General features: G+C 39.3%; 3 protein-coding genes across 7 annotated transcripts; 1 reads left to right on the forward strand and 2 right to left on the reverse strand.

Annotated features, from left to right (window-relative positions):
* The first annotated feature begins 124,060 nt into the window (after positions 1–124,060).
* On the forward strand, positions 124,061–204,367 carry EFR3A (EFR3 homolog A). 5 transcript variants are annotated; one of them, XM_066336208.1, is made up of 25 exons: positions 124,061–124,098; positions 128,527–128,579; positions 134,172–134,252; positions 147,359–147,435; positions 149,230–149,357; positions 150,716–150,866; positions 159,423–159,544; positions 161,957–162,106; positions 166,518–166,655; positions 171,520–171,598; positions 172,603–172,738; positions 173,946–174,110; positions 176,310–176,424; positions 178,273–178,324; positions 181,546–181,718; positions 182,169–182,244; positions 184,881–185,042; positions 186,736–186,867; positions 187,312–187,379; positions 188,577–188,704; positions 194,995–195,083; positions 198,227–198,275; positions 199,354–199,457; positions 200,053–200,102; positions 201,306–201,552. In XM_066336208.1, exons 3-25 carry the CDS (start codon positions 134,240–134,242, stop codon positions 201,409–201,411), a joined length of 2,463 nt encoding a protein of 820 aa, XP_066192305.1. In that variant the 5' UTR covers positions 124,061–124,098; positions 128,527–128,579; positions 134,172–134,239; the 3' UTR covers positions 201,412–201,552. The 5 variants fall into 5 exon arrangements, with proteins under 5 accessions (XP_066192305.1, XP_066192314.1, XP_066192324.1 ...); XM_066336217.1 differs by lacking the exon at positions 134,172–134,252; XM_066336227.1 differs by lacking the exons at positions 124,061–124,098; positions 128,527–128,579; positions 134,172–134,252; positions 201,306–201,552 and adding exons at positions 143,586–143,721; positions 203,187–204,367.
* Positions 204,368–207,521: 3,154 nt separating this feature from the next.
* Positions 207,522–229,369, reverse strand: OC90 (otoconin 90). Its single transcript, XM_066341062.1, is given in 17 exon segments — positions 207,522–208,033; positions 208,512–208,618; positions 209,599–209,773; positions 211,312–211,401; positions 211,786–211,935; positions 213,812–213,868; positions 214,169–214,222; positions 217,221–217,277; positions 218,572–218,700; positions 220,101–220,213; positions 222,852–223,026; positions 223,291–223,350; positions 223,539–223,604; positions 227,278–227,341; positions 227,343–227,374; positions 228,481–228,509; positions 229,092–229,369. Coding segments are annotated over 17 exon segments (1,947 nt in total). The 3' UTR covers positions 207,522–207,722.
* Positions 229,370–231,123: 1,754 nt separating this feature from the next.
* HHLA1 (HHLA1 neighbor of OC90) lies at positions 231,124–243,378 on the reverse strand. The gene is made up of 15 exons (XM_066337981.1): positions 243,303–243,378; positions 242,357–242,416; positions 241,174–241,254; positions 240,626–240,709; positions 240,447–240,530; positions 239,033–239,116; positions 238,411–238,467; positions 238,216–238,302; positions 237,350–237,436; positions 236,083–236,280; positions 235,490–235,561; positions 235,179–235,253; positions 232,150–232,306; positions 231,430–231,512; positions 231,124–231,220 (listed from the first exon to the last, which is right to left on the reverse strand). Exons 1-15 carry the CDS (start codon positions 243,376–243,378, stop codon positions 231,177–231,179), a joined length of 1,329 nt encoding a protein of 442 aa, XP_066194078.1. The 3' UTR covers positions 231,124–231,176.
* Positions 243,379–243,793: the final 415 nt, after the last annotated feature.

A 243,793-nucleotide genomic window follows, 5' to 3' on the forward strand; every position in this document is an offset into this window, starting at 1 on the left:
AAAAGCAGGAGGAGAAATGCAGGTATTCCTTTCCAGGTGCCTGGGCTCCTCAGCTGGGATTGTGCCCTGAGTTTGATGGTGATCACGTTTACAGCAGAGCCACTCTGATCTGAGCCTGCTGCAAGCTGCTGGTGGGAGTCCTAGCTCAGAGAACCAGCAGAGTCATAGCAATAAGGGAATAAAGAGAAGATTGTGAGTATTTAAAACCTCACAGAATTAATTGATTTGCTGCTGCTCACCTGAAAATTTTGGGCCGAGTTAGAGAGGATCCAGAACTGCTCCATCCCACTCCAGTGTCTCCCAGTGTAGGTGTTCTTTGCTCTGCTGAACCCAGTGAGGCAGAATAATGTTTTTCTGATTTCTGGGGCCGTCAGTGCTGGATGCTAACAGTAATAGCAATAGTCAAAATGTCATCATTTGAGAGATCTATTTTATTTTTCCATGCAAAAGTTGATCTATAAACTGGGGATATAAAATTCTAAGCCTGCTAATTGCAGAGTCATTGTTCTATGCTGGAGATGTCTATTCATCATATTACTGCTAAGCATAGATAAGAGAGAAATAGTGGATCTAAGTCCTAATGATGGAGTCACCCTGGACCTCAAACTCATAAGCCCATATTTTATCTTCAGTTTAAATAAATATTATTAATATTTTTGCATCTCAGTAGTGCCCAGAATTGACCAGGTACCCTCATGGGTCCTAGGGAATAGCCCTGTTTCGTGCTGTTGGCAGACTTTTACAGACAGGAAGATGCTTTTGAATGCACTGGTGATTAAGCCCTTGAGAAAGAGGTTCAAGAGTCCTGGATGGGAACTGCCAGTTCTTCTACTGCTATTTAGGACAGTTAGATGCCTGAGCTCAGTCGTGTAACCTGAGATAAAACAAACACATGGAAATGTCAAAACAGAGATGTGAATGGAGGAAGATGGTATTTGTTACAATTCTTTTTATTACTAGGTGTCTTTTTGGCCCTGTATTTAGTATTTGATAGGGAGACATTCCTGCTCCCATAAATGAAATTATGGCAGTGCTGTTAAAACAATTTTTTTCCTTCTTGCAACTGTTGTGTTTGTCATAAATATTCTTCCTCCTTAAGGATGACAATTAAGTGTTTTGATATCCATATCCTGGTGTTTTCTCAATGAGACAAACTTTCTGTGGAACACTTCACAAAGTTTTATTTTCTGTTGTCTTTTCTGTGAAGCGAAATATTCCTGCAAAACCAAATTGTTGCTTGACCATAAAATTCCAGCATCTCTCTAATGCCTTTCAGACTTTTGAGAGACCAATTCTCTGATGATTTCTCTGTAGCAGACCTGCTTTCAGCTCCTGCTTGGTGTTGATACCATTGTAGTGTAAGCTGAGCAATGACTGTAATCAAAACTTCAGTGTTTTCCCAAGAACACAGCAGGTTGCTATGTGGGTGGCAGCAGGGCAAAGAGAGTCTGCAGGAATGGTTTTTTGGGGGACTTATTGTTGTCAGAAAAGATTTAGCCTGGAGGCTGTATTGACAGAAAAAGAAGCTGAACACAATAAATTGAAGAATGAACTGTATTTTCACAAGCTGCTCTCTGTTGGTCACAGAGAATTTCATGCTAAAATTCTGCTGTTATCAGATCACTGAGCTCAACAGCTCCTTTCTGCAGAAGGTCTTCTTTCAATTACAAATATGTTTCCCCTTACAGTAGTAAAGTTGAATTCAATGTCTTTACTGCTTTTGGTGTCATTTTAACTCCCCCAGACCTGGATTAATGTACTATTTTTATAACTCAGAATTGAGCCACTTATGATTCACAAGTCACAGAAGTAACAATATTTTGAACAGACTAAGATTCGCTGACAAAATACCTAGATACTTCATTTACTTAAAGGCATGTGCAATTCTGCTAGGTTGTTTCTTTACCATTAGTCTGATATAGTTCTCCCTGCTAGTTTGAACCTGAGGGTTTTTTTTAAATATATGCAGTACTTTTTGACAGCCTGTTACCTTTTAAGTGTTCCATGACACTGAAAGAAATCTCCTAATCCCTACATAATGCTGAGAATGTGTCCCAGATTTATGACTAATGACTGAGTGTTTACTTTGCTCAGTACTGAGGATAAAGTTTTCACTCCCTGATTCCAGTCAGTGAGAGCAATGCCTACATTGCCTGTCAAGCATGAAATCCAAGGGAGTTCTGTGGCCAGGTTGCACCTCTTAAGCTCTGGTTTTGATCCATTGTATCCATTTCCAATGGATCCATTTCCAACCATGCCTTGGCACAGGCATATAAATGCACTCAGAATGCTTTGTGCTGTAGGAGGATGACTTTGCTGCACAGGCTGCATAGGCACCCTGATTACAGCAGTAAGTTAGATGGAGCTAGGGAAGGTTCTTGGTCATGGAAATGTGACAGATTGTACTGTGAGACTGTTTGAACAGTCCCTGGTGCAATTTCAGCCTGTTATTAATGGTCTCCCAAAAGCTCCAGAGCACTGCCTGCACATTAATGTAGTCTGGGGGCCATTCCCAGGACATGATGTGTATAGAGTCACTCTGCTTTGGAGGCTGAGAGTGTTTATTAAAACCATGCCAGTTGGTTTCAGTGCCTAGGAATATTCCTAGGCACATTCATGTCTAAGTGCAAACATTGCCATAGGGTCTCCTCAGCACTCACAGATTAGCTACAAAGGACATGACTACAGCTCTGGACTTTCTGTGCTTTGTTCAAATTGGCCACCTCACCCACGGCTCAGAAGAACCAGGCTTTCTGTCTTCAATGTCTCTTTTGGGGGCTGTCCCTGCCCAACACCAAGATCCCTATCAGTCTTTGCAAAGCCTCCTTACAGTTGTGAAAATCCTCCCAAAAGGATTAGTACAGACAGCAATGCAAAAGGACCAGTAAGTGTCCTGAACTATTGATATTCAACAGTAGTCAACGTGTCACATATAAATGAGGTGGGCTGGATTTAAAACTTCCTCTGCCAGCACCTGAGCATCAAGGTGGGTGAAGTCTCAGTGCCAGCAAACCAAACTGAAGCCAAAGCCAGGAACCTCATTGATGGTCAGTTATCTCAGTGTGAGTTGGCCACAGTAAGGCAAATATCTGATGACAGAACTGGAAAAGAAAATATCTGTGCTGTCACAGGGCCTGAAAGTTCTACAGATTTCAGTGCATCATACAAGAGAAACAACTTTAAGGAAACCAGAAGCAGAAACATCTGATTCATACTGTCAATTAAATTTAATTTGTGAATCTGTGCTATTATCAATTACTTTTATAGCATCATTTCTCTCTACGTATTTTCTCCCTAATTATATCTGAAGAAAGAAACTGCAACACCTATAAAAATTAAGGTAAAGCAGGCATGCTGATAGCCAGACTTGGCCTGAGGTTAATCCTGCAAGGTAAAAGTGTGAGCAATTGTTCATCACTGAAAGCAATGGAAGAAAAAAACAGGTGGCCTAAGCTAAAATAGAGTTAGGCCAATAATACAGTACTAGAGAACCTAGGAAGTAAAAGGTATTAAATGAGTATTAGGAACTTTAGTGAGTGAAAAATACCAAAAGTAATTAAAATTAGTGTACTGGGTTATCAGCAGTGACTCGTAAAGGCCAAGATTGTCACAGGAGTGTTAAATCAAGAAAGCCAGGCCCCAAAGGAAAGAGGAACACAGCAGTGAGCTGTTCACCTGGGAGAGGAAAAGGTGGGAAATGTGAAGTATATGGTGGAGAAAGTGATGAGGTCATGGTTGCTTGAGAAGTCTCTGTTGAGCATTGTGGCATCTGATCCCTGCACTGGGGGAAGGGAAATAGAGCTCTGAACTGCCCAAATCATGTGTCTGCCTTGTCTCCTCAGCCAGGGGCATGTGGGTTACCTTCCTTAGCACAGACTGAGGGACACCATGGAGAAAATGGAATTGGGACCAAATATCCCAACATTCAATCTCTGGACAATGTGCTAAGTACAAGGACTGCCACAACGTTACTCAGAAATTCTGGTCAGAACTCAATGCAATAGGCCAAAATAAACTGTGGTGCCATTTAATTAACATTTCTGGGGACAAAATTGGCCTGGTTTAGCAGACTGGATCTTTTAAAACAGTTTTGATTTCCAGTGGGAACAAAAAAGGTAGGAAAAGAAAAGTAAATTGTCTACCTAGGCAAAAAAAAAAAAAAAAAAAAAAAAAAAAAGGCATGGGAAAAATCTAAATTATACATTTTCCCTTCTGTTAAATAAGATTGTAGTTTCAGAGTACACACACAGTCCTTGATGCATCAAGAGCTATTCAAGAATAGAAAGTACAAAGTGCACTGAAGTGAAATCTCCAATTTGAGTTGTTTTTCTGCTGCAGGCAATGAGATTTGGAGCTGTGCCATATAATTCAGTGCACAAATACTAAACCTGAGGTATTAACTCATATAAACAGAGGATGGAAAAGACTCAGGCTCTGTAGATCTGCCTCAGAACAAGGCATTACCCATGTTATCAACAAGCCCACACCTCAAACCAAACAGAGCACCATGGAGTACTCTCATCCAGGACTCAAAGATATGCTGAGGAAATCTCCTATAGCCTCACTACTGGACCTGCCACCTCCCTGGGGATGTGCCTGGCACCCTCAGGAGTTCCAGCTGCCAGCTGACACTTGCCACTCTGCACCAAAATCTACCTGAAGGTGACCTCAACAGATTCCTGGACTCCACCAGCTTTAGGGTCTCGATCTCCTTGGGAGCCTGAACTCTAGATCACAGACAGGCACAGACTGCTCTTTTTTTTTTTTTTTTTTTTTTTTATTATTATTATTTTTCTTTTCTTCTTTTTTTTTTTTTTCTCCCATTCAAGCAATAAACATTGAGTGACATCAGAACTATTTCCAGGTATCCAAGACATCCACCTGGGAGTTAGATCCTCCCTAAGACCTATTGGTGACTCATGCTTTCTTGGGGCTGGGACAGCCCACAGAATCCCAAAGGACACAAGAAGTTCTTGTTTAGGCAACTCAGTTTAATGTCCTTATGATCACCTACAATGAGATGTTTCTGTTGGAACAAGAGAAGACCAATGTGTTCCCAGCTGCATTACAGGTCTGCAAGACTTCAGCTAAGCAGTTTTTGTTTCTCATTTTTCATTTTGCAGTTTATAGGGAGCACAAAGACCTTCTCAAATTTAGCTGAAGAAGATGAAACAGGAGTTAAATCATTAATGTCAGTGAAATGAAAGTTTTATGACATTTCTGTATATTACATCAACAAGGAATGTAATGGTTAGTCTTGAAGCCTTAAACATATTGAGTTTTTTATGTCCTGTTTGGAGACCAGTAATAATTCTCAAAACTTCCCTCCATTATTTTCCTGACTTGTAGCAATGAAATGTTCTAGATCTACTCTGGAAAAAAGAAATTTAAAGTAAAAATAAATAAATAAATGGTGACAATCTCTCATTTATCTTCTGGACAAGTTTGGCTTGGTTTTTTTTTTGTCTTTTATTTGCTGTGTTACTTACACAGTTTTCCATTACTGATCCATATTGACCCATTCTGTTAAGTGATTTAGCGTTGTATAAATGCTTCCAAAAAACTCCATGTTTTTGTTACTGCATCTGTGCTTTAGAGGTCAAAACAGAGAGAAAGGCAGTTGTAAAAGGCACTTTTACTAACTTTCAAAATGGCTGATTTTTTGATTTTGGACGGGCTACGAGCATTAGAGATGTAATATTGATATTTTTTAGAAAATGTGCATTATATATGCCTGACCCAGTGACTCAGGCAAAAAAATATCACCAAGAAGTTCATCTTGTTCTCTGTGGGTTAGGTACTGTTAATATTTAAAAAGCAAAGTGTGTGCAAGGGTCAGATCATATATTCACAGGATCATTATAAGAAAAAAATTCTTTATTGTGGGAGTGGTGAGGCACTGGCACAGGCTGCCCAGAGGAGCTGTGGATGCCTCACCCCTGGCAGTGTTCAAGGTCAGGTTGGATGGGGCTTTAAGGACCCTGGTCTCATGGAAGGTACCCCTCCACTTCCCAGGGCAGGGGAGTTGGAGTATGATGATTCTTCAGTTCCCTTCCATGCCAAACCTTTCTATATTCTTATGATTATGAAGTTTTGTGTCTATTTCTATGGTACCCAGCACAAGAAAAATCTACAGTCTTGACATTGGCAACATCAATCTATCTCACTGAAATACTTAATCTGTATGATAAAGACTAGAAATTCAGTTTCAAGGCCAGACTGGCTCTGATTTCAATGATCATTTATTATTTAGCAGCAATCTACCTTGTGTAACAATACAAATTCTTTTAGACACATCAGCTGGCAAAAATTCTACCCTCAAAACACCATCCCCAGAATACAAGTTGGCATTAGAGATCAGGCATTTTCTCCTATCATCTTCATGATCGTGTGTAGAAACAACAAAGTAAATATGAAGAGGGATATTTTAAACTATCATCGCCACAACAAAGGAAAGATATACCTTGGATCTGCCAATATTAATAAAATGGAAGTCAAACACTGAGATGTGATCATAAATAGCGATGATGTAGCAGACTAAAGCAGATTAAAAAATTATATTTATAAATGCTAAGAAGCTTGAGATTACCTGTTAAGCATTAATATATGGCTAAGACACATGGAATTTGTTACCAAGCTAAGTGGAATGATTTCTAGGAAGTCTGAATGAATAGTTGAAAAATGCTGTCCAATTAAGGGGTCCTGACCTTTCTGCAAGAAGAGTGTTTAGAGAGGAGAGTGAAAAGTGCAATGGATGTGACATCCAAAACAAAATGAGAAAAATATAATGGCATCCTAATAAAAAACATACTGTAAATTTGATCGGGACTAATTCATGCAGAATTTTAATAGGAATTTCAGAATGTAACAGCAGAGGAGTGCAGCCATTCTGTCAGAAAGGAGTGTCCTCTGTGTTCACATGAGCATGGCACAGTTTGTGTGTGTGTGTTGTGTGTGAGCACACACACCTCTCACTAAGGCTGTGCCTGATGAAATGTCAAATCCTCTGCCCTCTCACCCAAGGGTGCCTAAAGCCAGTGCCCCTCAGGACCCAGTGCAATGTGAATCCTTGCTCTGAATCACTGCAGCTGCAGAGATGCAGATGCAGTTGGAAAGAAATTTTTTACAGCTCAAGACAAAAAGCAGGTATTGGGATTGTAATTAAGGTGGTTGCTAATAAAAGATATTATCCCAGAAGACTAAGGCAAATAAAAGCAGTGCAGAAAACACTGGCTCAGGTCTAAGAGCAAATCAGGGCAGTGTGGTGGTACAGACAAATCAGCCGGTCTTGTCCTTCAGCAGAACAAATTACTTCAGATACAGAGACAAGCTGCTTAGTTTCTACAGCTTCCTGGCCTATGGGTGTTGCTGGCATCTCCACATCATTTTCCTCTGCACAAAGACGTTGCCTCTAATGACTCCACTTAAGGATAAACAAGCTCAACCAAGGCTTTTCTCATTAAGCTGCAACAGGAACTCTCATTAAAATTTACAGCCAGTGCAATGAATGGATCAAACCAGCATCTGTCTGTATTTGTGGTGCTGCTCCAGCAGGTCAGCCAGGATGGCTTGAGCTCCATTTCCCCAGCAGCAGCTCGGGGAGTCAGGCAGCAGCACCCCAGAACATCCATGCTGTGCCAGATGTGACTATGGCACAACAACAACAGCTTCATGAGCTAACCTCAGGCTTAAGAACAGACAGCAGAGGACTTGAGGCTCTGCGGAGGCCCAGGCAGTGAGGGGTTACAGCACTTACCCATCTTGTTTGGTATATTTTCAGTTCATAAGGAAATCCAAGCTACTGTACTCTTCCACTAGAACCTGATGTAACTGGACAAGGACTTTTGTCTATACATGCTCCCAGGAGTCACGACTTGCAGGACTTGGATCAAACCTGGAATATACTCCAAGCTAAAACTACTACAAAACAAATTCCCATCTAGGAAATAGAATCTTTCAAAAGAGATCTGAAACAAGTTGCTAATTCTCCTGGACATTAATAAACTATTCTCTTCTCCTCTACCAAGGCAGACTTGGTTTCCTGAAGAAAGTCATCCCCAATCTGTCTCTGACTATTAGCTCATATAATAGATCTGACAGCAGATGGAATTTGTGCCTGAAGAAATGCCGACCCTTTCCCAAGAAATGAATAAATCTTTTGTTTACCAAGCAGACTCTATATAAATAGAATGGCAGTCAGCAAAAAGGAGGTGATCTCCTGGGAAGATAAATAGCTGGTGTGTTCCTGACAGCAGGAATAGAATTCAGGGAAAGGTACTTTCATCTATTTCACTTATAACAAAGGGGAAATATTATTAGGGATTACTGTTTTCTGGAGTGATGTCTATCTGCCTTGGCCTAAACTGTTTGGAAAAAAAGATTCTAAAATGGTCAATGGCCCAGGTGTTCTCTGGTATTGTAAAACTGTGAACAAGCAGGACCTGCTCCACTTCCTGTTATGCTATGCACCTATTTGTAATGATTTCCATGGGCTTGCTCTGAATTTTCACCAGTTCTAATAGTCATCATCCTGCAGCACGAGAGCTGACAGCAGCTCAGCACTGAATACTAAACAGCCCAGGTATTAAACAACTCTGCCTTGGCTTTGCTTTACTTTCTATGCTTTGTCTAAGGTTTTACAGACCGACACAAACTGTTTGAACACACGGATGTTTTCAATCTCTGAGATGCAGAAACAATCATAAAACAAAATTGAGCTTAAGCCAGCTGGGGTCATACTAACAGCACTCTCAGTTGCAAGAGGGTTTAGACAAGCTCAAAGTCTTGTTTGGTAACATTTAAATTTATTTCAAGCAGAAGTAAATAATACTGCATTTGAAGCAACCTGTTGATAATCACTCCCCTGTGCTTTGATTTATAAGAAGATGAAATGAAATTTTGCTATTCTGAGGTATATTTATAATTCCTCACATCTTGGATTACGAGTTAACTATACAAGCACAGTTACTTTTGGATAAAACAGACTTTGTTCTGTCTTTTTTTTTATTCTTTTGTCTGTGTTCCTGTAACACAACTTGAAAGTAGATAAGTCCTGAGCTTCACTCTGTGGAAATCAGTGGAATGAGAATAATAATAATTATCTACCTTTCTGTATGGATACACATATACAACAGCTGAGTGGTTCAGCTGACACTCTGGAGGAAAGGGATCTCACCCAGAGGAATTCTGATGCACTTAAGAGATGGGATCCTGTGAACATAAGGAAGTTAAACCAGGCCAAGTGCAAGGTCCTGCACCTGTGTCAGGACAATCCCAAGCACAAATCCAGAGAACTGAGAGCAGGCCTGAGGAGAAAGACATGGTGATGAATGAAAAACTCAAAATGACCCAGCAATGTGTTTGTGCAGCCCAGAAAGCCAAATGTGTCCTGGGCTGCAGCAAAAGCAATGTGGGCAGCAGGTCAAGGGAGGTGGTTCTCCCCCTCCATTTTTGTGAGGTCCCACATGGAGTGCTGTGTCCATCTCTAGGGCCCTCAATATAAGAAGGACCTGGACCTGTTGGGGCACCTTTCCTGTAAAGACAGACTGAAAGAGTTGGGATGTTCAGCCTGGAGAAGGCTCCAGGGAGAATTTGGAGTTCTTTCCAGTACCTAAAAGGGCTACAAGAAAGCTGGAGAGAGATGAGTGCACGCAGTGGTAGAAAAGGGCAAGTGGCTTTTAAGTGAAAGAGAGCAGGTTTAGAATTGATGTGAGGAAGAAATTCTTTGCAGTGAGGGTGGTAAGACACTGGAACAGGTTGCCCAGAGAAACTTAGAAGTGTTCAAGTCCATGTTGGGTCGCTGAGCAACCTGGTCTAGTGGAAGGTGTCCCTGCCCACAGAAGGGGGTGGGAACAAGATGATCTTTAAGTCCATTTTGACCAAAACTATTCTATGATTCTGTGATATATTGTTCAATATTCAGATTTGGTATTAGCAATTATGATCCCACCCAGCTTAATTTCATCCTCTTTTTAATCTACAATTTCAACTAAAACTCCCACTGGTTTCACTAGGAGCATTTCAGTGCCCATGTAAAGAGTAGGGATAATTTTAGAAATGAGATAACTCCTTTCATATTACGCACAGTGAACTGAAACTTAATGTCATTCCAAACTGTTAATAAATTCAGCCCGCTTATGAGAATCCCCTTGAATCACATTGGTTTTCCCAAGACATACAGACTAATAATTGAAATATTAAATAGTATAGCATTTTTATTTAGCAAACTCATATTCTGATAAAAGCACAAAAAATACAGAGCGATCTCATATCTGGTGAAACTCCTCTGAGTTCTTGACAGCTGATCTTGTCATAACTTGGGGTTTTTTTTTAATTTCCTTTAATCAGAGAAAATTATACTCTGAGTTTCACCATTCACAATGACATTTACCAATGAGCTGATTATCAGAATATTTATGGTTGACTTTTTGGTGGGGCAAAAGGGGTATATAGACATAAACATATTGCTATATTTCAAAGAGGAAAGACAGATGTTGGAGCCATATGAAATTACTACTCCCAAAAAACAGAGCAAAGCATGGTGAGAAGTTAAGGATTGTTGTTTTTTTCAATTTCTGTTTCATTTAGAATTTCTTACCATCTAATGCCATATGACAGCCTAGAAGGAGAAACTAAAACTGGCCTGATTCCACCTGTGTGATGTATGTAAAACCCAGATAAATTCAGTGTGTTGACTATAGAAGTGGTACCAAAGAAATTATCCCAATTATTTCTCAAGAAAGGAGTAGGAGAAGAGTGGAACTGCTGCTTGCCCCCATTCCCTGAGCCATCCTCCAGTGTGGTAACTTAAACAGTTAAAAGAGGTAAAAAACCCTGGTATTTTCCATTTTATACATCCATTATTCTGTGACTGCCGGATATTTCTGTAAATATCCAAGGGTCCATACATCCCTAAACAGCCTGAACTAAATGGACATAACCTCATATCCATCTTCTGCAAGTGGACAGTTTGAAAGTAGTGAGAGATTGTCTCCAGAATCATTAGTGTAGGCTCATCTTGTTTGGGTACTTAATAAACTTTTCCTAGTGCAGTTCTATCCATTCCAAAGGTCTCTTTTTTGACACTCAGGAGTGCTGGGATTTGTACAGCAAGAGATGAATGGACAAATGCTGCTGACTAGAGATTTCCCCTCCTTTCCTCCCCTTGCATGGGGCACTTTTGTGACTCTGAATATTTTACAGTTGATTCTTCTGTTTTCTGCTATGGAGTTGTATCAAAGATAGTTTACAATCAGTGTCCTATCTAACAACATTTGTAGGTTAGAAAATTAATAGTTGAAAGGGTTTTTGAGGTTTAGTTGCATAATACTGCTTTCATATGGGATATCCATGTCATCTTTTTGTCCAGCCTCCATTTTATGGGGGTCTTTTTTCAGAATACTTAACATTTCATTTATGCATATTGTCTCCATCTTCTGCTTTTTTTCCTGAAAAAAAAAATTCTAGTGCAGTGCAAAGCCTTGCAAGACTTCATCCTGGAAATGCTTTTTTGTGTGAGAACTCTCTTAATGCTGAAGTAACTTCTGTGAACATCAGCAGGTGTGTGGAAAAGGGTATAGATGGGCACAGGTGGGCATCATCCTCTCCCTTGTCACAGGTTAACAGGCATTGAGTGTTTTCAGAGATGGCAAACCCATTCTATCCCTATCTAAGAGAATAGCTGAGACATCCAGCTACTCAGTCAAGTTGCTAAGAAACCTAAAGAATTTTAAAGTATGCAAGGTTACAAGGCTAATCTAAAGTTAGACTAATACTGTGTAGCATCTCCATGGCAACCAGGAGTGAACGGCGTGTGAGGTGAAAGCAGGGAAAAAGACAGAATAACAATCAGCAATAAAACCTTGGCAGGGCTTATTGTGATTATGTTATCAATGAGTTAAAGAATGCTGCTGGCCTGCTGAAGCTTGTCTGCTGGGGACACAGCTTCTCCTTGCTGGTCCACAGCAAAGGGTGGATGGCATTTCTAAAGTAAGGCTATACTGGCCAGTTCTGAAAGGGCCAAATGAAAGAGAAGTTGACCTGAACACATCCAGTGTAACAAAACACTCTTTATTATTTAATATAAAGAAGAAAATTTCCATGTCAGATCAATTAATTGGGCCACTCCTCTCTTTAAATTTCCTGCAGCCCTGATCTGTTTGCTGTGTTATTTCCTCTAAAGCATAGTCTGCTTAATTTTGCCACTATCTTAAGTATGTGAACTATATCTGAATCAGAACCTGGGTACAGAAGTCAGTTTGAAAAATCAGTTTTCTCCAGTATTTTCTTACAGCACGGGGTTTTATCTGTTCATGTTCATGCTCCCACGTAACCAAGGGACAAGTCTCCTGCCTGAGGAGATGTTGTCTAAATACCCTGCAGACCAGTGGGTCAGTGACTTCAGGCTTCATGGCCACCACCATGGTCCAGCAGCAAGAACACATTTTCCAGCCTCAGCCTTGTGATTCAGCCACTAGTGCACATGAGCCACTGCCGTGTTTCCTGAAGTCATGAGCAAAACCCTTCTGAGCAGTCAAAAAAACAAAACAAAACAAAACAAAACAAAAAAACTGGCAATGCTTCACTCCTGAGGTTCACTCACTCAGTAAAAGTCTGATTTTTTGGTCTTTTAACTCAAGTTTATTTGAATATATTTATTGCATTGAATGGTAAATTACAGCATTTCTGAACAGACTTCTCAATGTTAGATAACAACTGCCCTGACACTTCACCTGAAATCTTCCTGGTTCTCTTCACGAGTCCTTGAGAAGACAACATTGGTAAATCACTGGAGGATATAGCTGTGCACTGCAAAAATACTCAAGTGAATATTTCTCATTCAGCCATCATCAGTCATGTGGTTCCACACTTTGGATTTATCCAAACACTAAACTGGGACAGCCTCTCAGCTTGACCACCAGTGAATGGATGGATGTGCATGAAGTTCATGAATATTCTTTGGATCGAATCAGGTAATGTTCTTTTGTGTTTCACAGCTAAGTGTCATTACAGAGTGGGGGTCTGAGCTCCAGGTTGCTTTCTGGTTGCTTCTCACACCCTACTGGCACAGGACCTACCTAGGAATGTTTTCTGTTCATCCTACCTGAGCTGTGGTACTTAGCAAGTTAAATCCTTGTTTCTACTGAGGTTACAAAGGTGAGGAAAACAGGCACTGTGTAATCACCACCTGCTCTGGAATGAATAAAATACAGTTTGTGAGAGTTATGGGTACTCCTGAGCTTCTGAGGCATTAAGACTCCTATTTTCTTCTTGGTAAACAAGGGTCTCACACAAAAGAGCACAGCTAAAGACCATTTCACAAGTTCCTGTTGCCATATAACATTCTAATATCTTAGAAATTCAGTTCTCTGACTAAATGTGAATTCTTCCAATCCAGGCATCCACACCAAAACCCTTTAAACTCTCATTCAAAGTCTTTATAAGCTTGATCATTCATCTTAAAGCAGTGCATACAGTTGTTCAAAGAAATTACATTCCTGATTTCACCAACTAACTGTATCTCCACCAAGTGTAATAGAGGGTCCCAAACCCCCCTGTCACAGAGCTGTAGTATAATCCTTTTCACTGTATTAAGTTCAAAGATAATGAGATGCCATTCTAGCTAGAGATGGGGATAGAGAGAAAAGTCTATTTTCTGTTCTTAAAAACAAACAATATTGGCAAGAGCTCCAGATGAGGGTAACCTTGAAAATTTTTGGCAACTTGGAACCTAAGCAGGTTTTATAAGGTTTTCCTGCCTTGATTTCATGACACTGGAAGTTTAAAAGAAGAAACAACTGATCTGCTAATATGACAATGAATTACTTGTTGAAGATTACATAGTAAGACAGAGGCATAGCAGAGATCTGAATTCAGTCTCTGGGAGCCTATAAATGCTGTAGACTCATAGAATCAAATGGTGTGAGTTGGAAGGGACCTTAAAGACCATCTAGTTCCAGCCTCCTGCCATGGTCCACCCTCTGGACCAGGTTGCTCAGGGCCCCATCTGGATTGATCTTGAGCACTTCCAGGGATGGGGCAACCACAACTACTCTGGGCAACCTGTGCCAGCATCTCACCACCCCCTGAGTAAAAAATTGCTTCCTAATATATAACTTAAATCTCTTTTTTAGTTTGAAACCATTACTCCTTGTCTTGTCACTATTTGCCACTGTGAAAAAACACTTTCTCTGCTTCCTAAGCCTCTTTTGAGTACTGAAAGTCTGCAATGTCTTCTTCTCCAAACTGAACAACCCCATCTCTCTCAGCCTCTCTTCATAGGAGAGGTGTTCAAGCCTTCTGAGCATCCTCTTGGCCCTCCTACAACAACTGCTCTGTCCTCCTCCTCACTGTGTTTTTTCCTCTTCAATCCAATGGCAGTGATATAACTTCTGTCCATTGGGAAATCTGTTCTTCCTGACAGATGAATTTTTCACAGGCTCCAACTGACCTGGAGCTTCATCAAGACAAGGGAAAGGAATAAGTTGTGGAAATATTGAGTTCAACTCAAATCTCAAAGATGTCAGTAAAAGTCTTTCAGCGAGTTTCAGTGAGCTATGGATCAAGTCCACAATGTTTAAGCAATAAAACTCTGTGACATTCACATTAGATGGTCAATGGTCCATAATGCCACATGTGGAAATCCTCTTAAGATCATAAAATTAATCTATTGCATGATGACAGTCAAATATTTGTTATAACTAGAGAATCAAGGACTCATAAATTTTTAATGCTTCAGTTTTAGATGCTTTCTATGAAATTGTTTGTATTTTCTATGTTTGAATCCACATTTCCTATGCCTCCAATTTGATTCATTTAATATACTACTAATGATGGGTAATCAAAATGCATACAGAAAAGAAAATCAGCCATGAACTCATCAATGAAAGGACCAAAGTCAGTCATGAATTCCTTAGTGAAAGTAAAAAACACTAAAAAATATTTTAATCAGGTTATTCAAAAGGACCTAATTTTAATGTAATTGAGTAATTATGCTATGTTAAATGAATAACAATTGACTTTGAAAAGTGGCTAATTAAGCTTGCTGATTATAAATTTAAATTAAGATAAGTTTCCATTATAATATTTCTGGGTAATTCCATTAATAGTTCAAGACTTGGGAAAAAAATGAAAAACAAAACAAATAACTAAACCATTATGGAACTTGATTTGAAGTGACTTCTGCGATTTTCAGACAAATCTTGCTGCTCCAAGTTGGGATCCTCCAGGATGCATACCAAAAGCTAATAAATGAGTGACTTACTACCCTTTAGGAATCTGCTTTAAATGTTGGTGGAAGACTAGGATGCTATTTTAAAAGTGTAGCTTTAAAGTATTTCCAGCCTGGAAGTTTCATTGCCTGAAGATTTCATATGTGATGCAAAGAGCTGGTTATCAGGTGAAGAAACAACCTATTTCAAGCTTTTGAGGACTGTTATAAAAATATTTCCAGCCTTTAGTTGGATCCCAACATTTTAAGCTTGCAATGATTTTCCAAAAAAAAAAAAAAAATCAGTTCTGTTTTTAATATTTTTTTTGTCAAGCATTTCCTTTCAATATATTAATTTGCCCAACATAACCACAAGCCATTAACAGGCGAGATATTATTCTGATGTGGCAATGTCCTCTTCTTTTGCCTTTTCAAGAGACCTTTTACAGATTCATTATCTACCCATCATTCTGTTTCCAGTGCACTTTACAGTATCTGGGTTTAAGGGTTATTTTGCTTCCCATTTTTAAAGCATTTTCTTCTAAATCTGGAAGCTGCTGCTGCCACAAGCCATTCTTTCATTCAGCTGCATATCCCAGGTCTGAAATTCATCCTAGCATCTGTTCCCTGAAACATGAGCAGATGGAAGAGTCCAGGAGGGACTACTGGTGCCAGTAAAAGGTAGCTTTGTCTTTCTGTGGTAAATGTTCTCCAAGATTAAAACTGAATCCCAGACAAACTAGTCAGGAAATCTGCAGTAGTTAAGGGAAGGGATCTGTAAGCGTATACAGTAGTATGTATGTCTTTGGGGGGAAAATAAACAAGTTGATATTAGCTAAACTACAAATAAACTAGATTTTCAAGTGTATTTATGGCCATATTGAGTAATTTTCCTTTAACTATCTTGTGATTGTACATATGATCCCCTTAAGTTCATGGCAGGTGCCCTTAGACAGCTCTTGAGCAAGAGACAAGTAGAAAACCTAAACAAATTTTCAGGAAAATCCAAATGAAATATGCAGTGACCCTATAAATATAAGAATAAGAGGACAATCCAGTGAAAATGTAGGCAAGGACAATGGATACCCTGTAAGATGGAGAGAAAATAAATTCAATATTTCATCTTTGGTCCTTGCAAAGCAAACTAGAGACCCTGGAAACCCCACAAAAGTACATACCTTCTTTGCACCAGATACTTGGGTGCTGAATTGTGTCTTCTCTCACAGGGTGTCTTCTGAAAGTCCCTTTGGGATGACTTAAACCCCAATACCACTTAAAATGTGGTTTTGTGTTTTTTTTAATTCATTGAATAGGAATCTGAGACCCAACCAGAACTCCTCAGTCATCGATAGAGGCCTGGCTGTTGAGATGAGCAGAATAAGAGACATCAGGTTTTTTTGATGAAAGCACTGCTTGAGGAAGAGCGGCTTTAGCTACATATTATTACATTCCAGCTATTCAAATTTCCTGTGTCTCTTTCAGAAGGAGTGCAGCATTAACCTTCTGAGGCTAATTCTGAATTCTGGGAGTGAGAGGCTTGGTAAGAGCGATTTGTCTAATTGATGAGAGCAGAGTCACTTTAAAGTCTCTCAAGAGTACATTTCTTATAATGGTTATTTTTTCAATCATGCACATAGAAAAACAACATTGATTTTATATCATGCACAATATAGCATAAGAATATATCAAAAATCATCTCCTGTAAAACACAATACCTCTATTTCCTGACTGGCAATTGACAATACCTCTATTTCCTGACACTGACAATACCCTTCAATTCAGGATTTAATTCTCCCCATTATGTACTCCTTGTATTTCTTGACTCTTTTTCATCTTGCCTTTACAGTTTTCACTGGTTTATTCTGTTCTTGTTCTGTAGTGAAATAAGCATAAAGACAACTTTTTATTGAATGATAAGCCTTCCATCTCTCCTGACTCTCCCTGTGGGTGAGGACACTGCCCAAGAGGAGCTCCTGAAGGTGGAGAGCCCTCACCTTACAGAGTAAGTGATTGCACATGCTGGGTTACCCATCTAAAGCTTAGGAAGCCCGACGTCATGTGTGTAGTAGCAATTCCATTTGACATCCTGAATCTGTACTCCATCAATGCTGACAGATCTTTAAATGGTTTTGTAAATTAAATTTCATCTGAGTGCATTTTTTGGCTCACTTAATTTATAAGCCTCTGTGACAGAAGTCACCAGCAATTTTTAGAAATAATATGAATTGACTTATTTTGATCAGAAAGAGCCCAATGACTTCGGATGTTCTGGAAAAAAGAAAAGAGAAATGTTGTTTATATTATTAAAGAACTAAAAAAAATATCCCGGTCCCATTAACAGGATTTTACTATTAAAACAATAATTTATTCAGAGACACTTTGCATTCCTAGCTGAGCAATTAGACCAGGCTTTTGGAAGCTGTGTTTTAATTCAGCTGTTGTGTTGACTTGCATTGGGAGTTCAAAAAAATCATCAACTTTTATGTGTAGGCAAAAGAAGATTAAAAAGTTTGGTAGAAGAAGCACTAAGATTTTTCCATACTTCTACTTTGGTGAGGACCGAAGAGAAATGTAATGTTCTTATTTTCTGACTTGTCACATCAAGATAATCATGTCATTTTCTGCCTGGATTTGTCCATCTCTCTGCATTTACTCAGGCTATGTTAATTTCATCCTTGTTAAAAAGTGACATATATGAGTAGCTTTAAGAAAACAAAATATTTCCTTTACACTCTGAATAATGAATGATTTTCTGCCCACTGAATTTAGTAACTTTTAGCACTGTAAAAGGATGCCATTTTAATTTTTTCTAAACAGCACTTAGATTTTATTTTTTAACTTCATCCAATAATTTTTTAAAGAAGCCATATTCTTACAGTTTTCATCTAATAGGAAAATACCATTTGTATGCCATCATTCATTATAAACCTTCTAGTTCAGTTATCCTTGGACAGGGGAGAATATACCTCTTATGGTCATCCACAAAGGGAAAGATGAAAATAATTGTTCACATGGACCCACGTGGGGGAAAAATCTTCAGTAACAGGAACAATTTTTGCTTGACTTCAACAGCACTTAACATCATGTGAGATGGATTCCACCATGGCTGCTTTCATTTAGCCCATTGCAGCATGATCAGCCACCTCAGATTTACCAAACAAGAGTTATTTCATAGTAACCTGGTCACCTCCTACAACAAAATTTTGTCTTCTTTTGACATGGGGAGAGCAGTGGCTGTTTTACCATGGGTAGCAATGGTAGCTGCCACAGTCTTCTAGACAAACTGGCAAGACACAGACATGAGAGGGTCTGTTTTGTGGGCAGGAAAATTCTAATAGGGGTGGGGAGCACTGTTTTTACTCAGGCTGGCAGCCTGCCACAAGTGGGGTCCCCCAGGGATTGATACTGTGCCCCACAATTTACAGCACTTTCCCAAATGATCTGGATGGCAGGACTCAAAGTGCTCTCATCAAGTGTTCTGATGACACCAAGCTGGGTGTTGAGGACACATCAGAGGGAAGAGATCTGACAGAGAGACCTGGAAAGGCTGGAAAATTGGATTAGTGAAAACTGTATAAAGTTTAACAAAGACAAGTGCAGATTCCTGCCCCTGGGATAACAGAACCAGAGCCCTTGTGTGGATGGGGAGCAGCCTTGCTGAAAGGGGTCCTGGGTGGACGAGAGGCTGAACACAAGTCAGCAGTGAAGCTGCTGCTGTAATGAAGGTAAATGAAAGAAAATGAAGGTAAATTAAGGTAAATGGGATCCTGGGCTGTATCCACAGGGAAAGAGATGTACTTGTCAGGCCTGGGGCACTGTGTCCAGCTCTTGGCCCAACAATTCACAAGACACGACAGACTGAAGAACATCCAAAGGCAGGACACAAAGATGATCAAAGGGCTGGCGAGCCTCCTCTGTGAGAAAAGACTGATGGAGTTGAGTCTTTTAACTTTGAGAAGAGCTGGCTCAGGAATGATATCATCACAGTATTCTAGCACTTATAAAAGCACCTAGAAAAAGGGTGAAGGCTCTGAGTTCACAGAGAGTCACAAGGAGAGGACAAGGAGCAATGGGGACAAGTTGCACAAACAGAGGTTTAATCTCAACATAGGGAGTGAGCATTTTACAGTGAGAACAAACAATCACTGGAACAACCTTCTCAAGGATGTGGCTGGGTTCATATGCCTGGTGGTTTTCAAGATGTGACTGTATGGTGTGCTAGATGATCTCACTTAGGCTCCCCTTTCCGTGAAAGTTTGGATCAGGCAATCTTTCAAGGTTTCTTCCTACCTGGGCTATTTTATTATTGTTTCATATGGTTTTGCCTCACCCCTCACAGGGGTGATTTAAAATGAAATTCTGACCTACAGTTGAAGAATATAGGATTACCCAGCATGCACATCTCAGCTGATGGTAAACAGTAAGATACCACACCTGGACCTTAAAAGAAAATCTTGCATCCGTAGGACATATCTAGATATCCTTCATGAATTTTGCCAGACTACTTTTCTATAAGAACCCAGTGGCTGCTTTCTGGAGTCGTTTTCCTCAGTAGGAATAAGGACTGAAATGAAAATTCTGAAGATCAGTAAAAACATTTTGGAATAAAATAAGAAGGATCAAACCTCCCTACCATTTCACATCTGAACAGGCTCTATAGTGCTCATACTAACAGAAAACAAGCAGAGATAACTGAAAAACAGATGAAGAAATTGAAAAAGCATACTTATAGCAATTTTCCCACTCAATTTTAATGTAAGAAAGAATCTTGTCTATGTATTGAGCTGAGTTACTCCCAGTACATATAAGCATGGGCAGTAAACAGCATTTTGTGCTACAGATGGCTTCTGCAATTTTTTACCATTTGAAGTATCATATTGTCCTGTGTCACTGAGTCTCCAGGGTCCCAAACTTGTTCTTTTCTTTTTTCTTTTTTTTTTAAATATATAGCAGAGAACATTTTCCCCTCCATTTAACTCATGGAAAAAAATCTTATACCAGGAGCTCTGTGAAGCTGAATTAATTTGTGTCTGTAGAGCACTGTAAAGCACTGTGGGGAGACATCTCTTAAAATTGCAAAATACTTTTGCTGTTACAGTCAAACTCTCAGTGGAGTGATATGAAAAGAATGTTAAGTGTGAAAAAATGTGCAGTTTGTGAATGGTGCAGACATTTACTGACTGTGGTGAGCAAGTGCTGCTGTCTACCTCATCCACTCAGCTACAGAAACAGTCACTCAGCACTAATTGCAACTTTTCTCCTTGGCAAACAGGTGTGCTGAGCCCTTCTTAAAATTCAGCAAAGAGGGTGGCACAGAAAGAGAGTTTATTTCTTTGGTGCTGACGTTTTGCTGTGCTGGATCTCACAGTGTAATGACATACTGTGAAATGATTAAGTGGAAATTAGCACGTTTGCTTCTCTTCCTCCATTTTTGTGCTTTGAATAAATACAGTGTCACAGGTTTGCCTATTTCTGTGGGTCACTTTTTCCTCAAGATTTGAAGCAAACTTCTGAAAGGTTTTGTTGGCCTAATGGGCTTTGGTCAGGCTTTTTAGCACAAGGTCAGTACAGCACTGGCTGTAGTGCTCAGGGTCTACCTCCAGAGCTAGGGTGGGATTTGTGTCCAGGTAACTCTAGGTCATTCTTCAAAAAAACCAAAAAATCCCTAACAAACAAAACCCCAAACAAAACCCTCAAGAAAATATGTAAAAAGAGAGGAATCTGGTGAGGTTGCTTAACACTGAGCAAGACCAAGACACCAATATCTCACCTACAAATAGACACTGGAGATGTAAAACATTTCAGGATACTCATGCCAATGTACTTTTCCTCATAAAGAGATTGGTAGCAAGCACCTGATTACCCTGATGTGCTGGATAACCCCTATGAGACGTGACTCTACAGGGCACTGGGGAACCCCAGGTTACAAGGCTGCACTCAGGGCTGTTCTGGCCTCACCAGCAAGGAGGTGATAAAAGTGCAGCAGCCTCTCTGTCCACAGCCCTTTGTGTTCACTAGGTAAAGGCTCCTACCTATCCTCTTTGGCACCAGTGACCACAATTGTATAATCCCCATGGACTGGGGACACAACAGCCTGTGACATCCCTTTTAGTGGTTTGAAAGCAAAACCAGTGAGAGGCTCCAAGTCAGAAATACTATTTAATAAGAAAAGGGAAGAAAGGTAAAGTAAAATAAATGCAATAATACAAAAGACCACTGACAGAGTCAGAATACAACCTGAGCAAGGTGATGGAAGCAGTCCAGGTGAGGTGGTTGTCCTGAAGCAGTAATCCCATAGAAAGGTCTGGTAGCCCCAGTCCTCTGGGAATCCAGTGGGTGAAGGCTGCCTGTACTGTCCCAAATCCCAGCTTATATCCAGGTGAGAATACTTGGCTCCTCCCCCTGGGTGGAGCATCTCCCAATGGGATGATGAGTCATACAGGGGCTCCTTGATGGCCCATTAAAGAGAGATAGCCCTGGAGGGAATTATCTACGAGTCATGGCAAGGCATTGATGGGCCATTAACTGAAGGCACCCCAGAGGGAGGGGGGCCTGGGAAGAGCACTGCTCCAACAACTGGATTCATCAGTTCATGAAGATGGTGATAGAATACTTTGTGCACATCCTATTCTACAACCCAGGACACCCTTGACAGGGTTCATATAAAATAACTGAAAAAAGCAAATTTACTGTAATTTGGATCAACTTCCTTATGTAGAGCTCTGCACTGAAACATTATTATGGTTTTATGAGTGAAAAGCAAGTGATCTGTAATGATCTGTAAACACTCCCATATGATCTGTAAATATTCCTACCTTTACTTAACAGAATAAATGAGCCTAGGGTTTTTCCTTCAGTGAAATCTGTGTTATTTCTCTTACCCTCTTTGGCTGGACATTTTCCTAAAACACAATAGGGTAAGGTCATCTTTCACAGATTCTGTAAGTGGGCTGGGAGCTGCCACTGAACTTATGACTAATTTTCTCTAGCTACAGAACACAGACAGGAACAGCAGGTGTTTATTTTTTTTCCTCCTTCTGATGTATCATTTAGGAAGGAATATATGTAGAAATAATGAGAAAATAATGAAAAGATAAATTCTTTGGGCATGACAAGTCTATCTTGTGACAAGTTGGTGAAGAGTAATAGAAGCATCAAAACTTTCAGAGCAACCAAAGTTTACAGAACAGTTAAAAAGAGACAAAGATTTTATTTCATAGTCTTTAACTACAATAAATATCATCATCCAACATCCTCCTAAAATGATTCTGCCATTTGCCATACAACTGAGAAAGAATGACAGGAATCCTAGATGAGAGAGGGAACATTCATATTTTCAACTCTAAAACAGTATTTCTCCAGGCACAAATAGCTGTATCCTAGACTTCTTCCCAGGTTAATGTTAACAATATCCTTAAAATACTACTAGAAAATACTTCCATTAGGGACAAAAACTGTGCATGGACTTACAAGTTCAGCTTCCTGCATCTTACAATCAATCCCTGTAGAACACAGTAAAAATGTCATGGAATCATGGAATTGTGGAATGGTTTGGGTTGGAAAGGACCTTAATGATCATCTAATCCAACCTCCCAGTCATGGGCAGAGACACCTTCCACCAGACCAGCTTGCTCAAAGCCCCATCCAACCTGGTGTTAAACACCTCCAGGGATGGGGCATCTACAGTTCCTCTGGGCAACCTGGGCCAGTGCTTTACCACCCTCACAGTAAAGAATTTCTTCCCAATATCCAAGTTAAACCTCCTCTCCTGTGTTTTGAAGCCATTGCCCTTTGTCCTACCAGCTCACTTTAGGCAGCTCAGTTCACATTTTGTGGATGTACTTGCTGTGTACAGCTTCTGACCCTTCAGCCCTCAGCAAACACATCTTCCCTGATGCTGCAGAAACCTCAGAAGAGCTGAAAGCTTGGATGAATTGCATTTCCTCTTAAATGTGCTCATGGGTTATGGTGGTTTACACTGTTTCTAATCTCTAGATAGTAATTTCTTTTCCTAGGTGGAAAAACTTCAGTGCTTAAATCGACAGATGTGTTGTTTGTTGCTCTTGTGGTTGCTGTTACCTTTTGTTTATGAGCTGGAATGCCAAACTTCCAACCTCATTTCTCATGCATTCTCTGCATCATTAACTATTTAAATTTCCTGTGCTTGGACGGCTGTTATTTCTCTCTAGCAATTCCCTCCAATGTGGCTCTGTTAAAATGCAGAAACTGTTATACAATCACAATAGAAAAAAGACCAGATGGCATCAATAACTGCTAATATACCCCCATGTTTATGCTCCAGCACATGTCTGATGGATGGGATAAGTGCTAGTCACTGGTATTCTGTTTTGTGTCATTGTTTGCTGAATTGTTTTTTTTATTTTAATTAACCATATGCTCCCTAGGAAACCTTGAAAGCATTTCACATGGTTCCCCAAAATACACCTGCATTGCATCTTACAAATGGACAGCATTTTAAAACATAACCTCTTTTTCTTTCTAAAAAAGAAAATATTGTATGAAAAGTAATTGAACTACTTTCTCTCCTGAGTTTCTGTTCCTGTTTTTCCCCCAACTGCTTTCTAATGAAGAGCTATCCTTTCACATCTTTATTGGTTTTTAAGCTGCACAGTCTCTAAAGGTGTGGTTTTGCTATTCATTTTTTTTTAATCCAAACACCAGAATAATTATCAATATGATCAGACAATAAGAGTCACTTTCATTGTTCAATCTCTAAAGACTCCTGACCTTAGATGTTTGTGAAAGCAGTGCAGCACATAGACTGTCACACACTGATTCTCTGTGCAGTCAATGAAAAGAAGCAGTCACATCCCTGAAATCTGCAGTCCATAGTAAATTACTAAATATGCCATCCTAGTTATGCTTTTCCATAATTCATGCAGTTAGCTTTCATCTGGCAGCCTTAGGTAGCAGGTTTCTGGATTTGCCCCCTGGTCTCACTGTTTTCTCTCACATGTACTCAAAGCAGAGAGGTGCCACTCATGACAGAGGAAAAGTTTCTGGGGTTTGTGACTATAGGTAAGTCTTAGAGGGAAGGGATCATGTTGATCATGGCAGGGAGAAAGGAAATTTTATGCAGGTTTTACTGGTAGTTTAGTTCTAACAAAAGGGTTAGAGCAGTCTGGTTTTCACCAGCTTAATGTGAATTCAAAAAGTATCCTAAATCATAGAATACCCTGAGTTGGAAGGGACCAGAGATATCACCAAGGCAGATTCTGGCCCTGCACAGGGCAGACACAAGAATCACCTCACATACCTGAGAGCATTGTCCAAACACTCCTTGCACTCTATCAGGCTTGGTGCTGCAGCCAATTCCTCTATTCCAAAGTGAGGTTTTGCATTTCACCATGGCTTTTAGGGCAAGGTTTGTATTTCTTAGCTTCCCAAAACTTACCTAACTAAATTAGCTATCCAGCAATGTAAGCATTGACATCTGAGAAACTTTCCTGTGTTCCCATTACAGTTAATAGAAAACAAGTCCACAGAGTCAGTGAAGCATAGGGTGAGTCATTTAACCAAACGTAGGTATTGACTTAAAATGACATAAATCACACCCTACTCTTCATTGATCATCTAGAAATCCAAAGGCAACTTTTAAATATGCTTCTGCCACCTTACATTGTCTCATATGGTAGCTTAATTAGAGTGCTTTGCCTCCCACCTTAGTTTCTGGACTTGCAAAAGTGAGATTGTACAATCAGCCACCCAATTTGCGAGAGATGAAGATAATGAGTTCATGTTTGTACAGTGCTGAGGAAATATTACATCCAACAAGCTGTGCCTTAACGATATAGTCTTAACCCACACTGATGAAGACATACTGTTTACACAGAGACAGCAAGAGAGCCATAAGCTCTGGTTCTGCTGGCTGCCCTTCAGGGTCTCTACATGGCTTTCAACATGAGGTGTTTTGTAAATAGGAACATTAGGGCAAATATGTTGGAAAACTTGCCTAGAGTAAAGCAGAATGTTAGCAAATGAGCTGGGATAGTGATATTTTTTGTGTGTGTGTATAGCTCTGGTGACAATTGCTAATTGTCAGCTATAATGTAGCCCTGTTTTCCTTTGATTCTCTTATTTACTCCTGAGGGAATACAGATGATTCTTATGTCATATTTCTTTGTTGGCTACCAAAAGTCTAAGAAATGCCATCAGATATTTCAGGATGAAAAGAGAGATAAATATTATTAATTTTCATTGCAAGTAAGATAATTTGTTCCAAAATTTCTGCAGTGTTCATGTATCTAATGAGTCAGGGTGTTTCATAACTCATCAAATTTTCAGCTGATGTTTTATAGCTTTCTCATGTCAGAAGGAATAACTGATTGTGGTTGTTAAAAGCATGGATCAGAGCAGAATCATTGCTACCCTGTATATGTTATACAAATCTTAAAACAAATCTTGGCTACAGTATTTTATCAAGGCAGCTGAGTATGATAAATCAGTAACAGTTGAAATCTGTGGTATCAAGACACAAAAGTTGTTCACTTATTCTCCTGGCAAAATTGTTGAATTTAACTGCTGCTGAAAATTTTGCCAGGAGAATAAGTGAACAACCATGTCCTTATAGGTGGGGTAGACATGAGATAATCTCTGAGGTGATAAAGTCAAATGATAAAACTTTACATATAGCCATGTATGTAAAAGATGATTTGATGGCATAATCCTTGTAGAAGAGTAAAACTACCGACATAGATCTAATCTATTGAGTAGCAGCCTGATTTTCTGTTCTCCTCCCTGAAGTAATCATGAAAATTACAGTCAGAAAGGCTAAGCAGCACAACCACATACTGCTCTCATGGAATAAAGAAAGGCAATCAGGATGGATTGCACAAACATGTCAGGAGAAAAAAAAATAAAAAAACACCACACAAAGAAAAATATCAAACCCAAGGGAAATGTAAGCCTATTTCTTATCTGAAAATAGCTAATAACAAAAGCACAAGAAAATTTATTATTAGGTATTTAAAAACTAGTTACGTGGCATTGGGTTATTAAATCTATTATTTTTAATAAATGGATAAGAGTCCAATATAGAATAAAAAAAAGTATATTAGGCAATTTTTCAGGAAATAGGTGTGTTCAACACAACAGAAATAGTCTGCACCCCGTAAAGAGTGGTATCCCTCATAAGTACATACTGGGACTGGTACTAATTAATATATTCATCAATGACATAATGATTGGGGTCAAGTGCACCGTTGCCAAGGTTACAGAGCACCAAGCTGCTGGTGCAGCTTGAGGGAATGGATTCACCAGAGGGACCTGGATAGCCCTGAGGAGTGGGACCATGCAAACCTCAAGAAGTTCAACAGGGCCAAGGGCCAAGCTCTGCACCTGAGCTGGAGCAATCCAGAAACAGACTGGAGGATGAAGGGATGACACCAGCTCTGCACAGGAGGACTTGGGGGTGCTGGTGGATGCAAAATTAGAGGTGAACTGGCAAGATGCAGTCACAGATCAGAAAATCAACCACATCCTGGGCTGTATGAACAACAGGTCAAGAGAGCTGATTCTGCCTCTCTATTCCACTTTTCTGAGAGCCCACCTGGTGCAACACCCTCTTGGAGAAAGTTCAGAGGAAGTCATGAAGATGGTCAGAGGAGTGGAGCACCTCTCTGAGAAAGACAGGCTGAGAGAGTTGGGTTTGCCCAGCCAGGAGGAGAGAAGGCTCCAGGGTGGCCTTATTTTGGCTTTTCAGTACACAAAAGGGGCTTGTAAGAAAGATCAAGAGAGATTTTTACCAAAGCCTTTAGTTACAGGACAAGAGGACACAGTTTTAAACTGAAAGAGGGCAGGTTTAGATTGAACAGAAGGAAAAACTTTCTTATAATGAGGATGGCAAGACACTGGAACAGGTTGTCCAGGAAAATTGTGGATGTCCCATCATCGAAATGATTCAAGGTCGTGTTGGAAGGGGCTTTGAGGACCTTGATTTAGCAACAGATGTCCCTGACAGAGAGGATTTAAAGTAGGTGATCTTTGAAGGTCTCTTCCAATTCAGATCATTCTGTGATTCTAACACTGATTCCTGCTACAAAAGTCAATTTCTATTTTGAAATTATCTTCCATGTATAACATATTGAACACATCAGTCATCATTATTCCACTATAATTAGTAGTAGTGGAGGCTGAGCTAGAAATCAGTCACTGACTCTGAGTGCAACATGCTACAAATATTTCTGAAATATCTGGGAGACTGCAAGAGATACAAAAGGAACCCCAAAACAGGATATCAAGAATGTGGTAAGCATGACCTATGAGAGAATCGGAAAAAAGTGAGATTATGGGAAAGTATACAACAGTCCTCAAATATGCAAAAAACTTTTATTTCATGTTATCTGTGAAAGAAAAGAAGAAATCCATAATAATTTGTAGGAAGAATTACTTAGCTACAGAATGGCATGTATGAAGATGGTGACATGGAGTGACAAAGCTGCTGTCTCAATCACTGGATGTCTCTAAAAATGCATCAGACAAGGTCAGAATATGTAAAGAAGATTGTCTGAACAGTCACTCAGGGACCCAGCAGTTACAGCTCTGTTCCCCAAATACATTCTCACTTTTTCGTGTGGAGAAAGCAGAGAGGGCAAGAGCTAACAGATAGGCTCTGCTCATGAAAAGCTATAACTAGATCCTATACAGATTATCTGAGTTACACAAATGGATCATTTTGGAAACTCTCCTAGTGCCCTGTTCATAGAGGAGCTAATGTGGAGGTTGTCAGAGACAGCCTCATTGTGTGAAAGGCACTGACAAAGGAGGTTGGATTAGCCTGTGTTTGGAGCATCCCTTCAATTGCCATCCAGGTGCTTTTCCTATAACACACAGAACAAGAGAATATCATTAATGCATTCTACCTGTAAGTAGGAGTAATTTACTGAAGCAGTTTGCTCACTCAGACTTTTTTAAGGACAGGTTTCCATAGACATTAGTGTAAGTTTGACAAGGAGTTGACATTAATTTCCCGTGGAACAGGAATTTTTTATAGGAATATATTTTTCTTGTTTCAATTAATGGCTCCTGGAGAAGGTGTATCTTCAGCTAGTTATTCAGCCCCTGTTTTCCCTCCAAGCATTCAGCTCCCCCTCAGAGTCAGTGTCTGACTCCTTGCATCTCCTTGAAAGCTTCTGCAAGTTTTCAGACTGCCCTGCCTGGTGCAGTGCCCTCCTCACCAGAGCTCATTTCTGCTCACCTCTGCCCCAATCCACCTCTCTTTCAGGTCACTTTTCTGCCTTTAAGCACAAACAAACACAAAACACAGCGATCGTTCCCTCACTGTCTCCCAGCCTCCAGAAACCAGGGATGCAGGAGTGGCTAATTGAGTATGGCATCTTGCTGGACTTGAATGGCATTGAGGAAAAGCAAGCGTGATTCAGCTAAAGGCTATGTGGGTATGTCAGCAATTACAAAACCCCAACTGGACAGCACAGGAGTGTGAAATGACGCTTCTTTAAAAAGTGAGGCCCTTGAGGTCTAGCATACATTCATTAAATGTGCTGGTGGCCCAGAAGTTATTTTGGTTTCGAGCCTTTGACCAGAATGAGGTCACTCTACATTTGCTTCTCTGTTAAAGGAATTTGTTAATCTTGAAATATTTATGCTGAGCTTTTAACAGTGTTGCTTCTTTAGGGGCTGCTTCTTTTCTGGTACAATACTTTTTCTGTGCTTTATTTCTATGAAGTAAATGCATCAGGAGAAACCAATTGTGGATCTGGCTGTTGGTACAGGAGAACACATGGGATCAAACCCAGTATCCCTGCCTCTCATGTATCTATAGAAGGCTGCTCCCAGTTTTCCACCAATAATTTCTTCTACCTGTGACCATGAATAAAATCTCTTCCCATGTATTTCCTGGAAAACTGTATATGAAGATTTAAATAAATTAAACACCTTAAGGAACATAAAGAAATGCAAGCAGGGTTTCTAGCATGCCTTCACCTGAAACAGAGCACACCTCCACTGAGAAAAAAATTCCCTTTAAACTGAAAAAGAAAACAAAAAATTATTATCAAATTGAGATATATATATATATGAATTTGAGGAAGTAAGAAAGAGACTGGATGCAATAAAATCCTGCCTCGTTTCCTTAGGAGAGGATAGAAAAAAAAAAAAAAGTATTGAGATCAGTGACAGCTCCTTGAGGGAGCTGGTGACATATTTTGGAAGGATGTGTGGAAGCAGACAATGTAAAAGGCTGTGGAAGACAGGTTTTATGAATAAAAAGAAACATCAAATTCCACTTTTGACACATACCTTCTAAAGTTCTGTAAGTTTGTGGCTCTCAAATTGGCCAAGAATAGACAGTCATAGTGACAGGTCTCAAATGGTCAGTTTGAAACACTGCTTCAAATCTACTTACTGTGGTATGAGATCCCTATTAGAACCAGCTACACATTTTATAAAATATTTATTGCTTTTCTGTTGAAGACTAGTGCAGCAGCTCATAACTTCAGTCCTGGATGAGGAATTCAGAGTGCTTCACACTTTACTAATTTAGCTTCCCTTTTGCCTAAAGCAATAAATATAATAAAATATACTGGACAAGACATATATTCTAAGTTCCACCATGGTTTTGTGACTTGCAGTTACAATTTTCAAGGGCTGGGTAAGGTTTAATCACCAAGTGAGGCCTTACCACACAAACGTAGCAATAAGACAGTTGCAGATCTAAGATGGGAACTTTTAAAAGGCACTTTAATTCAGATAAAAAGAATGATTTCCCTAATCAAGAGAGACTGTAGGCATTTCTCCTGACATAATCATCATCAGCTGCCAGAATAGGATGCACTTTCCTGGAACACTGTTTCCTCCCACCAGGTGTTGTTATGAGGAGATCAGAGGAGGAAAACATCCCTAAGGAGCAGCTCATCACCTGATTGCTCTTTCTGCAATAGCCCTCACTAACAGGATCTCCTCTCCTCTTTGGAGGTACACAACTATAAAGTAAAAAATATCACTTTCTTCTCAGAACTGAAACTTGTCATGGCAAAATCAGAGTGACTCCAAACTAGCTCAGACCCTAGGGGTGAATTCTTGGCCTAAATAAAATCAAGAATAAAATTTACACGATAACCTGCAGCATCTTGAAGCAACAGGAGACTTTCCATGGATTTCAGTTGGCTGTGATTAAATAGAGAAAACAAGTCTCATTAGGTACATAAAAAATGTAAGTGCTAGAAAGAAAGACAGCCTACGTGTCACAGCTATAGGTGTTTCAACACAATAACAGCTGCATCTATGGAGGAGTACTCAGCATAATTGTCCAAAGCTCTTCCATGAAATTTTATGGAAAGGGCAAGGTAGAATTTGAAGTGTGTTGAGGCAGGAAACAAAAGGGAGTTGCTTTCTGTAGAGAAGAGAAAGGAAAATGTCTTGCTGATTGAAATTGGCCACTGACAAAGCAGCTGAGTACTTACTGAAAGATTACACCTTTAGAAAATGGCCTGCTCCCTCTGTACAAGCCATTTGACCCTTTGCCCTCTGTTTCCATGACTGGGATAAAGATGTGATTGTTGAAAAACACCCCTTACCACCCTGATATGGTCCAGAGGCAGATTATGGCGTGGAAGCTCTACACCAAGCCCTGTCAGAGGCTTCTACAATCTCATGGCAATGAACCCTGCCCCAGAAATATTTTCTCTGCTCAGCTCCAGCCACCCCACTCCCATTGCCAGTGGACCATTGCCAAAGCCCACTCTCACCTGCTTGTGAGCAGCTGCCTGAAGGTTCTGCTGTCAGCAGAGGTCGGCAATGAATGGTAAATGTGGTGTGAATGTGGTGTAAGTGTATGATAAATGTGGTGTAACTCTCTGGTAAATGTATTGTAAATGTGGTGGCCCTGGGGACAGGGCACACAGGGCACACACCTTCTCAGAACAAATCCAGAGCTCACCAGACACCATTTTTCTTGCCCAGGCTAACTGGAGAACATGTCAATGACTAGGCAATAAGCAGCCAAAAACATAGAGGAAAAACTACTGAAAAAAAAGAAATTGCTTCACTAGGAAGGCAGACTGATTTGGCATTTTGCAAAGCTTGAACATCCAAACCAAAAAATGCAATTGTTTTTACCTGCATTTTGGGAAAACAACAGGTCAGTAATGTATTTTTTTCATTAAATTTACCTCCATCTGAGTACCTATCATCCCACCCCTTCTCCTGTTTTTGCCACCATCACCTTCCTGTCCTCATCTGTCTGGGAAACATTCTCATCTGAGATCTTCTTTTCATTTATCAACAGGGCACTGAATACCCCACAGATCAGCATTTCTCTTAGACTGAGCATTCATTCAACACACATTATTGATCTTGTTATGCCTGTGAATTCTCAAGTGTGTCTAAAATTTGCAGGTTTATAGTAAACAAAAACAACAACAACAGCAACAAAAAGCACCTCCCCCCAAAAAAAATCCATCCACAACTTTTCATGTCTCAGAGCTCAAAAAATGATTGCTTCTGGAGTAAAATTCTACTGAGAAGGCTGAGAACTCAGGAAAGGCCAGAGGATCACAAGTAATTGTTTTACAGCTACTTAATGAGCTCACCTGCAAAATCATAGTAAATTTGATATTTATTTTCATATACTCTCCCACCTACTATGTGAAATACATTCTCTGAAATGACTGTTTGACTTGTTTAAGTAGCTAGACCACTTGCAGATAACTGTTAATACTCTGAGGATATTTATTTACAATCAGGTCTCTCTTAATTTAAAATGCATATATGAGAAGTAATAGTAAAACATTTCTAGATGATTCACATTGTTTCTCTCCTTTTCATGAAGGCCTCGGTGAATAACAGAGCAAATTATCAGTAAATTTCCCATAAGAATTTGAAATTAACTTGTTTCTTCTGTGCTTATGCAAGTTCCATTCTCCTTTCTGCAAATATGCAAGTAATTGCTTTTTATTGTCCATGGAAAGTGAGTTTAAAGATGCAGTTTTTACATGACAGTACTTTTCCTGCCAATGATTGTGTACATTCAGGAGCAGCTTGAGAAAGAATTGTGAGTTACTTGAGACAGCAGCACAGCTCAGCCTTTGAATATCCCAAATCAGTCTGTAAAGCTAAATATCAGTTAAAATAGTCATTAATTAAGCTATCGTAGCAAGTTCATTGGAGAAAGTGAGAATGTCTTTTTGTATTATGAACCCAGAAAATAAGTCACTAAATTATCATATTATTCATGTGCACTTCTCTTCACATCTAATTGCTGCCCTCTTTACATGTCTTTTTTATGCAGGAGAGTCTAAGGACTGTGAACAGATAATACACTATTGGAGGAAAGATTACATGGTTTTAAACTTGACTTCCTTGATTACAGAAAGAGGTGGCAGATTAAACTTTATGGACTGTCATGCCTTCACTCTAAGAGGGACAACACTTTCATGACATTTTCCCAGGCACTGGTATCAAAGGCATGGAGGATTTGGGAGAGAAAATTGCTTTGAGTCATGAATTCATGTAAAGTGCAGTGGCATTTACGAGAGGGGCAAGTCAGATCCCATCCAATATCACACTTCCTTGATCTGAGGTGAGAGAGGCACTATGGTTTGACTGTGCAGGAGCTGTGCCCAGCTTACATGTGAGCAATGTGTCACCTCTTCTGCTCCTATTTTCACCAAGCTTCATGGCCTGGCAGGTCCCTGGGAGTTTGTTTGCCTTGCTGAATTTCCTGGACAGTGGTTTACACATGCATACTTAAATTAAAAAAACAGAGACAGACAAAGTAATTCTAGAAAGATATTAGTGCTCGGGGAACATCATTACAATTTTGTGTTTATGAAATTACTGACCTATATAATTTATACTCAGAAGTGTGAGTGATATTGTAGATGACCCATCTCCTATTAGGTCCCAGCAATGGAGCTTGGCATCTTTTTAAATTGATGCATTAGTATGTGTCACATTCAGACAGCCATCTGAAATTACTAGCTGTGATTAATATAATTAATTATATACCATTATGTGTGCCCAAATTTTGGTAGGACCCTTTCAGAGAGAGATAATTTGATATATTAGCTGGAAAACATCCAGACACTTTATATCTAAAATGATTAGGAAGTAATAAGACACATTTCCTGCTTTCACAAATAATTCTGTAATGAGGTTGTAGAAAAACAATGAAGTTTACAAGTAATAAATCAAAGCAATGTTAAAGCTGTTGATAATTGCACTGCAAATAGAACCTGGAAACATTTTCTGGTAAAGAGTTTTGGCATGACTAAGCAATACAGCTTTGACGACTGACCCTATTCACTAACTTAGGGGATAGATTGGTCAAAGGAAGAGATGATCCTTTGGTGGAGATGACACAATATTGCTCATCAGTGCTTTTACTTCTTAAAATGGCTTTTTGTTTCAAAAGTGAATAAGCAACCTGAAAAGGCTAACTAAACCCAAATAAAAATTACACTTTTGCTTGTGATCAATCTTCACTTTGTGACACAAAAAGGAAACAAAGTGTGGGTTTGCTCAAAAAAATCCTGTCAGCTCCAAAACCATATATTATTATATATTTTCTTTCCTGAAAAAGTCTAAAATTACTTCGCTCCTCCTCCTTTTTCTAATGTTCAGGTCAGCAACAAAAACATTTTTCTCCTACCTTAACCATGACCCCAGTAGAAATTTCTTTCACTTTAACACAAAGTGTTAAGATGTATCTTATATTCCAGTAAGAAGTATTTCAGACACAACAATGATTTCTTCACCATATTAAATTTTCACCAGTCTCTGCTGTGCTGCACTGCAAGCACACATTGAAACCTGTCTGTGAAAAAGAGGAGGCAAGTTACAAAGGGATTTTTAGGTAAACAAAAGCAGGAGATGCACAAAGGCTATGCTGTCTTTATGAGCAGTGTAGTAATGGCAATACACTTCTGTTAATAATTATACGGTGACAGAAATAGGGCAAAATACACAACTTTTTCACAGTCACATTCATGCAAGGAAACAATGAAGCAATATCTCCAATTGTGCTGCCCCAGATGACATGTCCACACTGTTCAGGACTGTAAGACAAGGTTCTGGCCCAGGCCTGAAACATATTTACAACCTCATGTGCCCACTGACAACTCCAATGCTTTTTAGCTGGTGGGGGTCTCAAGAAAATAATGTAGTGGGCATGAATCTGTATGCATGTGTATAACACAGTGTAGAATTAAGAGAATGATAGCATTTAAATAAAGAACAGAAAAGGTTATCCTTTGGAAAAAGTACAACTAACAAGACAAGATTATTTATTTGTTATAGACTGGAAAGCTGAGAATATTGACATTACCTATGACCTTACAACTTCCTCCTGCAAACCCTTTTTGTGCTCAGCCCAGCTGGAAAAATCCTCTCTGAGGGTTGTTGTGCTGGCACACAGACACACAGAATCTCTGCAATGTGTTAGCACCTTCACTAAAGATACATCAGTATGCAGGTACGTGGACTTTTGCCACATGTTGTATCAAGTTGTTGTAAATCTTTATTTGGGAATTTTGTTGACTCCATCCAAGTTCACAGAGGATGGAAATCTCATTTGTGGCAACAAATGAGCTCAAATAAGAATGTGTAGGGTGAACTTGCCAAGTCCTTTACAAGAATGTGGATCCTTTTTTTACCTCCCCACATATAAACACTAAATATTCTCTGCCTGTTGGTATTATCTTCATCAAGACTGGCACCTTATATTGCTGTTTTATACAGAATATTCATCTAAACCTTTGGTGTGTTTTGGCCCTGCTACTTGCCACTGCTAAGGCAGAAACCAAGGAAAGCTTTTGTGAGGCTTATAGAGTTCCAGTGGGTTGAGTTGTGCTATCGCTGAAGACAAAGCCACCCCTGCATGTGACAACATGCTGAGACTAATTATTCTGACTTTTGGTTGCTTACTGTGTGCTAAGGACATTATTTCATCGCACAATTGAGATTATCAAGTATGAGGTAGCTTGCTTGTATTAGACCAGGTTATTTAGAGTCAGACTATCTGACAGAGTATCCTGCCTCCAGCAAGGATCAGCAAGTGGATACAAAGGAAGGAGCAGAAGAAAAAAGCAGGCATGTAGTGATTCCTTTCCAGGGTACTCTGCCAGTCTCCAAATCACTTATAGCTACAGACTTACTGGAAAGTTGCCTTTGCTATTGACAGACTCCATTAAATCTGGACTCCATGAAGTTGCCCAGACACTGCATCTAAACTTCTGGCACCCACAGCATGCTGAGAGAGGGAGTTCCCTGTTCCCACTGGGTCCCCACCAAAGAGCTTGTTCTCACAGCCAAGCAGCTCTTTTCCTTGTCATTGACATCTAGCAGCTCAAATTTCAAATAAGCTGCAACTCTAAAGAAAAGAAAATAAATTCCAGATGACCAATAATGCATGTTTTGAAAATCAGTGTGCCCAGAATTTTTTTCCATCTCTTTCTAGCTCACCCACACATCTCTTCTGGCTGTGAGACATTTGAATTTTAATTTCCCCAAGGATGACAGACCTGTTTCCTAAGCAGGCTGCCAAAATCTGTCAACTCATTTGTCCTTCTGCCAACCTCACCAGCAGTAGTCTCCTTCTTGCTGTTTCAGAAAGGAGCAGCTTCATCTTTCCTGCTCTCCCACTCTGACCAGAACTTGAGCGGAAGGGTCAAGGCACCAAGCAGGACTGGTTCAGCCCAAACTGGGGCCACAGTTACCAGTGATACTGGTTTGCTGCTCCCAGCTGCTCCATATGCAGACAGTTACCTTCTTCTGATGCCTGCAGCCTGATGTTTCCTGCTTGGCTTTTCATCAGAAGAGTTAAGGCCTCCATCACAGATTAAATGCCAGCAGAACTACTGATTTTAGAGATGCTTTTCTACCATTTTCTGCTTCTAAATTTGTGTTATGATAAATATTTAAGTGCAAATTATTTTTTCCTCCTTTGATAAAAAGTAAACTGTGAATTTCCTGTGAATGAAAAACAATGTAGTGATTGAAAATAATTTTAACAGATGACTCATAAGTCTACACTGGTTTTTGCATTAGCAAATAAAAATTGGTCAGAATAGATGAAAAAAAAGTACATTGAAGTTTAACTACAAAATGCATCTTCCAAGCCCTCATTACCAAACCCTTTCCAAATGAAGTCTTTTGCATCATAAATCACTCTGCTATGTTTTGCATTTACAATTTTTTTTTAATTAAAAAGCAGAAGAAAAATGGAATACGCACTCTTAGTGACACTCAAGAACAAAGGGCTCTCCAAAATGCAAACCATTAGAGAAGTCTAAGTCACGTACTCATTCACACAAAGGGAAAAAATCCCCCCAAAAACAGTGAAGGATGAACGATTGTGCCAAGTGAAGGTTTTTCCAGCTTTTGCTTATTAACTGTTTCTCCTTTATGGTCTTCTGTTGAAACTCTTGTAATTCATCAGCAGCCTTTTAACTTAGGGGCTCTTTTTCCCATGGGGCTCTAAACTTTGCCAAATTGGACCAAAACGACCCATTAATATGGTCAGCTATTTTCTGTGTTCTTCTGCTAAGACTTGCCAGTACTGACTATTTGAGGTGAATATTGCATGGGTGGGGGTGATTTAAAGGCTGGCTAGAATACTGGAGTATTCTAGTATTCTATTTTCTCTTATAAGAATATTTTCTCTCATTCTCTAATATTTGGGAAGGGGAAGAAGGAACTCCTTCCCTTGAAACTGACATCTTTTCTTTCAGTCTTTTCTGGAACTGTTTCTTCTCTTACCTAACATTTTGTTCTCCATTATGAAATTACTGCATCCTAGTCAGCCCAGAGAGAAGGTCTCATCTTCACAAGTCCTTGAAAAGAAGGTGAAAGGACATGTGGGAGCCACAAACATAAAGAAGTCACATGATTTGCTCAGGATTGTGTCAATGAGATAGAATATTTAATGAGGACCAAATCTTGAACTTCTTTTACCATGAACAAATTGATTTGAAGCAATAGGAGCAGCTATTTTATCTGAACCAAATGAAGCAACATGATGGAGTCAGATATTTTATGTAGCTGACGCAGCCCCCCAAGGATTGACCAAAGAGCCATGTAGAAATGGCAGACAGTAAATGCTGCTTATCACAAAGCTATGTTAGCCAAAGAAATCTGAGCATGCTCCCTTCACAGAGCTTGTACATTTACTTTTCTCCTGAGCCCAGATTACTGAGCAGTATTCACACTTGCTGCTGCGATCACTCATCACCTGAATAAAGCTTCCAGCATTCACTCAGCAACCTCCCAGATAAAGTCCCCCATTAGCAAAGAGCAGTCATTGCAATTTCCCACATAGTTAAGCAGCAGGATGTATCAACTGGATCATCATACTGCCAAGCCTCTGTTGAAGGTGGGTCACTGTGCCAGACCACAGGAGGTGGAAAACTGCTGAGTGGGTGTTGGGGTCATGTCCTTCTTTCAAGAACTATTTATACTCTTCACATTGGACAGCTGTTGGTTGTCTCACCACCAGCAATATTCCACAGCCTGCTGACTGGTGTATCTCCTGAGGATCCCTGGGTATTGCATGCTTGAAACCTCCCATAAGATAAAATGAGCCTTTCCGAGAAGTTAGGGTTGCAGTGAGTACTCCTCTCTCCTCTATACTGAACATAGAGTGTACTCAACACTATTCTTTTGTGTTTTCTGTGTAGGCAAGTACTCCTTAGTGTTACTGCACTGTCTTTTTGAGAGATTTTCTGCTGGTGGGTTGATAGGAAATGAGAGGGGATTACCTGGAAGATGGTAGCAACACATTGCTGTGAACACAAGAACCGTGATAGCCATCCTGCTTCTGACCTGCTGCAGCATGGACATCTGGCTTGGGGCCTGTAGGACTGTTCATCCAACAGATAAGGATGTCCCAGGGATCTCAGCATGACTGTACCTGCATAATGTCCTCTGCATTCAGCCTGGATCCACCCTTCCCTGCCTCTGTCAGAACTTCTCGTTTCTGTCACAGATGTCAATGGGAAGTTCTTAGACAACAGTCCAATGACTTCTCCCTGCGTCTGGGTTGTCTGAATCTATGGAGAGAGCACTCACCTCTACAGGAGACAACTGTAAATTTGTCTGCAAACTGCCCTTGCTTGGTGCCTGTAGCACCTCTGAAGTTCCCAAATGTGACAAAAGAAATTAGACCTCGAAGGTGAAAGGCCTTAGCCAGACTCAGAACTGGGACTTCAGCAGAACTAGTAGGATTGAGCCAGATTGGCCCCAGGAGAAGAGGCTGGGAAATTTATAGTCAGGGTAGTTGTTGGCTCTGGGCATCAAGCCAATCTCATTATCTTGGACACAGTCAAAGAAGATGAACTCACAGAGTACAAACCCTGCAATGCAAAGCGCTTCTACAGCTCTGCTGTACTAATTGCTTTAGTCTTGGTCTCCCTTTCAGCCTAAGCAATTGCTGGTCCTGCCTCACGTGGCACCTGGAATTCAAACTCCTGCTCGCCTCCCACACAAGCCTTGCCCCCTGTTAACAGCCACTGTGCTCACGCCAGCAAGGCAGGTGGTTTGTTTTGGTGGTAGATGAAGTTATTTCCATATACAATTGATAAAGGGCTCTAGGATGAATGATAAGATGTCACATTCAATTATTGAGGCCAATCTCTGAACCGTTTTTCCAGGTACCATAACAGCTTCTTCTTATAAAGGGCTTCAAAAAACTTAATCAGGTGAATAATTAAATCCACATCAAGAGGCTTGCACCAGTTCAGCCTACTCCTGCTAACAATGCTCTGGATAAGCACATGGGGAAAGATTCATAAAATAGTTTTTTTTTCCCATCAACTGCTGTTAGGAAAAAAGCTTTTTTTCAGCTGCCTGCTACATCCCCTTCTCTCTTCCCTGAACAGCCTTGTTCTGCTTCCAAGTCACAACATGACCAAACAGAGAAACTACTTTCTTTGCTTTCCCCACAGCCTCAGGAATTAAGGCCCACACAGAAAACAAATGCATGAGCACATAAACATCTTTAGGCACACACACGAATCCATCTTTTTAGATAAAAGCTTGCACAAAGTTATTTTGTTGTTGTTGTTGTAGAACTAGGCTTAGTACCATGAAAATTATCTCACAAATTAGCATTTAGAATTCACTGCATTATTGGTTTTACTTTAATTACTGGCACATGTGTCTGAAATAATTTTTGTCAGAGTCCCACAAGGGTCATTTTAATGGTAGCTGGGCAAGAGAAATACAAAGCTTTCCAAGGAAAAGCAAATGTTATGCAGATTGTCCTCAACACAGGAGATATCCCTCTTATCTTAGTCATGTAACATTTGTGTTTCTTGGGTTCTCTGGCATCCAGCTGCTGGTATTTGCTTAGGGTAGGATGACAATGGTTCAAGTCTCTGCCATGCACACAGTCCAGCCACAGGATACACACCTCTGTCAAGGGGTTAAAAACAGCACATTGTGGTGCCCACTCTTCTAAGGGCTTAGACCCAGACATCAGGGCCAAGTTAGAGGATGGCAGCTGCTTTGGAGCAAAATTGGAGTGCTGTCTCTGTAAGATGGAGATCTAGATTGACTTCAATGTTTATTCATTACAAATAAACACTGAAAATTATATAAGGTTCTGGTTAAAACCTCCCTGGAGCTTAAAATAAACATGCAAGGTTTCTTTATGGTCTGAGGAAAGAAAATCTTGTTCCACTGATGTCTTTAGATCAAGGATTTCTGCCATTCTCCCAAGGACAGATAAGTACACACAGTCTACCATTAAAGTGTCTCAGCTTTGTTTTGGCATAAATATTGTAATAAAAATTCTATTTCAGGCTGGAGACATTTGGTAAGCAAGGGTGAGGAACATTGATCTGAGCTACTTAGCTAATCAATATTTCTTTTGCATGCTTATCTGGAAACCTTTGATCTTCCCCACTCCAGCTCCATTTCACCAGCTACAGAAAGAAAGGTTAAGCTTGGATTTATTTTTATAAGCAACCTGATTAAGAAAAAATATTTTTTGCCTCTTTTTCAGTACTTACAAAGTTAATAAAGCCACCATCTAAGTAACATATTTACATCTGAGAGCTGCATTTCTTCTTGGTGGCTCCATAAAACAGCATGTTTGTAATAAAGATAACACAATAATTGCTTTAGGTACTGACAACATATTCCTGCATATTTTGCAAAACTGTGAAGCCTGTTGTGCTGAGTAGAAGGACGCAATGTTTTAATGTGTTTCCACTACAAAGTGCTGGATCATGAAGAAGCAAAGGAGACTGTCAGACCATGGGAAGAAAAAAGGTCACAGGCCTGTGCATTCTTGGGAGTTTCAATGACCCAAATAGCAGCTGTCCAGCAAAGAGCAGGGGAGAACCCCAGAGTGATGCACTGGGGGAGTCCCTGAACTAAGGGAAGCTCAAGAAGGGAGTGGAGACACTCACCAGGAGCCCACAGCTCAGCACCAGGACACCCATGCAGGGCCAGGAGTGACTTCAAACCCTCTCCTCATATAAGAATCCCTTTTAAAGAATCCCATAAAAGAAGTGCTGGCATCAGGAGCACTGCAGCACTTGGCAGGCAAGAAGGGCACTCTAGCTCTGCCAGCTCTGCCAGGGAGGGATGGTGTCCAGAGGCAGAAGTGCCCATCCTCTCTCAGCTCTGTGCCCACCACAGCTGATGCAGCTGCACAGGCAGGGCTCAGAGGGAGCACACTGCCATCCCAGTGCCAGCAGGATGAGCCAGCAGATCAATTCCTGGCTCTGAGCCTGGTGCCACCAGCAGAATTTGGGGTTTTTCCATCATAGGTCTGTCTACATGACTCCAGACCCACTGGAACAGATGTGGTACACCAACAGGGGGAAAAGGAACTTAGCGCAAAAGTGAGCAGGGCTGATCAAAAGACCTTTCATCTGGATTTGAAGGGGAAAATAGATAATGTTAGGTTCACTAGAGATAAACCTCTCTGGGGAGGTGGCACACAAATGTTTGGGGGATGGTGTGAGAGTGAGGAGGTCCAGTCTGCTCCAGGCTGTGCTGAGCACACTGGAGCCCACCTGAAATATCCTTGTGAGAACGTGCACAGCCCCTCAGCCATCGCCAGGGGCCCAGGGGCCCAGGGGGTGGAGATCCAGGGGCAGCAAACATGTGGGGATGATTCATGATGTCAAATCAGGCTATTTTCAGCAAAGTAAAGACATTGCATTCTGATAAGGGCTCTCTAAATTAGAAGTTTGGATTTAGCTGTCAAGGGGATGTCATGAGTTCGCCTCATATTTCAACCCCATGGCATTTCCCGTGGACATGAGCAGCCTGCTGCACTGAGGTACAACCCAACCACTGCACTATTTCAGTTATTTCTCAGTGGTTTCAGACCAACAGTGGAAATAGAAAAATTGTGGAATGATGTTTGGAAGGGTGAGGGAAGTATGAGACCTCATTCTTCACTTACATCAGTGAACTGCAGATAATGCTGGTGAATTCACAGTAATGCACTACCCATGGCCAAATCCAACCAACAAGACAAAGCACAGCAGAGAGATTCCCTTTATTTTTCAAAGATAAACTTGGAATTCAAGCTTTTAAATTTTCCAGGTTTTATAAAACTGACTAGTTCAAGCTTTTGTTGGCAGTTTATTATTTTAGGTTGCTGTAGATAGCAATGTCTTTGATAAATTATCCTTTTCAAATTTCCTCCTAAGTCTTTTTTCTTTCAAAGCTCATTTCAGTACTAACAAGGAACAAATAATTAATTTAAAACAGAGAGTTTTAAATAAAAAGAAAGTAAGTGGCCACTACTGCCTAGCTCTTCCAGGTCAAAATAGACAGTCAAAAAAATCACTGTGATGATACCTTTTTAAACTTTAAATAAACTTTAAGGAAGACTAATAAATTCATTAAGACAAGCATTTCTAAAAAGAAGAGAAGTAATGACTTTGAAATTATATCTCATCATTATTAAAAAAGTCCCTCCTTATTAAGTGGGAAGGAGAAAATATTAATATTTTATGACCTAACTCCCTAAAAAGAAATTAAATATTCTGAGTACTCTAATACTTCAAATAAAACTGCCTTTGCTCAAATTTTTTGCGCTTCTCAGCGGATAGGAAGCATCCACCATATCTCTGTCTTACTGCAATTTTTGTCATAAGCTACATTTCAGTGATATTACTATAAAACCCATAATTTACCTTCATAAAAACTGAAGGTAACCTGAATCATAACAAAAAGGAAACAAAACGAAAATGTTGCAACTATAAGCTGAGTATGGACAAACAGCCACTGGTCAGTTTCTCTTTTACTTTCCAAAATAACAAGGTTGAATTTTACTAAAAATCTAGGACCATTTGCATTGAAGTTTGAAGGAAAATAAAAGAACTATTCCAGAAGACATTAAATTATTCTGACTTCTGTTTTTCATCTGGGGCAGGGTCCAAAGCTTCTTCTAAAATTCGTATTTAGAACTAATAAAAATATTTTCTTCAAAAAACCTGAAATACTCTGCTCCAAACACAGTTTCTTCCATTTAATTAATTACAGATGTAGATTTGAAATCAGTTACTTTTAGGTGACAGAAAAAAGATTTAATTATTTTATTCTGAAAGGATCAGGACAGAGCATTAAAGGTTAGGAAAATGCATTCATTTGTGAGTCAGGTAACTTCTCCACAAAAATATATTTCTTCAAAATACTATAGCACAGCCATTTTCTAGTAGTAGATAGCTTCTGCTGATGATATCCAAACTGGCTGCAGTTCCTGTGTGTGATGAACTCCTTGCTCAGTTTGCTTATCTCCTTTGTACTCTCAGTCCTCTTTGCAATACACAGCTTGTCAGAATGATTCAGAAAGTGTCTTCTTCCCACCTTATACTTAAAAGCCCAGCATAAAAATACCCATTAAAACCCAAATAGTATTAATCTCTCACTTCTTTTCTGAATCCTAAAAGATGAAAAGAGGAAAGATGTAATTTACCCATCGTCTTGCTTCAACTTAGGGTTAATTATATGTAATTATATATAAATCAAGAAACATTTGTCATTTTTTCCCCAAAAAAACATCCAGTGATTGAGACACCAGAAATCTTTAGACAACCTGTTTTCTACTTTGTGATTCTTTTTTTTTTTTTTTTTTTTTTTTTGTGCTAGTTTAAAGTTTTAATGAATGTCTGATCTTAAACACTGGAAATTTCTTTTGTTTGGAGTTTGAATCCAGTAGGTCTTCCTTCCATAGATCCCAGTCATGTCAGTAAGCAGGTTTTTGCCTGTTCTTCAGGCTGGCCTGTTATACACTTGAAAGCAGTTACAGATTGTCCAAGGCCAAGCAGTTGTTATGTATTCAATTACTCCTTGTAAGTCATGTTTTCCAGATCTCTAATTATCATATTTAGGTTATCACCATTTAGTTCATGTTAGTCTACTGCTTTCTGGGTGCTGAAACCTGGGCTTTGAGCTTCAGAAAACATGTCCCGGGTAGTTTCTTTGAAGTGTCTGATAGAGTATCAGCATTTCTTTTTTTCTTCATTTTAGTGTGGATCTTTAAGGGGTTTTGGTTAATTTTTTAATGTTTTTTTTTTGTTGGTGGTGAGAGACATAGGGGAGGGATTTTTCCTTTTGTGGAGTTTTTTGTGGGTGAGGAGTGTTGGGTTTGTTGTGGTTTTTGAGGGCTTTATTTTAAGCAAAATAATACTGTCTGATCATATTAATGTCATCAAATAAGAGAAGGTACTTTTCCCATATCCCCAAATTCTCTGAATTCCTCTGAAGTTTGTACATTGTTCGAAAAAGATGTATGTTTCAAAATCACACCACATGATCTGATATGACATAACATCTAAAATCAAATCTCTCTTCCTATAACATTCTTGTTTTTGTTCCTCCAAGTGCATTTGTATTTGCAGGTTTTTTCCACTTTGTGGTGAGAAAAATAAAATACATTGAGAAAGAAACTGCACTAAAACCTTGCAAAAATGTCCAAAGCTGCAAATGTATCTGGAAAAAAAAAAAACAGGTAAAGGAATCATAGACAAGAAGAAATTTTACCAAACACTTTTAATTAAGGATGGACTTATTTCTGTGAAGGAAAAAATAAATTTTCAAGCTCCATTAGGTTGCTATTAGGAAACTCATTCTAAAATAACAATAAAAAAAAAAAGAGATAAAATTTCTGAACACTTTGTTAGAGTTCTTATCTATTTAGGCAGAGGCATTTACAGCGATCTGAATGTTGAGAATTTTTTCTTGTGAACCAAATAATGATGACAATGGCATTTTTTCCAAACTTTTTGGAATAAGCTCTAGACAAATTATGAAGAGAATTCTTTCCTGCTTTAGGAAGTCTTATACAGTAAGACCAGTAACCTGGAGAGTCTTAAAATATGTTGGGGAAGATGGCAGAGATGTCAGCACCCTTTTGTGCCAAGGAAATCAGACCTTCGTCATGTTCCAACAGCTAAGATGATTTACCACTGGAACAACCTGAGAAGCACCACAGAGATTTCTTCACCACAAAACAATGTTCATGTTTATTTCCCATTAAAAATATGACTCAACTAAAAAAGAGAAAATTATATTAACTGTGGCAATCCTCTGGGCAGCAGTGGATTGCAGCAGTGGATTGCAGCAGTGCTGAGGTTACTGCAGTCACATTTCTGTCATATTTTCCTGCCATGGAGAGGACACTGGAGAGGTCCCACTCTTTTGGGAGCTTTTTTGAGGAATCATGATCAGAATCCAGCAATCAACTTAATTTACAATGAGCTCACCTAAAATGAAAATGCAGGCTGGGCTAACAGAATGTAAAACAGTGCTTCATTTTTCAGCTCAGCCCACTCTCACCTTTACCTGCCTTTCAAAGTAAGCAATTGATGTAGGAATAGAAGGTTTTCTGTCACTCTCTGGATAGGGATGAGGAAACTAAGGCTTTGGTCTTGCTGGGAAATCACTGTTCTAAGGTGGTTAACATGACTTTTTTTTAACTTAGTCATGGACACAGCCCTGTGTTAATCCAGCTGGCAACATCACAGACGACAGGAGCTGTATTCACCAAAACTTAAACTCTCCCAGCAGCAGCCCTGTAACAGCACTGCCTAAATCCCTTCAGATGGGAATAGAGTTCAAAAATAATTTAACCTCAAAGCTGGAAAACTCCCCTTCCCACCATAAAACCAGAATAAATGAGGACTTGTTTAGAAAAGCTTCTTATTTCAAACTTTTCTGTTGGAGCTGTGGTTAGATATTATATGGATCATTTCACCAGCACATCAATAGGAAAACCATGTCTACTGAGCAAGCAAGGATGCCTGGCTCTCCTGGGGCAGGGATGGCCCTTGTCTCACCAGGGGCAGCAGCACCATCTGCTCAGTAGTGCCAGAGCTCTCCCTAACTCATTCATGCACAAACAGAACATTAATGAAACTGATGAGTGAAAGTCTGGAACAAAATAGAAGGAAGGCAGCTCTATGTGGCTGTAAATCACTCCCCACCCTGCTGACCTGTGCACTGGACAGGATTTAATGCAGGGATCACCTCTCTGCAGGACCCTGATCCCACAGACAGGGGTGATTTGTTGTCAGCATCCCCTCCTTTGGTGGAGGGCAGGATAGGGAGAAGCTATTTCAGGTTTGTAGACAAGGGAAAGGTGGTGAGGAAGCTGGAAGCTGCCCCAGTGAGCTGGATTTGACCTCCATCTCTTGGCAGTGGCATAGGAAGAGGTATTTTGCCTAGGCAATGTTTTAGGAGGCTATGGATTAGCTGCAGCTTAACTGAAAACATGGAACAGATTTTGTGTCAGTGGGAACTGTGCTGCTCAGAGACAGACAGGGGCAAAGGCACAAGCCCTGGAAAAACAAGGATCAGCCATGTCACTCTGAGTATCCCCAAATTACCCTGTGTTCCTCTAGGTGCAATTCTCTCTGCTTTCCTAGTGTTAGGGGAATTGTGTCTTAATATTTCAGAAAGGTTTACTCAGACTAAGTCATTAATATTTGTGAAATACTCATGTAAAGTGAACAAAGAAGAGAAACATCCTGAAGAAACCTAAGTGGGGCAGTTTTGACTGATGTTCCTTCCACAAGGCTGATACCAGGCATTTAGGTATATGGCTGCTGCAGAATATTAAAATAACTGCTCTATTAATGAAAACATATATGGGACTGCAGCAATAGGGCCATGACAGACCCTCACAGGCACCAGCCCACCTTGAAACATGTGCACCGATGATGCCAATTTACAGCAGTGACAGAAGAGAATAATCTTTTTTACAGGATTCTGGCTGAGAGACAAATTTAACATCAGGGAGAAATGAATATGCACAAAACTGCTGACCATGTAAAGTACAAGCTGGCATCTCTAGAAGTAAATTTGCAAGGATTTGTTGGCTTGCAGGCAGACACTGCCTGCTCATTCTTTTGCCACACAGTAGGGGATGGTGAAAAGAAGTTTCAGAGCCCAGGTTAAGAATTGTCACTTCACTGCCCTCTTCAGCAGGACAAGGGAGAAGTGCTGACCCTCAGGGATGTCCCAGTACCTGCAGATGGCAGAGTCCCGGTGTGGAGGGGAGTATTTGTGCCCTGGCTGTTCCCAGATGGGCAGCTCAGGGCAGGGTGTGTGTGGATCGCAGCTCCTGAGCCTCCTGCCTACCCCACAGTGACATTACCATTCCTGTCAGCATCTTTGCAGCCACACAGGGAGTACTGTCAGGAATATCAATTTTTCAGTGCAGCTGCAAGGAAAGGCTTTTGTTTTGTAAACACAATAATCAGGTGTCAGGTGTGAGATTTTCCTTGAAATTTCCTGTTCACAGAAAATTCTGAACATCACTACCCACTGCAGTCTAATTCAGATTAAATACATTTCTTAGGTGAAATTTCCAAAGAAATGAGAAGGCTGCTTGTCCATTAGTTCTGCCAGACAGTACCAGGTAAAATTGAAAACAAGTGAAAAACTAAACCAAACCAAACCAAAACCCCACAAACAAAAATTTAAAATGGGTAATTTTCTTCTTTTGCAGAAAAGTCTAAGAGAATCACATCACTCTTGTTCTACTGCCTGAAAAAGATCATTAAAGGGTCCAAATGTCAGTGGAAGACAGAGATCTGCAACAACTCCAGCACTCTTAACCCTCTTGAAAGGACTGTGAAATCCAGGGTGCCAGAGGCAGGGGAGATGATGGTACAGAGAATGTGCTTTGCAGAGATTTTGGCTGTGAGACATGGGAAGAAGCAAGGAAAAGGCAAGACAGAACATCCCTGTCCTCCAGCCATTACAGAAAGGAGAGTGTCAAATTCATCCGACATGAAGTACAAGTGGCATCTCTGTTTTACATTTTCTTAGAGCCAGGTCTAGAAATATCACCCAGGTGGATTCACAATTTGCTTATCCTTTCCACAGACTGCAGACACTGCTTTCAAAGATGTCAGCTATCCTGGACATTCTCCTTTGTAATGCTCTGGGTTAGTAGCTGTCAGAGTCAGAAAATTAACCAGAGTCCATTAATTTTGCAGGTCTGCCTATGGCTTTTAATTTTCATCTTCTAGAAAGCAAATTCTTTGTTATTTTATCAAACTGTTATGTCTCCAGACAGCTTCAATGCATATACAACATATATCCAGTAAACGAGCCAGATAACGTGCACAAAATAAAAAGTGTAATCTACTAAACCAACCGAAAAAACAGGTGTTGAAAAATTTCACGCCTCAGACTAACTGGTCTATGTTTATTAATTAATATGAAATGAGATTAGCAATAACATAGAATATAGCATCTTTTTCTGTTTTGCTTCTTAATTAGTACAATAAAATGTTAACTATGAAAGAAATTTATGTCCCAGCCTTATTACACTGGAATTTTCCACTGCTGTGTTGAACACTGAGAAAGAAAACGCTATGTTGTAATTCTGCAATGATCTACGTCCTGAATAATTCAAAAGGGAAGTTCACTGTATGCCTGCAACTCTGATTACAGTGAAAGACAGTGGCACTAGACTGTCCACTGATTAAAAGCATCTCCAGCACCTTATTTATAATTAGGCACCTGAAAAAAACAGTGCAGGAAAATGTGGAAGTGTTCCTCAAATATCATAGAAAATGCTGAGGCTGTTGAGTGATAAATTACAGACCTGTAATTCAATCTTAGCTTTCTAATGATCTCATTGGTCAGTCACATCTCACAGCTGTGATTCATGATACCGTCTGAGCCCCCTCCGATTGAGTTATGGCTTTGTTATAAATCCCACATCACCCATTACCCTTACACTGAATATACTCTACCTTATTACAGTAGCACTCAACTGCCCTAACAGACTTGAGGGGCTCTTGGTTTTCCTATCAGGAATTCTGATTCTCAAAGCATTACAGATCAACTAGGAGAATAAACTCCGAGCTGAGAATCTCTGACCTTAGGAAGGGGAGGATGAGATTGTGATTTGGGTGATAGCCTTGGCCTGGCAAAGAGCTTCTGCAATTCCTTGCTCACACAGGCTGCACACACAACCTTGCCCAAGTCATTTGAGTAGCTGAAGTGCTGGAGGGTGTGGCTGTATCCCCTGGTAGATTGGAGAGCAGAGGGGTCTGTGCCTGCTCCTGGCGCAGGTAAGCAACATCCATGCAGGGCTGAGCAAACCCTCTGGTGGAGAAGGGGTCTGGCTGAGGCACCTTCATTGTTCCTGACTGTCTTTATTTATATGGGGAAGGTGGGGTGGATCAGGCTCTTTATTTATTCTTTGGAAAGAAAGGTATACTGGTACTAACAGCCCTTTTGCAAAGGATGAGTTCACAGAATGCCTTAGAATTCCCAGTGAAAAGGTGTACCATTTGGTGTACCCACCTTGCAAACACTTCACCACTGTGCTGGCATTGACAGGGGAAATGCAGTCAGTTTGGGAGGAAAAAGAAGGTTCTCAGTGCTTTGAGGTTCACTGCATGATGTCAAAATGGGTCTGTGTACTCCAAACTGGCCTAAACTGGGGCAAAGCTAAGCAGGGCTCTGTGTCTGGGGGATTGGGAGAGCTGCCTGGGGAAAGGGCTCCTGAGACTCGTGGCTCCCTCCTCGCCAGGAGGCAGCTCTGCCCTCCTCCAAAACCCCCAATTTCCTGGCCAAACGGAGGGCAGTGGTGGATGAACTCTTTACTCCTCAGGTATCCACAGTGCTAAATGAGAAATGTGCTGACATTACCCAATGCCAGGGGGCAGTAGGAGTGGGGCTGCTCCCAGAGATACACAAGCCAGGAGAACATGCACAAGCAGACACTGTGCCTTCAGCAGCTGGGCACAGACCCCCAGCTTCAGAGTGACCCAGCCAAGAGCCCCAGGCAAGACTCAGGCCCAGGGTCCATCAGAGTGCAGTCAGGAGCAGAAGGATGTGGGGCTGGTGACAAACTGCTTTGTCCCTTGTTCATTTCAGCCTCTGGAATGCCATCAGTCTCACCTTCTAACCAATTAACACACAACAGCATGGCCAAAGACCTTCTTCCCCTTTCTCTCCTGTCCCAGGTCATCTGTTCTGCTCTTGTCTTTGGTCAGACAGTTGAAGGTAGGTGTGTGAATGAATGTGGTGAGGACATGCCAGACCATGGATTCAACCCACCGAGCCAAGGAGGTGTTTGCTGCCAGTGGATCTAAGAAGGCTGAGATCACATGGGCTGTACGAAATGAAATGCCTTGTCATGCCTTCCAAAAGCAGGAGCTGAAAAGAGCAGGACTTGTTCTTGCTTAGCACACTGATGTCTTCTGATAATGCCTCTGCAACCCAACCTCTGTCTGAACTGTCTTTGCACTTCAACAGAAAAGGATGTTACTTTTTTTCCCCAAAGCATAGTGATTAATTAAACTTGTCTAAGTCAATTTAATTCTTCTTTAAGCCATTTCTCTATTTTTAGAACATATAATTTTGGTATTGTGACATTTTAAAGTTCAGTCACAGTTTGGGTGTAGTCTGCTCTGAAGTGTCACGGTGAACTTTCAGTGAGCAATTCAATGACGTTTCAAAAAATTCTCACCAAGGTACTTAAAAAATTCTAGTCAAAAATAAATTTTAAACTAACATCCTTATTCCAGCCATAAAAATGTTAGCCTCATCTGCAGAATGGCCTAGAGGCTAACCTCTGTGCATGGGATCAGTAAAAAAAGATGCAAGAAAAAATCAGAAGGACCAGTTTAGTGCTTTACAAGAAAACTATGTGGATGCTAAACAAGTACAATGGATGTATATTTTCTCCCCACAGCTGTAGCTATTAATTTCTTTTTCATTTGCAGTGCTCATCTAATTAAGTAATCATTTGCTATTAAAGAAAATTTATTATTGCTAGTATATACTGGTATCTTATCCTAATTTTGGGTTGTGATGAAGGTTGATCCATCCACCTGTTGTAAGCAGACAGGGCAATGAATGAGTTACCTGCTCACCTTTACTGATCAGCTGAACCTTCCTAGAGAGAGACCAGTTTCCTTTCCTGAAAAGGTCATCAGTAAAACTGTCAGAACTTTGCTCTGTGTGGAGGTCAGACTTGATAGTTGTGTGTATTTTGTTTTCAGTCAGTTCTACCACATCCATCTGCTTTTAGTAAAGAAAAAAAAAAAAAACCCAGCACATTGTGTACTCATTTGTATGTGCTGAATCTAGTGGGAAAATGTGATAAGGTGGGAAGGAAAGAATAAAGTAAGATTCTCAGAGCCAGTTGATATCACTGCTAATTAAAAGAAACATCATTAGTTTCTCTCCTCTGTAAGCTGGGTGCATTTAATAATGTGAAAAGAAAGAAAAAAGAAAAAAACCCTGCTGAAGCTGTTTTCATGAATCACACCTTAAGACATGACTTTTCTTTAAGGACACATTCCAAAAGCCATTAATGAATCTGCATCAACTTCTGCAAACTTTGGTGCAAACTTGAGAAGTTTCCAGTCTGCTTCCAGCATCCAGTGAGAACGGGGGTCATGAATGTTCCGGGTTAAGGGATTCAGCTCCAACACTTAGACATTTTACTTAGGTATCCACTCCTAGAGGTGTGATTCAGTGGCTACAGCAGAGGCTGGGGGCGTTTGAGATGCCCAGCAGCTCTCACCTGGACTGCAGGTGTTGGTCCAGAAGGGCCATTGATCCACCAGCCCCATGAGGTTGCTGGCACACAGGATTTTAGGGATCTGGATAAAGCCTTTGGTCCCCAGTGGCTGTAGTGAGACCTGAAATGTCTGGCTCACGTGCACATGTGAATTTAAGCATCTAAATCCATCAGTTATGAGCTGAAACCCTTCCCAAGTTTCTTACTGAGCTCTGGAGTGCCAGCAGTGTGCACAGTTCTCTTCAGTCAGTCTTAGGGCCACATGAGATGTTCCTCATTTGCAGTCTGCAGTGATGGAAACAGAAACTGAGGATAGCCTGGTGTTACCTCCAGGGAAGTGAAAATGCTAAAGGGTGAAGACTGGTTAGGGTTAGAGCTGCTGAGCTAGTTCAACACATCGCAGAGAAACAGAAAGTTCTCTCAATACTTCTGATTACAAATTCATTTGAAGACAGGAAAACACTCAGGATGTGTGTAACAAGACATGATGTTAACAACAAGCAAGTGTGCAATCTGACAAATGGCAGGAATAGCTTACAGACCTTTTAAATTGCATTTCCTCCCTGACAAAGCCATTACAAAGAAAAGCTTCCTTCTGTATAATACAGGAATAAACTGAAATGTATATTTTACCAAACAGGCCCAGTAGCACTGGAGTTGAACTGCCTCTGAGGACAAAACGAGATGCCACACTCTTTTCTGGACCTGTGTAGTCACACCAACCAATGCAAATGCACTGTGACAGCCAGACAGCCTTAATCACCGTCACAAAAAGCTGTCACTGCCACACATTTATCCCCTGCTGACAAGACAGATTCAGGTCCTCTGGTTACTGAATCCATTGCATAGTCTGCTTCAGCAAGATAACAAAAATGCCAGTAGGAAGTGTGAAAGGAGCTGCCCCAGTTATCCATCCCTCGTCATGCACTGAATAGCGGTTGCTTCTCTGAGACTTGGGGCTTGCTGGGGAGGGGAGAAGGGACAACCAGACAGCTTCCTTTTGGATCTATGCTGAAACTCAGATTAACAGCCATACCATGGAAAAAAAATATGTTAAGCACCCAATGTGTTCATTTTATCACTCATGAATATAAATTAAAGGGTTTGAGTGGTCCTTAAATAGATATTTGGACTAATTCTTCTCATTATAATAGATTACATAACTGGCTGTTTGGAAGCCAAACTGTAAAGATTATTAAAAGCCTGGAAGCATTCAGCTCCATTCCTTACATTTTTTGTCAGTTGTGTAATTGCTTATCAAATCTGGAATAGAATGAAGACATCCCCACAGACATATATTTGGTAACCATTAGATAGCATATGAAGCAAAGATCTGTGGCTCCTTCTCCAGCAGCAGGAGCAGGTAGAAAATTATGTCAGAAAGCTGCATTTTCTAATCACAGCATCTCTCCTTCAGGGATTGCTGGTGACACAAATTATGTGTGGACAAATGGGGGACAGAACAGAGAGCACAATGGAGCTTATGATGAGCCTTGGTGGGATGCAGGCTGCGGGATAAGCAATATGAGTAGAACTGAGAAAGTACAGCATTTGCAGGTATTAAGGTTTTTGAAACTATGTTATTTTGTGAGACTGCTAAGTAATGCAAACAATAGGCTAATTCTGTAACTAGTGGGAAATGTTTGATTGAGGATGTGACTGCTTAGAGCCTGCAACAGCTTAGAGCTGTGACAATACATAAGACTGAACTGAGAAGAAAATAAATTACTACAATTTCGACTCCAACCCCTGTTTTGCTTGGACTTCAATGACTTCAACTCTGACTTCTTTTTGCTCTGACCTTTGATTTCTTTTTGCTTGGGCTTCTTGCCTGGACCAATTCTTGTGTCCCTCTTTTGAAGTCATGTCTCTCAGTGGCAATAAACCATGGAGTTGTGTTTCAGTCTGGATTATGTGAGCCTAACCTAAAAGTGAGGCGTATCTTACCTTTAATGCTCTACAACTCAAGACACCAGTGTTACTTCCTTGTTTAGCCTTCTCCTAACAGTGATGGAGAGGTCTTTGGGGGAACATGTAATTCTTTCTTGTTTAGGATGTGTTATCCCATATCTGAATTCACCTCAGGGCATCTCAGAGCAGCAACTGCCACCTCTTGCCAACCAAATCAGTAATCCTCCTTCTCTTTAAAGGACAGCATCTGGGAATATAAGTTTAGAAGATAAATGCAAAAATTTGTCTAGTTGTAAGATTAATGTCTAGGAATGGTCATGATTGTTATGTAATTTAAGTGTCTGGCCTGGTAGATTTGTATGGGAGCTGAGTATTTATAAATGTTCATCCTGATAAAGTTTTAGAAGCATGAAAATACTCTAGAGGAAAATTTGGATTTTTAAATATACAACAGTGCATATTTGCATATGCCCAATAATGTGTAAAACACTTGCCCAGAGTGCAAGAAGGAGAAAAACCTGGCATGTGCCTTGCTCTCAGATTCTCTTCATCCAAACAGAGCTCAGTGACTGGGCAACCTTGAGGGTGTGGAGCGTGGTTTGACCTACTTAGCTCCTGAGTGCAAGTGAAACATACACAAGTGAAATAAAAGAGAAACAATAGCTCTTGCAGTGTAACTGCAGTCCTGGGGTTTGTAGCTTGGTGGCATCCACAGTTGCCATGGTGATGCTACAGCGTACTGCAGTAGTTACAGGTGCAGTTAAGGTTACCAATTTCATTCCATACCTTTGGACTCTCATACTTTTGCCCTACAAATACTCCCACTAAATCAGGCATGTACAATTCATTGTGAAGATATTAATCAGAATCTGCAACTCTGTTTGCACAGTGCTTGAAAATAAAGCAAAGCTCACCTAGAGGATGAAGGTTTTATGATTGTTTACAACCAACCAGTTATTTCTTTTTTTTTTAAGTTAAACAAGATTCACTTAATCCATTTTCCAGCTGGGTTAGAGGAGATGAAAAATACTGCTTTCTGGAAAAAAAGAAAAAAGAGTCAGATGAACCTATAAACAATTTACATGCCTTTAAAAGGCACAATTATAATATTGTTTAAGTATAGGATTGCAAATTTAACTTGTGCATGTATTTGCTAAATTGGATGTCACAGCCTGTAAATGTCACTTGCATATTCAGTTATCAGTCCTGAATACTCCTCTCTCATTGAATTCACACCTGAATACCTTTGCCCTAATGTGCACAAGAAGCATTCCCAAGACCACAGAACACCTAATGAAAACAAAGAACCAGAGGCAAAGCAGTGCAGCAGTTATATGGACTTCTGAGCAGAAAAGCTGCCTTTGTATTTATCTGTTCCATTGTTTCTATTGCCACAGTGCCTGCCAGCTTGGTTACAAATGAAATAAAGAATGAGTCCATCAAGAACCTTTACCTGTAACATCAAACATGGGAATAAAGCAGAGTTGTTTGACTAACAGAGCTCCCCTGCTCAGTTTGTGACAGCCAGTGGGTGACAATGCACACCCCTTCTCCTGGTGAGATTATTGCTATCAGATGGTTTTTGTGCCACCTGCCATCACATTGTTCACATATTAGCAAACCCAGACCTGAGCTGTCACTTGAGTAGAGGAAAGCCACTCTCTCCTGGTCCTGGGAAAACTGTCTCATTATGGTGATAACAGAAATCCTCTCAAGGAGAGGAACTACCTGACAGTGGACTGTTTTCTTTAGTGTTTTCAATGCAATTTGAGGGAAAGTGAAAAGAAAACAAAATCCTGAGAGATGATAGCAAGTGCAGTTAAAAGAGTCCAGGACAGCCTAAGATTGTCACAAAAAAGTTTGTCTTGCACAAAGTGCTGAAAATACCAAATAGCCCTTCTGAAAGACCACTTCCTTCAACCCATCCTCTGGCAAACCCTCTGTGGATCCTGATTCTGCCTTTCTCTCCATGAGGACATCTCTGTGCTCAGCAGTCTCCCTGATGATCAGAACAATTAATCAGAACTAAATCAACAACAAGCGAACAGATTATACCGATGGGGAAGTTTTTAAGAGCCCCATGCTCAGTATTTTTTCTTTCTCAGACTCTGTCCTGAAGTTTCCCCAGCTGTCAATGTTCACTTAGAAAATATGGAGGGAACCAAATGCGAGGTGGCAGGTAAGCAAGAGAATTTAATACTACAAATTTGTGGTAATTTGATCTCAATATAATAACTAGGCCCATCCATGGCTAAAAAAAGAAAGAAAAATAAAGTATATTGTTGGTTTTACACTGGCACCGATGGGAGCTGCAATAGGGCTCAGTCTCACCTCCTGGCTGAGTTAGAAGTGGACACCCAGAAAGAGCACACTCGTTCCTCTTTCCTGGATTCAGATTACTATCTCCATACCACAGTTTGACAGCTGGTTTTTGTACTAATTTTTCAGCAGGCCACCCCAATACTTTTTCCCTGGCTCTGCTCCAGCCTTCTTGTAGCAGAGGAAAGAGGACAATAGGAGACAATTCCATCCTGTCAGAAATATTTTTTCTTACTGGGATGCAGGTGCCAAGCATGTACTCAGCTCTGAATCCATCTGCCTGTAGAAAGCTGACCCTTTTTCACTGACTTTCAGATATGAATACAGTAAGGCTATCACAGACAGGAAAATTTGGCCCTATTCCTGATGCAGAGGCTATAATATAGTAGTATCTGTGACATTTAAGGGTTCTTTTAAATCTATCTCCTCAAGTTTTTTACCTGAAAGTGAATGTTGTACCATGCATTTTTTAATTCATTAATTTTCCCAAATTTACATGTTCAGCGAAGATTTTAACTGAATTCCAAGAAGGATAACAAGAGAGATATTAATTACATGGGGCTTGCATCAGGCACCATATTACATTTTCATGGAACACGAAAATAGAAACCTCAAGGTGTTAGTGTGCATTCCAGGAGTGTTGGATCCTGGACTGACAGAGATCCTTATGGACAGAGATCTGGTTGCACAATCTGTGCATCTAATTGATGTCTTGAAATTTATAATGTTCTATATCAGAAATTGAAGTCTTTTTGGTACTTTTGGCTTGTTTTTCAAGGGTCTTGGAGGAAACTCATTCTGGTTTATGACAGACCTTATGAGTACAGGTTTTGTACTCATAAGTACAAAGAGGCAGGACATTCACATTAATGCCATGTGCAGTGCTTGGAAAAGTGTAACTCCTCTTTGCTGCCAATTTCCAGTATTTTCTTTCCTCATTTGCTCAGCCCAAGCTGAGCCCAGGCTCAGCTCTGGATAGAGCTGACTTAGCTTGAAATACGTCTCCACACTTCTCTGTTTGGCTGCAAGCCAAGCTCAGCTTACATAAGGAGAGATGTTACTGTTGTTGTACCCTGTTCTTTGCAGAAAGATGACTCAGTGAGTCCCCTTGTTTTGTGCTTCACTTGTACAGATTTTGTATAAAAGCAAGTTTGTCCTCATTACTTCTGCAGAAGGGCATCAAACTGGCTTTTAATTTTTTTTTAGGTGATTGACCATGACTGCTCTTGCCCCAAATGAATTGAGAGTGCACACTATATTCAACAGTTTCAGGCACCTCATTTCTTTCCCTGGAGCTCCAACCCACTGAAGCAATCAAGTGGATATCTGGATTTGATTTAGGGTTCACTCCAGGCACACACAGTCAGGAGGTTCCCATTGAGGCTGCAGCAGAGTAACTGTACTGGGAGCTGAAATAGAGGCAATTTCTCAGTGCTGAGAGCCAAGGCCCCTGGCTTTGAATGAGCTTCATCCATCACAGAGATCCTTTCCTCCACAAGAGCCCAGAGAGCTGGAGCTGAGGGATTTCTGCACAGGAAGGCTGTGGCTGTAGAACATTAGGGAAGCATTAGAGACATTACTTGGTCACACACAAATCAGTTGATTAAAAGCTGGACACAAATTCATTGCTTTTGTGATCCCTCAAATCCCACATGGCTATGATTCCTTTATTGCCAAAAAGAAAGGTCAGATTGATTGTTGATGTAATCCTTGTGGTCAAGAACATACAACCCAAGAATGGTTTTGGCCTCAGTCCTTTGCTAGTGGCTAATGCTTTACAGCAAAGGCAGTGCTGCTATTTGTGTTTCCAAGAATCAAAGAATGGGTTTACATGTGTGCAATTCAAATGTATGCTATTTGAAGTACACAAAATGCTTATTCACATGGGATCAGGCTTTGGACACTTCTTTAACACTAAGGACAGAAACCAGCTCTTGAATTGCCAGCAGATCTGACAATAAATATAGATCTGGCATATGTATGATGTAATGAATTTGGTTATCTCTGTACTTTTGCCAAGGAATTATAACTTACAATCCAATCTATACCTAATGTTCTGTGCAGATGAATATTGTTTTCTGCTTCCATAATTTAAAAATAATTCTGTTTCCCTCTGCCTTATCCTATTCTCTCTTTCATGGTGAAGTTTTTTGTCTTTTCAGTAGAAGGGTGTATAGAATTGATCCAGAATTCAGCACAACTGAGAGCATGAAAACCTTCAGAAAAAGACTGAAAGTAAAGAAACCTATTCCCTTCAGTGCTCCTACTTCTGATTTATTCAAAATTGCAGACATAATAAACTTTAATGCTATGAATTTCTAAAAAGAAAAGCTATGGGAACTGCAGAGTAAAACAACTTGTATAGAAGGAACATAAAGAACAGGGAGAATTAAAAACTCTTTTCAGTTTAAATACATTGATAATAAAAACACATATTCATGATTCTGCTGTATTGCTCGGGCTGGAATGAATTGGCTTTGTGAATATCCCAAGCTTTGGTGTTTCTAATCTTTTTCAACCTGGTGCTGGTTGCATACCTCTGAAAAGGAAGGGCCAATTGGATCTTGGAAGAACAGTTAACTCTTGCTATTTTTTTTTTTTTTTCATAGATAAGGTAAGAAACCTACTGATTATATGTTTTTGGGCAGTAATAAAAGAAAGTGAACCTGAATGAATCATGGAGCTAAAACTCATCCATGAATCATATAATGTGATTACTAGGAGTGAGTCATGCCAGGATGAAACAGCTGTACTGAGTACCACCAGGCTCTTTGTCAGAAGGGCTCTCAAGAAAAGGGTGTCATCATGCTGTCCCCTCTGGCCATGGCTGGACCTGCCAGTGCTGCACAGGAGACACAGCACAGTGGGACATTTCCAAATCTGGCAATGGCAAACTGCTGGAAGATGCTATGCAGAGTATACATTGGATATGGCTTCTTGCATGGCATCTAAGAATTCCTGAGAGCTGCAATTGTCTGAATCCCATACCTCAGCTGAGTTACTTGCAGCAGCCACAAGGCCTATGAATATTGCTGGAATTCTGGACATCACTACTCAATCCTGACAAGAGATGCCCTGTATGATGGACTGTTTTGCCTGACAGTTTGCATGGTTCAGGCAATAAAAAGGAGACTGAAAGCTTTCTGATAAGAGAGGATTAAGTTTTTCCCCTCCCCTTTTCCATCACCATAAGCAAAGCACACTCTGGATGATTCCCATCTAGCTGCAGTTACCTACCCTGTCTGCCTGAACATGGGTAACACACCGTGTTGACCAAAGAAAGCAACACTGGCTTTTCATGCCATTTGTGCTTTTGCTCCCAAGCTGTAAAGACCCCAACAATGAACCACAGAGCCCAGCAAGTCCTGTGGGCTTTGCCATGATACAGCAGAAGATCCCATCAGCTCTCTGAAGACAAGCTGTCATCCTGAAGCGCACCTACCCTTCCAATGTTCCATCTGTTTGACCTATGGACCAGCTATGTTCAGACCTAACTCTATGAACACTTTTTTGTCAGGGAAGAGACTGCCCTCCCCTTGCTGTGTCTCCCTTGACTGGCTCAGACAATATGAATAGAGGAACTTTCTATGCCAGTGATTGGAATGGGACAAATAAAGACTCAAAGCAAAAGAAAATAGCTCACTAGATGCATCTGTTACATATTTTGATAGAGTTGTGGCATTATGGCAATGAAGTGGTTGGAAGTTCATCTGTCTCTTTTCAAGCTTGGTAACAATTAATTTTTTAGTTATGGTATATTTAAAATTGCTATCTCCTTTCATTCTGTAATATGACATTATCATACCGCTGTGAGTAGTCTCTGTTTTTTGACTGAATCAGCCTATTGCCTGTGTATCCATGCCAATCAAAAGAACAGCCTCCCCACAAGGGTTACCTAACTTTTCATACTTCTGCATAGACCTATCAAGGACGAACATTCAGACAAAGCCATAAAATATACTGACCAGTCTCATTTTGTCCAATCCCATACACACGTGTCCAGAAACATCAAGATTTCAGGTCTAAGCCTTCCTGTAAACCATTGCTAAAATCTGTGTATCTTCTCTCTGCCTTCCTGGGCCTTTACCTCTGGCATGGCAAGAAGCAGTCTCTTCCAATAAGTTCTCCTTTCTGAGTCTGTTTGAGATGGGTCCACAATTAATTTTTCCCCTTTTGTCACTGCAGCTCATCCTTGCATCTTGCAGGCTTCTGATAATCATCCCTGTCATCTCCCACTGACCTCAGACTAGAATCAGATGCAATTGAAGGGACATTTTGCCAAGGAGCTTCTGTTTTCAGGCTGTGAAAAGAGCAACATCTCTAAGCTGCCTTTTGCAGCTTGCATCTGCTCCACTTGTTGGCCTTTGCATCCTGTGGGCAGCTTAAACCAAAGCTTGTTTTAACCATATTACCAACTGCTCTCTGACATGGCTCTGCTCTCTGCTACTGTTTTATATGTCAGTGGCAATCATGTTTCTTCAGTTTCTGTAAGAACCAGGACTTAAAATAAATGACCACAGGAAGCTAGTGATATGTCCTACCTTGCAGCTGGTTATGAGTAGAAGTTTAAAAAACTTTAAGACATTCTTCTGCCTTTCCAAACCACTTTGCTTTTCATCCAGCTACAGTAGTCTGAATTCCTGTTTTGACCTTTCAATGCTGCCATTGTTTTTTGCATAAGCCCCACTGTTCTTGATTCTACCTTTATAACGCAGTGTTCAGAACAACAGCTCCAGGAGGAGGTTTGAACCGAATTTGCCACTCCCACCTTCCTGCACTGAACAAATTATCTAAAAGCAACTTGAAGAATCATAGAACCACAGAGTCATAGAAGTCAAGAAGAAATCAAGAAGCCATGTTAGACCCCTGCCATGAAGCTGGCAGTTTCATGAGGCTGACATCATTTGTGACAGATGGGTGAGATTTGTTATCTCATCCTAAAACCTTTTGGTGAGTTTAACCATCCTACACAATATTTCTCCTAAAGGCTAATCTAAATGTCCCTTACCATAATTTAAAGCAATCCTTCTTTTCTGCTCCCAGGCAATACATTCAATTTCTCACTGACTCTGTAACACCATGATATGTGTTTCACAGATACTTCCAGAATTTCCCTCTCTGACACTAGTCTCTGAAATAGAATGAGTGTACAGAGTGTATCTGTTCTTTCCTGCTCTCCCCCAGCCTCTCTTGAGGACATCTTGTCTTGATGTGTACCTGTCCTCATACCTCTGAGCAGTTAATTTGTGCAGTTAATTGTACATCATTGCTCTCTTGGTTATTTCTCCCTGACCTACTTACTATCAGGATAAATCCTATCAACAGACTTACATGAGATGTGGGAACAGGAGCTGAGTCCTGGGAGACTTGTGGGGCTCTTTCCCAGGCAGGAGCAATGAACCAAAAATGAGATGCTGCTACTCTATGCTCTAACAACAGAGATGATGGTGTAAATGTCTTCATATGTAAATTACAAGAAATGTTGAGTAATGTCTTGAGGTACCTTGCACAGTTCTGTGATCATCTACAAGTGACGCTAAAATTCATCTTTTTACATTTTAAATGGTGCTGACCAGCCTCCAAACTGATTTCAGTGTTCTTCATGGATTCATTCAGCAGAGAGGAGTAGGCAATGAAATCCTGCTTTTATGGCACCATCATTCAGGAGTAGTATTCCCAGCTTGAGGACTTTCTCCTGCTGTAATCTAGATATGCACAAAGAAGATCCCAGATTCTACATAGGTAGGAATAAGTGAAACAGGCCAGTGACCCTAAGGCCAAGCAGCATTGCACCAGTGCCATCCATGTGGATAAACTCTCCATCACCAACAGAAGAAAAAGATGGTGGCATCAGGTGAGGTGCCATTTGACTTGTGTCCATGGTGGGGTTATGCCAGAACTGTGCCCAGGCAGGTCTCAGTAGAGGCTGGTACAGACCAGAGGGTAATGCTCAAACATGGATAACTCCTGGCCATCACCTCAGCCAGTCCCAGTCTCTGAATCACACATTTGCTGAGATGTAGCTGTCAAGACCTTCAGGTCTACCTCAGGCTACCAAGGAATGCTGCATCCTATTTACTGATAGGTGCTGCACCTTTTGATCAGTGAAATACGTTACAGCACTTGAGTTTAAATATCCACCTTCTGAAGAAAGGGAAAGAAAGTAAAAAAAAAAAAAAAAATCTATAAAAGCATGGCTGAACTAGAAGGTCAAAATTGCTTGTTAGAGGGCAAAAGACTGGCACTCTACACCAAATAAATCAATTTCCAGAGCCCACTCACTCTCCTCAATTCCCTGCAGAAGTTTCTAGATATTAAAATTTAGCTGCAAGACATTCTCTTGCAGGCTAGTCTTCATGATTAAATGAAATCATTCTTTGATTAGGAGTAAAGAAAAAAATTAGGATGAGTATCACCAGAGTAAAAATGGAAACACAAGTTAGATTGTGAAATGAGTCATCTGGCAAAAGTATGTAAACTAAAAACAACAGGCATCCCAGAATAGCTCCTCATGAGAGAAAACATCGTAGTGACTGAAATCTATGCATGCAACTATTGGAATAAACTACAGGAGATTTGACACATTTTGGCACATATTTGTACCAATTTTTGTAAGCTTTAGAAGCATTTTGGGGAAAAAAACCCAAATTTCATACAAAATGACAACAACTTCCAAAGATTACAAAATAAACAAAGGAAAGTTTCATCATTCACTTACAGCAAAGACATTACAGGTCAGAGCACAGCCAATATTTTGTCATGATTTAGTAAGTTATTTCCTTTTCAGATAAAAAACCACTGTATGAAATTATAACAGATGTGATTTTTACAGTGGTTTAAAAACCCTTTAACTATTCACCTTCATGGAATGAGCTTCTTCACTGACTGCTTGACAGGTATAGGTAATTGATGGATTATTCAGGAAATTCTACCCAGGCAGACGCCATATGCCAGAAGAAGAACTAATTTCTACCCTTGTTGCTTGGCTTATCTCTCCTGTCACGTGCAAAATGTTGGCAATCCTCAGTGACAATTGTTTATCTTCATAAAATTATGTAACTTGCTATAAATTTAGCATTAGCAACACAAAAACAAGTGCCTAAGCTAGTGCACGGCTAATGCAACCCACCATATGCTCCCTTTTACAGGCAAACTGCACAGCCATGGATGCCTATGCAACACTATGGAAGCACAATATCAAACCTGTTTTGTCACAAAGTCTTTATTCCACATTTTTTGAAGGATTCAGCTTTCATTTTATTAGATAGCCCTCCTTTTGCCACTGCTCTGAATCACTCCTGATCCATTAAATTACTACAAATTGCAAACAGATAGTACTAATATTAGGCATGCCTGTTTCAAATTTAAAATTAAAAACAAACAAACAAAAAAAAACAAAACAAGACAACCCAAACCAGATAAAAAATCCTGCCTCCCAGTGGTGTGTTCTTAAATTTTCCACCTAATACTCTAATAATTTCCCACCATTTAAAACAAGCAATTTCCATACTCATTTGGAGAATTTTAGCTCAAATTTTTGAACTGAGATTTTTGTTGATGAAGCTCAAAAGCTCCACATTCCACAGTGTAGGACTGTGCTTCCTCTTTGCTTTTCAGTCCATAGTGTTTTATTCTCTATAAGAAAGAAATACTTTTTTCTAACTGACATATATCAAATCTTAGAAAAAGTATAGCCTACAATCTGCTAGGAGAGAGAAATCATCAACCAAATCAGTTCTGAGCATTGTCATTTTTATCAGAGAAAAAGTTTATAGATTTTATTTCCCCTCTGGAGGCTAGTACATACGAAAGATGAATTAGTTCAATAAAAACTTCAGTGGAGAAAACTTGTTCTTTCGCTCAAATGCAAGATCCTGTGATTTTAAAAGCCCCAAATAAAACTTTGCTGATAGCTTAAGTGAGAAAAGTTGCCAAAAAATACCCCAAATTCAGAAAAATTACCTCAAACGTGTCTTTAACTAATTCCCAAGTCTTTCCTAGAAATGTAATTTATGAATTTTGGGGTTTTTTTAATAGGTCTTAAGTCGTAGTATGAGCAGCTTCCCCCTTTCTGGCTGGCAGAAATACTCATCTGGGCCTGTCTCTTGGTCATCTTCACTTCACAGAACATCTCTATGACTAAGCTTGTACAGATAAAATTAAATCCTTCAGAGCATGTGCCGCCAAGGGCCTGAATAAGTGTAAAACACAATAATCTGTTAATGCAGATTCATCTCTGGCTTGTGGCAGACATCAACAGATTAAGTTCTGCTTCCTGTGCCTGCAGGTTAGGCTGTTAGTCACAGGTATTGCATTATTGGCACCCATGGTTCATACTGAAAGTTATCAGCCTGTCTCTGTGTGCCTGCAAAAATTAGGGCCTGTTTTAGGAAACTTGGTGCCCTGCAAGGTCTGTGTGTGACATGACTTCAGACAGCACCCTGCCAGCATCACACAGAGATCACCAGGGCTCACCAAGCCCTGGGGTCTGCAAAGGAGGAAAGGGACACTATAATTAACTCTCAACAAAGGGGAAAAAAAAAAAAAGCAGCTTTTGAGAAGGTTTTATCAGGTTTGAAATTCAGCTTCTCTCCTAGGGAGAACTTTGATCCCCAGCCCCTTCTGAATGCTCTGTGACTGAGGTCTGTGGGGAGGCAAGGAGGTGTGAAAAGTCAAGGTATTCATTATTCAGCAACCTAAATGCTGCTTTCAAAATGGATTCATCATAATTTTCCACTTCTGATATCATTGAACATATACTTTAATGTTTGCACAGGCTAAAGTTTATGAAGATAACACAGAATAATCTCAACTCACAGGAGATTAAAAAAGGTCTCTTGCATCTTTATTTCTATCACATAGCAAGAATCCCAGAAAGACCTGCTGGTGTTTACATATAGGACCAACACTGGAATAAAGCCTGCATGTAACAAAGACATGGAATTTGGTCCTCCTTTTTGAAACTACAATGAGTCAGTGGGTGCTGGAGTTAGTTCTTGCTTCTTTGTGCTTCTTAACAGCTTCAGTGAAGAAAGATATATTCCCAGGGAAGACTTAGAGGAAGACTTAAGCATTAAACAATACAAAATATGACATGTGGCCATGATGTTGGGATACACTAGGCACAGGCTATGCCTAGAAATGACATTGTCCCATTTTTTATGCTTTGAAGAATTTCTCTCTGTCAAAGACTTCCTTTTATCCCACCTAAGAGTCTATAATTACTGTCTCTTGCCAACTTCGGTGACAAGCCCCCCTGAATACTGAAGTGGCAGGGTATCCATTGGAAAGCACTGATGCTTCTCACTGCCCCCATCTCTGCCTCAGCACCTCTGTATCTTGCATTCCTGTGATTCAGCTGCTTTCAGAAGCTGTTCTAGTAGCAATAATGAGATGGTGCTAATATTTGTTTCCTTAGTTCAGGATTAAGCCTTTGAAGAAACAGTGCATTGTGGTATATGAACTATTTTGATGTATTTTGACACACGGCAAGGGAATTTCTTCACTACTTTCATGTGCTGTATGACAGTTCCTGAGACATCAGCATATCCTGGGAGTTGGGAACTGGCATATTGTCTGTGAGCCTTGAAAAAAGTGCCATTCACAGGCAAAAGGAAATGATTTTTTTTTTTTTTTTACCCCAAAACATAGCATATATAATACAGGAGCTTGATCTACAAAATTTAGATACTGTTACCTCTCATTAAAAAAATCAGGGAATTTGTAATAAGTCTCAGTGATCTGAAGACTCTTCTAGAAGGAAAGACATTCATTTCTGCTCTTAAGAAAAGCTGAAATGCTGGTCTCTTGGATTTGATTTAATATCAATCAATTTACTATCAGTTCTGTGTTTCAAATCTATGATAATATTGTTAAGGGAAGATCTCTCCTTATCCAGGTGAGATTCTCCACAAGGACATTGTATCAGCCACTCTCCTTGATTATTTTCATTAAAAAATATCTCTTAATGTGTATCCTAAAGCTTTCCCTTCACAATTTCAGGCCATCATTTCTTATCACATTATCCATTCAGAATTATCTTCTTTATGTTTATTGTTACTCTGAATCTATCTATAAACTATCCTTCCTGAATCTTCATTGTAATAGATGGTATAAATTCAGCTTCCTCCACTTATAATTTTTTCCTCTAATACTTTTATTTTTTCTGTCACCCTTTGTATTTCTCTGCTTCTCTGCTGCCATCCTAAGTGGTGCCATTCTTTTGCTGACAAAACCTATTTTTTACCAATGACAGAAGAAAATGAAGAAGAAAGGGCATTTTTTAAAACTCACTTTTTCCTTTACAAAGTCAGAAAGATTAAAGGTAAAATTCTCTAGTTCCATTTTCAACCTGTGGTTGTTCTTATCTTTTGACCACCAGGAAAGATCATAAATTGCCCAAGAGTTACGGAGCTTATAACCGTTGTTGCTCTTTATAGCAGAACTGTTTCATATTCATTACATCTTCCTTTCCAGACCATATTCCTTCAGGGACAATAGTACAAAATTTAACCACAATAAAAACCACTGTGGGAAAAATTGAACAATCCAGGGACACTTTTTTCAGTGTACCCTTCAGAGATCTGTCCAGCAAAGGTCTGGAGTAACTTAACGTTGCTGTTGTCAGAGACGAAAGTGTGTGTCTGCATACAAAAACTGAAATGCTCTTTGCAGAAGTGTGGCTTTAAAGCCACTCCTTTACACAAGCAAAAATGCAAATTTGTAGAATGAGATGCAGATGGATAACTTCTTCTAACATTTCCCATGGAAGTTTAGTTCCTAAGGACCCTTGACTAAATTAATAAATATGGTATTTTTGTATGAATTTTCATGACAGAATGAGCATCTTCGAGTCTTTTTCTCTTGCACTTTGCATTTTTATGTGAATTACTCACTAGCTTTGCCAGTATTTTTGTGTCCTGGTGCACTTAAGTCTCCTCAGGAAAATACTGATATCTGTCATCTTTGTTTTTACCAGATCGCTGTTGTTCCTTGGCATATATTATGTTTTCTTCTGCAGTCCAGAATATTACACTGTTAAGCATCAATATTTTCAAGTTTTTTGTGTGCTAAAAATTCTTTTGGAGAACCTGGAGAATTTTCTGCTGCTTCTGAGAACCTGCTGTCTACTGGGGACGGGAATCTGCTTTTATTCCAGGATTTGGGGTTTTTCTTCTCTTTTGTTCTCAAAGGATGTAAAACAGGAGAAGAAATAAGAAGAACTGGAAAATTTATCTACAAATCTTGCACTGTTCTTAGCTTCTGATTTCTCAAATCCATAAGAATAATCCATTTCTTACTGTTTATTCATATTCATGCTAAGTTGAAAAAGAAAGTCGCTACCCAAAAAAATGGTGTTTCTTCACAGTCCATAATTCTTTCTCTCCCCTGAGTCTCACCAAGCCCACAATTATATAACATTAAACTATGTACTTTATTTATTGTGTTCTCTGAAACAACTATCAATTCATCTGCAGACTTCACAACTGGGAGGCACCTAATATTGTCACACTGATAAATAAATACTAGTTAATCATGAGGTGAGTTGGAAATACATATCCCTTTACTAGAAAGGGGTTGTCTGGTAGGTAGTAGACTAATTTAGTATTGTATTATATAAATATATGTTATATAATAATTTAGTATTGGATTGTGTACAATACTAAAATTGAGGAAGGGTTTAAGGCTTGGAGAAAACTGATTTTGGTTTTGCTATATTATATACTATTTTGTTGCATCATCACAAGCACAAACCTCACAGCAGTGAATCATGGAATCACAGAATACTTTTGAGTTGAAAGGACCTTAAAGATCACTTAATTCCAACTTCCCTGCCATGGGCAGGGACACCTTCCACTAAACCAAATTGCTCAGATCCTCATCCATCTCAGCCTTGAATATTTCCAGGGATGTGGCAGCCACAGGTTCTCTGGTCAACCTGTTCCAGGGAATCTTTGCACAATATCTGTGTGATACAATGAAATAGTATAAAAAATGTGCAGCACTGGGGAGAAAAATGAGACTGAAATGCCTGGGGGCAGATCCTGGTTCAGCACTACCACAAGCAACCCTTTGACTATTTATAGTAGGATGTTCAAATCTTCAGACATTTTGCAGTTGTCTAGAACTGTGCTTTATCTGCTGCATTGCTAATACTGATCTGGAATGTACAGATGACTGATTGTCTCTTAATTACCTGTCATTAATATAACTTTAATCATCCTTGATCCTGATTTGAAATAAAGCTCTTAAATTGAGTAGGATTCCCCTGCAGCAGTCACTATCACTCATTATACACTTTCAGGAATGAATAATAATTACTAGAAACTAAGTTAATGAAATCCTTTGGTCTTTAGTCTGGTATGTTGTGGTTAACTCCATCAGAAGGTAGAGGCAATTTTAACAAGAGGGAAACGGAACTTCTTTACTATGTGGGTAGTCGTGCACTGGAACAGGTTGTCCAGAGAGGGTGTGGGGTCTCCTTTACTGGAGATATTCCAGAATTATCTCAAGACAATCCTATTGCATGTGCTCCAGGATGACCCTGCTTGAGCAGGAAGGTTGGACCAGATGACCCCACTGTTGTCCTTCCAGCCTTACCCATGCTGATTCTGAGAATACAAGCAAAGTGAGGAAATGTGCTTTGCTATACAAAATTTTATACAACTTTGTTATACAAAGTGTTGTTCAGCTCCTGGCTCAGTGAGGCCCTGGTGGGTTTGAGGATGTCCAGATGAACTGGAACAAAATCATTGAAATTGTACCATTCACTGACTACCCACAATCCAGCCATCAATAGGGAGGGTGATGGAGAGCAAACAGGAGAGACCTTCATCTTTTCTCTCCCTTTCTTTGACGTGCACAAGTTAAGAATAAGAAAATTTATACATATTCATATTCTTATAGGTAATAGAAATATTCTCCTTAATCTTGGCAGTAACTGTTGTCCTGGGGATCTTGGTTGACGTAAAATGTTTCATTAACTCCAGATAAGTACAGAGACATTGAACTTCCCAGAAAAATTCTTCTTTTTTTTTTTTTTTTTTTTTTTTTTTTTAAGGCATTTTGTGATACATTTCACAGCAGGCAAGAATAAAACAAAGCAACCAAGAACCACATTTTTGTTCAAATTATGACTGTGGGAAAATAACAAGTTGGCTTACTTTAATTGTTTTCTCAGCCCCTCACTAAAGGGTTTTTTAAGAAAGCACTCGATTGTCAGCAAGATGCCATAGAAATGAACATGGTCTGTGTGGCCTCAAGAAAGTAAATGGCTTCATGCTTTGTTCTGAGAAATGCTGTCATTTGGATTTGAACCAAATGGCTTCACAGGGAAAACACTGCTGCCTTCTGCCAGCAGGCTGCAAACAAATGCCATGGCTGAAATTCATCTGAGTATGGAGAAAGCTAATCTCTGTGCCTGTGTTCTTCTGAAAGCCTTACACACAATACTGAATAACCATTGCACTCTTCCCTCTCATTTAGTTCTGAATGCCTTTCTCAGTTCTTGGAACTATTAATTACAAGAGTAGATTTAATTGTGGGCCTAAGTGCATTCCAGATCCTTACTGCTGTTTTTTGACTTGAAGGGCATAAAGTCTTTATGGTCCCACAGCAGATTGTGACTTCTGTTGCTTATATACGTACAGCAACAATAAACAAGCCACCAGATGGGAATACAAACCCTGTCAGTTGTGTTCCCACAGCTCAGGAACCCAGAGAGAATACAAACACAGAGAGCTGGATGATCACTCAGTGCTCTGCACTGAACCAAGGTAAAGGGTGGGAGGATGATCCCACTGATCCCACACATCTCCATGACCACTGGGCCTGGAGCAGATGAGACTATGCAACTGCCTAGGAATGGCTCTAAGAGCTCAGGCATATCAATGAACTGCCAAAACTTTCAGCTTAGCAGAAATTCTTATCTTTTTCCAGAGGTTTAATTCTGATCTGAGTTTCAATGGTCTCACATAAACAGAAGCCCAGACTTACACCAGTAATCAAGATCTAAAAGTCCACCTTCTACCATATGCTGTGTTAAGTGAGAAAACAGGCTGACTGGCACTTCTATTACTACATTCTCCATGTCTTGATGAAAAAATCCAGCACAGGTATCATTCATGGGACAACATGATGGCAAAATACAGTGGAATTTCTCCATGACCACTCTTACTGAAAGAGAAAATAGGGATGGAAAGCAAAAATCTTCAATTCTGCAGAATGCCATTTTCAGTTCGCTCCAGAATGTCATTACTATATAACAAATGTGAGCTGGCAAGCATCTGCTTCTTAGCAGAAAATTGAAGTATTTTGCTGGGGCTGTGGATAGTTTAATATCTGTGAGAAATCAGCTGCAGGAGGTAGGGAAGAAGGAAAAAATTGCTATAGAGCTCGTGCAGAGAAGCAGGATTGTCTCTGCCTGCTTAGAATTCAGAGGAGAACTTCTGCATCCTTACTAACACCAGGAGCCTTGAGACATCGCACCTCAGCTGTCAGGTTTTGTTCCACATTGTGGGAATTTAGCCATCTAAAAATTAAGCTAAATTTGGTCAGCATTGTGAAAATTCACTCACCCCTCCCCACACGCCCTTTTTTTTCTTTTCAGGAGAACAAAATAAAACCAATTAACCTCCTGCTAAAGGGATCACACGAACATCCATGGATCAAAGAACGTGAGGCAATATTAAAAAGCTAAATTGAGGCAACTATGGCAACAGGTCACATGAATAAACAAGTCACATGAATGGAATAGCATTTGGTGGCCTGGAATGGAACAATGCAGCTAGTGCCAGCATAGCAGAGCTAGTCTGCTTTGCCATGTTCTTAGGTTATATAATGAGAAAGCATAAATAGAAAGACAAGCAAAGGTAGCCACAGAACCAGAATAAAAATGAGATCAATGAACCATTCCACACTTGAAAACTCTCACCCAAATTACTTTGGAACATTAAAAGCCAGTAGTCTATGCCTTGTGTTAATTTGCAATAAAAATAACTACAGAGAGCTGTATCTGATCTGGGAAAAAAAACTGTCCTAATCCTTGTATTTGAGTCCTTTACTCACACCACAGACCTTTGTACTGCAGAACTGGAAAGCTTCTAGAAGTTCTCCCCAGAGCCTTCTCTTCTCTAGGCTGAAGAGCCCCCAGCTCTGTCATCCTGTCTTCATAGGAGAGATGCTCTATCCCTCTGATCATCTTTGTGGCCTCCTCTGGACTCACTCCAACAGGTTCACATTGTTTTTATGGGAAAACAGAGACACTTTTCAAGCCTGTGGAGATCCCTGTGGATGACACCCCTTCCCTGCAGCATGTCAAACAGATCACACAACTTCGTGTAGTTTGGTAAACTTGCTGAGGGTGCACTCAAACACTCAATCCCACTGTTCATGTTGCCAACAAAGATGAAAAACAGCATAGGTTCCATAAATTTAAAATGCATATACAGCTCCTTGAAGCTACAACTGAGTTTCACCCTTCATTTCACTGCAGATTGTGCTTTTTGATTATCTTCTCTGTGGTTCACAAGTGAAAGTATCCAACAATTCATTCTTATTTTGTTTTTGTTTTTTTTAAACCTGTCAGATTGACAATAGAAACAAAAATGTGAATGTTCACAGTCTTACTGAGCTGATGCCCATCAGTATTCTCAGTCTGAAATAAAATTTTAACTGAAATAAGAGATTGGTAAATAGGGGAGCCTTTGGGACTGGGATTTTCTGTTTTGTGTGGAGAACTGCCTATCTGTGCCTCCTGAAAATATCCTTCCTCTGTGGAAGAAAAGCCATTTGAACAGAGAAAACATGCAAAAAAATTATTCTGGGAGGTTACTGGTGTTAGTATGTTCCTGTACAGTTACTTGATCAAATCCAACAGGAGTTAATAGTTTGCACATAAACGTTTGCTGATGGCCAGAAGAGAATGCTGTTTAACCTCCTGGGTGTCAGTTTCCTTTGCATATTCAATTTTCCTGGTTTAGCAGTTTCTTACTAAAGGAGGGAGGAAGAAATTGGGAATTTCCTGATGATGCAGAGAAGTGTATATGTGATTCCACCTTGGACCTTGAGTTATTTCACAGAAAAGAGGAACTTCTTCTCTTTGGCAAGAACTGTGGGCTTTGAGGGGGTTAGGTGCCTGATTCCCAGTGCAATTTCAAAAGAAGCTTTGAAAGTCAGACCAAGCCCATGAGAATAAGTGCAGATTACGCACATTTTGGGGTGCCGGGTAGCTACTGAAGGCATGTGTTTGGACTGTCCCTGCCCATGTAAGCATCAGGGGCTAAAATTCATTTTCTTCAGGTCTGGTTTCTGCAATGGTAACTGGCAAATGATCTCCCTCTTGTCATCTTGATCCATTAACGTTTTTATCCCAATTTCTCTCATCAATTTGAATTGATGAACAAGCAGCTGAGGGGGTGTTTGACTGTTACCAGGGCTAACACACCACAGCTCTCAGAAAAGTCAGGGAAGAGACAATCCTCTGTCTTCACATGCAGATGGGATGTGGCCAGGAAACTAATTGGGACTGAAGAGACCAAAATGACATCTCTACACATTTAAAATCCATCAATAGGAGACAGAGTTCAAACTGTCCACAGAAAATAATGAACAGCCTTTTTCACATTCAATTTGAGAAGTTTCCTCATGAATATCCTTCATGCAGGTGTAAGTTTATCAAGAGCAAAGTCCTCCTAATTCCCACTATTCCCAGGGGTAGCAGAGTATTTAATTTTTTCTAGGAGACTTTCACCCAGAAGGTACCAATTGAAATTTGAAAAAGCTGTGTCAACTCATGGAGTTCCTCCTCTCTGCAGCTTCCTCTGGGATGTCAGAGCACTAGGAAATCTTACTCTCTGTTTTCAATGTCCAAGCCATCAGATGCACAGGCTTCTGTGCCATGTTTTGAAACTAAAAAGAAAATTTTCTGAAAAAAAGACATGGAGACATTTCTAAGGTAAGAAATGAGACAAACTTCTCCTGTGCCTTTGGAAATGGCTCCACCTGGGCCTTTCAAGGTTTTGCCACATGTTTTATTAATGGATATACACTTCAAAAGCTGTTACTTCTCTTCAGTAGTTTCTTATGCACTTTCTACTGCTCTCCTCTCCTTCTCAAATGATTTTTTTTTTTTTTTTTTTTTTTACCTTTTGGGCATTTTGGGCAGAATATTATTCCATTAAGGGCTGACAAGTTGGAGTGCTCCCAGGATGGCATCGCTCTTGCCCACGCCTGGCATATCACTTAGCAACACCAAAGAACATTTACTGCACATCCTGCTATTTATGTTTCATGTTTCACATGTTGACTTTCTCTCCTGCCTTCAAGTTTTTCTATTGGAATTGCCTCACGTTAGATATCCTATTAGTGACGGCCAAACACAAGTCCCAACCCCGTCCCTGAGAACTAAGAAGGAAAATTATTTCAGCTGATGCAAGAGCCAGTTTTTCCTGCTTGTTTTTATGGAAAGCTGCAGCACCTCATTAATGTCAGATATGTCCTCATTGTTAAATAAATGCCATATGCACAGATACAGGAACCACAGCAAGGGTGCTCCCAGCATTTAAAGCTGATAATGCTTCACCTGGAGTGGTTTTTAGCACAGTGAAGTTTCCTATTCTGTACAAATTCCTGCCTTAATTTGCCCTCTTGGCACACTCCAAAATATCTCCTTTTCCTTGGGTGTCCCTCTATTTTTACTGGCGCGTCCACACTGGTATTCCACATGTGTATTACTTTCAAGGAGGCCAGCTGGCTGGGAAAGAGTGAAAATGACTGGTAAGAAGCTAAAGGTAACCAAAACCACCACCTCCACCCAGCAACAAGGTTGGGATTTTTCTTTTTTTTTATATATTTTTGCTCTTCCAACTTTTCTGCATGAGAAGGTGTAGACTGGCACCAGAACATGCTCTACTACTGTACAACAGGTGCATAAGAGTAATAAGCTGTAGGACTTTCTGAGGGGATTCATGTTTTAGATATGTGACTCCATTTGTCTCTAGACACAGTTGTCTAGAGAGGAGCTCAATATATCAATATAGATTCAGAACAGAAATTTTCCCTTCTATCCCCAAAAAATGCATTTTGGGGAGAAAGGAGGGAGGTAATGCTCCTAAATATCCAGCTGAACTTCTTCACAGTGAATTAAAATGTCTAGCAAATAATAAAAGCTATATTTATTGAATATAAAGAAGATGAAAATATAGGGGAAAATATTAATGATTGTTGTGTGAAGTGAGATGAGCTGGATTCACAGAGGTGTGTAAAAATCTCTTTTTGGTCTCATTTGGTTTAGTTTCTCTCAGATTTCACTTTGGAATTTGCTGCTTGAGTGTGATTTTGTAGAACTATTTCTGGAAGCAGCTGAGCTACATTCTGGGAACCAATCCCAGCAATTGAGCATGAAAAATAAACTATGATCAAATACCTGATGCACTATTTCCATTTTCATTATGCATTTGACTGGAATAAGAGAAAGAGCAGCTTACAAAAAATCGTACATGAATTTAAGCAAGGCATCTGTAGAACAAGTATATAGATTGGATACCATGAAAACTAATCAGTTTGGATCTTGATGTAAGTAGAAATCATTTCTATATGAAGTCATAACCCATTTCTGGGTAGAATGACATACTTTGTGGGAGAAGAAATAAGGACATTACTTTAAAAGAAGGATATTAAGTGCAGTTGGGTATATAGAAATATTCAGATTAAAATCATATAAATTACCTCATACTCATATACAAAATTTGTTCATAGAAACAATGTGACCATTATTGCCATTGCAAAACCAATGAAAGCACAACAGTGGCAAAAAATTCTCAGCAGCTTAAGGAAGCTCAATTTCTCACAGTGTTACATTCCGTGAATCAGAGCATATGCACACAAAGCATTTTGGATTTTCTACAGCAATTGTAGTCAATTTTTTCCATGTCTCTTTCTAAGTTCTTAAGGCACACCTAACTAAAGTGGCTTTTGGATGTAGATGAAGTTTCCAGTAACTTTGGTGATGTCTTGAAAGAATCAATGATATGAAATAAATGTTGAGAAAACAACATTCACACCTACGGGTTGGGCAGAGAGCAGCCCTGTCGGGAAGGACTCGAGGATGATGGCTGAGGAAAAAGCCACCCTGAGCCAGCAGTGGGTGGCTGCAGCCCAGAGAGCCAAGTGAATCCTGGGCTACAACAAAGGATCTGGGCAGCAGGCTGAGGCAGCCTCTACTCTGTAAGACTCCACCCAGAGAGCTGCATCCAGCTCTGGAGCCCCCAACACAAAAAGGACCAAGTGCAAGTGCTCCTATTGGAGCAAGTCCAGGAGAGGCCACAAAGTTGGTAAGAGGACTGGAGCACCTCCCCTAGGAAGACAGACTGAGAAAGTTGGGGCTGTTGAGCCTTGAGAAGAGAAGGTTGTACAGAAAACTCACAGCAGTACCTGAAGGGGACTATAGAGAAGCCAGAGGAAGACTCTTCATCAGGAACAGTGATGACTGGACAAACCATGGGTTACAAATTAAAGAGGAAATTTCAGTTAGATATTAGGAAAATATTCTTTACTGTGAGGAAGATGACACTGGGACAGGTTGCCCAGAGAAGCTGTGGATGTCCCATCCCTGGAAGTGTTCAAGGCCAGGTTGGATGGGGCTGTGAGCCAACCAGTCTAGTGAGACATGTCTCTGCCCATGGAAGTAGGGTTGGAACCTTAAAAGTCCAGGCTTTAAAATTCTTTGAAATCCCTTCCAACCAAAACATCCTGTGATCCTATGATTCTATACATCTGTTAATGTCACCGTTTTTCTTTGTGTCAGTGTGTGCAGGTAGGAATGAGTGAACCAAGGGGATGATTGTGTTCAGAATCCATTCACCAGAGGAAAAGTAGCAAGTCAATCACTCTCATGTGAAGCTGAGTGGAAAGGATCAACCGCAAGTGCTGCAAAACAGGCTTGGAAGAAAGTCCAGACTTCCTGTTTATAGCAGTGGCTGCATGAGTGTTGGCTCTGTTTTAGTACCTGCTCAAGGGATGGGGAGGTCCAAGTGGTGTTTGAGCAGCACCATCTCCAGTGTGAGGTATTTCTTCCTGAGTAATGGAATGCATCCAGCAGCTCCCCACTGATATAGGGCTGCCTTTAACCAAGACTCATGGCAAAGTCTTAACAGAGCCTCAGGATGGGTGATCCACACACTAAAATATTCTCTTGAGAAGATTGTGCAGTTTCCTGCCCAAGCATAAGAGGAGATACCTGACTACTCAAACATTACTACCTCCTTTGGAAACCACAGCCTCTGCTCTCAGTCGTGCTTTGATGTGTGAGTATCTGTCTTGATTTCCCAGTCATTCCCACCACATAGGAAACAAGAGGGTATGTGCTGCTCTTTTTACTTCAACAGCTGAGCCAGAAGTCTCACCATAGCCATAGAGGTCATAAAAGTTGCACACTGATCATAAAGGAACAGCCACACACCAGTTGGGACTAGGGTCAGTTCTCACCAGGAAAAGATAGAGCAGAATATATTTCAAATTCATGGTGCAAGCACAGTGAGCCTGGAAAGCTCAGCCTTGATACATCTGGCCACTGCCATCACATCATCTTTCAGAACAGCAGCTTCTCAAGACCAAAGTCTTTCAAAGAGATAATCCATAATATTCAAATTTCACATACAGCCTGGGCTGCTGGAGACTAGCACCAATAACAAAAAACATATGCAACCTATCAGTAAAGCGAGAGTGCAAGAATTGTAAGTCAAGTAGGGGCCACTGATGGTCAGAAAATGCAGATCAAGGCATAAGACTCCAGGAAACCTTCTGTTCCTTCAGATCTCCCAGCCAAGTATTTTAAAGCAGTTGATACATACTTGCTGGTGCAGAAATGTTCTTTCTGTCAGAAAACAGCAGAAAGTGCAGATTGTTTTTAAGAAAGACTCGTAGGCTATTTTTTTTTCAGGAGAATTTCAAATATCTGCTGACACCCTCAGGCAGAAAGGCAGATTTTCTTTCAGTTTAAAAAGCATATGTTTCTCTGTCTCTCTCTAAAAAAAAACCCAGACAAAAAAAACCCTTCATCCAAAGCAATTGAGGAGGGGCTATTTGCTAATTTTATTTGATTCAGCTGCAAAAAATATCCAAAAGTAACTCATCTGCAATATCTAGTACTCAGAGCTGTAGATAACAGGCCACAGCTCCAGTGCTGTGGAGCAACCTATAACAGAAATTTGAAATATGCTTTATTTGCTTCTTTGCACTTGGTTCCCTAGAGTTTTATAACTCTATAAAACGTCTTTCACTAGACAGTAAATATTCTCAAAGTGAGAGCTCAGGAGGCTCAGAGCAGGCTTGGGGAACTGCTGAAAGTTAAGCAGCAAGTCTGTCTTCTCCAGGAGTAAGAGAAAACCAAGAGGCCAAGAGGCAGAATGACTCTGTGTTCAAAGAGTAGCAATAGGGCTGCTCTGCTCCTGCCATCCTGGCCCTGGGCAGTCTGACCATGTCATGCTGATGTCACCCAGAGTCTCATCCTCAGCCTCCTGCTACTTATATTGAATGTTCTTTCTGAAGAGACACCCATGTGCGATTAGGTAGGAATTTATGTACACATTTTAAAAAAAGTTTCTTCGCCTGCAAAATTTAAAAGGAAAAAATGGGAGGAAAAACCTATTTATTCCAGTCTCATTATCTTAAATCGGTTTACCTCCCCTTGGTGAGAAATTTTGCATTTCTGAGGCTTGTTTGAACCTTCAGCATCCTCATTTCCATGTACTTCACTGCTGGAAGGAAACAACAGGGACAGTGCTCAGTTCTCATACAGACTTGGCATGCCATGCTGTTTTATGGTGGAGGTGATTTTCAAGATAAGGAAGTTATCAGTAACATCTGTTACTGTACACCAAATGCTCTGATCCTGCGTTGAGCAGGAAATAATTCAGTAATCCAGATATACTGGAGCTGTTGTCATCTCTTCTCATGTCACCAACACAAGACTATTTGAAAAGGTCTTTTTCACAAACTTCTAAAAAACACAGAGGTTTTTTTTTTTTTTTTTTTCCTATTTCTGTTTAACATGTATCTCTTAACACTTGCTCTGGCCTGGAATTTTTCTTCAAGGATAGCATCTTGCTCCAAGGAGTAAGCTCCAAGTTGCAAATATCACCCATTGACTTCTGAATGACATAAAAAATGCAGGCTCCAACAGAGAAGGTCACACAGGAGGTGATAAGATGATAAGAGGATTGTTACGAGACAGCAGAAAAAAGATTTTCCTTGGAAGAGGAGTGATTCATTAGAACTAAAGAAAAAGTGAGATGTGAGCAGAGGAAAATTAAGAAAGGCTTTTTGCAATGAATTGAAATCACTCCAGGCCAGACAGCACCAGCCAGAGGGAAATTTCAGGACAGAAATGACAATCATAAAGAGTAAAAATGCATTTCTACAGATTGAAAACTTGCTTGACCTTCACATCTCCTCCTTCAGGTTTCCAAAGTTTCTTTGGGAGGGGTTGTTGTTTGTGGAGGGTTCTTTCAAAGTGAGAACTAGATTTGAACAATTATCCTCTCATAACCAGTCTTCTTCTCCTTTCTTGCCCTTCCCCATCTGTAATGGAAGCCTCAAGGAGTCATCCCAGTCATCAATACTCACTCATCAAGTCTCACAACCTTCACCTTGTACATCAGGGAACAGGAAAACAATATAAAACAGAAGAAGAATCTCAGACACTTGTGGAGTATTTTAGAGGGCTGTTGTGATTTGCTCAATGGAGATACCCACCTGGAGTTAGCCCACGACACTTCCTCGTGGGAAGAGGTGCTTTTAGACAAGGAAGTGCTTCTAAAGAAGAGGTTGCCTGAACTAACTCAGTTGTCAGAAGTGGTGTAGTTGTTACCTGTTATCAGTTGTGGGATAGATCTATCCTAAATGCGTGAGTCAGAACCCTTCTGATGAACTGAGATTTGTATCAAATCCTTTTGCAGTACAGCAGGTACAGCAAAGATGACTGAGATTCCATCTGGACAAAAGTGAGAAACAATACAAAAATAAAAATACCCGAATGTGTGAATGGGAAGAGGAGTGTGATTGGAAGGACCAGGATCATTAGGTATCTGCATGAAGTCCAAATGCAATTTTAGTTCCCTATTGCCAGTGAAGCTTTCAAAGTCGTACCGGATGACAAGGACAATTATGTTCCTGTAGCTCTCACTGAAGTGAGACATTCAACTGCAAGAACAGACAGAGTTGATAGCAGCTATTGGATGAGGAAACATGATTGAAATATTAGGACTGAGAGATAATTAGAAGCATCACTTTGTATTGGCGTGAAGGAAAATGCAGTGGTATAAAATTCTGTCTGTTCTTCTGTAGTCAGTAGAAGAACAGAGGATCAGCAGGAAAAGAAAAATATGGGAGCATTGTAAGGGAAAACCCTTAGGAAAGATATAGCAGTGCAAAGAATTGCTTGACAACATCCAAGAAATAAATGTACAGAAAAACAGTGTTAGGTTTGTCTGAGGAGCTCATTTGCACAGAGAGTTGCTTTTTAAAACTTATGCTCCTTTTAGCCAAGTCTGACTCCTTTTGGTTCAAGATGGAAGGGAGGGGACAGGGAAAGAAGGGAAAGTATCTACCAGAGAAAGAGAAAATAAAAAATAAACCCAAAGCTGTAAAGTCAAACCAAAATCCAAAATTCAGGTTGAAAGGTTAATGTATGCAAATAGCTCAACTGGGGTGCTGCATAATGAAAACTAGCAATCATGTTGAACAAGGGAGTAATCAAGAAAGAATGGAAAAGAAACACACTGGGCCATGGCAAAGGGACAATTAAACCTGCCTGATGTAAGTTCAATGCTTTTTCATGAAGATACTTCCAGTGTAAATGAGGTCCATAATTGGAAAATATGATTTGCCACCTCTTTCTTTCCCTACTGAAAACATTTCTGCTGTTTTCTTTTTTGCATAATCAACTGTTTGTACAAATATTTCTAGTCTTATATATTTATTTATAGGATTTATTTAATCCATTAATGTCGCTATAGGACACAAAATAAGGGACATGTACGTAGTCAGGTCTCCATGGAAAAAAAGAGGGAAGCTTATCTTTCAACTTTGATTTACATAGATTTTGGACAATGACCAGGGATTGGAGGGTAAAGCTGCCACCTCTTCAGCCACACTGGTCAAACTAGAAGCCCATCAATTGTACCTCTTCCAGAGAGGAATGATAAACAAAAAGAACAGTTTCCAAATCATAACTTTGTTTACATGAAAATCTGTGAGAAACTCCACTACAAAAATGCAAACATCAGAAGGCTGAAAAAGGTCAGGGTGACACATTAACTTCTTTCCAAGTGCTGTCAAACCCAAGGTGAAATCAGCACTGCTGCACAAAGTGCCATTCCAATTGCCACCAGCTCAAGGGTTGGGGTGTCAGTGGACACAGGACCAAGCACTGCTCCCAGACAGGACATCAGCAGAACTGAGAGCCTGTAAACCAACCTTCAAATGGAACAGGGAAAAAACAGTGAGGAGTTTGCAGTGTTTGACCAGCTTGTTCAGCAGGTCTGCCTCACTGCTCTGCATTGCAGAGAGAGAACTGCAGAGCAGGGAAAGTTTTGAATTTGTGCTAAACCTGGGAGCCAGGCCTGTTGTACCTGAATGCAAATGTCTGGCCACACCTGGATTCTGTGACTTACACAAGCTGCATCGGGTTTCTGTGTGAAGTTTCATTTCCAACCCATGAAACCACAGAGAAAATGGCTTGACAGAAGTGGGTGAGGAAGTTGCAGCCTTTCCTATTGGCACCACCTGGGGCACAAACTCTGCAACACGTTGTGGAGATGGTCAAACCTTCCTCCTTCCCAGCTCCTGGTTAAAATGCTTTGGATGCTTCCAGCCTGAGAAGTTGCCTCCGAACTTCCCTTGGATATTGCAGTATTCACATTCAAGGAATGTGAAACTATATTTTTATTTTAGCAGTGACACTAAAAGAACTTAAGCATAGGTCAAGACAAGGTAAACAGACCAAATGGTCTCATTAAATAATAACATTTTTCAGCAACAGTTATGCAGTATCTCAAAAATCTTTTTTTTTTTTTCACTGCTTCTTCCATCCTGTTTTTTAATACTATTTTTAAAAGACAAACAAATAATTAGAGGACAAATCCATGTGTCTGCTACAACTGGAGATATCTCAAGCTAATATGATGAGGGTTTTTGTTTGTTTGCCCCATAGAGCCTGGCTGCTTCTTAGCTGTGCATTATGGTCTGTCATTGCAGAACCACCTTTTGTCAGTTTTAAACTGAAGGAAGTTTCTCAGGTGAGTATTTTTAATCTGAAGAAGTCTAGGCACCAGTAAAAGTGTTTGGCTCGAAGAAGATGAGTTGGAATGTGTTTTGGTGCAAAAAACAGTTGGAGACCTCATTAAATTCTCTGGGAGACAGAGACTGGCAGGGCTCACATGTTCTGCAAGAAGTCTGGATTTTATTAGACTACATGCTGTGGACCTGTCATATTCAATAAAATGAGACTTTGGTTTCTATTTGTTTCTTAATTAAAGTGTTTCTTAGAAAAATCTGCCATCTAAAAGAAGATATCAGTAAAATAAATTTTAAAAAAGACTATCTAACCATAAATGGTCAGTGTCAAATGACTTATTTAATGTGATAATAAATCCCAAAAGCAAAAATACATTTCACTTCTTCAGAGCTCAATACTTCTGTTTTGTTTTGTTTTGTTTTTAATTTACCCTGTTGTAAACACATTTTCAACACCCAGTTCCTGCCTTAGGTACTGGTCAGGGTCTCAGTGCCAAAAAATTTCCAATATAAGAGGGTGCCATATAGTCACACAAGAGAAAGAGAAATGAAGAAACAAGTAAAGAGTTTCCTTTACTTTTTAAACTGGAATAAAAATAAATAAATAAATAAATAAATAAATAGATCAATAAAAAAGGCAAGACAAACATCTGATGATTCTGCATGAGTTTAAAAATTCCAGAAAAATGAAAGAGAAAAGTCACCTTCATACTTCAAGGTGTGCTTTGTAGTAAGCATTTTGCCCTGGGATTTTCTCCCTAAGAGAAAGTCAAAGCAAGGAAAACAAAGAAAACAATCTTCAGTGTGAAGCTGGCAAACATATCCATAAATGTGCACATTGCTTGCAAATCAAGGTGGATAAGGCAAAAAAACCCTATATTGGTATTGTTGAAAACAGATTTGAGGCTGCCCTCAGGGAAGTCAAGTATAAGGACTGTACCAACCCGACAGGCAGAGGGACCTTTACCCATTCCCAGAGTGACTATACAGTTTCCTCCTAATAAGACATTAAGTTACACTGCTAAAATTATGTGGTTTCAAGGTGTGAAGGGGGCTATTAGTATTTTCTCAGTAAACTCAGTAGTAAGTAGATAAACTCAATGACACCTGCCTGAAACAAAGTGTTATTTAACACATTACACAGAGCATCTTTAAAGAATTTACTTTTTAAAATGGGGAGAAGGTGGTAGAATCATCATCCACATAAGAAAAGAAAAATAGTAAAACAAACCTAACATGATGTACAAAGTATCCAAGAGGAAATAGCAAAACACAGGTTTTTTTGTTTGTTTGATTGGTAAGGTTTGGGGGTTTTTGGTGATTTTTTTTGTTTAGTTTATTTCTTTTTGTATAACTCCCACACCAGTAAAACAGCCCTGAAAATGAATCAGCAGTATTAACTCTCTTGGCAATGATGTGCTGTGGGGGGCAGGTTCTCCTTTCTCAAGCACAGTTAAGAAATGCATTTGTTTTTCTTTCTTTTATACTGAACATACTGCTCTTTGTTCTCACTAGGAGGAAAGCAATCAAACAAATAAACAAATCCAACCAGTAAACTAAAAATAAAACCCCAAAACTGAAACCCAGAGAAGTCAGAATTTAATTCTCTATTTATAAATGAGGGCATTGGAGTCTGTTAAGAGACTGGGAAGTGTGTATGGAGAAAAAGTCCCTTAAGTGCCAACCTAACGATTCCATAGAGCTTTTTTCATGCAAGTTCTGGAAAGAAGCTTTATTAAATTATTTACTCTTATTTTAGACACAGCACTTACCTTAGGAGATTCTGGCTGGAAGCTGTCTGCAGCCTGCTGGTAAAAACTCTGCCTTGTGCCAAAACAGGAGTGCAGGAAGAAGAGATGAGTAGATCCACAGATTCAGTTCTGTCTGGGCATTTTGAGGTGGTTTGCTTTGCTCAGAATGGGCTTTCATCAGCACTGCAGTTGCTGCAAACTCTGCACTGGGCTCAGTCAGGCACTCTTGGGTCTGGAGGCACCAGTGTGAAGAGCTTTGTGAGTGGGGAGCTGTGTGTGGTTGACAATTTGCTGTGGACCTCCTTCTTTTATCCAGACCTGATGGTGTCTCCAGTATTGCCTAAAACATAACTAACGCTGCAACTACCATCCTGTGTTGCTACTCTGGGGCTGCTAATTCTTCTCACATCCTCTCTCCCTAGATCATATCCCAGTTTATCTTCCTAATTTTCAAAGATCTCCAGTTACTTCTGCCCTATCTGTCCTTCTTATCAGTTAGCAGCTAGGTTGGCTCCTTCCTTTACTCTTTAGGTGTCTCGGTTTAAATCCTTCTCCCTGCCCCAAATTCCTTTCTAACATAGTATTTTTATGTATGAGATAAATATAATTTTAAGTGTTTTAAGCCTATCAACCTGTTTGCAGCTCAGCCTCACCTCAAAACCCACTTTGGGTTAAAGCAGCAACTGCCATGAAAAACCAGGTGAGCACCTGCTGGTGCATTGCCACAAAACCTGTTGATTGAGAATTAAGAGCACAATAAATTGTCTTAAAGCTTGCCATTACTCTCCTTACCTCAGACCTTTCCACTACTGCTTGTTATTCACCTCCTTTTCCGGTTATAATTTCTCTGAAAACTGAGGCAAGTTCTTGGTGCCTGGAGCTGAAGCCACTGTGCAGTAGGATGATCCCTGGGCAGCAGTCAGTCTGCAGGGCATGCACAGAAGGAAGGGGATGTTTATGTTTAGGGCTGTTAGCGGAAAGTTGTGGACTCTGGCACTGAAAAAACTTACCAGATCTTAGCTGTCACATGTTGCAGTCCACAGCCTTTACCATACTAGGTACCATGTAATTTTGAATATGGATATACTAACATATTAGCATGTTTGTAGCCTAGCCATGTGGTGGTGGTGTTTGTTGTTTGCCTCACAGCCTGCTCCACTGCAGGGCTGCCCTGAAAACAAAAGGCAGCTTAGTCAGTTTTCCCATATAAGCAGCAATTCTTTGAAGAGATGCAAAGAGGCTTTCACAGCTGTTAAAAAAGGCAATGCCAGAACGCTTAATATACCTTCCTTCTAAATTATCTCTGCATTTCAGAAGGGTGACAGTTTTTGTAGAGGATTATGGAATGCTGCATCTATCTGGGAAACGGTGGTTTTGTGGGTTCCTTGTGAACTGTACTTTAAAATATCAAAGACCCCACATTTTCTCTTAACTGTTCTTAAACCTCAGCTTGCCATTTGCTAATCTTCCCCCTCAGCTACTGCCCACCTCCCTGCCTGATGTTCTCTGACTGGTCTGTATTAACAGGGCAGAGGCTGAACAGAGCCTGGGGATGAATGAGATCACTCCTGTCACACTTGGGTGCTGGGTCATTCTTGGGCTGAGGGGAAGGAGTATCTCTCTGGATGGTCTGCAACATCCCTCTCCTGCAGCCCTTTCTCTTCTATACATGTTACATGTGGGCTGGGGACTGCAGGGCACAGACCAAAGCCCTCCATGCCACTCTGAGGCAGAGGAATTTGCCACAGTGATGCTCCTGAGGAGCAGGCAGCAAGAACAATCCATCCTTTCCCAAAGCCATGGATGGCTGCAGTGAGTTCCTCCTCTGCACTGGCTGTTCAGCCTGGCCATAAGGAGGGTCTAGTAAAATATTCACATTGTGTATAGGTGGAGGCACCCCTCACACAGTGCCCTTTTCCTTTGATGAGGAACCAGAAAACCTGAAATGTGGGAGAGCTGTGGAAATAGCAGCTCCCCTGGGACAAGGAAAGCTGAGAGTTTGGAGAAACTGCGAGGTTTGTGCTTTCATAAGTCCAAGGCCATGAGACAGCCCCGCAAAAGCCACCAAAGAAAGAGCTGCAGTAGGTACTAGGTGATCTTAAAATGGTTTGTAATGTGGTGCTGCTTGGAGAAATAATTCCCACCCTGGCTGACAAACACACATGGATCTTTCTCATCCCTCACACCCTCCAGCGTGCCCACCCAAGCTGGAGGGCAGGGCTCTGTCTGGTGGGCAGATGTCTCTTTACAGAGCAGTCAGCTGGGCTGTGGAGAAGCTTTCTTTCTGCCAGGCAATAGATCAGTCTCACCGTGAAGACCTCACCAGTCCTTTAAAACAGCTTGAATATCTCATAATCTACTTCTTATTCCTTGCTTTTTGAGACATCTTCAATGTCATCACTATATATGTCAATATATATCTCAATTTTCTAAATTGTCTCTAAATAAGGCAGGAGTAGTCATTTCCTTCCTTGCTTCCTTCCTTCCTTCCTTCCTCCCTTCCCTCCCTCATGAGGATCAGCTTGTTAAAGTCCAAGTTTCTGGGGTCTGCACTACTACATTCATATAGATATTAGAAAAAAGGCACAGGTCCATTATATGTGGTTGAGTTAATAGGGGTTATATTTCACCTTTCAGCTGTCAATGATGCCATTGAGAACCCTTAGAAAATCTCACTGGTCTCCACTATTCCATATTTTGTCCATTCTTTTGCCACCATCTCAGAAGCTGAGTGGTAGCTAAAGAAAGAAGATAAAGAGCTGTGCTTCATTAGAGATCCAAGCTTGGAACCTCAGAGAAGTTATAAAGACAGGATAGCATTTAATAATGCTAGAAAGCTTCACCGTACCTGCCCAACAGTAACTACTAACAAACCTCTGCACAAATGTCAGCAACTCCCTCAGCAGCAGCTGCTCAGTCTATTTTTTCAGGCCCTAGAACAGGCACCAGGCAGCAGCAAATTTGCTGTCTTTCTTGCCAATAATGTTTCAAATATTTGTGCTTTTCATGTAGCTTTAATACCACTCATTGTGGCAATATTGTTGCTAATGAAATAAAAAGCTGCATGACTCAGAAACCTCCTCTGCAAGGACCTGAAATAAGTGTAAAAATATGCCATTTCTGCATGTGAAAGACAGACAGTTTTCCTTTCCAACAAAAGTTGCAAACTGCACATCTTTTTAATGCAAGTAACAAGACTCCTGAGAGCCATCTAGCTAATGTGAAGGAAACAGCTCATAGAAATACATTTCTTCATATTTTATTTGCTCTGTTTCACAATGTTCAGGAGTCGTTATTGTCTAGTTCGTTAGAAGTATGAACTATAACATTTTAAGATGAGGTTATAGCCCAGCTTTTAGCTGTGCAAGTCCTAGTTTAATCTGCATTTGTTATAATTTTGATTTTGACCAGTATTTTCTAGAAGTCCAGCTGTATTTCAAAAACAACTCATCAGTTACTCCTCACCAAACCCACTGGCAGGGGCATGGTCTCACCCCCTTTGTCCCTTATCTCTTACTATATCTTATCTCTTCACTTCACAAGTATCTTTACACTTATCTCTTACTATAGAGATCAATTTGTAGCAGATCTTAAATTCCACCCTGGACATTCAGTGATTGCTCACAAAATGCAACTGTCATATAGTAATTTCAACATCTGCAGGGCTGAGCCATTAGACATTTCACTGATAAAAAATGCTGCTGGCTGACAGGGTCCAGATAGCCTTAAAATAAAGGTTACCCACAACAGAATGATTGGAATCTGAAAACTGAAGCATGTGTTCATTTGTTTTGAGATGTATTTAAAAATACAACTCAGTATGTGCTAAATTAATGATCACAGGCAGAGATCAGATGGTTGGTACAGGAAAAAGAATCCACATGCCATGTGCCTGTTTCTGTTGTGATGTGATGGGAATTAGCTTAAATATATCTCTTACATCTGTTGATTTTTGGTTCTACTTTTGAGTAATAATCCAATCTGCATCAGTATTTAAAAAATAATTTAGCTCCATACTGTGGCAAAATTTATTATAAAACTGTAAATAAACCAAAATGAATATTGCCCAAGTCCCAGGACTGTAACAACATAAATGAATAGAGATGGATAACTCATTTTAACACACACATTAAATATTATTTAAGCTGGCAACCTGTTGGGTTTCTTCATTATATCACAAGCAACATTTAGGATTATGTAACAGCTGTAAATACAGCACCAATGAAATTAATGGTTAAAAGAGGCTTGACAGAAGCACTGTCTTTCTTAATCATTCAGCTATCAGACTCAGAGAGGCTTTGTTGATTTAGCAGCAGCATTCTGCCCTCCAGTGTAATTCTGACTTGTGCTAAGCATCCAGTGAAACTGAAGCAACGTTTGGAAAAAAAATGGAACTTACCTCCTTTTCCATGATAAACATAATTTGATACTTTTTGTCATACCTGAATGCCTTTTTTTTCATAAACACTGAGCTAAGTGCTGTGTCAGAGCCCAGTTGCCCAAAAAGGCCTTAGGTCTGCATCTTTGTCCCTGTGTAGGGCCACTGAGGAGCACCTGGTACTGTGTAATCACACACGCAGGTGTCTGAGCTGGCAATAGCTAATTATGTCCCTACACAAGTGATTTTCTGGCCTTTTTGGCCACATCAGCTTTGAAAATGTTCCCTTTCGTTCTATTCTAGTAGAATTGTGTTTCTGCACTAAAACACCTCCCAGGCTCAGGCTAATTTCAGAGTGGTCTGAGTTAAATCTTGGTGCCCTGATACCTGACAGCAGGTTCCACTCTCTTCCTCTGTGCATCTCACAAATTATTGGAGCTACGCCAAAAACTAAAAGCTTGGTAAAGAGTCTAATACAGGACCATATCAAGCCATGGTTCTGTGACCTGACTGTCAGGGATTTGCAGTTTGTGGAACGAAGTGTTGGATTTGATGTTTATTCCCCCAACTACAGAAACACACTATCCAAGAGGATTGTCTTCCCCTGCCTGTCCTCCTGCCAGAGACCCTCAGAGGTGCCAATACTGGCCTCCTATGGAAGGAGTCAGAAGACACTGCTCTCCCTTGAGGACTGGTTGGCATCAGAATCCTCTCTCCAAGGACGTCCCCATTAATCCAAATATTTTGCCTTTAAACAGCAAATTATGGTCTCTTTTTTTCAGATATTCAAAAAAGGGGGAGTAGTCATAACAAGGATCATTTAAGTGGAATGAGGTTGGAGTACAAATGTAACACCTCAAAAAGAGCTGGACCATAGATTATACCATTAGGTTTCTGAGCTGTAGTACATATTTTAAAACCATAATAAAATTCTGGCTGCTCTCAGTAGTTTGGGATTAAACTTGTAAAATCAAAATGAATGCAAAATGTTTTATTTTAGAAACTAAAGTACTGTATCATTCCATGTCATAATAAAGCCAAGATTTGTACAAGGATGAAGAAAGGCAGAAAAAAGAGAAACATTCAGAACACAGGGCAGTAGTGAGAATCAGGTATGCTTAAAAACAATGTTTAGGTTATCATGTCCCTGCAGACTGCTGGGGAATGGGTCTTATGTAACTGAGTGGAAATGCCATCTTACCCGAAATAGGCTTATGAAAATATTTGTTCTGAAAAATCCATTTTCTCAGAAGGAAGTAGAGCAGGAAAAGATTTTCAATGTAAATCTTCATAAACAGCTGTCCAAATGTAAAACACATATGCCGTTAGTATGAGCATGGGTGAATATTTTTTTTACCTTCACAATAATAGACTAGAATTTCCAATAAATATTTTTTACTTCCATATGCCCATAAGTTTTACTTCTAAAACTATGGAAAATTTTCTATGTGTTTAAAACTAGAGGTATTTGGGTTACTATTAATATTTCAGGAGCCCAAATTATTTTCCCCATAGATATTTGATATTCTTGTCTCGGCAGCTTTAAAGTAAACATTTTTCTCCAATGTTAAGAATGTACATCAAGGGAAGAACTGCTTTTTTTGAGGCTAAAAAGGAGCTCTTATCTGGTTTCTATAAATTTAGGACAAAACCAGCAAGCAATCCAGCTTACTGCAATCTCAACTGCATACTGTTTAAATTGTCCGATTCACAGAAAAATAAATTACATTCTGCCTGATGGATTTATCTTCTCTCTAGCTGTGAATAATTTGAAAAGGATTATCAGGATGCAGTTACATTTTATGGATTTCATGTAATTTTCAAAATTTCATAGTGTGGAAGTATCTTATTTGATGGGAAATGGATCTCCAGCTCATTAGTTAGGAGCAGGTCTAGAATACTTTGACCCTTGGCAAAATTGCATTGTCACTTCTGGGTGTATCAAAGATGGATTTAACTGTGTTATTCTCTCAGTTATGGCATCACTGCTTCCCACTGCTTTCTAAAAGCAGAAACAATCTACCTAAAATATTCTCCTCTGTCAAAGTTTTAATTTTGTTTCTATGTAAATAATGCATATGCACAGGCACTAGTGCTGCTGTCATTAACTGGGAATAAACCTGGAGCTTTCAGCTCTGCAAGTACAGACCCACACAATCCGAGCAAAAGGAGCGGTTCTGTCACATTCTATTAAAGAACAGGCTGCTGCAGCCGCTGTTACTCACCATCGGGAGGGTGAATCTGCATGCATTAAACACTGTTTATAATATTAAATGTGGAGGTGCCAGCAGACACTGTGGAGCCCTCATTTGATCAGTTTTAAAGGGTAGGAATCAGGCATGGCATGAAGAGAGGTTGCTTGTGGCTTTGCTTGCAAGCATGTCTGCCTCGTTGTTGCTCTCCCTGGCTGTGCTACAGTCATTAACTACCACGGCTGCAGAATTCCAAACAAACCACACTGGAAGTAGCAACTGCAAATGAAATAATTAAATTCAGCTCTGCTTTGCTGAATGTTAATAGGCTAATTGTCCTACAGACACTTAACGAAAGCCTGTACCTTTTCTGTGTGTGAAGTAGTGAAAGCTTACTTAAATGCTGCAAATGTGCCTCAAATAATCCAGTTAGAGACACTACGTGCTACAGGGGGAAAAAGCAAAAAAGTTGCTTTTTCGCAAGTCTCAGAGTGATGAAATCTCGATTGCAGGGAAAGGCTGTCTTGAAATGCTTGAGAAATAACACATTGCATTGATATTCTGTCAGAGTTGTTCACTGCTGAAGATAGAGAAGTAAAACAAATAAATCCTGTCACTAAGGAGCTAGCTGAACTCAATACAGTGCACAATGTTTGCAAGGTCAACTCCCTGCTCTCTATAGGAGGGTCCGTTTATAACTGCTGTGTTCAAAACCAAAGCCCACTGTTGATCCCCATGTGCTGACAGCAGTTACTCTCACACTGAAGCCAAAATAATAAATCTCACCAAGCACTCTTCAAAAGGAGACCTGCATCCTTCAGGGTCAACTGCATAGAGGAGGAAAGCAATGTCAGAATGGAGTCAAACTTTAAAACGCACTCTGGAAAAGCTTTGAAGATTACTTGGGGTTTGGAAGAGAGAGACCAGAAGTCACACCGGTTTTTCCATCAATCTTCTCTTTCCAAACAATATTCATTTGTCTAGTTGTAATTCATGTTTCCTGTATGTTTAACCTCTACTATTCTGTGCCTGAACTTGAGAAATCCCTTTTCCATAATTTTTTTAACTTCTCTCTTGCCCTTTCAAGCTACATTAAGGGGGCACAGTTGAAGTGATGTGCTGCTGAGGACGAGTGGATCCTCTATCGTATTTGTACAACTGTCACACCCACAGAGCATGTCCACCCAGTGGATACACAGATTAAAACATGTGTGCAGCTCTTTTTAGCTGATCACACACACACTCATTACCTTCCTCATCATCCTGAAAGAGGCTGGATGAAGTTCCCCCCCTCCTCAGATGTGTCCATTCCATGGGAAGGGGACACAACAATGAATTTCAGGGTCACAGATGACTCAAGAAGGCAGCCAATTCTTCTGCTGTGATACCAATAAGCAGGTTGTAGGCATCAACCTCAAGTCCTGAACCCTCCTATGCACATTTTCAAATCAAGGAGAGAATAAATGATTGAGGCAGAGACCAGATGTTTAGGCCGTGGCTGCTTATAGCTTGAAAGAGAGAAAGACATTTTCCTCTCTTGATATCAATAAGGCTGGGTTGCTTCATTCTCTTATTTCAGGGAAAATAAATGCTGTTTTAAAATGCTACCCCTGCCTTGATGTGGTACCCACAGGTCTGCTGAGCAGCAGTCATGACCAGCCAACTGCAACACATTAACTGGAAAGGACAAAATGGGTAAAACTATCAACCTGTGCCATACAGAAGAACTCAGTGTACACCTCACCACTCTTCCTGTCTCATTAAATTAAACTAAATCAAATCAAATCATCTCTGAGGCTTAGATGGTAGAAATGTTCACAACAGGGATTTGTCTGGCTTTCAATTCTGCATGAAGTGTGGGTAAGAGGAATGTGCCTTTGCAGCCCAGTTTCATTGATGTGTGAGCTAGTATTCATGTCGGGTTTTCTTTAAAGGATACTTGAATGACTCTATTTTTAGATTTTACTGTGATGTTATTTCATCAACTACTGCATGCATAATGCATCAGCAGCAACAAAAAATGTAATCATAGCATAAATCAGCCAAAAGATGCTACAAGAAATCAAAGTCCAAATTGCTTTGCTTGGGGACTTGAGTAAATTGATTTTGATTTTTAATTTCTAAATTCAGAGAGGCTCTGGGGGGCATGCTCCCTAGATGTGAGCTGATTGGTGAATGTGTTACAAGGCTATTCAGGTGCAATCCCCAAACCTGAAACATCATATTCAATCTGAAAGCAGCTTTTACAGGTTTTCCTTAAGAGAAATTGAGACCATGATTTGGGTCTCTCATCTAAATAATTCAGCTAAAGTACAGTTGCTGATTGATGTCCAAAAACCACCTGCTGATCATTCACAAATTCCAAACCAAGGAAGAAGAATCTGCAAAGTAATTTCAGTGTAGTCCCCCAAGACCCAGCAAAGAAACCTTTCACAGGCACAGAAGGCTCAAAATATTCCAGTTTAATTTCCAGCAGAAAAGAAAGAGTAATTATCTGGGGCTGTGGCCTGTTATTAATGTGTTAAGAAAATAGAATTCAAATCAGACACCTTACAGAACAGCACAGAGACCTGGTTTTCAGCTGGGAAAGCTTTTTACTCGTTGCTGCTGGTTTTGTTATGGACAATCCATTTAATCTAGCTCAACAGCTTTAAAAAGTGGGTCAAATATGTTATTTGTAGGATCACTTTGCAGGGCAGGGCATATTCCTTTTCCTTTAAAATAACATGGATGTGAGAGCACCAGCCATTTCAGCTGTTTGTGCAAGCAGGTGTCTGCTCCTTGTTTCACACTCTCAGGGAAGCAGAGGCAGCACCAGCTCAGGGAATGCTCTGCACAGGGACAGCCTGGGCTTGAAAGGAAGTGCTAGAGGATTAGGGCACCTCTTGCTTCCTGAATAGCCATCCTAGGTGAGATGGATGAGCCAGATCCAGGGAGCAGAGCAGCAGCTGGATGTCTCCTTCCCAATGGGACAAATCTCAAAGTATCATTTAATTGGACAGCCACACCTGTGACAGCAGGAATATTTTTTTCCTTACCTCTGTGACTCTTCTTCACAGTGTTTTATGTTTTGCAGGAAAAATCTTTCCCCTCCACACCTCTGCAATCTGAAAGAGTGTTTTGTAATTCTCTGTTTCATGGTTCTATCACATTTATCTTCAAGTTATCTCTTTCCTTTGATTAGGCCTTTTATTTCTCTTTCCCCGGGGTTATCCACCTCTGTTTCCATAGTACATAATTGAGCTGCTGAATATTCATTATTAGTCCCTGGAGTCACATAAAGATCTCCAGAGGAGGATAAAACCCTCCTTGGTTGTGTTTTGGTTAGATTAGAGCCAAAACACTAAATGTAACTTATTATGCAATAACTCCTCTTAGTTTAGAAAGAATTGGAGAGGGAATATTTATCCTTTCATAAGGGAAAAGAGGGAAGGAAAGAGATTTGGGGACTGAGAGGAAAGGAGGGAGGAGGAAGAAAGCAGCCAGGCAGTCAGCAAGAAGGGAAAAGACTACAGTCCAGCCACCATGATGTGAAATTCCCCTCTGTCCTGAAATCATTGTGTTTACTGAGGGTATTTAATCACTGCCTGGTAATGGTGTCAGAACAAACAGACTTTCAAAGCAGCAGGAATAAAAAAAATTCAAGCAACTAACTTTTTATTCAGTCAAGCAAACCTACCAGATACAAGTTCCCTTTGCAAGCAGAGGTCTAACAGCACCAGCAGTGCTTCAGATGGTCCAGCTATTAAAGGGAGAGAAGATCATAGGTGAGCTTTGTTACATTACTTCTCCAGTTATAAGCATGGTTTCATTCCCCGGGGAACCCCAGCTCCACCAGGGCATGGGCTGCAGCAAGGGAAGGTTATGTGCAGCCTGCTATCCTACCTGCTTTGAGCCCTGCTCAGCAGCCTCATTTCCCCTGCCTGGGGAGGGAGGCAGCAAGGACAGTGGCATTCCCAGGGGGCAGTTCAGGGCATCTTGAGGTCCCATCCTCAGCACAGACTGATTGCCTCACCCTTGATGAATGTCCCATCTGATATTGCAGCTTATAAGCTGAACAAACAGATCAGGAAAATGGGGCAGTTTGGAAAAACAAATCAATATATTTTTCTTCTTAATAAAATGATCTGCATGGCAGAAGTATTTGAACAGTTTTGGATTTGTTAGGCAAATGCTAACTGTAATTTGGCCATAGTAAATACTCCTAATATCCTCATTTAGCATGATTTCAGTTTGACCCTTTTATACTTTGCACTATGTGAAACATTCTCCAGTGACTGTTGTCAGGACACTGATCTAGATCTATGTCCAGGGATTTAATGAGCGTTTAAAAGCATGAGTAGGAGAGATGAAAGGCTCTAGCCTGTCTAGGAAGGTAGAAGGACATACTCATGAGTGGGATACAGATGGACCAAAGTCTCCTCAAGAAGCAGGTGAAAATTGACCTGATGTTCCTCTCCACTCTGCGCTGCTGTTGCAGTTACACCATTGGAACCTTCTGATGTCATTGCCCAGGACATCTGCCTCAGCACAGGCATTTATCCACCAAGGACCTGTGCAGCCAACCAGTGTATTACATATGCTACATTCTGTTAAATTCACCATGAGGATTTGCTAGCAGTTTCTTGCATTTGTACACACGAGTTCCCTTGGTGAAACTTTGTGCTGACAAGGGCAGTCATGCAGCATTTACATCCTGAGAGGCAACGATGGGATGTATCCCCATGATCATCCCTTTCCACATGCCCAAAGCAACTCCTAGCACTTCAAAGTTGCCTGTAATGCTGAAAAAAATGGAAGTCTAGGACACATTGTCACTCTAAAAACAAGAACCAGATTTGTGTTATAGAAATCATATAAATTGCAAAGTAGTACCTTCTGGGTGGTGATCTGTCTGAATGACACTTCCTTTATTGCTTTAGGGAGTTTTCAAAAACAATGTATTTTAATGAGTCATTGTAATTACTTGTAACCAAGTCAGAAAGAGAAACTTTCTGTAAAAGGCTAATTTTAATTTAGAACATGAAGTAGTATTCAGAAAGTATCAAATATCTGTTACTCATGTACCAATCCTTTACAAACCCAGCACAAAGCTTTTCTTTGGTAACTGCTGTGTTAATGGAAAATCTAAGCATTGTTATTCTTATATTTTTAATTGAAACGGGAAATAATTTTCACAAATATTCTTTACTGTGTCTGTTTATAATCCTTCTTTCAAAACAAAATTAAACCTACTAAATATCCAGAACAAATTTCTTAAAGGTTGACACTTCCCACAGGGTAGTGCTTTTTGGCTTAAACCCTTTTCCTTCATTTCATTTTAGGTTTTACTTTGGCTGGTCAGAATATGAAGTTCACACGTTAAGGAAGCAAACAGTAAAAGGACAAAAACCACAAGTCCTGAAACTTAGACCTTGGAATTACTCACAGCTATCAAATCTCTGCATGAACTATAATTAGCTCCATTTTTCACCCACATGAAAATTCATAAAGGATATGTTCAACTACTACACATAACCAGTTAGACCCAAATGTATTGAGGGAATGCAATGTATAGTAAGTGTTGATGTATTGCTAATTTAAAAAAAAAAAATCAGGAAAGACACGAATTCTTCCATATACTTTGGAAGAAAGGAGGGTTCTGTCACATTGTCTGATCACACAGATGGACCAGATGAATATTTATTTGCTCATGACAAACACACAAACACTCAGTGCTCAGTGCTGGTGTTTCCAAAGGCAGCACTGTGGAACTGGATCAGACCTTGGGGGGGGGAAGGAAAGAGGAAAAAGAGCAATCTGCAACTCTGACAGAATTTACAAACTTTATGCACCATAAAATATGGTGCTTCATGCCTGCCATGAAGAAGGTCAGGAGAGTGTGGAAAATTTTAGCAAAGACACAGAAACTCAAGCTCCAGTGAGTTCTCATCATTAAAAGCTGTGCAATAACCAATTTATTAGCTAAATGTAGAAGTTCAAGTCACAACGTGCCAGTCATCATCTAGTTTGAATAATTCCAGTCTGCACAGTTGAAACCCCTTGCCTGGTTAAGTGGACATGATCTGAGGGCCACCTACTCCTCGGCCTTCTTTAGCACACTTGTTTTCCAGGTTTCCTCGTTTCCATCTCTTTGCTTTGAATTTCTTTCCCCACACATAGGTTAGCTTGAGTCTTTTCCCATGCTGAGCTTCATTTTGTTATTTTCAGCTCAGCTCTGAACGAGTTAGATGATGCTCATGCTGCAAAGCATTGCCAATCTTGTCATACCATCTGTTTCAAAAATTAGAGAAGAAGCTGAATCCCTTAATGGGATGAAATAACTGTACTTTGCTCTGGGAGTTTTCTTCATGGGTTCTGTTTTTTGTTCACTTGTTGATAGTTTTGTCCTTTATGGCCATGTAATTTAAATGCCATTATGTTTTCTGCAATTAAGCCTGAAAGCTTAATTTTGGCTAAGACTACTGATGCTCTATATAATCAATTTATTTTGCACTTCGAAGCAGAGAAGTCTTCACAGGTATTTCCAAAATCTCAAATAGTAATGAAGAACAGCATGTTTTATAATAACTAGAGAGACAATAACTAGATGGCTCTTCTACTGATTTTTAATGGCGTATCTTCATAGATTTCTGTATCATCACCTAAAACAGTAAAAAGAAATAATTTTATAATTCCTCTTTAAAAATGATTGTGATTTTTGCTTGAACTGAACCTTACTTGTATTTTTTTGGGAATCTTATTGCCTCCTCCTTAGATCTGGAGGATTTCAGAAGGGCCAGTGAGAATGTGCTCCTCTACCCGTATGGCAAACAAAGGAAAACCAATCTGGAAAAGGTCCAAGAGAAAGATACAGCTACAGGAATGAGAAAGCATTGTTTTTCCTCTGTGCACATCTGAGCATAAGCTTGTTACACACCAGTTGCACTACATTCTCCTGCTCCTCTCAGCAAACTGGCACTAAAGGTGAATGCATAGGTCTGCAACAACTGGACACGAAGAGGATTTTTTTTTATTTTTTGCCAAGTAATTGAGCATGTATACTCTAAATAAAAGTTATACTTTCTCGTAATGCAGTCCTATGTATGTATGAGAGTGTTGGCCTGGTTTTTTTGTTTTTTTCTCAAAATTATTTTCTTAATTTCAGTGTTTTCTAGTGATTGATGAGACCTGGTTCCTCCAAAGGATGGCATTTTCCTCATCTGAGGGACAAGAAACAGAGCAGAGCTGGCAGAATCTCATCACATGGGCATTTCAGCAAGAGGGTCACTAGGAAATTTTCAAGTCAAAAATAAGCAGGAGAATGACTGAGGAAGATAACAGCAGTGGCAGGGGATTCAAGAGAAGCTGAACACTTCAACTTGTTTGAAGCTCACACAACAGCTGTTGACAAATTTCTCTGTTTCAAGCCCTGCTGCAAGCTGCTGTTAATGGGGAGAATCACAGGTCTTGTAGCCCTTTTTCTCTGCTAACCAGGTTTGTCTTCAGCACTTTAAGCTTTCTTCCTTCAATTGAACTTTCTCTCCTGCTGGGCTTGCTAGAGCTGTTACAGGAAAACAGAAGACAGTTGTAACTTAAGTGTTGAAAGCATGAACCCCAGCACAAAGCAGAGCTAGAAATAAGTGAGTAGTAGGGGTCTGTGGTGTCTCTCAAGCATATAAATCATCTGCAGTTACTGACCCTGCAAAACATCCAAGTGAGTAATGCCTCAGCCCATCACCTTTGGGCAGACGTGAATTTGTCTCTTCCCTGGAGCTGGGCAGTGGAGGAAAAGTCACTAAATAGTTCATACTTCTATACTATCTCTTTGCTTTGTGAAGACAAAACACAGATTATAAAGTCATGAGAATGGATCCATTTTACAGGAGAAAAACATATGAAGAGAAGTTAGAATGGCAAAAGGGTGGGAGGGAGTATCCTAGTAATTATAGACCAGACAGCCTGACCTCAGTACCTGGCAAGATAATGGAACAGTTTATCCTGAGTGTCATCACACAGCCCCTACAGGATGGCCAGGGTCTCAGGCCCAGCCAGCATGAGTTTAGGAGGGGTGGGTCATGTTTGACCAACCTGGTCTCCTTTTATGACCAGGTGACCTGCCTGGTGGATGCAGGAAGGGCTGTGGATATTGTGTATTTGGACTGCAGCAAGGCCTTTGACTCTGTCTCCCACAGCACACTCCTGGAAAAGGCAGCCCAGGGTTTGGACAGGAGCACTCTGTGCTGGGTTAGGAACTGGCTGCATGGCCAGGCCCAGAGAGTGGTGGGGAATGGTGCTGCATCCAGCTGGGGACAGTCACCAGTGGTGTCCCTCAGGGGTCTGTGCTGGGGCCAGCTCTGTTCAATATTTTCATTGATGACATGGATGAGGGGATTGAGTCTTTCACTAGTAAATTTGCAGATGACACTAAGCTGGAGTGCGTGTTGATCTGTTGGAGGGTAGGATGGCTCTGCAGAGAGACCTGGAATGGTTGGATGGATGAACAGAGTCCAGTAGGATGAAGTTTAACAAGTCCAAGTGCTGAGTCCTGCACTTTGGCCACAATAACCCCCTGCAATGCTCCAGGCTGGGCACAGTGTGGCTGGACAGTGCCCAGGCAGAAAGGGACCTGGGGGTGACAGCAGCTGAACGTGAGCCAGCAGAGTGCCCAGGTGGCCAAGAAGGCCAATGGCATCCTGGCCTGTGTCAGGAATAGTGTGTCCAGCAGGAGCAGGGAGGTCATTCTTCCCTGTGCTGGGCACTGGTGAGGCCACACCTCGAGTGCTGTGTCCAGTTCTGGCCCCTCAGTTTAGGAAGGACGTTGAGATGCTTGAGCACGTCCAGAAGAGGCACCGAGGCTGGTGAGGGGCTTGGAACACAAACTCTGTGAGGAACGACTGAGGGAGCTGGGGTTGTTTAGCCTGGAGAAAAGGAGACTCAGAGGTGACCTTATCACTCTCCACAACCCCCTGAAGGGTGGCTGTGCTCAGATGAGGGTTGGTCTCTTTCTTCAGACAGCAACTGACAGAACGAGAGGACACAGTCTTCGGCCGCATCAAGGGAAATACAGGTTGGATATTAGGAAGAAATTTTTCACAGAAAGAGTGATTAAATACCAGAATAGTCTGCCCAGGGAGGTGGTGGAGTCACCATCCCTGGATATGTTTAAAAAAAGACTGGATGTGGCACTTGATGCCATGGTTTAGTTGAGGTGTTAGGGCTGGGTGGGACTCGATGATCTTGAAGGTCTTTTCCAACCTACACATTCTGTGATTCTGTGTGATTTATGTTATCATCTTCCTTTGTAAAGTACTGTTATTGTTTCAAAGAGTAAGGTGCAAAAAACAGGATCTAAAAATAATTATGTGTATTAGGAAGGATTAGACTACATCTTCAATTTGAGAAAAGGTTTTTCAGATTAGAACATTTTTAAAATAATACTCATCCTTACTCCATCTGATTTAATTTCCTAAACCCTGAAGTCTTCTTTTTCATAGGCAAACTTCTTGTTTCTGTGGGATTTTTGATTGCATAAGGCCAGCATATGTTCACAAGATTGAGTTATTTTTAATTTTTTATAATATCTGAGATTAATTCTTCATAAACACTTTTTAGAAACTTTCAAGTTTGGTGTTACTAATTTAATGCATCTTTTCTTCCCATATCCTTTTGATAGTCCATTATTATGCAGCTCGGTTCAATCTTCATTTTTTAAAATTTTGATTAATCATCATATTTTTAATAGCCTACAAAATAAAAATGACAAATTATTTATTTTTCTGATCCCACAACCATAGGTTTGGTACATATACTGTAAAGCACTCTTTTAGTCTAAAATGTAAATCAGTCTGTAGCACTTTTATATGTTACCTGCACAAGACTGGATTGTGACAGATAACATGCAAAGAATTTTGAAATTCTACAATGTCATATGCTTTGTTAGCAGAATAAAATTATGATTATATCATTATACAATACCATTAGTGCTACCTAAAAGCACCTATTTACCTCTTCCCACAGCAGGCTCTCTCCTAGGAGAAAATACTATTTTTTTCTGTTCCATGAATGTCAGCATGGAGTTCAGTGCTCTAAAAAGTCTTTGCCACTAGGATTTTCTCAGAAAAATAATGCTAATATGAGATAGTCAGCCAGGAGGTTGAGTAGTTAAGCATCCAGTCATCAAAGTTCTGAGCTCATGTATCTTTGTGAAAGAAATGAGCCACAATCAATAGACAATCAATTTTCTTCTGAATCCGCACATTTTGGATTATTTATAGATACTGCCTCATCACAGAGGATTTGGGTTTTTTTGGTGGTCTTGTTTGTTTGTTGTTTTTAGTTTGTTTTTTTTAAATTTTGGTAGACCACTAACTAGTTTGAAAGTGAGAAAAGAAATTGCCTAAAAATACTGATCTATGCCAGTCAGTCTGTGATGATACCTGTTAACCTTTGCTGCTAAAACAGAACTAGTTCTTGACACTATTACACAAAATTAGACAAAAGTTGAAAGAGATTCTCACGTAGTCTCTAGAAACTTCTAAATTTTCCTAGGCTTCTTTGATTATTTATATTTGTAGGTGCCTGAATTACCATTGTTCCATGTTGAAGTTTTTTACTGTTTATATGTTAACAGGCTTTCAGTGCTTTCTAAGAAAATACTCCTCTTTATTGAGACAAGTTTTATTCCTTTAATTTTTGTTAAGGAAAAGTTCACCCCAAAACAAGAATCTATCTTAATACCAAAACAGTGACTTTCAAGGAAAAAAATAATTTAAAATTACAATGAGTTAACATCGTTAGGATGGCTGAATTATATGAAAAATACAGCTCCATACAAGCTTGCTACCCATATCACTTTTTCGACATTATCAGATCAAATTTAAGAGGTTCCTTTCCCTTCTATGTCTACCTCCTTGGCAAAGCAGCTAAATGTGCATTCTGATCATTCAACTGAGGAAATGGCTCAGTTTCCCAGTCCTAGTTTCATTTAGAATATGGTAAGCTTTGGCTGGGATAAAGGTTTCTGCTGGTAGAGGGTTGAGTTTTGGATTTGTGCTGAAAATAACATGATAACACAGGGATGTTTTAGTTATTGCTGAGCAGGGCTTACACAGAGCCAAGGCCTTTTCTGCTGCTCACAGAAACAAGTGCAGAAGGAGCTGGGAGGGGACACAGCCAGGACCGGTGACCCCACCTGACCCCACAGGTAAATTCCAGGCCACAGGGTGCTGTACTCAACATATAAAGCTGGGGAAGAAAAAGGAAGGGGAGACATTCAGAGTGATGGTGTTTTTCTTCTCAAGTCACTGTTATGCACAAGGGAGCCTGACTTTCCTAGGGATAGCTGACCCCTGCTGCCTGAGGGAAGCAGTGAATTAATTCCTTGGTTGACTTTGCTTGTGTGCTCAGCTTTTGCTTTATCTATTAAACTGTCTTGACTCATGAGTCTTCTCACTTCCACTCTTCCAATTCTGTCCACCATGTAGCTGGGGGAGAGGGCAGGTGGCTGTGTGGGGCTCAGTTGCTGGCCAGGGTTAAATGAAACCATGGCAGAGGTTATATGACATACACCTTGGCATATCTGAAGTACTCCTGGAGTGCCAACAAGGAAAGGTTTCTGCCAGGCAGTTTACCCAAGTGGACTGTTCTATCTCTTCTGAGGGGTGTAAGTGGTAACACTCTACAGGAGATGTGTGAGCACATTGATCCTGTAGCTTTCAAGGAAGGCAGAATAATTGTACTTTTACAGATTCATAAAAACAAAATACTGGGCTACTTGTCCCAGTTTGTTGTTATATTTATCAAGGGGGCGGGAAGGAGGAAGGAGGAAAACTGCAAGGATCGCATTGCAGCAAGCAATCCCAACGAGAGGTGGTGCTGCACGTCCATTTTAGAGTGAAGTTCTGTCTTCTGCTAGATGTTGGTTAGGAGAGAGGGTGAGACGAAAGACCTACAACAAGGTTGTTACAATCAAACCACTTCTTTACAAGAGCAAGACAGTATTTATTTTCCCTATTGCAGCCAACAGAATTTTTACCCACTCTCACTGAGAGATCTGTGAAGCACGAAGTGTGCATCAGCTGATTTTCACTTGTACTTTGTATCAGTTACAAATTCAAAATTACCTCTGAACCCTTCTTTTCAGTTGTGGTGTTTCACAGCTTCAGCAGCACACGTATTTGCTGTCAGTGATGCAAATCTAAACCTCTGTTAATGAAATTATATTCCATAAGCATCTTTATAGACAGTTCATTAATCATTATAGACAGTTCTTCTGCTACAAAACTTGAAGATAGAAGGTTGTATTTTAGGCATTTAAATCTCTTTATTACACAAGAAAAAGGGAGGTTATGCTCAAAAACTTGTGGATCCCATAAGGAATGATGTGCTGCTCGCTCCTACCAACAACTAGAGAAGCCTTGCTGGAGATGTGAAGGTTGGGGGCAGCCTTGGCCACAGTGACCATGAGATCATGGAGTTCAGTATCAGGTGAGGAAAAAAAAGGGCAGTGAATAAGATTGCAACCATGGGCTTCAGGAGAACTAACATGCTGCTCAAGGTGGATCTGAGGTGAAGCTCAACGTGGGCTCCTTCAGGGAGTGGATCATGAGTGAGGCTGGAGACCTCACAGAAAACCAAAAAAGCTGCTAGAACTTGATTAATTCCTTAAGGAATCTATCCTGAATAACCATGATCTCACTTAGATCCATTTAGACATGGACCTACCAGTGACTGACCCAATGCTTCTCACAGCCATGATGGCCTAGATACGGGCCAAATATGAAAAGGTAAAAACTGGAAAACTGTGAAGAGACCTTTTAGGGTACCAAAGTGTTTGTGATGCCCAATGGGATTCTAAAGAGCAAACAGCAGCTGGTGGACATCACTGAGAAAGTGAAACTAGAAATAAGTTTGGAGGAAATTGACTGATGTGGTCACCAGGTCACTTTATGGTATTCAAAAAGTCATGGCAGTCAGGTAAAGTCCTGGATGGCTGGAGAAAGGGAAACATCATCCCCACCTTTAAAAATACAAAGGAGGTCCCTGGAAACTACCGACCTGTCATCCTCACCTCCCTGTCTGGGAAGACCATGAACAGATCCTCCTGGAAGCCATGCTAACGTATATGGAAAACCAGGAGGTGATTTGGGACAGCCAACACATTGTCACCAAGGCTAAGTCCTGCCTGACCAACCCAGTAGCCTTCTATGATGGAGTGACTACATCAGTGTACAAGGGAAGGCTACAGATATAATTTATCTGGATTTCTATAAAGACTCTAACACAACAGACCCCCACAACTTTCCTCTTTCTAAATTGGAGAGAGACAGATTTGATGATTGGCAGACTGAGCAGCCCTGCCAAGAAGGACTTGGGGGAACTGGTGGATGAGAAATTGGACATGACCCAGCCATGTGCACTAGGAGCCCAGGAACCCAAACATATCCAGAGCACCATGAGCAGCAGGTGAGGGAGGGGATGCAGCCCCTCTGCTCTGCTCTGCTCTGCTCTGCTCTGGTGAGGCCCCACATACAGTACTGTGTCCAACTCTGGGGACACCTGCACAGGGAGGATTTCAGTCTGTTGGAATGAGTCCAGAGGAGGCCACCAAGATGATCAGAGGGCTAGAGCACCTCTCCATGAGGAAAAGCTGAGAGAATTGGGATTTTTCAATTTGGAAAAAAGAAGGCTTAGGCGTAATCTAATTGTGGCCTTCCAGTACCCAAAGTGAGACTACAAGGAAGATGGACAGGGACTATTTACAAGAGCATGTAGAGAAAGGACAAGAGGGAATGGGGTCAAACTGAAACAGATGATCTTCCAGGTTCCCTTCCAACTCAAACCACTCTGTGATTCTATAATTTTACTTAACTGACAAAGCTCTGACTAGTGGATTTTAAAAATAAAGTTCCACATAAGAAGCTGTCTCTGCTTGCCATGAATAAAAGCATGAAATAAGACATACATGTAAAAATAAGTCTCAGATATCTGAAGCAAATAAGAAGAATCTAATTCTTGCTAATATTGCTTAAATCTGATGATAGTTAAGCCAGCCTCATGATTTGGCTGAAGCAGGAAAATAAGCACAGCAGATTAATACATTTTCAGTGCTTGGATCACTGACACTACATGCACCGTAACAGCCAAGACAGCAGGTAGGAAGATGGCTAGTTTGCAATATTATCAGAATATCTTTCTCTGGTACAAAAGTTCTTTGTATTAGTGGAAGAGAATGTTCTTTATACACAATGTTGCAATTACTGATCCTGCCTCAAACATGAGTAACCTAAGTACTGATGCCCCTAAGAACATAGAAGGGAAGGGACAAAGTCCTGAGTCCCTGCTCATGGAGAACATGTTTATTTATGAAAAGAGTACTTTATACAAACTATATTTTTCAGCCAGCCAACATGTTTAAGGGAAGGGTAAATTTGCGACAAAATGTTCTGATATATAGTTTATTTCCTGCAAAAGCACTTATTAATCTAAACTACAGTATGCATAAAAATGTTTCTGCAATCTGACTGTGTAAAATACATCATAGACTAATGCAGGGACTAGGCAACAGTATCTCAGCATATCCCTAGAGATCCTGAAATTAATAGATATATTTATAACTAAATTATATTCTGAATCTTAGCAATGGCAAGGGATGTTGTATACAACTGAGACATGTTGCTATTCTAGTGAGATACTGTCTCACTAAAGAAGGAACAGAACTGGGTCAGCCTTAGCAAAGGCAAAATCTATGCCTGGAAGAGGGCTACTGTTATCATTTAAATATTCCTGAAATTTCAGTTTTTCCTTGTGGGCAAAACACTGGGGATTTATTCTGTGAAATGCAAATATTCGAAGCCTGGTGACTTTTCCCTGCTTTTGATCTCCCAGTTCTAAATGTATCCCACAGCTTGCAGGCACAGTGTTCTGTTGCCTGTCTGGCCCCTTCCCTTACTCCCATCAAAGAGCAGCCCCTGAAGGGTGCAAGAAGTACCATGGAGAATGGTCTTAAGCCTCTCTGGTGCCTGAGACCTGCTGATGGGGCCAAAACCAGGCTTTTGCAGGATCAGTACAAGTGGGTGATGAAAGAATGATACTGACATTCCCTGCATCCTTTATTTTCCTCTCACCCCAGCTTCATCTTTCTTGGATTCTCTCCAGAGAAGTTATCAGAATAATCTAGAGTGCTCTAACATTCAATGTAAAACTGAAAGGTGAGTCAGTGTGTTACAGATGAGGAAGAATTGTCTACCTTTTATCATCAATACACTCCATTCACTTTTGCAGATGTAACAATACATCCATAAAAATTATTTTATAAACATAGAAGTATGTAATACAGGATTTGTTAGCACATTCCATAGTATACTGAATTAGCTTGAAATTTAAGAGACATCACACATTAAGGGGAAAGCTGTAATGAGTGGCCTCTTTGAAGTGCTTGTCATTTTGAATTCAAAGTCACAGTAGAGCAGCCTGGGTGACAAATGTTACTGCCCTCAATTCTTTTCTCACCACACTCATCATCACAGGAAACCTACCACCCCATCACCTAAACAGCTAAGATTTTCATTTCTTGGAGCAATTTCCTGATCTGTTGGGTGTTATTCCTCAGCAAGGCATGGGGTGGGATGTAAGTAGGTCACCTTTCCAGACAGTCATCACAGCGGAAGACATAGTTGGGAGGAAATGCTGTGCCTGAGATAACACTCAGGGAGCAGCACAGACAAATTATTTCTAGTCCTCAAGTTCTTCACCAGCCTTTACCTCACATCCTGTCCCCTACTTTGTCCCTGCCATAGCTTCACTCAGCTACAGTTTAGTTAATGATATCATGATAATCTGTTCTCAGAATTAAAGGAAGGATCTTTTCAAGCTTTGCTGACTAAAATTGTTATCTGTCAAGAATTTCAAACACATACAGAGTAGTGGGATTGGTTGGACAGGTAATCACAATAATGCATTTCTAATGAATGTTATGGGAGAATGCTATGGGAGGGAACCACCGACCCCAACCATTTCCATCTGCTTTGAACAGCCATTACAGAATTTCCTAACACAAGCCTAAGAGACTGAAGATGAAAGGTTGCTGGAGTCATCTATTTCTGAGTCATCTTTGAGAAGTAAAATGAAGGTTGAAGTCAAGGATAAATGCCAAACAACTTCTGAGTTTTTTTTTTCAATTTCAACTTGCTTCAAATTCAAAAACTCTAATGACAGGGTGCTGGAATAAGATGATCCACTGAAACCATTCTGTGATTCTATGATTCTTATGACTTGTAAGTAAAGTTGCTTCTTGTCACTACACAGAGTCCCTGGGGGGAAAAAAAAAAAAAAAAAACACACCCTGTTCCTTCATTTATTTTTATTCCTCCTTTCACTTTATGAAGTTTTGCTCCATGACAGGGAGCAAAATGATACTGGGCTGTCAGCCAAATGGAAAGCTGTAGTTTAATGGACCACTTCTTTGTGGAATGGGACTGCTCAGGTAGGAAATATTAAGTCTCTTACAGCACATGGCTTCTATAGCACTACAACTGGGAGGGAAGAGGAGCTTATGCAAAACTGTTCCTTTAAAAAAGGTTGAATAGGGAGATAAAGCCTTCCCATCAGAAAGGCTTTGATTATGTGACAGCAATGCTTTCCATCTACACTTTGAAAGAGTACAAGAGTGCAGGGAATACTGAAGTACCTTATGAGCCAATAATAAGTAGAGGAAACATGAAAGTGACTGAGTAATTGCATCAGAAGTTTGCAATTAATGACCAATATCTGTCTAAAAGTAGTAGGAGAAGATGTTAATCTTTTGCATTTTATACAATACCAGGGAAAAAAGAATAGTTTGCTTTTAATATTGTCATTAAAAATGTTATTATTAATACAATAAAATACATTTCACTCAGCTTTCATTTAAGAACCAAGTGCAGAAGCACTAGCTGTAAAGTAAGGGCTGTTCTATGTAGCTTTTTAAAATACAAAAAGAGCAACACTGCAGCTGTAGGATGATGTCCGAGACCACAGGCCATTTGTAGGGGACCAGAACATGTTTAGATTCCCTGACAGAAGTCAGATCAAACATTCAAATTAATTACTTGGACACTATCCAAAAAGAGCTCCTGCACTTGGAGATAATAGAATTGCCAGTGTAAATCATACTGAAGATGGACTAGACTGCAAATTCTGTTAATATATCTCGTAGGTGACACACATCAACTATGAGCAGTGACAAGCAAACATTTTATCTTATGCCTGTAGAGGCTAAACCTGGTTAGATTTATTTGTAATTGTATTTGTAGTTGCAAGACATTTGAAGGTGGTCAGGAAATTACTGAAGTGGCTGACAATTACACCAGGGAGCAGTATTTTTTGTTTGTAGCTGTGGATTATTCCCCAATATGCATCTTGATAGTCTTAACTTATTTTAAATAATTGATTTCTAATAATTATTTCCATGTTACAAGCAAAGCAGATTTTAGGTTAGGTCTAAGTGAGAAGCATTTCCTATAAGCAATGTTCTTCTTTTACACTAGAATATAGATAACAAGATCCATTAAACATAACATGAAAGACCAGATGACTGTAAGGCAGAACTTTCATTTTGTCAAGCTTGTGAAATCAACTTTTCTGTTGTCAAAAACCATAAGGATATAGTACTGTCATCTAAGATTAGACATACAGATGCAACACATGATGGAATTACTTTCCAACTGCAGAGTGAATGCCATCATAGAAAATGGAAGGATGGAAGGAATGAGGGAGGGTGTAGGAGCATCCGTGGTCTCACTTTTTCCAACAGGAGAGAAAGAGGTGAATCTGACAGATCTGTCTTCAGAATGATTTTGAAGTCCTGAAGATCTGAGAAATGTTAATAAAAGGCTAACAAGTGAAAAATCAGATGCATGTCACTTGGACTATATTGTGCACAATCACCAAGCAAGTGATTATGTGGTAAATTAGAATCCCACTCTTGTGTCTTGCACACAGACATTTTAAACAGGCCTTTCTGTAACATTACACAAAAAATTAACAAATCCTGAAAAGGTACCTTTTAGCTCCAGATGACCTACATTTGTCTTCATAAATTTTTGTCACGTAATATTCCTGGTGTTAAAGTATATTTTGTCTTTGAACCACATATTTTAATGATGATGCATACAAACCACTGCACACCAGAGTAAAAATATGCAGTAAAAGTTACACAAAATTTTTGTCAGCTGGTTCTATGCACTTATCTGAACAACGAAACAATGTTAGTGGGAGGGAAGAAATGACTGCTATTAGAGTTACCAGTTATACTTCCATAAATTAAAAGTAAGATGTCTACAGGATTTTGCTATAGTTACAACAGGATATGGTGCTTCTAGGAGTCCTTTAAGATAAAAGTAGATATTTTGTTCTTCTGAAGATTCAAAACATTACATAGGGATTAAAGTCTATACTTAAAAAAAAAAAAAAAAAATCATATGACAAACAAAGAATGGTGCTTCCAGTGGTCACATCTATTTTCTTTCCTCTCCATATACCAACAGCTTCTGAACAATAGCCTGTAAAGGAAGCAAAGAGCTATTCACAATTTTCTGGTCTCCATACAGAAACACAAGTATAACTTCTGAATAAAAAATTCAGATACCTAAAGAGCATGATGCAACTGCCTTTTAGTCACTGACCCATTTACAGTTTAAATGACTATTATCATGGGCAAGACACCTGACTAATGTTTGGAAGATAAAGTAGTAGGGAAGAGATTCTTGCAGAGTCTATATTTGTAAAATCTATCCAGCTTCTTTGGATAAAAGGCATTATCATAGAATCAGAATGGCTTGGGCTGGAAGTGGCTTGAAAGATCATCCTGCTCCAGCCCTTGCCATGACACCTTCCACCAGACCAGGTTGCTTGAAGCACTATCCAGCCTGGCCTTGGACACTTCCAGAAATGGGCCATTTTTCTGGACAACCTGTTTCAGTGCCTCATCACCCTGACAGTAAAGACCTTTTTCCTCCTATCTAATCTAAACCTACTCTCCCTCAATTTGTACCCATTTGCCCTCAACCTGTCACTACATGCTCTTGTAAATAGTCTTGCCTCATTCTTTGTTTAAGTTCCCTTCAGGCACAGGTATAATAAATTAATATATTATATTAATTATAATTAATATAATTAAATATATTAAATTAAATATATATTAAATAGGTATATTAAATATACTACTCAAAATTTAGGCACAAGTACTAAAAATACTGCATAGAATTTTTCATGTTTTTTTGTGGTTCATGAAAGAAAAAAAGAAAGGAAATTTTCACAAAGTTCACAAATAAAATGAACAGTTTCTTCTTGGCAAATTCAGTAATTAGAATTCAGAAACAGAAATAAGCAAACCTAAGGTTTATGCTTAGTCCTGTTCATGTTTGGGCTGTAAAGATTTGTGAATGTAATCACTGTTCTCCTAAAGTCAAAGGAATATCTGTCAGCAGGATCATGGTTTATTCATATTTACAATCTTAGATTAAGGACACAACATCTCCAACAGTACAATCTGAAAGACTGAAAAATTTAACTGCTATTATTGCTGAAAATGTTGAGAACTAGGACTGAGGATCAAGCCAGCAATTTCTTTCATCAATGACGCTTTTCTTGGAGAAAAGAGTCACGTTATTATTTTATCTTAGCTAGAATTTTTTGTTTGCTGCTTTTATTTTCTTCAAAACTATGAGATTTTCAATTTAGAAGATTAAAAATACATACAAGCTCTCTTGCTTCTGAAATTTTGAAGTGAAAACTAGTTCAAGATCACAAAATAAAGTTTTTATTCCTCAGAAACAACAAATTGTTGCTATTCCTGAAATGAAAATCATATCTTCTGCAGGCTATTTCAAAAAGCAAAGCAAATATCTCTTTCATTCTTTCTTTAGAAGGCAAATCATAAAGCCAGCAGAAAATAGAAGCAATTGGAATATATAAGCAATTTAGAGACACTTGTTTAATCTCAGTAATTACCTATTCACAGAGGCAGAATTGGTTTGAAAGGGCTATAGATATTTTTCTATTTAAAACTCTAAAGAATTTCCTGATATGTGTTGAATACAGGATAAATGTCATCTTTCTTCTGTCAAAATCATACCAAGATAAAGAACAGAATATGGTCAGATAATATTTTCTGCTGCAGTCACAGCAGATGAACAACTTAGAGCTAAATTTTGTCTGTTCACATGTACACAAATCTTGCTTACTTCACTAAAATTCCCTCTGTCAGGCAAAGTGATGTCAGAAAGAAACCCTGTCAGTGATTTTCTGAACAGCATTCCTTGAAGTAGTTTTAGCGTTCAGGAACACCAAGAAGCTGCATGTTAAGATTATGTCCTCTTTAGATTTTTTGTGTGGTTTGGGTTTTTCAGTCAGATTCCATTGTATTTAAACACATGCTCAGTCCTTCACTCTTTTCATTGGGCATCTCAATCAGCTTGGGAAAGTCAGATGAACTTGTTCCCAGAGAGCAGGAATAAGCTTTAGAGAAGTAAGATATACACAGCACGATTGACTGGGCAAGTTCTAGATTGCTTTGGGCAAAATTAATAAATTCCAGTGCTTAAAGAAAAAAAATGTGAGTAATAGACAGCATCAGGCTACTTTATAGACAGCAGTAACCTAGCTGTGGAAATGCTGGCCTTCCTGGCTGCCAACTTTTTGATCAGTTTTGGCCCTAAGGAATTTTGTCTTCAAAGTGGCACCTAATGTGAACCCTTAATGAAGGACATATGGCTTACAGAATCAGGTTGTAAGCACACAGGACCAGCTGGTGCACCTGAAAGCAGAGCTGAAACCAGTCCCAGATTTGGCAGTCACAGATGTCATGTCAGGGCATGACCTGCTCCCAGGCTACTGCATCCAGCATAAACCAGACAAAGCAACACCTTTACCACAGTTTTCTATTTATGAACTTGGCATATTCATATAACTAAATACATGGAAAGGAAAGGAGAAGAAAGGAGAGGAGAGGAGAGGAGAGGAGAGGAGAGGAGAGGAGAGGAGAGGAGAGGAGAGGAGAGGAGAGGAGAGGAGAGGAGAGGAGAGGAGAGGAGAGGAGAGGAGAGGAGAGGAGAGGAGAGGAGAGGAGAGGAGAGGAGAGGAGAGGAGAGGAGAGGAGAGGAGAGGAGAGGAGAGGAGAGGAGAGGAGAGGAGAGGAGAGGATTGGGAAATACTTTTTATGTCTTTGGTGGCAGCAGCTTTTAATCAGTATTTCAGTTCTCTAGGCAAAATTCAGCCTGATGTGGCAATGTGGGCAGGAAGAGGGGAAGAGGAAAGCAGGGGATGCCTGAAGAAAACCATGAAAAATTCATGAAGGGACTGAGAAGACCAAGGGGTGGTGAGGCATGTAGGGGAATCCCCTGCTTTTTGGGGTTTTTTCGGTTTGGGGGTTTGTTTTTGTTTTTTTTTTTGTTTGTTTGTTTGTTTTTGTTGTTTTTTTTTTTTTTTTTGTGGGCTTTGGCAAGGAATGCTGAGTGATACCAGTATGACTCTGGAAAGGCTTTGAGACACAGTAGACCACAGGGGCTCTGCCTCCACCTACTCTCCTCTTCCTTAGTTCCCCCGAACTATGGGTCTCCCCACCTCTCCCATAACACAAAACCCTTTTCTTCTCCTTGAAAACTGCTTACAATTTTGCAAATTTTTCAAGGAAAAAACCCAACAACACCCACTCCTCTCCACTCATGGTGGTGCAGAGGGATTAAAAAACAAGATGAACTTCAGGTCTGGGAGATAGGAGTAGAAGGGAAACTTCTGGAGGCAGTGGAAATCAGTGGATAGGTATTGACAGTGACTGCTTTTCTGCAAGGGGCCACCTGGTAAAGCAGTCACAATTGCCCTTCTGGACAAAATTCTAGAAAGAAAAACCCAGGTTTTCTGCATTGCAAACTTTATGTCCCAAAACTAAATCTGCCTTCGCCTCAGTTCATGAGTGCCTCAAATGAGGTAAAAGTGTCTTATCTACTTATCTCGAAAAGGTGCTGTAAAAACCAAATTAGCATGTACGTTTAGTGAGGAAATAAGTATTGATGAGCCCTAAGGCAAAAGTCCACCAGGAAATTAAGTTACAAAAGCAAAATCTGAAGAGGTAACAAATGCTCCACTGGGGCACACACTGAACAGCAATGAGCAAACAAATTAGAGAAGAGTTTCTCTTTTGGTAAACATTAATTGCTATGTACCTAAAATGTGGCAGAAGTCCAAGTGGAAGGAAAAGCATATATATGATAGGCATGTGCAGTGCAAAACTGTGCTTGAGTCTGAGGGAGGAAATTAGGTAGGCACACGCCACCTCCTGGCATTTCTAAAATAGAGCTTATGACTTATTTACCTACTGCCTACACTGTAACTTTGCAGGAAAATGCAAATCTGATGTATGTGCGTGCCAAATAATAATGACTGTAAAAAACAAGCAAAAAAAATAGAGAAAAAATTACATCTACACTATATTTTCAAAACAAAATCTCCTGCAGATTTTGCTCCATGTAGCATTATTTCAAAGTTTGTTTAAAAAAGACAGAGTGGGCTAAACATTATATTACAGCTGAAAAATATCTTCTGGGCTTACCTGCAGTTGGAACGGGGGCAATTTATTCTTTAAAATATATGAAATTATGTGAGTTGACCTAAGGCATTTGTTAGCTACCCTTAACACCAGTTAGCCAGCATTTCCTACAAACAGGAGGTATCAGCAGAGGGGCAGTGGGATTCCTGTGCCTGCTGTAGAAGAATGCTGTAATGAGAATAGATTGTGCATTTCAACCTGTGTATTTCAACCAAGAGAGGTTCCCAGGTTCTGCTCTCCCAGTGCCACTCTGTATTTCTTGGTATCTGACCCCTCTGCACAGTCCCAATCTCCTCCTTGTGCTTCTGGCTTCTGCCCCACCCCAGATCTTCTCTCCAAACACACCCTATTTTCTGATATAGGATAAAGAAACCTGAGAAATGTCTTGGAATAGAAAGGGGTGGAGATCCTACTTAGTTTTGATACTCCTAAAATAGTCAATATTTTACTTCCCCAACATAATTTTAAATCCATTTTCCCAAGACTTATTCCTGCCTATTTTTTTATTTTGTTTATTTCCTAGGAAGTATTTTTAACATCCTAAACCAGTGGGCAAATTGGCATTAGGTCAGCACAACTCAATTAATTTCATATTAATTCTGCCAGTTCACACAGGCTGAGAATCTGGCCCACTGTGATAGGAAATTAGGTCTTTTTTTACTTACTGGAGGCTGTCATCTACAGGCCATTTCGAAAGTTATTTGGTTATTTTTATGGATGTGACATATCTTTATCCAAAATATATTAGCAAGATTTTATTTTTTTTCTAATGAACAGTGAACAGTGGAACCAGTAAATCTTGATTTTGTGTGGGTTTACATACCTGTACCTGTACCTGTAGTGTGACAATTCAAATACTTCTCTTATTTTTATCATGATCTCATTCCATGATATTTTAGTAATCACCCCCCCACATTCCCTCACTGCCATCTGGGAAGAAAGAAGCACAGTCAGGCCTGGCTTGGTGTTATATCTGTGCTGTCTGCTGTTGGTTGTGTCTGTAGCTCTTAGGCACAGCAAAGCCAGGCCAAAAAATACAAAAGAATACTGAGTTCATGTGAGGCTTTTTTTTTTTTTCTCAGTGAGGTCATGAATTCAGTTCACTTTTACCTACCATTTTACAGATTTTCACAAAACCTCCAGAACCATTTAACCTGTGAGACTTCTATCATTAATGTAGCTAAAACCGACCTGTTGGTTCCCAAGTTATTAGAGACAGGTCAGTGCGATTGTAAAAGCCTTAAAAACCAAGAAAAGAAAAAAGAAAGTATGGGACATAATGTGAGTTATTTGTCGTCAGTACTTAAAATGACACAGAATAAATACTTTTTGCAGCAAAAGCAAATATTCTTGGTGCACATTCATTCTTTTCTAGTGGGTTTCAATTGGTTCCCCAAAAAAATATAATCTAGCCAAGACTGAAAATGGAAGGGAATAATCAGACTCTATTTTAGGATGTTATGGTAATAAAAATTTTTGAGACTATTTTCCTATTTTACAGAAAAGGTAAGAAAACACTTCAAGTGAAGATCCATAGAACATGCCAAGGTACATCAGGAGCTCAGTAGAACAGATGAGGAACTTGACTAATACAAAGTCATTGATTTTTGTGCATAAAATACTGCAGTGTGCCCACCTGTGCATGTGACTAGCTCTCCTTACAGATAACATTTCAGGAAATCTGAGTTTCACATGGAATGTTTGAGGCATGCCATTGCCATCCACCCCTCTGGTGAAAGTTTTGTATTTCATTCTCCTTCTGCCCTCAGTTGGACAAGTTGAATTTTAATCACACAGACCTCACTCAAATACGGTACTATAACCCCATTTACTTAGAGAAACACTGCCTATTCTAAAAATAAAATCGATCAAGATTGCTTCAATCTGCCAGAAAAATCATAATTATAGACATTCCTGATGACAGAAAGGATCAAAAATATGTAATCCAATGGAATAAGAACATTTCCTCTGAATGATTTTGTTGCAAAGCATCTTTAAGGCAATTAATGACTTAAAAATAAAATCTCTGTGAATCATTAATTATTATTTATTATCAAATACATATGTGTGTAGATATATGTCATTTGAGAACCTTTCTTACTCCCCTGAGAATTCTGTAATACTGACATGATGTGGAATTAATTCTCCAAGTATATATGGCCATGGTTTTGAAAGGTATGTGGGGATTTGGGCTGCAGTTTTAAGATTTTTGCTCTGAGACATCTGCAAGACTTTTCTGTCAGTGGCTGCTCAGCACTTCCTGGGAATCTCTAAAAATTGTAATCATTCCAATCTATTTTTGCTGTCCCTCTGACAGCTGTCATTCCAGTGAGCAGAGCTGTCACTGAGAACTCTCACTTGAGACTGGGGAAAAAAAACTGATATCAAGCAGGAACTACTGGATTGTCTGGGGTGCACAACTGGCATGAACTCTCTGCTTTGCTTTTCACGGCTGGTTAACATCATCAGTTTGCATCCACCGTGGCTCCTGACAAATTAACAATGACAGAGTGAAAGTCCTAACACAGGCCCTGGGGATTTTATCTCTGCAGTTTAACAATGCTGTAATGGGTTGACCTTGGCTGGATGCCAGATGCTCACCAAGCTGCTCTATCACTCCCCAGTCAGGCAGGGGAAAGAAAAATAAGACAGAAAACAACTGCTAGGTTGAGATAAGGCAGTTTAGGGTCTGTGAGTGCATAAGCAAAGGGAAACAAGAATTGATCTCTACCTCCCATTGGTGATCAATGTTCAGCCACTTCCCGGGAAGCAGGACTTCCACATGTGGAGCGGTTGTTCTGGAAGGCAAACATTGTTAAATAACAAATGCTCCCCATTCCTCCTCCATCCCTTAACTTCTATATCTGAGGTGATGTCATATGGTATGGAATATCCCTTTGGATAATTTGGGTCAGCTGGCCTGCTTGTGTCCCCTCCCAGGATCTTACCCACTCCCAGACCCTCGACAGGGGAGCAGGGGAGGAATGTTAGAGAGACAGAACAGATGCTGTGCCAGCACTGCTCAGCACTAGCCAAAACACCACTGTGTTATCAACACCCCTCCAGCTACCAGTACAAAGTACAGCACTGCGAGGGCTGCTAAGGAAAAATGAACTCTACCTCAGTCAGACCCAATACAGTCTTCATCCCTTATTCAATATCATTTGAGTCATACTTAAATCCCACATAATTTATCTATCTTCCAAATGTTCCATTCTATTTATTTCTCATTACTGGAATCCTTTTTTACCCACACATACAACTTAAAGTACATCCCTAAACCATCTCCATAACCAACACAGATTTTCATTAACCTCTATCCACCATACTTTCACAGATAAATATTATTTTGCCATTTCATGGGCTTCCTTCACCCTTCCAATGGGGCTTGGACTCCATTTCATCGGGATGAGTGGTCAGGACAGGAGAAGCAGCACACTTGATCACTGGGCACTGAAAGCAGTCAGGCTCAGGTCATCATTTCATTCTCCATGTTCCTCACAATATCCATTCTCATCAGTTCATGTCATTCCTGCTGCTGTACTTCCTACAACTTAAAATTTACACCAGAGATTATTTTTCCCCAAAGACTAAGCCTCCTTGAGTTATACACCGGGTCACCCCATTCCACATTACCCACCAAGTACACCCAGAATCCCATGCATTGGTCTGCCTTTTCTCATGGAAGGAGAAATCTACACTGACTATTCCAGCCCCCTCCCTATATGTAGTACAGGGATCTTACCCCCTCCCACAGTGTTAAGAGTTTAGTCTGGGCAGGACCAGGGTGGTTAGCAGTCTTGACCAGCCAAGTGGCTTCTGATAAATTTGCATCTCGGTGTTTCCATGCCCCATTACCTAATGCTTCTAACATAGTCTTCAGCAGCCCACTATATCTCTCAGTTTTTCCACTGGCTTATGGGTAATACAGGATGTGATACATCCACTCAATGCCATGTTTCTTTGCCCAAGAGTTGATAAGGTTACTTCCAAAGTGAGTCCCACTGTCCGACTCAATTCTCTCTGGGGTACTATGTCACCACAAAATGTGTCTCTCAAGGCCTAAGATGGTGTTTTGAGCAGTGACATGGTTTATTGGATATGTTTCCAGCCTGAGGATGTTTCCATGTTTCCATGTTTCCATGTTTCCATGAAACATGTTTCCATCATGTTTCCATGATGAGGATGTAGCTCTCGCCTTGGTGTGTTTGTGGCAGTGGTCCAATGTAGTCAATTTGCCAGGCCTCACCATATCAGAAACCCACCCACTACTCTCTGTTCCAAAGAGATTTCACTTGCATGGTGTTGTAACCCTGGAAGCTGAAAATTTCAGGCTTTCTGAGCTGAGGGGTGCTGCCTTAGGCAGGCACCACATTTGACTTGAGGCCTTGGAACAGGCTTCCAAGACTGTGTGATAGTACAGGGATTGTGGATGTGTAGTTAGAGTAGTGTGTAATCTCACAGGGTGAAAACTTATGTTTGGGGGTTTGGTGTATTGTAATGTGTGTGAGTCAAGATGGAGGATTCAGGGTGTTGTCTGAGTTCTTCTTCTTCACCTTCTTCTTCCATCTTCTTCTGGGTGGCCTGGGTGTTGCTAGCAGATCCTGGTGGATCTGGGTGGCCTTCTCCAATTGGGTGAAAGATGTCTGCATTGCGAACCTGAAATGGTCATGATTGGGTCAAAAGCATAAATAATACAGGTGTCACTTTGGTATTGGGTAACTATCTCTTAAATAGCCTTGGTGAAAGCTAGGTGCTCTCCCTTTTTCCTCATTTCTCTAACTAGGAAGTTGCAGCACAAGCTGTAAATACTGTAAATACATAAGATATAGTAAACAACCAAGATCGAACTTGGTTCTATGTTTCCTGTGCCTTTTATCCTGACCTCAGCCAAGATAAAGCAGGCAGAACTGTAACAGCATGGCTGGCTTGATTGCAGCACATTTCACATTCCTGAAAAACAAGTGTATGGCTTCTGCAGCCAGGTCTACCCCTTGATCATGAGCCCTTCATATGGAATCCCTTCTCACATGTCCTGATACTTCATGGGCCCATTGGGCTATAAATACCTCACCCTTTCACTCCCAGTCTACACCCACCTGAGCTATTCCAATTTTGGCAGCCTTAGCTATCCATTCACTGTTTTAATGTTCCTCAGTGACACGACTTTTGGGCACATGAACATCTACATTATGTACCTTCAGAGTCACGTTTTCTACCCACACAGCAATGTCCTGTCATAATGCAGCAGCCCAGATGGGTTTACCCCTGCTTTGCCAATTGCTCTTCTTCCATTGCTGCAGCCATCCCCATGGCCATTAGGCACCATCCCAGAGTCAGTGTAGAGTACAAGCCATTTTTTTTTGTTCAGGGCTAAGTTGGACGGCTTTCACCTCTGCAAATTGGCTTGACTCACCTTCCCCTTCAGCAGCCTCCACAAGTCATTGCATTTTGTGAGTCTCCACACAGCAGCTTTCTACCTCCTATGCTTTCCTATCACATGGCAGGATCCATCTGTAAATAAAGCATTGTCTCTTTCATTTTCTGGTAACTCGTTATATGGTGGTGTTTCTTGGGCACGAGTCACCTTCTCAGGCAATGCTCTAAAATCCCTGGCATCTGGCCAGTCCATAACCTCTTCTAGGATTCCTGGGAAACTGGGTTTCCCATTTGGGCTCGCTGTATAATCAATGCTACCCAGTTTCTCCATGCAGTGCTTGTTGTGTGACAGGTTGAGCTGTTTCTTTTGAACACCCAGTGTAGCACAAGCAATGTGGTGCCAAGAGGAGATGCTGCTGTCCCAACAACTGCAGAGGCCACTTGAATCCCCTCACAGGCTGTTGATATATCTTTCTCACTGGAGTACAGTGGGCTTCTAATCCTTGACAAGCCCAGCTCCCCACAGTGACCTCGGGTTTCCCCTGAGGTCCTTTGTGTCTTAGGTTACAATGTAAGATGTAACCAAAGGCATGTATTCTATTGCCATCTGTTAAAACCAGCTGGGGCAATGCTCTTTATCTCTTCCATGACCCATGCCTCATAACTCCCTCCAGAGTTAACGGGCCATCAAATCTCACTGCATGACTCACAAAATTACACTATTCCACTGTGAGATGCTCTGCCCAGGGGGAGGAACCAAGCATTCCTAACTGGATATAATCTGCGGATTGGAACACCATAACCAACCCTATCCACTGGATTCCCAGAGGAAGATGAGACCCTTTCACACCACCGCTGGCCCTTTGGAGGAAGACTACACCCTTCTACAGGATCACTGCTTCAACAGAGCCACATCTTTCATTCCAAGAGGACTCCAGCCACCATTCAACTGGTCTGCTACCAACACCCTGTCTGACAGGGTTGTCAGGTTGCATTCTGACTCTGTCAGTGTTTTTGTACTATTGCATTTATTTTAATTTTCCTATTAAATTGTAGTTCTGACTTGGGATCTCCCACTCGTTTGCTTTCAAACTAGTGCACTTTGCCAGAGGTTCCAGGTGACACCTGCTCCCCTGCTGCAGCACTGAGGATATTTTGCATGTTCTGTCTATACAGGCCCAAGAGCTGTTTCCTGTTTGATCTGCTCAAAAGCCTCTTGTTGCTCAAGGCCTCACTTGAAATATTTCTTCTTCTGGGTCACTCGATAAAGCAGCCCACAAGCCGATTATAACCTGGAATGTGCATTCTCTAGAACCCCACGAGGCCTAGGAAAGCTTGTGTTTCATTCCTGTTAGCCAGTGGGGACAGAGCAGCTATTTTGTTAACCACCTCCATAGGCACATGATTACATCCATCCTGCCATTTTGTTTCTAAGAACTCCATCTCCTATTGTTATGAAGGGAGTGAGAGCTCAGACAAGTCCTTTGACTCAGATTTCTGGCAGCAGCTCTGTTTGATGTGGCCTGCACCCCAGATTGCTCTTGCTTGCAAGTTCTTAAGAATGGCTGTAATTCAATATCGAATTTTTTATTGAATAGATATTGAATAGATTCAAAATGATTTTTTTTATTGAATAGACACAAGATATAAGATTTTAAACAGAATACTTACTACACAGGATAAAACAAAAATAACTGCAAGTAGATTAAAAAATACAGTTCAAGATAAAAGGTACTTATATTACAGAAAGCAAAGAAATAGTATAGATTAGGAGTCAATGTAGCTTACCATGGAACTGATGATGGAGTACACACAGAATCCTTTCACTTGATTCCCAGGGAAGTAACCACAAAGTTTGCATCCAACTTCAGGGAAAAGCCCTACACATATTCAGGGTGTGTGTAAGAGACTTCTGATTTCATGAAAGTTTTCTGTAGCTTTTATAGTTTGTAAAGTGAATTGCCTGTCAGCCAGAGATTACTCCTTGCTGGACAAATGTCTAGCCTGGGTTATCTTACCAATTCAAATTAAGGGGAGAATGTCCAGAGCTGTCACACCAGCTGATAGAACAGATAAGCTGTTCTGTGGTGAGGGGAGAGTCCTGCCACACCTGTGCAGGTCGCTTTACCTTACTTTGTTTTATGGCAAGAGCAGCTTTCATATGAATTTGCATTATTTTCTTTTCGTTCTCAAAAATTTCTTCTGCTGTATTACTCCACACAATGATATCATTGATGTATTGCAGGTGCTCCAGAGCTCCACAGTTTTCCTGTACAGTCTGGATCAGTCCATAGCAGATGGCTGGGCTATGTTTCCCATGAGGCAGTCGATTCCAGGTATATTGGACATCCCTACAACTGAAAGCAAAGTGTGGTCTGCACTCTGCTGCCAGAGGGACTGAGAAAAATGCATTAGTGACATCAGCTGTGGCACTATTTGGCTGCCTTTGGCTCCGGCTCATATTGGAATTCCAACACATCCAGCACGGCGCCACTCAGAGGCAGTGTGACTTCATTTAGGCCAGCCTCTATTCCCCATTAGACTTTTGCACTGGCTACATGGGGCTGGTAGAAACATCCTCTATCATCAACTACATTTGGATTGTAATAAAATGTTGTAGTTGCCAGCCATTAATAGAATCAACCATAAAAATGCAAGGTTGGAAAAATACGTCAACAAACACAAATACGTAAATACAAATACGAAATGATTATTTGGTGGCTTATTATATAGTTAAAACATTTCATTTTCATTTCATGAAATGCCTGTGAGTGGCTTTCTTTTGTGGTGGCTAAGCAAGCAATGAAGTAATTGCTATGAAAATTCCTGGTTTTTTCACTATTGAAAGCTGAAATTAGTATTATAATGGATTATAACTGTTCAGCAACTGAATTATTGATGTTCACTAATCCAGTCATTATTCATTACTCATTTCTCATTTAATGAGTACTGAACATTTCCTTATCTCTTTTTCTTTATCTGCAACATTTTAAACTTAACAGTATCCTTCTTACACAGGTATAAAAGCATTATCAACTTTCCATCATTCCTGCATTATATTGCTGTGGAGGCACATTAATTTATTTGGGATTTTTTTACTTTTCTTTATTTTTTTTTCTTTAAAACTCCTTGAAGAGCTCATTCTCTTAAACCATCTAAGCTAACTAATACTTCCTTCTACCCTTTGAACCTCCATGACCATCTCAAACTGAAGTACTTTGTGCTGCTTGCTGCAAATACTGAACATTTGATTGCAGTCTTAGGTGACTTAGTAATCCAGAAACTTAGAAAATGTAGAACTGCTGCTGCCAAATTACTCGTGCAATTCACATTTTATTATTGGCTGCTGAACAAGATGTTTCTGTCTCGCACTTCAGACACTACTCAAGAGAAAGCTCTAAAAGCTCTGCTTATATAATCAGAGAATCACAGAATAATGCTGGAAGGGACCGCAGTGTGTCATCTGGTCCAATTCCCCTACTTAGGGTCATCCCACAGCACATGGCACAGGATTATATTCAGATGGTTCTTGAATATCTCCAGTAAGGAAGATTCCACAAACTCTCTGGGCAATCTGTTTCAGTGCTCAGTCACCTATACAGTAAAGTTCTTCCTCATATTCAGGTGAAACTTCCTGGGCATCATTTTCTGCCCACTGTCTCTTATTTTATTGCTGGGCACCACTGAGCAGAGCCTGGTCCATCCTCCAACACCTTCCTACAGACACTGACAGACATTGATGAGGTCCCCTCTCAGTTATTTGTTCTCAAGGCTGAACATGCCCAGCTCCCTCCAATTACCTCTGTTGCCATCCACTGGACCTGTTCCAAAATGAAGACTATCACTTTTTAAAGAACTGTAAAAGTGGGTCTCTTGGGCCATGGGGTTTTGTGCTTGTGTGGACCAGCATTTGTACAAACTGTTGCTCCAGGAGATTAAGAAGATATTCAAGCAAAACTGGCCAGTCCACTTAGATGGGCTTGGGATGAGATGGTGTAAAACCAGATAGTTTGGCTGCAAATTAGCCATGCAGCAATGTGTTATGTATGCAATTCAACTTTTTCTTAATCTTACTGGGTAGTTTGATTGTCAGCCGAGATGTGGTCAAAGGATCAGGTCCATCTTTCATTGACCGTAAATGAAAAATTGGTGTTGGACAAAAAGGTATCTGGATACTCTTCTGATGTCCTCACTAAAATGAAAAAATTCTTCTAATTCACAACTAAGCTTGCTACCCATTACGTAATACATAAAGAAGCTCAAAGAAATCAACACATACATATTCAAAGGCTACAGCTGTTTCCTCTGTTTTGAAACTGAATTAGGAAAAGAGTTGTTTTCAACAACAGCACTACAATTATGCTAAGGGCTTTATTGACTTTCATTGAATATTACACACCACATGGTTTATGTAATAAATGTAATAAAAGAGGCCTGCTTTAAAACATATCAGCATATCAGCTGTCTTCAAACAAACCTCAATCCCAACACTGTATTTATTCTGTTATCTAAGATTTGTAAGGCTACTCCATATACACAGATGTTTTTAAAACAATAAAAATGGGGGAAAACATTATGAAAACCCTCAGAGAATAAAGAATATTTATCACAGAAACAGGAACTATAATGTCAGGCAATTGAAACTGGTTGTAAACTGATTTAGAGAAATCAGGATGTTACTCTCAGTGCTACATTTAATGTCATGATACATTTAATACCACGAGTAGTGGCTCCAACCTGGCTTGCTGCTTGTTTTGTTTAGACAACTAGTAAGATCTAGCAATCACACTCCTTGCCAGCATTCTGCTGAAACCATATGGCATGACGAGAATGTTGGAGCCTGCATGCCCTTGTGCGCAGATAAAAAAAAAGAGAGAATAGCTGGAATGAAACACTTCAGTAAAGAGAGCAGACTGCCTGTAGCTGATGGTTAGAAGGGCAACCTTTGAATTAAAGCTGCATCTGACATGAGTTAAGACCATAATAATGCACATGAATTTTTGGCTGATGAAAAAAAACCAAACTTTCCTCTAGGTTTCAGAAAATGAGGAGGACTATTATCACCAGCTGTACTTAAAGGACAAAGGGCAAATGTAGATCTAGTAGTTCTGACTGTTGTTGGCAGAAACCTTAATAAAATGGCTGCCAACATGTTCTGCTTTGCAGGCAGTGACTCAATACATATATCTTTGGAAGGCTGACTGTTCCCTGTCTTATCACTTTCATTATGTTTGGCCCCAAGAGTTCAAAGCCATAAGCTGTATTTCAGAAATAACATAAATGAATAAGAAGAACTACAGTTTACTCCTTTAATTTGTTCAGTTGCACCCACATGTGAGAGTCTGTCCAATTCTTGCAAATTAACATGTTTTGGATACTGCTGAAAACTGTGAGACGTGTAGACATCTCACTTCCTCAGTTTCACATTTTTTGGGATTCTTTTCAAGGAACACAAGTGAAACACTGATCCTGTTTCTACAAATGGTGAAAGGAAAGTTTCAAGTAGTTTCAAAAGCATAAGAAAATTAAATACAAGTTTTTAACAGATGCAACATAAGCAGAACTGAAATCAGTGAAAGGCATGAACTCAAATGGATTGACTTGTCCTCCTTTAGAAGGAACTGCTACAACAGGAAACGGGCTTTTAGGGCAATAGGCTAGATTGATGGGCCAAGACTATGGTATGCAGTTCAACAAGGCAAAGTGTCAGGTCCTGCACTTTGGTCACAACAGCTCCATGCAGCACTGCAGCCTTGGGGAAGAGTGGCTGGAAAGATGCTGGTGAAAAGGTCCTGGGGATTCTAGTCAATGATAGCTGAACATGAGCCAGTGTTTGCTCAGGTGGCCAAGGTCAATGCATCTGGCTTGTATCAGCAGTAGTGTGAGAGCACTGACTGTCTGTCTCCCTGTACTCAGCACAGCTGAGGCCACAACTCAATGCCTGTGTTCAGGTTTTGGCTCCTCATGACAAAAATGACACTGAGGTGCTGCAGTATGTCCAGACAAGGACAACAGTGCTGCGGAAAGGGCTGGAGCACAGGTCTGATAAGGAACAGCGAAAGGCGCTCGGAGTTTTTAGCCTGGAGAAAGGGAGGCTCAGGGGGACCTTCTTGTTCTCGACAAGTGTCTTAAAGTAGGTCGTACCCAGGTGGGGGTCAGCCACTTTTTCCAGGCAAAAAGCAACAGGATAAGAGGAAAGGGCCTCAAGTTGCACCAGGGGAGGTTCAGGTTGGACATCAGGAAAATGTCTTCACTGAAAGGGTGGCAAAGCATTGGAGATGGGTGCCCAGGGAGGTGATGGTGTTCGAGCACTGGACGCGGCACTCAGTGTCTGCTTGACAAGGTGCCATCGGCTTAAAGGTTGGGTTCAACGATCTTCGAGGTCTTTTCCAACCTTAACGATTCTATGAAAGACTTTGGATTTCCCCCGCCTGTCTGCAAATTTTGGCATCAAAGGCAGCAGAGTTGGAAGACAGCAGTTATTATTTCAAGGAAAAGAGACTAAGAGATTGCGCTGCCTTGGGTTTCACTGATTTTCACCAGGGTTTGGCATCATGGTCTGTGTCGGTGCGTTTTAACGCCGGTCTCAGGGGAGCGTCCAGCACCGCTCACCCTCCGCTGCCCCTCCCTTCAGCCCACGGCTGACAGGGGCCGAGCGCGGCTCCCGGGCCGCAGGCACCGGACACCGGCACCGACTCCCGCCGCCGGCACCGACCCGCCCTCACGGCGCGGGCCGGGCACCACACACGGGGAGCGCCGCCCCCGGGAGCCGGCGAGCCCGCGCCGCAAGGCCCGCTGGGAGTTGTGGTCCGCCTCGGCGGCCTCCGCCCGGCCGGCCCGCGCCTGGCAGGGGTCAGCTGGTCCCATGCCCGGGGGCTGTCCCTCCGTGCCGTGTCGAGGCGCTTCTTCATCCGCCGCGACCCCTCGGCGTCCTCTCTGTGTGGCAGAAATGAATGGGTGGAAAGGGGCACGGAACGACTCTTGATAGAACTACAGTTCCCGGCGTGCACTGCACTACGGAGAACTCAATGAGGCGGGGGGGGGGGGGGGGGGGGGGGGGCCTGGGTGAAGATGGCGGCTGCTAAACAGAGCCGGAGGGGAGGCTGAGGTGAGTTTGCGGCAGCCAGGCAGCGCTCCCGGTACTCGTGTTCACCCTGGCAGTCGCCTCCTTGTCGCGATGTCCCGCTTCATGCCCCTTCGCCACGCTCGGGAGCGAGGCGGAGGCGCCAGAGCAGTGGGCGCTGAGGGAGTGGCGGGAGGCTCGGGCCGCCCGGCTGGCGCGGGAGTAGAGGGCTCCGGCCATCGCCTCAGCCCGGACCCGCCGCGGCGGCGGCTCGGGGTGTCCCTGTGGGCGCTGGGCGCCGGGGAGGGCTGGCGGGCTGGCTCTGCGCCTCCCCACCGCTCTGCTCGCCGCTGGAGCTGTGGGGACAGCGGGGCTGGGGACAGCGAGCGCGGATTCCCCCGCTGTCCCCGGGAAGGGCCGTGCCTTTGGGAGTTTTCCTGAAGACACGGAGATGTTAACCCAACACAATACAGATTGACAGGAGAACGACACTGTGACCTGTCTTGGCTTCGTCTTGAAAGTTGATTGTGCATCACGGAGCCATGCTTTAGATAATTGAGATGTGGGTTCATAAATCCTGTTGCTGAAAGCAATAGTACAAGGTCTCTGTTTGGGTACATCTAGAAAGGTGTCCCGTGGTCCTTTGAGCTGAGATAAAAGGAGGAAAAGATGGTGGCGTGGATTGTCTCTACGCTGGTGTAGGACTTGTGGAAAAGCCTATAACTTCAAACCAGAGTTTTAATTGCTGTATCAAAATCCAGTTTGCTAGTCCAGATGTTACATTTTGCAAAGCTACATCAATGTTTGCTGTGCAAACTGAGTAGGTAAGCGAGACTCAGAGTTAACAACCAAAGCTTTGGGATTTTTTAGGTAGTTACTCCCTAAAGCATTTGTAATTAATTCAAAATAATTTGAAATATTTTTTCAAGTAACTTCAGGACATCTTGCTTGAAGGCATGGTGTTAATGCTCTTAAACATATGGTAAAATTTCTCCGAGAAATGGATATTTTGGAGTTGAAATTTTGATTGTAGTTCCCTCATAGACCTAAAGGCTTATCCATAGGTTTAAATAACAATTAAAGCCTTCTAATGACAATTTTATTATTTGTCCAAAAAAAGGCTGCTAGAATGAGATTAATTTCTGATTCATGAAAAAAACTCACAAAAATGTAATTAAAATACAGTTTGTGATTAAACAGCTGTTTCAGATATTGCAAATGTTTGGGGTTCATGATGGACAGTAACTTCTCTCTACTTCTGATGCACACTTGTGCAGTAGAAAAGAATGAATTTTATATCACATGCAAGTTAAAGGAGGTCTTCAACTTGCTCACCAGATTTGGCATTTCAAGTATAATAAAAACAGACTTCATTTATAATTATAAAATCTAAATTTATAAAGAGTATGGGGTTAGAAACAGCTTTAGTTGGTGTCAGTGACTTAACTGCCCAGCCTAACTCTCTAAAGAAGTAATCCTTGTAAAGTTACCACAGAATTTTAAAACAATTTCGAAGATACGTATTTTTTTAAAGTGAAAGCAATCATGGTTTCTGTAGTTGCATTCTGTCTTGGGTAAGAAAGCAGGGTAGTCTCATTAATCCAGCCAGCTTCATACATGGCATTGCCTCTCCCTGAGAGAAGTAATTCAGTCTAAGGTCAGGTACTTTCCCAGAATTACACTGTGGTAGGTAAATCTGTTTTAAATTGCATTTTTTGGGTTCTGGGAAACCTAGTTGAAGCTTAACTGTCTATATTTAGGACTGAACATGTGATTTATTAATCTTGCATTGCACTGGCCATTTGCCTACTTTCAAAGCTAAAGGCATTGATTAATTTTTCAGAGAGGAAATACGAGTGGGGAACTAAGTGATCTAAAAAGTAAATGTACAGTGGATTTTTAATTTTTCAGTTCATGCCTGTGTGGCTCTAAGGGGTGCTTAAGCCTCTGCCCTTATTTGGCTTTAGTTGGAGGAAAGAACAGGAGCCCAGATGGCAATTTCATTTTCAAGACCCCAAATCAAGTTAAATGTTTATGGTGTTACATAATAACATAAGAGAGAGCTTATTGGAAGAAAATAGAGAATCTCAGGTATGCTGACTTCTGTTTCTTGCCTGTAGCTCAAGGTTATGTAAATTTTTCCATTTTAAGTCTTTTAAAGAGGTCCATTGTATTCCAGCATACACGAAAACAAGCTCTGATCTTCTGTTTGGCTTTCAGTGCCATTTCTGGGATCTTGTGCTAATAAAACATATTTGTGCTTGTAAACTGTCCTTTAATTTCAGATCTTCAGAAAAAAAAAAAAGTCGAACAAACTGTATTTTTATCCTTGTTCTGATGAACAATGAATTGACATTGGGCTTCCTAGCCAAATGGTGTAAAATCTCAAATCAAAACTGAAAGTTTTTCTTCTAAAGAACAACTTTTACGTGTCATGCAACTGTTCATCTGTCTTTTAAGATACATTCTCTATCTTTGCCCTTTGATCATAATTATTGTACTATTCTTATATCCTTAGGAAAAACACAGTAACTTTTAGTCCTCCACAGAACAGTAGATATGATCTTATTTACCTTTTTAATATCCAGGAGTCAGTTGCTTTGGTGAAGAAAACATTGTATAGTACTTAACATCCATACTTTGTGTCTAATGAGTTTTCAAATGTCACAAATTGACAATGGAGTGTGTTAAATAGTGTTAGATTAGGAAACTAAAAGTTATCACATGATTTTCCATAGCTGTCTTTTAATTAGCGAAGTTCTACTTTATCAAATTCTGTGTGGGGGGGGGCATTTCCTCTTCTGTTATGCAAAATTTGAGCTCATGGCAAATAGCTGAGCAGACTCAGAGTGGGAAACTTCTTGGTTTAGTGTTGTTCTGTTCTGCTGTAACAAGTGACAGTGTCTGTGGATTAAACTTTGTGCTAGGCCAAGTGACACAGTGATTGAAGACTTTATGGAGAGGAAATTGTGTGGTCTGTTCTGCATGTAGAGTCCAGGCCACCTCCAGATGGAATTTTTAAATCCTGTTATGGATCATAAAATTACTAAAAATCCAGTGAATTATTTAAAAACAGAGAGTTTCTGTATGTCTTTGTTGATTATACAACTTTTCTAGTAATTTTTGCAGAAAACTTTTTTAAAAATCTTCCAGAAGACAGTTGACTTGGCTGACAACAGCTGTGGTTGTACTTTAGGAAAAATGGATTGAATATCTGATTGCTGGAGATGCTCAGTAAAACACTCTTGAGTCACTGGCACTTGACTCCCTGAAACTCCCACCAGGTTCTCTGCATTTTTATTTTCTTGTATGTCAGTAAATCTGTTTCCTGTAATGTTTCAGCTCGGTCCATAACTACATTCTGAACCGGAGGTTTTGCTTTTCCATGTGTCTGTTGGACATGACGATCCATGTTTCCTTTTATAAAATGATGCTGCTTCTCATGCTGCCCTTGGAGAGGGACATACAGCTTTCTAATACATGGGATATTTGAAATAACTTACTTTGAAATACTATCTTTAATCCCAGCTGCTGTCAGCAAATTGGAACTTTTGATTGAAATGCAAATATGGAAATAAAGTATATTTTTAGCAACTCTGAGTGTTCCTTTAATATGTGGTCATTAAAACATATGTTGACCAAATGAAATGTTTATTCTCACATTATCCATTTGTAGAATTACAATATTTTGGTGTATGTATACATACATTTATTAGATGAATATATTTTATTTAAAAATTTGTTTTATTTTTGAAGACAGCAACACTCAGTGTCTTTAACTGAGATTTTGTTCTTATTTGTGGAGAGTTTGCATTTGGCAATTAGTAAAACCCAAATGCACTACTTTAATACAGAAAAGTCTTCAAATTATTTGCATTTTAGTGCTAATTATTTTAACAGTAGATTTGGCTACTTTTATGTCCAAAATAGATTACTGTAACTTCAGATGAGTTCCTTCTATGAATATATTTAATTGTATCAAAATCCTTTGAGCAACTGTTTTGTATAGGAGGTTACACTCTGATCTAAAATCTGCTTTTTTTTTTTAATACTGGGAATAAAATGCCCTAGAAAATGCTGCACAGGTTTTTCAGTCGTTTTTCATAGTGTTGAACAGAAACCTCGCTCAGGCATTTTAAAAGGGAAGTGCTGTAGTTGACATCTGAAGTGGGAGCATCCTGTGAGACTGTGCAGAATTTAACATCCCAAACAGTGGCACTTGAGAAAGTCACAATACACAACAGAAAAATGTTTACTCCAGCACCAAAGGCAAGAACAGAATCTGCATTTCAGGAACTGACAAAGACTAGTCTGGTCAGCTAAGAGGATATCTGGATTTCTGTGGTAACAGCCCCTTTGGTATTGAAGCTGAAGAATGTGATTTTGGCTCGTTCTGCATAAGTTACTGAACATATTTGGATGTAAAATGTCTAAAGCTATAGTCTTGACTTTGTTTGTTTGTTTTCTTTATAGTTTCTTACGTTTTTTGCAAAATTGAAGACATCCTTGATTAACAATGCCTGGCAGTAAGTATTCTTCTCTTAAGTACATTAAGACAATATTTAGGGATGTTTAGTGTTAGAATATTTTCTTTGGGGTTTAAAAATTTAAAAAAAAATGGAAAAAGAAACATTATATTTGCTGTGATTTTTAAAATGCCAATATTATCTAGTCTCTGCCTTTGTAAATTTCCATATATTTTTCAAAGAATAATATGGGCTCTGCATTTGCCTTTTTGATTACAACTTTAGAGTATAAAATTCAAATTTGTGATTTAGATTATGTTCTGAAATAGTTGTTCAAAAAACAAAAAAGATATTTTTGATATTTTTGATATAAAAAGCTATATTTTGATGTAGCTGTAATCCTATCTTTGGAAAATTACTACTAGTGTTTATAAAAGATAGAATCACTATTTAGGATAAAAAGTGGTAAGACTTAAAATTTTTGACATTCAGAGTTAAGTAAGATTTTTGAGGCAAATGTTTCCGAGAATCAAATTATTTACTTTCAAGAGTAGCAAATTCCTCTAACATGAAGGATCAAGTTATAAAATGTATTATAAAAGTATAAATTTAACTATTCCTTTAATTAGTTTTTCTATTTAGAAAAAAACTCTACATGATCTCTAGTAAGATTGCAAACACCAGTCTATGGATAAAGCAATATTCATAAAGTTACAGTATCAGTTATACTGAGTGCATTCTAATTATGTAGGTTTGTAGTGAATTTCATGGATGCTTAATTTCATGAGGAAATCTCTGATCATTTGTTCTTTGCTGTAGTTTGTAATAAGCTGTGGCTGTGGGCGTAAGAAATGTCTTACAGTAGTTCTGTGTTGTGTACTTTCAACCCCTGTCATGTAAAATGTAAAATTACTGTAAGTAAGGTATGTCTCACCTGTCATGTGAAGGAGCATGGACTTTTTTGATGAATTAAACTGGAAAAGTAAGATTATTTTTTTTTCCTTTTAATCCACATGTGCTTATGTTTGGGGTCATTAATATCAATGCATGTAGAGTTTGCATTACTGCACTCTGATGGGAGTTAAAGAAGACCAAAAGAACTGATCTCAGTGTTTATCTGTAGCAAGACACTCAGAACTACACAGCCATTTATCTTTGCCTCTGTTTATGAGTGTAAGTGCATAACTGAAGGGAAGGGAACCTAACAGACATGTGTACTGCAATTCTTGTGAAATAACAGTATTTTCATTATATTTTTACTTCCAAAAGTTATGTCAGTGAAGAAGTACGATTGCATTTTAAGGGAAGCAAGGATCCTTTTGTCGCTGATTGTACTTCTAGTCAATAGAGACAGAGCCTTCAGGAGTTCAAGTCTGTTGCATGTGGAAAGGAGATCTTCTGCCTGCTAATTCAGGCTTCTGTAAAGATTCCATTGGGTTCTTTTCAGAGCAGATTGATGAAACAGACTGCTGCTACAGTGCTACTTTGGAATCTTAAAGTATTTGTCCTTAAAATCTGAAAGACTCAGTTGTTTCTAAAGGCTAGGTGTTTTTGGGTAGTTTTTAAATTTCATTTTATTTTCACATTGAGTTCTGTCCTCCCACACATCAAGAAATGCATTGACCGGCTTTGGGAATAAAACTTAGAAAAGGCTTTTACAGCGAAATATTTTCCAAAAATGTTTTCTGTCATGTTACAGTATGTTCTTTATAAATGAAGTAGCAAAATAATATCTAAGTAACAGGAAATTTTGATGGAGTTCTTGGGTCATACTGACCAACTGCCTTGTCCACTGTTGTCCTGCTTGATTTCCTGGGTCTGTGCAGCAGTTCCTGGTGGTAATTTTACCCCTCCTCCCCTCTTTTTTATTAATACAGTAGTTGAATGAATGTATAGGTCTAGAGGTGGTGTTCTGGAATATACCATGAGAAGTCCAGATAACTGGTATTACATAAAGACTGAGTAAGTTTAATTTGTCTTTCTGGGGACTTCAGCTGTTCCTGGTGACACTTCAGAAGTCAGTGTTGAAATTACTGTGTATGAACCATTCCCAGGACAACATACTTTTTAACTCCTTCAGTATTAACTGTGGAAAAATAGGCACAAGTTAGAACTGGCCTGTGCTACTGAGAGGGGGAGAGATGAACAAAGGTCATGAGCCAGAGGTGATGGACGCTCTTCTCTTTGAGCCTCTGCTCAACCATGGCTGCTGGGCTCTACACAAGCTGTTGCATATTCAGATTGTCACATTTTCTATTGGTGTTTCTGCTTAATGGTCCCACTTAGGAATGTGGGGATTTAGTGCTACATTGAATCACATAAAATATGTGAAGATTTTAGTCTTAGTGCAGTTGTCATAGCCCAAATAGAAAATTTTCAGTCTGCTCTCTTAACTTTGATCTGTAGAAGTGCTTGGCTTTGACCAACCATGACAGGGCACTTGTGTTGACATCTGTAGTGGAGCTGTGATGCTCTGTCATTGCTGCAGCACTTGGATCAACCTTGGCAAGGTGTAACTTTTCCCTGGAATTTTTATGTTTAAGGTTTTGTTACAAGTTTGTCTTGTGCACATAACACGAGTGTTGATGTGAATGGTTAGACATGGTGGTGTCAGCTGACATTGAAATGGAAATTCTGAAATGTTGAGAAAGCAAATGTGTTTTCTGATTTCTGTTGGAGTACAGTAGGAATAAGTTTGAACTACATGTTTTGGTAATTGTCTAAGCTGTTCTTTATCACAAAGAAACTGTGGAGTAAAAGATTAAATAGTGCTTTTATTTAAGTACAAACCCAAAAAACTTATAACCAGATAGTCTCTGTGGTACAGGCAGTATGTGTTTCTCACTTGCCTCGTGTGTTCTGAATTTCCCTGTTGAATAATCTGTGCAGATAATTTTGTTTAGCATACTTCTGTTATGGAACATGGGTGGTTTTGGTAGAGTTTTTTGTTGGCTGCATTCGGATCGAAATGTTGCAAATCCTTCTGCTAAGGAGAAAAAGTGATAGCTAAGTCATGTCAAAATATTTGTTGAAGACTCTTCTTTTTGAACATTATGTTCTGGATATTCACACTTAATCAGATGTTTGAAACACAGCTTGGTAGATAGTGAGATTTTTCTTTTCTAGAAACAACTAACCTACTTACTGGATGTATTCTCTGACTTCAGTTAAATGCTTCATTTAAGGGCAGTTTTTATACTAAAATGAAATTGCTTGAGCTAGAAGAATTATGTATGGCACAGGTGTAAGCACCTATTGATTATAAAAGTATATTTTACTTGTAGTAGCTCTGTGTGTGACTTTTTTAAACTTTTTCTTAGCTTATTCTTTTCTTTTTTGGCTTATGCCATTAGCATAATTATATCTTTGGTTTTGTTGAATATAATTGTTAGTTAAATTGTTTTTAGCTGCTGCTTAGTAGTCCTTATGACTGACTGTAACGTATAAATTAAGAGAACAAATTAAAAAAAAAAGGATTTTGCCAAATGTAATTTTCCCACATTCTTCCTTTGAATTACTGCTGTGAAATTTAGTAATATTAACACTTCCCACACTCTTCTGTCAAATATTTGTCAGTTGGAAAGGGACCATTCTGGTTTAAGAGGTACATATATTAGTTATGAGGAAAATATTCTATGATTTCTTTGTTGCAGTGAAGAGGCAGTTTTGGTGACTCTAGAACGGCTCCAGGCATGCTCATTAAACTACAAAACATTTTGTTTCCTTGGCCTCCCAAACACCGGGTGGCTTTTTGCCCCTTGTCTGTGCAGAGGCAGCTCCTCTGACAGCAGGTGGAGCTTGCTGCTGGCTGCCCTGCTTTGTGCGAGGTGAAAACAAACAGAAGGTAGAACAATTGAGTAGTGCTTGTTAATTTCTGTAGTCATGCATGCTACTGCTTTCTTTGTGTTACTTCACAAGGGAACAAATAAATGACCTTTAAACAAATAAATGACCCACCCCCCCGACTGAAAAATACCCATCAAACTTTTAAAATTATCATTTTCTATGTGAACAGAGTTTTTGTGCCAAGCGTAGGAGAGAAAACAGCACTTGAAACGGAATTTGAAATGAGTGAATTCTTAACTGGCATTTAACATTTTTAACACATTTTAAGAGGCAGATATCTTCCTCTTTTGGTTTCTCCTCTCCCAACAATTTTGGAAAATTCTTTTATTTGTGTTTTGTTATTCTAGGGCTTTTTGTGTATATATAATAAGTAAGTGTTAACAAGATTGGTAATGGGAAGGGAATATTTATCTGCCTGTGAAATAAAATTCTGAAATGTCAGTGGCTGGAGATGTGTTCCTGATTGTGTCAATATAAATATTTCAAGGACTAAGCTTTCTAATGTTTTTAGTGAAAATCAAGCTATAGTTCTTATCAATTACTGTCTCCACTCTTTCCATCCAGCATACTTTTTTCCCTCATCTGGAATGTTTCTCATGTAGCCTTCACACTTTACAATTACAAGAAGAGCTTAATAAAGTTCTTTTTTTGTAATTGGTTTGTTTATTTTATAGGTGGGAGAAACCCTCTTAGTTTTATGACAGCATTGTTGACTACTTAAAACAGTAGTTTTAACTTAAAACAGTTAAATAGGTTATGATTCTGTAACATTTGCATATTTCAGCTGTTACAGAAGAGTTACATCAGGGATGTCCGAAATTATTTTTTCAAGTTCGCTGCTTGATTCTGGTATCTTAGGATGAGAAGCAGCAGAAGCCCTGGATCATGCCCCTTGCAACTACTAACCTAAGGATGGGAGCTTGGAAAACAGCCATTAGGGGAAAGTTGTGGTTTGGGCTTCCTTCAGCAGTTTGCTAGGACTATGCCAGAAAAGGGGGAAAAAAACCTCCTGTACTTCAGAATGTCTGTAACTGTTGTAATACTATGGTCACAAATTATAAAATAGATTCTTTGCATAGTATGCAAGAAATGCTTTCAATATGAAAACAGGGTTTTTTTCAGCTGATTTTTAGGTAATTGTCATTTCTACATTGAAAAAGTAATAACTTCTCCAAATGTATCCTTAATTAAGCTAAGGAAAAAACCAAAACAGGAACTTGCAGCTGGAAAACTGTAGCTCTTTGTACATCTGTTAATTTAACTCCTGGTACCTTAAGCAACTTCGTGTGATGTCAAATTTGTGCTTCCATATTTATTAATGAATATGCATGAATTTCTTAATTTGGAGCAAGTGTTCCCTTTGTTGTTACCTGTTAGCTGTCATTTCTATGTACACATCATCCTACCCCCATTTGGGAGAGTTAGTGTTTAGGGGCAGTTCCACAGAGAGTCCAAAACACTCATATTAAGACAAGACATAATGAGTGATATTGTTATCATTCATCCTTACATTTCTTGCATTTGTTTTGGAGCACATTTCATTATTGCCAAGAAATGAACAGTTGTGTTTCATCCATTCCTTGTTAAAACCTGTAGAATGTATTTTTTCAGTTGTTGTTACTTATGTATGCACAGTCTGGGCATCTAACATAAAAAATCAAATGCTTTAGAGATTAACTTAATTTGGTGCACATCAAAGCCATTGTGTGCCTTTAAACTGTACGTGGATGTTTCCCCAAATATTAAAATGGAGCTTAGTCATTTTCTCAGGCTTTATTAAAATATGGCTGTCATTGTCATTTACAGAAATCGCTTTGCAACTATCTGTCGATTAATCTTCATGTGCAGCCTTGTTTGCTATTGATTTCTGAATCATGGGACAAAAGGGTAAGAAGGCTCATGCTGATTGTGCATGCAAGCGTCCTGGTTTTTTTGTGCATGACAACAAAGCAAAATTGATTTTGGGGAGCAGGGGCAAGATTTCCATTATGTGATTAAATGCATGTCTCTGGAAAAGCCAGAGCAAACTCCTTTTAAAAGAAGTGTTTTGGCTTTCCCTTTCCTTGATATATGGATTTCCTTCTCACCACTGGCCACTATGTACCTCAGTGGCTCTCTAGGGAGTCATGTTCCTTGTGGATTGCTGAAGATGAATGTAGCTGTGTACACCACTCGTGGCTTTTGAAGAATGCTATTTCATTTCTAGAAAGTTACATTATTCAAGATTAGTTCATGCAGGAATTAGACAGAAATGAATAAAAGGTGGGGTAGGTAGATGAATGGAACTCCTCTAAATCTGCCAAGAGTTCAGGAAGTATTCAGACAGTGCTCTCAGGCACACAGTGTGATTCTTGGGGCTGTCCTGCACAGGGCAAGGAGTTGGATTTGATGATCTTTGTTGCATCCCTTTGTAGTCAGAATATTCTACAATTCTATGATTCCTTGTCTAACAACTTGTAGACTCCAAGATTTTAAAAACAGCTGGCATATGTATAACTCATGTCCAGCTTGAGATCTGTTAAAGGTCTCAGCCCTTTCACTTTTCAAGAAGAACACAATTGTGATTCTAAATTGTACTTGGACCTGTTGCAGTATTTTGTTGATAAGTCTGTACTTTGGCTGGAAATTGGCACTCTGAGTTTTAATTGTGGTTTGAGAAGGGTTACTCATTCCTTAGTGAGAGAATTAGTAAGGAATTCCAGTCTGATCCTTGGCTATATAATTATGCTAAATCCGTGCTCCTTACTGATCCTTCTGTAGAGCTGTTAGTACCTAAGGAAATGGGTGAAGATAAAGCTTCGTGGGTATTTTGTTAGATGCCAAATAATTCATGCTATTAAAACAAATTTTCCTATGTTCATTGAACTGTCAAATTATTAGAAAAGGGCTTGAGGATGATGATACCCTACATATGAACTTTATATGTAATAAAATATTAATAGTTATAATTGATCTATCAGACATGATTGAGCTAGCAGTGTTCTCTTGTCTCGTAATAAATGCATTGCTAGCTGTTTTCAAGACTTTCTATGTGCTTGTGGGTTTTTTATTAAATGAGTTTGTGATTTATTACTGACATTGGTTTAGACATGAGCTTGAGGTTCCTCAGAACTGACAAAACATAATTTTTGCAAACTAAGTTTGGGTGTTGGAATTGCAGTCTGGTTAGAGGTGCTCGTTGTGGTCAAAGAACTGCTGGATTGCTGCAGAAACCAGTGAGCCTGTGTACCCACAGATGTCCTGTCTGGTTTCTACAGAAAGCTGAGACACTCAAGATTTACTGGTTAACAAGATGTATTTATAAAACTTATTTGTGTATAAATATGAAGCTGTCTGTCTCCTACACTGACCGTCTTCTAGAGTGGCCTATTCAGTTTGGTGGGAAAGAGAAGTTGTGGTAGAAAAGGGACAGACACAGTCTTTAGGTACTGAAAGTGCCCAGAAGAGCAAATACACTGTGTCTGTGTTCCTCTCTAATTTGTTAGACCTTACAGGAGGGGAGAAATTGCTGTTTCATTAGCTGGGATAAGTGGTTCTAGGTGGGGATATGTTCTAACCCTTTATCTCTCTGTCAGGGAGAAGAGCTGCTTTTCTGTTCTTGGGGGAAGCCTGAACTCAAGATGAAGTGCTTTTTACAACTAATGGGAAAGTCAACAACCATGAGGATATTTTATAATTCGTATTGACGTAGAAGGAGGGGGTTTTTTTCAGTCTTATGTCTTCCCTGTCTGTGTTTTAAACTGTGAATAATTGAAAAATTGTTGCATAAACTTCTGTTTGCTGGGTTGTTCAAAAGCTGTGAGGGCAGGATGAACTAGGTGAAGCTGCAGAGAAAGGAGAACATGTAAAATGGAATGTCAGCTCCAAGGACCTGTTCTTGATAATATGGAAAGAGATTTTTTTTTTTTCAAATTTTTGATTTCTTATTCTTTTAATTTTTTTTTTTTTTTTTTTTTTTTAATGGAAACATGTATGTTTCTATGTCCAAGTTGCAGTATCTCATTTTGTAAATGCTTTCTGGGAAAATGAAACAGCTAGGAATAGACACAAACTGAGCACTTAATTGAAGATTGGTGATATTTAAAGAAGAATTTGAATTCTGAAGCTTTAGTATCCTCTGTGACTCTGCTTTTCAAAGTAACATTACAGCATTTTTGTTGGGATTTCTTAGATTTCTTAGAGAGTGAAGACATGATTTATATTTGGATTGATTCAGGGTGAGCAATTCCAGACTGGGTCCTTTGGCCTGCAGAGTTTGTGGGCCCCTGAGCCCATGGGGCCTGCAGGCCACAGTGACGCAGTTAGAAATTCACAGTTGTGGCACAGTAGAAAATTAACAGTTTATATTAAGGTGTTTTGGGAAGTAATGGGTTTCTAAATGTAGAATTGTAGTTCTGACACTTTAGCCACCTTAAGGCATAGATAAATAAGGTTTGTTTGCATTCTTTGTACAGCCCGTAACTGTAAACTATGTAGTGAGCCTATATAACTCACTGCGGGCAGAGAATAAATGGGACTTCGACAATGGAAGCTGCATCGGTTAGACATGTTGTCTGTTCTGTCTGACCTCCTAATAGTTAGGGACTCTTGCTACACATCTTATTTTTCATTAATGTCAGTACAGTTTAAAGACTTTCTTTACTAAACAGGAACAGATGCTTTGTCATGTTTTGAGCTCTGTGTATGTGCCTCAGAAGACTTGCTGCACTCTGTCTTCTCAGCGTAAATAGTACAGTATGGTTCTAGATTCACAGGACCACTTTAATCCAATGTTATGTTACTTTCTCTGTATACTATGTATTTGTGCAGGAAATAAAATGTATGTAATGTGGTATTGGACTACCTGTGAACAGAACATTTTTCTTTTAATTAGGAAATATTTTTCAAAATCTGTGCAAATGTATTGAAGCCTGTAGCTGGGTTGCTCAAATGAAGGTAAAACTTGTTTTTGAAGTTCTGGCCATGCTTATATTGGTATTTTGGATGTTTTAATAGAAGAAAGGATGTCTAGAACAGCACTCTTGTATGTCCTATGACCAGTTCAGTGGTTTATGCTGACCTGGTTAAAATCTAGTTTCCTGAGCTAAGCTCACCTTCTCCATTAGCTTTGAGGGTTCTGGAGAGAAGGCCTGTGAACCTTTGCTTCCTACTCATCAGGACTTTTAATATAATGGTATATAATAATTTAATCATGGCATTTTTTCACTCACAAAACCCCCCTCATGCCTTGTTTTCAAGTGGCAATGTGGTACCTACTCTTCTGATCTGTTTCAGCCCCATGTGTTTGGGCAGTGTGAGCTGCAAGACACTGTGGGGCAGGAGTGGAGAGTTAAATCCTCCCAGCCTGTGTACTGCAGTCACAGGATACCTGTGATGAGGAGGTGATGCAACAATTCTGAGCATCCTTTTTGCTAAGGAAAAGGATGACAGCAGCATAAGATTCAGGGAGTTCTTACCACTACAGCTATGTTCCTTCCCTGTGGATTGGATTAACAAAGCAAACTGCATCATCTTAAGAAAATGGAAGAAGTAGCAGTCACTAGAAATATTTGTGTGGCTTTACATTCAGGTTTTTCAATGTTCAAAGTTTCAGGTGCTTTCCCTCTAAGACTTGAAACCCTGGGCACTTGCTGACCAGTTACTCATTGTTTTGAAGTGGGCTTGTTGTCTGTTGGGCTGGTGATAGTTTATCAGTGCCATCCTTATAGCTCTCTTCAAATAATAAAGATGTGCAGTATTGACAAAATCTTCATAAAATTCTAACAGTAGAGAGTGTTTGACATTTTTCCATTAGTTTCTTGGTGTAGGGAAGCAACAGCTTCCAAAGCAGAAGAGGCTACTATGTAATGCTGATTTCAGTTAACCAAGGAGATAAAATTTGAGACATCTTGGCAACTTTCCCATGTGTCAGGAGCCATTCTAGTTTCTTTTGTGATGCTGACCCTGGAATTAAAACATCTCAAAAGCAGAACTGTTCATGGTGTTTGAGTGACTGTTTGTGTTCTGAAATGCTAAGTAATCCCTATGTGCTATTGCCGTAAACTTGAGAAGTTAAAGGTTCCATTAATTATAACTCCTAGAGTTGTATCCAGACCTGTGCTCTTATCCAGCTTCCCATGGATTCCCCTCTGATCCTCAGGTATACAAGGGGGTGTTCCTCTACGGGCAGTAGCTCAATCCACATGATTCCTGTAGCAGACTAGAAGCAAGCAGGAAATGTTAAAGCAACAAAATAACTTTTTCTTGCTAGGAAAGAGGACTGTGTCCAGTAGTATGAGGAAATGCAATCGAATGGGAAATGTGGAACATCTATATTAGAAATTTTAAAACTAAAACTGGGCACAGGCAGAGTGGCACAAAGAACTTCCCTGTCTACTGTGCTGCCTGGGGTTGAGACTGGGAAGCAAAGGTAGAAGCTGAAGCATCTGGGAAGCATTCCATAGCCTGGACTTAGTCACCAAAGTACTGAGCCTTTTAGACAAGTATATATATATATATTTACCACTAGCTGGCCAACCTACTGATCAGAAGTATAGTGTGAAGGATCCAGAGGCAGACAGTGACCCTTTTGGAATAATTTTGCCTCTGGCATTCCTCAAGAACTGCTTCTTATTCACCTCTGGCCACGCTGGAGATAAGCTAAGTGTTGCTGCTTGGCCTGTTACCATTCAGCTGTGCCTTGTGTAGCATCTTTCCTTCAGTGTCCATCTCAGTCCACAGGTGCACCAGCCTCTACTGGTCTTTCATGGTAGATGTTGCAGCTTAAGCTGCCACAAAGCGGGAACAAAGTGGTAGAAGAGGTCCAGATGTTGCAGCCCCTCTTCTCAGTGGAGTGTTAAGAAGTTAGGTGCCTTGGCCTTTGAGCACACATGACATTTACGGTATTCTTCTCTGTCACCTGCAACTGTCTTCTGCGCCTGGGAGGTGTTGAAGGATGCAGCATTCTGAAAATGGCTCATCTGCGTAAGGAGTAGCTTAGGGTCAAGGTGAAGGCAGGCTTTGAGCAGGATTGTCTGGAACTCAGAGGCGACTTCTGTGCCAGGATTGTCACTGTGCTGGGGATTTTCCATTCTCTGGTACCCATGGATGTTGGGAGGAGGCAGGCATTTGAACAAGCAGAGATTGGTGTGTTAAGTAGCAGTAGAATGAGGTTGCTGTGATAATGCCTATCCTTGTTTACTTCTTTTATTCAGAAATAAATAGTAGGTAGAGAATATCGTCCTGGTTCAGTGTGGTAGTGGATGTACACAGTGGGTGTTTTGTTAGTGTTAGGAGTCCACTCCATGCTCTGCTCTTTGCATGGATGGAGGAATAATAGCAGTTCATGTGCTTCAGAGAGTATAGAAAGCATCATGAGCCTCTTTTTTCTCTGTCTCCTTTAGTCCAGTAGGTTATTTACATTGCATTTTTCACTGATTTATGAAACACCTTGTCATGAAATCAGTATTTGTTTAGAAATAAGAGTATGATGAAATAAAACCTCCATGGTTTTTTTCTGTCCACTGGATTTATCGCCTAAAATTCATTTCCCAACTGCAAACCAAATACTGGAAGAAGAAATGAAAGTTGGACTTTGCCTGTTCATTTTTTGTTCTCTGAACAGATTATCAGTGCCAGCTGTGATGAAGAGGGGTCAAGGAGATTTATGTAAATGTGTCTTTTTAGTCTCCTGAAGTCTTTTTTTTTTTATTGCTTCAGTGATAGTAGTCAGGGAAGTAAATTACATTGGCCAGCTTACTAGGAATATAAGTTAGGGCAGGAATTAAGAAGCAAAACTCATGTCACAGAGCTTCTTCCACTGGAAAGAGATTAATTTTAGGTCATTTTAATGATGTATTGAAAATAGAGAGTGACAGTACTGTCTCAAAGCAGGACAGGAGGAGGCGGTGTTGAGGAGAACAGAAATGAGCAAGTAAAGCAGAGTTACTGTGTGGAACCAAAAAAGGTGGAAGAAAGGAGAGACGGTGTGGAAACACCGCCGGTGGTGGAACTTGAGCACAAATGGAGAACCTGATGTAATGGAAGACTTTCTTTTAATGGATTAGAAGTCTTTAAAAGACACGTCCCCAAGATAATATCTTCCCAGGAGATTTGTTCTAATTGCCACTGGCTCTGAAAAGAATACTTTGTCGAAGAAGCTTTGTGGTGAGCATTATTTGACTAGCTTGGGGGTTTTTCCTACTCCTTATTAGTAACTTCAGGTGCATTGCCATTTCTTGCTTTCACAAAAGGCTTATATTCAAATAATTTTTACAAGCTTTCACCATAGCAAAATTTACGTCTCTCCACACTGATTCCAGCTTGCAATGCTACAGGTTTGGAGAAGAGTGGCTGGAAAGCTGGCAGAAAAGGACTTGGGGGTGCTGGTCAGCAGTGGCTGAACATGAGCCACTGTGTGCCCTGGTGGCCAAGAAGGTCAATGGTAGCAGCAACTGTGTCACCAGTAGGACCAGGGCACTGACTCTCTCCTTGTGCTCAGCACTGGTGAGGCCACACCTCGAATCCTCAGTGCTCAGCTCTGGGCCCTCCAAGAAAGACATTGAGGGGCTGGAGCATGTTCAGAGGACAACAGAGCTGGGGAAGGGTCTGGAGCACAAGTCTGAGGAGGAGCAGTTGAGGGAGCTGGGGCTGTTCAGCCTGGAGAAAAGGAGGCTTGGGGAGAGCCTTATCACTCTACAGCTGCCTGAAAGGAAATAGGGGTCATTCTCTTCTCCCTGATAGAAAGAGACAGGACAAGAGGAGATGGCCTTCAGTTGCACCAGGGGAGGTTTAGATTGGATATTAAGAAAATAATCTTCACAGAAAAGTGGTTAGGCCCTGGGAAAGGCTGCCCAGGGAAATGGTGGAATCACCATCCCTGGAAGTGTTCAAAAAATATGGATGTGGCACTTCAGGACATGGCTTAATGGTGAACATAGTGTTGGTGCTGGATTGATGGTTGAATTTCATAATCTGAGAGGTCTTTTCCAACCTTAATGATTATATGATTCCAGTTTAGAAGAGCTCTTCTTGAAGTCATATCACACCAGAATTGACTAAAACTTTTTAGCTTACTGTGAGAAGAAACTCTAAGGAGAAAGCTGATTTTTTGGGTGTAGTTTTCATTTGTTTCAAATAAACTGAGCACCAAAATATTTTTTTAAATGAACGTAAAATTGTAAAATAAATGTAAAACTTAGGTACAGATGGAATTTTCCCCGTTAGATGTTATTGAGGGTTTGCTGTCATGGGGGTCGAAAGTCCACATCATGTGATGAATATCCTGTTCTCAAGAAAAAATTTCAGCTGCACGTTGGTCATTTTCTTACGTGTAGTTTGTTGGAGAGAGACTGGAAACCATCCACTTAGAAGTCAGCTAGCATTTGAGTGAGGGAAGGAGAGGCTCATCTGGGGGATGAGGCTTCATCCTGTCTGAGTGATGAGTCCACTGTGCCCTCTGGGAGTGCATTCCAGGGACATTGCAGTGGCTGATCAGAGCATCCTTACAGCAGTTGCTCTTTTTATAGCAGGTTGAAGAATATTTTTAATTAACTCCCTTATATGGCTGGAATAATTTCCTTGTTATAAAATGTCTGATCTCTTTTTCATAGTGGAATGTGAATGTCCTTGAAAGTCATTTTAGTTCTGAGTTAAATGCATCAACTGATATTAACAGTTCAGAAATAACTGGGTATAGTAAGTGGTTATGGTTACAGTGTTATTTTATGCACTTTCATCAGGATATTTGAAATAAATTTATTTTATTTATGTTTCTCATTTCAGATACAGAAAAATAAGTAAAATGAAAATTTAATGTATTACAGTCAAATAATTTTTTACGTAATTATTTAAGTGCATTGAGCAACCAAATGTAATTTCCGTATTGTTCTGTTTCTTGATATTAGCAAAACATGCATTTTTCTTTTTTGTTAATTACAGCATTTTTTGATAGAATAAGATTTTTTTTTAAAAAAAAAAGCATGGATGATTGCAAATAAAGTTAGAGATGACCAGATCCAAGCTTGGGACATACTAAAAATACTCAGTGAGTGAACATGACATCTTGCTTCAGGTTATAAATGTTTTGTACACAGTTGACAACAATTTTAGACAACGTGACAAAACTTTGGAAGAAATTCCAGTATTAGATAAAGCAGATGATTTCTTTTCCTAGGTTTCGATAAAGAAGAAAATGTGGCATTATAAACTCAATTGGTAGAACTTAGTGTTTTATGTTTAAATCCATCTTGAAGCTTTTGTTTTCCTGTAATTTTGTATGAGTAATATATAGCACAAATATTCAGACACACTATTTTGAAGTACAGCTTTACTGTAATACAATTTTTCTAATTTGCAACGTAGGGTTTCCTGTGGTAAACTATGTGGGGACAGTTTCTTTGCAGCTCAGTCTTTCCTCTGAGTTTATTAGCACTAATCTTCTAAGTCTTGAATTCAGTTTTTATGTAGTGGAAATTATTAGCCATGTTTTTATTAAAAACAGTACTTATAATTTCCAGGGTTTATAAAAATGTCTGTATGAAAATCCTGTATTTGTGTATCCCAGGTGGATGTAATGTAGAAATTGGAACAATAAAATGCTGAGAATTAATGGGAAGCTGGAAAGTAACCTCAGAATTGCTTAACTCAAAATTGATTTTCTACCTGATGTATCATAATCATGTTAATGAATTAAATTCTATAATCCTTGCTTCCTAAACTAGGAAGTATTATTAGAGATAATGTTAACTTCTTTATTTTTAGATCGTTTCTTTAATCTTAGATGTAAACCTTTCTGTACAAAAAAAAATCTTTTTGGTCAGTAGTCTGCCTTAATTACATTTCTTTCTGTCTGTTCTCCCGGAAGACCAAGTGAGTAGGTTTGCTAAAATATTTATCACTCTACAGTGATATGTGGCAGCTGTCTGAGGATAGTTTTTCCTGAAACTATATGGATTTTTTACTTCTAGTCAGAGAAATAACAAACTGTGTGTTCCGGGCAAGTTGAAGTAATGGAACTGTCTGGGCAGTTTCATTGGAGGAGCTGTGAATCACACATTGACAATGTATGTTTTATTCTTTTCTCTTTCCTTGCGGCTGGCCTTGTTAACAGAATTTGATACTGAAGTTTTTCACGTGTTTGGTGGCTTTATGCAGATGACACTGAGCTGATCAGATAAGCTTACAGTGTTGCAGAGCCCTCGCGGGAAGTAACTGCAGCTATGCCAGTGCCAGAGAGCAAATTTCTGGGAAAGCAGACAGTTCCCCGAGAGTGAATTCATATCCAGGATGAGGCAGTATGTGCAAGTTCCAACTGTTGAGCAAGAAAAAGCCTATGATTATAATTCTGCTTTTGAACCGAGACCGTGTATGTGTTTGGGTAGGTGAAATTACCATTTTCTGATGGCGGGGGCTGTGTCTTACTGCTCTTGTGTACAATAAATATGTGTAAAAAAGAAGTACCCATGCAGCTGGTAAATGTGTATAGTTATAACATGGAAAATGCAGATTATAGGACTTGTGTAGCAGAAGAGAATGTGCATGTTTGAACTTGATAAAAATCCAACTACTGAAGAGGCAAACAATATTTTTTAAACCTTTTACATTAACTCTCATGTTACAGTGTGGAATTCTCTGAAGCTATTGCTTTAACTTTATATTTACTTGCAAAAAATGATGTAAAGATGTGTGCAAGGGAGAGGCCATTAAAATGCAAATTTTTTCTGACACTAAAAAGGAATTGCCATAGGATTTTTCCTCAATAAACCTGCATAAAATGGAACAGTTCATTTTTTTACCTGGCTGTTTTCTACAGACCTACAAAACAGTTTATTTATGCAAAACAAATGTGTTTATTTGGATAAATTTTTATCTGTGTTAAATTGGTATCCAGGAAGTAGGGAATCCATTTTCAGTTGCTCAGCTTCTATCCCTTTGACAAGATTAATCTTTTTGATCTGTATAGTGAAATGTTCCTGAATTTTATGGGTTGTTTTTAATGGAGCTTGTTGACTTTATCTTTTGGGGATTTTGTTGTCTTTTTTATTATTATTATTTTTATATATATTAATACATTCTTTAAACCTATTCCTATGATTTTTTTTTAATCTTTCATGGTTATATCAAAATATAACTGAGAAATGATTAGTAGTTTTTCCACAAAATCTGTGTCATGACTGTTAACTCTTCTGGTTTTTGCTTTTGGTTATCATTTCTTTCTGTGTTGTTTGGAATGCCTGTCAGTTTTATTTCTGATAGTGTGCTGCTCGGAGGCTGAAGGCTTTGACCGATTAAATCTCACTTTCTGATACTTGAATGTTCTGTTTAATGTAGGAAGTTCTTTTGATGGTATTAACGTCATAGACCTAGGTTTATACTTTGATGATAAAGAACTTCCGATAAGTTTATGGGTTTTTTTCCATGTAAACAATTCCATAGTTAAATACATAGCTATGTAATGGTACTACCGAAATCCAAGATGAGCAGAAAAATTTTAATCATATGAATATTAACTGTTAGGCCTTTTTTTGGTGTCAAAATTCACTTTGTTCCATAAATTTGAAGAGCAGTTTATCAATAGGGCAATATTATGTTTCCGTTAAGTGAAACCAGCTGCCAGAATGAGTTGGTACTATTATCTGATCTTTTCTATACATCTCAAGGAAGTAACTGTATCCAGATTTTATGTTAAATTTATGTAATTAACACAGGTTTGAAACACCATTTTAAGATTTAAGTTGCAGTTCTTTGCAAAGATTTTCTTTTTCCATCACTTAAAGAGAAAGTAATTCTAAAAAGTATTTTTAACTGTCTGGCTGGCAATATTTTAGAATGTTTTCCTGCTCTTGTTACATTTTAGATAGTGGAATCAAAATATTTTGCTATAGTTATTGTTGGAATATTTTGTTATATTTAGTAGCAATCAGACATACTGTTTACTGTGGGCCAAAGTTAATGGTCAGCCATAAGGTAGAAAACTAAATAGGAATGCTGAGTACAAAGAGTGCTGCAGAGTTGCATACCTAACTCAAGAAATATTTAGCAATATTATGTGGGTTTTGGTGGATTTTGATGGTCTACTTGAATTTCCCAATACAGCATGATATACAGGACGCGGATACAATACTCTTTTCTTATTATGATTTTACTTACTTTCAAGGTGTTGCCCGGCATTGCTCTTAATAGAATATTCTTGTAGAACTGCCTAAATTATTTCTGTTTTAAGTTAAGTAGGATTTTAGCCTCATTTCATACCTTTATTTTCCAGTGGCATGTTAAAGAAGTTTAATTTTATCTACTTCATACCTGCAGCTTTTATGTAAATGTAGAGTTTTACATTTGTTAGACCTCCATGAGTAAGACATCAGCAGGAGTTTTATAAAGAATTTGACAGTAGTAACAAAGTAATATTTAACAAAAAATCTTTAATATTCCAGTTGTTTATTCCTCGGGTGCTTTTTGTTTTCACAAGTATTTACTGAAGTCATAAGTCAGTGTTGATGTTTCTGATGATACAGGACTAATTCATGAGCTAGGCACAATTAAAGACCATTGGGAAGAACTTGGAGTTAATGCACAGTTTTAAAATCATAGATCTGTTATCAATAATTGTTTTTGATTAAATAAATGATAAGAATTAAATTGTCAAAGTATGAGCAAAATACTTTTTTTTCCAACAGACAATAATATCAGAAAACAGATGTAATTTAAAGAGAATGTCTCCTCCTTTAGAGTCTTCTAATTAAAACTAAGTACAGCAGGTGAAATCTTTCTCATTAATCTTCCAGATGTTATGATAAGTTAAAAACCACTACGTTTACTCAGATATCTTAGATAAAGAAATACATGTCTTGCTACTTTAGCAGAGAAGTTGTAATCATCAAAAGTTTCTGCCAAGATACCTTTTATTGTTTTGCATTTTTTAGCAAAGTGTTATAAGATTTTTTTTTTTTGCATATGTAAATGGATATCTTTAATAAGACATTTGTAAGGTATTTAGCTCCTCTGAATCCTTCAGGTGTTGAGACTTGAAAGAGGAGATTTGCATGTATGCTTGATACATTATTATTAAGTGTCTTATTTTTTACTCAGTGGCTCTTGAGCATTAGAGCTGCTTTGGTGTTGATCTGAGGCTTGACCAATAAGTTAATCTGATAATATGCCCACTAAAACATTTAAAACCTAATTTGTCAAAAAATTTAAAAAACAAGGCTGTAAGTCTACTCTGGTAAACAGTTGAACAGATACCCAGAAACTTTTTGGTTTTTGGGTTTGGTTTTTTTTTTCTGAGTTTTAACGTAACTCCAAAGTTCTAGTAGTTCTTAGTGCTAGAAAAAAAGACCAAACAATACTTTGCAGGTTTGTTACCTTTTTAGGGCAGGCAAACATGACTTTTAAAATTAATAAATTGAAGTTACATGCATTGTTCTGATTATATGGATTAATAGTAGGGTAAAAATGAGATCAAAAACATTGATTTCTCTGCTTCAAGTGACTGCCATTCCACCAATGCCCAGTAAAAAGAAGGATAAGGAAGGCAGAGCTTGTTTGTATATTATGGTTTACATTGGTTTATATGGGTGCCTTTAAAACAGATTTCACTTTTGTTTTCACTTTTCTGGAATAATGCACATAAATGCACATTTGGGTGTTTTGAAACAGTTATTCAGAATGAAGATAAACCTGCAAATAAAGTAGCTTTGGTTTTAATGTGACTCAATTTTAGAATCGTTGACTTTTCTGCATGTTTTAAAGTATGGATGCCAGGTGCATTCCTAGTACCCAAATCCTTGCGTATTTTCTCATGTGTTGTAGAGTGATAGTCTTTTTTTTTTTTTTTTTCTTATTTGACTTACTTGCACTTACTTTCAATTCCCTTGGTTTTCCCTTGGTTTTGCTTTCTTGCTGATAGCAAGCTGAATTCAGTGTTATCTTCTTCCTCCATGCTTGTCAGCTTGTCCCTTCAAATGAGTCCCTAGAACTGCGTCCTAAATCCCGTTGGGTAAATCTCTCCGCAGGAGTTTGCTGCTGCTGTGCTGCGCTGCGGCCTCGCTACAAGCGTCTGGTAGACAACATATTTCCTGAAGATCCAAAAGTGAGTCATGGCTTTAAAATTTTAAGGGGTTGGTGTTTGAAAATCTGTGGTTATAGCTTGTGCTTTAGCAATCATTTAAGTTTTCTGTTTCCTTTTCTCTTAACATTTTACCATAAAATCTGCTTTAGAACTTAATAGCTTTAAGAGAGGTTAGTAGAATAATTTATCTGGAGAGGGATCCCTAGAGATCATCTGGTCTAATTCCATTTCCAAAGCAGGGCTGCACACTGAAGAATAAAATTATGTTTTGCTCAGAGAAACAGATTTCATTAAACAAGGTGTTCTGCTACAGAGGTAGCACTTCATTCAGTTATTAGAACCCAAATAGTGGCTTTCTTGTGGTTGCAGGTGTGAACATTTTCTGGTTTTCTACAGGATTTTAATTTTTTAGTTCTTGACTTATTGACTGTGAGCATTTTTATAGTTCTGGTAGAGTGTCGTGACCCAAAAAGGTTTTTCTAGTGTTTTTAAAAATTTTTTCAAGGTACTCATCTACAATTTTATTTCATTGTTTCAATGTAACAGTCTTGGAGCCGTATTAAAGGCTAACTCTTAGTCTCTGTGGAAATAAATAATTTCTGTGTACCATTGAGAAATGTGTGTGCCTACACATAATCATTTGACAGTTCAGACTGATCAAGAGCTTCTGTTTCTGCTGCTCTGTTTTTTTTAAGTGTGTTACCAAATTCTTTTGTTACAGTAGAACTGAGCAGCACAGTCAGTATTTGCTAATATTTGGCTTTTATATGTTAAAAAGTATGTCAGCTCATTTTTAAATTGTGTTGTTACTGAGTGCCAGGGATTATGTAAGTGCATATTACTGCCTTTAAACAATATGTTTTCTGTGTATACAGTGTATTGAATGCATGGAACAGTATGGTTTTATAGGTTTATTTGTTCTAATCTAAACTTTGATAAAAATGTAGGAACACCTGGAAATGCTACAACTGGAATGTTTTAGTTTAAACCTGACTCAATAGCTCTGAGTTTTGAGTTGGCACTTCTCAGTCTCTGCTTTGGTTAGTATTCATTGGATCAGTGAAGGACACAGGCCAGTTCAAGATGTTTCCCTTGAGCTGCAGACCTTCTCCAAAGTATGAGATTTGCTTGATAAAATCTATGAATCAGTAATGAGTGTTTTAAAAGCTTCTAAGTAATTTAGTTGAAAAGCAAATGTTTTTATGAACTTCCAGGAAAAAAAGATAAAAAGACAAAAAGTATTATCCTGCTTACCTGATAATTATGATTATAACCTCATCTGAGCAGATCCATGTTACAATTCATGTTGGAACTAATATGTTAATCTTTAATCTTGTTCTGACAATTGGCCCTCAGATTCTTGGGGATCGGCCTTGTTCAAGAGCTGACGCTGAAGAAATAAAATATTTAAACTACAATCTTGTTTGTATATTTTATCAAAATTATACTTGGGGGGGGGGGGAGAAGAGAAAAAAATTACATTGTGCTATTAGGAAAGAAGTGTGTCTTAGAACTGGTCACATATCTCACCATGTACCTTCTCTTAGAATACCCATTCCCTCACAAAAAAAAAGAGGTGGACCAAGATAGTTGCTTAATTTCCTTTAAAAATATTTCAGTTGTTTCATGTTGCTGATTTTGCAGCTAAGGTTATGGCAGTTTTGTTCAATACTTAGGGGTTTTTTTTCAGTAGCTTATTTCCATCTGTAAGGCTCTGATCATTAAATGTTAACTAGAAAAGAAAGAAAAAACACTTGGAAAGCTTTACACTTCCTGTGAACTCTCTAATTTTCTATTTTGTATTTCTGTTTCTAGGATGGTCTTGTTAAGGCTGACATGGAGAAACTGACTTTCTATGCAGTTTCTGCACCAGAGAAGCTGGATCGAATTGGAGCTTACCTGGCAGAGAGACTGAGCAGGGATGTGGTCAGACATCGCTATGGGTGAGGAGAGAAGGCATTAAAAATAAATGCTAACAAGTCATGGAATTTCATCATGTTTAATGTGATCAAGTCTGGAAGGCAAGAGAGATCCAGTCCCTTTGTGGTCAGTTAACCTTGTCTGGCTGCCAGGTTCCCATCCAGCTGCTCTCACTCCTCCTGCTCAGCCAGATGGAGAAGAAAATAAAATGGAAAACTCGTGGGTTGAGATAAGGACAGGGAGATCACTCAGTTCCGTCATGGGGAAAAAGAGACTTAACTTGGCAAGGATTGATTTAATTACTGCCAATTAATGACAGAATAGGAGAGTGAGAAATTAAAGCAAAGCTTAAAAACATCTTTCCTCCAGCCATCTTTCTCCCCAGGCTCAATTTCACTCCCAAGTCCTTTACCTCCACTGCCACAAGCAGTGCAGATTAGGACTGGAGACTGTGGTTAGTTCATACAACCACACATCCTGTGTCTCCTGCTCCTTCATCCTCACACTGTTACCCTGCTCTGGCCTTGAGTCTATCCTTGTAGACAGTCCTTCAAGAACTCTAGCATGGCTTCTTTCCTTGGGTTGTAGTCCCTCAGGAACAGGCTGCTCCAGCATGGGTCTCCCATGGGATCACAGATCCTGCCAGAAAAGCTCCTACACAGGCTCCTCTCCATGGGGCCTGTTCCAGCAGGGCCTTTCTGTGGGCAGCAGTTTCCTTCAAGGCACAGCCACCAGCTCCAGCAAGAGTCCTCCCTGGTCTGCACTGTGGATATCTGCTTACCTGTGGGCACTTCCACTGTCCCTGAGAGGCTCAAGGATATGGTTGGTTGGTCTTGGAGCTGGATGTGTCTGTCATGGGAGCAGCTCCTGCTTTCTCACAGAAACCACCCTCACAGCCCCTTGCTGACAAAACCTTGCTGTGTAAGCCAAATACACCCTTGAATGTCAGTCAGGATACAGGGTAATGGGGTTATCTTTCTTTTCAGCCCTTTTGGCTATATCAGATATTTAAGTGAGCAATATCAAGTCTAAGAAGTGCCAGGAGTTGGCCAAGAAAAGCAACAACCATCACAGACCACTGTTTTTTTGCCTTCATGACATCCAAAGCTGTTTTTTGTAACTTTATACAAAGGATAAATGGCCAACACTCAATTCCATACTTCCTTCCCTCCTACACCATCCCCCCTCTCCCAAAAAAAAGAAAAAAGAGAGAAAATATGTATATAGGAAATAGCTCTAAATGTAATTTTTATACAGTGAGGAATACATGCCTTCCATTCTTTCTTTTCTAATTTTTTTGTGGTTAGATCCTAAATTGAACTGATTGAGTTAATGGTAAATGCTATATATCTTTATGTGAATCTTTCTAATTAATTTTCAGTTATGTTTTAATTGCCATGGAGGCACTGGATCAGCTTCTAATGGCTTGCCATTCTCAAAGCATAAAGCCATTTGTGGAAAGTTTCCTTCATATGGTGGCCAAGCTTCTGGAATCAGGAGAACCAAAGCTGCAAGTCCTTGGGACTAATTCTGTGAGTAAGCTCAAGTTCTAAATCAAATCAGAGTAAATGTTTGCTTGAGAAAGTAGTTTGAGAAATCTTAAAGGATCTGGTAGTTGACATGAGTTGAAAGATGCTGTCTGTAGCAGGGTGTATCCTTTGGGCCTAAACACAAAGCAGATACCAACTGGAGGCAGATAAACTGTTTTCCTTCAGTGTCCCAAATTCTTTTGATATCTGGGCTTATTCCCTCTGAAAATAACTTCTGGAAGGACAGGAAACCTTTGCTGTGAGTTCATATTTTGAGTGTTTAAGCAGCCCTCCTGGAGCCAATATATAGGTGAGACAGTGTTTTTGTTTTCTGGCTACCTAAGTTACATAGATTCTGAAAAGTAGCTGAAAAGTAGCTTTGACTATTGCAAACTCACCATTTTATCAGCTTAAATATTTCAGGATTCAGATCTGGGCTTGAAGGGCATAACTAAAGTGTCAAAATGAAGATTTAGAGATCTAGTTTTCCAATTAGAGTGATGGGTACAATTAGGGCTATAGTTCTGTCATACTTCCCTTCTAACCGCTGTATTTTCCAGCTGGTAAAATTGGAGTCTCATAAATGCCAGGATGGTGGTTTGGACTGTTTTCACTTAGAGTGATTGTTTTCACATGTGTATAGAGTAATGCTTGCATTTAATGTAAATTATTGCCATTGTTAATGGGAGGAGGTGCATTTCTTTGTGGAATCAGTAAAGCTGTTGGGCTTTTGGGCTTGCTTCCCAGCTGATGGAATTAATGGAATTGCAGTTCAGGAAAACAGGAGGGTGTAGTACAGTGATGCTACCCCAGAGCAGAATTTATTGTTATGATGAAGTAAAGAGAATTTTGCTGTAGTGTAGAGTAGAAGTCTCCCCTTGTTCCCCCACTAGCAGGGCAGCTTTACTGAGGATAACGAGATCTGCATCTCATTATACATATAAAATTTTACTTGCTTATTTAGATATTATTGAGCCAGGCTACCCTGCTTATTTTGATTTGTTTGTATAATAATGCCTGGGCAAGTCCTCTTAGGGAAATGGCTTTGGAACTTGTTTCCTGGGCTACCAAATGGCAAGGTGTACATCACTTTCCATTTGCTTAAAATTCTTGGTTACTGCTAACCTCCACTCTGATGTATAAGGTATGTGTCACTTCAAAATGCATGTTACTGAACAAGACCTCACCTTAGGGCAATCTGTTTGATATTCCTATTGGTTTCTAAGTCTTTTGTGAGTAAAGGAGAGTAATGGACTTGTGAATTTGTGTTTGTCTTCTGTAAAACTTAGGAAAAAAAATCCCTAAATAAGAGGTGAAACTCTTTGAGGAAGGAGAATTTTTGCAGCTCTTCAACAGTATTCCAAAACCTTATTTTAGCCTGACTCTGTTAATTTCCCTAGGTACCTCCTAGAGTTAATGAAGACAAAGGATACAAGTCTATTTGTATTGACTTAAGGGGAAAAAAGGGTAACAGCTTGTCTGTTACCAAGGACACTGCCTAACTGTGTTCTTAAATAAATTTTGGTAGATTAATAAAGGAAGTTTACTGCCAGATTCAGCCTTTTTTCTCTCCTCCAGAAGGAAATAAACAAACAAATGAAAACAAAAAAACAAGAGAAGATGATGTGGTGACTGAATAATGCTTCATGTGCTTTAGCTGATGTACCAGCTTGGAGTGCAAACTGGTATTGTCTAGAAGAGAAGACTGGATTGTATATGAAGTCAATGGTTTTAGACTGGAGAAAAGTCAGGCAACCTTTGGAAAATTTTACATAGTATTTTTTGGAAGCTCAGTTTAAAGCCCCTACAGATTTATAGTCTACTTACATTTAAAATATGTGGAGTATGATTGTGGCTCTAAATAGGTTTTCGTTATTTTCTACCCAAAGCTTCATTGAGCTAGAAAGGCAGTGATGTCTTCGAAGGAAAATTCAAACTTCTTTACTGTGGGGTTTTTTCAGCCTCACAGATTTTGCATCAGCTGTGGGCACTCTTCTGATTGCTTAAAAGGGTTTCAAAGGAAGCAGATCTCTGTACTGAACATCTCTGAACAGTTTAAAGGCTTGAAAATATTTGGAAGCTCCTACTGTCTTCTGAGTGTGTTTTGCTGACTTACAAATATTTGGTTTTGGACACAGAACTTACACTACTTGGTACTGTATATTTTAGGAAAAAAATTAAACTTTCACTTAGCTCTTTGTCATCTTAAATTCATACCAGAATTTAAATTTAATATAATTTATAATATAAGTTGATTTATTTTTGGAAAGCAAACCTGAAGATGACTATTTTAAATAAGTAATTGTTTAGGTTTTATTCATGTACTTTTAAGCCTGATCTTCATATGATACATATAATTAGTTCCTGTGACCTTTTGTATGTTGTACTCATAAGTTATGTTACCTTATTTCCTACAGCAGCAGTGATTTGTTTATTTTTTAAATAACTTAATTGTAAATCTATTTATATAAGGCAGATGCTTAAAAATGGTAAAATTTCCTAGTGGATATAATGAATAGGTGTTGGGGTTTTTTTATGTAGACCAAATTTAAAATTGATAATGTCTGTAAGGTTCAAAATGGCTTTTTCTAGAAGGGAAGATATTTTTATAGACTATGTGCTAGGATAGCATATGCTGGTGAGAAAACTGAAAAAATGTGGGAAAAAGTGACATCTCCTTGGCTTATGTGTTAGAGGATCTGAAGGCTGATTGTATTAAGCTTTTCCTTAGGAATTTATGACAATACTTTATTTCCCTCTCTAGTTTTCTTAAAGAATTTCAGTAACTGAATATCATGTGAAGCATCTCCATTGCTCATGTGCAAATAATTAAATGTATTGCTTATGTCCATAGTATTTATTACAAGGATAAAAGTAACAAGCTTTAAAATATTTGACCTTGTGGTCAAAATCTTTTTGAAGCTCCAATTTATACTACTAATCTATATCAAATTTATGTCTGTTTCTAAGTTTTTAAAGAAGGTTCAGAAAATTTCTTAAGTGGGCAGCTGGTCAAGAACAATTGGATGCATTATTTAGTAAAACTTTCATCCTAATCCATATTTACAAGACCTAGCAAAACACAAAACATTTTAAGCTAATTTGGGATCCTGATGGGGTGAATCCTTTGTATTTTGCCAGTAAGATTTTTAAGGGTTTCATGTGAAAAATAGCAGATAATATGTGGAACCCAGTATCACCACATTTTAATTATGTACCACAAATGCTGCTTTAGTTGATAGGATGATTCTTTTTATAGAGGCAGTATCTTTGTAGGAGCAGTGAAATAATGATCCCATCAGTGACAGTGTTGAGCTTCCTGTGCATGAGAAGGTGGCTGTTACTGCTGGTTGTCATAATTTGTTATTTAAAGGAAGATAAGCACAGTCCCAAGTGGAAAAGTGATCAACCAGTGCCTGAGACAAGACTTTCATATTTGTTAGTGTTGGCTTATAAAAGCAGTCAGTTTGGGCAGAACTGAGTGCATATGTAGGTAAAAATAGTATAAAATGTCAACACTTGGAAATTAAGCTATGTCAGTATTAATATTCCCAGCAGGGTCCATCCTTGTTTGCACTATCTGCAGCGTGCTAATCGAGAAGTATGGAAAATTACACTTATTCCAAGATGCTTCTTTCCATGTACCGATACAGAATTGTGTGCTGGTAGTGAATTAATACACAATGGAACAATTCCATCTTAGGATGCCTCCTTTGTCTTTTTAATAGGACTTAAATCTCAGGGACAAAGATTAACACACAGCACTGTTTCTCATCCTGTGGACTATTAAATTATCTTAGAAATTGTGCATCTGCTAGAATTTGAGTAAGTCCTTTAGGGTCACTCAAAGTTAAGTATTGCTTGCCCCACTTGTACTTGTGCTCTGTAGTTTTGCGGTTCCATGACCACTCAACTGTGGCCCTGTAAGCCAGCATTCCATTGCTGATTTTGTTACACAACTGTGGTGGTCAGGAGAATTTTTATCCAAGGGGCACAAAGTAAAATACAATGTGAAATGATTCATCCTATTTCAGTGAAACTGAAAGTGTTGGGTGACCCTAGGTACTAATAAATAAACCAAATCACCCATTTTCATTGCTGAGATCCTTGTGATCATTTTCATACTGTCTTTGTAAGGTTAATGTATCCAGTGTTTGAAGCTTTTCTCTTTAGGAAAGTTGAAGTGCTTTCCTTCTGGCATTTGGTTGTTGAAGTGCATACATAACATTTGTGCTTCTCATTAAGGCTGTACTATGTGGTTTGTAAGAGTCTTATGTTTATGGGAAATCCTGACTTCCCATGTGACAGTTTCATAATAATGAAGTACAGTACCTTGGCCTATAAAAGGTGGCAACTACCAGTATCAGCACCTTCTTTCCTTATTTGAAACAAGAGAAAATTGCAGACTGCAGAAGACAGATTGGGGAGCTCAGGTGTGAAAAAAGTAATGCTCAGGTCAAGCCTAGTGTTCTTACAGGGAGATCATTAAGTAATGGAGCTCAAACTCAAATATGATCCATGGTGATTATTCCTGAATAACACTGACCCTCTTTAAAGACATCCAGGGACCATTAAAAGTTTCGGTTTTTCTCCTAATGTACTTGCTACACAGCAGTGATAAAACAGCATAAATGCATAGAAGAAATTTTGTCCTTGAGACCTTGTATGATTTACTTACAGGGCTTGCAAAATCTCTCTTTCTCCTGGTAATATGATCCAAATTTCTCGAGTCATTTTGGAACAAACATCTTCTGAATAAATAATACATTTCTTCTTTACTTTATGATAGATTTATATGTTTTTATCCTGATTGAATTTTATTGGTTTCAAAATAAATGGAAATAAGGTACTACCAATATGAGTTACTTTCTGTACCTTCTGTATTATAAAATATAGAAGATGCTTGTACTGGCAAAACTTCCATAAGTTACCATTGAATGCTTGCAGGTATTTACTGTGACTGAATAACATTCTTACATCTATAGAAGTGTTGTAAATAATTCTTAGGCAAGTGCTTGGACTTTAATAATAGTTTTATCTTTTTTAGGTTAAATAATTGTTATATTTCAAGTTTGTTTGAAACTATGTGCTTAGCAGAAAAATACTCTTCAACAACAACAACAAGACAAAACTGTGCAATGTATAGACTGATATCTACTGTAAAACCTTAACATTGCTGTGATGGAATGGAATTTTACACTTTGCTGGATGACAGTGCAGAACTCAAAACCGTTACCACAGTTTCCTGTGGCCTAAATGCTCAGTCATCTGAATGCTAATCCTGGATTGTGCTTCAGAAATGCTGTATGTTCAGTAGGAGAAATTGTTTTGATATACAGATGAGGACATAAAAAACCTTTGCCCTTTCTGGATCTCTTACTGTGCATGCTGTTTTGATAGGTGTGACACAATGTGTTTTTGTCCCTGCTGCAAAGCTGCACCCTGATACAGCAGAAGTACTCAGAACAAGGGAGTCCCTGACACTTGCTTGGCCTGAATTCATCATTTGCTCTTACAAAGCAGTTTCTTGGTACAATAAATCTTTGTGCTAGCAAAACCAGTTATTGGAATGTAATTAAGCTTTCGTGTTGGGAGATCCTATCAGTCAAATAATTAGTACTTCAGCTAATAATAATATTAAAGGCTGATACTAAATACAACATGGATTAATATTCTCATTCTCACAGCCACTCCCATAGTGCTCTGTGTTCTTCAGACTATTTGTTCCATTATTTTCCATTCTTTTCTGGAAGTTTTCTGGGTGAAGCATTTGTTGACTTGAGCACTTGAATGTCTGGAAAATACTAAGATAATATTGTTTGAGGGTTTATTGAATCCTTGGTCTTTGTGCTTTATTGAGATGTAAGGACTAATGAAATTCTTGTCTGCAAAATAGAAAAAAAAATCCATTTCTATTTTGCTAGTAACAGTTCCATGAAACAAACATAGTCCATATGAAGCATTTGCCAGGGTCTGTTGGGAAGGAAATGATCATTTTTATAACTCACTCTATTGGAGAAAACATGGGTGCTGTTTGTAGATTGTCTTTCAGTCTGTGGCAGTGGGCCATACAGAATTAGATTTTGATTCCTGTCACATTTTTACCACCTGAAATACAGGATAATCCTAACAGAAGGATTTGTAAAATGGACTTGTACTATACAATTCTGCTCCACTTTCCGTAACAGCTGAGAATGTAGTTTTATGAACTGTATCATTTTCAGCTGTTCCTGTAGCTTTTAGAGGGTGAACTGGTAGTGCAGCTGAAAGGGATAAATGTTTTAGATAAAACAGAAAAAAAGAGTAAAACAAAAGAGTAGAAAAAATGGTAGGGTGTTTTGGTTTGGGGGTTTTTGTTTTGTTTTGGTTTTGTTTGGTTTAGATTCTTTGGTTTGTTTTGATTTTTTTGTCATTGTTGCTTTGGTTTTTTTCTTGCTTTTTTGGAGGGTTTTTTTCTTGCCTTCTTTTTTTTTTTTTTTTTTTTTTTTTTTTTTTTTTTTTTTTTTTTTTTTTTTTTTTTTTTTTTTCTTTTCTGAAATACACAGCTTTCACTTCCAGCTTGAAAACTTCAAAAAAATCAGTGTGCTGTAGATTATGTTGAAGTGCTCTGGGCTTGTCTGAATGTCTGTGGGTAATGTGCTGATGAAAGCCGGTTTTGCATCATGAAAAATAAAAAGGAAATGCCTCAGGCTATGCTTAGGAATTGATAAAAATAGTGTGAGTAAAAGCAGAGGGGTCTTAATAGGACATCACTCCACTTCAGGGCAGAACCAGCACAGTGTTCAGCCTTTTCTGACAATGTTTTGTTTTGCTTTTTATTTCCCTCTGTAGTCTGTTTTTCGAACTGTCAGTGATGGAGAATCCAAAAGGTCTTTAGGCAGTCTGCTCACTTCAGAAAGGAGGGATTTTAATGTCTGACTTACGCTTGCTTTGCCTGTTACCACTGGACAAAGAAAACAATTTATTCATTTTCTTTTTATAGCTCTCTTCTGTATCTTTTAAGATTAATACCTTTTAGGCAGCTGTAGTCTAGATAATTTAGTCTATTTCATTCTTTTTTTACAGATGTTTACCTAAAGCTTTGTCTATCTCTTGAATAATTTGAGAACTGTTTCAGTTATTTACCATTTTAGGCTATGACGTTTCAGCTGGATGCACCACTTCGTTGAAGGGCTTACTTGGCCCAATTAGATGGCAAAAGTTTCTTCATAGGTGTTATGAGTAATGCAGGTGTATCACAGTATATTGTTCTGTTTTCCATGCCATCGTGCTGGCATTGACTAAGTTCATTTTCTTCATTCAGCATCTTAAAATGTGTTTCTGTCTTAAAATGCTGTTTTGCAGTAACCATGCCCAAATTGCTTCCTTGGGTTTTCAGGTCCTATTTCCAATTGCTCAAAAACCAGGCATCAAGTGTGCCTACAGCTCTGGCCAGCTTAAAAAGTTCTTTGCAAATTCAATGAGCCCAGTCTGTTCATCTAAGTCTCTAGTGAAGCTCAAATCATAATTTTGTACTGTGACAGTTTACAAGTGTTTCCTTATTTTTTTCCAAACTCTTGTACATCTCTCTTATGGGGAGTGTTCTTTTGACAGTGTTTTTCCAGCTTCCCTTTGAGAATTTTGTGTATTTTTTGTCAGCATCATCACTGAAGTTTTGACAGATGCTGCTTCATCTGGATTCACAGAACTTATTTACTTGTCACAGAAATAAGATGGATTGATGTGATTTGTTCTTGACAAATCCATGTTGACTGTTACTTACCCCTTCAAGACTTTGTAGATGTTGGCAAATTGGCTTTTTTTTCCCCAGTGTTTTTCTGTTGACTGGATTATAATTCCCTGACTCCTCCTTTGTCCCTTCTGTCAAGATAGAATTGACAGAATGCCTCCAAGTTTATTTCCCTTGAATTTTGGTACATCACAATGTTGTTAGGTAACCTGGTAATGAGAGGGTTGTGTTTGATTGATTAGGCTGCTCTCTGCAACTGCCTGAGGGAGGGTGTGGCAAGGTGGGTATCAGGCTCTCCTCCCAGGCTGAAAGAGATAGGAGGAGAGGAAACAGCCTCAAATTGTGTCAGGGGAGGTTTAGACTGGATATTAGGGAAAAATTCTTCTCTGAAGGTGTTATTAGCAATGGAACAGGCTGCCTGGGGAAGTGGCTGAGTCACCATCCCTGGAGTTACAGAAAACAGGATTTACTGGTGGACTTGGCAGTGGTAGGGAAATGGTTGGACCTGATGATCCTAAGGGTCTTTTCCAACCTAAATGATTCTGACATTTGATGACACTCACTGTTCAAGTGTTAGATGTTTCCATATTGCATATCATGTTGTATTTCATGCAATTTCATTCTTCCATAGCTATCTAAGTGAAGTTTTTGTGGAAAGACTTTAAAAAGAAACCCCCGGCTATTCACATTTTTGTTCTCTGAAGTTCCAAAGTGTTGTCAAACACTTAATGCAGTTACTTTATGTTACTTGTTAAATGAAGCTTATTACTCATTATTCTATTTTGGGAATTTGGTATTAAAATGTTTTTTTAATGTATTTCATTCTCCAGTTTGTCAAATTTGCCAACATTGAAGAAGACACACCTTCATATCACAGACGCTATGACTTCTTTGTGTCCCGGTTCAGTGCCATGTGTCATTCCTGTGACCCTGATCCTGAAATACAAAATGAGTAAGTGTCATTCTGCAGGAATTACTGAAAACTGTTGACATACTAATATTGTCTGTAATACAGGTTCTAATAAGGTGTTTAGTAGCTTAGTTAATTCCATATGAAGAAAATGACAGTCTGACTTTTTGAGTAGCACCAATTATTGCAAAACTTAGGTAGCTAGAACTCCTAGGATATTTAGGTGTAGTTTTACCTTAATAGTGCATGTAAGGTTGTGTGGATTCTCTCCACTAAGGCACTGCTTATTACTGTAAATGCACAAGTTCATAACTTACTAGAGATATTAATGAGGCTACTTATATGTCTGAGTTTAGGAAGGCAGGTATCTGTCAGGGAAAGATGGAGTTTCCATTGGAATGGAGAATGTAAACACACACACACACCAGATTATTATATTTTGCAATTAAAGGCTTTCAGGCAAAGATTTGGGTATAGGAATAACAGTTCTTTACTAAGGATAATAAAAATACAAATCTAGTAGTGCGAAAAACAAGCAAACAAAACAAAAATCCTAGAAACCCTGACAGAGTCAGAAATACAACCTGACATGCTGTTGGTCAGGCTGTTGGAAGCAGTCCAAAGTAAACTCTCCCAGAATGGCAGATGTGGTTCTGTTGGAGTAGAGATGGTCCTGTAATGACAAGATGGGTCTAGTCTTCCTTTGGGAATCCAGTGGAAAACCAGAATGCCTGGTGTTCCTGGGTCTCAGTTTTTATCTAGGTAGGAATGTTTTGGCTCCCCCCACTGGGTGGGGCACCTCCCAGTGAGATGATGCAATGTTGTCAGTCATGCAGTGAGCCTTAATGGCCCATGAACAGCAGATATCCCCTGCCCTGGAGGGAGGATGGGTCATGGAAGAGATAAGGAACATTGTTCCACCCAGTTTTAACAGCTGGGCCATTAACAGAAGGCACCCACCCCCTCCCCTCTGGAGTTACAAGAGAGAAGGAAAACACCTCCCCAACCAGTTTCAACAGATGGAACAGAATAAACAGTTTTTGGTTACATAACCCAAGACATTATATGAAAAGCAAAAGCGTATATTAAGTCTGCTCTTTGAGAATTACTCATGAAAACTGTATTTTCTTAGATGTCTGGAGTATGCTCATGTGTGCGAAACTCAAGAGCCTCCATGAGCGGGAGTTCTATTTTTTCCCATTCTTACGTAAGTGCTGCAGTTTGTTTTCCTGCAGCTCCCCCTTGGAGGATGAGTCCTTCCCAGGAGCAGCTTTTCTAGCAGTTTTTACATCCCTCTTTTCTCCTGCTTTGTGTGAAATTCTATTGAAACTTTCTCAATAGATGTGGAATGAAATTGGATTCATACTGAATGCACAAACTTTTTTCAGAAATAGCTAAAATAGAAGCAGCTACGGATTTAGGTATTTACTAATTTAAAGCTAAACAAAAATAATTACAGAACTTGGTTACCTCTGTAGTTCATCTTAGAAATGTTTTAATTCAGTAAATTTGACTGAGCAAGGGCTAGTTAAGTGTTGTCCATACCTGAATCAAGATTTTAAAAATGAGAGATGGATTTTAATAGACATAATTTAAAATTTTAACGAGACTTGTGCTTATTTCATTTGATTGCTGTACTAGCTTCTACGTGTTTTCAGGAAGTAAATTCTCTTCCTACCATTTATTATAATGGATAATTTGCTATTATTGCTTAAAAAATAGTATTTTGCTATTCATGCACAGATTCTTTTTGTTTATTAAAATAATGACAATAGCTAGTAGCTAGACAAAGTCTTTTTTTAAACTTAGGGTTTTTTTTATTATTTCATTGTTGTTGATTAGTTCTCAGTTAATTTCATTCAAATCAAATTAGAATGAAAATGATTGTTCCTTATGTCCATTAGGCTTAAGTTGACAGAATTATCTTTTGCTTTCCATCTTGTGAATCTTTCAGAAATCTTTACAGATTTTTTTATGACTAATCCATTGTCCTTATTACTACTTCTAATGACACAATCACCTGGCTGTGCTAAATTTTACTTCAGCTGTATTGCAGTAACTTCCCATTTTTCTTCAGCTCTGGCATAGGCTGAGTGAGATTGTGTAAAATTTCAACTGATGGGTAGAAAATTGGGTGGAGTTGATGGGTTTTATCCACGGGACTTTGGTGAAAGGTGATGTACAAAGTTTGAGTCTTCATTGAGTAGTGTCACCTTTATCCTTACAGGCCATCTTCTATTCAGTTGTTTGTTTCATCAGCTTCCTTACTGGTTTTAAATGTATTCAGAGAAAACATGGGCAACCTGAATGACTGTCCAGTTTTCCCAGTTGCTGCCAGTGAGAACCTACTGGAATTCCTTCCACACTGCTGAATTACTGCTGCCTCGTAGGTCCAGAGCCCTACTGGGAGTTGCTGTGTTCTCAGCCTCCATAATTCCTCTTTTCCTTCCTCAGGATCCGAATTGCTGGAATCAGGGGCATTCAGGGAGTGGTTCGAAAAGCAGTCAATGATGAACTTCGAGCAACTATATGGGAACCTCAGCACATGGACAAGATAGTGCCATCATTGCTTTTCAACATGCACAAAATAGAAGATGTTGACAGGTAATTGGATTCCTGGTCACTGGTGTGTTTTTTTTAAGCAATCTCTAGGCTGTTTTTATTTCAGTGGAATTTTAAGTTTTTATTAAAGTTTTCTTTTTAGTGGAAGCAACAGCTCACCTTCACTCACTAGCTGAGGCTCCTTGAAATTGATAGTATAGGTCTGCATAATGGTTCTTAATGTTTCTTGTCTTAATATCTTTTCAACCACTTTTTTTCATTTGCTTGAGATTCTGTTGGCCCAAAAGTTGTTCCAGAAATTATGTGTCCTTATTTTTACTTGATAAAAATTGTAAACTCTGTGTTTTATTGGATCAGATGCAGAGATGAGTAAGCAAAGGCTTTTAGGTGACTCAAACGATTTTGCTACTTAGATTTGTTAAAAATTGAAGGTTTGATTCCTGTAGCTATTAGTAAGAACTGCCTGTTCTCACTTGTCCTTAGAGTAGGGAATTAGAGTTTTATTTATATATAGGCCTCTTCTCTTCCTTGCTTTCAGTGACTTGTAGGCATATTACTTGCCGTGTTTGCAAAAAGATATTTGAAAAGATCTCCGTGACAATTAAGGCTGAGGAGATGCCAATCACCTTACAATTGAAAAGTCACTTTGTAGGTGTAGGTGTAAAAACTGTTTATTGGTAGCACTGGGAAATTTCCATGAAACCAACTTCAGCAGTGTGATCAAATTAAATATTCATTCCATGTGCAATTTTGGCTGTTTCAAAACTTCTCTTCTAAGAGGCTCAGCAGCCTTCCTATAACAACAAGCTTTTCATGCTTTCACTCAGCTTTCTAGATCTGTCAGTTTCTCTTTTTTGGTTTGAGTTTTGGCATTTATTTTTCAATTCCTCAGCTTTATTTTTATTCTGTCATTTTTGACTGCCAGTACCTGTCTCATATCTGAAAGAAATTTTCAGACTAAATAACTAAAATCAATAGTTGTCTCTGTCCATGTCTTATCTGTTTGCTGCATATAACTGAGGGGCCACACAATATGTACAGAAATATCCACTTGAATCTGAAGAGTGATCTGAATAAGAGAGAATGATTTCTGAAGCTGCTCTTTGAGCAAGGAGAGCCTGGTTTGCCTTTGCTTACTCTAACCGGGCTTCTAGCTGCAGGTGGCCCCTTTATTTTGATACTCTTTACAGTGTCCTCAGACCTCCACTTCCCTTCTATAGCAGAAGGAAATTAACTACTGATAAAAAAACCTGACTGAAGTAGGATTTGGATTAACCTCTTAAAGTGGATCAGTTTATATGTACTGCAGGAGTGATTTTTATCATCTATGGAGCAAGGCAGTAGTAGTGGTAGTGTAGAAAAACAAATATGTCAAAAAAACATCTTTCATTTCTGAACTGTTGTGCTTGAAACATGTCCTATAGTGCACACTGAACATGAAAAAAAGGGATAATGATTTTCCACGTGGTGAGTAGGGGCTTTTGATGATGTGCATGTGACAGCAAAGCTGAAAACAGTGTTTGTATATTGTTACCTCCTGGTCTTAAATAATGTTACAGACAATTTCTCATTTTATTTTATGCGTGACTTCATATTTATGAAGCACAGAGACATCTTGAAGAGTAGGAGTAAGAAGCATATTGTTTTGGCAGATGGAGTCAAAGCATTATTTTAAAAAGAGCAGAAATTCCAGAAATTACCCCCAACTTAAGTCCACAGAAGAAAAACCATTTTTGGTTAAAGCTGAAGCACATGTAGGTACTTACCTTGAAAGTCAGTGTAATTTTAGCTTGTGGCACTTTACAGCTTAATTCAAGATTATTTTGAGTACATACCGGGTGAGACACTTCTTGGAGTTAAGAATTTACTATTTAAATAACATTTTAAAAATATAATCATATTTGTGAAAGTCATTATTTGTTTATGTATCCAGGTGCACATTCTAGTTACATGCCTATCAGACATTATGTTATGTGTATATATCTATTTATGTGCATCTCCAAAATAAGGAAAGGATGTATGAAATTTGTAATTCCCTTACTTTGTGACATATTCTTCATAACTGTGGAGCTAAAGCTGCCAGCCTTATTTCAGGCAGAGGGACACTAGCACTTAATGTAAACTTGGCTTCAAATCCTTGTGATATATCTCTAATGTTCATACAAATTCTGTTTTAGAGGAAGGTTAGAATTTATTTCTTTCTCAGGGTGAGTGAATCATAGTCAGACATTCCTGTATGTACTCTGCTCAAAAGTGGTGGTTAAGTCTTACTTCAGATGTCCTGTCGTATCTTTAGATTTTGTGGCATTTAAGAAGTGTCATGCTTTAGTTGCTGAGTTGCTGTGAGCCAGTTGAAGTCTGTGATTAGGTGTTTGCTATGGAAACTTCTGTACTTCAACTCATCCTCCTTCCAGTTCCTTGTTGCCACTCCTGATAGAGATTGCCCACAAAAAAGCCAGTGGAGCAGCTACAGGGAGTTGTCCTTTCCTATTTCATTGTAAAGCATGTTTTCAGCCCTCTTGTACAAAAGGTCTGGATGCAGAGGGATACTACTGATTTTTCTTAACTGTTGCAGTTGCGTACCTCAAACATTTTCTGATATTTCTGTAAGAAACAAGATGAGTATGAGTTACTCATTTGAATCTAGAAAGTTAAGAAGCTGTACAAAGCTATAAAACTAAAGAGAGTATTCAATATTCATTGTCTATTATCTGACAATGCCAAGGAGGATTTGCTGAGAAATACTTTGAGGTAGGTGCTGTTAAAGTTCAAATAAAATGTTATTCCTACAGACAACACAAGATAATTTTAGACATTCTGATGCAGTCAAAGAGTCACATTTTATACTAAGAAGATTCATCTAAAAAAAGCCTCCCAGGCAGTGCTGAGAAGTCACCTGCTGTAGGTTTGCATAAACAAGTACTTAAAATGTAACTTATTTTACTTCATTTTAACTGGAATTCTTTCAGACAGACTTAGCTCTGAATGCTGTGCAGCCTTTCTGCTTTCCTCCCCACACACGAGCCTTTGCAATGCTGTTGTATTTTAGGGAATCTATGTCAAAACAGCCTAGGAAATGACAGTCCTGCACTGTCTCTTGTACCTTCTCTGTGCTGAGAAGGGTGCCCATCTCCTTAGATCAGAATCCAGGCAGTGCAGGGGAAGGAAAAAAGGGGGAAGTTGAGTGACTCGGCAGTTGGAGAAAGCTGGAGTTTTGTGGTATTCATGGTGAATTATATACAAATTGTCATACCTTTTAAAATTCTAATCATACTGCATTTGCAAAATTATTTTTCCTTATCTAACAGGGTTCCTTAGGCTCTTCTGTTGTTAAAATTTGACAAGTTAGTTGTGGTAACTCCTGACACGCTGATGTTTCCAGAGGCAACAGAATTTTCATATGGCCCATTTTAGATTGCAGTAGTATTGAAACACTAGAAAGTCTTTTGCCATTAAAAGATACTTTACAGCTATGATGTTAACATGTTCACTTGACTGGTGTTATTTCAAACTTTCTATGATGCTCTAAAGCTTTTATGATGCTTAACTAAACTGAATGCTCTTGGTTGATACTTTCAAATGTATTTAGCACGCAAGCTTGCACTGCGGAACTGAAATGATGTTTAAGGCTTTCAGGTACTGGTTTCTGCAGTCTAAGTTAAAGATGCATCATGTTAGTGTAAGTAAATGAATCCTCACTTAAGTTCCTATAATGTGTTTTATTAGAGAAAAAAAAGGTTGCTACTTGTAGGTCTGGTGGCTCTTGGTAAGTAATGGAGGTACCCTGGAGGAGCCATTTGCTTTCTTTTTGAAAACTGTTTTCACCACAGTGCCCACAGCCAGGGGCTCAGCAGTGCCCTGTCCATAGATGGAAGACACTCAGGAAGAAGGTGACCAACTTCTGCACTGTCTATTTAGAGGTAACTGTGTGGGTGATAATGTTCTGATTAGTTCACTCAGACTGTTTTTTTTTCAACTCACAAGCCATCTGTTTGTGCAGAAGTACTGGAGTTTCATTTAATGCTCACCCACACAGTATGGACTGTGTAGAGGGCAGGTGAATGAGATCGTTAGTCTGAACAATATTACCAATATTATGTCTAAACTTTTTTAGTGGTTTCACAGCCTTCATTCATTATTAGCAACACATAGTGTTTTGTCAAAATGTAATAGGTAACAAGTTAACTGAATATTAGCAGCTTTTGTGTTTGCCATGAATATTTACTAATACAGCAATCAGTACTGAGTGAACAGATGATGATCTATGGTTCTGCTATAAGAGAATAAAATATTTTATTCAGAATTCTGGTTTGATGCATATTTGAAAAACTTGAACTAGTTCTTGCCTAGTTCAAAAGTGTGACTCATGAATGTTTTAATCCAGGGGTGGATACAGTACAGAAAAAGTGAATATTAGTCAATGATATAATCAATGCATTTTGTCTTATTTCAGCAGAACAGGTCCTCCATCCTCTCCTGCAGCAGGAGTGAAAGAAGAAAATCCTTCTGTGCTGGCTGAGAATTGTTTCAGGGAACTACTGGGACGAGCAACCTATGGAAATATGAATAATGCTGTCAGACCAGTTTTTGCGTAAGTTGAAAATTCATGGAAGATCTTAAGAGATTTTCTTTACTTCATCCTCGGTTCTGTTGCATTAAATTTCTTCCTGCTTTTCAGCTAAAAGATTTCTATTCACATTTCTTTAAAAAATTGCCCCTCTTTTAATCTCTCCTCTTTGCTGCCTGTCTTTAGGGAGGAATGCATGTCCTGCTTTACTGATTTTAAAAAGTGAAATACAATAATTTACATTTGTTGCTTCAGCTGGTCTTTTTATTTTTTTCAGTGTGAAACTTCATCCAAGCTATTAATGTCCCATAGATGAATGTTAAAATTAGTGTAGAGACAAACCATGTAAAATACAAGTAGCACAAAGAAATGCTGTGCCCCATAGAGTTACAATTTATATTTTCCTGCCATTTACTTCCAGGACCTGTTTCAGTATTCTTTGAGGAATGTCTTTACCAGCTCCTTTAGGAGTGAGCGACAGATACGCACACAGTATGCACATTATGCACAAAAACACACAGTACAACTTATACCTCATCAGGTATAATATATTAACACTCACTGATACCACTTTCAAACCCTGGCTTTTCCTGGTCATGAAGAGACCTGCTTACTTCTTCTTGTAGATTTTTCAGAGTATATCCCAAGTACAGGATTACTTACTTTCAGATGGCCTAGTTTTTCCCACCTAGCTTAAGTATTTTATTTATACACGGAAAGACCTTCAAGCTACCAAAAGCCATTTTTCAAGTTACTAATGTTAAGAACAGAAATCACAAATATAGAGTTGGTGTTGAAGGCAGAAAACTTTCGTAACTCCTTACTTATCCTGAAAAAGCATTGACTACAAAGAACTGTACCATTCCCTTGTTTTCTGTATGTTTCTGTTATACCAACCTGATAGCAGTTTCTGTTGCAAAGTTGAATGTTTTATTAAAAAGCACTCATTCTTTCCTACATGTTAAATTTCTATTCCTCCAAAATACCTGTGATCACAGTGAACACCTGGTTACTAAACAGTTGGATGGACTACTTGGTACTATACTGCACCTGCTTTCTTACCACTTCTCAATTCTTTTGGGGGGTTTATTTCTAAACTTTGTCATCATTTGCAGAGATTTCAGTCTTTTGAATCATTTTAGTATCTGGTAACTTTCCAATTAATAATTCCTGATACCACAGACTACAGGTAGTCCTTGGTTTGGGGTTTCAGAAGGCATCATAGCTGCTTTTCCTGGGGCTAATCTAAAGCCTACATCCTTAAAGTATTATTTCCAGCCTACTTTCATTTCTTACGTGCTATGACTGTAAGGAGCCAGTTGACTCTATGTGCACCTCAGCTTGCCACATGCTGCATTTATGCACCAAAATGAATAGATAATGACCAATTACTCAGAATATGTTATCTCCTCTATGAATGGAGAGTCTTTGCTGTCACTGTTTTTATGTTCCACTTTGAGGACAAATTGCCAAATTGTGTCTTTTTAGAAATGACTGCTGTAGAGGTTTAGTATTTTTGAAGAACAAGAGATGCAGAAAATGCAATTTCAAGCTGTTTTTCCTAAACAAAATGGGAGTGCTCTATCTAATCAGCTTCACTTTGTGAATGACAGAACAGTTAGAGTGAAAGTTTGAGATAGTCTATTGTCCTTTATCAGATTGAAAAACCTGACTTAGCTCCTGATTGGAAAACAGTTTCTTTGAACAATATTCAGCTATTTCATTGCTTCTAAAGAAACTCTGGAAATATAGATAAGGGCTCTTACTACAGTGCTAACATGAACGGGCAGGTTCAGTTCCTCACCTGGAGGCTTGCTTCATGTAGCACTGCAATAGCAAGCAATATGCTGCCACTTCTTTGCAAAACTGAGAGAGCAGTTCTGCTTGCATCATGAGGCAGGGTTTATTCAGTGACTGAGGGGTTTAAATATAATGAAGATAGTAGAAGACACTGAAGGCAGTGTCCTGGTATAGGTTTGGATTGACATTAATTTTCCTTGCCTTAGGCAGAAAATGTCCATGGTTATAAGTGTCTACATGCAGTAGCTAGAAACTCTCAAGTAATAATTTGTAATAAAATCTTATAGATCGATCTCACTAATTGCTTTATGAAAGTCAAAAAATGTTACATGAACGTTACATGAATTATTTTTTTTTTATGTTGTGTCAACAGTCAGAAGCTATTGAGACATACTTAGCATGGATTTGCAATGGTGAATAGATTAGACAGATTCAGAGAGATCCAGAAATCTGGTGAAGCTTCCCAAGTGTAACAACTGCATTTCCATTCTTGTCAGTTACCACATCACTTGTGCAGGGGTTGGGAATATTAACAGACTGGTGTTCAATATACTTTCAGCAAACATGATGCATGAGCTGAATATTTTATGTATTCCCATACATGCATGCCTCAGTTATGCTTTCTGATCCTCGGTATCAATTTATCATCCATTACTTAAAGGATTACTTGCATGTGTGGCACTGAGAGAATTCAGGGATCATTAGTGGCTTTCTCCCCAGAAACTTGCATTATTGCCTTTGCTGTGCCTTTGAAACTGAGACACCTAATTGTGAACATTTGCTACATATATGCAGCAGATCTCAATGGAAGGCAGAATTTGGCGTTTGTTAATCCAGCAATAGAATGTTTTGCAATCTTTATTAGATATTCTTTATTGGAAGAAATGTAATAAGGAGTTTAGGAGGTGTGACTTGATTTTAACTGAAGTAAATGCACCATACTAAAAATACCCTTTACTGTCTTTTGCAAAAACAAAACTACATTGAATACACGTGTTATGATCAGTTAAATACATCACCTACAGGAATCTAATCCTGCTGTCCTTAGGATGAAAATTTCAGTATGCAAAGTGTGCTGCCCATAGAGCTGTTACACAAAGCTTTAACTGTCTGTCATCTTCCCCTAGCTGTCTTCCCAGCAGTTCATCTACCTGAAGTACCTAATACTTGGCCTTTCTGGCAAAATCAAAAAATTAGAGAGGAATTTTTTTGTTTGGTTGGGGGCTTTTTTGGCATTTTGTTGTTGTTCTAGGGGTTTTGTTGTTGTTGTTGTTTGTTTGTGTTTTTGGGGGGTTTTGTTTGTTTGGTTGGTTTTTGTTCTGTTTTTTTGTTAACATGATATGGGATGCAGCTGACCGTAATCTGCCTGAATGGATCTTCGGGGCAGATGAATAGGAACTGTCAAGAATAACAGAGAACACGTGCTGCCCTGAAAGATTAAAGGATCAGTTCTGATCGGGAGAAGATAGTAGAGAGTATGATTTTTCATTTGCTGAGACAAATAAAATACATCAGCTAAAATAAGCTATCATGTACAAAATATGATGGACTGTACTGGAATGATATTAAGAGAGGAAGAAGACATGAAGAAATACATTATGAGCCACTAAGCTTTTAAGGGTTTAAAGATGTAATTTTGTTTGGTTTTCTGTCCCAAGGCAGGATTAAATACACTTGTGCCTAAGAAAGGCAGCTGTCCCCAACAGGTACTCAAGTTGGATAGTTAGTAATGCAAATCTGCTGTTATATTGGCAGGCAAACACCTTTTAAATTCCTGGCAGTGTTTCTTCTAGGGATTTCTGTTAAAGGTAAGTGATGTGTCAAAATAGCCAAACTTTTTTTTAATCTCTGCAATGCAGTGCAAGATAAGGCAGGGCAAAGGAGATGCTTTGTGTCATCTGGTTTTATTAGCCTTGAAGGAGACCTGTGTACATGGGTGACTGGACTGGGAGAAGTTGCCCAGTGAGGAATTGAGATCTCCAGATTCTAGGCAGAGTAAGTTACAGCATCCAGCCAGTCCTCCTGTATTCACAGTGCTGACTTCTTTCAGCTCTAGGGCTTTCGAGTTTGCTGTTTCAAGAAACTTTATATGTTTCCTAAGTTCTTTGAGAAAAGGGAGAGCAGTGATGATTCTGTAGCCAAGATTCCTGTTTAGGAACACAACTTAAATTCAATTTCTGTTACAAGTTTTTTTGTTGGCTTGGCATGTTTACTTTCATTGGCAAATTTATTTGTGGATTTGTTTTGAATTTTTTAAAACCTAAATCATACTGATTAAAATGCATCTAAAATTACCTTTTCTTCAATCTTCTAGACTGAAAAAACACCATTATTTTTTCCCATGCTTTTTCAGGGACTCAGACCTCTTTTTTGCAAAAATCTGTGTGCCCTATTCATTACTTCCAACATTTCTGCTTAAGCAGAATTCTTCATATTTGCTTGAAACTGATACATTTTTTTCATTTGTGGTTCCTATTCCATTTAAAGAGAAACAGATGCATTTATTATTTGGATTTTGATTTGCTATTTCTTGCAGTAAGTGTTGAAATGCTTTGGAGTGTAAAGGCATATACACATGAAGAGCAGCTCTTTTTTGTTTTCCATATATTTTATTTATGAAACCACCATGAAAGCAAAAATATATCTTAGAGTTTCTATTCTGGATGGAGCATTCAGCCCTAATTATTTTGCAGCTTGTAATTCAAAACAACTTGTTTATCTTCTATAGAGTAGAAATTTTCAAGGTGTTACAACCTTCAGCAGATCTCTTTCATGTAAATCTAATGTCATAGCACTCTGTGTGGAAACAGTATTTTTTTAACTATATATGTTTGATGCAACTACATTCCTTAAATTTCTGAAACAGGAATTTCTGTTCAGCCAAGTGTTTTGTCATCACGTCCTAATCCTAGAAAATAAGTGCTTTTGTGAAGTTCTGAATTTGTCACCTAGTTCCTAAGTCATTGTGTTGAAGTTTTATGTAAGTAAATAATCCCTTTGAGAGGAATTTTGCGGAAATTCTTTAAGATACCATTTATTATATCTGCAGAATGTAATTATTTCATTATGTCTTCATTTTTGCTTACAGGCATTTAGACCATCACAGACTATGGGATCCTAATGAATTTGCTGTTTCCTGCTTTAAAATCATCATGTATTCTATACAGGTAGGATTTTCTCCTCGATTTTTTTTCCTTGCATACATGTTTTAAGCACCTTAAAAAAGTTTTCAATGCTCATCTCACCATGCTAGTGGCAGACAGTAGACGAAGTCAAAGATCTGAGGGAAGGTAGTGGGGTGGTCCTTCTCCAGAGCAAGGAGCAGGGTAACCATGCTGGTGTGACGTTGTGCTTGACAAAGAAATCTCTCAGGTTGGTTTTTTATGTGTGCCAATACAACTGTGCTGCTCTTCCAACCCAAGAAACCAACTTCACATGCAACTGTTGTGTTGAGGATTTTTAATAGTGAACAACCTGTATTGTGGCCTTAAGCTGAAGGAGGGAAGGTAGAGATTGGATATTAGGAAGAAATTTTTACCAGAAGAGTAGTGAAGCTCTGCAACAGGTTGTACAGGGAAGCTGTGGCTGCCCCATCCCTGGAAGTGTTCAAGGCCAGGTTGAACAGGGCTCTGAGCTACCTGGTCTACTGGAAAGTGTCCCTGCCCATGGCAGGGGGCTTGGAACGAGATGGTCTTTAAGGTGCCTCACAATTTAAGCCATTCTATGATTCTGTAATTTTCTGTTGTAAACATCAAGGCATTATTCTTTCATTGCATCAAACACAGATGCCCAGAAGATAAAAGTGTAAAATTTCAGGTTTGTGGGAGAAAGCTGAGTTTTCTCAGCATTTACATCAGTGGTGCTTAATTCTTTGAACTGCAGTTAGCTGAGCGAAGGACCACTTCATGCTTCATCTGTGCTTGTAGATGTTCCTGAATATTTTAAGACCCTATGCTTTTGTACAGTGGGCTGGCAGAATGAACCTGTGTAGCTTCATCTCGCATGACAGTTTTTTGAATCCATATTTAGTCATGAATTGATTGTAATTTTGATAAATTTCTGAATGAAAATGTTGCAGAATGGGAGCATGGTTATGACCATAGCTGAGTGGTATATGAGTTTATTCTTGTTCAAGTCACAGATGAAGACTTTCTGTCTGTTTTTTTAACAGGCACAGTATTCCCATCATGTAATACAAGAAATCCTGGGACACCTTGATGTCCGCAAAAGGGACTCACCACGAGTTCGTGCTGGCATTATTCAGGTTCTTCTGGAAGCAGTTGCAATAGCAGCTAAAGGATCAATAGGTAAATTGTATTAAATTAAAGGCATCAGGGCAAAGGATAAATTTGAAAGGTGGTGCTTATTTTCACTTTGGTTTCAGACTGATTGAAAACATTATGAGAAGGTTTTGTGTGTTATTTTCTTTTTACTTCGTGCTGATTAAACTGATTAAATGCTTGAAATCTTACTTAGTTTACAATTACTCCAAGCATATGTACTTGGTTTTTGACTCTTTATATAGTCCTTTGAATTGAAAAAATTAGTGGAAAAAATTGTGAAAGGCAGGTATTCCTGTTTGGAAAGAAATCATAAAGTCTTAGAGAGCTGTGTGTCACTGCAAAATGTCAAGAGCACTGTCGCTTTGTGATTCAGCTGTGACCTGAGTATTGCAGGAGTAGAATGACCTTTGAGAAATTTTACCTTATTGAGTGGGAAGCAGCTGAAGTAAGGTGAAATATGTCATTTAAAATTAGGATAGTTCCTTGAAATAAGAGTAGCTGTGAAGAGATGTCCAGTCTAGTGCTCTGTTCCTGATGTTCTTTGGTGTCCTGCTGAAATACTGTTTCGCTTCATTAGCTTGACCCTGAACCTGTCCTTCCTCTTTTTATGAGACCCACTTGCATGCACAGACTTGCGAAATCTTTTTCCATATGATCAAAAGGGCTCATTATTTGATCTAATGTATAGAACTGGATTTTAGTAGCAGGTTTTGAAATAATTGAAGTTCAGGGGCAAATACCTGCAGTTTAATCCATTATTGATGCTTAATTTCAGCAACCACTCCTGTTTTGTATATGAAACTTACATGGTGAGTTGACTCTGGGCCCATTTTCATTCACCGTTTCCACAGGACAGGGACAATGTAGAAAGAAGATGAGAAGTTTCATGGATCAAGATAAAGACAGTTTGATGGAAATTGATGGGTGAAGCAAAAGTTTCATGCACAGGGAAAATCACATTACCTCCATCCTGGCCAGACCCAGTAGTGGATCATAATGGATTATGCATATATATCTGATTGTATTTCCTGATTGCAAGTTAATTTCTAAAATATCAAGGTGTAGGTGCACCTCAGAAGTTTATCTCTAGTCATGATACCTCAAACACTATATTTCACTTACTTCTGTTCATCACCCTACTCTCATTACTTGTGAAAATGGATTCAGAAGCCCAGTTCTAATTTTCTTCAGACATCCCCCCTTGACAGATGCTATCACTATTACTTTCCAGGCCCAACAGTTCTGGAGGTTTTTAATACCTTGTTGAAGCACCTGCGCATCAGCGTTGACTTTGAGCTGGGGGACAGACGCAGTTCAGCAGGAAGTGGCACTTTAAGCACGAGCTCCAAGGAGAGTGATGAGAGGATTGTCCAGAATGCAATTATTCAAACAATTGGTAAGTAATACAATTTACACCGGTTCACTTAAAATTCCTCCCCTTTTTGCTCTTCTTCAATGAGATGATATTGGACCAGCTTAAATCATGAATAAATACTACCAAGTGTGGTTTCTCTGATTGTGTTTGTCTCTCATTCTCAGTCGTGCTTTATATGTTTGATTTCTGAAAGGTTTTTCTTTCAAATGTTAACTGAGCTCATAGCCAGGAAGCTTATGAAAATTAAAAATGCTGGTGGACTTAAAATTAATTTTAATTATTTTATTATGAGGCCCCTGAAATGTAGAAATCTCTACCTTTGGTACAGAATTTTGAATAGTGCTTTTCTGAAAATCACTGCAAACAGTTGTATACAGTAATACGTATTTTAGTAGGTACTACTTTAAAATTGATAGAAATGAATGTTAGATATAGTAGCTACAATGACACCTAATGGCCAGTTGTGCTACTATGACTTAACTGAAGTACTTCAATGCACAGCACTGGAAGTGATTTTCTTAACAGTGTCTCTCCCTTTCTCAGATTTTCCTTTTATGATAGTGATGTTATATATTGGGGTGCATTTATGATATGTATTCCTTTTCCTAAAGAACAAGGGGGATGTAGCTTAAATGTTCTTCACTGATCTGTACCTTTGCTTGCCTTGAAGCTTTCTAGAGCAGTAACAAGTATGTAGTAGATTATTTCTCATTACTTCAGTAAAGCTCCCAAGTTAAAGTGTTAAACTCCCACAAAAAAAAAAAAAAAAATCCCAGGAACTCCACAAACCAACCTTTTAAAGTGGAAGCTTCTTTATACTGAAGTTGACATTATACTATTGCACAGTAATAAAATAGAATATCTGGGGTTGTAAGGGATACATAAGGATCATTGAGTCCAACTCTCTCCTCCTCCCAGCTTCACCTAAACCACGTGCCTGGGAGCTTTGTCCAGATACTGCTTGAGCTCTGCCAGCCTTGTGCCGTGATCGCTTCCCTGGGAAACTGATCTAGTTGCCAACCTTCCTTTCAGTGAGAAACCTTTTCCTAATGTCCCATCTGAACTTCCCCTGATGCAATTCTATCCCATTTCCTCACGTCCTGTCACTGGTCATCAGAGATCGATCAGCACCTCCTCTTTCTCTGCTCCCCTTGAAGGTGTCTGATGTTCTTAGATCAAGGCCCTCAAAGCACAGACTTGAGGAGGGGCTGCAGCAGTGCAGTGCAAGCAGGACAGTCATGTCCTCAACCAGCTGGTGATGCTGTGCTTGGTGCACCACAGGGCACAGTTGGCTCTTTTGGCTGCCAGGATACACTTGATTCACACTGGGCTTGCCATTAACCCTTTCTTTGGGGAATGTTTGGAATAACAGTGTTATCTCAATTCTCTGGGTAAGCTGCCAGAGCTGTGCCCACTGCTGTGGCAGTGCTGCTGTCAGAGCAGGGCCCAGCCTGCAGCTATTCCCATTGGAGCTGTGTCTGGGCAGCTGCTTCATTTGTGAGTGCAGGGCTGGGAGAGGACAGGGTCTTCTTGAAGTGGAGACTGTTTCTCCCTGGTTGAGCTGGTGGAGCTGCAGTGCCCTTCCTGCCAACTGATGCTAGCACTCACTAAGAGATACTTTGAAGGCAGTGGAGGTGAGTGTGTGCCTGACATTTCTTCTGGCCCTGCCCAGGGTTCTCTCAGCCGTTGTGGCTCTTTCTGCTGTTGTAAGGTTCCCCTGGTCCAGGAGCCCTCCCTGTACCCTGTGCTGGAGTGCTGCTCTTCCCATGGTGCTGGCGCAGAAGCTGCTCACCTCATCACCCCCCAAGAGCAGTATCAGTAATAAAATACTTGTTTGTCTCTGGGATTTCTGTCTCCTCACTTGTAATATGTATTGGAGATTGAACAGACAAAAGTAACAATACTATGTGCCATGAGAAACACTTCCAATTCCTCACTAGGTAGAAGTTAATAAACTCCAGATATTTAGTTTTTAATTTGCATATTTAGGGGAGAGTAAAATCAGAAGGTTTCAGTATTCAAAGAGAAAAGTGAGTATCATGAAAAAGACTCACTAAAATCCTTCAGAAAAAATAAATATGAGCTTATGCCCTAAAACAAGCCATACATTTATTCTTCATCTATTTTGACCTATTAATATATTCTTTGTATTTTAAAGATTCTGTTATAAAGAGAAGTGCCCTATATCTCTTTTTCTTCTGTGATTTCATTCTATTTTAGGATTTTTTGGAAGCAATCTCCCAGATTACCAAAGATCAGAGATTATGATGTTCATTATGAGCAAAGTACCTGTGTTGGGGACTACTTCAAAATCGCTGGATCCCAGTAACCTTGGGTTTGTATAGCCTACATTTTTAAATTTCAAATTACAAATCTAGATTTTAGAATCCTGATGAATTAAGAAGTGAAAAACATTAAGAAAAATGAAATTGAAACTCTCACTCCTTAGGGACTGTGATAAATACTATGCCAAACTAAGTCAAGCTCAGTGTCAGCAATATGAAATCAACCTACAGATCGTTACGTTACTGATAAAAATTACCTGATTGAAAGGCAGTTTATTTTTCACTAAAACATTCTTTCTCTCTGCATCTGTACAATTTTTTCTGAAACTATGTGCTTTATGGTTGTTAATTCCATAACTTTTTATATGTGAGTTTTGAGAATGAGAGGAATTCAATTATAAATACATTTTTTTCAAATAGTTGCATAATTTGCAAACTATTTTTAAGTTTTGGGGTTTTTTTAAATTCTGTACAAGTTGACTTCAGATTAGGAAACAACTGCAGAAATTCCAGTGAATTTTGGGTTTTCCCTATGTATTTTGAAGCAGGAAAAAGCTATAAGTGGGCCGACTTTAAAAACCCATAATTTCAAAGTCACCCTACACTGAATACTTTTTCCTGTAGCAGGAATAATTTTGTTTAAAAGACTGCATTTCCTCAGTGTGAGGAAGTAACTGAAAAGGCTGCAGCTGTTCTTTCCAGATGTACGTGGACACTTTGCACCACATAAGTGATCCCCTACTAGATTAAATAGGAAGTCATCATCATTCTCCAGCTTCTTGATAGCTTTTTATACAGTATCCTTGCAGCATGGGATGCTATGCCATGGAAGATACAAATCTGTGCCAGACATTTGTCACTCATTTTGAAGGTATTTCAAGAACAAATCCATGTGAAATTCTCTACTTGGTTTAACAGTTGAGGATGGTGGTTTGTTTTTTAACTCTGTAGCTTTCCATTTATGAGATTCTGCGTAAGCACGTGTCTGAGCAGTGTGTGAGTATGATGTGCATATGTCAGTCTGAGCAAAGAAGGCTTTCTGATTGCTGATAAAGTCTTGCATTACTTCGAATTTTGGTTTCAGCTACTCAAAACATTTGACTGATACAAACAGGCAGGATTGTAGCCCATTAAGGTAGAAGTTTCTACTGTTATGTAGAGGCCAACTTTGGTGAAGAGGATTGATCTTCCTTTACACTTCTTAATGGACAAAATGGCTTGTACCTTTTTTACTTTCCTGAAAGAATCTCTTTGAATGGAGCAATTTATTCCAAGTGCACTTTTATTTCCTAAAATCTTGCAAGAATAGTGACTGTATACCTTTAGCTATTTGGCTACTTTTAGTATCTGCAGGAAGGAAATGAATACAGATTAAAAACAGGTCAAGTAGTGTTTCATGTATCTTCCTGTGATATGAAAGCTGAGGAGTCTTTCAGTTTTTCTTACTGATTTTGCCAATAACTTCTTTCCAGTCTCAAAGTTTTGGGGTCTGAATTAGAGAAGAAATGCTCACGTTTTTCAATTTCTTAAAAGGTTCAATTGCATTTTAATACAGAAGAAATTTTCAGTGCTGATACTTGTGAAAATAGCATCAAGCTCGTGATTGTCAAACATTTTATAGCTTTCTGAGGAAAACAAAAAGATTTATATCTGCTTCACATATACAATTCAATTTTTTCTTCAACTGCACGTGCTCCAGTTTTTAAGCCTTTCTGTAAAAGTATCTTTCAAAAACATGTTATTGCAGCTTCGTGGGAGATACTTTCCTTTATCTGTGATCATCCAGCATCCCTTTCAAGACTGCTGTATTCACTTGTCAAAAATGAGAATAACGTCTAGAATAATATTTCAGAGATATGCAAGAAAACCTAATTTGCAATTTTTTTCCCCAATTTTAGAGATTTGGGAACCAGGAGGATTCAAATCATGTTATTGAGATCTTTACTTATGGTAAGCGTACTGCGATCAGCATACTATGTTATAAACACACAGTATTTCACTTTATGTATGTATTTATATGTAAAAGTACAATCTAACAACACTGGATTATGAAAATATATACATGTCCATATTGCATAGACCTGTAATTTTATTGTGTAATATTGTGAGAGCGTTTTTCCAACTTGCATTACAAACAGCACAAGAAATACGCCTCCACCTCTTAGAGCACTTCAGTGAATGTCAGTTATAATTGGATCTGCAGATCCAAAAGAACATCCTAGAGTAGGTTGAGTTCTGCCAACAATACTGGCAACATCAAAGTGAAATCACTTTTATCTCCAAGCCTGGAAAAGTGGTATTTAGTAGAATGGCCAATATTTTTAAAACCATAGGAATGGTTACCTTAGAAACTGTTGTTCTTTCCTTTCTAATGTTTCCCAAGTTTCTTATACGGTGTGATTTAACCTTTTGTCACAAATACATTTTTCAACTGTAAATATTCAAAGAGTATTTATGGAAATAGACGCACGTGGTAGAAATCAGAAAGCGGGTAGTAAAGGAGGTTCTTGCCAGTAGAATCCTGGCCTGTTTTGTTCCAGAAGCTGAGAACTGTTTAGTGACTCAAATAGGGGAATGATTTCACAAACTAAAGCAGAATGTCCTCCTGAAAAATGAGTTTCTGTCCCTGCTTTGACATGAAACTCATGTATGATGTTAGGCAGATAGCTTAAGCCGTTCTTGGCTTGTCCAAAGCTGAAATCTTAGACTCTGGTTTGCAAAAAAGCCAGGCATTCAGAGTTGCAATTTATGAATAGAAAACTTGTTAGGAAGGCCCTCAGGTGGTCACTTTGCACATTGTCTTCATTAAACACAGAATCAGGTATGTCTAAACTGTTACTGACAATATTCACTTCACAAGTATTAAAATTCCATTAAAACAGGTAATAATTGTTCTAATGATTTTGAGTGCTACATAGCCTGTAAGTATGCTTTAAGGGAGTCAGAGTGTACATGTGGAAGGGACTTTGGACACTGAATTTTGGTTTGCATCTCTTAGAATATGGAAGTAAAATCTCATCACACATCTCAATCGCACAAGGGTGTGAAAGTAATTTTTCTGATGCTTAATAAATTAGTCATTGCTAAATATTGTGGAAAAAATCCAGCATTGTACACCATGTATTCCTTACAAAAGAATACTATTTCATAACATAATTAGTCTGTTGTCATGTGTACACAGGCAGACAAGTTAATGCTGTATAGGCAGTTGAAATCTGGCGCTTCATTCAAAGTGTGCACTTAGATTTGCAGTCTTGCTGCTTGTAATATCAGTCATTTTCCATTTTCAGAATGATTGATCAGATATTTCCTGCTGCCTGGTGCTCCTGTCAGCCATGTCTCTGTGAACCCCTCAGTTCAGCTGTGGGCACCATGCTCACTCAGTGTCGTGGTTTAACCCAGAGGCACCAGGGACCACTCACTCACTCTGCCCAGGAGGATGGGGAGAGAACCAATGTTACAATTCTGCTTTCTTTATCTCTGCCAAGGTCAGGAGGAAAGACACAGGAAACGTAGACTTGAGTTCAGACTTGGATGTTTATTATATCTTATCTGTTTACAGTATTTACAGACTTATGAGCCATGAGCTTAACCAGCAAGCTAGAAAAACAAGGTAAAATGGAGTGCTTCTAACTCTTTCCAAGGTTATTTAAGTGATAATTACCCAATACCAATGTGACACCTATATTATTTATACTTTTGACCCAATAATGACCACCCAAGGCGTGCAATGTGGACCTTTTTCACCCAGTTGCAGAAAACTACCTAAACCCATGAAGAAGAAGGAAGAAGAAGGTGAAAGACTATGACAACACCCAAATTCCTCCATCTTAACTCACATGAATTACTATATACTACGATCTTAAATCTAAATTTCTAGCATTCCAACAAACCAGGACAGTACCAGTGAGAAAAGTGGGTTGAAATGAAGCCAGTTTAGTAAGTAAATAAAAGAAACCAAGAAAAACAGAACCCAAGAGATGAGAAAAAGAAGTAATAATAAAATAAAACAAGACACCCACCTAAAAAAACCCAATTGCTCACCACAAGCCAACTGATAGCCAGCCAGTCCTTGAGCAGTGGCAGCCCTCACAAACTGCCTCCTGTTCTGCTGCTGAACATGACACATTTTAGTGTGGGATATCCCTCTGGAGGTGTGTAAGCCCTGCTCAGCAGTAGATAAATCATTGCTGTGTCCCAGCACTGTTTGGTCACAAAGCCACAGAACACTGTAGCACGTGTGCTGCTATCAAGAAAATGGCCTATCCCAGCCAAAACTAGTACGACACAGTTCACATGTAAAAGCTGTAAGGGTGTGGAATATACATAAAGAAGGTACAATTATTATGTAAAATGAAAATACTATTGCATTTAGATGAAAATACTATTGCATTTATTATAATTAAATTTGGAATAATTTTGCTCCCCTCATCCTTGACAGGTTATATATACTTAATAATATATTTTGAGATTGTGATATTATGGTAACCACCATTTTAAGGGATGGTAAATTCTTAGTATTTCTGACTACTGTAGATGTTCAGCTAATTAAAATTTGAATTAGTTGTTAGGTAGAAGGTTTTATTCTTTGTGTACCTGCAGAGTTTGCTTTGATTAAAAGTAATCGAATGAGACTCGTCAGATATAGTATTAATTTTTAAAACAACAGTATGGTACCCAATTTCTGAGAAAGTGGTATTTGCTTACTTCATGTTTTGCAATAAAGTAGTATCCATAGCTCTTTAAACTGTACATATAGGCCCTGATTTCTCATTTTTTATTTCACATGAGCTTACTCTACCATTTGTGAACAGCTCATAGCCTGAAATGGAAAAATCAGTATTGTAATTATCAATCATCATCTATCATCTTCAGTTTATGCCCTGCAACTTTTCATAGGCCATATTAAAAGAAATCATAAATCATGCCTTTATTTTTTGATTCAGGATGTGCTTGAAAAATCCTTTTAACATGAGGGACTTGATTTGAAAATGTGTGCTAAAGTCCTTCCAAATTCATACTGAGGTCAGGAATTTTCAAAATTAATACAATACTTCAGTTTGAATCTACCTTGCAGATGCCAAAGCAAATCCACTTAAAAGTGAGCGTCTGCTACAGTTAATCTTATAATGCAGTAATGACACATTAATTTTATTTCCAATAATGATCAGGTGACTTCAGGATATAAAGGCACAACAATAAGTAATGCACTTCCTGCCCCCTTTCTGGACCCACTGCTGTGTCCTTCACTCATGGAAGACTCTGAGCTGAGGCAGCTGGTCCTGGAAATCCTGCACAACCTCATTGATCGACATGACAACAGAGCCAAGCTGAGAGGGATAAGGTAGTGCTTTTTATTTATTGCCTACTTGAAATTCCAGTTCATTACCTGAATGACAAGCACTGTTGATTTTTAAATGTTTTTGATAATATGAATTATTGATGTACTGTTTTGGTAAAGGCACAGTGCTCAGTATCATTTATTCATGGCAAGTGTTTTACAGGTAAGTCTCAGAGCACAGTACCTTAAAAAAACATTACCAATACCATGGTTTAGCTGTGTAGAAGACAGAGTTTTATTTTTTATTTTATGTAGATAAAAAAATACATGATTGTCATAATTCTCTTTCTGGTTCTCCCTCTTCAACTGAAATTTGAATATCCTTATTAAGCATGGATATAATTAAAATGGGAATTGGGTCAAGATCTGTTTGAATAGTTCCTGTATTCCACATTCTTTTCATTTCCAACTTCTTTTTTTCTTGCTAAAAGAACATATTTCTTTCATTTGTAGAATAATACCAGATGTTTCTGATCTAAAGATAAAACGAGACAAGATTTCAAGGCAAGATGTGAGCTTCATGAAAAAGGTAATAGAATGAAGCATTACTTTTCTATCTAGAAATAACTGAACCAGTAGTTTTGCTTTTCTTCTACAGCTGTGGTTTTGCAACAAGTCACAAAGATCAGTTTGAAATTATTGTAATCCAAGTTACAGTGATTTCAGTGTTGAGGTGCTCTAGCTACTTGATAAATTATTCCATGCAATAAAATTTTAATTTATGTCTTCAGTTAAAACCTTTAAATGCATGAAATTGGAACAGCATATGTCAAAATCATGATTGTGAAAAGATCTCCCTGTTGTTAGATGGCTGTGCAGCATTTTATTTTTGCTCAGTAACAGTTTTTCATTGTATGGCTTTTGTTTTGCTGTACTTTTAGACAATTTTCTGTTCAGAAATCTTTTTATAATTGTAGTACAGGGACTTCTGTCTTATGTTTTAGGTAAAGATGTACAAGAAAGTTAACTTTGTACAAAACAGCCATCCTCTTAAAACATTTTTTTCACAGGACTTTGTACCAGGTATACATATACCTCTGTACCAGGTATACATATATATGACTTCTCAGTTTATATGGTTCTAAAGAAAAATAGATTTTTTTAGATGATACTTTCATGCAGTGAAAGGGCTTACAGTAGACACCTTGGGTTCTATGTGGAAAAATGCATAAAGTTGTTAGTGTGCTCTGTCATTCCTGACTGTGGTTTATCTGTGTTGGTGTGTAAACAAAAACCAGAAAATAGGCCAAAATACTGCATATGTAATAATATGCAAACTAGAGTTGTACAGCATTCAAGTAATATTGCAAGATAATTGTTCTTGTTAAGTTAATCCAGTTAATATTCTTTCCAGTACATGTACAACTGCAATAATACAATATAAAAAATACTCCAACATTGGCAATTATTAGTAATGTATCTTTTAAATAGCAAATTAAATTTCAGTTTATTAATATAATATCTATGATTTAGAGCAGTTTAGATAAGATATATTTTGCTAGATGAAAGTTGTAGCTGTCAAACTACGTATTTGAATTGTTAATATTGATCTGAAAAAAAAGGGCAAAAGAGGAAAAGAGATTCTTCACAGGTCAAGAAAATATCATACAGGCTTCTAAAAAATATATTAACCCTGGGAAATGAAGCAAGTCAATGATTATCTGTGTGATACTCTTTCAGGTGCATATCATAAGTGTAATGGTACTCACCTGGTGTAGATGTGCATGTTAGCAGCCTGTTCCTCCCAGATGCTCTGCATAATCAAAGGAGAGGGATGAAGCATCTCCAGAATTTCATTAATATCTGGACAACCATTTAGGCTTGTTTGATGTTACATGGGGATCCTGAGGCAATTGTATATGGAATAGAACCCAAACATAGGCACAAAACTCTTCATCTCAGACCACTTGCTCAGTTTATATCTATCCTTTTTTGAAGGGAAATATTTAACTTCTTGCATTTTCCAGTCTTCTGGAAAGATACATATTGAGAAAATTCACATACAGATTTATTTTCCTATTTGAGTGCAATTCTTTGTCAGTGGGATAAAAAATTTCATTACTTTTATTTTCCAAATATATTGGGACTTTAAACAGCTAACTTGTATTTTTGTAGTAGCTTCTGTGCTTTGCTAAAAGCTCTGTTTCCCTCTTTTCTAAATACAATATGTATTTGAACAACTCTTTGATTTTAGAAGTAATGAAAAGACCAACAATGTCATCATTATTTTTTAAGTGAGTATGTCCTGTTTGAAAAAGAGAGGTTGAAAATCACTTTTCTTTCTGCTTCTTGAGCTGAATTAATACATCTAGAATTATTCTTTAGATCTTGAAAATTAATTGTGTCAGCTGATACAGGCTTATACCTCCCCCACAGATTAAGAATGCTGGGGTGGTACTGAGCTCTGTCTTCCATACAACACCTGCTGCTTATCCTGTGTTTCTTGTGTTGGCATTCTTCTTTTGTGTTGAGGTAATAGTTTCTTTACAGAGATTTGGTTAGGCACAGTGTTACAAAGAGAAGAAAGTCACTTTTGAAGTAGAAAGTCTTTCATTAGATCACCTGTGCTCTTCACTAGAGCTGCAGCCTCCCTACACATGTGAGTAAATGATCCCTGCTCACCTTCCGAAACACCTTCTAGCAGAATTTTTTCTTGGTTTGCTTTTTGAGGAGAGTTGCTTAATGAACAAATTTGATGTCTTCACAAGGGTAACACTTGGAGCTCATCAGTTACTCAAATGTTCTTGAGAATATTTCAGGATTACTTTTTCGTTTCTCCTTTTAATAAATGGGCAAATTTTTTTTCCCCAATATTTCAACAGGAAATTAATTACAACATCTGATACTGTGCGGTAATCATGTAATTCTCTGTATCATCTTCTCTATCTGTACATTTGTGCATAAAATAGAACAATACAGTGTTTACAAAGAAGCTGTTGTTAGAAACTTGAGGTCTACTTGATTAATCATGTCCTTGTTTGTGTATGTATGTGTACACGTGTATTTTATCCTTTTTATTTTTTTTTAATTCTCTATATCAATTGATCTGACGTTGAAGTTAGCTCTATTTGGAGTAGAGAGTTGGACTAGAAGACCTTCAAATATCCTTTCTAACTTAAATAATTCTATTTTTTATACCCATTTTCCCTTTTATGTCTTTTATAGCATGGTCAGCAGTTGTACAGACACATCTACTTAGGCTGCAAAGAAGAAGACAATGTCCAAAAAAATTTTGAACTCCTGTTTACATCTCTAGCTCTTACCACAATTGAACTGGCCAATGAAGAAGTGGTTATTGACCTCATTCGATTAGCTATTGCCTTGCAGGTATGGGTTGGGTTCATTGACTGACAATTTATATGTGTAATTGGAGAAATTGGGGGGTTTGGAAATTGATCTTCAAACTGGAAATCTCATCATTCTGTCTGAACTTGTTTGGTCACTAAGGAAGTGCACCTTGTATGTACCACTTAAGAATGAGGAAACTTCATCTAATCAGTTTTGTAACAAACTTTCACAGCATGCCTGTTCAGGAAAAACAGCAGATGTGGAAATTTGTTGAAACATGTTTTAGTATCACTGATACTCACTAGCAGATAGACCAGATTGAAACTCCCTGGGGATCTGGGCCCTTTTGAGTTTCCTTGGGACTCAGCCCCATGGTGACTTGATGGAGAGAGAGACAGCTTTGATCCAGTTGTCCGAAAAGCAATTTAATAATACAAAAATCAACAAACAATAAGGCCTCCACTGTATTGGAACAAACTAGAAAAGGCAGTAACAAGGGGCAAAAGGCAGGGTCTAGGCTCTGACAGAGGTACTTATACACCCTGGTGTAGGTGGGGAGTTAAGGTGGGGTCTGAGGGAGGGGTGCAATGGGGGACAACAATTAAGAATATTAAAATTCTTGCACCAAAAATCAACCTATGATAAAACAGAGAACCAAGAACTTTCTAGTAGCAATTTGCATAGAAAGCATGCCAATAAGCTTCTTGCTTGTGGCATTTTGAACAGGGTTTCCCAAGGCATTTTTCCAGGGTTCTCTTCTTCCCCCGGGGAAACTGCCCGCTACACAAAGTGTTCTCTCAACCCCTGATCTTATGTTCTGTATAAAATGTATGCACCTGTCTGCACCCAGGATGAAAAATATATTCTCTATATAATATTCTGTATTCTAATATTATGTATAATTGATTGGTTGGGAATAGCTACTAAACCAGGCTATTTAATCTTACCTTAGAGTAAAATTCTGACAGTGTCTTAGTCTTTATTCCTTAACATTTCCTTAATAGGTTCAAATATTAACTCATACTTGCATACAGTCCTCAGGCAAACTGGATAACTTACTAAGTTTATCTGTGTTTAAATCAAAAATAAAGTAATGCTAACATGTGCCCTTGAAATTTGATGAAATCATGCCCAGTATTCCCAGTTAACTCTGTCATTAACCTTATTCCCAAATATACAGTTGCATTATAAAGCATCTGAAATGCAGTGTGCATCCTTAATTTTAAAATATGTCATTGAACCAAATCCTTACCTGATAGAAATGACATTAGGAGTTTTACTGGAGCAAAAATAATGCAATCTGAATAAACATAGAAGTGTTAATTTGCATTAAATAATTCCCTCTGTTGTGCTGTATCTGATTCACACTGGTGATCTTTATTATCAAACTGCTGTTTCTAATTTTCCTGAGAAAATGCTATGATCAGCGAGTCAGGGCAAGAGACTACCAGTCATTGACCATACTTCCTGTCTGAGAAACAGAATTTTGAGTTAGTAAATTTATTTCTCTTCATAATGGTCTAATCTTTTAAGCTCTGTAACTTCAGATCAATAAAATCCTACTTCAGGAGTGAGCAAAAAGATTAGACTTTTAAGATGAGAGATATCAAATGCTAAGTGATAGCAAATAAACATCATATATCAGGTAGTGTTACCAGTGATAATTTTGAGTTCCATATATTCAGGACAGCCTGCTAACTTTGAAAACATAATGCTACTTTTCATATTTCAGGACATTGCCATCATCAATGAGGATAATCTGCCAATGTTTAATCGTTGTGGTGTCATGGCATTGGTTGCAGCATATCTAAACTTCCTGAGTCAGATGATTGCAGTTCCTGCCTTTTGTCAGCATGTCAGCAAGGTAGTACATGATTAAATAATTCAGGTCATTTAGAACAATACACAGTCTACAGTAAAATCAGTAAATAACTTGTGTCAGGTACTTGCTTGTGGTGTTGATCTCCCATATTTGTGTCTACTGGCATTTTTCTTGATCTTCAGTCTCTCATGGCAATATTTACTGACTCAAAATTATAAGCAAAATAATCTCTCAAGGTATAGCTTTTTTATTTTGCTTATGGCACCATATATAAAGGGCCAGGTCTCCATCTGGTATTGACATGCACAAGACCATGAGAACCAGATTTTTAGTCTAAAGGGGGAGGGCCACAGTCTCCTTCCCTGGTTAAAAAAAAAATCCCAAATGTCTCATTTGTGTTGAGGCGGATGTTAGTGAAAGTTAATGAAGAAAACAACTATGGAACTATTCCATTTGTACTATTTGACTTGGCGTTTTTATTTTCAGGTCATTGAAACCAGAAGTGTGGAAGCAGCTTATTTTCTACCAGAAACAATTTTCAAAGAGAAATGCGAGTAAGTAGATACAAAATGGGAATTAGTGGACAGTGAAATCCAATAATCATTCAAATCATACATCATTGAAAAATGTTTCATATGTAAAAAAAAAAAAAAAATCAGAGGTTTTATGGTGTTGCGGACAGGCAGGAGAAACCCAAGCATTAAGAGCATGTACACTTACAGGGGAAGAAAAAAGTGAGTCTCAGACTTTTTTATTGTAGTCAGAGGCATTTATACACAATAAGAGGCTCAGTGTGCTAACACAGCAAAATTAATTTTCACTGAATCAGAGAATGGGTGAGGCTAGAAGGGATCTCAGGTCATCTGGTCCAAGACTCCTGCTTAAGCAGGGTCACCTAGAACAGGCTGTACACGTGCACATCCAGATGCTTTGGAGTGTCTCCAAGGATGGAGACTCCACAACCTCACTGGGTAACCTACACCAGTGGTTGGTCACCTTCACCTTTGAACAAAAAAGTGTTTCCTGATGTTCAAACAGAGCCTTCTGTGTGTCAGTTTGTGCCCACTACCTCTGGTTCTGTCACAAAGCAGCACTGAGAAGTGCCTACTTCTGAGGCCTTCCCACCCTCCCTCCCTTAAGGGAGCTGTGCACACTGTTGAGATCCACCTCCTCCCCATGCTGAACTGGCCCAGCTCTCTCAGTCTTCACTGAAGAGATGCTCTAGCCCCATAATGCACCTTAGTGACCCTGTGGTGGGCTCGCTACATGTCCTGGCTAGCCCAGCTCCTGCCTCAGCACTCCAGGTGTGGCCTTACCAGAGCTGAATAAAGGGCAAGGATCTCCTCCCTCCACCTCCTGATGTAGCCCAGCCTACTCTCAGTCCTCTTTGCCACAAGGGCACACTGCTGGCAAATGATAAATACTACAATTAATAATTGTTAGTAGTATTACTGTTGTTGTGCAGGTGGTTTTTTTTTAATATTTAACAGAGATCATATTCTCTCAAGATGTAGCAGAATAAGAACATATTTCAGATAAACAAGAAGTGTTAAAGTAATCTAAAATACTCCAGATGTTTTCAGTGGACTAATTTTAGGTGTATATTCATTCCTAAAAAACTGACCAAGCTTTATTTCCATCAAATCATTACCATTGATGCTTCTTGGTTGCTCAGAGGCATTAGAAAAATATTTTACTTAACCAACAAATATCTGTTGTTAGACAATGACTTCAAATATATTTTTTGACAGTCTTCCAAAATCCTTAGAGAAGGATGAAAAAGATTTATTTTTCCTGACGAACAAGATCGCAGAATCATTAGGAGGCAGTGGATACAATGTGGAAAGATTGTCAGTTCCATATGTGCCCCAGGTAACAGGTAAGTGGTGAATGGTAGCGACAAAACTTAGCACCAGTTATTAAAAATGTTTTCCCAATGTGTTGTGTGCCAGTGAAATGTAATGTTACTGCTTGGCAACAAAACCTAATCAGATCATTTTGTCTACTCAAGGTTTTTTGTTTGGTTGGGTTTTTTTTCTCATTAGCAACTGTATTATTAGAAGTTTCAACTATTCATCTTTTTAAGATTTTTTTTTTCCTTAAAGAATGGAAGCGAGGCAGACAGTCCTAGAACCCACTTTGACTCTTTTTAATGAAGTCTTTGCATCAAAATTATACCTGTGCTTATTTGATCTAGAAAATGAGGAAGGAATATACAAATCATCTTACTTTATCCTTTTTATGTAAACATTGGATGAAAGATATTCCATATGGTCTTATGCTGATTTATTTGCCTTAGTTAAATTCTCAATGAGCAGATGTTAATTTAAGCAAGAATGAGATGTTTTCCTCCATCAAATACCTATGCAAACTTAGTGTCAGGTAACAATGTGTGATGGTTTCAGGTCAAAGCCAGGCAGAAACACCAACTTGTGTAGTGGTTTCAAGTTTGCCTATTTCTGTTTCCCGGCCAGTGCACCAATGAGCGTAGTGGTTTGAGTGCTCACTAGAATTACGCTTTTTTCTGCTGTGAGATAGGACTAGGAGAAAAGCAATGCGGGCTCAAGAGTTAAAAGGGTGTAAAGAGAGGTTTATAAACAAAACTACCAGAGAGAGTGAAAAAAAATCAATAAGAATCAGAATAAACCTTTCAAAACACTCCCCTCTCCCCCAACAGCTTTTCTTTCTTACTGACGATGTGTAGAGACAAAACTTGGAACCTTAGGTTAGCTTATCACCTATAAAATAGTCTTTCATCAGCTACTGTAGAGAGAGAAGTCTCTTTTTGTCTGCTATGGAAACTTTCCCACAAGAAAGAGCAGTTCTCTTGTGGCTTTTAATTCACACAAAAGCAGCTGCCTGGGAATCTGCAGTTGTGAAGTCCCTGAAGTCCCTCCCATATCACACAGCCTTCCCGCAGCTGCATTATGGGCCTTGTAAACTCATGTGGTACCATTTTAAAGATTAACAGTTAAAAGGCAATGGGTTTCTTCATTTCTAGGAAGAGAAATCCTTTCTCTTTCCAGGGGCAGATCTTCATCTCACTTCCTCTCTGTTCAAGCTTCTCATAAAATCACAGCTATTTCAATATTTACTTAGTCCACCACAAATGCCTTTGCTTAGATCTACAATCTGAACACTCTTTTCATCTCCCCATACATATTTTCCATGACTTAAAGGGATAGTCTAGCATATTACAGTCCATTATCATGGTTTCACAAAAGAATTTCAGCCTAAAACCAAGGCATCTTCTCATTCTCTTTCTGTCTAAGACTAAACTCCTCTTTCACTGACTTTGATGTCTTTATATTGTGTCTGTACATGTTTTCACTCTGTCTTTTTCTCTCACTTACAAGAAAGATTACTGCTTTGCAAGTTTCATGTGTCAAGGAAAGAGTTTATCTCTCTCCCAGGTCTGCAGAGGGTGATGACAGTGTTTTCCTGGGCAGCGGCCGAAGGTGGTAAAACCAGGCTGTGCCGGGCCAGGATCCAGGGGTTCTCCCTGCATTCCGTTCTCAGCTGCGGGGCCACCCTTGTCCCAGCGGAGTGACCTCTGGCGTGGCCACCCCTCCCTCGGCAAGGTGCCTGGGCAGCAGCGGCCGGAGCTGTTCATAGTAAAGGATTCTTCAAAAGCCGCGCTGGGAGGGGCTGGAGCTGTTCATAGTAAAGGATTTTCAAAAGCCGCGCTGGGAGGGGCTGGAGCTGTTCATAGTAAAGGATTTTCAAAAGCCGCGCTGGGAGGGGCTGGAGCTGTTCATAGTAAAGGATTTTCAAAAGCCGCGCTGGGGGGCTCCCCCCTTCCTCTACCTGGCCGCCGCTCTAGGCCCAGCCCAGCCGTGCCAGGGCTCCCGGGCCGCCACGGGGGCACGGCTGAGCGCCAAGATGTTACCAGCGGCTGGGCCTGATCCGGCCGGCCCCGGGCTCTGTCTGCTCCCCGGGCCCGGCCCCAGCCCAGCACCCGGCGGGCTCCCCGGGACCGGCCCCCACGGTAAGGACGGAGCCGGGCCCGCTTGTTACCTGTTCTCATCCCAGAAGAAAAGAGAACTTTTTCTCGGGATTCTTCTGGTTTTAACTTGCGTGTTCACAGAGTTCACCTTTCTAGTGGCTTCAGCAGATGTCAGTATTTAACCCTAATCACTGATTGGTTTTGTCAGAGCTTTTCTTAAAAAGAAATCACTTCTGTGCAAAACCAGCATACAGTGGAAATAAAGCGTTGCCTGAGGATAGTTTGTGGGAGTTCATGCTGCACAGGCTGAGTAAATAATGTAACAAGGACTAGCTAGTATGTGACATTTGTGTGCTTTTGGCTCTTAATAAAATTTCCACAGCCAGTTGAGCAGCTTACTAAAAAAGAAATTGAAGAATTGTTTCTTAACCATGTGTATTTTGTGGCTATATATAACTGGTTGCTATTGTAATAGACGTGAGAATACCCCAGCCCAAGGCATGGCCTTTTTAAAGTACCTAACAGTAAAATGTGATTTCTGCATTCTCTAGCTCACACACAGAAAGAACCAAAGTGCATGCAGACAGTGAATGGCAGATATGTTGCTCTTGCAGTCTGATTCAGAAACATTCCTGCCTGTTCTTGAATCTCTCTTTTGGATAGTTACTGTGGGAGGAATTGAGTTCTCCAGACACCAGGTGTAGTTTTGTCCCACATACAAGCAGGCACATTAGTGAAATGTTCCAGCACAGGCACAGTGTGTTTTTTCTTGCTGGTTGTCTTCTTCTAAAAAGGATAATGTTCCTATACTTACTTCTTCTGTCATCTAAAAGACCAGTTTATGTTACGTTTTAGTATTGACAGAAGAGGTGGGCGACAAGTGAGGAAATGTTACAGGCTTTGAGTGAATGAGAATGGAATGAGGAAGATAGCCTGGTTTGAAATTTATGTTAAGCCTCTTCTAGAAACTCAGATGTATTTGTACCCAAATGCCCTCACTAAGGTTTTCCCATATACTTTGCTAAAAATGCATTCCCACACAGGAAGAGACGTAAGTTCTAACATGAACATTAATTGAGTTTAGCTGAAAGTGTGTGATTAACTGCCTCTGCAGGTGATGAGAAATTGCCAAATTTAATCCTAGGTCTTAGCATATGTGAATCAGATGGCTTCCAGGATTTTGTAATTTTTTATAAAGAGCAGCAACCAAAACTTGTTCTTTGACTGCTGCCATACCTAGAGTTAAGTTCATTAATCTCTGATCCTGTGGGATATTGAGCTTCCCAAGCTTTTCATTTTACTAAATCAGGACCAAGTGAATATTTTGGAATTTCTAAGCTTTTCACTTTTACTGTAATGAAATGTTACATTTCTGCTATTTAATATTATAATGCTAGAATGTAGTGTTTCAAATGAGATCATTAATCTTAATTTTAAAAGTATCCATTTTTTGTATATTCCTGTGAAACTTAGGGTTGAACCCAAAAAGCCAGTAAATATTTCATCATTGTTATTTCTGCTACTTCCAAATATCAGTGATACAATGCTTAACAATGACTTATAGACATCATTTTGTCATCTTGTCTTTCTTTCATGTCTTGATACTTAACAACTGGAAAGACATTCGTATTTGCAAATTTTTATACTTGTTTCTCTTTTTTTACTTGAGGGAGGGAGAAAACTAATAATTTAAAAGACTTTCAATAATTTTTGTCTATATATATATATATATTTATTTTTAATTCAGCTCTATTCCCATCAGGCAAAAAACCTCATAAATGCAAACACAAGTCAAAAGGTAAAAATGAACTGTAGGTCAGCCTGATCTCCTGCCTGTGCTGTGTCCCTATAGGATGTGCAGTCAAAAATTGCTTTTAGAAGGCCTAAAGACCTTTAGGCCAGAAATTGTGTTGTACTTAGTGGACTTAGCGTTTCCTTACGCTTTTTTTTTTTGTTTGTTTGTTTCTTTCCTTGACATGTCTGTAGCAATGTTAGCTGCTGTGGGGTTTTGCTGTTGTGTTTACTCATGATTTGGTACTCTACCAAATGGTAGTTTCCTGTTTTGTTTTCCTGAGCAGGTAATAGAGCCGTAGGCATCATTTTTGTGATGGTACTAATTACCTTCTTAAGTGATATTACAAAAACCTGTAGAAAGCTGGAAGAAGCTCTCAGTTGTTCAAAGAATTCATCTTAGTCACTGGCCATTCAGGATAATGACTGCAAATGGAATAGAGTCCCTCATCCAGGAAAAGAGGCACCTTAAAGGGCATTTTGTTCCAAGCTCCATCCAACCTGGCCTTGAAAACTGCCAGGGATGGGGCAGCCACAGCTTCTTCGGACATCCTGGGCCAGTGCCTCACCACACTCATGGGAAAGAATTTCTTCCTAATATCTAATCTAAATCTGCCCTCTTTTAGTTTGAAGCCATTGTCCCTTGTCAAAAGTGATGAATTCCGCCTTGGTCAGTGAGATGACACACAGAGCTGCTCCAACTGCCCCTGGGCAATGGGGCCAGGGCTTCTGGGACAGCCTTGGCAGGGGCTGAGGCAGTGGGTGTTGGGACTCCGTCACTGTCCTCGAGCCTCTGGGCTCCTTCATGTGTGTGGATGAACACTGTATCTTGTAAGAGAGAAAATGGTAATTCTCACATTTTTTTTACCCACTTAATATGTTAAAATTAAAGATAAATGGGCATATTTCATATGCAAGTTTAGTGGGGCATCCATTACAAAAATGAATTCTATCCAAAGTAGTCGCTAAAATGTATCTCCTGGTGTTTGTGTGTCAGTTTTAGAGAGAGCAGCAAGATGGCAGCAGAGATGTGTTTTTGTCGGCTGTTTTCTCTTGGGGGCTGAGGAGCTTTCTTGAGATTTAGAATGTACTGGGTCGTGTTCCAGTGAGCCATCAGGGATTAAAAATTAAGTAAATCCTTCAGAATATAATTTCAAATGGTCATGGTCTCTGTGAACCTGGCAAATACTAGTAAAATTCAGGTTTTTTTCACTAATCTTGTTCTTTCACTACCTCTTAATCTTAAAATGACATTTCATTTATGTGACTTCTGAAAGTTACTTCTTGGTTTTTAAAAACTGAGCATGTTCAGTTCTGCTGGAATGAATTGTTTGTTCATGCTCAATATTTGCACTGCAAAAGTACTTTGCTTGGCTAGAAGGGGTTTAGCAAAAGTTGCAGAAGAACCAACATAAATTACTTTGTCATGGGGAGTTTGACAGTCCTTTTTTTTTAGTATCAAGTGCCTGTAGCTGCTTCTAAGTGTGCAGTGCAAGTCAAATAATGACAGCAAGGTCCAAATGGCTCGATCTTGTATAAAATCTAAAATGTGACATTGCAATTCATGGTTTTGTAAATGAGATACACAAGTCAGGCCACTCAAGTGTCTGTTTATCAGAGGATCCTTGTGACAAGTCTTAAAGTGTATTTTTACTGTTCATTGAAATCTTTTGTTAATCTATTAAATGTCGAAAATGAGAAAACACTAGTGATGCATTGTCCTAGGACTGCAGTCACAGAAGGAGATTCCATCAACTGATGGATCATTTGATCATAATCTCCTTATGTATTAACTAAATTGCTGTGTTTTTCTAAGTATCAGCACAGTTGGTCTTATTCTGACAACTTTTTAGGCCAGCTGGACCTGCTAAAATATTTGTAGGAAGTGAGAAATTGAGAGAATTTTTTTCACTCAGTAGATTTTTAGACTTGCTGAATATGGTACTTGTAGCAACAAGAATAAGGAAGGATTGTTGTTCATTTCCATTCAGAAATCTTTGTTTCTTCTGTCAATGAATCATCTTCCAAGAAGCTCTTAAATACCCTAAAATTAAGACCTTAATTTCAATTCAATTTAAAAAAAAGGTTCAGACTTTTGTAAAGGATTTTACAGTTACGTATCATCATGTGCTATATTATTTATTATTCATTTGAATAAGACCTCAATTTTTAATATTTTGGACTTTCAAGGGAAAGTTGACAAGATTTGAAATGAGGGAAGTGAGGGACTATAAAAAGGTTATTTTTCTTCATATTTAGTAATTTAAAGCAGTGACTCAAAATGTATCAATTTTTACAATTCAGATGATGAAATAGATAATCTTGGGTTAAACAGGCATATGGAAATAAATCTGCATCTGATGGGTAGAAATTTGACTGATCATGTTTCAAGAGTGTTATGCAAAAAGTGAGATAATTTCTTCTTGTGCTAGATGAGGACAGACTCTCCAGAAGGAAGAGTATTGTGGATACAGTGTCTATTCAGGTGGATATTCTGTCTGGCAACGGCTCAGAAGATAAGGTATGAAAACCGCAGATTATTTTAAAGCAGCATCTTGAGTGGAGGGAGGGGGAAATGCAAGTGAAGTTTTCCCTGGAAGCTGGATATTCTAGCTGATTATTCTAGCAAGGTTAAATACTTCGAGGGTTGGGTTTTCAAGTTGTGTGTTTGCAGAAATCTGTTGTCAAAGACACTCTGCTGATCTTATTGTATAAAAGAGTCAAGCATTTTGTCATTGCAGTTTTTACAGGTAGTACTGCAGATTATGGTGTAGCAATACATTTATTTACATGTTGAACAACTGGTATTTTATGAGTAAATATTCTAAAATATTTTCTTTGCCTTTTGAAGGATACAATAAATTTTGGCATCTGTATCCTTGTATCATTTGAAGTATTTGAGAGACTTATTTAACAACCTGGGGCTGTGAGATACAAGCCTAGAGAAACAGAAGCCTGGTGGGAGGCCTGCAGTCTCTGAGTGGGCAGGCTGTGTGCACCAGTGTCACTGTTCTCCTCCAGAAGAATTTGGCATGCAGCTTATAAAAGTCACAGGAAGGATAAAATAGCAACAAAAAGTTCATATGTAGGGTACTGGAGCTGAAGCTAATTATCCCTTTGGAAGACCACATTATAATTAAAATTATCCCACATCAATTGATGTTTCATTTTAAGTATTTCTTAAAATAAATTTCTACTTCTACTGAATACTTTGCAAGATTCTGCTGATTTTTATTAACTAGATTTCTGCTGGCTGCAATGGAGATTAGCTGTTAAAATTGAGGTGTTTGTACCTCAGATGAGGTACAAGTGACTCCTACTTTAGACATCTTCAAGCACAAACTGTCTGGAGACATGAAGCAAAATGTGTGGACTGAGTCAAGCTGAGTGTTAGTTAAAAAAATCAGTATTAAGCTGTAGCAAAGGAGCAAGCTTTACTTGAGACAGAAGTTATATAATTATTATTATTATTATTATTATTATTACTACTACTACTGTTGATACTATTACTATTATTATTGCTTTCTGCTTTGTGCTGATGATACCTCAGATGATTTTTGGTGTTCACTTCTTGCTTAAGTGCTTTAGCAAGGATACAGATGAAAGTTCATGAGAAAGTATAAAAAAAAGTTTGAAAAATAAGTGAGACCATCAGTTCTCTAGATTTATAAAGCAAGTAAATGCTCCTCACAAGACTGAGGCTGTTTGACTTTAGTATTCTTTTTAAAAATCACACATTATATGTTATTACATGTAATTGAACAACTCTCTTGAAAGTAGAATTAAATGAGATAAGTTTCCATTTCAGATTTCCAGTTATGCTGATGTTATGTCAAGCATTGATACATAGACCTTTTTGAAATGCATTTAGTGGTTGTAGATAAAATCTTTTTATGGGTTCTCAGCTTACTGTGGTCTTAATGTAGTCCAGTATCTTGGATAATTAATTACTTTTTATCTCTTAAAACCAAGAGTTTATTAATCAGGAGCACAGGAAGCAAGTATCCTCCTTTACTTGCTTTATGAGGTTTATTTACAAGGCAAAGGAGAAAACAGTATTTTCCAGTTAGCTGGCTGTATCTTCATACCTATATATGAAATCTAGTTTTCTTGCTGTGTAGATTAGTCAGTATAGCAATCCATAACCATTAGTAGAACTAAACTGCAAAAGACCAAGCATAAATCTTTATGATTTTGAGGATTACCTACTTAATTAATGGAGATTTTGGGACATAACGATGGATGGTATCATTTCTACACTGAGATAGAAGAGTGTTTATCCATAAAATACCTGTTATTGAAACAATACGAATGCAATTCTTCTGTCAGTGGATGCAAAGATTTTGTTAGTGACAAGTCTGTTAGTGAATCCTGTTCAGGAAGGTGAGTTATTCCATAGTTATCTCCATTTATAAGATAAAAGCACTTGGAAATGCAGGTAATGCTTCTGTGGTGTTAATAACTAAGTATAATGCTGGATAATATCAGCAACTAATGTGAAGGTTAACTAGCACTATGACAGGCAGCCATAAACAATTAACATTTACTAAATGTGAGTTGTATAAAAAGTGATTTCAGAATCTGAATATTCTTGATCTGTAGCCATATCCATGAATATTTAACAAAAAAAAAAAGGTGTTTCACTGTTTATTTATTAATTTTATTTATTCAGAGGTAGAGAATATGTGCTTATTAAATAAAACCTGTTAGAAAAACACAATTTACAGCTGCAGCTCATGAAATAACTCTCATATAAAAAGGAAACGGTTACTTCCTTTTCCCATAACAGTAGTTCAAGCTAATGAATCAAAAAAGAGTGTTTCCCAGGTAAGATAAAAATGCTGCCTGTTTACATGTTGGAAGGGTTGAAGTGGGGAAGGTCCAGCCAAGAAACTGTGTTGTGTTCAGGTGAAGACTGTTCTGCCCTCTAAGATTTCCCCCCCAGTGCCATAAGGGTGGCTTCACTTTAAATTTATTTACTGGTGTAGAAACTAGATCTAAATTGAAACATTTTGGTAATATTGCATCCTCAAGCGATTCCTGGTGAAGTACATCTGCCGCAGCAAATGGATATTCATATCAGTAGATGAACAAATTTTCTCAGTGCATCAGACATAGCTTGTTATGAAGAGCCCTTTAACTCCAGTGTTTATGATGAAAGCACCAAATTATTTGGATCCATCATGGTACAAAGTTAGCCCAAAGCAGTAACCGTTTTCCACTCTGCGCTCCACTGTCATCTCCTGTTTTAGCATCACATTGCTGGTAACTCAGCGAGTCTCAGGAAGCAATTGGCGTTACTGGCAACAGCTCTCTAAATCCAGTACTGTGATTTTACAGTATAGAAACACTGCAGCTTATTCCTGACCTTAAGGAATCTTCTGCCAAAATTCAAATCCATTCATAAAGTATTGTTGCCATAGAGCATCTTGACTACAATTTGGAAAGTTTTCCTTGATCTCATTTGATAAAAATTTCCTCACTAATTTCTTAGTGAATTAGTGATCTGTTGGCTGTCATAGAAAGTCCAAATAAAGTTATTAGAGACTTGTAAGGCAGAAAAGTTATGGCTGTTTTTGCCTTCTGTGTTTATCATATTCCTTAATTTTTAGAAGCTTATATATTATATGTGATGATTAAGGAGTTTTGTTTCTACGTGTTTAGGTCGATAATACTGAAGAAATCACCTTTGAAGCTTTGAAGAAAGCCATTGGTAAGATTTATTACAGTTGTGTTTGTGCAGCATAGTTCTTGATTACTATGGAATTGCTGAAGAAAAAGGAGAGGCCAGAATAACATAAAATGTTACTTTCATTGCTTTTCAGCTAGTAAATTTATTTAGAACTGCAGTTATTTATTTCTAAATCTCTGAAATTATATCTTGATATCAAGTTAGTTAATTCATTTTCAGAAGTTAATGGGACTGAATGAAAGGCATCAGGAAATGCCTGCCATCTCTTACATTTGCTATACAGACAAAGCTATAAATATGAGATATTCAAGTTACACTGAGGGATTACTTATGAAGTAACTTTAGTGTTTTTTATGCATTAAGGGTTTTGGGTCTTCAGTGTATTTAAAAAATAGGTTGTTAATTACACATTGCGGATTTTAAAGTACTAAGAATTTTTTAAAATAATATTTTCCTGACAAGTGACCTGGCTATGAGAACACAGAATTATCCAGATTCCTTATTTCATATTACTATAGGTAGTTGCTAATTAATGCTTTACAGTCTACCAAAATCCTGTTTAAAATACGGGTTAAACATTGATGTTTAGAACAGTAGACACATTCTAAACATTAATTTAATCTGACAGTATTCCAAGTGTGCCTAATTCCTGAGGTATTTAAATTAATTAGATGCTGTAAAGTTCCAACTGCTTTGCAAGTTCAGTTAGCTTATGGAGGTTGAACTGGCTTTTCCCAAACTATGGTAGAAAACTCTGTCCAACTGTCAGCATAATACTGGGATATTCATGTTTCGTCTTGAATCCGAACCTGTGTCCAGTAAGTGAGAACTGCAGACAGTAAAGCAAAAGGGAGCCTGAATGTTACTTATAATTAAAGACTTAGTGAGAAAGGGGGAAAATTGGGTCCTCACACCATCTCCTTGAAATATTACCTGCATTTTGCTTTAGGAGCAATGCCACATGACAGCTCACTTGAGAATGGTTATATCACGTCAAGCACAATCCTTGTTCGCTTCTGCAGCATACTTTTGGTATCTCTTGAACTTCATAGGCAAAGATTGCATTTGTCCTTATTTTCTTTTCCATTATTCTTTTAAGATAACAATGGACTTGAAGAACAGGAAAAGGAAAAAAGGCGTCTTGTGATTGAAAAGTTCCAAAAAGCACCATTTGAAGAAATCGCAGCTCAATGTGAAACCAAAGTGAGTTTCTGCAAAATGTTAGCACTGAGGATATCAGTGTAGGCATTAGAGGGCATGTGCTGACTGAAGGTGATTTAAGTTGTTGTGTCACTGCTGCTGTTACTTCTTTAGAAGTGCAGCTCTTTGTTTTGTCTACACTGCTACCAATGCTGGGTGGTTCTAGTAATTTCAAGTGTGGTTTTGTTTGTTCCTAGACCAGTTGGAAGGTAATGGGTAACTTGTGCATTCTTCACCATAATATTTTCCTTGCTATCTTTGAAATCCAGATTCACAGTCCATTCCTATTTCATTCTGGGATAACTGGAACAGCATTTGACCCGCTGTGTATTTTAAATAACTAAATGTTGTTAAACTCCTGTCTGCAACAGAAGAATTTGCTGTATAATTCTTGGCACTCCAGGACAGGCTCACTTCATCCTAAATGCATCTTTAAGGTTCACAATCCTTGCAGCAGTGACAAAGGAAATTAAGAAATGTGGCCTAGATTTACATGTGGCAGTGTGGAACACACTCACCTGAGTATGGCCTACACACCCATTGTAGCTCAGTTCAATATCTGGGAGTTAATAATTAAAGTTATTTTTTTTTCCCCTAGGCAAACATGCTTCACGATAGACTGGCACAGATACTGGAACTCACCATCCGGTAAGGCTTTATTCAAGAAGAATATTTTAACTGAAAAATTACTTATAAAGCAATTGTGGCTATTTTCAGATGGTTATTTTCAGATGGTGTTCTCAAACACATGTAATAGGGAGAAAATAATTGCTTTAAAACTGAATGCTGTAGTTTAACCCTGATAGGCCCTATGTAGCCACTGGCTTAACCCTCCTCAGCAGGATGAGGAAGAGAATTAGAAGGGTAAAAGTGAGAAAAAACATGGATTGAAGCAAGAACAATTTAATAGGTAAAGCAAAAGTCACACATACTAGCAAAGCAATATAAGAAATTAATTCACTTCCCATGGGCAGGCCGGTGTTCAGTCATCTCCAGCTAAGCAGAGTTCTTTGGGAAGGAAATGCCATCACGCTGAGTGTCTGTTGTTTCCTACTTCTTCCCTTAAAGCTGTTACTGCTAAGTGTGACACTGATACGGGCCGTCCCATGGGTCAGTTGGGATCAGCTGTCCCATCTGTGTCCCCTCCCAACTTCCTGCCCACCTGTGGTCTGGCAGTATGAGGAGCAGAAAAGACCTTGACTCTGTGTTAGCTCTGCTCAGCAGTAACAAAGACATCCCTGGGTTACCAACACTGTTTCCAGCACAAATCCAAAGCACAACCCTATACCAGCTACTGTAAAAAAAAAAATATCCAAGCCAAAACCAGCACAATGCAAAATAGTACTTTTCATCCCTTAGATTTTCTTACTACTTTGAATCTTCCTGATAGTGGAGAATATCCAGAAATCATGTCATTGTGTCTTAGAGTGTGTCTGTGTCTATCAGTAGAATTGCAAGATGCTGTTGTTTTCCCATTGCTGCATCTGGTTGGGAAAGTAATTAAGATATTGATTACCTCAAGTAGTACATGGTGTTTACATTATAGAGAGTTGTGCACATCATTATGCAGGATAAGTAGTATTTATTAGCAGTAAGATGCATTTTGATAGTTCTGTAAAATCACAGGAGTCGATGATATAGACAAGAATGTGAAAATCCTCAGGGCTTGATGATTTCATTAGAATTTCAGGACTAGGATAAAACGCTGTTGATACTTTATTATTTTATGATATGCTGTTGGTATATATATGGGGGGCTAGTTTACTCTTGTTTCTTGCCTGTGTGTGTAAAGTTACAAAAAGTAATCCATATAACTATAAATTCTGTATATTGGTTGTGCTTCTCACACAGTCCTCCGCCTAGCCCCTCAGGAACGATGACCATTACTTCTGGACATGCTCATTACCATTCTGTTCCAGTCTATGAGATGAAGTTTCCAGATCTTTGTGTGTATTAAGTGTCTTCTGAAGTCTGCTGGACATTATTTAGAGTAGAGTACAATAGAAAGAACAAGATGAGTTTTCAAATTTTATTGTTTATTGTATCTAACTTTAATATAATGATGGACATGAGCCAAATACAGATTACTTTAGCCAAATTCATGAAACTGTCTTGAATTGTTTTATTCTGTAATATATTTTGAGTTAGGTTTTTCACAGACCATGTTTCTTCATTTTCATATTTGAGTACATTTGAAAGTCGAATTTAAAACTTGTCTTGCCACACAGGTAAATATTTCAGTTACTCAAGGAATTTGTATAGCTTCAAATTCCTTTAATTTGAGATATTGTAACTGAAAAACCTATTAAAGCCTTTTTTATTGTTTTGATTTTTTTTGTTGTTGTTGGTTTGGTTTTTTGTGGGTTTTTCTGTTTTGGTTTGGTTTTGGTTTTTTGGTTGATTGGTTTGTTGTTTTTTTTTTTAATCCTCTCCACCCCAGTTGTATGTCAAACTAGAATGCTTTTGGCTTGCTTCATCTCATTCAATGTAACCAGTGGAGCACTACCTGAGCTCCCTCTTGTTCATGCTGTCACAGCTACTCAACTTGTTTAGTTTAGATAGATGGAAAAAAACAATACCTTACATGTGTTCAAATACAGTGAATGAATTAATGGACACTTGTTAAGTATATTTTGATGCATCACATAACATGCTTTTTAGATAGATACATCCAATATACGTCCTGTGTTTCTTGCTAAAAGTTTAATGTTAAGCTTTGCGTAAGAGAGGAAAAACCTCCTCTTGAAGCACGGAATTGTGCAATATATTTCATGTCTTAAGATGTATGGTTTACAAACTGTACTTTTGAAAACACTGTAGTATTTTACTGTCTGCTTTAGTACAAATACAGGAGAGATATATTTAGTATAGCAGAAAATAAACTGAGGGCATTTTGAATCATAAATAGTGAAACTATATTCTATGAGACATTTCTGTGTAGTTTATAACAGCTTTTTAGTGATATTTTAGAAATTGAAAGAAAACTCATTGAAACCATTTAGAGATCAAGAATTTATTACATATATTTTCAAGCAAAAGCATTTTTAGAGATGCATCTTTGTGTTCGTTTTTGTTTCATTTCTCAAACCTTTAAGGTAACTTTCATAGGTTTATGTATCTGAGCATACACTATTCAAATGTAAATAAAGTAAAACTGATAGAGTAAATCATGGACATTTGATGATAATTGTCAAGATTGTCTTCATGACTCACTAAATCTTGCTGGCAGAAAAAAAAGAAAAACGGCATTCATTGATGACATGAATAGTAAGTTTGAAGTTCCTTAATCTGTCTGAATCTGACTGGGGCAATGCAAATATGAATGAATGCTCTCAAATATCTATAATAAATGCAGACATTTAATTGAGTGTTTTGGATGAACAGTGAAAATGAAGAAAGTCACGTAACTTCAGTTAGCCCTGCCTTGAGCAGGAGCTTGGTTTAGATGTCTTTCAGAAGTCTCAACCTAAATTAATCTTTGATTGCATAATTTAAGATCTGAAGGTTTATTATTAGCCCTGCTAATTTGCTGACTGAAGCATTTGGAAACCCACTGTAAAAAGGATTTTAAATTTTTTGAACTGTAGAACAGCATTCTACTGGACTACATTTAAAAGCCTGATGTGGCATGACATCAGAGAAATATCAGCTACTTAAACCTATGAGATGACATGCTGACACTTTCAGAAGGCATTCACAAAGCTCAAAAGGTAATTGAGACCTTCTTTTCAGTTTAACAGTGCAATCACAGCTGTTAGTGGATGACGAAACAGCCCCTTATCTACAGCATTCCGTTGTGATTTTTACTGCTGCAGCGTATCAGCCTGATCAGACCACAGTCTACACATAAATAAGACTCTAGCTTTTAGTTTTTACTTTTTTTTCCCTTTTTTTTTTTTAAGGTAAGACTAATAGTTTTTTGACCTGTATAAAGACTGTAATTTTTTAAAAAGTAAATCCAACCTAGGGATACAATGTAAAACACCAACCCACTCTGTCATTTTTTTAAGGATATCACTCGGCACTTTTGTACAAAAAGGAGGAGTCTAAGTAATAAAGAATGTACTTCTGTTTGCACTTGTGCAGTATGGAGACTGTGCTGTAAATGCAGGATTGTTTCTGTGATTGAATTCTGTTGCATGAATGCTGCATGTGAAAAAACTAGATTCAGCATTTCATTTTCTGTTCTGTTGATGAAGTGTTTTTCCTTTATGGTGACGGTAGGTTTCCATGTTTCCAATGTTCAGTTTGGGAAGTGCAGGTGTTGTGCAGGTGTAGTGCAGGGAGTGAAGAGTTTGTAACACTCTGTGTGTTCACGTTATACTTAGTTTCTTCCTTTATGGAAATTCAGGGACTCTGTAAGTTGATTGGTTCACTCTGGCCTTTCTTAACACATGGGAGATGGGAGTGACTGTAAAATGTATTGTTTTGGTAGTTATTGTTATATGAGCCAATGAATGAAACCAAAAGAATTAAGAATGCTGTTTGTTGTACAGTACAAAGCTGCTTTGTTTCACTTATCTCTTTATGTTCTTCAGACAAGCTGCAGAACTTAAAAGCTCCTTATGCAAACTGGCCCTGTGTTATCTGCAACACACTGAGCACTGTCTTAATGGTTAAAATTGGTACCCAGTTTAAATGTATTTCAGCTGTTGCTTGAGGTTCTCTTTCCTATTATGTCATCTTGGAAAAAATATAGTTTTTGGTAGTGAGTCACTTTAAGATAAACTAAATTCATGGTAATTTTAAAAGGTAGAAATAGCCTGTTGTCTAAAATCAGAATAGGGCTAATTTGTCTGTTGTTCCAATGGTCATATATTCTGTACTGTATGTAATGAACCAGTTTCAATAAATGTAAGAACACACTGTGCAATCTATATTTAAGCAATAAAATAAACCAAAATTTAAAAATTCTTCTTTTTTAAGGTGTCTGTTAATTTTTATTGCTCATAATTTATATGTCAATTACTAGGGTTTTAGCATTTAAAATAGCCCTCAGTTTACACTTTTTTTTTTCCAGATATTACAGCATTGCATCATTATTAAACTACTGCATTTATTTACTATTAAACCTGGACAGGCTTGAGAGGTGGGGCTGTGAGAATCTCATGAGGTTCAACAAGGCCAAGTGCAAGGTGCTGTGCCTAGGGTCAGGGCAATCCCAATCTCTAGCATAGACTGGGAGAAAAATAGATTGGGAGCAGCCCTGGTGGGGACTTGAGGGTGTTGGTGGGTGAGAAGCTCAGCATGTCCCAGAAATGTGCTCTGGCAGCCCAGAAACCAAACATGTCCTGGGCTACACCCAATTCCCCATGGGCTGCAGGGCAAGGGAGGGGATTGTCCTCCTCTCCTCAGCCCTTGTGAGACCCCACCTGAAGTCCTGCATCCAGCTCTGGAGCCTCCAAAACAGGAAAGATGTTGACTTGTCCAGAGGAGGCCACAAAATTGACAAGGGGCTGGAGCATCTCTGCTGTGGAGACAGACTTGGCTGGGGCTGTTCATCCTGAAGGAACATCCTGGATTTCCCTGGCTCTGGAGAGACCTTTGTACTACCTAACGGGGATTCAGGACTGCTGAGGACTAACTTTGAGCAAGGGCATGCAGTGATAAGACAGGAAGGAATGGCTTCAAACTACAAGAGTAGGTTTATGTTAGGTATTAGGAAGAAATTCTTTCCTGTGAGGGTGATGAGACAGTGGCACTGGTTGCCCAGAGAAGCTGTGGATGCTCCATCCCTGGAAATGTTCATGGCCAGGTTGGAAGGGGCTTTGTGCAAACTGGTCTAACGAGAGGTGTCCCTGCTCATGGGACAGGCAAAGAATTCAATGCTTAAAAAGTTAAAATATTGAGGTAGGAAATACTTGTAAATTAGTAGTTAATAAATTAGTTGTTTGCTTTTGGGAAATAGCTAGGGACAGCTGTGCCCCAAATCTATGAAAAATATGGTGTAAGGTGATTATGAGAATGAGAGAAGAAAGAAAAAAGCTATGCTCGATGTTTCTTTTTGATCTGCTTGTCTTTTTTTGTTTTGTTTGTTTTAGGACTGTTCTCTGATTATGAAGAAATGTAGCTAATCATAACTAGATTGTTTGAGACTTCACTTTATCAACACAATTCATGTGGCATTAATTAGGGCACAACCTGGGTGTTGAACTCTTCCTGAGATAAGAGATACTGGGGAAAATAGCTCAAAGGAATTAATGACAACATTGCCAGAACAGCATATTTATTTTGTTATTTCTCTTTTACCTGATTGATTATATGATCCATCCCTTTCTCTGCAGTCAGAAAATTCAGCATCGTTGAGTGAATGTTTGCATAAACATGAAGGTAGTAATAATTAGCAGAAAGGAATGGGAGTTTATTTTAAGGTGGTGTGTTCAGAGCAGCAGCAGCACTCTGGTCAAAGAGATAATGTTTTTGTTACTCTGCAGTGCAATTCATTCACCTGTTTATAGGCCAGTTTTCCATATATCAGCTCATTATTTGTCCCACTCTCTCACTGCAATATTTATTTATAAATTCTGTGAAATGTAAAATAATTTTTCATCCCTAAAATAAAAGGTGATAAAAATCGCAGTGTAATGCAGATCTCAGCATAGGACAAAAATGGGCACTTTGCAGTTTTAGCATTTTGCTTCAGTGCTGAGATGTCCTTTTTCTGTACAGCATAAAGGGAGAGTTAATTAAAATCTTGTCTGTAAATAGAATTTCTCACATCACTTATCTGACCTCTCTGCCTTCTCTTAAAGAAAGTAGTTTTGTTCTGTTAGTTTTTTCACTAGTGCTGATGATGTATCCACTGGGATCCAGAGGGATTCACGTGACTAAATACCTTTGGGGTTTATTTTGGGATTTTTTTGTGGTGGGAATTTTGGTTTGCTTGCACTTTGGAGGGTGGGGGGAGGTGATATGGGTTAGTAGTGTCTGTTTTTTTTTCTTCTTTGTTTAAGGTTTTGTTTGGAGGGGGGTTTGCAGTGTGATATTCCTTTGCACTTTTAATGTAGGAAAAGTACTGATCAGCCAGAAGTTTACAGAATATAAACTGCTCATCCAAGAACATTCACAGGCATTTTCAGCTGCTGTTCTCACACTGTTTGGTTTACGCAGGATCAGATGCTGGGGTTTAGTGAACTGCTGCAGGATCTGGACGAACTCAGGCAGCATCTCTGCACCCAGCATGACCATACAGTCATCAGTCTGTAGGAATACTTTGGTGATAAAGTTCAGCCCTGTAGAACAAGATGATGAAGAAGAATTCCAAACCTTTCAGAGCAGCTGAATTACTGGGAAGTTTGCAGCGACTTTTTTTGTTCTAGGAAGTGTTGGTGAGTTACAGAATCATAGAAAGGGTTGGAAGGAATCTTTAGAGGTTTGTCATGGCCTGATATTACACCTCTCTCCCTTTAAAACTGTTTTGAAGCCTGTCAGTCAGCCCTTATAGCTCATGAGCCAAGACCTTCTTGCCCATGTGAGAGATCTGAATCCCATTTGACACAAATAGGTCTGGTGTTGTGCTGATCATCCCATTGCTAAAAAAGCCCAAATTCTAGCGGTGAACCTGGAGCCAGTCATTGAGAGACTGTCTCTGTCCTGCAAGGATAGGGGAAAAAATTATCTGTCCTCCACATTTCCTGATAAGCTATTCCAAGGTACTGAACTCTCTTTGATCACCCTTGATGAAATTGTGATTTCATCACCCCCAACATGAAAGAGCAGTAACGAGTAACAGTGCAAGGGCTGTACCAGGCTGGGAAGTTTCCTGCTCATGTCCTTAACTTGGGCCCCAGCAAAGAAAGAGGCTTCACTGAGAGGGGCCTGTCCAGCATTTTGGACCCTCTTGCCTTCAGAAGGGAGTCACACACAGCCATAGACAGGAATGAAAAAAGGAACTCATTTTCATGTAATTAACTTTGCTTCTGGGTGTTTCCTGCTAAGCTCAGTAAAGGAAGAATATCTGCAGTAGGAGTTGGAGTAGTTGCAGGTTGGTTTAATTAAAAACCTGGAATACTTGGTTTTTACATAAAAAATCAAGTGGAATTATAAAGAACACTGTTAATTATTTAAGGTAACATCTGACCTAGATAGATGGTCCATAGTGCTGACCTCGCTACAGTAAGGAGTTAATACAGCCAAACACCTAATCCTAGTCTATGATTACATCATGGGTGTGCTGGAGAGTGTGAGGCAGCATGTAGAGGATGAGGAGGCAGGTACTCAGTGGCTGGCCACTGTCATGCCCCTTCCCAAGCCCATGGAGGTGGGTGCTTATTTGCCCTCATGTACCACAGTTCTGGAGTTCCCAATGTGATGCTGTGTCCCTCTCTTGGCTCTTCGGAATCTGCTCCGCAGGGCTCCTTCCTCCTCACTGCTCTCCTCAGAGCTGGAACCCCCTGTGCCTGTTTCTGTGCCTGTTGGAGGCCTTGCAGCAGGGTCCCCAGGGCAGGAGACCTTCTCCTCTCGGCACTCCTGCCCATGGGGAAGCTTCAGGCTCTCGTTGAAGAAGGCAGAAGCCATGCACTCAGCTGCAGCCTTGTCGCAGGCACACAGGAGCTTCTCACACGTGCTCTGGCCAATGCCTGAAAGGGAAGTCTCACAATTAATGTTTGAAAGCTGTTAAACTTACTTCATGTGTAATTTGCCACAGCTAAATGAGCTTTTGAAAATAAAATTTTCAAATCTGCCATGAATTTTAGTCTCCAAAGTCACCATTAATTACCTAAACAAAGGCCTGACACCAAGGTGCTGGGCAGTGGAAGGTTCTGGCTTTAGTTGAATTAGTGAATGTAAATACACAAATAACTGACTTCTCTCCATAATTATAAAGTGTCTGAATGTAATTTTCTCAGCCTGATCTGGTCACATACACAGCAATGTAATAACCTTTGTCTCAACTAGGAAAAAAGTTCAAGTTTATAGTAAACATTGCTAATTTTTTGTAAGCTAAATATTTCTGTCTCTGTACTCGACTCTAGCAGCTCTGTCATTGTGTTATTCAGTCTGTCATGTTGATGTGCTGTCATCAGGACATGAGAATTTCCTCTCACACAAGCTTACATTTTGGTGTGTGATCAAAACATACAACTTCAGATCTCAAATTTCTTTCTGCATGACATCCAAGTTTCTTAACTTGTTCCATACAGCAGTGATGAGAGAAGCAGCATCTAAAATAAACAGTAGAAGTAAATTAAAAATACTTACTTCTTCTGAATCCCAGAGTGCTCACAATTATTTGTGTGTCTTTATTTTCAATATCCATTAAAACAAAAAAAATTTAGTTTTCATACCCTGGATTTTTTTTTCTTTTTTAATGAAGAACAAAAAACTACCCAAGCTGTTCCTACTTTCACTTCCCTCTTCCTAATTCCTTTCATATAATGTGTTTATGTGTCTTAAAATTGAAACACACCTCTGTTAATTACAATTGTAACCCTGGCCTAATCTGCCATGAGAAGTGTCTTCCAGTGTTCAATTCTTGGCTGGAAATCTGAAAACCTCATCATGATACCCAGATGATGCCATCATCTAATCCATTATTTCATGCATGGACTCTTGTTTGTGTGTGAATGCAGGAAAAAGATGTATGATCTACTTAGACCTGATGTGCCCCAACTGTTACCAGCTTCCACAGAGGAAGAGATTTTTAGCTGTAAATGCAACACTGCCAGAGGTGCTTTTATATGTGGAATTCTCTGCACTGCCCCTCATCATCAGCCATGCTGGCTCTTGGCTGCAGCTCTAACAGAATCCAGCTCTGCTCCCTTCTGAAGGACAGGTGGATGTTAATTCTTCTCTTCATAAGTCACTTTCCAAGCCACCACTTAGCCAAGTTTCGCTGTGACCTTTATCCTCATCCATTTGATGTACTCCTCTTCCTGCTCTGCTTGCCTTCTATTGTTCTCCTTTCTTATTTTAACTAAGTCCTCTCCAAAACATTGACACAACAATAGAATGTGGTTTAGAGTATTATATATTAGAGTATTTTGTGTTTTATATATTTAAGTGGATTCTTTCCCCCAAAATGTGGCTTGACTACTGCTACCTAGCTACACAATGCCCAAAAAATGAGATACTGATCTTCCTTGGTCCGTGGGCACCACAATAACACCCATAACGTTAATGGCACATACAGAAGAGCCCACACCTGTCCAGTGCATCGGTGGGATCACCTCTTCCCTCTTGGCCACAATAGCAGCCATAAGACTCAAACTCCTCTGGGCACCGCTCAGTCAGGCAGAAGAGCATTGCTCCAAGCTGGGGCAGCTCCGTCTCCGCTCCTCCACGTCCTCTCTCTCGCAGAAAGGTCAATCGCTCGCACACTACAAAGCAGATTTATTATTTGACACATCATGTTTTCACTGGTTAAGGGCTCTCTTGTGAAGATAGAAGTGTTTCCAGAGCTATCAGAAACTTTGAAGAAAAACATTTTACCATCTTTAAATTATTACTTCAGTCCATGTGTTATGGCTCTTAGAATACTGCTGACTGAGCAAGACAGCAAAAGGGCAAGGCAGTATTTGAAGGGGAGAGAGATCCCTATAAAGATAGAGCATGCAAGTCAAATTGGACTGAATCAGAATATTTAGCATGTTTTCTTTCACAAGTAATTTTTTATTTTGGATTATTCAAACTCAGTTGAGTATTCAGAGCTTCTGCCTTGGCAATTCAGAAAATACAGTCCTAACCTCTTGTTCTTCCATAGTGATAGCTGGGAAATGGCCATGTTTTGCTGAAGGAAATAATAATTTTTTTGTTGTTGCTCTCATTTGAAATACAGTCCAGTTTGAGCTGTAGTGCCCCTAGACCAAATGCTGCTGAGGTGTTGGCATCACTAAATCCCAATCCTAATGTCTCTGTGGCTCCCTCTACTCAGGCAGAGCTGATATTTTGATAATTACTCATATGATTTGAAAGAACACAGTGTTCCATATCAGGAAAAAGACATCAAAGGGGCCTCTCCTGGGACTTTGCTGGGGAAAGGATGGAAGGGGCTGATGGTTTGATTGCAGGAGAAGGATGGAGGGAGGGCTTTTGTTCCCTCTGCTTCCTCCTTTCTCCCATGAGTAATCCCAACTCTCCCTCTGCAGCTCTAGGCTGTTCCCCTGCTCCTGTAAACTTCCTGTCTTCCCATGTGCCTTCTTGGGTCTCGACTCATTCATATTAATTCATGGAATAAACCACAGGTTCAGGGAATTGATCTGTGCTCTCTAAAAGCTGGTATTTTAAAATCAAATTTTCCAGTTCAGTGAAAAGTGGGTTTGATTCTTCTGCTTTTTTTCCAGTTCCAGGGCTGCTTCTCTCCATTGAGAAATCTGAAAAGATAGGTGGGACAGTCCTTAAATGTGGATTTATAGCTGTGACAGGTATGAAATGTCTTAGGATCTCTGGGATCTCTGAGCAGAAATTGGAACAGAATCAGAAATGGTGAGAAAAAACCTGACTGGCAAGACTTTGGCAAAAGGTCAGAATGAAGAGCAAGAAAGTTCCTATTGCTGCTGCTGCTTATAAAACAAAGTAATTTAAATATGTGATTCTATTACTGCCAACAAACAAAAGCAGGGAGAAACAGTCCCTGAGCTCATTTTCGATAATGCACTATATGAAAATGTACTTATAAGCGAATAAGTAGTTTTTGTAAGTGTTACTGGTAGCATATTGGCAAAAGAGTGATGGAAGTTAAAGTAATGGAAAGTTTTGTAGATGTCTCCACCTCCTGTTTTTCTAAATACCAATACATTTGTGTTTCTCTAACTGGTTTAAAATAACTATAATCTTTATAAATAATACATACCTGCTTTTATTATAGAGGTTGCTGAATATTTCATCAGCTGTAATGAGGAAAAAACCCTTTTTTTACCTTTTCCTGCAGGTCGTCTGTCAGACAGTTCCAGGTCCAGAGCTTTTCCAAAGGAAGCTGTGCTCAGGGCACTCCTTGCAGGGCTTGTCTCTGGAGAAGACAAATGCATAGATTAGACTTGGGAAGGTAGAATAAACTCTTCTTTCAGGATTGTGTCCAAAAATGCATATACTAAACTACTGTCAACTGCAGTCTTCTATAAATGTGTTCATTCTTAGTGGGAGGCTGTTTATTAATGACTAGTTAAGCTTTCCTGGTCAGGTGGCAATGAGCTGCCCTTTCCAGGGCAGTCAGTGTCATATATCCTCTATTGTATGCAACCTCCAGATTTAAATAATAATGCAACCTCCAGATTTAAATAATAAAATACTTTATTGCTACATATCCATGAAAAATGCTAACTCCTCAGATATTTGTGAACAGAAATAGGGGAATGCTCTAAATTAGAAAAGGTGTAATTCATTTTTCACTTGCCTTTTCCTTTTGTCCTTGCAGGTGTGCCTGCAGGACTCTTGTTGGTGGGGACAATTTTGACTTGCATTGAGTTGCTGTCTCCTGGGAATGAGGCTGGGGAGGTGGTTATCTCTTCCACTGGGACCAAAGCTTCCATAAATCCATCTTCTTCTGAATAAGCAGAAAAAATAAAGCAGAAGAAGAAACAGAAAATAAACAGCAAGATTTTAATTTTAGATAGCTGGTGAGAGTAATATCCTCAGGCAGACTGAGTGGGAATTGATGGTCATAGAGAAGGAATATCTAAGGGGAAAACTGGAAAAGCAGAGTATTCACATTGGTCATTTATTCACATCTCTTGCCTTTCAGAAGAAAGGACTGTGGCTAACTATGATCAGTTTAACTGCTGATTGTTTTTGTTGTTTTTTTTTTTTTTAATTCTCTATTTTCTGAGACAAAGAGCTGGGCCAGGTGCTGAAAATCATGTTGGTTGCTGCTTAGCTGTAATGAGAGATAAAGTAAGGTGAAATGTCATGAGATGTTATTTTCTGAGTAAATTGCTTAAAAAAGTGTTTAACTGAAATTTCTAAAACTGAGAGTAACATCAGTGAAAGGAGGAAATTATCTGACTGATGCAGAGCTGAGTGACTGAAGGGTTTACTGGGTTGTAACCACAAGGAAATATTGAGGGGGAAATAAGTTGACAAATAATTGTTTTCAGGAGAGTCTTTATCCTACAAATTGATTACTACTTGATTTTGGATTATAGGACACTGTTGTTGATCAGGAATGTTTTGTTGAATTTGGAGGTACTTAAGATATTTTTTTCTTTTTAAACCTTTTTTAATATAAACTAATCTGTAAATGAAAACACTTATCAAATGGTATATTTTTTTCTAAATGTCAATGTGAACAATGTGGCATTTCACAAAATAAATACTTGGAAAATAGTAATGGGTATGTATTTTCATATTTTTAGATCTTCCCTTTTGAATTCTTTGGCTGAATTTATTAATTAGACTAAACTCAAATTCATTAAACTTGTCACTCTGCTGTTCTAGTTTTAGTATGTGTTGAAAATAAACTGTCAGAGGATAAGAGAATAGTTTAAAAGAAATAAAAGCACTGCTAAGAACACAGCAAAGCCCATTAAAGGTGGCAGAAAGGGATCAATAGTCACACACTGGTTTTGATAGCTCAGAAAGGTGCACGTTTTATGCCACTTTGTTTAGCAGTGGAATGTTGAAATGAAAGTGATTCATGCTGCATGTAGAAAATAAAACCAGAGTTTGGGAAATTCTACACTTAGCTAAGAATAGATAGCACAATCTCCTGGGAGCCATGCAGACCTGCAACACAATACACAGATATTCTGATACATTCAAGCTAATGTAGGAGAGCATTTAGTGATTTTAACCAGTGCTTAGTACAGCAATGCCAAATTCATCAGGGTGGGAGACAGGGATATTGTTCAGACAGTGTAATCAGAGTCAAAAATGACTGCTTTCTACTCTCCATATGCAGTTTGCTCCGACATTTTTCTGGTGGATTTCAGCCCACCTGGATAATCCTTTCTACACAAAAGGGGCCCCAGGAAACTTCCAGATCTACCAAGGTGCTCCATTTTCAGCTGTACCTACTGGTGAGGCTGTGGTCAAAGCACACCTGTGAAAGCTGGAACAGGTTTTAGACTGGGAGAGAGTTCCATGAAATTATCTATAATAAAGGAGGAGGCAAAATCGAAATGAACCCTTCTGGCAGCAGATGCTGTGAATGTAATTTACAGAAACAACCATTATATCATAAAACCTTATGTGAAGAGGCTTTCAGAAATACTTGGATGAAGAGTGAAAATGAGTGGCTGGAGGCAAGGAATAGTTAATACTTCTCAGCCAGGTTTTATTGTTTGTGTATCTGCTATCTGACCCTGATCTAAATTTGATTCTCCAGCAGCCCTGTTGCTACCATGCAGAGTTTTAACTGTGATGCTTTCAGATGAAGAACTGCTGTGTCAGTCAAAGAAAGAGGAAAACTGAGGCTCACTGACCTTTTATGGACAGGATGGGGGGAGCAGGAGCTGTGCTTCTGTGGTCCCTTGAGGTAACTGTACAAAAAACAGAGGCATTGTGGTAGTGACCTGCCAGCAGAATTTCTGCCATGCATTTCTGAAATTACTTTAAAGTATTAAAAAGCTTAACCAAACAGCCTGGACTTATAAAGATGGTAATTAGGACATGTGAAGTGTTTTGCTGAAGGATGTGCATGTCAGCAGAAGAAATATTATTCAGAAATCTTATGCTGAAGATTTTTTGACTGTGACACCACAGAGCTTCATAACAGAAAATCCGTCTTGTCCTGGAGTCAAGAGTCTCAAATTCGTCAACGAAATTTTAATGACTCTTACCTCTGGCTTTGGAAGTTGCCAAGACTATGTCATGGGGCTCAAAAGAAACCACTGCTGAAAACAGAAAATATAAACTCAGGAAACACATTACCAGCAGTATGAACAGTCAGGCTGCTGAGAAGAGCTTTTTCTGAAAACAGGAAGATGCAGACATATCATGGATAGAAATTTGCCTGTCTATCTTGCCTGCTTTTCTCAGTGGCATATTGATGGTTTTAGACAAAGTGATACTGACAAATTAATCTCCTTGCATGAAAATAATGTACCTAGCACTAACACAGGATTTTATGATTCTATGAAAGAAGCAGCATAAATATGACTGAATTGGAAAATTCAGTATTAAGTCCATTTGACAGACAAATAGACTAAACAGGATTAGGTCTGGCATCCCAGTGTTGTGCATAGAAGGATTCCTTGTGAACACCTTGTGTTTGCCTGCACTGAAAGTCAGGTATGGATGGGCAGCTGTAAGTCCAAATAGCTCCCTAATGTCTAACTTATTTCTTTACCTTATAAAAATATTTTCATTTGTTCAGCTACCTTTTGATAAATTATAAACATAGCTATCAAATTATCTAAAAAAGCATCCCCACGTTTTTTTCTGTGTTAGGATGTTGTAGTGTGAAGAATAAATTGTTTGCCTTTGAATGAGTTTCTCAGCGATACTTAGCTTTGGTTTCATGAAGCTTCCACTGTCAATGCTGAAGCTTCTCTGGGCTTAAACAGGAAGATGACTGGTTAAATAGTAAGTGATTCTCCAAATGTTTACTTCAAAGACTGATTAGAAATGTTATCTGTGTTGTTTTCAGCTTTCTGAAATACCTAATACAGGTTTTTATTCCAGCCTTATAATGGACTATGTCTCATTAGGGAGAAGAAGTAGTTGTTTTTTCAGGAAGTAAAAGATTGCTACAGAAGTGCAAATACAGGTGTTCTCACTCCTTCAGGAGTTCCATTTTCTATTACAAAGTGTCCCAGAAACAGATAGAAAAACATGAACCAACCCTGGAGCTGCTGCTAGGCGAGAATGAAAAATATGGAAAAAAACTACTTTGATAATACAGGAGAGATATGAAGGAACAGCCAGCACTAATTCAGCAAAAAGCCTTTTCAGGTACCTACACTTGTGCATCTGCTGCTACAAAAAAAAAAAAAAAAAAAAAAAAAAAAAAAAAAAAAAAAAAACCACAACCACAAATAAACCCACAAACCTTTAAATGTCAGAAACATTGGGGTTTTTTAATAAGAAAAAAACATTCCATGTGGTTTTCATATTCCAGAATTAACACTTAGAACAATGGCACACACAGAGGAGTGCACTAAAGCTTGAAATTAGGTTTTTAGGTTCTCAAAAAAATCCTACTTTCTACCTCTCCACATGCAAACTGGTCTAGTGGAAAGTGTCCCTGCCCATAGCAGGGGGTTTGGAATGAGATGATCTTTAAGGCTTGTTCCAACACAAACCACTCTGTGATCTTCTGGGTTAAGCAGTGGTCTGGTTGCACATATCCAGTGCATGTTGCTTGTGTGCTTGGCAGACATGGGGTCTATGAACAGAGAATCATGGAATTGTCAAGACAGGAAGAGACCCTCAGGTCACCCAATCCCACTGTCAGCCCAGCACTGCCCCTGTAACCACTATGCCAACATCACCCAGCAGCAGATCCTGATGCCTCCTAAACACCTCCCTGGGCAGCCCATTCCAATGTCTGAGCACCTGAACAGTGAAAACATTATTTCTAATATCTAATCTGAATCTTCTCTGTCTCATCTTAAGGACATTTCCTCTGATTGTTTCCCTGCAGGTGCAGTATAAGAGACCAAGTACATCTACCTCACAACATCCTCCTGTCAGGTGGTTGTAGAGAGCACTCAGGTCCCCCCTTGAGACTAAACAAACCCATCTACCTCAGCCACTCCTCAGAAGACGTGTTCTCTAGACCCCTCATGAGACTTGCTGCCCTTCTCTGGACACACTCCAGCACCTCAATGTCCTTTTGAAAATGAGGCACCTAGAACTGAGCACAGCACTCGAGATGCAGCCTCATGATGCAGAGGGGTGATCACAGCCCTGGTCCTGCTGGTCACACTGTTGCTGACACAGGCCAAGATGCCATTGGCCTTCTGGGCCACTGGGCACATGCTGGCTCCTATTGAGGCAACTGTGGACCAGCACCCTCAGTCCATTTTCCAAAAAGCTGTGATGCCACTCCTCCTTTAACAGAGTGGCTTTGCTTGTGAGGGAGCCACAAAACAAGAGTGCAGCAGCTAAACTGGGTAATAGTCTAAAACTGGTCTCCTTCTCTACTTCATATCTTGGCCCTCTCTTACAGGGTGTCCCCTCCCAGAGCTACCAAGGGCTTTGGGTACTTCTGTCCCTGGCCTCTCCCTCATAGTGTTGCAGTGCTTACTATGCAGGCAAGAGGAGAACAGATTCTCACACTGCAGCAATGAGGTTTTGTAAGTACCCAATCCTCATAAGAAAACCACTGATTGTAGCAAAGAAAAGGAAGACTGTTATGAGAACTACTTGGTCTCATGGTTTAGAGACTCACCAAGGAGGCTCCAGGGTGAGGAGGTTTCAGCCTGGATCTCTTCCTTACATGTAAATAAACCACCAAAATGGTGGCTCATTGGCAGAAATCATGCTCAGAATTTCCTCATGCTACTGCTTATTCTTAATTAATTCAATATCTTTTAAAGACAAGGAACATGCAATTGGCTCTGGGTCCAGTGGCTGGCAACACAGAGGGCATCTCTGCCAAACAGCTCACCTGCTCCAACCTGAGTTCCCAGGGGAAAAAGGCCGTTTTGGTGAAAACAGCTTTTGTTGCAGAATGTTCATTCTCAGCCCTTGGAAAACTAACTCTTAGCACTGGTTAAACACATTAGATGCACAAATTGAAAAATTGCACCTTCCCATTCAATCTTGAATCCATCACCAAAACATTACATCTACTTTTACATCAGTTCTTTTAGAAGGGCAGAAAGGAAGCAAACATCTTGCTTTTGGAAGCTAAAAGCAGAGCTTTTTTCTCTCTAAATTGCAAACCTTCTTCCACAGATGCAGTCACAGCCCCTGTTTCATCAGTCCCTTGATGAAGCAACTCTGAAAAAAAAAAAAAAAACTTACTCCAGAAACTCATGGTTTATGGTGCTTCTTAGACTGCATCACAGCATAATATGATCAGAGTCATCAGAATAGAATTTATTTCTAAATATGATTATAATTACAGGAGCAGTATTAAAATTACTTTTGTATTTATACCTTGTTGATACTAAATTCTACTAATTATAATATGGCACATAAAATTAGCAAAGGCATCCAGTGAACTAAAATTGAATCTGCCTTTATCAGCAGTGACAAAACCAGCATGATTTTCCTGTTGCATCAAACAATTTCCCCTTTATTTTTAGTGTGTTGGATCTACCATACTGTATATTACTGTGAAAGATTACCGTTTTAAAAAAAGACAACAATATGGCTTTGATGCAAACCTTCCTGGGACATTTTCTCTTTCCTTGATGCATTCAGGAGGCTATGCACACATCCAGGATGTGATACAGGTGTGTGCATGTGTCCTTTAGCACTGAAGGCTGTGAGCCAAAGTATCAGAAAAGCTAATGCTGCTTTTTCACATCTCCCTCAGCCTTGGAGCCCAGAGGTCCTGCCCCTGCCATGCTCTGATTGCAACCCGTATGAATGAAGTTTTTAATCCAGGCCTGCTCCCATGGGGCAGGTATTTGGTCTTGCAAGGCTGTAATTTCAGCTACAGACTACAGATCAGTGCATGACACATCCCCTTCATCCTTAGCAGGGACTTTTTCCTTCCAGAATAGAAATCAAGTAACTGAACAGAGTACGCCTGTTTTTGCTTTTCCAAACAGTTTTTAAATGGTTTAAGGGAAGATTTGGGTTAGCAATATTTTCAGCATTTCCTGCTAGTGACCTCATCACAAGTATCACTCATACATTCCAGGCAAAATAAGCTTCCTGAAGAAAAAGGTTTCTTCATATCTAACTGGAATGCAATTGTGTTCCTTGCCTCTTGTCCTGTCTCTGTGCACCTCCAGGAGTCTGTCTTTATCTTCTCTCCACACTCTACTCAGTACTGAGAACAGCAAAAAGATCTCCCCCGAGCCTTCATCTCGTTCCCCCTGGGCTCCAGCCCCCTTCCCCCTCTCAGAAACGTCTCCTGGCCCTGCTCCAGGGTAGCAATCAGTCTGCCACCACCTTCTCTCCTGGTGCTCACCCAAGTAGCAGTAAATGGATGGACACTTGAAACAGAGACCAGATTTATGGCAGGAAAGCACTCAGCTCCTGCTTCATTCTCGTTTGGTCACATTTGATGCCAGCAGAAAATCTGGCAGGAGGGGGCAGTCGATTAGATCCCTGTTATTACCTGTAACTGGAGATGGGCAGGAGGAGACATCCAGCCCATTCAAGGAGGAGTTAATCTGTGCATTCACAAAGCATTCAATGGCATCTTTGTCACAGTTGCAGAGGAACTGTTCACAAGGATCCACAGACTCTGGAAACAAAACAAAAATCCAAACAAGACGCTTTTGAAAAATCTTTTTCACCTTCTGCTTTTTCCTCCCTATAAGGTTAGTGTCTGTATTTTGTTAGTGCATGCCTACTTATACTGTGCTTCTCCATGCAAATCATTGTCAAGTTTCATAGTCCCATTCTTGTTTTAAACACCAGTTGATGCAGCTTGGCATGGCTGTCAATAAATTATTGCCTCTTTGGTTGTGTCTCCAGAGTATTGAGGACTACAGAGCAATGGTCTAGCTTTTCCATGGAAAACTTAATCCAGTTGATACTGCATTTAACATTTCACAGACTTCATTAAAATATTCCTCCTAACTTCAAGAAGTCATAGTCCACAATCCAAGCCTTTCACGTGTGGTACGATTTGCTACTTATAAAGAACCAGAGAACCTTAGAACAGCTTGGATTCAAAGGCAGGGACACCTTCCACTAGGACAGGTTGCTCAAAGCCCCATCCAACCTGGCCTTGAGCACTTCCAGGGATGGGGAACCTACAACTTCTCTGGGCAACCTGTGCCAATGCCTCACCACTCTCAAAATTAAGAATTTCTTCCAAACATAAAGGATGTGACACAATTTCCCAGGAAATACTATTTTCCCTCTTCAAAATCTCCTACCTTTCAGAGTTTAAAAAAAAAAAAAAAAAAAAAAAAAAAAAAAAAAAGACTTCTCATAGCTGTCACACATCTATTTTGTGTTTGTGATGGGGACTATATAGAAAGATCTTAAAAAGCATTTTCAATATTTAAATGCACTTGGACCATTAGAGATTTGCCTTAATAGCAAAAAATGGTTTTAATTTGGAACAAGAAATGGAAATTGGATCAGATTTTTGTTGGATCAGATAAATGGGACATAAGGGTATTAGTTTGGGGATTCTGCTCCTCTTTGCTGGTATTCTCAAACCATGTTCTAGCAAATAGTCTTTTCTAAGAGCCAGTACTTGATGAAAAATTATATTACATACATTAAAGAATCCCACTGCACTCTTGTCAGGCCTGTACCAGCGTTGCATGAATAGCTCCTGTTATAACTCACAACCTCTGCCCTCACTGGTGATAGTGCTGTAGCTGAGAAGTGTGTGTGACCCTCTGAACAAAGAATTTGCTCTCTCAAAATGCAGAAAAATCAGAAGGTTGTTTTTCAGGTCTCTCTTCAGCATCTGCTGCATTTCTGATGTGTGGAGACATCTCAAACAATGTTTAGTGTTCCTGCAAAGTAAGGGAAACCCCAGGAAGAGTCTGCCTGTTGGAGGAGCTCTGGGAAGTGGAGATGGTTTCTGATTAATTTGTCTATGACTTTTGGTAGGTAGACCAGAATAAACTTCTGGTCACAGTGAAGCTCCAGTGTTAAGCTCTTTTGACAGGACAATCTCACCACAGGTCAGGTTTTTAGTAGAGCAGCTGAAATCTGCAGAAATCTTTGCTGGGTCCCATGTGCACTCCATCTCCAGTGCTTCCTCATAGCATTTGCGGTGCTGGAAGCAGCATCTGAAAAAGGAAATAACAGAGAGCTCAAACAACTTCGTTTCAGTTCAGGGTCAGACTGCAGAGGTGCCATGTGGGTCTTACACAAAACCACACAAGATGCCTGAGGAGAAAAGGGGGTCCATGGTGTGATCCCCAGACAAAGGAAAGGTTGAATGCTGCTTTTCCCTGGGTCAGAGTGGTGGGAGCACTGCATGCAAAACTGAGTGGTGGGAGCAGGTCTGGCTGCTGTGAGTGACCAAACATTTCTGTCCTGCTGTGCTACCCAGGTGTTTGCAAGGGCTTTATAGACATTTTAAATGAGAAATCCACTACCAGTGCACAAATACTTCCCCTCAGCACTGTCAGCTCATTGAACAAGCAAAGCCCCACAAGTCAGCTCTACTGATCTTGGATCCAATCCTGTCCAACCTTTCTCCCTGCAGATTTGGAGAACTACACTGAACATGACACTCTTGGAGGGTTAATGGCTCTGCAGTGTGAATTCCTGTGTCTGATTGGGACTATATAAATATATGTAGTTTTATCCTCTATTTCTTATACTTCTATGCAACAGTCACGATTGAAATGCGTTATTTAGCCATGGAAAAGGGCAACAAAATATTTTTTTCTCACACTGGAGTAAAACAGTTTAATCTTGGTTCTATACAACACAGGCAGTCAAAAACCTTGTGTTTTCCTGCGCCCCTGCTGTGCTGCCAACCTCAAATTGCCCACAGGGCAACTTAAGCTTTGAATAGGAATAAAAAGTCAACTGAATCAATAAGATCTTCTTCAATTTTCTCCTCTCTTCAGCTCTTTGTTCAGACAAATCATCTGCACAACACCTCTGTGCACTGACATCAGCTGTAAATGAAGCATGAGTCAAACCGCCATCGTTTTCCCCAGGTAAAATTGTTACATAGATTAAAGGGTCTTGCTGTTAGATTCAGATTGAAATACCCTCACTTCAGAGAAATGGACTCAAAAGACAGCTTGGTTATTGAGTTGCATTTGGCCTGGACAATGCTGAAGGCAAGGACAACAAGAACATCCAAACCCAGCACCTGCTGCCATGAAAGCTGACACCTACTCCTTGCCAGGCTCCCTTCTAGGGAGCCCTTCTAGGCTATACATGCACGTTTTCATCTCCTACATTTAGAAAGAATTTCATATTAAATCACTGACTGTATTAATAAATAATGATCACACTACTTGTGAGTCAAAGGAATTTCTCTAAAAATCTGAGGGCAAATAGCATTCAGTAGAAAGGCCTGATGGCTCCTCTGCACCACGAATTCTACTGTGCATTGTTCCAGAGATGAGGCAGAAATCTGTGAGCTCCATCAGGAACAGGGTTTTAAACACCTAACTGGTGATGTCTCAACACTCTCCTGACTCTATCTGAGGTCTAGTGAGATGTTAGCATCTAAAAGCTCCTCTAACTGCAAAAGAAGTCTAACAGAAACTCTCTGCATTTCTTGTTTAGAGATTCACAATTACATCAACACTTACTGCAAAAGTTAGTCTGTTTTTAAGCAAAATTTTGCTTAGTTACCCTTTGCAAGCAAGACATTTTAAGACGTGGATTTTCTTCTGGGCCTGCTTCTCTTTCACAAGGTCTGTGGAGGTAAAGTAGGCTCCTAATGTAGATATGACAATGAGCTACTGCGGGACATGGAAAAAAGGTGGATCTTACAGACATTAGTAATTTCCAATGCCTTAAAAACCTGCTATGGGGCACTGAGCCCTTTTCTATGGAACAGAAATGGCAGACAAGCCCCAAGATTTGCAAAAACAATTTTTGAGATATAAAGTCAGTGAAAAACAATTGCAACACTGTGGGAACTGTCTCTGGGAAAGACACACAAGCCACTGGTTTGGAGGCTCCCTTGAATGCAGAGCACAACTCTGTCAGTGGCAAAACAATAATCAGTCTCTGTTTGCTGCACACAGTAGTAGGAATTCTGTGCTAGTAAGGAAACCTCACCCCAGGGCTGCAAAACAATTTGTAAATACAAACTGGCTTTGTGGATGATTCTCAGGACAAACCTGCTGATGGATGTTTCTGCAGTTTCTGGGTTTGTGCTGCTCTGCATTAAAATGAAGCTGAGTGAAGCAAAAGTCCAGGTGCTCAGCTCTTGGGTATCAATCCATTGAACTGACTGGAGCTCCCATTTCAGGATGTCATCACAATTGTTCAGAAAACCTTTCACATGGAAGTTCCATTGCTTTTTTCCAGTAGCAGGGTTAGATCTCCATTTTCCCTGCCATCCCATGCTGCAGAGTGGATGGATTAATTTCCACCTGTCTATAGGCTTAGCCCTTTCTGAGCCATTGCTGTCTTCACTCAGGGAATTAATACATTACATTGTTGTAAAACTCATTTTCTCCACAGACATGGATGTATCTTGATTCTCTTTGAATTTCCTTTCACATCTCCTGCTGATATAATTGAACAACTATTTGATTGTCCTGGCCTGAGTTTACATTTCCTCTCACTAGAGCCAGATGGTGTGGGTCTTATTTACCCCTAAATAAATCTATCTTTTTATTACTGTTTTTAAATCATTTATACAGGTGTTAAGCTTTGAATAATCAGAGCATGAGGGAATTTATTGCCATTCAGGGCAGAAAAGGACCTCTCATGGATATGACTTACTCATCAGCTTCATCCACGGGGAGCCCTTCCATCTCAAACCGGCAGGAGCAGCCGTAGTCTTCAAAATCCCTGGGACAAAACCCAGTGACACACTTCATTTTGTTCACAAAGTTGAGAAGGGCAGGGAAGTTAGTGAAGATGGACTGCAACCAGGTGAAGTGAGAACCCAGGCAGTCTGGAAAGAGAACAGGCATAAAACACCTGGTAAGTGGAGATAAGGCAGGTGTGGGACACACACGAGTGACGTTTGCAGGAACACGGAGCCCAAACAATGCAGTGACTTGGCAGTGCTGGACACTCAGCACTGTTTAGTGTTACAGTGGTCTTTGGGGACATCTGCATCTGCAAAAATCCCCATTTCATCTTAGTAAATATATAAAAAAAACTAACCCACTGGATTTCTATTCAGTGCAGAAGTACAACTGGAACAAGTACGTACCAAAAAATAATGCAACACTTTCCACGTTTTGAAAGACTCCATTGAAGAGTGTGTCATTGTCTAAATGAAAAATAAACAAACAAACCACGCTTACTTTTTAAAAAAATAAATGGCCATAACTGTCCCCAGACTTCCCCTGGTCTCACTTCAGTTGTTAAACCATTTTGAGATGAGTTCCTAGCTTCTGGAGTACAAGGATTCCCACTGTCATGCAATATTGCAGAAAGTAAAGCTTAAACCTTTCTTACTCAAGATTCTTTCAGGTGTGTTAAGCAGCTCTGGCAGGAATGCTGGCGGCTTCAGTTCTTGGCCACCTACCTCAGCAAATAAATTTGAGAAGAAAATGATTTAAAAGTAAACAAAAAAAGCAAAACCCAAATGATCACAATAAACCAACAATATATATTTCATTATGACATACTGCAGGTATTTTGAATATCTTCCTACACAGGTAAGCTGATTTATCAAAGACATGAAGTACTTGATCAGCTCCACCCCCACCCTGGGAAGCCCAGAATTGGACTGGTGTGGACTGGTGTGGACTGGTAATTCACATCCTCTTCAGCTCAAAATACAGTCTCTGTTAAACAGGTATTGCTTCTCAGGATGAGCTAACCCTTGCCTTCCTGTTCTCATCTGAGCAGTAGCCCTTACTGGGACAAATCAGTAGAATTATACAAAATTGCTTTAGTGCCCACTTATGTCCCAAATAGTCTGTAACCCTGTGCTATAATGTGAAATGGGGTTATTTGCAGTGATTTGGTTTTTCTGAGTCCATCTTGGCTATTGCATTATTGTCTCATTGCCTCATTGCCTCATCGTCTCTCTTCCTATAACTCTTTATATTTTAAGTTAATTTTCTCTTCTTCCTTTTGAAGATGACATGGTAGATTTGGCGTATTTTTATTTTCATTCCACTTTCATTTTTTTTCTGTTGGCCAAGCCCTGAATTAGAGTAAAATCTAATATTTGTTCTCTCTCTTCCCATTTTTGTAACCTTTTCTTTTCCTCTGCATGATTTCAGAAGACAGTGTATTACTTTGGATTTATTTAACCTTGGCTTTAAAATAAAAAAAAGTAGTAAGTAAAGGGTATTTACTGTCTCAAGAATCTAAATATTTAAAACTGAAAAAATGTTAAATTCATGGCATCACTTATGTCTCAGAATAACTGGCATTAAGAAAACTGTCCTTTTCTGTATAAAAATTCTGGGAAAGGGCTGACAAGTTGTCTTGCTCATCTGTTACATTTCCCTGCAATAAATGTAGGTGTAAAAGTAAAGCAGAGTAGTGAGGTTTTTAGATAGGAGGATTAACTATGTTTAGCAAAGGATTAGGAAAAATAGGATTTTTTATTTTTTTTTCCAAGATCATAGATAAGTGCTTTCTCAGGATGCCCATAACTTTTGTGGTGCAAACAAGATTTTCATGGTAACAGTCCTATGCTCCCAGCAATTTATTTCTCAAGTTCAGTTGCAGAATACGGATACAGGATTAAGTGAGTCAGGAAGAGGTGCTTCCTTTTGTGTTATTCTTTTTCCTCAAATTTTTGGTCACGATGGGAAACTATTAGATAAACAGCAATCCATCAAAAGCATCCTTCTCTGCAGCAGGACTAAGGAGAACAAATTGCTTTCCACAAACCAGAAACAATCTCCCAATAAAGGCTGGTCTTTTCACAGAACTAGAACAAGTCTGTTGAAAACTTCACGGCCATGGGGAATTCAGCTTCAGGCAAAATACTGGTGCAAAAAAACCTGCACCGAATGCTGTATTTGTACACATGCTTGCTAAAGAAAAACTAACCCTTATTTTCTGGCTTAAAGCCTGTATTTTCTCTGCAATGACAAATGTCACCTGGGCCAGGTTCTCTCAAGTGCAACTGGAGCCAGTTTTAACACACTGCATAACACTATGGCTCAAACTAAGAGCTGATGAACAGCCATTAATTATTTTGTTCTTTTAGCAAGATATTTGGAAAACATGGAATTCCCATAGAGTTGAAATGCATCACAGGAGAAAATTGACAGAACCATATTCCAGGGGTACTGGAAGCTGTGATTGCTCCAGTACCTTCACTTGCAGTTAGTTCTTCTGAGCAAACTGAACTGTGTACACCAAATTAACACATAAATGTTGGAAGCTTCCCCCAGAGAGGGAAGTTTGCTCAGCAGTTTGGTAAATCTTTGGCTCTTCTAATCCTCTCATTACAAGGAAAAACTTTTCTAATTGTCACCATGTCAAGATCAATGAACCAATGTTTGCTAACAAGATTGCTTACTTTTGTTTAAATCGGGGGTGGGAGGAACAAGGAGAAAATACTTTCTGGAGTAATTAATCTCTTTTCCTCTTTTGGTATCATGTGTTTGGAACTATGTCATTGCCTGTTGAGGCAGTGAAAGGTTTTTTTATAAAAATCAATCCTTTAAATCTCAGAAGACCCTGGGGATGTCAGCTTGTCTCACTTCTCTCTAAAATCTGTTAAAAATTCAGTACATTTTGAGGAGATTTGTATGATACATCAGCTCTTGGGCTTTCCCATTGTGCACCTTATCCATGGAATTTCTTTTAATGTCCAGTTACATATAAAATTATTTTTGGAATACACCTGTGATTTTCCTACCTGACAACAGTTTCCTGAAATGGTGCCTAAAAAAAACATGATTGCACCTCCAGTTGTCTTTTTAGCCATGGCTCACTAAAATGTCCTAATGCAGGGCATGGATGCACTTATAATCCTTGGGAAGCAAAAACCTCGACTATGCCAGAAAAAGTCAGGGTGCAGCAAACCCAAACTATTTGATTTATTCAAGGCAAATCACATTAATTCCTCACAAAAATGCTATTTCATGCACAGATATTTGCTTCAGTCTCAAAGCAGAGATCAGCAGAATAAATATCACGGAAATATAAATCAACAATCCTCCCCAAGTCTAAACAAGGTAACACTTTAAATCTTCATGTTCTGATTGCATTTAGCTAGGGGGAAAGAAACTAAACACTGACCACTGTTGTAGAGTTGGGGGAGATTTTCTTCAAATGTTTTGTCAGAAAAATATATGAATATCCAGATATTTTTAAGTGCATTAACAATATAAAATACATTTTTTTAAAATAAATAAACAGTGGAGGAATTTTGGCATTTGCTGCCACTACGGTGGGAAATGTGACTATTATCTCTGATTTCCCTCTGTACAGTCGGAGTCTTAAGGTTCAGCCTCATCATTTTAGCCTATGGTTTTTGTTAGACCTGTTTCTTTTCTGAATTGTGATGTAAGCAACCCCTCAGAAGAGAAGCAACTGGTGAAGTTGATGAAGACCAGTGCAGAATTTTTCTATGCTGGAGTCCTGAATTTTCTCTTCCCTTTAGAAATATCCCCCTGGATTGACCAGAAATAGTGATAGACTTTCTAAGAGTCCTTCTCTTTTCTTGTACATCATAATTCTTACTGACATTCCTACACAGTGCAGAGACTGCAGAAATTTGAGATGTTTTCCTATCCCTGACTTTGGGAAGTTCATTCACTCATGGCAATAAAAGCTAAAGAGTTATGTATGAAAAATCCTATCCACACTAAGATTCAGAAGAGGAGCTTTAACTTGACATGGGTTATATTTCAGGATGCACTGAATGGTTTGGAGAATTAAGACCATACAAAGGTATTTAATGAGTAGAATCTCTTTATATAAAACTTATACATTTGGAATCTTAATGACCTAAATAATAACAAAATGCTAGCAAGAAGAAGTTGCAAATTTTTGGTTGTATTTTTAACCCCACTACATGTTTTGCTGCTTCACTACAAGTCCTGAGAAAAATATTTTTAAATAAATTCATAAAGAAATATCTTCAAGTGCATTTGGGTGTTGAACACCAGAATTTGAGGAGAAAGAAGGTGTGTTTCTAAGGGATTGTTTCCAAATGCTCGTACTTAAAATAGTATTTTGACATAATGTCAAATAATCATAAAAGTACATTGCCACTTACCACTGTAAATCACCATGGACATTGACAGCAGCAGAAATACAATCATTTTTTGTTTAATCCAAAGACAAGGAAAAGGTCACACAGCAGACTGGTGTGCCTGGTAAATTTAAGTAAAATATTAGACAGAATGTTATCTCTTCAATTTGGGGCTAGGAGGACACCATCTTGGGAAATCATTCTTTTTGTAACCTAGATATCTTTCTGCTTGATAAAATTCAGTTTTTACCCTTATCATAGTGAATGCACATATTACAGGAATGATGAGCCTTATATATCCTTATTTTACCATGCTCTCTAAAGGTCTGAATAACAATATTTATTTTGGTATTGCTTTGAGTCAACAGAACCTATGAATCTGCCTTGTAGGAATAAAATGGTGCACTTGCAGTTTCTTTTGTTTTGCAAACAGTTTTCTTATCATTCTTCATCTCACAGAACATTGAAGTATGTTCAAACAATTCTTAAGTTTAAATGATGATATTGTGAAACACGGTGCAAAATAAGAATTATTCTGATAATACATCTGTGGAACCCAGTTTATCTGCATTCCATTTTATTTGTTTCATATCACAAAAATTTATAGTCAAACATTTATTCTAATCTGTATTGAGACTGATCTAATATATAATAAATTTTCTTAATGAGAAATATTATGTTATTTGGAGATCTTCAAGAAACGTGTGTAAAATATTCTTCTAAATGTGTTGCACTAATATTCATTAAATGGAAGATGATTAATTGGTTTTTAACTACAGTCACAAACTACTTTAAATTTAGAACAATTTTCCAGGTAAGTCAGGCATAGAGCTTTTTACAGCCAGATAAATGAACATATATATATATATATATATCAGTTTGCAAATATGTACCTACTGACTATTACCTACTTTTCTGAGTTCAAATATGGAATTCATTTCTATTAGAAAATCTTGTAATATTTCATCAGGAAGTGAGATAATAAATCTAACAGCTCTAAATATTTATAGCCTATTTTACCAAATCTCTTGCCTATATTTTTGTCTATTACTTCTAAGTCACAAATAGCTTATTCTACATTGTTTTCTTCCTGCTTCCCTTATTCCATAGAACATCCAGAAAGACTTACCTTGAGGGATATTATCCCAAAGCAGCTGGATGGAAGACAAATGACTATCAGTGAAGCCAGAACTAAGTTTCTTATACCTACTTGGATATAGACCTCACCCATGTGATCACTTCCTTTATCAAACACACTTCAACATTTATTAATTAATTCTTCCACGAGATTCCTTAGAGGCATTATGCCCACAGTGTATCTGGTGATATGGCTCCAGCCATGTAAAGGATCTATACCGAGAAGTCAGTCCTGCAGGTGCCTTCACCATTTAATAACTTTCCCTAATACTCTTGGCTGTAATTAAATAACAGTCATCCCATTGTTATTAATCACTCACAAAATCTCTCAGGCATGTGAATATGGCTTTAATAGCTTAGCAAGAGGTAGTGTTCAGTGATGAAAGAAGAGTGAGAGTTTACACAGTTTTAAAACACTGGCATTCCTCAGGGCTGAGAGGTCTTCTTTAATCTATCCATGGTGGCTCTGATCCAAGGCTGAGTGAAATTCAGGAGAAGGTTGATTCAGTGGGCTTTGGGAAGGCTGCTTTTCATCAGGAAGGTGTGCTTTCTGCCAGGGCCAGACACAGCTTCCCTTCAAAGAGTCCATCAGCAGAGACAAACTGTCCAGTGAATAGTAGCATGATGAAGTGAGAAGTCTGACAATTGGGAATTGTAAAAATACTTACATGAGCAAAAGGCCCTTTGACTCTGTGACCTACAAGGTTTTCAGGAAGGCCTTAGACATGGTCACCTCTAAGATCCTGGAACAGCTGTTGATATCTGAGCTGGATGTGCCTGGGGACGTGGGTTGAAAATGTACTGGTGGGGCCCCAAGGGTAGTGACCAGTGGCACAAAGGCTCTTTGGAAGCCAGTGACTGGTGGTGAATTCCAGTGCTGGCTCCAGCCCTGCTCAATGTCTCCATTAATGATCTGGATGATGGGGCAGAATGGACCTTCAAGGGCTGGCAGGTGACACTGAGCTGGGATGAGTGGCATTTCAAAGGGTCACACTGCCATCCAGAAGGACCTCAACAGAAACTCCACAAAGTTCAACAAGAAGTGCCAACCTGCACCTGGAGAGGTGCAGCCTCATACACCACCGTGTGCTGGGGGCCACCCAGCTGGGAAGCAGCTCAGTAGAAAAGGCCCTGGGGTCCTGCTGCACACAGGGCTGAACAGGAGTAAGAGGTGTGCCCTTGCAGCAGAGAAGGCTCAGGATGTCCTTGGCTGCACTGGGCAAAGTGCTGCCTGCAGATTGAAGGAGGGGTCCTGCCCCTCTGCTCTGCACTGGTGGGGCCACACCTGCAGGGCTGTGTCCATTTCTGGGCTCAACAGCATATGACAGACACGAGAAGCTTGAAACAGTTCAGAGATGGGGCACAGAGATGATGAAGGGACTGATCATTTCTCATGGGGAGGGGACAAGAGAGCTGGGGCTCTTCACTGGAGGAGTCTTGGGAGGATCTCATCAACCCAGGAAACACCTGAGGGGAGGAGGGTGCAAAGGGGACAGAGCCAGTCTCTGTCCACTGGTGACATGACAAGAGACAATGGGCACAGCCTGAGAGCTGCTGCAACAGGGGGAGAGCTCCCATGGCATGGCAGTGCCATGGCCATGTTACAGCATTTCTTCTTGGACTTTGTGAAGTTCCTGTTCCATTCTTTCAGCCTTTTGAGGTTCTTCTGGATAGCAGCATGTCTTATTCCCAGCATATACTCACTGTATTGACATTCTCATTTATTCCATTGGCCTAACTTTCAATATCTGCTGTAATTGGTACTTCTCCAAGCTATCCTGCTTTTTGACATGACAGAAGTTCTTCTCTCACACTATTGAACACAACAGTGAAGTGTATTTTGGAAGAGAGCCTACTGCATCCCACCTCTCCCTGGGGTCAGCATTGCTTATATTGTCAATTTTCTCCTTGGCTTTGCCTTTGAAAACATCTTTCTTCAGTGAATATCAATGTGCAGCAGCTATATTGCAAATAAACTTCTTATTTAAAAACAGTAGTAATGGTCTGGTGGCACACTCTGGGTAGATAGTAGTAAAATGTTTCTGCAGCATAGAAAAATATCAGATCATGCAATTGATTTGGTTATTCTTTCATTTTTTAGAACTGATTTTTAGTTCACCAGACTTGCATATAAAGGACATGAAAGCTGGGTTGGAAGGGGCCCTGAGCAATCTGATCTAGTGGGGTTGGAAGTAAATAATCTTTAAGGTCCCTTCCATCCCAAATCATTCTATAATTCCATGTTTCTATGAATCCTGGTGAACTCACACAAATATATCTCAAAATACAGGAGGTTCTGTCACTTGCTGGGTTGACACTGCACAACAGGCATTGCTAAAGCAAATGGAAGTCTTTGATTTAGAACATAACTTGCATGTTTTTAACACCAGAGAGTCCTTCTTGCCTTCAGTATTTCAGGTTGTTTTGAAATTACATTGCATTTGTTAATTTTGATTACTATGTCTCAAATGTTAATAAAATAAATAGAAACTATTTGAATTCACTAATCAGCCATGTAAACATCCTTTATAAAATAAGATTTTTAAAAGCCTTTCAATGCTTTTATTGCAGTTGCATTACCTGTGTAAAGTACCTCTGTTTTTTACACATTATTTTTACAATGCCTTGGAGAAGAACACATTTCTAGGTTAACATCTGCTTAATAGCTTGTCTGATTTCAAATATTTGCAAATAACATGTTGTTTTCTGATTTTTACACTGAGAAATCAAAAAGAAAACTAAAACTGCCACCAGTCGTCCAACTTGCAGTAAAATTTCTCAGTGCTCTAAACTGATGTACAGATGTTTTTAAGGCATTTCTGCTTTAATGCTGGAAGAACACAAGAAAATACTAGTTAGAAGAGGTTTTACAAGGAAATAACAAAACATGCATGAAGGTAAAATAATTTTTTTAATAATTTAGAAATCATTATGAGATAAATAGCTATCTGATGAAAGCAAATATTCTGTGGGTATACAGAATTTTTTTTATGTCTTCATAACAATGTATGTAGAGATATAAAGTGAAAATGTACTTACTGTGGGAGTAAGCAACTCTTTTGACTCTTTCACAGACATAACTTGCATTTTTCACAAACCAGGAATAGTATTCAACACAGTACCTGAAGATGAAGTTACAGATAGGAGATGCAGTTAAAGATAAGAGGCTTGTTATCTTTCATAAGGACAGGGACTTTGGACAAGGGCATGTAGTGATAAGATGAGGAGGAATGGCTTCAGGCTGAAAGAGGGCAGGTTTAAATTAAATATTAGGAAGAAAGTTAGTGTTAGGGTGGTGAGGCACTGCAACAGGTTGCCCAGAGAAGTTGTGGACGCCCCATCCCTGGAAGTCTTCCAGGTCAGGTTGGATGGAGCTTGGAGCAACCTGGTCCAGTGGAAGGTGTCCCTGCCTATGGCAGCAGAGTTGCTACTAAATTGTCTTCAGATCCCTTCCTCTCAAAGCAATCTATGATTCTATGATAAGCACAGTATATCATGATGCTATTACTAAATTTGGAAATAAAAATTATGTCATTAGATGTTTGGGAAAATGCAGCTGGGCTTTCTTCACTTAGCTGGAATACTGAAGCCAGATCAGGTACTGATTGGGGTCCTGGGACACATTTGTGTCTCAGCCGGTGGCCACAGACCCTCCAAAAGGATCACTGGTGATTGAAAATTGTCGTTTGGGGAAAAATAAAAAGCCTGAAGGAGTATTTTAAGGAGACAGAGGGAAGAAAAATTAGTGCCAGGTTTTACCTCATGGCTTCCTTTCTGGAATATCTTCTCTGACCGACACAAAGGCACAGCTGGAAGAACCTGCAGAGCTCCATCACACAGGGGTTGATCTTCTGCACTATGACAGTGACAGGAGGGGAGGTCACTCGGGGCTCTCTGAGCATGGCCTGTGGGCACCCTGGGGGAAAAACACAACCTGAACTAGTCCAAGTACTTGTCCCACTCCATTTCTTGCTCTACGTTATCTGGGCTATGGTCTCCAAAGCAACGTCTTCCCCACTCCAACAAATAAGGGAGATCCCTGCAAATGCCATCCTGGGGCTCTGAGAAGGAAGGAGGGAGGGTGGGAGGGAGGGAGGGAGGGAGGGAGGGAGGGAGGGAGGAAGGAAGGAAGGAAGGAAGGAAGGAAGGAAGGAAGGAAGGAAGGAAGGAAGGAGGGAAGGAGGGAAGGAGGGAGGGAGGGAAGGAAGGAGGGAAGGAGGGAAGGAGGGAAGGAGGGAAGGAAGGAAGGAAGGAAGGGCAGGCACCTGTGTGTGCCGTGATTGTCAACGATTTTTTCCATGTGTGTAACTAGCAGCAGGCTTTGGCCATGTGTGGATAAACTGCCTTACCTGCTGAGTATAATCCCCTTAGACAGTGTAATTGCATTTCCAGGTTCACATATCTCACACACTTTATAGCTCTGGGCAAAAGCTATGTTATGTGATAGCAGAGGTTATGAAGGTGAAATTTGGACTAATGAAGTTCTGTTGAAATAGGCTTGAGTCATCTAGTGCTGACAAGAAATTTAATATAAAATGGCATTCTTGGGCAGGAGGAAAATCAAGTCTCTGCCAACCTGAAAGAAATTGCTATGAAACTATTTCCCTCTTGGCAGCTCTTGACCAAGATATCAGGAGTATGTGAGGAGTAAGGCACAGACACTGGTAGCTCCCAAACTCACAGGCTGCTCTGAAAACCTGTTGTGTGTCTGAGGCACTACACAAATATCAGGTGTAATTAGCCAGAGATGGGCAAGAGGGAGACCCATTTCTCTTCACCCCAGCAATTTCACATAAATGTCATCAGGCTTTGTCCATTTAATAGCATTTGACACACCCTGATATTTTCCTACATCGAGTAAATTAAAAATTTCTTGCTTAAGTAAACACATTCCATGCTAATAACCAAACATCAGAGCATGGGGCAATGAGATTTTAATATAAGTTGTCCCTGAAAACTAATGTTAAAACTGATGAGAAATAATAAAGTGGATGAATAATTAAAACTTGCTGGAGGCCACCCTCCTACGAATTTCAGCCTCCACAGAAGTGAGTCCTCCTATCCTGCCAACCAGATATTAAATGCTTTACTCAAGCCATGTGTTTTGCCAGCAGAAATTCAGTTTTATCTAGCTGCAAATTGAACGGTGGCAATTTCAATTTGGAGTCATCTATTTGGGAAAGAGAAGTCAAACAAAAATGCTGAAAGCTAAGGAAATTGATTTGGTTTTCATTTTTGACAATCACTTTAAATTAACACAGTATTTGCATAATACTATATTTGCTTTATGAAGAAATTATTTTTCAATTAATTTTCTATATAATTTTTTGCTTGCATAGTATATTCACATCATATAATTGAAATTCAAGTTTTCATCCATGCATAGTAATGCTTTATACCTCTTCTTTAATAAATTTCTACTATGGAAAGTATTTTTTTGTGTTCAGTGCATAAATTCATAAAAATAATTAAAACTAGGAATTTATTTCAGAACTTTATTTTCTAAGAATCCTCTTTCTTAAGAAATTGAATTAGTCAAGAGACTAGACAAGGCAAGAACCACAGCTCCTGAGCAGAGATGTTCTCCCATCTACTTCAAATTGCCACATTATTGTCGGGGGCAGTGAAGTGACCAACTTTTGCAGTAAATAGACAGCTCTTTTATTAATTCAATATCACATCCCCGGGACAATGAGATTAAATTTTGCTGCCAGTGAAGAACAATGTTATGGTTACTGTGAATGATTCAGACTCAAAATATCCCTCCCTCTACGCTCTAACATGCACATTTACGTGTGTTATTAGTTGGCACCCACTTCTGTGATTTAAGAAATAAATGAGGAGACATCCCTCAGAACAATGTGGATGCCCTTTCTTACTGTGGGATCCCACTGTTGGATGTATTTCCCCACATGTATGATTGTTAGAACCAGGCAGGCAGCCTCTGCCACCGTGGTTTCTCACAGAGAAGCATTTGGTGACCCAAATTCACCCATCTCACGGAAATCCACGTTTCCCAGCCTTTCCAAAACATCCTAGGTTCTCCAGGGTCTGTAGTACTGCACACCAGTGGAGGACTCTGGCATTTGGAGCTCTTTAAACAGTCGTAAGACAAAAGACTAAATCTGATTTCAGAATTAAATAATAGCATTATAAGAGCTAAAAAGATGACCATGAAAGCCAAAGCTTTTTGCCCATCATTTTAGTTCCTTAGACTCCTCTGGTTTTATCTAAAATATCAAGCCTAAAGGATATTGAAGACCCATGCAGGTTAGGCTGTTATGGCATCTTTCCACTATCCAGCATCTGTGGTTCTCTTAGACAGTCACCACACAGGAACACAAGCAGATGAGAACTGAGCTTTAATGAAAATCTAATTGATAATGATCCTTTATTAGCTGAGGAAATAGTTTGCAGAATTGTAAATTCAGACCAGTTCTGGGGGGTTCATGTGGCATGAGCTGGTTCCATCATTTTATTGATGATGAGATTTAAACCATGATATTTTCTTTTGGAATGACTTTTAAGAATGAATTCTCCAACAACCAATCAATGCTAAAATTGCCACACAAAGTTAATTCTATCACCACAATATGATCTATGTTTTGAATTTGCAGTTGTGTACAACTCACAAACAAATGGGAAGCAGTCCCATGGACATTTTGAATGGTTTGCATACATAAACTGACACAAATTACCATGTATGTTTTATCTGCATGGGAATGTTTCTATCTTGCAGCACTTTCAAACACACTGCTATTTCTGCTGCATGAGCTGCATTTACTTACTGGTAGCTGAGTAAAGTTTCAGTGTAACTCCAGGTCGGTAGGAAGGCGGCATAGACAGTACTGTAGAAGGCAAATCTAGGGGGAGGGAAAAGAATAGAAATTGTTTTGATACCATAAAAAACAAAGCAGATTGATTGAAGGAGCAGCAGAAAAGAATAAAAAAACTAACCCTGAACTCACAGTTCATTAATAAACACTTACCTAGGCAGTAATGTATAAATACATTATTAGTCATCTATTTCTATATATTGCTTTCTATTTCATAAATGTGCCAACTGATGCACTTGATTTCTATCTCAGATCAGTTTTACCTGGCTCTGTTTGCATCAGTTTGCTGGCTTCTTGTGGAGACACTGTCTGCATCCAAATCATGGACATGTCAGCTGTGGGAACAGAGACACTTCTGTTATTCATTATTTATCTGTCTACTGGGAAGAATTGTTACATATGAGACAGCTCAACAGCCAGGGTCCCTCACCCAGTACTGCCAGTGGCATATAAAAATGCCAGGATGAAATAGGAAGAACAAAAGCTGTACTTGACAAGAACTTGAAAAGCCTGTGGACTAGGGAAGGGAAGGATTTCAAGAAGCCATGTTTAGGGGACACCAAAAGAAGCATCTCTATTTTGTTTTTTCACAGGTCTGCTCACCAAATTTGGAGCAGAATGTGAGGGAAGATTCAAGTGGCAGAAGTGTTTGTGGGAAGCAAGATCTAGTTTTTCCCCTAAAGATAAGAAACTACAGGATGGAAGTTCTACTATAGCTGATTTTGACATTTCTGCAATAAAGTAATCAACTCACTGGTAACCCAGTGAGTGTCCCTCTAACCTCCACCTCAGAGACACTTGGCCAAACCCACAGCAGTGGGGTAGGGCAGGTTCCAGGGCTCCTGGCCATACTCACTGGGGCTGGGCTGTGGGGCTGGCAATGGGGCCAAGCTCTCCCCAGGGCTCAGAGGGGGTCTGGCGGTGCCCTGGGGCCTGGGAGCCTCCACGGGGGGTGATGGAAACCAGGATCCTTTGGCTCCAACTGTCCTTGGCCACGGTGGGAACTTTGTGGTGGGGATTTCCCTCCCTTTCTGGGTGAGAGGCGTCCTGGTAGCTGGAGAAACAAGAGAGACAGAGAGGACACCAGCACACTGGGGCTGCTGGTGCCCCACAGCAGCAGCAACTGCAACACACTGGGAGAGAATAATATCTAAAATGCACCCAGAAAATCAATCCCATCTACCCCTTGAGTGCTTCTCTGGCACTTGAACAGCCACTTCTCCATTTCATTTTACATATGGAAACACAGGGAGCTCCTGTTTGAAATTTTTACTGAGAACATTTTCATGTGTGAGTTTTCATAAACTAGAAAAGAAATTGAAAAGTTCCTACAGAGATTTTGTGTTTCTCTTCACATAATTTGTGCTTAATTTCCTGAACTGCTTCACTACAGTAGAAAGGTCTTGTCTGTTTGAAGGTGAGCAGGCAGGTACTGGAGGGCAGATGCTGCAGTTTGAGAACTGGCACCTATGGCCATAAGAGATAACACAGGTTGGCATGTGGGTAAGGAAATTTAAAAAAATCTATAAAAGACAGCAGACTGACTACAGAAAATGCAGGCATTTTGTAGGAGAGAGATGCAGCTGCTTGATGAGAAGGAGGTATGAAGGCAAGGTCAGAATTTCTATCCATTTATACCAAAAGCAAGCAGGTGCAAAGCCTTATTTTTGGGCTTTCAAAATGGGGCAGATCAGCACTTTTCTATCTTGTAGCCCTGTAGCAAAGTTAAATGAACTACAGTTTATTTAATGCTCAAGTACGGCTGAATGTCATATAAATAAATAGAGAATAATACAGAAAAAAATTACCATAGAAACAAGATGAAATAGTTGAAATAATCTTATTTTTTTGGTTTTAAACTAACTGCCAGTTTTTTCTCTTTTTCTCTGCCTCTTTAGAAAATTTATTTTTTCTGGTAAAATGTCTTTTCGCAGGAGTTTTTCTATTCTCCAGCTCTTCAATACTCTCAGCATTACCGAGATCATCTGCTAATTCAGAGAAATTTTATGCTACCCTTTACTTGGAGTTAACATCACAGTTAATTGTGCAGCAAACATACATGATAATTTGTCAAGACATTAATCAAAGGGAACACACACTTAAGTCTGACAATATTTGCTCACATTTAAATGCCCACACATATTCTGCTGATGAATCCAGTGTCTTGTTTGGGTCTTCCTGTAATTTCACGAAACTTGAGAAAATCGAATCTAGGTCTTTGAGGTGTAAGAAGACAAGGTTAGTTAGAGCACTCACTTTCCACTGCATATTGTGTGAGAAAAAGGAAAGAAATTAGATTCTACTGCCATAGAAGCAGCTGTTGTTTCTAATTAAAGGGGGTTTGGGCAAAGTGTCTTTTTGTTTGTTTTTAAATGGAGAGAATCATCCCACATCTTTCAGCACGCACAATTTGCCAATAATGCAGATTTCAGTCTGCCTGCATTAATCTATCATTGAAATGGGAGATAGTGATGGGCAACAGTGAAAGGTGAGCACCTGAAGTGCAGCTCGAACTGGCAAAGGAGCTTTGGGTGGAGGAACCACGCAGGACAATGACTGAATGTATACACCTTCATTCTGAAGGTAACTCATGGAAAGGCAGGAGGCCATTTGTGCTGAGAGCTATGGAAGGCACCCAGTCAGATTTAAGAGCACTGGAGACCCTCCCCAGCCCAATGCTGAATCCTGTAAAAGCTTTCAACCCAGCAGGTTTCATTTGTTCCTCCATCAGAAAACCTTGTAGGAAATAATTTAAAACTTTGTGAAATTTATTTACATTTATGATATAATCATTGTATTAAATTTCCAACAATATAAAATATTATTCTAACTATAATCAAATATATAATACTATGCAAATATATATGCAATAATAAAAAATAAAATAATATTTATAGTAGTAATAATGAGGATGGAGTCCTCATTGCAAAAGCTATCTGGACATGATTTTCACTCTGGTTCCTGCTTTTATTTCTCAGAATGTACTTACCCAGGTCAGATGATGTGTTACTGGAAAATGTGTAATTAATAATAGGAGACTTTTCTAGTATCTCCAAAAAATCCGACAGATTTTTCCCTGCAAATAGAAATGCTTACAAATATCAAGAAAAGCTTGTTTGCAGAATAAACCATCACTGAGGAAAACTAGGACAATATTTTTGAATAGAATGATTTTAACTTTTACCTGTTTGCCCTGCCATCACACAGATGTAGATACAATCAGAGTCATTGCTCTGACGCACTGAAAGGCAAAAAACCATAAATGAGATAATTGTTACCAGATTTCCTTGCATGGAATTATCTTAAACAGTTGAAAACACAATCAAAAAATGGCATTTGGCTATGGCAGCTGGCCAAGTATGTTCCTTCTGATCTAATTTTTTGACAGAAATGTCAGACCACCATCAAATCTAAGTGTTATTACCTTCAGGGAAAAAGTTTCTATCTAAATAAAATTTTAAGTTACAAGTATTTTTATATGGAAAAAACCCCTTCAGATTAAATAGCCCATACTTATTCTCTGTGAATAAGAATTGCTCAAAATGTCAGTATGCAACAATAATTCTCAAACCCACCAATTTTTAGTAATTAATTATAAAACATTCAAACAACATAACTGCTCATAGAAAGACATACATCTCTATATTACACATATACACATTATATATGTATTTTGTTCCATGTGTTGCAGGAAAAATGCTATTGATAAGAGCAATAGGCTTTTATCCACATTTTCATTATTGTTTTCGTGCCAGGACTAAATGAGACAGATAAGACAACCATAAATATTCAAAGAAAAGGCAAACCTGAGAGAATAGAAGTGGATTTGAAAATTTCTGTGAGATAACTGGTGGAGTTTCCAATGATATCAACAAGTAGAGCTGTAAAATCTAGACAACAAATAGAGAAAGTTTATTATTGAAACCACAGGTCATATCATGTATGCCAAGTCAAAAATTCACTTTTATATGTGATGATATTTTAGATATATGCTCATACATGACAAAGTTTAAAATATATCAAGGGTTAAAATATTTTGCTGGAGTGGATTGAAGAAACCATGAGAATACTTTCAGAAGTATATTTCAAAGATGATATCCAAAACTACATCAGTGTGTCTAAAAGGATACTTAAGTGGAATTTATCTGTTTGATAGAACATTTTAAAGTAATGCCTTACTAAGTCTGCTTAAATGTAGAAGGAGATCTAAAGTCTGCAGGCTTTGCCTGCTGTAATTGCCTATCTGCTGTGTAGGACCTTCCAATAGGCACTGGATTTTTTCCTCTGGGGTCTGCTTCACACTGATGACTCAGATGCCAGCCCAAGAAATGGCTGGTGGTGTTGTGGTGGTCCTTTCTAGCAGTGAAAGGTCACTGTTCTCACTTAGGGAACGATGGACCTGAGCCTTGAATTTTTACTGCTTTGGAGAATGCTACAATTCCCAAAATATTCTGGAACTGCAGCAGAAAGATTAAAGTTTCTCTGTTATTCTCCAAGGGGAATTGGGTAATTTTCCATAAAGGCTTGTGAGATGTGTGGGTCCAGAGAAATCTGTGAAAACCACTGTGGCTTGTGCAGGGTCACCACGTGTGGCACAGAGGGTTTGGAGTCTGGTCTGTAGCTGCTGATCTACTCTTGATGCCTTACATTAACCAGTCATAGAATCCAAACACTCAGATGCATCCCGAAATGTTAAATTCTGTGAAACCAAGGATGTGAATGAGGGTTTCAGGTGAAGGGTTAGCCTAACAGTATATTGTATATTGTTCAGCAGTTCTATGAAGATGTTAGTCCTTGCTTTTCACTTCTCTTGGGCTCATTGAAGTTGCTGGAGCCTGTTAGTGGAGAGAAGCCCTTGTCCATCTCCTGGGGTTATCTCAGGAGAGAAAGAGTTGCCAAGGTGATACATCATATATTGCTGGTTGTCTCTCCTGTGCTGCAATTTGTATTCCAAGAAGGAAAGGGAGCCTTTTGCCAGTCAAACCACGCCAGTCTCTTGACTGATGGCTCCATCCCAGACCGGCTGGCTGGGTGCAGCCACCTGAGACTGAGGTCATAGGAGTTAGAGCAGCCACTCATGGTGAGTTATGGCTGCTGACTTCAGTGTGGTGGTGGTAATCATAAGGATGAAGTCTGCAGAATTCAGACTACAGGGCTCAGCTCCAAAGGAAATAATTCAGCTTAAGCACATGCGATTGCCAACCTCTTTTGTGTACCCACCTGTCAAGTCATTTGTCACATTATTCAAACAGTAACAGTAGTGCAGAGGGAACTTGCCAGGGTCAATATTTTTTGCATTAGAGACTGCAGGGAGAGACAGAGAAAAAAAAATCAATGTCTTGTTGCACAGGCTGTGGGAGAGAAACTGCTCCTGAGCTGAGCAAAGCACCAACACTCACTGTTATAAATGGTGACTGACACTTTGTGGAAGGCAAACGAGCTGTAAGAGGTGACGCTCAGCAAAGAGAAGAGTTTCTTGGTACCTGCAGAAACACAGGTCCATGCCATTAGTTCTTGGAACAAATTGTGAGAACAGCGTGTTTTGACTCTGCTCATTTAGTGTCTAAAGGATTCCCAAGGTACCAGTATGATGCAGCTGCCTCACACTCAGTCTGTTCTCATTTCCACTGAAAGAAAGGTAATTTGTATTGCTTCTTCCTTTTTATTTTTTTTTCTTTTAATTGAAATGTACACTGGATTAGAAAGTGCTTTTGAAAGGCGTCCCACAAGTAATTATATTGTGTCTATATAAAAACCCACACTAATTTCCAAGTTCTCTGGGGCAGACAGCTATCTGCATTATAAATGCATGAAGGTAACATTCTCCTAGAAGCAAATCTGGAGGCTGACAACACATGTTTACAGCTTCTCCTGCTAACACTTGTAGTGCCTTTTCTCCTGCACTGCTGGGCTGGCAGCTGTGACCTGTCCAGCCGTGTCCCATTACCTCTGAGTGCAGAGCTCAGCATCCCGTTCACCAGCTCTGTCAGGTTAATAGCAGCCAGGTCCAGGGACTTTGCAGGCAGCTCTGAAAGAAAAGGGGTGCATGAGGGCACAAGGAAACAGCTGTGCATCCACTGCTTATATGTGCTAGAAATCTGCTAGAATGGGAAAACTAAAAGGAGCAGATTATGTACTGGGTTGCACCAAAAAAACACTGATGGGAAAATAAAATTCCAGGGCCACGGAGACAAGTGTAGAAAATAGCAAGATACAGCAACAAGATACAAATAGCAATAGAAAGTAGCAAGATACACCACAGAAGAATGATGGTCTAAAATTCAGGTCTGCCAGCTATGCCCTTGACCTTGGGCAGCTGCAGGACCCTGGTGTGCTGGTGCCCTCTCCTGCTGGGTGATGGGTGTTTGCTGCCAACAGAGCACCACATCTCACCATGCTGGTCACAAAACGCAGAGAAAGGGCCTAGGAAATGTTCCCCCTTCCCCAAACCTACATGAAAATACAGATTTTTTTTTTAAGCTACATTGATGGCTGAACTCTTTGCTACAACAGAATAATTTTGCTGTAGCAAAAATCACACTTTTTATCTTAGCATGCTTTATTTCTGTGGATGTTGCTTATTTGTTTTTTACCAAGTCAAAAATTTCAAAGATTTTTTTGGCTTCCCTCCCACAAAGTCATGCTGAAGCAGAGCAGTACAGTGTCTGAGTGTCTGTGTGAGGGAGGAAGGTGTGTGAGCATGACAGAGAGAGGAAGAACAGAGCAGGACAGAAAAAGAAGCACAGAAAGCTGAGATGAGAACAAAATTGGATTTGGGGAGAAATGCAATTTTCCAATGACATCAGTATTATTTATAACCAATTTGAAACCAAGCTGAACCCCAGGGCTGAAAGCAGCTCTTGTGCACAGTATAGAAGAGAGAAAAAAAGAAAAACAAAAAGGAATGAAGAGATGGGAAGGAGAAAAAGGAAAAAGAGAGGAGTAGATTTTGGGCAGGACAGTTATTATCCTGGCCAGGGACTGGATTGGGTAGGCTGGCCTTTACAGCAGGGGTGGGGCTCACAGACTCTGCAGGAGCAGGGCCCATCTGCTGCCACCTCCATGACCAACACTGCACCTCCCATTCCCTTTAACACCCTGCCTGGGGCTCCTGATATGCTGCCTGTTACCTGCAGTAGCCAGCACTGCCACTTGCTTCTCTTTCTTATTTTCTTTTCTTATGCACGAAGCTGAAAAGTGAAGAAAGAGACTGAGAAACAGTTTTCTATGTTGTTTGCCCTTCAATAATCAAAATGAAAATATAATAGTAAATATTTGTAGAGAGCTTTACCCGGCTTGGACACCGACTTTGCTGCAAAGTACAGAGTAAAATAAGGCCAAATCCAAACAAATCTTCCCTTCTCTGTGTGTGTTTATTATTCAAAGCAGTCATGTAATTGAGGACTATCCTCAAGAGCTGTTTTGCAGGAGGAATGGGCTGAAACTGGGCTCAGGAGGTTGGACTGGGTTTCACTCTGGGATTCACTCGGTGACCAGCTGAGGTGCCCAGCAGTAAATAAGAGATTGCAGGACAAGTAGAAGATATGTGTTTGAGACTGAGGTTTCCTATCCCAGCAGCTGAGTGCCCCCTAAGAGTAAGCCAAAAGGCTCTCCAAGGGAGTCAGTGCTAGAAAATGCTCACCTGCCGTGTTCCTATGAAGCTTCAGCTTCTCAGTCCATCCAAGTTGCCCTTTACATATGTTTATAAAGGAGAAATACCCAGTAGACAGGGTTATAATCTAGGGCTTATAAATTGTGATGTGGTGTTAATTAGCTGTATTAACAGCTCTCAATTAGTCAGAGCTAAATTTGGATGGACAATCTAGGTGGTAGGAGCTCTTTTAACTCTTCTCTCTCTTTCCTTATGAACCTTTCTGGTTCCAGATTCTTGGCATGGAATCCAGGAACAGGCACCCCCTGCTCTGCTCTGCTGAATGACACCAGCCCTGCAGCTCCAGCCCACCAGCCTTGCCTGCACAGGGTGAAAGCACACAGATGTGGGGATGGGGCTCTGGGAGCAGCTGGGAAAGAGGAACTTGGGTTATTCTCTGAGGAGCACCAGACCATTGTCCTTACCTGTGCTGAAAACCAGTAAGAGACATAAAAATCCCAGGCTCATCTTGGCTGCCACATGCCAGCAGAACCCCTGCATTATGGATGCTGACTTCCAGCAGGTTTGGCTGGTCTAGGAGAGAGAAATGCCCTTTTGGCAGTGTTAAAATTTTCAGCATTGAGCGATTTTGTCCAGCCCTTGTCCCAGAATGGTTTGACCACAGGAGAAATCAGATTTCTGTGATGCAGAGAAAGATTGGTGTTGGAAATGGCAAAGAAACAGAGATCTCAGAATCAGTATTTCCTCTGTGCCTGTGGGTGCTGTGAGTTTAGCACGTGCCTCTCGTTTGTTGAGTCTTATCTAACTGGCTTTTCTGGGGACTTGGTAAGGTTGTCAACACAACTCTCTTCTCTGGCAGGGTGAGCTGTGCCTAAAAGGTGCCTGACACCTCTAGTGCCTAAAGCCTTTCTGTTAAAACAAGATAAAATTTGTTTATGTTTAGTTTCAAACCAGA

This window comes from Sylvia atricapilla, chromosome 1 (genome assembly GCF_009819655.1).
Source record: "Sylvia atricapilla isolate bSylAtr1 chromosome 1, bSylAtr1.pri, whole genome shotgun sequence".
Taxonomy (NCBI): Eukaryota; Metazoa; Chordata; class Aves; order Passeriformes; family Sylviidae; genus Sylvia; species Sylvia atricapilla.

What these genes read in the sequence shown, in the direction of transcription:
- EFR3A (XM_066336227.1), top strand. Translation starts at nt 143,631, where the DNA reads ATGAGGCAGTATGTGCAAGTTCCAACTGTTGAGCAAGAAAAAGCCTAT. An exon ending in TCATCATGTATTCTATACAG is followed by an intron (nt 171,599 to 172,602) that starts GTAGGATTTTCT and finishes TTTTTTTAACAG; the next exon opens with GCACAGTATTCCCATCATGT. An exon ending in CAGCTCAATGTGAAACCAAA is followed by an intron (nt 199,458 to 200,052) that starts GTGAGTTTCTGC and finishes TTTTTCCCCTAG; the next exon opens with GCAAACATGCTTCACGATAG.
- HHLA1 (XM_066337981.1), bottom strand. Translation starts at nt 243,378, where the DNA reads ATGCAGGGGTTCTGCTGGCATGTGGCAGCCAAGATGAGCCTGGGATTT. An exon ending in ATCCACTTCTATTCTCTCAG is followed by an intron (nt 238,468 to 239,032) that starts GTTTGCCTTTTC and finishes TTTGCCTTTCAG; the next exon opens with TGCGTCAGAGCAATGACTCT. An exon ending in TGTGATGGCAGGGCAAACAG is followed by an intron (nt 238,303 to 238,410) that starts GTAAAAGTTAAA and finishes TTCTATTTGCAG; the next exon opens with GGAAAAATCTGTCGGATTTT.